This window comes from Erpetoichthys calabaricus, chromosome 3 (assembly GCF_900747795.2).
Source record: "Erpetoichthys calabaricus chromosome 3, fErpCal1.3, whole genome shotgun sequence".
Lineage (NCBI taxonomy): Eukaryota > Metazoa > Chordata > Cladistia > Polypteriformes > Polypteridae > Erpetoichthys > Erpetoichthys calabaricus.
In genome coordinates this window covers 13348447-13636804 of record NC_041396.2, presented here as the reverse complement: position 1 = coordinate 13636804, position 288358 = coordinate 13348447, and the positions used below count along the sequence as shown (strand labels likewise).

The following is a 288358-nucleotide window of genomic DNA, read 5'->3' as shown; positions in this document are numbered from 1 at the left end:
ATAGATAGATAGATAGATAGATAGATAGATAGATAGATAGATAGATAGATAGATAGATAGATAGATAGATAGATAGATAGATAGATAGATAGATAGATAGATAGATAGAAATGAAAGGCACTATAAGGTAGATAGATTGAAAGATGGAAAGGCACTATATAATAGATAGATAGGAATGGCACTATATAACATAGACAGACAGATAGATGGATAAATCGGGTGTTCACTGGCAAACTTAAGACGGGCAGGGCCTGTACCATACTTGTGCCTTCTTTAGCAGGGGGACCTTGCAGGTGCTGCAAGATTTCAATTCATTCCAGCCTTGTGCAGGTCTTATCCCTGACGTCCTTTGACAGCTCTTTGGTCTCGTCCATGGTGGTGGAGAGGTTCGAATAGAATTGATTGATTGTAATCGCCACTCTGTGGGAGCCAGAATTCTGGATGGGTTGTAGGGGATCAAATCCTTATTTCTCTCAATGCCATGCAAATCAATTAATAACTTTTATGTCATGTGTGTTTTTTCCAGAGTTTTGGTTGATATTCTCTCTCCCCATTAAAATGAAACTACCATAAAAATTAGAGACAGTGCATTTCTTTGTAAATGAGCAAACTTACAAATTCATTAGGGGATCAAATCCTTATTCCAACCCCCCCAACCCTAAACTGTACTACTATTTAAGATTCCCCTCCACCTTTGGGATGCTTAAAGTACCTGGAAGGCAGCGGCTGGCATTGCTGGCACACTCCAGGGCACGTGTGAGGCCCGACTCAGGGTCTGCGTGCTGATGTTGTCTCCATGCTGGGTGCTGCACCGGTGAGTTTTGTCCTGGTGACTCATTCCTGTTTGTGATCTTCACGCCAGCAGGATATTTTAAAGGAAGTGAGAATGCAGAGACCTTCCTCGCCTTTTGCTGCTCAGTTTCGGCACTTGTGTGCCCCGTGGAGCAAATCTGACGATGAAGGGATGTTAGGAGTGCAAAGGAAGCTGACGTGTAATCCCTTACTGGAAATCCAGGGTTTAATATTTAACGCCATCCCGTTAAACTGAGCAAGTCGCCTTATTCTTAAAAATGGGCCTCTTTCTTTAGGTTTTTTTTTTTTGTTTAATTTTCTCATCAGCAACTCATATTATTGACTATTATTAAATTGTTAGTTTTTGACTGTCTGTATACCTGCATTGTTATCACTCTTAAATATTTTCTTTATCAATATGCTTCTGCTGGAGTATGTGAATTTCCCCTTGGGATTAATAAAGTATCTATCTATCTATCTATCTATCTATCTATCTATCTATCTATCTATCTATCTATCTATCTATCTATCTATCTATCATAAACCTGATAGATTTGGTGCTGGTTAAGTCTGAGCCAATTTTTTTTTTTTTTTGACCAGTCTTGGGGTCTCATTTGCGTTAATTGTGGCGCACAACCAAAAAAACAAAATCAGAAAAATTGCTTACGGACAAAAACATATCAGGGTGTACACACATTTCTACAAAATTTACCGTTTAAAAATCACAGCCACAGCTTGTGAATGTGTCCAAATGGGATCGCCAATACTGCCCTGAAATATCCATATATGGAGCATGCTAATCAACCTCATAAATATGCACGATGGTGCAGAACTTCATTGGCTGGTAAATTAGCCTCCCACCTGACACATCGAGACCCCCCACTCCCCCGCCACCTGCATTCAAGGGTAACTGACTGCACTCTGCATCTGAGCGTTCAAGAGAATCCACCACATTAAAGCGCCCCTCTTCTGTATTCTGGGGGCGTCGGGGGAAAGACAAAAGGTGCCAGCGTCTGAGTGGGTAACTGTTCTCACTTGGCATGTGTAATGATGTGATTGCTGCTGAAATGAATAGGGCAGGTCATGTGAAAAACCCACGGGTGCAGCCATTTAACCTAACCAATAAGCCATCCGCCACGTACCGTTCCAACATGTCTGCCAAAGCTACTTTGCCTCCTGATAAATGAATTGCGGGCTGACCCGAGCCATGGAGACATAACTTTTGTCAGCCACTACTTGGTATCACAGGTGACTTGTGCGGTAATGGAATGTCACTGTTACAGTTAACAAAAGCGGCTTCGTTCTCGCTAGGTGCGCTTTTTGCTATGATGTGCCGTTGAGTGCTCCTGTTACATTAAGAGAACCGGACATTGCGACCAATTGCTCTTTTTATGCTAGCAAATTATGTTTTATGTATGTGAACCCGCAACCATACCAAAACTGGATATAGCGCCTTGCCAGTCTGTTAACAGTTTCTGGCACAGTGGGCACGACGGAGTAAAGCTGGGCTGAGATATTCCTGACCTATAGGTCAGTTCCCTGAGGTGTGACAACAGATAGCCAATATACTCTGACAAAAAAACACATTGCATTGGCCTTCTTGAAAGCGGACTAAAGTACAGTGTGTGCATCATAGTCATCACTTTGAAAGTGTAACATGTTCATCACATCATTACACAGTCTGTTAACTGCTTGGTGATATGAATTATGTGAGCGAGTTGTCGTTTAGTTGGTTTCACTGCATTACCCTACTTGATCAAGGGTCTCGTCATTTCCCAATTTGTCAGAAATGTTAAGTATGCTGTAACATACGGCGGGACTTGAGGCGAGAGCATGCACAGGACGTTATCTTGCCCGGAGCTCTAGATGGCAGCCCCCCCGCCAGGGTTGCAGATGTGCCTCCGATTCCCACAAGGCAGCATGGAAGATGGAATTCTTCAGCTCTGCCCTGTTGGGTTCTGTGAGTGCTGCTACTTCATGGGGTTTCCGTCTCATCTGAAAGTGCTTTCGGACCACGTGTATGGAAGACCGGAAGTACTCCCAGGTGGAAGATAAAAGGAGCTAACTGCCTCAGATGGACAAGCCAGAGATGGGTGGGAGGTGAGTGAAACAGAGGAATAGTGACGAGGGTGAAGGGAGAAATGAGCTTTTGTGTGCTACTGTGCTTATTATACTTGCGGCTGTGGTGGAAAACGCTTGATTCAAAGAGTTTCACACAATAAAACACTCTTTGTGCCTTTTAACTTGTGCATGTGCCTGTTTGTGGTGGGTGTTTAGGGAGCTGGAGTGCCCCCTGGTGTCCACAACGCACAAGTCAGAGTTGCCATAAATACAGTATATGTATGGTTCCCCCATCAAGGAGTTTCAAAGTGTCCCAGTTAAACGTGTGTCTGGCGGAACTTGTATGTGTGTAAATCAGAGACAGTGGGTCTTTCTTACTGATGGCTTTGCGATGTTCCTGTATACAACTTGTGAGTCTTGTAGAAGTTTGTCCCACGTGTACTGCTTGGCATGCATTGCATGGAATGCTGTAAACTGTGTTTCATGTCTCTGTGGTTGATTTTTGTTTTTGGCATTAAAAATCTCTCTCTCTCTCTCTCTCTCTCTCTCTCTCTCTCTCTCTCTCTCTCTCTCTCTCTCTCTCTATATATATATATATATATATATATATATATATATATATATATATATATATACTCCCTCTCGGGAATCGAACCTGGGACGTCAGCGCTAGAGGCGAAGCCCCTAACGCTGCGCTACGGCGTGTGGTTCGTTCATTTGACAGCATGTAGATCGGGGTAATTACATTCATGGCATTCGTAGTCTGAATCACAATCTGATTGTATGGGTGGTTACCTACCAGGTAACGCTTGTGGTTGGTCAGCAAGTCGGCTAACATCCGCCACGGTGCCCTCTTTCAGTTGCGAGAAGCAGATCATAGAATGGTTGAAATAGTTTTACTGTCAAATAATGCAAAGAGGGGCGGCACGGTGGCGCAGTGGGTAGCACTGCTGCCTCGCAGTTGGGAGATCTGGGGACCTGGGTTCGCTTCCCGGGTCCTCCCTGCGTGGAGTTTGCATGTTCTCCCCGTGTCTGCGTGGGTTTCCTCCGGGCGCTCCGGTTTCCTCCCACAGTCCAAAGACATGCAGGTTAGGTGGATTGGCGATTCTAAATTGGCCCTAGTGTGTGCTTGGTGTGTGGATGTGTTTGTGTGTGTCCTGCGGTGGGTTGGCACCCTGCCCAGGATTGGTTCCTGCCTTGTGCCCTGTGTTGGCTGGGATTGGCTCCAGCAGCCCCCGTGACCCTGTGTTCGGATTCAGCGGGTTGGGAAATGGATGGATGGATAATGCAAAGAGTACGCGACACGTGTTTCGGCCTGATTCTGGGCTCATCAGGCGGAGAGGGGATGCAGTGAGTGTGTATATTTATATTGTGAAGTCCGGAGTGCGTACAACTGCCCTATCCCCCACACGGACAGGCAGGACAAATAATTGCCACACAGCACACGGTTCATTTGGAACCACAAAATTTAATAAATTTGCAAAAACCTCAAGTAAACTTTTTTCACGTTGTCATTATGGGGTGTTGTGTGTAGAATTCTGAGGAAAAAAATGAATGTAATCCATTTTGGAATAAGGCTGTAACATAACAAAATGTGGAAAAAGTGATGCACTGTGAATACTTTCCGAATGCACTGTGTGTATATATATATATATATATATATATATATATATATATAAAATATATATATATATATAATATAATATGTATTGGTGTATGTATGGAAGCTGTACAGCACTTTGGTCAACTTATGTGTTTTTTTTAAATATGCTTAATAAATAAATTTGAATTGACTTGTCTGTTAGGTCTTTGTAACCTTGTAGAACTTTATTTCGTTCCAAGCTCTTGATTTGTGGAATTTTATTAAAGAAATTTTAACTAAGTTTGCTCAACTATAATTAGCAACTTTTATACAAGCTAGAGACAGCAAAATTCTACCGATTTGTTGGCCAAGTATTAATTACTGCTTCTCCAACAAAGATTAAGGACTTACTGCAATGTTCATCATACAGACCAATTTCACTTCTGAATACTGATGTTAAGATTGTCTGTAAAGTTTTACCTAGACTGTTTGAGAAAGTGCTTTCTTCAGTAATATAACAAGACCAATGCAGATTTGTTAAAGGCAGATGCATGGCTTCTAATTTCCACATTTATTTAATATATTATATTCACTCATAAAATTTGACATACCAGAGATCTTATTATCATTTGACACAGAAAAAAAGCCCTGACAAAGCGGAATGGGACTACGTATTCACCACATTGCACACATTTGGGTTTGGCCCAAATATATGTGCATGGATTAAATTACTTCATACCAGTCCAGAAGCCTCAGTCTTTTTTAACAACATGAGCTCCAACGACTCCAAATTAGAATATGGTACTCGACTGGTGTGCCCTCTGTCACCATTGCTTTTTGCAGGTGCCATTGAGCCACTGGCTATTCATTTTCAAAATGCATTGGAGGTAAAGAAGATTATCAGAGAAGGACTCGAATGGAAACTAGCACTATATTCAGATGGTATTGTACTGCGTATATCAGACCCACAAATATCTTTACAATTAATGCACTAGCAGAATTTCAAAAGAAATAAATAAAAGTGTGCTTTCTCCAGTGAACTCTCTAGCATACCGTGTTAGACTGTCCATTTTATCAGAACAATTTAAATATCTAGGGGTAAACAATTTTGTCACTTGATCCTAAAAAGGTTGTCCCCAGAGAGTCCCCCAGAATAATGTTTTCTAGATTATGTTGGCCTGTTTTTTAGGTCGGTCTGCTAAGCCATTAAATGTAAATGTAAATACTGTAGACTGGGATGGCAGTGCAGTGATTTAGTCTGCTGCCTTCCCGCTTGGGTTCAGATCCCATGATGGTCACATTCTGTGTGGAGTTTACATGCCTTCCTCCCATGGTTCTCTTTTATTCCTTAACTCGAACCCTTTGTGTAACAAGCTGCAAACAGTGTAATATTTTTTTTCTAAAACCAGAATGGCTTTTTTTGTTTTTTGTATTTAAGGAACGAAGCACAGCTTTTTGTGTAACCCCACAACTCCCACTCCGCTTCTGCACAAAAGCCACTGTCACCACAGGGAGTCGTGACAGTCTTATTGTATCCCGTTATCTGTGTAGCAGACTGAAATGGCCACCCCCTGGCTGTTTACAGGGTCTCAGGCCAGGCTGCACATTTTTTATTCAGGTGCTTTGTCGTTTCTCCAGCCCTTTCAGGGCCTTTTCTATGCTTCTTCAGTGCCTTGATGCCCACCCCCAGCCCCCAAAGTGGGCTGTGTTTCAGATTGCTGTCATCTCCATCTCAGTCTTTCAGCCAAAACTTCCTGTGTGAGAAATTACACAAAAAAAATATCATAAGCTCAGCTCTGCTCATGTTGTTCAGCGCATTGAAAAGGGAACCATAAACACACAGTGCTGAAAAGACTAACGGTGTGCAAGCGCATGGCGGACGTTCAGGTGTGCGTCTTGAGGGTTGGAGCCTTGTGAATGTTTGCTATGTGACAGCCAGGGTTTCCTTCCTAGCTCAGGTGTCTTTTTTAAAGCATCCTTTTCTTTGACTTTTAAGTATTATTTTCCAAATTCTGCTTCTATTTTCTTACTGTTTAATATATTTTATTATTTCTTAGTGAATACTGTTTTTTTTTTATTACATTGTTTTTTTGTTAATTATTTTAGTTATTAATTGTTTGTATTGTGTTCACTGTCCCTGCAATGGAGTGGCAGCTTTTCCAGATGTTGTTCCTGCCTTATGCCCATTCACTACTGGTAGAGGCTCCAGCTGCCCCACAACTCCACTTTGGATAAGCGGGTCACAAAGATAGACAGATTTATGTTAAGCCTTAGGGGACGGGGCCCCCTACCGCCACAGCTGTGGAACCACCCCCAGGTCCTTATAAGCCAGTGACAGCGTTGGTGCTTGTTTTGTTCTTTTTCACTTCTGTTGTTCTGCTCATTTTGAGATTTTTCTTTATGCGTTCCTCTTCTGATTTTTCATCTGTGCCTGGATTTAGTTCTGTTTTTAGATTTCATTTTTTGAATGTGTGGCTGGATATGTACGGGGGAAGTGTGACCGTGGTGAGGTCTGCGGTAGGAGTGACGGAGATGAGATTACATCAGGGATCGGCTCTGAGCCCTTTCTTATTTGCAATGGTGATGGATAGGTTGACAGACAAGATTAGACAGGAGTCCCCGTGGACTATGATGTTTGCTGATGACATTGTGATCTGTAGCGAGAGTAGGGAGCAGGTTGAGGAGACCCTGGAGAGGTGGAGATATGCTCTAGAGAGGAGAGGAATGAAGGTCAGTAGGACCACCAAGACAGAACACGTGTGTGAATGAGAGGGAGGTCAGTGGAATGGTGAGAATGCAGGGAGTAGAGTTGGCGAAGGTGGATGAGTTTAAATACTTGGGATCAACAGAACAGAGTAATGGAGATTGTGGAAGAGAGGTGAAAAAGAGAGTGCAGGCAGGGTGGAAAGAACTGAAAAACTTGGGTTCTCTATCTGCTTCTGTTCTTCCTCCCATGTGACTTGCCAGCACTTCCGGGTCAGATAGAGAACTCAAGTTCTTTCATCAGCCCAGAAGTACTTTGGGGCTTCTGTGCTCGTTACTTCCTAGTACTTCCGGGCTCTAAGGGAAGCCTGACTCCCCATGTCCTTTCACAGGACCCCCTGGCGGCACCCATGGCACCCAACAGGGATGAGAAACTGAACTCCAATTCCCAGGATGCCCTGTGGGAATCTGGGGCACCGCTACACTCCAGAGGAGCTGCCATCTAGCGTTTTGGGGGAGGCAGTGTCCATAAGTAGCTGCCTTCCCCCATCCTTCCATCTCAGGGACATCCCGGCCGGGTTGCGTTGCCGGCCGTCTGTTACTCTATATATATATATATATATATATATATATATATATATATATATATATATATATATATATATATACTAGGGAGCTTACCCCATGCTTGCTTTCCTTGCCAACTCCCCTTGCCTGTGCTACCCGCCAGCCATTTTGCGTCTCTGCTGCTCGCGTTGTGAAGAGGGGGGCTGAATGCACCCCAAGGAGACACGGTCGCTCCTCTGAAACCCCTCTTAAATGGTGATACAATAGGAAACAATTTTTTTTTTTTTAACCTTATCTTTGCTCGATCAGCTGCTGGCTTGCTGCTGCTGCTGCTGCAGTGCCACATGATTTTCATCGAATATTTAAAAGCCTGTACAGCAGCTGCCCTACTCTTTAGCTTTTATTTCCAGCCCCGGGCATTGTTAAATCTCTTGGCACAAAGTCTCATCTCGCGGGACGTGAGTTTTTGATATTTTTTAGTTTATAATTTAGAAATCGAAATAAGTATCTAAAAATCAAACAACATCACATTAAAGTTTGATAAATTCTGAAAAGATTGATACCAAACATATATATGTAGGTTTTAAAATAAGCCTGATTTAAAGCGTGACAAAAAAGTGACATAAAAACGTCACATAAAATAATTGCACAAAATCATTGCACTTTTAGGCTTAGGATTTTATATATATATATACCTGTATAGTAGATATATATGTATATATATGTGTGTGTGTGCATATATATATATATAATATGTATAATATATAGATAGATAGATAGATAGATACTTTATTAATTCCAGGGGGAAATTCACAAGTAGTAAAAAGTGTCCAGGGAACGAGTCCACATAAAAGAAAGTGGTAGGAGTGATCAGTGAAATAGATAAAATAGATAAAAAGGTAGAAAGATAAAGTTGTACACGGAGCTGCTGTAAAGGCAATCATATACACAATCAGTATATCTATATCTATTGTGACAAAAGGCGCTATATTGGCACCCGACCTGACACAGGAGGCACACTGATAAAACAAATAAATGTTTTGTTTCTATTTCTTTGCCTGTGGGCAACACCTTCCCCATCCCCACAGGCATGACACAGTCCCACAAACACAGCACCAAACTCAATTGTCTTTCTCTTCTTCTTTCTCCACCACTCCTCTCTGTCAAGCTTTGACTCCATCTACCTGACTCCGGGTGGCTGCTTGCTCCTTTTATAAGGCACCTGGAAGTGCTCCAGGTGCTTGATTACCCATTTTTGGGTGTGGTGAAAACACTGCCCAGGGGGGTTGCCATCTAGCATCCCGAGGGAGGTATTGGGTAGCCAATGCTTGCTCACCCTGAACATATACTGAAGGGGGGTCCCGGCCAGGCAAGGGGCCCAGCTGTCCGCCACACTATATATACTGTGCATGTATTAGTCATAAGTGTTATATATATAGTATATTTGTATATATGTATGTGTGTGTATATATATATATATATATATATATATATATATATATATATATATATATATACTGTATACATATACAGTATAGGTGTGTGTGTATGTGTATTTATTTACATATATATAATATACAAATATATATATGCACATAGAGTCTGTCTGTATATACTGTGTATGTATTAGTCATAATTGTTATATGTTAATTTGTCAAAGAGACGGCTTTGGTCGGAGACTCGTCAGCCTGACCCGGGCGTCAAGATGGATGTGTGAGGTGTGCTGAGTACGGCTGGCATTGAGCCTCCCCTTGACGTGTGATTGATTCGTTTCATTATTGCTGTTCCTTTTATTGAGACAGCACTTCATTGCCATATGTTAACAGACCCGTCCGTCGGAGTACAGAAGGTCAAGTAAGTAGTTAACCCCCCCCACCTCACCTTTTTTTTTTTTTTTTCATTTTTATAGCGCCCCCACCCTTCTCTCACATTGGCCTTCACTTTACTGTTTCGTTTATTTCTTATTTTTAACAGCCAGTAACGCCTGTGTAGTGAGGCTAGTGGGCTTACTTTTCTTAAGGATGAAGTGAGACCCCATTAGCGGTGTTTTTACACGTTCCAGAGCCGCCACTTGTCCTCTGAGTGTTAGCGCTAATTGGACTGCAGATAACATCTAATTACTTGAACCAGAACGCTCCTCTCTTCAGAGCCTGATTGCTCAAAGTGCATTTTGCCGCCTCAGAAGCTGAAACCCGCCAGTGACGGGCCTCCCTTCTGCCCTGACAGGCCTTCATTTTCACAGGTGCCTGAGTCTCTTGGCGCTGACGATTCCCGGGCGTACAGGAATGGTTGGTGGCATTTGCTGTTTCTGGGTTACGAGAGCAGCAGGAATGTTGTTCTGGCTAATTACTGTGGGTGCAACTAACTGCCTAAAAAGTTTGAATTCCTTTGCAGTTTGACGCTTCGGGCTACTTTTCAGACACCTCCTTTTAATAAATCTCAATTCTATTACATCACTTTAACCCAGTGATAAGAATATGAACATCAGAATAGTTTATTCAGGCTGACGTGGTGGGCATAAAATCAAACCAAATAATAAAACCTGCCCATATGGCCGTCTGTTTGTAGAAATTATGGCACATTGGCTACCCCAGCCTCCTGGATTCAAATCCAGGCTCTCTGATTGGTGTTTCCATCTTCTCCCTGAATCTGTGTGGAATCTTTTTCTGCGTATTCCGAATTGGGAAATGAGAGGAAAATCAAACTTGCAGGAAACTGTACAAGTATGCCTAAAAGGTATTCACCCCCTTGGAAGTTTTTTCACTTTCTTGTTATTTAACATTGAATCCCAGTTGAATTATTTTGGCTTTATTTTTTTATTTTTTGACAGAAAAAGACCCTTAAACGTCAAAGTGAATCGTCTGAGTTGGCCACTTCAGACGCCTACCCCCAAAACCAAGAGGAAGGCTTACGGCCTGCAAATGCCCAGAATTGCACATCATCCCTCTTGCTATCTGTGAAATCCCAATTGTGTCAAAGTGTAAGGTGGAAGTCAGGCAGGTCCCCCATGAATCCCTGATTGTGTGGAAGCAATAACGCGATGGTGTCTCCCAAGTCCAGATTACTTTGAAGCTGTGTCTCCGTGAATTTTCAGATAACCCATCTTAACTCCAGCCACTCCACTGCTCGTCGCACTCCTTCTCTCTTGATAGCCATGAAGTCCCAATCATGTTGAAGAAATTTCCGAAAGTTCAGATTGTGTCAAAGCGTGTAGTTTCTTGTCGTGACGTCTACGAAATGGATGTTTTTCCACAAAAGCGAGTGTCGGGGGATGATGCAAAGCGAGGGTATTGAGAAGAATGCTGTCTTTATCAGTGGGTACCGAAATTTCCAAAATTCTGGTACAGTGCCGTTTTTAAACTTTGGGCTTTTCTGTAGTTTTCCAGTACCGATGTGCCACATGACCTTAGTAGATCACTGCCTTTCACCACTCTGTCTAACAGTGTTGAAGCCCCAAGAGCACTTTACTGGATTGCTGACTGTTGTTGAGTAAGCAAGTAGCTAGGTGGCACCTTCATGCCACAGTTTTTTGTTAATTTCACACACTGAGCATTTAAGCCGTTCAGAAGGCAAGGAGAAAGAAGAAGAACCTGTGCCGTCAGGTCCAGTGCAACAACCACACCAGCTTGTCCTTGTCTGTTTACTCGGTAGGGTGGGGTGCAGTGGTTAAGGCTGCCACCTCACAGCTTCAACGTCTGAGATATTTCAGTGCCAGCTGCTATGGATTTGTGCCCATGAGGGATGCTGCCACATCCCCAAAACCCGCATTAGTTTGACTGACAGCAGTAAATCAGCTTTGTGTGGCTGTGTGTGCAGATGGACTGGTGCCCCTTTTAAGATTTTAGTCCAGTGCTGCTGGGGTGGGCACTGGCACAGAGCAGCCCTGATCTGGATTAAGAATATTTAAAAATGATAGGGTGTCCCATCCTGCTTGGTGCTCACTGCCACTTGCACCCGGCGTCCATATAATGGAGTAACCTGATTTGTAAAATGAATAAATGGGTGGCTGTTCTTGGTAATTTTATTTTTATTTTATTTTGTTTATATCCAGAGAGGTGCAACCAGTGGAGGGGCTTTGTATCCTTAATAACATCACACCATTAGGGCCGGTTTATACTTCACACTCAAAACGCATACGCACGCACATCATGGCTGCCACACAGTCCCAGCATTCATTTGACGCGTCCTCTGAGAACAGTGCGAGTTGCGGTACCAGCAAAACTTCAGGGGCCGCAGTGTGATAAAAGTTGGAACGTGACGTCAGAATCTCTCTTTACTATCTACATGTGACAGCGAGCCGCTTTGCCGATCCTCCAGGATCGATGTGCGTACTGCGATGTTTGATGTGGTGAATCAAAATGCCGACATACAGATGCATTCGTGGTGCTTTTATATTCAAGAGTCACATATTCCCTATTGTAATGACACGAAACATTTTAAAAGTCTCACATACCATCTTCTGTGCCGTCTTCTTTTTTTCAGAATGTACGGCGCCGTATTTGAGCCACAGAGGAAAAAAAGTTAGGGACACGGTGAAAAGGTTTGTGATTAAAGTTGAAATTTTGGCTTAAATCTCATAACGTCCACTTTAATCTTGTAGTTTAGTTTGTCATTAAAGTAGACCGTCGTAAAAGTCATCTTAAAACCGACCCAGTTGTTAATCGCTATGCGATTCTGGGGCTGACAGCAGCAGCAGGCAGCAATCGCCACACAGAACACATTACATTTATGATATTCCAGCTCTTTGTACATTTAGAATCCTTAGATTTATACTTAATAACACTTTAATTACGAAATACGTTAAAGTATGTATGTTATATTTTACAGATAAATTCTTAACTTCATTTAAATAATGAATACTGATAATAATTACACCCGGTGGCAGGGCGGTAGCGCTGCTGTCTCACAGTATGGAGTCACGTCCCTGGTCTTCCCTGCCCTGGTGGGTTTCCACAGTGGGCTCAGCTTTCCTTCCAAAGACATACAGGTTTGGGGATTTGGTGACACTAAAATGACGTTACTGTGTGTGTGTGCATGTGTTCATCTTGTGATGAGCTTATGCCCCGTCCAGGGATTGTTTCTGACTCTCACCCGATGCTCGTTTATGAAAGGATTCCAGATTGTAGGTTATTTTCGTTTTACCGGAAGAATCGATTTAACAAGATTTTATCCAAAACAAATCACGCATTTTTCATGTTCATAGTATGACTTGGATTATGCAACACGTGTTAACATGAGAGTTTTCCTCATCGATGTTTTGATCTTCTTTGCTATTGTCCAACATTGGTCGTCGCCCGCTTCCATTAAAGCATTTTGCATGACACATTAGAGTAATAATAATTCTTCTTTCGGCTCCTTCCATTTAGGGATCGCCACAGTGGATCATCCACCTCCATCTCCCCCTGTCTTTTATATCCTTTTCTGTCACACTGACTGCCCTCATGTCATCCCTCACCACATCCATAAACTTCCTCTTTTCCTCTTGCCTGGCAGTTCCATCCTCCACATTCTTTTCTTGATGTACCACTCATCTCTCCTCAGCACATGCCCAAACCATCTCACTCTCACCTAACTCACTTGGCCACTAAATTGTCATACCTGTGTTGTCCCTCTTATTACTCATTTCTAATCCTATTTACCGTCCTTACTCCGAGCGAAAATCGTAGCATCTTCAGTTCCAACACTTCCAGCTCTGACTTCTGTCTTTTCGTCTGTGCCACCGTCTCCAAAGCATACGCCACCATTTTCTAGACCTTCCCTTTCGCTCTCGAAGGTACTCTTCTGTCACTAATCACCCCTGCCACTCTTCTTCACCCAGTCCACCACCTCTCTGCTGCCCTCTTCATTGCTGTTAAACCCAAGTACTGGTCTCCCTTCACCACCTCTGCTCCTTGCGGTTGCCCCCTTTCTGCCACCTTCCCTCTCATTCACACACGTGTACCCCATCTTATTCCTACTGTATCTCAGTCCTCTTCTCTCCAGTACAACTTTCCCATGCTCAATGTGCATGAATAACATTTTTTCTCAGCCATCACTACAACCCACACGGAGTAAGTAACATTTAAAAAAAATATATCTACAGTTAGGTCCATAAATATTTGGACAGAGGCAACTTTTTTCTAATTTTGGTTCTGTACATCACCACAATGAATTTTAAATGAAACAACTCCAATGCAGTTGAAGTGCAGACTTTCAGCTTTAATTCAGTGGGGTGAACAAAACGATTGCATAAAAATGTGAGGCAACTAAAGCATTTTTTGAACACAATCCCTTCATTTCAGGGGCTCCAAAGTAATTGGACAATTGACTCCAAGGCTATTTCACAGGCAGGTGTGGGCAAGTCCGTCGTTATGTCCTTATCAATTAAGCAGATAAAAGGCCTGGAGTTGATTTGAGGTGTGGTGCTTGCATGTGGAAGATTTTACTGTGAACAGACAACATGCGGTCAAAGGAGCTCTCCATGCAGGTGTAAGAAGCCATCCTTAAGCTGCGAAAACCGAAAAAACCCATCTGAGAAATTGCTCCAATATTACGAGTGGCAAAATCTACAGTTTGGTACATCCTTAGAAAGAAAGCAAGCACTGGTGAGCTCAGCAACGCAAAAAGACCTGGACGTCCACGGAAGACAACAGTGGTGGATGATCACAGAATCATTTCCATGGTGTAGAGAAACCCCTTCACAACAGCCAACCAAGTGAACAACACTCTCCAGGGGGTAAGCGTATCGATATCCAAGTCTACCATAAAGAGAAGACTGCATGAAAGTAAATACAGAGGGTGCACCGCAAGGTGCAAGCCACTCATAAACCTCAAGAATAGAAAGGCGAGATTGGACTTTACTAAAGAACATCTAAAAAAGCCAGCACAGTTCTGGAAAAACATTCTTTGGACAGATGAAACCAAGATCAACCTCTACCAGAATGATGGCAAGAAAAAAGTATGGAGGTTGCGTGGAACAGCTCGTTATCCAAAGTATACCACATCATCTGTAAAACACGGTGGAGGGAGGCAGTGTGATGGCTTGGGCGTGCATGGCTGCCAGTGGCACTGAGACACTAGTGTTTATTAATGATGTGACACAGGACAGAAGTAGCCGAATGAATTCTGAGGTGTTCAGAGACATACTGTCTGCTCAAATCCAGCTAAATGACGTCAAATTGATTGGGTAGCGTTTCATGATACAGATGGACAATGACCCAAAACATACAGCCAAAGCAACCCAGGAGTTTATTAAAGCAAAGAAGATGGAAAATTCTTGAATTGCCAAGTCAGTCACCTGATCTTAACCCAACTGAGCAGGCATTTCACTTGTTGAAGACTAAACTTCAGACAGAAAGGCCCACAAACAAACAGCAACTGAAAGCTGCTGCAGTAAAGGCCTGGCAGAGCATTCAAAAGGAGGAAACCCAGCATCTGGTGATAAATCAATGTAAAGCGTTTATTGCTCCATGCTGTTGGTGCCTGTTTGGCGTCTCTGGCAACAGTGGCTGCGTAGGGGCAACTCGATGGACAGCAGGGCTGGCTGCCTGGCTGTTTTCGTGTGGCAGCTGGGCAACGGTGGCTGTTGCAGTCTGATTTGGACCTCATCGTCATAAGGGATGATCCTTCCAGGCGATTGTTACCGTAGGCCATTCAGCTCCATAAATGTGTTCAGCACCATCATCAGCTGGGGACCTAATCAGCTGATGCGAGGACCTCACTTTCATTTTCGATCTTCATCTCCAGATCACATGCACCAAAATCGGGGTCCATGAAGTCAGAATCCAATTCAGCGATAATACGCAAAATGTTTTTGCACAGAGTATTTTGCTTTTTGCGTGTCGATGCCGTATACGTTGTTTGCTCTTCGCTACTCCTACACGCGCAGGGAATCGAGGTCCAATGAGCAAAGCTAACTTTCCTTCTAGCAAAGAGAATCGAACTAAAACGTAACAGCGAGTGTTTTGTCGCAGTTTACAGCTTATTACCTTCTTCTAATCCTGAATTTCAACAAAAGTTGACATCCGCCTTCAAAGAGTTAAAAAAAATGATCTCCGTACACTAGCAGTTTCAAATCATTTATGAAAGTATCTCTGCCAAATGACAGAAAATGCATATTGACATTGGATGTTCAACTACACTGGGGGTGGGCAATGTCGGTCCTGGAGGGCCGCAGTGGCTGCATGTTTTTGTTCCAAACCCAGCTTCTTAATGAGAAGTCAATTATTGCTGATGAAACACTTACTGCTTAAATGGCATTCTGATGCTTCATTTTAGTGGTCTCGCTTGTTAGGATTCCCCACCCTTAATTGCTTATTTCACTCTTAAACAGCTGCATTCACAGTTTTAATGGCACCTTATTAACAACTAGCTGTGTAAGCCCGGGCTGTCAAATTCATTTGGTCCTAGAAACTATTGAAATCATCAGGGAAAAAAAAAATGAAATGTAGAGATGTCAGACAATTGAAAGGAACTTCTCTGGGCGTCCCTCTCCTAGGAGGTTTCGTTTTGCCGACGTGCTCACCGCGCTTGTGCATTAGCAGCGGGAAGAAAAGCAAAAGGGACACTGTTTTGCCAACGTGCCCTATATTAGTGGCTAAGCGCGTGACTCTTTCTTCTGAGGTTTCGTTTTGTCGAAGTGCTCGCCTCGCTAAGCGAGTTTTCTGTTTCCTCGGAGGTGGAGCCTTTACCCCGACTCCACCTCTCGCTTCCAGGACCGGACAGACAGACGCACACAGCTGCTCTCCATCTAATGTGTCTCCATTTACACCTGTGTGTGTTAATCGCACACTATCTGGTTTAATAAAAAAATGTGACAGGCTGAAAATGATCAAATCGTTTAGATGATATTCTTGGAAAGGAACAAAATCTACGATGTAAGAACCTAACATTGCAGACTAACAAGCCCTAAAATTAAATCAGGTCTGAGACTGACAAGGATTGGCGTCTAATTAAGTAACTGGATAGATAGATAGATAGATAGATAGATAGATAGATAGATAGATAGATGATAGATAGATAGATAGATAGATAGATAGATAGATAGATAGATAGCTATGAAAGGCACTATATAATAGATAGATAGATATGAAAGGCACTATATAATAGATAGATAGATAGATAGATATGAAAGGCACTATATAATAGATAGATAGATAGATATGAAAGGCACTATATAATAGATAGATAGATAGATATGAAAGGCACTATATAATAGATAGATAGATAGAGTGAAAGGCACTATATGATAGATAAGATAGATAGAGTGAAAGGCACTATATGATAGAGTGAAAGGCACTATATGATAGATAGATAGATAGATAGAGTGAAAGGCACTATATGATAGACAGATGTGAAAAGCACAATAAAACTAAAGAAGATAGATAGAGTGAAAGGCACTATATGATAGATAGATAGATAGATAGATAGATAGATAGATAGATAGATAGATAGATAGATAGATAGATAGATAGATAGATAGATAGTGCCTTTCACTCTATCTATCTATCTATCTATCTATGTAATAGATAGACAAATATGAAAGGCACAATAAAACTAAAAGATAGATAGAAGGCACTATATAACAGATAGATAGAGTGAAAGGCACTATATGATAGATAGATAGATAGATAGATAGATAGATAGATAGATAGATAGATAGATAGATAGATAGATAGATAGATAGATAGATAGATAGATAGATAGATAGATAGATAGATACTTTATTAATCCCAAGGGGAGATTCACATACTCCAGCAGCAGCATACTGATAAAGAACAATATTAAATTAAAGATTAAATCTAAATGCAGGTATAACAGACAGTAACTTTGTATAATGTTAACATTTACCCCCCCGAGTGGAATTGAAGAGTCGCATAGTGTGGGGGAGGAACGATCTCCTCAGTCTGTCAGTGGAGCAGGACGGTGACAGCAGTCTGTCGCTGAAGCTGCTCCTCTGTCTGGAGATGATCCTGTTCAGTGGATGCAGTGGATTCTCCATGATTGACTGGAGTCTGCTCAGTGCCCGTCGCTCTGCCACAGATGTCAAACTGTCCAGCTCCGTGCCAACAATAGAGCCTGCCTTCCTCACCAGTTTGTCCAGGCGTGAGGCGTCCTTCTTCTTTATGCTGCCTCCCCAGCACACCACCGCGTAGAAGAGGGCGCTCGCCACAACCGTCTGATAGAACATCTGCAGCATCTTATTGGATTAGAATGAAAACCTGTGGCCCTCCAGGACCAACGCTGCCCACCCCTGACCTACATATTGCACGCGTGCACTGGCAAGAACTTGAAGAGGAAGTGTCCTCTGTGAAGGGTTGGTTGGGTTTGCTGCTGGCCACGGGTTTTATTACAGTACTGTAGAGATCTATAAATGATTTGCCTGTGAATGTATTCAGCATTTAAACCATAAGTACAAAATGCAGTCAGATAGATAGATAGATACTTTATTAATCCGAAGGGGAAATTCCCATACTCCAGCAGCACCTTACTGTTACAAAAAACAATATTAAATTAAAGAGTAATAATAATGCAGGTAAAAACAGACAATAACTTTGTATAATGTTAACGTTTACCCCCCTGGTGGAATTGAAGAGTCGCATAGTGTGTGGGAGGAACGATCTCCTCAGTCTGTCAGTGGAGCAGGACGGTGACAGCAGTCTGTCGCTGCAGCTGCTCCTCTGTCTGGAGATGATCCTGTTTAGAGGATGCGGTGGATTTTCCATAATTGATAGGAGCCTGCTGAGCGCCCGTCGCTCTGCCACAGATGTCAAACTGTCCAGCGCCATACCAACAATAGAGCCTGCCTTCCTCACCAGGTAAGCAGCACTAGAAGTGTGTCTGCTATGTTGGAATCTACAATACAATACAATTTATTTTTGTGTAGCCCAAAATCACACAAGAAGTACCGCAATGGGCTTGAACAGGCACCCCAGCCTTGGAAAGAAATACTCCCAAAAAAAAAACCTTTTAATGGAAAAAAATGGAAGAAACCTTGGGAAAGGCAGTTGAAAAAGAGACCCCTTTCCAGGTAGGTTGGGCGTGCAGTGGGTGTCAAAAAGAAGGGTAACCGATCAGGGAAAGGAACAGCATAATTAAATCGGGTGTGAAAGGCGCTGTATAGGCACCCGACCCGATACAGACTGACAACGGAGGCACAGGTAAAAATAAAAACAAAAGATTTATTTTCTTCCGCTGGGGGTTCACGTCGTCCCCATGTCCCTCAGCTACAGCACAGTCCCACAAAGCACAACACAAAACAAATCAAAAATATTCTTCTTCCTCCAGTCCTCCCAGGCAGCTTCATCCTCCTCCTCCCGACTCTGGCGCCTCGAGTAGTGGCTGCAGGCTCCTCTGATAGCCCACCCAGAAGTGCTTCAGGTGATAATTAACCTAATTCAGGCTGCACTTCCAGCCCACAGGGGCTCGTTAAGCCGTGCAGCTTCTCCGGGTGGTGGCCACGGAGCCCAACAGGGCTGAGCCCTGAAGTCCCACGCCTGTGGCCCCAATGCAACCCAGGAGGGCTGCCACCACTTATTCCGGGGGACGTAGTTTGCATCCCATGGCTGCTCCCCCAGATCCAGTGTCAAAGAGGCGTCCCTTTGGGACCCAGCCCTCCGCCACATGGGGTAAGGGTCATGTGATAAACACGAACCAATCAGAGTGCAGTTATAGTCTCCATTTTCGTTTTCGGAAATATGCAGCTCTGAGGCACATTTTTAAAAAGTTTCTGCTTTAGGGGGTTTAAAGCACCCTGAAATCCGGACGAAAGACCAAAATGGAGATGTGGATGTAGCCTTAGTACTCTCGTTCTGCCCCAGCGGGCATTATTAAAAACTGTTGACTTTTTTTTTTTTGCCCTTTTTCTGGTAGCCTCCTCCAAAGATTTTGTCAATGAGAGCAGATCAGCATTTCTTAAATCTTGACATATGGGGTCGGCACGGTGGCGCAGTTGGTAGCGCTGCTGCCTCGTAGTAAGTAGACCCATGTTCGCTTCCTGTGTGGAGTTTGCATGTTCTCCCCGTGTCTGCGTGGGTTTCCTCCCACAGACATGCAGGTTAGGTGGATTGGTGATTGAATTGGCCCTGGTGTGTGTGTGCGTGTGCCCTGCGGTGGGTTGGCACCCTGCCCGGGATTGGTTCCTGCCTTGCACCCTGTGTTGGCTGGGATTGGCTCCAGTGGACCCCTGTGACCCTATGTTCGGATTCAGCAGGTTGGAAAATGGATGGATGGATGGACATTTGACATATGGGTGGTCGTGTGTTGGCTCGCTGCTGTTTGACCCCCTGATTAAGGACAGGAAAAGAAACAACTGAGGGATCAAAAACAAGAAAGGACTTTACATTTCAGACAAAAGAAGGTTTGTTTGGTTACACAGCAGTCACTGGTTACCAATTTAGAAAGTGTATGGTGATTTTGACGCAAGTGATCTGGAGATGGAGATCGAGAACAGAAGTGAGGTACCAGCGATGGGTCCCCAGCTGATCGTGGTGCTCTACATGTTTGTGCCTCCAGCAACGTTCGCCTGGGAGGGCCGTCACTTACGATGACAAAAGGTACAAACCGGATTGTGTCGCATTGCGACTGCTACCGCCGCCCACCTGCCATGCAAAGACAGCCAGGCAGCTGGCCCTCCTTACATTCCTGTTGGCCGTCAGGCCGCCTCATGCAGCTGCTGTCACCAGAAACAGCAAACGGGTGGCAACAGACGTTTTATGTTGATTTCTGTGCGGAGATCATTGCTTTGTGTTTTGGAGAAAATGTTCAGCTCCTTGAGATGTGTCCAGAACTTGACGGGAGTCCACCCGTGACAGAGCAGAATTGACTGGACGTCATTTAGAAAGGTACATTGGGGTGTATTTACTTTTTCACATGTTTGTTCTTAAATGCACACCTCAACGTTGGAGTTGCCAGTTGACCTAACTTGCACATTGATGGGATGCTGGAGGAAAATCAAAATGAATGGAGACATTGAGAGGACATGTCAACTCCTCACACACACACACACACACTTGTATGCCAGACCCCTAAACACTACACGCCCACAAGAACATGATGGCGGTTGTCTTCTCCTCCTTCCCAATCTTTCGTTGTGTGTTGGAGTCCATCAAGTGACCTGCCTGCTTTTATTACGGGGGGCAACACCTCATGCTGTATACTTTTTAAGGTTAAAAAAAATAAATAAATAAAAGTTGATCCCCCCCAAAAATAAATAAGTGCATGAACAGACTTCTAATTCGCCGAGTTCTTCATTTTTACTGCTGCAACTTACGAGAGATTTCTCTAATGTCATTAAAATTTTTTTTTGCAAAATTATTAAAACTGATAAAAAGTGCAAATCCCACCTTTCTTCTCCTGCTGCATGACGACTCTGGCTAATGTTAATTGGGTCCATCTGGGAAGGTTACCTCCGTAACCTGAGTTTGATCTATAATGTTCCACCACAGCTAAATTTATTAAAGTGGCAGGACAATGAGGGTCCAGCTTAACAATTAACAAGGTTAGCTGTATTGGGTGTAGATTATTGACAAATAACCCCGATGATATCATTTGGCAAGTGCTGCGCTTTTGATTTACTTTACACAACGATTCTGTTTCACCCCAGGGAGCTGCCGAAATAATTAGTTTTGTTTGAGCTCGGGCGTTTGGGCTCATGCTGGTCATTGACTTGCGTTATGAAAATCCGAATCAGGTCAACATTAAGGCGGCTTCTTGGAATGGTGGGTGTGCGGTTCACATTTATCTGCTTAATTATGAGGAGGGCTCTCTTTGACATAAGTGATTGCTACCCAGCCGAGCAAATTGATCAGACACGGTCAGAAGTGGGCTGCAGGAAATTCCACTGCCCACCCGTATCTTAGTTGGGCCCTGGGTGAAGTGCGACACCTTAAACATAAGTCGGCCACGACCTATAAGGGGGTCCATGCTTTGTAAAACTACTGCGACCTATAAGGGGGTCCTTGCTTTGTAAATATACTGTGACCTATAAGGTGGTCCTTTCCTTGTAAGCTTACTGCGACCTACAAGGTGGTCCTTGCTTTGTAAACCCACTGCAACCTATCAGGTGGTCTTTGTAAACCCACTGCAGCCTCTAAGCGGGTCCTTGCTTTGTAAACCTACTGCGGCCTATAAGGTGATCTTTGCTTTGTAAACCCACTGTGACCTATAAGGTGGTCCTTACTTTGTAAACCTACTGCGACCTATAAGGTGGTCCTTGCTTTTTAAACCCACTGTGTCCTATAATGAGGTCTTTGTAAACCCACTGCGTCCTGTAAGATGATCTTTGCTTTGTAAACCTGCTGTGACCTATATGGTGGTCCTTACTTTGTAAACTCACTGCGGCCTATAATGGGGTCCTTGCTTTGTAAACTCACTGTGTCCTATAAGGTGATCCTTGCTTTTTAAACTTACTGCGTCCTATAATGGGGTCTTTACTTTGTAAACCCACTGCGTCCTGTAAGGTGATCTTTGCTTTGTAAACCCGCTGTGACCTATATGGTGGTCCTTGCTTTGTAAACTCACTGCGTCCTATAATGGGGTCCTTGCTTTGTAAACCCACTGCGTCCTATAAGGTGGTCCTTGCTTTTTAAACTTACTGCGTCCTATAATGGGGTCTTTACTTTGTAAACCCACTGCGTCCTGTAAGGTGATCTTTGCTTTGTAAACCCACTGTGACCTATATGGTGGTCCTTGCTTTGTAAACCTACTGCTACTTATAAGGTGGTCCTTGCTTTGTAAACCCATTGTGACCTGTAAAGTGGTCCTTGCTTTTTAAACCTACTGTGTCCTATAATGGGGTCCTTGCCTTGTAAATACACTGTGACCTATTAGGTGGTCCTTGCCTTGTAAGCTTAGTGCAACCTACAAGGTGGTCTTTGCTTTGTGAACCTACTGTGACCTATAAGGTGGTCCTTGCTTTTTAAACCTACTGCGCCCTATAATGGGGTCTTTACTTTGTAAACCCACTGCGTCCTGTAAGGTGACCTTTACTTTGTAAACCCACTGTGACCTATAAGGTGGTCCTTACTTTGTAAACCTACTGCGACCCATAAGGTGGTCCTTACTTTGTAAACCTACTGCGACCCATAAGGTGGTCCTTGCTTTGTTAACTCACTGCGTCCTATAATGGGGTCTTTACTTTGTAAACCCACTGCGTCCTGTAAGGTGACCTTTACTTTGTAAACCCACTGTGACCTATAAGGTGGTCCTTACTTTGTAAACCTACTGCGACCCATAAGGTGGTCCTTGCTTTGTTAACTCACTGCGTCCTATAATGGGGTCTTTACTTTGTAAACCCACTGCGTCCTGTAAGGTGACCTTTACTTTGTAAACCCACTGTGACCTATAAGGTGGTCCTTACTTTGTAAACCTACTGCGACCCATAAGGTGGTCCTTGCTTTGTTAACTCACTGCGTCCTATAATGGGGTCTTTACTTTGTAAACCCACTGCGTCCTGTAAGGTGACCTTTACTTTGTAAACCCACTGTGACCTATAAGGTGGTCCTTACTTTGTAAACCTACTGCGACCCATAAGGTGGTCCTTGCTTTGTTAACTCACTGCGTCCTATAATGGGGTCTTTACTTTGTAAACCCACTGCGTCCTGTAAGGTGACCTTTACTTTGTAAACCCACTGTGACCTATAAGGTGGTCCTTACTTTGTAAACCTACTGCGACCCATAAGGTGGTCCTTGCTTTGTTAACTCACTGCGTCCTATAATGGGGCCCTTACTTTGTAAACCCACTGTGTCCTATAAGGTTGTCCTTGCTTTTTAAACCTACTGTGACCTATAAGGTGGTCTTTGCTTTTTAAACCTACTGCCCCCTATAATGGGGTCTTTACTTTGTAAACCCACTGCATCCTATAAGGTTGTCCTTGCTTTTTAAACCTACTGCTACTTATAAGGTGGTCCTTGCTTTGTGAACCTTCTGTGACCGTCAAAAACAGGAGGTCAAAATTTGTGATGAATCTAAAGTTTTTGCAAAACCTGTAGATGATGGGTCATGGTGGTGGAGGGTGTGAAACATAAATATCCTTTATTTACATATATTTCGTTTTTTTAGATTCATTAGCTGTGTAAGCCGGTGCTGTAATAAGCCCGAGGTCCTAGTAACCATGGATTCTGGCACTTCAGTCAGTCGATTTCATCGGTTGTGCATTAGCAGTTAAGCGAGTTTCTCTCTCCTCGGAGGTCTCGTTTTGCCATTGCGCTCACCTGGCTTGTGTATTAGCGGCTAAGCGAGTTGGAGGCCTTGCTATTGGAAGTTGTTTTTCTTTTCCTTGGCATCATCGCTGAGTGTCGCCCCCTGCCTCCCCTTTTAAGCTGGACCCTAGAATGCGTCCGGTGCCACAGTGTCTCCTCTTAGAAACCAGGGAGGTCCTTCCCCTGACAGCGCCCTCCAATTGCACCCAGGGACCCTGACAGGGCTATACTTTCAAACTCCAATTCCCATGCCCCCCTGCAGGTGTCCAAACAGGACCACTGCCACCTTTCACAGAGGGGATGGAACTGCTCCCGGCCTCCGGCTTCCATTGGTCCATCCATTATATGCCTCCGGCTGGTCAAGAAGCTATTTCTTTATCCATCCAGTGTGCCCGTCTTTCCACAGTGATACTTACACCATCCTTGCTTACTGTGTCATATCTGAAGCGCTGATAACAATGAAAATGGTTGGAATCAGGCCTGCGTCCGAACTTGGGCCATTGTGTTTGCCTTTGGTGTAGCCCTAGATGAGGGATCACTAACTGGGGGTGCTGCTGCTGCACTTCATTGTATGGAAGTCCCATCACACTTTGGCAGCGTGCCACCATCCCGGTTTAAATTTTGGACTCTCAGCAGCCAGCAGTGAAAGTGGCAATGACGAGGAGGCTGAAAGGCGACGGCCCTGTTGTCCAGAGAAAGTCAACAATAAAAAGGTTAGCACCATCCGCCGCCGCCGCCGCCACCACATTCAGCTCTGGGATGGGAGTGCCTCGTCGGACATTCCAGCAGCCTCTGTGCCAAGCAGGAAGTTGCAAGTTTTGACCTGAATAAATAGATAAATAGCTTTTCTGTTCCTAAAAAATTCTTTGGCCCGTTTGAAGTTTCCAGTTCAGTGGCTCTGCAAAGCAAGATGTTGGCACGGCTCTTGTGTAATTGTGTTTTTCCTACTTTACATCACGGTTAGAGGAGCAGATTGACAGGGAGGAAAATGAAATTGAGGTCCTTCGGAGCGCTTGCTGCCTCCGCTGACGCTGCCAGTTTTCCTGGAGCTGCTGAGCTTCCACTACGTGGCACCCGACTTGGTGCACTGAGTTTTAATGCCAAGAGATACACCTTTGTAATTTTAGGGCTATCACTTACAGTAGACACAAACTGAAGCCCATCTAGTGCCACGTAGGCAGATTTCAGTACTTTTTTTTTTAATATGTATATATTTTGTCCAGCTGTTTCCAGTTTTAAAAGAATATGCCACCCCAAAATTTTATATATTTTTTTACTATATTATTTACCCCATGTACTTTATAATAATAGCCGTGAAAATATTTTAATCTCATGAAATGACAAATTGAAGATTCAAACTTAACGGAACCCTTCGGTGACCAGTTCAGAATAACGGAAAACTATGTGTAAAAATCGGAAAAACCTCTGATTCGGTGCCACGTAGTCCACATGTCCGTCATCCATTCGTACGTTTAGTTAGCTTTTGCTAAACTATTAGTAACAGCTACTTCCTTAAAGCTCACCATTGAACGTCCACAGGAAAGACGTCACTCCCACAATGTGGAGCGTATGAATTGAAGGTCCGCCTCTCCTCCTCATTCATTTGTCGTGTCTTTCATTCAAACACACAGGATTGTGGGGATGGCATCTTTCCTGTGAATTGAAGGTCCGCCTCCCCTCCTCATTCATTGGTCGTGTCTTTCATTCAAACACACAGGATTGTGGGGATGGCGTCTTTCTTGTGAATTGAAGGTCCGCCTCCTCTCCTCATTCATTGGTCGTGTCTTTCATTCAAACACACAGGATTGTGGGGATGGCGTCTTTCCTGTGAATTGAAGGTCCGCCGCCCCTCCTCATTCATTGGTCGTGTCTTTCATTCAAACACACAGGATTGTGGGGATGGCATCTTTCCTGTGAATTGAAGGTCCGCCTCCCCTCCTCATTCATTGGTCGTGTCTTTCATTCAAACACACAGGATTGTGGGGATGGCGTCTTTCTTGTGAATTGAAGGTCCGCCTCCTCTCCTCATTCATTGGTCGTGTCTTTCATTCAAACACACAGGATTGTGGGGATGGCGTCTTTCCTGTGAATTGAAGGTCCGCCGCCCCTCCTCATTCATTGGTCGTGTCTTTCATTCAAACACACAGGATTGTGGGGATGACATCTTTCCTGTGAATTGAAGGTCCGCCTCCCCTCCTCATTCATTGTTTCGTGTCTTTCATTCAAACACACAGGATTGTGGGGATGGCGTCTTTCCTGTGAATTGAAGGTCCGCCGCCCCTCCTCATTCATTGGTCGTGTCTTTCATTCAAACACACAGGATTGTGGGGATGGCGTCTTTCCTGTGAATTGAAGGTCCGCCTCTCCTCCTCATTCATTGGTTGTGTCTTTCATTCAATCACACAGGATTGTGGGGATGGCGTCTTTCCTGTGAATTGAAGGTCCGCCTCCCCTCCTCATTCATTGGTCGTGTCTTTCATTCAAACACACAGGATTGTGGGGATGGCGTCTTTCCTGTGAATTGATGGTCCGCCTCTCCTCCTCATTCATTGGTTGTGTCTTTCATTCAACACTGAGCTTTCTGGAAGTATCGTTAATGTATATATGAAACCCATGCAAAATCGCTCAGGATTACTTGAACATGACCCTTTAGGGAATCCCGACTCTTGGGTGGGGTGACGAGGTTGTTGGCTGCGATTCTTTAAGGGAGACATGACTGTTGGCAGTGATTCTCCAGTGCCAGTGATCGAGTTGATGGGAAACAGAAAAGTCAAAGTCCCGCCACACCCTTCGTTTCCGGTTTTATATGTACAGTGCCTACAACTTCACATTGCGCTTCCCACAAGCCCCTCCATATCCGTGCAAATCTGTTTAAAGACACAGACCCCATATTTACAAAGCAGGTATCTGTTCCACTAGTGTTGTTAACTCACATATAGCAATCATCAAACAGGACACAATATACAAAATGGAAAACCCTACATGTGGCCGTGCTACAGCCCTCCACTCCACTATGTGCCTTTCTGGTCCTTAGGTGCAAAATATGTGAAGTCCGTGCCCATTTATATTTTATCTATACTAATAAAAGGCAAAGCCCTCACTGACTGACTGACTGACTGACTGACTGACTGACTCACTCATCACTAATTGTCCAACTTCCCGTGTAGGTGGAAGGCTGAAATTTGGCAGGCTCATTCCTTACAGCTTACTTACAAAAGTTAGGCCGGTTTCATTTCGAAATTCTACGCGTAACGGTCATAACTGGAACCTACTTTCATATACTGTATACGGCCATAGCGGGCAGCTCGGTCGCCGTGTGAGGCGGTTGCGTCTTGCATCATCACGCCTCCCTGCGGCTGCTGCGGAAATCACCACGCCTCCCACGTAATTGACTGCCTGCCCATATAAAGCCGTTCTTCGCTGCGGTGTGTGAATTCCTTTCCTTGCTTCGCCAAGGAGGCATTCTTTTCAAAGCTTATCCACAGTTTTATAAACGAATGAGATATAAGGCCGTCCTTTTTCCTTGCTTCGCCAAGGAAGCTAAGGCGCTCCGCAGTTTTTTCGTGAAGCGGTCTTTACATATCTTTTTCGCTGTGTTATAAACGAACGAGATATAAGGCCGTCCTTTTTCCTTGCTTCGCCAAGGAAGCTAAGGCGCTCTGCAGTTTTTTTGTGAAGCGGTCTTTACACATCTTTTTCGCTGTGTTATAAACGAACGCCATATAAGGCACATTTCATCCACGGGTTCTCCGCTGTTTTATTGTTCATTTGTTAAGAATGTTATAGTTATTGTGTAGATATTTTACACTTAGTTTAGTGTTCAGGTACCCATTTTCTTTATTTAACCCGCGGCTTCTCTGCTGTTGTTTTGTTCGTTTATAGTATATTTGAATCCCTTTCTTTGCCTGACTGCCTGCCCATATAAGGCGCTCCGCAGTTTATAAGGCACATTTAATCCACGGGTTCTCAGCTGTTTTATTGTTCATGTGTTAAGATTGTTATAGTTATTGTGTAGATATTTTACACTTACTTTACTGTTCACGTACCCATTTCCTTTATTTAATCCGCGACTTCTCTGCTGTTGATCAAGTACCCATTCCCTTTATTCTTCCAACTCTACCCCTATTAAAATGTCTATCGAGGTGATCACCATCAATGAAAGAACTATCACTTACCGAGTGGTGTGTATGCCCGGAGATGGCGCCTGCCTTTTCCATTCTCTGTGTTACATTTTGCACGGACATATCAGGCTCACTTTTGATATCCGCAGGGACATTGTGTCTTATGTATTAAATGACTGGGACAGGTTCAAAGTGTGGACTGATGATGGTACAGGAGATAATTATACTACACAGGAGCACTATAAGACTGAAATGCTTAAGCCCTTTACCTATGGTTCTGCATGCGAGTTGATGGCTGCCGCTGAATAGTTTGGTTGTCGCTTTCAAGTATACCGAAATGGCCAAATATTTTACACCTTTGGAGAACCGTCAATGCCTCTTAAACATCTTAGATTCACAGGTGACGATTTGAGTAGTGGACACTTTGATGTTTATGAATATTTCAACTCTCAAAAGATGGATGCGAAGTTATTGATGAAGCCAGTTGTATGCTTATATCGATTGACACATACCGAATGTCAGTTCAACACAAATCCAGCTATATATATGTATATGTAGATATGTGTATATGTAGATATGTATATATATGTATATATGTTTATGTATATATATGTTTACATAACCTCTTTAACACACTACTTCTCCGCTGCGAAGTATATAATACTAGGGTGTTCTCCCCCATTTTCTTCGTTCGCGAGTCACTTCACGTCTCTGACGCTGGCGTTGTGAAGAGGGGGGCTGAAGGCACCACAAGGAGATGCCATTGTTCCTCCGAAACCCCCTCTTAAACATTGAAACAATGGGAAACAAATAGTTGGGTTTTTTTTACCTCCTCTTTGCTCGATCAGCTGCTGGCTTGCTGCTTCTGCCGTGCTGTGTCATCTGCTTCGAACATTTAGTAGCTGTCCTACTCTTTGTCTTTTATTTTCGGCCCCGGGCATAGTTAAATCTTTTGGCACAAAGTCTCATCTCGCGAGACCTGAGTTCTTGATATTTTTTAGTTTATAATTTAAAAACGGAATAAGAATCTGAAAATCTAACAATATCACATTAAAGTTCGACAAATTCTGGAAAGAATGATACCAAATATATATATGTAGGTTTTAAAATAAACCTGATTTAAAGTGTGACAAAACAGTGACATAAAAACATTGCAGTTTTGGGCTTTGGGATTTTTTTATATATAAGTTTATATATACAGTGGAACCTCGGTTTGCGAGCATAATTCGTTCCGGAAACATGCTCACAGTCCAAAGCACTCGTATATCAAAGTGAATTTCCCCATAAGAAATAATGGAAACTCAGATGATTCGTTCCACAACCCAAAACTATTCATATAAAAATGATCAATACAAAATATAAAGTAAAAATACATAAAACAAATTAACCTGCACTTCACCTTTGAAAAGAATCATGGCTGCTGTAAGTTTCTAAACTCTTGTGGGATTCCACCCAACGGGACGACATGCGGAAGAGCGTCAGAAAGCAATCACAGTCTCCCAGCGTTGTAGCAGTTCACCGTAAAAAGCGAATCCGAAAAGATCGCGGACATGCTATAAGCGCCTGCCGTCGATGGGTGATACAAGGAACATTATAAATGTGCAGGGCACAGTACTATTTGGCCACGACCCTGCTGACTGCTGTGTCTGTGTATAGGAGAGTGGCAGATCCCGCTACAATAAATAGCCGCGCTGTTGCTGTTTCAAGCTGAATAAAGCTGGTGTCGCTAAAGTACTGAGACTCAGCTTCGTGTTTTAGGGATGCAAGACGGGGACTCGCACGTCACAGTGCACGCACACACACACAATGCTGTAGTGAACAGTATACGCTCGTACGGATGTTGACTATATGAGTGAGGCACGCCAACTAAGATGGAGAATAGGAGACGATTACCCACAATCCTGCAGCGAGAGAGAAAGAGAAAAGAACCATCAGCTCAGTTGTGATCACATGATGCTCAGCAGACAAAGCGTATACATACTACTCATATTGCAAGACCTCACTCGTTTATCAAGTCAAAATTTATTAAAAATTTTAGCTCGTCTTGCAAAACACTTGTAAACCAAGTTACTTACAAACCAAGGTTCCACTGTATTGTTTAAGAAACTCAGGTTTAAACAAATCTGTGTCTTGATGTGTACTCATAATATAAAACTGGCCAACACATATTTTGGTGCCTCAAATGTTAGACCTGTTTCTGGGTATATTTGACCTGCTGATTCCAAAAATGGCCCCAGTTTTCCCCTATCAGCTCTAGTTTTTGAGACACAGAACATAAGCCTTATACCACTCTTCACTTGGCTCGCCCATAAAGAACATCAGGATATTTTAATGTAGTGTTTAAATTAATATCTTTTAAGTGCGAAGGAAACATATTAAATATTAAAAGAAAAGTGTACTACATGAAAATCTACATACAGTAACACTGCTCCGGTATTACGCATTTTGTTTTCGAAATCTAATTTTTCATTTATTCACTTTGTAGTCACATAAAAGCTTGTTTTTGGCGAAAGTGTCTGTCTTTGCCGCAATCACACGACTTGATTAGATACTCACAGGCAGTCTCACGGCACGTTTGATGTCCGTGCAGTAATACATTACGTATGCCTGCTGCGTCACTGTTCATTTATGATTGGTCATCAACATTATTGTGTAAAAATATAATCATAACCTTTTATTTTAATGCCATAAATAACAATTGTCCCTTTTTAGTTTTAAAATGAGTGGTTGCAAAGAAAAAGAAAGTAAATTGACAAGAAAAATCATTTTGCTGGAAACTAAAATACCGGTGTTCAAACGATAAGATGCAGGAGAACGGCAAATTAGCGAAATTAGTGTTTCTGAAGATGACGATCAAAAGGAACTTTCAACAAATTTTTCTAAAAAAAAAGTTTAGCCACTATTACATAAATTATGGATCACTTTATATAGAAAACGATCCAAATTTTGTTAGAAGTTCAAAGGCAAGACGAAGTGTCATTGATGCGATGTCTGGCTATCGACAATTGCTTGGTGAAAACGGCAAACGACGTTAGATGACTTCTTCACAAAAAAACAAAAAGAACCTTCCTCATCACAAGCATAAATTATGTATTTACTCGAATATTTTTGATTTTCATGAATGATTTATGAATAAAAATCGATATTAGTAATAAAAAATGTCTATAATTAATGTAGTTGAAACTATTTAATTATACGTGTTACAAAATAAAACAAAAAACAAATGATAAACTTTTTTAAAATTCGCTGTCCTGTTCCACCTATCCCCATTATGTACGTCAGCGGTTCCCAATCTTTTTTCTCTGTCGTACCCCTTGATCAGGCTTTTCGTTTATGAGTACCCCCTCTCTTCATTACCCCCAGCCATCCCTCAAAAATACCAAGAGTCATTCTCCATTCTCCTCCGCAGTCTCAAAGACCCCCATGAAGCCGACTGACGTCAATTCCTTTACATCCTGTGAAGCCCCAACCCTTCTGGGGAGCCCACCATATATGACAGCCAAAGCCCAAAAGTGGCCATTCACTAACAGATTCTTACTTCTCCTTATTACTTTTATTTAGCTTGCTACCTTTTACAATGACTACTAACTGCGCCACACTAAGATGGTGACAGCGGAGGGTGCATCCAGTGACATTCCACATTAACAAACAACTCATGATGCAGAGTCCTTGAGGCGGCAGCATTAGAGCTCAAGAAAGGAATCAGCGCCTGGTACAACATTCACACCACCTCAGTTAAGCATACGGGGTCTGTTTGGGGTCACTTACCAGCCAAACACCAATGACTTTGGGATCTGGGAGAAAAACTTGACATGCTGACAGAAAATAAGGCCATTAGACTGAGAAAGTGCAAACTCCACGCATGCAGGAGCTGAGCCAAAAAATGTAAAAGACAAAGTGGCTCTTCGGAACAATTCCATAGAGGAAGCGTTTTTAGTTCCCAAAAGAAGTACAGTATGAGCAAGAACATTCTAGAAAGAACTATAACAGGGTCTACACAATGCCATGAACAGATGATGGCAGATTTGTGAAACGCCAATGGGCTTCTGATTATAAAAGAACTCTGATGTATTCAAAAACACAGGCTGAGGGTTATTATGGGTTATCACGTGTAGAGTGATGGCCAAAAATGGCAAATGTTTTAATTTAACATGAAATCTACAACACGACAAATTGTGCAGACAGTGAAGGGGTCTTAATACTTCCTGAATCCACGATAGATAGATAGATAGATAGATAGATAGATAGATAGATAGATAGATAGATAGATAGATAGATAGATAGATACTTTATTAATCCCAAGGGGAAATTCACAAATTTTTTAGGTTAGCTAAATAATCAAATGAGTCAAATTAACCTAACGACTTTTATAGGCTTATATTTTTGATTTTACATTTTACAATTTATTTCAATTTTTTATAACAGCCTAACATAAGATCAAAACAAATAAAGGCAGCATTAAAATTATTTTTACCCACATTAATTTTTCATCTTGATATACAAGTCTTCCAACGTGGCTCTTAATAATTTTAATGCGATCCTGGAGCTTGTTTCATGGATCTGAGTTTTTTAAAATCAGGTTCAAATGAAGACCGATGTAACCTCTGCTCTTGGTGACATTTACATTTTTCTCACCCGATCACCGTAGGGTTAGTTCATCTCAATAACTGCAAACGCCTGCAAAGGATAGTGAAGACAGCAGAGAACATTATTGGGGTGCCTCTCTCCCTTCACCTCATTGTATAAATGCAGTGTCCCGCAAGGCCTGTAGCATTGAGCAGGACCACTTACACCCCTCACATAGACTTTTCACATTTCTACTATCCAAGAGAAGACACTGCAGCATCAGAGCCAGATCTGCCAGGCTGCAGGAGAGTTTTTACCCCCAAGATGTTAGACTCCTTAACACCAGGCTGCCCCCTGGGATTTTCCACATGGCCTCAAGCACCTCGAACAACAGAACTTTTACACGTACAGGCCACTGTCCTGCAAAGACGAGTGTGCAGGTAGAAAAGAACTGAAAATCTCATACTGACCTTGAAGGATTTTGCACACTGCACTTTTGACATTCTTTGATATCCATCTGCTGTGAAACATTCTGACCTGTCATTGTTTACACGTCTTAAACAACTATCATCATACACTGAATCATGTTGCTATTTCTGTACTACCTCACACTGTGCTGTGTTATCTATTATTTCTTTATTATATTACATATTTATTGACTATTTGTATCTAGATTGTTCACATTGCTTACACATCATATTGCTGCTACTTCTTTGTCGTGTTTCTATTTTAATTTTTATTTGCACGTCATGTTGTTACACTGTGGACCCTGAGCTTCGCAGTTTCGTCTGTCTGTATACTGGTATATGGTTGAGATGACAATAAAGTTCGCTTTGACAGTGAAGTAGAGCCGGTCCAACCTTGAGGTAGTGGACACAGCCAAAGCCTTTGATAGCCAAAGTTCATATGGAGACTCAATTGGCGATGTGCCCGACGAGGAGTGTGCGTGCCCTCAGCTTTGTGTGACTCTGTTGTATACTACAGGAACAGCCCTCTGCCCCAGTTAGCCACTGTTGCAAGTCACGGCAAGAAGCACGTACAGTAGAATTTCTGAATTCCCATCTTGACGTCAGATCAGCATCTCAGCATGACGGTTTCAGATTATATGGTGGTACAAATAGCCAACCGCTGGGCCTGCTCACCATGGATACCTCAAAAGCGGCCTGCAGGTAAGAAATAAACGTGACTGCGATGTATGGAGGAGAAGTGTGCTCTGCAGGCTTGACTCACTCAGGCCCATAGTAGTTTATTGCGGGGCGAGTGAGGCTCATCTGGTCAGTTGAAAAGCATTCTGGGACATTGCTTAGGGCTAATGTCCTTGAAAGCTCGTATTTCACTATAATGTAAAGCCCCTTATGGCCAAGGGGGGTTTTACTGACTGTACCTCATGTCAGGACTTTAAAATTGTACTTGTTTTATCCAGCTTTGTCCGGGAAATGTCGTAAGACGATGGGTGTCACTTATCATGCCAGCGGTTAATCGGGTGTATCACAAGTACAATACAATTTATTTTTGTGTAGCCCAAAATCTCACAAGAAGTGCCGCAATGGGCTTTAACAGGCCCTGCCTTTTGACAGCCCCCCCCCCGCCTTGACTGTCTAGGAAGACAAGGAAAAACTCCCCCAAAAAAATGGAAGAAACCTTGGGAAAGGCAGTTCAAGAAGAGACCCCTTTCCAGGTAGGTTGGGCATGCAGTGGGTGTCAAAAAGAAGGGGGTTAATACAATACAATACACAGAACAGAACACAAGTAATCCTCAATACAGTATAAAATATTACAAGTACGGAGCAAAATTTAACAGTAGATGATATCACATAATATGATTTAGATTTGTTTATAGTCCTGGTGACCTCATCCATCAAGCTGCCTCCCCTATTGGCCATTGCACAGCTGACACAGCACTGGGCCAGGCAATCCAATGAAAGGACTCCTCTACCCAACGATTCCTATGATCCTTCATCAGGGATGACTTTACCTTAGGTAGGCAAAGCAACTTGGCAGGTGGGCAGTGGCACCAAGCGCCACATTTCAGTACCGAGAAGTGAAACAGAATAGGTGAGGGTTAGTAACAAATTCTAACGATTATGTTACTTATGTTTTAGTGCTAATGACTAACAACAGAGATGCAGTCTGTACAGTTAATCAGCAGCTCTAGTCAGGGTGTGCTAAACTGAAGTAGTGAGTCTTCAGCCGGGATTTGAAAGCTGAGACCAAAGGGGCATCTCTTATAGTAGCTGGCAGACCACTCCATAGTTTAGGGGCCCTGTAACTAAAGGCTCGAACTCCCACTGTTATTTTATTAATCCTTGGAATCATAAGCAGACCAGCATCTTGAGATCTTAATGTGTGCTCAGGTTTGTAAGTCATTATAAGTTCAGACAAGTAAGCCGGACCTCGGCCATTTAATGCTTTATATGTTAAAAGGAGGATTTTGAAATTCGCCCTAAACTTAACCGGGAGCCAATGTAACGACTCTAGAACTGGAGTTATGTGTTCGTGTTTTCTTGCTTTTGTAATAATTCTTGCAGCAGCATTTTGGATTAACTGGAGGCTTTATAAAGAACAATTTGAACATCCAGTGAACACTGTATTGCAGTAGTCAATCCTACTAGAAGTAAATGCATGAATTAATTTCTCAGAATCCTGTTTATTTAGAAAGCGCCATTATTTCCCAATATTTTTAAGATGGAAGAAACAGGATTTGGACAACTTTGTAATGTGTGCTTTAAATGACATGCTAGAGTCAAAGATAACTCCTAGATTGCGGGCTGATTCAGTAAAATTAATGGCGATTCCAACCGAGTTAAATGATGACAAAATATTGTTGTGATCAGCGTCATTCCCTCCAATAATTAACATCTCTGTTTTATCAGTGTTTACAGATAAGTAGTTCTCACCCATCCACTCCTTCAATTCACTAACACAACTAATTAAAGACAATATTGGAGAAGTACCGGGTGGCGCACAAAAAACCGAACCATCTCCAACTCCAGCGTCGACGTACATTTCTTAGCCCGTACACAAAACGAAAGATATGCAATACAAAAATCCAATTGCAATTGTTTGAAGGAGCCACGTGCAATAAAATACATGTTTTTCCTTGTCATCTTCCTTCAGTTCTTGGACACAAGTCATTCTGTAAGGCTTAATTTGAGGTGAGTGCAACACACGTTGACAAGACCTGCACAAAACATTCTCTTGTTGTGCCAATTTACATGTCGATTTCCTAGGGCTTCTGGCCATCCACGACCGCAGGTATGAACAGACGGAGCCCGATTTCTTTTTTGCAGTTTGCAACTGACCCAGTCTTACGCCACTTCTTCACCAACTCATGAATGCTGCTCTATGCTGGTAGGTTTACGCCAGGAAACGTCTGTGCGAAAATGTCCCGTGTTTCTTTAAAAGAACCGGTAGACTCATACACCTCCACTATTCCAATCCTCTGTTGCAGAGAATACATCTTCTGGATCTCTTTCACGCACATCTGTACCCACTGGCTCACAGCTTCCTTACTAATATACAGTTGGGGCTGCTGACCCTGTCGCCACAATGAGGCTCTGCGATCACGATGGCACCCGCCTGTATAATTGCTCAAGCCAGCCGGTCGGAGATGGTTTGGTTTTTCGTGCGCCACCCTATATTATGAAGCTAAGTGCTTTTCTGCATAAGATATTTGTCTTGTTTTTTTTTTTTTTTTAACCAAAGGCTAATATTATTGGCCGGCAGTGCAGTGTAGCAGTTAAGGTTTTGTGTCTCGGACTTCACACCCTGCGGTTGTGGACTCAAATCCCACTTCTTACACTGTGTGACCAATAGAAAGTCACTGCATCTGCCTGTGGGCCAACATTATACATATCTCTCTATTATATAAAAAAAATCCTGGGATGAGACGTGACTTTCTCAGAGAGACACTTTCACGTCCCGTGAGACGAGACTTTGTGCCAAAAGATTTAACCAGGCCCGGGGCCGAAAATAAAAGACAAAGAGTAGATGACAAAGTAGAACGTCGTAAAGAATTCAAAAACTTTGGCGCGGTACACATGCAGAGCAGGTTAGAGATAATGGAAGTACGAAAATTCAAAAGTCTCAGAAAACTGATAGTAAAGATCACATTAGCGCTAACAAATGGAAATTATTACTCGGCAAAATAACTGAACAACGAAAAGAGATGGAATATATTGTTCGGATTTAAACTTTAAGTCGGGAGACTTGTAGATCGTCTAATTCGCGTTGCCATCAGGGAAAAGTAGTGTTTCTTCCCAATGAAGAGGCGTATCCGCGAGAATTAAAAGATTTGTCATGTTCCATTCTAGCTTTATAAAGAACACTAGAGGGGTGGGAATTCTCATACACAGAACAGTTCCATTTATAGCATCAGAGGTAGTATCGGACCCTGAAGGGAGATATGTGATGGTCATGGGCAACTTATATAACAGTAAAATGATTTTGATAAATGTTTATGCACCCAATGTTGATGATAAGGAATTCATGCAAAATCTATTTGCATCCATTCCCAATGTGAACACTCATAAAATTATAATGGCTGGGGACTTTAATTGTGTTTTAAATCCACTCTTAGATAGGACTCCTGTGACGGGGGACTACGTCTAATACTGCAAAGATAATTACACAGTTTTTAAATGATCACAACTTATCAGACCCCTGGAGGTTTCTTAACCCAAACTCAAGAACATATTCGTTCTACTCACCCGTGCATTATAGCTACTCAAGAATTGATTATTTTTTTATAGATAATAATTTCCTGCCTACAATTAAATCATACAAATATGACACAATTGTTATCTCTGACCATGCCCCTCTAGTCTTGGAGCTAAAATCATTAAGCCCCTCACACTCACCTCGTAGATGGCGTCTTAACCCTCTTTTATTGGCAGACGAGAACTGCACAGAATTTATATCCAAACAAATCAGCTTCTTCCTAGAGACAAACACGTCTACAGAGGTTTCTGCAGGAACACTCTGGGAAACTCTAAAGGCCTTCTTAAGAGGACAGATTATTTCATATCTTTCCCACAGAAATAAATTAAAAACCAAGAAAGTGTCAGAGCTAAGAAGTGAAATTACTAGAATAGATGAAGAACAAGCCAGGCGTCCAAATGAAGTTCTCCACAGGAAAAGGCAGGCCCTGCATACAGAACTTAACATCTTAACAACTAAAGAAACTGAACAACTTATTTATAAGTCTAGACAGCATTACTATGAACACGGAGAAGAAGCTAATAAGCTTTTAGCTCAACAAATTCACAAACAAGAAGTACACAAAAGATTTGTCATTTGGTGAAAGTGAAATCCACATACACGAGCGGCAGAGACGCAAAGTGGCTGGTGCATAGCACAGGCTGGGGGTTTGGCGAACAAAGCGAGCTGGAGGGGGGCAAAGCCCCCTAGTATAGAAATTTGCAGAAAGTGATGGGGTCTGAAGACTTTTAAAATCTGCTGTGTATTAGACATTCAGTCCTGAACAGGGTCATGGGGTGGGGGTGTCTATTGGAGTCTCTCCTAGCTAGCATAGGGTACAAGGCAGGGAACGAACCCTGGAGAAGATGCCAGTCCATCACAGGGTGAACACATACACGGGACAATTCAGGATCGCCAATTCACCTAACCTGCATGTCTTTGGGCTCTGGGAGGAAGCTCATGCAGACACAGGGAAGCCCCCCGGGCACGAACCCTGGTCTCCTTACTGCGAGGTAGCAGCACTACCATTGCGCCACCATGCCACCCTGCATATTAGTGAAATGTCTGATTTTTTTTTTTTTTAGGCCTGTTTATTGTACTCACCAGCAGAGACCTGGCAGAACCCAGCCTTGCATGGGACGCCAGTCACCACAGAGACCACTCACACACATTAGAGAGGCAGCCATACAAGCATGCTGGCCTCTGAGAGGAAAAGCCACACAAGCATGGCACATAATGGGGGCTTAAATACAGCCATCCTTGTTGTGTGTGCCCATTTTCTGCACATCCCTCTCAGACTGTGGACGACAGAGAAGCCCAAAGACGTGCACTCCTTCCAAAAATGAAATGACCTTCCATCATGTAGACGTTCTGTCTTCTTCCCACTTCTTACAGACTTGCAGGACTTAGGGTGCAACACAAATAGTGCTGTTTTTTTTTTTTTTTGTTATCTGTATGATTTTTCAGTTTGTCAGATGAGGTCAAGCTGACCCAAATTCTTTGGATTGAAATTAGTCCGACGCAGGGGAGATGAACGGCTTCGGCGAGAGAGTGATTTATTGACTTGGTGAGCTCAGATGTGGGAATGATTGAGTCGGTGCTTGGCCACTCGGAGGGGCAGGTGTGTCCTGTGAACCTTAAAAGTCCTTCTCAGACTAAACGTTCATGAAGATGTGAGTAAGGAGACCCTCGGTAGATAAGCAGCAGCACGGGCCTGATGTGGTAACGAATGTGGAGCCTGACGGACTTGAAAAGCGAGCCTAAGATGTCATCACACACAGAGAGAGAGCAGACGGCTGGATGCACAGACACAGGGTTGTGAAAAAGTATTTGCCCCCTTCATGATTTTTTTTTTTTTTGCATGTTTGTCACACTTAAATGTTTCAGATCATCTAACAAATTTAAATATTAGACAACAATAACCCAAGTGAACACAAAATGCAATTTTTAAGTGACGATTTTATTTATTAAGAAAAAATTATGGGTGAAAACTTCTGAACTGCTTGTAATTCTACTTCAGTACAGTGATCCCCCGCCTACATTCCAGACCCATCAGCGATAAGTGAAATCTGCGATATAGAAAGACCATATAAATAAAAAATTTTTTATAGTTTAAGCCTTAAAATACCCCTCCCACACGCTTTAAACACATGTAAACGTATTAAAACACACTTTGTAAACACATATGATATGTGGATGTCGGGCAAAGGATATGAGTAACATCTCTCTATTATAAAAAAATCTTGGCAGGGAGACCAGGGAGACAAGGCTTGATCTTCTCGGAAGACAATTGACAAGACAAGGCAGTGAGACAGAAGGACAGCTGCTGTACAGGCTTTTAAATGATCGCCATGCAGAGCGACAAGACTGCATGAAAGAGAAGACTGCATGAAAGTAAATACAGAGGGTGCACTGCAAGGTGCAAGCCACTCATAAGCCTCAAGAATAGAAAGGCTAGATTGGACTTTGCTAAAGAATATCTAAAAAAGCCAGCACAGTTCTGGAAAAACATTCTTTGGACAGATGAAACCAAGATCAACCTCTACCAGAATGATGGCAAGAAAAAAAGTATGGAGAAGGCGTGGAACAGCTCATTATCCAAAGCATAGCACATCATCTGTAAAACACAGTGGAGGGAGGCAGTGTGATGGCTTGGGCGTGCATGGCTGCCAGTGGCACTGGGACACTAGTGTTTTTTGATGATGTGACACAGGACAGAAGCAGCCGAATGAATTCTGAGGTGTTCAGAGACATACTGTCCGCTCATATCCAGCTAAATGCAGTCAAATTGATTCATGATACAGATGGACAATGACCCAAAACATACAGCCAAAGCAACCCAGGAGTTTATTAAAGCAAAGAAGTGGAAAATTCTTCAATGGCCAAGTCAGTCACCTGATCTTAACCCAACTGAGCAGGCATTTCACTTGTTGAAGACTAAACTTCAGACAGAAAGGCCCACAAACAAACAGCAACTGAAAGCCGCTGCAGTAAAGGCCTGGCAGAGCATTAAAAAGGAGGAAACCCAACATTTGGTGATGTCCAGGAGTTCAAGACTTCAGGCTGTCATTGCCAGTAAAGGGTTTTCAACCAAGTATTAGAAATGAACATTTGATTTCCAGTTATTTAATTTGTCCAATTACTTTTGAGCCCCTGAAATGAAGGGATTGTGTTCAAAAAATGCTTTAGTTGCCTCACATTTTTATGCAATCATTTTGTTCACCCCACTGAATTAAAGCTGAAAGTCTGCACTTCAACTGCATCGGAGTTATTTCATTTAAAATTCATTGTGGTGATGTACAGAACCAAAATTAGAAAAAAGTTGTCTCTGTCCAAATATTTATGGACCTAACTGTACATTCTACTTATTGCATGCAAAATTGTGTTCATGTGAATATTTCTGGGGACAGGGTTCCATAGCTTTCATCAGCTTCTTAAAGGGGTCCGTGACTCCAAACAGGTGAAGAATCGCTGCTCTAGTGCTCCTCCGAGAGTGAAACCTAACTCTGGCTACAGTGCACTCTCTCACGAGAGGAAGGAGGTTTTCATTCCGCGGCCAGTTTCCTTTGTTGGACGACTTTTAGAAGAAGGTTTACAGTTTGCTGAAGCCCTTCTGTCCCAAACTGGACCTTCAAGAGACAGGGAGTCGAGCGTCTGCAGCCAGACAGTCGGCGGCCTGCCTGCCTGCCTACGTGTAGTCTCAGGCATCAGAGGAATGGCACTGATTGAAGCCGACATGTTAAAGGCATTATAGCTTAAACAAAGGAAAACACACACATCATGAAAACGGAAGCAGACCCCTAGCGCTCCTCCAGAATTATGAGGCCAGGAGTCTTTTCACTCAAGTACAGAGGATGAAGCCACTTTGAAGGATTCCTCCGTTCTTATCGGTTCACAGCCCCTGCCAGTAAAGGGCTGACACGTGACATGCTGGGCACAGGCCTGCCATCTTTATTCTAAAAGCATTCAACTGACTCGAGAGCTTCAAGATTTAGTCTGTTCAGAGTAATCAAAATGAAAAGAGCCGGACAGCAGTCAGGTAACTAAAAATTTACACTACGTTGTCTGTTTGTCCCTAGAAGTGCGTAATGTCACCGTCACCGTATGGATATTGATCTGGTGCTTCTTACACTTAACTCGACAGCTTCTTCTTTTTTCAGCTGCTTACATTAGGGGTTGCCACAGCGGATCATCTTCTTTCTGTCCTCATCATCTTGTTCTGTTACACCCATCACCTTCATGTCCTCTCTCAGCACATCCATAAACATTCTCTTAGAGCTTCCCTTTCTCCTCTTGCCTGTCAGCTCTATCCCTATCACCCTTCTCCCAATATACCCAGCATCTCTCCTCTGCACATGTCCAAACCAACGCAATCTCCCCTCTCTGACTTTGTCTCCCAATCTGAGCTGACCCTCTAATGTTCTCCTTTCTAATCCTGTCCATCCTCATCACACCCAATGCAAATCTTAGCATCTTTAACTCTACTACATACCTCCTGTTTAAGCAATGCTTCCTCCAACCATTTCAGCATTGTGACGGACCCCGGGACTGGGCTGACATCCCAGCCGGGATAAACTCCATACCTTCACCTGTCAGGGAGGCCAGTGTAATGGATGAATGTATGGATGGATGGGCATTTGGGGCAACTGCCTCCCAAGGGCATATGCTCCCCCAACACACTGGATGGCAGCCTTCCTGGGCCCATATACCCCATTCCTTTATCTGCAAAGCATGTTGGGAATTGTGGTCCCGTAGGCACCGTCAGGGGGTGGGATGAGGGAAGCCGCTACCTTCAGGGGCTCCTGCCCGACACCAGAAGTATTCCTGGGTCCGACATAAAAGGGGGCCCACCTCCATCCACTGAAAAGTCCGAGTCGGTAGGCGGTGAATGAGACTGCATGGCAGGGATAGGAGAGGAGAAGCTTAACGCTTGTTGTGCGTTTGTAGAGGAGAGGAAACTGACGATTTTGTCGAAACGAACACCTTCTCTTCGAACCCAGGACTGTGTTCTGAAGTTGGGTCTGGGAGATTCGGATGCTGCAGACACCCCCTGCAGGCCACAGTATGTAAATATGAAAGGCATTACAGAAATATTAACTGAGGTGCGAATCTATGTGTAGGCTGCCATAACACTGAAATTTACCCCTGGGATCAAAAATTTTGTTTATGTTTGCATCAATCAATCCATCATATAACGTCATTTCTGTCTGTCTGTACCTTTCAAATATCAAAAAAAATGATATCCAGAAAAATCAGAGTAAGGATCTGCGCTGGTATCTGGAAGGTTGCCGGTTCAAATCCCATTACTGCCAAAAGGGGTCCTATTTGAGCAAGACCCTTAATCTGAAAATTGCTCCAGGAGGTCACACAAAAAGACTGTTCCCCCCTTAAGGGGTTAATAAAAGTATAAAGTAAGCCAATGGATCCATCCACTTCTTATATACTTGTTTCACAGAAATAACAGGAATTCTATGAGGAGGCAACAAAAGGATACAACCAAAGTGGAGCAGATGAGATGATTGATCTGGACTTTCAGAAAGCATTTGATAAGGTGCCACATGTTAGGGTGGGCATCAATTTAGAAGAAGTGGGAGTTCAGGGTGATGTTTTCAGATGGGTGCAGAATTGGCTCAGACACAGAAAGTAGAGGGTGTGAGGAACCTCATCAGAATTGGCTGATGTTAAGAGTGGTGACCAGCAGGGGGCAGTGCTGGAGCTGCTGCTATTTTTAATAAATATGAATGGTTTAGAAAGGAATATAAGGAACAAGCTGGTAAAGTTTACAGATGATACCAAGATAGGTGGATTAGCAGATAATCAAGAATCCATCACAGTGAGACGTGGACAGCAGACAGGCTTGGGCAGATTTGTGGCAGGTGACATTTAAATGTAAAGAATTACATGACCCTGACTTGGATTTTGTAAACTTTGAGGTATTTTTTTGTTGTCGCAATATAAGGTATTAATGAAGAGACTAATCCTATCATACTGTCATACGCCATCCATATGTGTGACGTCGAATATGTCGTGTTGTGTCACTTTTTCTAATCGGCTTAATCCTGAGCAGGGTTTTGGTTGTAACGGGGTGGGCTGGAGGCGAAACCTGCAAGCATAGAGCACAAGTCAGGAGCAACCCTTGGGCAGGGCGCCAGTCCATCACAATGTGAGCACCACACACACACACACAAGGTCTCAAGCCACCTTACCTGCATGTCTTTGAACGGTGAGGTGAGGAGACCCACGCAGACACAGGGAGGACATGCAAACTCCATGCAGGGAAGACCCCAGACGTGGACCCTGATCTCCTTACTATGTTTAAATATTTGTTTTCCTTACACCACCCAAACCCACCCCCGTCAAAAAAGTGCCCACATTGTGATGTCTCGTTGGCAGGAGTCTCCCTCTGTGAAATGTCATCAGATTGCTGTGGCCAACTGTGTGATGCCCACCAGGCCACCCCAAAATGTGACAACTTGGGTTTTTACTGAGAAATTAAAGAATCTACAAGGGTGGTGTGTGGGGTGACCCCTTTTTATCGAAGCAGGTTCTAAATATGGCACTTTTTGCCTACTCAGTTCTACAAGACGAGTCCTTGTGCCCCCTCATATTTATTTCTCCTGACGTAACCGTGAAGGTTCACTCTTTGTGCCCACCATATAATGGACCTCTTTCCATCTACTCAATTCTGAATGGTCACTCTTTGTCCCCAGTCGGATTTCTCCTGGCTAATCCTTTCTCCTCCCCAATTCTGAATACCTAATAAATGTGCCCACGCATAATGGGCATCTTTTCCCTTATCGTTAATCTTGAGCGCCTACTTGCTATGCCCACAGATAACGGGTTTGTTTTCTCCTACCCAGTTCTAAACCCTTAACTGTTGTGTCCACTCATACTTGGCATTTTTCATCTTCCTTTTTTTTTTTTTTTACCCAGTTTGACCACTCAAATTGGGCATTTATATTCTCACCTTCTTTTGAATGCCCATTTGTTGTTCCCACTTAAATTGTGGGATTTGTTTGGTCAAACCCAAATCTTTGTGGTCATTGCCAGCTCATAAGGGGCATCTTTTCTTCTTACTGATTCCGAATGCCTAACGTTTGTTTTCCTCTATAATAATCTTGAACCCCTAATCGTTATGCCCACCCATAAAGGATGTGTTTTCTTCTACCCAATTCTGAATGCTGTGCCTTTTGTGCCCACTCATAATGGGCATTTATTTCTCCTGACGTAACCTTGGATGGCTAATCTTTGTGCCCGCTACTTATTCCTTGTACCCAATTCAGAATGGTCAATTTTAGTGCCCGATCAATATGGGCATTTATTTGATTTGAATTAACCTTGAATGCCTAATCTCTGTGCCCACTACAACAGGCATAATTTTTTCCTGCTTTATTTCTGCCATTCCCTGGGGGATTTGCTGGGCTGTTTATGGTTATCGTCATGTTGAGCTTCATTCTTCTGACAGGTGGTCTTGCATTGTCAGGCAATCTTTGTGCCCACTGATAACAGACAACGTTTCTCTTACCTTATTCTGAATTCTTAATACCATCTTGTAACTGTCAGGTTTTCTCCACCCTTATTATGAATGGCGTGTGTTTTATGCCCCCTCGTAACGGTCATCTTTATCTCCTCTGCTTGATTCTGAATGCCTTTTTGCGATCATAAGGGACACACAAGTGATCCCCGTATGTTACAACGGAAACGTAAATCAAACAGGAATATCGCAAGTCTTCTTCAGGCGGTTGTCCTCGTATTGTCCCAAGATGGCGGTTTTAAGTTGGACGCTCATAGGAGAATAGGCGGGTTCGGTAGACCGGGTACCGGAAGTGATGTCACTGGAGGACTGTTCATCTGTCAATCATTCTTTCTGCAGAGGGAGGTACAAGAGAAGCTTTAGATGGCAGCGCCAACCCCTGGCTTGGTGGGTAATTACTATAAAATGGGCCCTGAGGTCGTCCCCCAATTGCTCGTGTGTGACGCCGCTCATAATTGACATCTTTCCTCCTATTCAGAGTTGAACGGGGAATCTTTGTTCCCACTCATAATACACATTTGTTCACTTCTAAGGTGCCCTCTCATGATGAACACCTTATTCCCTTACGCCAGGGGTGTCCAACTCCGGTTCTGGTGGGCCACAGTGGCTGCAGGTTTTCATTCTAATCCTTTTCCTAATCAGTCATCAGTTTTCACTGCTAATTAATTCCTTTCTCCTTCATTTTAAAAGCCCTGTTTTTAAGGATTCAGTCCACTGAATCGATTTGTTTCTTCATTAAATGGCAGCCAAACAGAAACGAGATGTGAAACAAGCCAACAGATGACCATCTAAACTGGGGCTTCAAACTCCAGCCAATTTTCACTCCAACCAGTTTCTTAACGAGAAGCCAATTCTTGCTGTTCCTTAAAGTCGTCATTGAATATCAGGACTTGTCGCTGCTCTCGTTCTGCCACAGCAGGCTGTTGATTTTCTGTTTTTTTAAGACCTCCATCAAGATGTTTTGGGGACCTGAGCAGACCAACATGACCGAGACCTTCATCTTTCTTTATATTCAGGTTAGCCAGTCATGTTTTGTGTCTCCTTATTGTTTGGCTGCTCATTAAGGTAAAAGAAACAGCTAAGGGGTCTGAGGAGTCACGTCAACTAAAATGAAGGCAAAACAAGTTAATGGGCAGCAAAAACGGCTCACTAATGAAGAAGATGGTTAGAATGACAACCTGCAGCCACTGTGGCCCACCAGGACCAGACCGGAAATGGACACCCCTGCCCTACACAATCGTGCATGGTGAATCTTTATATCCACTCCTGACTTATCCTTAAATGCATAAACTTTGTGCCAATTACAATGGGCATCTGTCCTTCTGGTTTATTTCTACTTTTCCCTGGTGGATTTGCTGAGCCGTTTATGACTATTGTCATGTTGAGCTTCATTCTTCTGACAGGTGGTCATGCATTGTCAGGCACCCTCTTGTAATCTTTGTGCCCACTGATAACAGACAACGTTTCTCTTACCTTATTCTGAATTGTTAATGCCATCTTGTAACAGTCAGGTTTTCTCCAGCCTTATTATGAATGGCGTGTGTTTTGTGCCCCCTCGTAACAGTCATCTTTATCTCCTCTGCTTGATTCTGAATGCCTAATGTTTGAGATCATAAAGGTTTGGGGCACACAAGTGATCCCCGTATGTTACGACGGAAACGTAAATCAAACAAAGGAATATAGCAAGTCTTCTTCAGGCGGTTGTCCTTGTATTGTCCCAAGATGGTGGTTTCAAGTTGGACACTCATAGGAGAAGAGGCGGGTTCAGTAGACCGGAAGTGATGTCACTAGAGGCCTGTCCATCTGTCAGTCATTCTTTCTGCAGAGGGACGTAGAAGGGAAGCTTTAGATGGCAGCGCCAACCCCTGGCTCAGAGGGTAATTGCTATCAAATGGGTCCTGAGGTCGTCCCCCAATCGCTCGTGTGTGACGCCGTTCCTCGTATTCGAAGTTGAACGGGGAATCTTTGTTCCCACTCATAATACACATTTGTTCACTTCTAAGGTGCTTAGAATGACAACCTGCAGCCACTACGGCCCACCAGGACCGGACCAGAGTTGGACACCCCTGCCCTACACAATTCTGAATGGTGAATCTTTGCACCCACTGCTGATTTATCGTTGAATGTTTAAACTTTGTGCCAACTACAGCGGGCATCTGCCCTTCTGGTTTATTTCTGCCATTCCCTGGTGGATTTACTGGGCCGTGAAACGAGCCAACAGATGACCATCTGGATTGGAACGTCAAACTACAACCAGTTTCTTAGTGAGAAGCCAATTCTTGCTGTTAGTTAAAGCCGTCATTGACTTGTTGCTCCTCTCAAATCTCGATACACCATACGGACACAAGCATTGGGACGCCCCCTCTTAATGACGGAATTCAGGGCTTTCAATCCGCCCCATTGCCACAGCGGCTAGCCATGCAGTCTCCATTTACAAAATGGGTCGTTCTGAAGAGCTCAGTGACTTCAAGAGTGGTATTGGGATAGGATGCCACTTTGGCTGGCACTAAGACGGTTTGTGAAATTTCATCCCTGCCGGATATTCCATGGTCAACTGTAAGGGGTCTTATTGGAAAGTGGAAGCGTTTAGGAGCAACAGCAACTTGGCCACGAAGCAGAAGACCACGTAAAGTCAGCGACTGCTAAGGTGCATGGTGGGTAAAAGTTGCCAATGCTCTGCCGATTCCATAGCTGAAGAGTTCCAAACTTGCACTGTAGTGGCGGGACCTTCATGGAGTCGGTTTCCATGGCTGAGCAGCTGCATTCAGGCCTCACATCACCAAGTCCAAATCCAAGGCATTGTATGGTGTGGTGGAAACGTCTGCTATGGCAGTGACGACTCGCGCTTCCCTGTCTGCCAGTCAGGTGGGCGAGTCTGGGTTTGGAGGATGCTGGGAGAACGTTACCTGCCTGACTGCATTGTGCCAACTGTGAAGTTTGGTGGAGGAGAGATAATGGTGGGGGGCTATTTGCCAGGGTTTGGGTTCGGCCCCTTACTTCCAGTGAAGGGCAATGCTTCAGCATGCCAATGTATTTGTGGTTCCATCTTTGTGGAGACAGTTTTGAGGAAGGCCCATTGCTATTACAGCGTGACTGTCCACCAGCGCACAAAGCATGGTCCATAAAGACCTGGTGGGATGAGTTTGGTGTGGAAGGACTTGACTGGCCTTCACTGGATTTGGGATGAACTGGACTGGAGATTGTGACTCTGGCTTTCTCGTCCATCATCTGCGCCTGACCTTGTAAATGTTCTACAGAATGAATTGGCACAAAGTCCCTCAGAGACACTCCAAAATCTTGTGGAAAGCCTTCGAAGAAGAGTGGAAACTGTTATAGCTGCAACTCCATATTAAAGTCTAATGACATGGCATTCACATCCATAAAGTCCCTGTTGGTGTGATGGTCAGGCGTCCCAATACTTCTGTCCATATAGTGGATATCCGAAAAAAGAAACATATCATGGGGTGTCTTTACTTTTTCACAGGAGGTTACATGCCATCTTATAACGTGCATGTTCTCTCCTGCTTTATTCTGATTGTCTTGTGTTTGTGCCCTCTCATAATGGACATCTCTTCTCCTACCCTATTCTGAATGGTGCGTCTTTGTGCCCTCTCGTGATGGGCGTTTATTTTTTCCTGACTTACCCTTGGATGCTTAACCTTTGTGCCCACTAATAACATGCTTCTTTTCTCCTACCTGACTTTAAATGCTTAATCTGCTCATAACCGATGCCTTTTCTCGTACCTGATTCTGAATGCCCAAACTACATGCCATCCTATAATGGGCACAGTAAATGCCTTTTGGTGGTGCCCTCTCATAACTGGTGCCTTTTCTCATACCTTATTTTTGAATGACCAATCTAGATCCCATAATTGGCACACCTTCTCCTGCCTGATTCTGAATGCCTTGTGGTTGTGCCCTCATATAACTGGTGCCTTTTCTTGTACCTGATTCTGAATGCCCAGTCTACATGCCATCCTATAATGGGCACAGTAAATGCCTTTTGGTGGTGCCTTCTCATAACTGGTGCATTTTCTCATACCTTATTTTTGCATGACCAATCTACATGCCATCCCATAATTGGCACACCATCTCCTTCTTGATTCTGAATGCCTTGTGGTGGTGCCCTATCATAACTGGTGCCTTTTCTCGTACCTGATTCTGAATGCCCAATCTACATGCCATCCTATAATGGGCACAGTAAACGCCTTGTGGTGGTGCCCTCTCATAACTGGTGCCTTTTCTTGTACCTTATTCTGAATGCCCGATCTACATGCCATCCTATAATGGGCACAGTAAATGCCTTGTGTTGGTGCCCTCTCATAACTGTTGCCTATTCTCATACCTGATTCTCAATGCCCAATCTACATGCCTTCCTATGATGGGCACAGTAAATGCCTTGTGGTGGTGCCCCCTCATAACCGTTGCCTATTCTCATAGCTGATTCTCAATACCCATTCTACATGCCATCCTATAATGGGCACAGTAAATGCCTTGTGGTGGTGCCCTCTCATAACCGTTGCCTATTCTCATGCCTGATTCTCAATGCCCAATCTACATGCCATCCTATAATGGGCACAGTAAATGTGTTGTGTCTGTGCCCTCTCATAATGGGTGTCTATCCTCGTACCTCATTTTTGAGCCCTTCATGTTCATGCCATCTTAAAAACAGGCATCTTCTCACCTGCCAGAGTCTGAATTCCTAGTTTTTGTGCCCACTCGTAGTGGTTGCCTTTCCTTCTGCCCAACTGCCTTTTGCCTACGTGCCCCCTAACAGGAAGTGTTAGCTGGGCATTGTGGATTTGGAGGCTTACACGTTTTTTTTAAAGCCCGCCATGTTTTGCAAGTACTCCCTGTGCTTGCCAGGAGAAAAAGGCAGGAAGAGGCGATAATTAGGAGCCTCTCACTCTCCCCCTTATCTCTCAGGCACAGGCACTCTTTAAGAGTGTATCCTTTTCCTGCGGTGCCACGCAGGGGGCGGTGGGAGCACATCCACCGACTGGCTCTTTTCAACAGGGACTTCAAACGGCAGCTGCAGCCACTGCCTGCTGGTGACTCATCTGCTGGACGAAGGCCAGGCCCGCTGCTTGGGGTTGAGGTGTGTGTGTGCGTGTGTGTATGGAGGGGGGTGGGGGGGTGGGGTGGGGAGGGCTCGGCTTGGCACTGATGGATTTTAACAGAACGGGGGGGGGGGGGTGATGCAGATGGGACCTCACTGGAATCCGAAATTAGACACGGTGACTGTCCCCAGCGTACTGCCGTGAGATCATTTGGTCTTTTTTTTTTTTTTTTTTGCTTATTTTGTTCACCATAAAGTTGTGATGAGGTCTCCCTAAAACACAAGCTGGTCAGCAGCCCTGAGCAGACGTTCAATGCCAAGAAAGTTGTAATCTGCTTGTGTTATGGAGCCGATTTCCAGTCGTCCTTCCAATTAAGGAAACCTCTTAATGCAATGGCTGGGCCGGTCTAGGCAGCACTTATCCTGGCTGGGGTGGCAGACCACTCACATGCGTGCCCACGTAGGCCTTTTTGATTGACCTGATCGGCAGCTCTCTGAGATGTGGATCAGAGTAGTGATACCCTTATTGCTCAACAGGGGTAGTACCACCTCAACAGAGGGTCACTGAAGACCCTGTTTCCAAGTGGTGAAATCCCATTGGTGTGTTTGAGGTTCCCCAGGCCACTAGTGGGCGCCATATTGTAGCAACACAAGCACAGTAGACTCACATAGCCAGACAACTGGAGAGAACCACGCGTGGGCGGGAACAGTTAAGACTTTCTAAACCAATCTAACACCTCAGGAGGCGGAGCTCTGAGTAGGGGAGGGCATTTAAACAGCAAAAGCTAAAGGTGCTGCTCATAACCGGGTCTGACAGACAGCAAGCATATGGTAATGATGGGTGAATACCCTCCGATAAAAAGACCCTTCATTAAACCTATAAATGTGTGGTGTGTGTGTGTGGAGAACACTTTACATGTGTTATAAATAAGCATAACCTGTTAGAAAGGAAAATCTCAATCACAGTTAGGCATTCAAAGACACCACTGGGCTAACAGTAGGAGTGATCCGTTATGACGATACTGCCGCCATCAGTGGAGGGGTTGGAAGAAATGGCAGCTACGTCCTCAAAATGAGCAACTGGGTGCATTCGAACTACAGATTGTGACTGGTGCCCTGTCTGGATGGTGTTCCTGTCTTGTGCTCCAGTTACCCTGCAACGCTGTCCTGCATAAGTGGGCTAGGATAATGGACTGATGGAGTAAGTGGTGTGCTGTCCCACCCAAATCAGAAGATGATGAATAACGGGACACACGAAAAGGGCAGGCTGACTTATGGGGGCACCTGGAGGCCGTGGCAAAGGAGAGAATAAAAGGAAAACCACATCTTCTCTCTGACACACACCAACACTGAGGACTTTCAGCCATCAAAGTATTCAGCAGAAGTGTGTCATGAAACACAACGGGGGGGCTCCTTTATAACAACAGCAATACCCCTCCCTGTACACTGGGACTGGCACTGCCAAGACAGAAGTTTTCTTTCTTTTTAATTTTCTTGCTTTATAGTTATTCTGTGTGTGTACATACAGTATTATCTGTCCATTGTAGTATTCATTTTAAGAGTTTCTGTAAAAAAAACAAATTTCTACTCTGGAGACAAGTAGAGTTCTGTCTTGGTGTGTAGTTCTAACTATCGATTATATAGTGCCTTTCATCTATCTATATATCTATCTATCTATTTATCTATCTATCTATTATATAGTGCCTTTCATATCTATCTATCTATTATATAGTGCCTTTCATGTCTATCTTATCTATCATATAGTGCCTTACTCATCCATCTATAAATATCTATTATATAGTGCCTTTCATATCTATCTTGTCTATCATATAGTGCCTTACACATCTATCTATATATCTATCTATCTATTGTATAGTGCATTTCATATCTATCTATCTATCTATTATATAGTGTCTTTCATATCTATTATATAGTGCCATTCATATCTATTATATAGTGCCTTTCATATCTATCTATCTATCTATTATATAATGTCTTTCATATCAATCTATTATATAGTGCCTTACACATTAATCTATATTATATAGTGCCTTTCATATCTTATCTATCATATAGTGCCTTACACATCTATCTATCTATCTATTATATAGTGCCTTTCATATCTATTATATAGTGCCTTTCATATCTATCTATTATATAGTGCCTTTCATATCTTATCTATCATATAGTGCCTTACACATCTATCTATCTATCTATCTATTATATAGTGCCTTTCATATCTATCTTGTCTATCATATAGTGCCTTACATATCTATCTATCTATTATATAGTGCCTTTCCTATCTATCTATCTATCTATCTATCTATCTATTATATAGTGCCTTTCATATCTTATCTATCTTATAGTGCCTTACACATCTATCTATCTATCATATAGTGCCTTTCCTATAAGTTCAAGGCTTAACGAGCTCATCCAACCAATTTGGTGTTGTAAGTAATCAGCATTGAGCAGTGACAGGCATTCAAATCAGCACAATGACAAGGGGACCCACATTTGTTGAAAATAAATTATTATGCAGGCTGAGAGGGGTTCCCAAACTTTTTCATATGACTGTATATAAAATCCAACATCTGTCTATATGTTTGTCCGCCTTTCACGAGATAACTACTTAACGGGTTTAGATCGGGTTTTTTTTCTGTAATTTGCTTGAACATTCCTGTTGATTTTGTGACTCACGCTAAGTATTAGTGGTGCAACGGATCAAAAAACTCACGGTTCGGACCAGATCACGGTTTTAAGTCACGGATCGGATCAATTTTCGGGTCAGCGAAAACAAAAAAGACAAATTTAACTCTCCGTTTATTTAGTTAAGTATTTTTTGCCCATTAAAAAACATTCAACTCAAGACTCATTCCACTCAATTATATTAATACAAATTAAGGTGCAATATAGGGCATGACAACTATTTCCTTTAATGTGGACACAATAAAAAAACAACTTTAAATGCAATTTAAGGCATCATTGCTTCTTACTTTGAACATGGAGAGAGAAATAAAAACTAGCTTATGTCCACATCATCAAAAAAGAAGAAAGAAAGCAAAGCAGACCTGAGCTTATAATTTCAATTTTTTTTTTCAAAAACATGAGGATGTCTACATTTTCTGGGGTAAGTGTAGATCTCTTTGCTGTTGAGAACACCCTCTCGCTAGGCACTGAAGTGCCAGGCACAGCAAGATGGTGTCTTGCCATTGTGGCAAGGTGAGGGTATTTACATTCGTTGCTTTTCCATCGACTGGAATGCCACTTGCTGCCTCATAGGATACCACCTCTTCTTTGATGGTGTCAGCAAAAGCCTTGCTGACCATGTCCTTCTGTGCATAGGTCTCGCCAAAAAGCTCCGCCATTGCCAACTTCTTTTGAGGAGGAGATGTGTCTGCTCCTGTTGGTGCTGCATATTGACGCTGCAGGGAAAGTTACATTATTGATTAAAACTTTTTTTTTTTCCATAGACATTAAAATGTGGCAATAACTTAATAAACTTAACTAAAAACATTATCATAAAAAATATATAATTTCAAAATATTTATTTTGTTTATCTCTTCACAGTCTTCAGTGCCAAGACCGCTCAGTAGTGAGATCACTGTATATCCTCAGGCGTAGGGCAAGGTCTAGGTGAGACAGCGACTTGAACCTTGGATCAAGTGCAGTAGATCTGTGAAGGTAGTCCTGTAGGGTTGGTGGTGAAGTGTATCTGGGCTTCAGGTCCTCTCTAATGGCAGTCTTGACATCTCTTGTGATGGTGCTGTCTTCCTCACTTGGGGCCATGGATTGTAGGATCCTTGTTTTCAGAGGCAGGATCATGGACGCAGATGGTGCAGTTTCAGTGCTCAGCAGAGTTGTAACCATTTTGAGTGGTTTGAGCAGCTGGAGGACCTCCTCTGCCACTTTAACATCATCATCAGACAAGGTGACGATGTCTCTGGCATTTTTCTTCAGGGTTTTGTCTGTTAGTGCAGAGTATATAGCTGCCTGCTGCTCAAGATAACGCTCCAACATATCACAAGTGGAGTTCCACCTTGTTGTGACATCATGTATGAGCTTATGAGTAGGCAGCTGTAGCATTTCTTGCTTGGTCTTAAGCACATGAGTGGCTGTTGAGCTTCGGTGGAAGTAGGAAACCACTGTCCTTATCCTCCCAAGGAGGTGGTCCATCTTGCACACTTTCGTTCCCTTTTGGGATGCTAAATTAATTGCATGTGCAAAGCACCCTATCTGTGGGCCCAGTCCTGCTTCATTCACTGCATTTATTTGGTTTTTGGGATTATCTGTTGTGACTGGGATATTAGTATTGGGCCTCTCTATCCTCCACTCTGCCACTGCTTCCGTCAATACATGTGCCAGGTTTGTGCCAGTGTGACTCTCATAGAGGGGGCGTGTCTGCAGTACAGGGCTTCGTATCTCCCACTCCGCTGTGATGTAATGAGTGATCACGGTCACATAGCTTTCTGTTGCCCTGGAGGTCCACCCGTCTGTAGTTAGGGCCACGGAAGATGCCTGGGACAGTTCAGCCATAACTTTTGACTTTTCCTGCTCATACATACTTGGGACGATATTGTCACTGAAGTGATTGCGCGACGGAATATCATAGCGTGGCTCAAGCACGTGTGTCATATGTTTAAACCCCTTGTTTTGCACAACAGAATATGGCCTCATGTCTGCAGCAATAAACACCCCAATAGCTTTTGTAATAGCTTTAGCCCGGTGTGAGTGGGCAGCAAAGGACTGCTTAAATGCCGCGGATATCTTTGGTTGTTGCGCAGCCATCGTCTTGGGTCCTGTCACATCAGGGTGGTGTCGTTTTAAATGAGTGGCCATGCCCGACCTGTTGCCAGTCTCATAGGGCTTCCTCATGCCACACAGTCGACAAACTGTGGTGGTTTTATCCACCACCCTTTTCCCATCAACATATTTAACAGGGAAGCCAAAATGCTCCCACACATGAGACTTAAATGATGCTGGAGGTTTGTCGAGCTCCTCTGCTTGATCTGCTACCGCTGACCATGACCACGCGTATGAAGCGGCAAACCGGACAAAAGTCGAGCGAAAATGCGCGAGAGAGGCTGAGTTAGTGCACGAGAGAGAAAGTTAGTGCACGAGAGCTACCAAGTTGGTGCGCGAGAGAGAAAGTTAGTGCGCGAGAGCTACCAAGTTAGTGCACGAGAGAGAAAGTTAGTGCGCGAGAGCTACCAAGTTAGTGTGCGAGAGAGAAAGTTAGTGCGCGAGAGCTACCGTGTTAGTGCGCGAGAGAGAAAGTTAGTGCGCGAGAGCTACCAAGTTGGTGCGCGAGAGCTACCAAGTTAGTGTGCGAGAGAGAAAGTTAGTGCACGAGAGCTACCGTGTTAGTGCGCGAGAGAGAAAGTTAGTGCGCGAGAGCTACCAAGTTGGTGCGCGAGAGCTACCAAGTTAGTGTGCGAGAGAGAAAGTTAGTGCACGAGAGCTACCGAGTTAGTGTGCGAGAGAGAAAGTTAGTGCGCGAGAGCTACCGTGTTAGTGCGCGAGAGCTACCAAGTTGGTGCGCGAGAGCTACCAAGTTGGTGCGCGAGAGCTACCAAGTTAGTGTGCGAGAGAGAAAGTTAGTGCACGAGAGCTACCGAGTTAGTGTGCGAGAGAGAAAGTTAGTGCGCGAGAGCTACAGAGTTAGTGTGCGAGAGAGAAAGTTAGTGCGCGAGAGCTACAGAGTTAGTGCGCGAGAGAGAAAGTTAGTGCGCGAGAGCTACAGAGTTAGTGCGCGAGAGAGAAAGTTAGTGCGCGAGAGCTACCAAGTTGGTGCGCAAGAGCTACCAAGTTAGTGCACGAGAGAGAAAGTTAGTGCGCGAGAGCTACCGAGTTAGTGTGCGAGAGAGAAAGTTAGTACGCGAGAGCTACCAAGTTGGTGCGCAAGAGCTACCAAGTTAGTGCACGAGAGAGAAAGTTAGTGCACGAGAGCTACCGAGTTAGTGTGCGAGAGCTACCGAGTTAGTGCGTGAGAGCTACCAAGTTGGTGCGTGAGAGCTACCAAGTTGGTGCGTGAGAGCTACCAAGTTGGTGCGCGAGAGAGAAAGTTAGTGCACGAGAGCTACCGAGTTAGTGTGCGAGAGCTACCAAGTTGGTGCGCGAGAGCTACAGTTAGTGCGCGAGAGCTACCAAGTTGGTGCGCGAGAGAGACAGAGTTAGTGCGCGAGAGCTACCAAGTTAGTGTGTGAGAGCTACCAAGATAGTGCATGAGAGAGACAGAGTTAGTGCGCGAGAGAGAAAGTTAGTGTGCGAGAGAGGTTGAGAGAGTGTGCGGGAGAGGTTGAGAGAGTGTGCGGGAGACACGCGCACAATACAGTGGAAGTTTTTTTTTCTCGGATCTTCGGATCACGTGCGTACCGAACCGTGGACAGGAATCGGTTCGGATCAACAGTGATCCGTTGCACCACTACTAAGTATCATAGTTCGATTGCGGCACTGATTTATTTACACTAATCCAAGAGGGAGGGGGAGGTGGGACCTCAGGAGTAGGGAGCTGGGGTGGGGCCCTCCTCACTCACACAGCAACCTCCGTTTAAGTCACTCTACCTGTCGCCACATGTTGGAGCGCACCTTCCCTCCGCTTAGCTAGCAGTACCTGTTTGTTCAGCAGACATTATCATCTACAGATTGTTAAGGAGTAACGTTTGATGTTTTTGAGAGAGAGATCACAGCTACGTGTGGCTTAGAGGGTATCTGCTGATTTCCGGAGATATCACGGCCATGTGCTCTTCTCCCCACACGGGGTACGCTCTCCTGTCAGAGCTGAACACAATCAGATACAGTGACAACATTTGATGTTGAAGTGTACCGACCGTCCACTTGGCCAGACATACCTTGCCAACTTTTTACATTTTTTGTCAAAGAGATCACAGCTACATTTTCACTCCTGATAGGAAAACCAAAAATATTGTATATGAAGAGACCCTGGGATACAAAAGCTATCAATACAAATTCTTTTCAATACAAATTAACATTTTTAAAAAAAATTTTTTTGGATTTTTAAAGTTTGTTGTGTTTCACTACTACACAGCCGAAGCCATGGGGGACAACTAGTATATATGTATATATGTACTGTATATGTTGTGGCGGACCCAGCCGGACGCCCCTTCGATATATATTCAGGGGGTGCAGTACCTCCCCCTGGATGCTGGATGGCCGCCCCTCTGGGTTGGAGCGCTGCCTCAGCCTCCTGCAGAGCTCCATGGGAGATGGAGTTCTCCCCAGCCCCGTTGGGATCGGGGCTGGCCGCCAGGGGGCGCTGCATGGGCTCCTGAGCCCAAGTGGACGGCTCTTCAGCCCCACCCGGGAGTGATCCAGCACCTGGAGCACTTCCGGGTGGGCCATAAAAGGAGTCAGCAACCACCACTCAGCAGCCAGTCGGGAGGAGGAGGACAAAGCTTGCGGAGGAGTGGTGGTAGAACAGGGGAGTGTTTTGGTGTTTGGGACTGTGCTGTGGCTGGGGGGATTACGGGGAAGATGTGCCCTCCAGCTGAAGAAAATTAAAGTTTGTTTTATTTTTATACGTGCCTCCCGTGTCCAATCTGTGTCGGGTCGGGCGCTTATATAGCACCTTGTTACAATGTATATGTATGTATATATGTGTGTATAAAAGTACACAAATGTACAGTTATGCTTGAAAGTTTGTGAACCCTTTAGAATTTTCTATATTTCTGCATAAATATGACCTAAAACAACATCAGATTTTCACTCAAGTCCTAAAAGTAGATACAGAGAAACCAGTTAAACAAATGAGACAAAAATATTATACTTGGTCATTTATTTATTGAGGAAAATGATCAAATATTACATATTTGTGAGTGGCAAAAGTACCTCCGCGTAGAAGAGGGCGCTCTCCACAACTGTCTGATAGAACATCTGCAGCATCTTATTGCAGATGTTGAAGGACGCCAGCCTTCTAAGGAAGTATAACCGGCTCTGTCCTTTCTTGCACAGAGCATCAGTATTGGCAGTCCAGTCTAATTTATCATCCAGCTGCACTCCCAGGTATTTATAAGTCTGCACCATCTGCACACAGTCACCTCTGATGATCACGGGGTCCAGGAGGGGTCTGGTCCTCCCAAAATCCACCACCAGCTTCTTGGTTTTGCTGGTGTTCAGGTGTAGGTGGTTTGAGTCGCACCATTTAACAAAGTCCTTGATTAGGTTCCTATACTCCTCCTCCTGCCTACTCCTGATGCAGCCCACGATAGCAGTGTCGTCAGCGAACGTTTGCACGTGGCAGGACTCCGAGTATTGGAAGTCCGATGTATATAGGCTGAACAGGACCAGAGAAAGTACAGTCCCCTTGTGGCGCTCCTGTGTTGCTGACCACAATGTCAGACGTGCAGTTCCCAAGACACACATTCTGAGGTCTGTCTGTAAGATAGTCCACAATCCATGCCACCAGGTATCAATCTACTCCCATCTCTGTCAGCTTGTCCCTAAGGAGCAGAGGTTGGATTGTGTTGAAGGCGCTAGAGAAGTCCAGAAACATAATTCTTACAGCACCACTGCCTCTGTCCAAGTGAGAGAGGGATCGATGTAGCATATAGATGATGGCATCCTATTATATTAGGCTGTCATATTAGGCTTATGTAATATGATCTGTTTCGGTTCTTTAGGATTCAGTCCGAATAAGCGGCTGCTCCGATTAACCGGTGGTCCAATTAACCGGAATCAACTGTATGTCAGAGAATTCTAAAGGAAAATGTCAGGACATCTGTCCATGAACTGGATCTCAAGAGAAGGTGAGTCATGCAGCAAGACAACGACCCTAAGCACACAAGTCGTTCTACCAAAGAATGGTTAGAGAAGAATAAAGTTCATGTTCTGGAATGGCCAAGTCAAAGTCCTGACCTTAATCCAATCGAAATGTTCTGGAAGGACCTGAAGTGAGCAGATAATGTGAGGAAACCCACCAACATCCCAGAGTTGAAGCTGTTCTGTACGGAGGAATGGGCGAAAATTCAGGACTGATCAACAGTCACCGGAAACGTTTATTTACAGTTATTACTGCAAAGGGGGTCACAGCAGATACTGAAAGCAAAGGTTCACATACTTTTGCCACTCACACATATGTGATATTCGATCATTTTACACAATAAATAAATGACCAAGTGTAATATTTTTGTCTCATTTTGGTTTCTCTTTATCTACTTTTAGGACTTGAGTGAAAATCTGATGATGTTTTAGGTCATATTTATGTAGAAATATAGAAAATTCTAAAGGGTTCACAAACTTTCAAGCACAACTGTACGTATTTATAGGTTTAAAGGGTCATTGTCCTTTTTTTGTGTTTTGTTTTTTAGCATGATGCATCTTTTATGGCTGCAGCTCAGCTGGTAACTCACCAGTAAATATCACACACACGCCCTGTTTTATCCTCAGCTAATTTATTTTATTGGTTTGTCGCTGCCACTGTGCCGTTCTCCACAGCTTGCCAGTTGTACGAGTAACCGCGCAGGGGGCTAATTCAGCTATGAAAAAGTGTAATTTCCTCCGTCAGCAGAAGATATGCTCTCATATGAGAAGAGCCAGAGTCGCCCTGGTGTGCCGTTTTGTTCTGTTATTTGTTGATGTAATTAGGAGCGTCAAAGCCCTAAAGTTCAGTGCTCCAGAAAGGCTGCTCCATTTCCGGATTCCCAGAAGATTCAGGTCCCCGTTTTGTTGTTGTTTTTTTTTAATTTTTAAAGGCGGCGAGGCGGTCGCACCTGTTGGATGCTGCGCTTGACCCAGAAACTGAAGATCTACGACGGGAGTGTCGCGCTGCTCTTTATTTTCCTCAGCAGTGAATTCAGCAGAGATGCGGCCCCATCCTAATCTCTTCTGACTGCCTCTCATTTTTCACCTATCCCAGAAGGGCCGTTTGTTGAAGCACACCTAATTCCTTGTGGCAGAAGCACAGAGTTTAAAACTGTGACAACTAATAATTGAAATGTAATTGTTACTTAGGGCTTATTGAAAGGGAGGTTGTAATCAAAGGATGATCACAGTTGATTGATGTGTTATGTTGGTGTTTTTTGTCTCAACACAAACTGTGTGCTTTCATGGTCATGAATTTGGACCTCTTTCTATTGGAGCGGGTAGCAGGGTGGCACAGCGATTAGTGCTGCTGATCCGCAGACTCCTGGGTTTGAATCTCGCTGTCTGTCTGAAGTTGATGTTATTTATCCATCCATCCATTATCCAACCCGCTATATCCTAACTACAGGGTCACAGGGGTCTGCTGGAGCCAATTTGATGTTATTTATGAAGAATTAAATATTAAGTGGACAGGATTGGTGAGCTTTGATGGGCTGAATGGCTTGGTCTCGTCCAGATTGTTCTAACGTATCACAATAATCCAACTCTTACAACATTGAAGCCAGCACCTTACACAGTAGCAGGAGTCAAAACTAGGAATCCAAAGAAGAGAAGCAGAAAATCACAATTAGGAATCAAACACAGGGGACTCCTTTCTGCAGCAGGCTCTGGGGACGCCTTTCTGCAGCAGGTTCTGGAGACGCCTTTCTGCAGGAGGCCCTGGGGACGCCTTTCTGCAGCAGGCTCTGGAAATATGTGGGGAAATCCTGGGGAAAACACTGATGGGAGTCTGAAGGAAGCCTTCACCTCGGGAATAGATATGTATTCCAGCAAGACAATAAGCTCAAGTATTAAGCCAGAGCTGCACAGGAATGTCCTGAAGTGGCCGAGTCAGAGTCCAGATCTCAATCCAGGTGACGATTTGTGGCTGGCCTTGACAAACTCACGACACCTGACAGAACCTGAGCAGTTTAGTAGAGAAGAATGAGGACAAGATGGCAGAGCTCACAGAGACACCTGTGGGCGGGCACAGACTCGAGGCTGTCATGGGTGCCATGTACTAAACTGACATGAATTTAGTTTGTGTCTTATTCATGTGGACCACTTTTCCAAGGTCTGTTTCAGTTTGACCTTAAAGAGTCTCTGTCTCTTAATCAGTGTCAAATAACACCAAAGGTAAGATAAAGGGGGAGCACTTTTTATCGGCTGTATTTTGGCATATCTTTAGGCTGTGGGAGAAATAACTCCCACTGTTTAATGTCCAGGCCGAGATTTGAACCCTGGGTGTTCCAGAGCTTGTGTCCAGCTGAAACTGGAGGATGCCCACCTCCATACAGGGAGAACATGCTGACTCCACACAGGAGCTGGTAGTGTTAAACTCGAGGGGGCTAAGCTGCAGACTCCACGCAGGTAATTGAACTCTGATCTGACTGCTGGGAGGTAGCTGTGCTGCCCCCTGTGCCACGTTGCCAATCCTTATCTCCTCCTTAACCAGTGTGCCCAGTGGGTGGTGCCACCACCGGAAATTCTGAGTTCTTTTTCTTTCCATTCTATTAGCCTGATGTCCTGAACATGTAGGAAACGTGGACGGCACGGTCCTTCAGTTATAACGAGATCCTTTCAGTCTCCCTGCCCGACTCCTGTGGTGCCGCATGTTGCCGTGTCCCCTGTGAACTTCCCGAATGGTGGCAGGAGGTGGGAGATCCGATCGAGTGCCTCCGACTCTTTGAGCTTTTTCCCCGCCGCGCTGGGCTCAGCAGTTTCCAACATGTTTTCCCCAGACGTGCCTACAGCTACGGCGTAATGAGAGATGCCATAAAGTTTTGAACCTGAAGACGCAAAGTGCTGCTACCACTTGTGTTTGGCACGCCACGCTATCCGTAATTCAAAAGGCATCTTGTAAGACCTCGGCTGTTCGTTTTTCTGTCGCCTGTAGCAAAATCTGTGCACGTCAGACCTGCTATGCAAAGGATGCTTTCCCCTGGCGTGCTTCCTGCTCCTCAAGATGTTCATCTGTCAATAAAGGATTGAGATGCAGTGACCAGAAAGAACACAGCCATCGCGTAACGTACGCCCTGGCTTACGAAATCTTTAAAAAAAATTAGAGTTTTGAACTGTATTAAGAATAATCAGCCAAAAAAAGGGTAAATTATGGGCTCAGGTGGAATTAATGACACGCTTAGGGGCTTGCCGGCCTTGTAACCAGTAGACCTCAGCTAATTGAATAATGGAGGTACATTGGGTAAACGGGGCAGCATGGAGACTCAGTGGTTGGCACCGCAGCCTCACATCTCCAGTTCAGATTGGGTGGGCACTGCAAGTTCTCCCCGTGTCTGAGTGTTATTTTGTTTTTCTGTATTCTGGCTCGCCTCCCAAAGACATGTAGAGTAACTTGTTTACTGGTTAGCTGTGCCATGCCGTGGACTTGGCACCCCATTTATCCTGGCGTGACCCAACTTCAGTGAAAATTCAACTCCACTGAGTGAACACAGCCAGCCCTGTTCAGACTAAACCTCACCACATACTGACACATGCCATGACGGTGGACTCATCACCACAAGGGCAGGCTGTACCAGAGCACTAGGCCTCGATTAGGGGGAAACGTTAATGAAACCCACCAGTCAGGAAAAAGTGTCATAAAGCCTCTGGGACTCCAGCGCACCACCCATTATGCCCTAATGGCAGGGGTACTCTCTCGGCTCCGGTCCTGGAGGTCCGTGGTGGCTGCAGGTTTTGAAAACGTTTAGCAGGTGATGAAACTTGCTATTTAATTCTGATGCCATCATTCATCCAAGACAAATCGTCATCACGTTGTGGATTTTTGTTTTTCTGAAGACATCATCTGTATGCTTTGTGGTCCAGAAGAGATTTGTACCCCTCGGTCCTCCCCTGCTCCTCCTCTCTTTTGTTTTATAACATTGTATTAATGCGTCATGATACAGGATGGCATGGTGGCACAGTGATAGCCTCGCAGTAGGGAGACCAGGGTTTGTGTCCCGGGACCTCCCTGTGTGGGATTTGCATGTTCTACTCATGGAGCGGATTTAGGAGTCGTAGTGGGTTTGACACTATCAACTGCCAGACAGTGTTCAGAGGCCATTAAGAAGTATATCAGGTTATATAGCGCCTTGATGTGTGCAGTACAAGTCACAGGAGGTTCTGCTCAGTCTTTATAACACACTGGTGAGGCCTCATCTGGAGTACTGAGTGCAGTTTTGTTCTCCAGGTTATAGAAAAGACATAACAGCACTAGAAAAGGTCCAGAGAAGAGCGACCAGGCTGATTAGAGGACTACAGGGGATTAGAAGTTTGTTGGACTGGCAGATAATCTCATATCCATTGAATGATCACAGATGGACTTGAACAGCATACAGGCCTGAGCAGGTTTGTGGCAGATGAAATTTAATGCCAGTAAATGTAAAGAATTTCACAAAATAAGTTCAAATGTTAGATTTGTAAATAAAATAGGAGGTCTGAAAATCGACAGTACACCTTATGAGAAGGATTTAGGAGTCGTAGTGGACTCGACACAAGGAATTGCCAGACAGAATCCATTAAGAAGGCTAACAGAATGTCAGGTTATATAGCGCCTTGATCTGTGAGGTACAAGTCACAGGAGGTTCTGCTCAGTCTTTAAAACACACTGGTGAGGCCTCATCTGGAGTATTGGGTGCAGTTTTGGTCTCCAGGCTACAAAAAGGACACAACAGCACTAGAAAAGGTCCAGAGAAGAGCGACTGGGCTGATTAGAGGACTACAGGGGATTAGAAGATCAGTGGATTGTCAGATAATCTCAAATCTGTTGAATGATCACAGAGGGACCTGGACAGCAGACAGGCTCGTGCAGATTTGTGGCAGATGAAATGTAATGTCAGTAAATGGAAAGAATTACAAATAGGAAGTAAATAATGTGAGGTTTGAATACACAATGGGAGGTCTGAAAATCAAAGATACACCTTATGAGAAAGACATAGATGTTACAGTGGACTCGACGCCATCAAGAAGGCTAACAGAATGTCAGCTTATATAGCGCCTTGAAGTGTGGAGTACAAGTCACTGGAGGTTCTGCTCAGTCTTTATAACACACTGGTGAGACCTCATCTGGAGTACTGGGTGCAGTTTTGGTCTCCAGGCTACAAAAAGGACATAGCAGCACTAGAAAAGGTCCAGAGAAGAGTGACCATGCTGATTAGAGGACTACAGGGGATGACTTATGAGGAAAGATTAAAAGAGCTGAGCCTTTACAGGAGATTAAGAGGAGACCTGACTGAAGTGTTTAAAATTATGAAGGGAATTAATCCAGTGAATCGAAACGTTTATTTTAAAACAAGTTCATCAAGAATACGGGGACACAGTTGGACACTTGTGAAGGGGAAATTTCACACAAACATTAGGAAGTTTTTCTTTACATAAAGAACGATAGACACTTGGAATAAGCGACCAACTAGTGTGGTGAACAGTTGGACTTTAGGGACCTTCAGGACTCAACTTGATGTTATTTTGGAAGAATTAAGCGGACAGGACTGTCGAAATTTCCTGGGCTGAATGGCCTGTTCTTGTCCAGATTGTTCTGTTATTTCTGTGTGGGTTCCCTCCCACCGTCCAAATACATGCAGCTTTAGTGAACTGACAAAACTAAATTGGCTCAGGTGTGTGTGTGTGGGTGTCTGTTTTGTTCATCCCGTGACTGACTGGCGCCCAATCCAGAGTTTATTCCTGCCTTGTGCCTTCTGCTAGCTGGGATGGGCTCCAGCAGACCCCTCGTGGCCCCTGTTTGGACTAAGCAGGTGTGGTATATGGCCAGCCAGTACTCCCAGGCCGCTAGATGGAGCCCTCCCTCTAGCATGGAGGTGCCCCGAATGCCAGCAGGGAATCATGGACAATGGAGTGTTTATTCACAGCCCTGCTGGATACCATGGTGGCCGCCAGAGGAGGCTGCAGGGAGGATCAAGGACTATTTTTTCCTACAGCCCGGAAGTACGTCCCAGTCACGTGGACAGAAAAAAATGACGTACTTCCGGGTTGAAGTAAAAAGAGTTTTCATCCGACCCAGAAGTGTTTTTCTTCTCACTGTCCATGTGACTGGCAACACTTCCGGGTCGGATGAAAACTCTTTTTACTTCAACCCGGAAGTACGTCATGTTTTTTCAAGATCAAGAACTATAAAAAGAACTGTGGGAGATCCCAGGGTTGAGCTGAGTCGGGAGGAAGGGTGGCAATGCGTCTGGGAGTGGAGGATTATTGATTATTGTAGTGAGAATTGATTGTTTATGAGTATTGTGGAGTGGAGGGTGCTTGGTGCACATTATTATTATTATAAAATATAGCCGTATTGGACTTTTATCTGGTGTCTGGCATATTGTCCGAGGGTTCAAGGAAGCAATAGCGCCCGCTATCTGTCACACAGGTTAGGTAATGACGGGACATTATGACGCATCTCCACAGGTTTCATTGGAAACACGTTAGCGGGAGACCTGCTGGTTCCTTCTGTCGTTTGTACCTCATTGTTACCTGATGGCTGGTTAAGAAAGCTGGCAACAAATAAAACTATTAAAACTAAAACAGTTTTAAAATTAATTAAATTGATTCAAACTAAAGCAGGCAGTTCAGGGTTCTCAATTATAACGAACGAGTCAACCAAAACCAAACCATTGCTATAATAATAAATAATAATTAAAGCCCTACAGTCACTACGGACCTCCAGGACCAGAGTGGGGTACCCCTGCCCTAAAGGGGGGATATTGGCATTATTGTCCCTAAATGACATACCCCAAAGTGAACAGCTGGTATTTTGCTTATGTAATAAAGGAGCTGCAAATGGCTGGGGTTTCGTGAATTTCACACTCCAAATTGTTTATAGGAATGAAAAGCTTCATTTCACATCAATATCAACGAAATAAAGCACATAAAAATTGGGAATTTCTTTCCACAAATCTGGATATTTTACAGTACATAACTTGAGACATTTTTGTGATGCACACCCTGGAATTTTTTTTTTTTTTTTTTTTTGTGGCCCATTGTACCAAGTTAAGACATCTTGTCCCAGAATACTGCAAAGTTAGACAGTTTGGCACGAGCTGCCCCCAGATTTGGAAACATTTTGTCTTTTGCACCTGAATAATATCTGAAACAAGTATCGCTATTGCAGCTGTCTTGTCTGAAGACGGGGCCGGAGTTGCCGTGAAAGCTTTCATATTGTAATCTTTTAGTTAGCCAATAAAAGGAGTCATTCTGATTGACTTCTCAGTATTTTTTAGAGAGAAAAATATATATATGTACAGTTGTGCTTGAAAGTTTGTGAACCCTTTAGAATTTTCTATATTTCTGCATAAATATGACCTAAAACATCATCAGATTTTCACTCAAGTCCTAAAAGTAGATAAAGAGAAACCAGTTAAACAGATGAGACAAAAATATTCTACTTGTCATTTATTTATTATGGAAAATGATCGAATATTACATATTTGTGAGTGGCAAAAGTATGTGACCCTTTGCTTTCAGTATCTGCTGTGACCCCCCTTTGCAGTAATAACTGTAACTAAACGTTTCCGGTGACTGTTGATCAGTTCTGAATTTTCGCCGCATTCCTCCGTACAGAACAGCTTCAACTCTGGGATGTTGGTGGGTTTCCTCACATTATCTGCTCACTTCAGGTCCTTCCACAACATTTCGGTTGGATTAAGGTCAGGACTTTGACTTGGCCATTCCAAAACATTCACTTTGTTCTTCTTTAACCATTCTTTGGTAGAACGACTTGTGTGCTTAGGGTCGTTGTCTTGCTGCATGACCCACCTTCTCTTGAGATTCAGTTCATGGACAGATGTCCTGATATTTTCCTTTAGAATTCTCTGATATAATTCAGAATTCATTGTTCCATCAATGAAGGCAAGCCGTCCTGGCCCAGATGCAGCAAAACAGGCCCAAACCATGATACTACCACCACCATGTTTCACAGATGGGATAAGGTTCTTACACTGGAATGCAGTGTTTTCCTTTCTCCAAACATAACGCTTTTCATTTAAACCAAAAAGTTCTATTTTGGTCTCATCCTTCCACAAAACATTCTTCCAATAGCCTTCTGGTGTGTCCACGTGATCTTTAGCAAACTGCAGACGAGCAGCAATGTTTTTTTGGAGAGCAGTGGCTTTCTCCTTGCAACCCTGCCATGCACACCATTGTTGTTGAGTGTTCTCCTGATGGTGGACTCATGAACATGAACATTAGCCAATGTGAGAGAGGCCTTCAGTTGCTTAGAAGTTACCCTGGGGTCCTTTGTGACCTCACCGACTATTACACGCCTTGCTCTTGGAGTGATCTTTGTTGGTTGACCACTCCTGGGGAGGGTAACAATGGTCTTGAATTTCCTCCATTTGTACACAATCTGTCTGATTGTGGATTGGTGGAGTCCAAACTCTTTAGAGATGGTTTTGTAACCTTTTCCAGCCTGATGAGCATCACTAACTCTTTGTCTGAGGTCCTCAGAAATCTCCTTTGTTTGTGCTGTGATACACTTCCACAAACACGTGTTGTGAAGAGCAGACTTTGATAGATCAAAACTCAGGGTGCCCACTCACACCTGATTGTCATCCCATTGATTGAAAACACCGGACTCGAATGTCACCTTCAAACTAACTGATAATCCGAGAGGTTCACATACTTTTGCCACTCACAAATATGTAATATTCGATCATTTTCCTTAATAAATAAATGACCAAGTATAATATTTTTGTCTCATTTGTTTAACTGGTTTCTCTTTATCTACTTTTAGGACTTGAGTGGAAATCTGATGATGTTTTAGGTCACATTTATGCAGAAATATAGAAAATTCTAAAGGGTTCACAAACTTTCAAGCACAGCTGTACTAGGGGGCTCTGCCCCCTGCTCACTTCGCTCGCCCACCCCCAGGTTTGGTTATCCAGATATACAATTTAAAGAGGTTGTTATTTTCATGGGAATTGTTACCTACTCTTTCGATTCCATGTTGCATCGCTTCTCCGTGATCATAAATATAAACCTGAACGAATTGTGGTTTCTTCGAAATTAAACTTGTCGTAGCTTTAATTGTTGCGGGACCACAGATTCTCATAGCGTATGGTCCATTATTATGTAAATCTACGATTTGACCTTTGTATGATGCGAACACGAAAAGATTATTATAGACTCGGATATTGTGCCTGTAGTGTTTGTGGATTTCACTGTCACCAAACAATAAATCTTTTAATTCTCACAGATACGCCTCTTCATTGGGAGGCAACACTACTTTTCACTGATAGCAACACGAATTAGACGATCTACAAGTCTCTGACTTAAACTTTCAAGCCTAACAATATCTACATACTTCTGACATATCACCTGTGTCCATATATTTGATTTCTTTTTGCTGTTCTGTTATTTCGCTGAGTAATAATTTCCATTTGTTTGTGCTAATGCGATCTTTACTTTCTTTTTTTTGATACTTTTGAATTTACGACCTTCATATTCTTTAACTTGATCTGCATGTGTATCACGCCAACGTTTTTGAACATCTTTATGAAGTCTTTAATTTCTGACCCCGATTGGACCTACGATGTGTTCAGTTCCACTTGGTCCGGGCTGATTATTACTTTCCTTATTTTCTGAATTTGCACATAGCTGCTCATTCTTCTTTGTTTAGTCGTTGATGTGCCATCTAGAATGTACTGTATATAACATTTTTAAGAGCTGGGAGCACATGAAGTGCGTCTGCCAAAAGCATTCCAACAACTGAGGGGTTAGATGTCCGTGATCTTCTTTTAAATTGTTTGTAAGTAGGGCGTGACGTGCAGGTCACCATCTCACGGGTCTTGCTTCCAAAGGTTGTAAAATCTCGTCTCGCAGGACATCAAAGTGTCTTCCCGAGAAGATCACATCTCAACCTAAGATTTTTTTATTATAAATTATATATATATTTTTTTTTATTATGTGCATATACTGTGTATATATATATACAGATAGTGCAGACCTATAAATATCTGGGAGTGCAGCTGGATGATAAATTAGACTGGACTGCCAATACTGATGCGCTGTGCAAGAAAGGACAAAGCCGGTTATACTTCCTTAGAAGGCTGGCTTCCTTCAACATCTGCAATAAGATGCTGCAGATGTTCTATCAAACAGTTGTGGCGAGCGCCCTCTTCTACGCAGTGGTGTGCTGGGGAGGCAGCATTAAGAGGAAAGACGCCTCACGCCTGGACAAACTGGTGAGGAAGGCAGGCTCTATTGTTGGCATGGAGCTGGACAGTTTAATATCTGTGGCAGAGCGAAGGGCGCTCAGCAGGCTCCTATCAATTATGGAGAATCCACTGCATCCACTAAATAATGTCATCTCCAGACAGAAGAGCAGCTTCAGCGACAGACTGCTGTCACTGTCCTGCTCCACAGACAGATTGAGGAGATCGTTCCTCCCCCAAACTATGCGACTCTTTAATTCCACCAGGGGGGGTAAACGTTAATATTTAACATTATACATAGTTATTGTCTGTTTTTTTCACCTGTATTATTATCATTCTTTAATTTAATATTATTTATTGTATCAGTATGCTGCTGCTGAAGAATGTGAATTTCCCATTGGGATTAATAAAGTATCTATCTATCTATCTATCTATCTATCTATCTATCTATCTATCTATCTATCTATCTATCTATCTATCTATCTATCTATCTATCTATATATATATATATATATATATATATATATATATAGTGCATCCAGAAACTATTCACAGCGCATCACTTTTTCCACATTTTGTTATGTTACAGCCTTATTCCAAATTGGATTAAATTCATTTTTTTCTTTGAATTCTACACACAACACCCCATAATGACAACGTGACAAAAGTTTACTTGAGGTTTTTGCAAATTTATTAAAAATAAAAAAACTGAGAAATCCCATGTCCATAAGTATTCACAGCCTTTGCTCAATACTTTGTCGATGCCCCTTTGGCAGCAATTCCAGCCTCAAGTCTTTTTGAACATGATGTCACAAGCTTGGCACACCTTTGGCCAGTTTGGCCCATTCCTCTTTGCAGCACCTCTCAAGCTCCATCAGGTTGGATGGGAAGCGTCGGTGCACAGCCATTTTAAGATCTCTCCAGAGATGTTCAATCAGATTCAAGTCTGGGCTCTGGCTGGGCCACTCAAGGACATTCACAGAGTTGTCCTGAAGCCACTCCTTTGATATCTTGGCTGTGTGCTTAGGGTCGTTGTCCTGCTGAAAGATGAACCGTCGCCCCAGTCTGAGGTCAAGAGCGCTCTGGAGCAGGTTTTCATCCAGGATGTCTCTGTACATTGCTGCAGTCATCTTTCCCTTTATCCTGACTAGTCTCCCAGTCCCTGCCGCTGATAAACATCCCCACAGCATGATGCTGCCACCACCATGCTTCACTGTAGGGATGGTATTGGCCTGGTGATGAGCGGTGTCTGGTTTCCTCCAAACATGACGCCTGGCATTCACACCAAAGAGTTCAATCTTTGTCTCATCAGATCAGAGAATTTTCTTTCTCATGGTCTGAGAGTCCTTCAGGTGTCTTTTGGCAAACTCCAGGCGGGCTGCCATGTGCCTTTTACTAAGGAGTGGCTTCCGTCTGGCCACTCTACCATACAGGCCTGATTGGTGGATTGCTGCAGAGATGGTTGTCCTTCTGGAAGGTTCTCCTCTCTCCACAGAGGACCTCTGGAGCTCTGACAGAGTGACCATTGGGTTCTTGGTCACCTCCCTGACTATGGCCCTTCTCCCCCTATCGCTCAGTTTAGATGGCCGGCCAGCTCTAGGAAGAGTCCTGGTGGTTTCAAACAACTGGACCACGTGTCTGCCTGGGGGGTTGCAAACCGGGACCTCAAGTTGTTTCGTCGTGTAATGTGTGCAGCAGCACGCTGTACCAGTGCATGCTACCCAACTTGACTTGACTTGACTTGACTTCATAATGCCATCTCCATGAACAGCCATTTGTTTGGTTCTCCTGTCCTTCAGGACTTTTGTCTTAACGACTTGTTTAGTTGGCTTTTTACTTTCATGCTCCAATGCAGCCGGTGCTTCAGGTGTGTCCATAGAAGCCGGTGATCATTAAATATTGAGTAAAACATTACAAATATGAAAGTAAATGATTGTGCGGCCACGGATGAGAGAGACAGAGAACGCTTTGCTTACACGATTTATATTCTTCCCCTTGTATGTTTCGTCCCCCGGGGGTCTCATTATTTCAGATTCAGCAGACTGCTTCACAGTTTCATCACATTAGGATGGCTTCTGTATTTCAGCCCACTAGTTGTCATGCTTTCCTTCCCTGACTTCTGTTTATATTCTTTTTACGTTTGTCCCTTTCAGTTTGAATCCTTTATTATGAATATTTCCGTTGATTTTGTTCTGTTCCGTTATCATGTAGTCGTTATGTTTCATGTATTATTATTTTTTATTAGGTTTAGCATTGTTTATCCACTGCTTCTTGAAATGTCTTTGTGTTTTGGGGGTGGAACCCTCAAGGGGGCGTGTCCATCCATTGTGTCACTACTAGGCACCGCCCCCAGTCCCATAAAAGGAAGTTTGTTGCAGTTCAGTTATTTTGTTGCAATTCAGTTATGACTCTATTGTCACATCTTGTTAATTTTTTATTCTTTGGTTTATTTTAATATTGCTACTTTTGTTGATTATTTGCATTATTCTGTATTTTTATTGTTTTTTTGCATTATTCATTTTTGAAGTGTCTATGCTTACTCTGTTATTATCCTTGCTTTTTTGGGGGGGTGGTTCCCCAATAGGCAGGGCCACCCCACCTTTCCGTCACTGTCAAGGGCTGACATTTGCGCTATAAAAGCTGATGGAACAGACAGTCCCGGCGGGCACTGGTGAGTTTGTAAGATTATTGATTATTTGTTATGGATTTACAGGAGGAACCCTGGCTGAGACCTGACAATTGTACTGTTATGAACGTGAACATTTAACATTCTCGCCAAGGTCACGTGATGCGGGTCTTGGGTTTTCCTTGAATTTCTCTGAGTATTAAACGGTTGGAGCCCGGGCTGAATGTTCTGGGTCATCCAGATGGGTAACCTGACCTGAAAGCTCTCCATTTGGAAACCGTTCTTCTCACTGTAGAATGATGAATTTCTTATTGTTTTCGAAATGTTTTCATAAGCCCTTCATAGACTGAAGAGCACCAACAGTTGTGTCTTCGAGGCCTGTGGCTGGCGTCCTTTCTTCGTGCCATGATGTGAACATCACCCTGATTGCTCCAGAACATCAAACTGCCAGACGTTTTGCTTGTATAGAGGTGGGCACACATCCTGGTCATCTTGTGATTATTCACACCTGGCAGCTCAATGCCGTTCAATCTGGAAGGGTCCACTTATCCCCCCAATATGGTTTCCTGAATGTTTGTTTGCTTTTCAGAAAAAAAAGAACAACATATTGAAATCTGTCTTATCTGTCACCTGAGATCAGCGATTATTATATAGAAGTTAGTGATGACAACACAATTGTCATTTAGTTTGTGATTGTACCCATTTATAGGGAGAAGGGCAACATTTAGGATTGTGGGTACTGTAGAGGGATACAGCTGAGGCAACACACATTTATAGTGTAATAGAAAAAAGAGACCACCATAGGCGCCTTGAGCATGAGAAAGACGCTATATAAATCAAATTTATTATTATTATTATTATTATAGGGGAAGAGCATTTTGGTTTTATGCCAGACAGAGGAACAACTGATGCAGTCTTGGCACTGAGACAACTGATAGAGAAGAAAGGTCAACATATGGCGGTTATTGATATGGAGAAGTTGACACATCAAGAATGTTGGAGGTGCATGACAGGGAAAGGAGGGCCAGAGAAGTGTGTGAGGAATTGTCCAGGATATGTGTGTGAGGGAGTGAGGACTTGCATTAAAAGCAGACAAGACCCCAGTTTGAGGAGGTCTGCACCAGATAGATAGATACTTTATTAATCCCAAGGGGAAATTCACATACAGGGGTCTTCTTGAAGTCCTGACCTCTTTGATCTGCTTATGGAGGTGTTGAGACCTGGAATAAAAGAGAAATCCCCCCTGGTGCAGGCTTTGTGTTGACAGCATTGTGTTGTGTAGCACCAGAAAAGATGATGTGGAGTGGAAGTTGGACGAATGGAGAAGGGCTTTGGGAGATAGAGGACTGTAGATAAATAGGAAGAAGAAGAAAAAGGCAGAATGTCTGGGGGCTTATTGATGGTCAGGATTCAGAAGTTAGCTTGCAGGTTTAGCCACTGAAAGGGGTGGACATGTTTAACACTAGAATCCCCAAAGCCTATGAAAAAAATCTCGCAATCCTGGGCCACCATAAATTCCTTCGCACCTCTCCATCAGCGTCTTTTGTTTTGTAAATGCGTCGATCATCACAAGCAGCCTGCTATCCCATCATCTCCACCCGATGGAGCTGAAGTTCTCCCAGCTCAAGGCACCTTACCTGCATGTGAAGATCTAAGGTTACGATTCGGAGTGTGAGTTGACAGGGAGAGTGAGATTATTGAAGGCTTTGTAAACCATCAGCAGTATTTTAAAGTCAATTCTAAATGGCACAGGTAACCAGTGTAACGACGCTAAGACTGGGGTGATGTGCTCGGATTTTCTTTTCCTAGTTAACTCTTTTAGGGCTAATTTTTTTTTGTTTCTTTTCTCCTAGGGCTGAATATTTTTCCAAAAACTAACATTTTTTAAAAAAGAACACAAAGCAATTGTTTAACTTATCAAATCAACAAAAAATATTTACTTTTGACAAATGTTACTGTCTTGCATGTTGTATGAGCCTGCATACTCTATGATTTCACATACATATCACATACATTTTACACAGCAAAGTCTGATGTCGCTCAAAGCAGCCAATTTCAGTCATTGCCACATTGCACTCCTTACTATACGTGTTGCTTTGGTTCCTATTTTTCAATTGTCTGTTGTTGCACTTTCTCACATATATTGTTAGTGTGTACTGTAGAGAGACAAGTCACCCATTTGCCATCGTGCCATGCCACTGCCACCAAGTTTTCTGCCTGCATGAAAACCGTATTGTCACCTCTTTTCATCTTCTGATACTTTATTAACTTTATGTATGGCATTATAGCCTGGCTCACCCCATGGGATTTGCTTCTGTTTATTACAGAAGTGAATAAAACTTTGCAGCAGCACGTACCTAAGCCACCAGGGGACAAAACACGTTTGGACCAATGCTCCCTGAAGTTATATCACCAGTTCTGTCCCATCTCTACTTGTAATGCCACAGCGCGCTTCATCTCGTCTTTCGTTGTAGGTTTCCACTTTGAAAAACGAGAATGCGATGCAAACGCAGCCCGCGATTCAAAAAAAAATCTCTGCCTACCTGTTTGTCTCGTCTGACAGTAGCTGAAAAGCAGCATCAGGAGAGAGCAGCCTGAAGTACAGCAGCTGGTGATCTGTCGTGTCCAACAGCAAGCCATGCCGTCTTGTAAACTCCGGTAGCCAGATCGGCTCTCAACGGATCAATGTCTGTGTATTTATCCCACGCGAACCTTGCCGTAGATGCATCGGCTGCGCGAAGGCACTCAACTGGCAGCAGATCCGCTGGCGCGGCATCGGCTGGTGTCTGATCAGCTGATGCCTGCTTCTCACTCTCTTGCTCGATCTCCTGATCACTGTCAATAAAATCCGATTCTGAAAAATCAAGAGTCCGACTCCGCGATAATGCGCAAAACATTGTCGTCTGAGTGTTTTCTTTTCTGCACTCGCTTCGCTGCCTTTTCACATGTCGGTGCCATCTTGCCATTGTTTACATTTCGCAACTCACGCACACGCAAGGTTTAGTTGCCGAGTCAACGAGTCTAGCATTCCTCCAAGCACAGAGGGAATGCCTGTGACGTGACAGTGAGATTTGTTGCCATTAACAGCTGATTGTCACCCCCTATCCCTGGATGTCGACTTTTGTCGACATTCGCCTTCAACCTCTCCTGTCGACAAAAGTCGACATCTGCCCTAAAAGAGTTAAGATTCTAGCAGCTCCATTCTGCACTCGTTGTAGCTGATTGATGTCTTTTTTGGGTGGTCCTGAGAGGAGTGCATTACAGTAATCAAGCCGAGTGAAATCAAAAGCGTGAACTCATTTCTCAGCATCTTGCAAAGTTATAAGAGGTCTAACTTTTGTTATATTTCTTAAGTGAAAAAATGCTGTCCTAGTAATCTGATTAATATGCGATTTAAAATTCAGGTCAGAATCAATAATTACCCCCTAAATTCTTTACCTCTTTACCGAAACAAAACTGATTGAGAGGTGTAAAGATGGCGGCTTTAAAAGCCAACACCGGAAGTGACATCATCATTGGGACCGGAAGTGGCATCACCATTTGGCACCAGAACCGTGCAGGATTTCCCATGGATGGTCTGCAGAGGATCAACAGAGAAAGTTAGCGCACCTCGCCCCCACCTGGTCTGGCACGGATCTACCATTATTCAAGCCCTTTAGATTCCTCCCATGCGCATGGGTGTGACAAAGGAGTCTTGTTTTTGTTATATTCCTGAAGTGTAAAAATTCTATCCTAGTGATCTGATTAATTTGTGATTTAAAATTCAAGTCAGAGTCAATAGTTACCCCTAAATTCTTTACCTCCGTCTTGACTTTTAATCCTAATGCGTCACGTTTCTTTCCAATACTCTCATTATATCCATTTTTGCTAATCACAAAGATTTCTGATTTTTTCCATATTTAGTTTGAGAAAGTGACTACTTATCCACTCAGAAACACAAGAAAGACATTGGGGTCAGTGAATCAAGAGAGTCGGGGTCATCAGGTGCTATTGTTAAATACAGTTGTGTGTCTCGTCAGCATAGCTGTAGTCGCTGACGTTATGTCTTGAGATAATAACAAATTAACATAAATGAAAAACCACATGCGCCCACCAGCTAATTGTAGAACCTCAGGCCAGATTGTAGAGAAGGAGTCAGACAAGCCAGACACCATCAGAGTCCTGGAGACCTTGCCCAACAAGATGCCTCCCCCCTTTTGGCCATTCCACAGCTGAGTCAGTGCTGGGCCGGCCAATCAGATGAAGGGACCCCTCTTACCCGATGATTCCAGTGTTGCTTTATCTCAGTTGACTTTTCCATAGGCGGGCAATCAACGTGGCAGCAGAGCAGTGGCACAGAGTGCCACATATGAGTACCAAGAAGAGAAACGGAATAGAGGAGTTTATACAAATCAACATTTAAGGTACAATTGGTGACATTTCTGTTTTGTTTTTTCCAATGAGAGCACAGGTGGGTGAAATAATCTGCTCATGGTCACACAGTGTCAGTAGCGAGATTTAAAGCCAGGTCAGGGTTGTTGGGGGGCATTGCCTCTCCCAGCAGGAACATTCCAGACAGGGGTACGTGACAATTAAAAAGAATTGTGATCAAATCACCTCACTGAACACCCCACACTTTGGTGTCTCCCTTTTAAGAACCTGAATCCGCCAATCCCACCAACCGTGTCATCAGGATGTACGTGTTATTTTGGGGGATCCTGCTGAGTAGACAAAGCAGGATATATCCGCTGACCCAGCTGGGGAAGGTCGTCTTTACATAAACAGGTCTTGACGCCCGTTACCTGCGCTGCTGGTCTCACTTCACAAGGAGGCTTTCATCTTAAAGGAAATCTAAAAATGTGTGAGGTGGAGGAGGAGGAGGAGGAGCTTCCTGTCTCAAGTGTCACACCGTTAGTGAGACGTCATTGGCCTGTCACTTTAACGAGCCAGCAGAGCCAATCAGGAAGGTGGCAGGCAGATCATTTAAATTTTATGTAAACTTCCAAGTAGTAAGACGTTTGTTTTTGGGTTAAAAAGTAGGGGGTTTGGTGGTCTTTGTGTTTCTCTATACATTGTAGTTTGAAGAACGTGAGACGAGGCCATTCAGTCCATTAAACTCGTATGTAGAAGAAGAAGCAGAAGACATGGCATTTCCATGGCACCTTTTCTCCCAACTCAAAGTGCTTACAGAGGGAGTGGGGGGCCACTTCAGCCAGCACCAGTGGTGGTCAATATACAGTATCTCACAAAAGTGAGTACACCCCTCACATTTTTGTAAATATTTTATTACATCTTTTCATGGGACAACACTAAAGATATGACACTTTGGCACAATGTAAAGTAGTCCGTGTACAGCTTGTGTAAATTTGCTGTCCCCTCAAAATAACTCAACACACAGCCATTAATGTCTAAACCGCTAGCAACAAAAGTGAGTACACCCCTAAATGAAAATGTCCAAATTGTGCCCAGTTAGCCATTTTCCCTCCCCGGTGTCATGTGACTCGTTAATGTTACAAGGTCTCGGGTGTGTTAAATTTGGTTTTCTCGCTCTCACACTCTCTCATACTGGTCACTGGAAGTTTAACATGGCACCTCATGGCAAAGAACTCTCGCAGGATCTGAACAAAAGAATTGTTGCTCTACATAAAGATGGCGTAGGCTATAAGAAGACTGCCAACACCCTGAAACTGAGCTGCAGCATGGTGGCCAAGACCATACAGCGGTTTAACAGGACAGGTTCCACTCAGAACAGGCCTTGCCATGGTCGACCAAAGAAGTTGAGTGCCCGTGCTCAGCGTCATATCCTGAGGTGGTCTTTTCAAAATAGACGTCTGAGTGCTGCCAGCATTGCTGCAGAGGTCATCGTGTCAGTGCTCAGACCAGACGCCCACCGCACACTGCATCAAATTGGTCTGCATGGCTGTCGTCCCAGAAGGAAGCTTCTTCTAAAGATGATGCACAAGAAAGCCCGCAAACAGTTTGCTGAAGACAAGCAGACTAAGGACATGGATTACTGGAACCATGTCCTGTGGTCTGATGAGACCAAGATAAACTTATTTGGTTCAGATGGTGTCAAGCGTGTGAGGCAGCAACCAGGTGAGGAGTACAAAGACAAGTGTGTCCTGCCTACAGTCAAGCATGGTGGTGGGAGCGTCATGGTTTGGAAAGCATGAGTGCTGCCGGCACTGGGGAGCTACAGTTCATTGAGGGCACCATGAATGCCAACATGTACTGTGACATACTGAAGCAGAGCATGATGCCCTCCCTTCGGAAACTGAACATGATAACGACCCCAAACACACCTTCAAGACCACCACTGCCTTGCTAAAGAAACTGAAGTTAAAGGTGCTGGACTGGCCAAGCATGTCTCCAGACCTAAACCCTATTGAGCAAACGGAAGGTGGAGGAGCGCAAGGTCTCTAACATCCGCCAGCTCTGTGATGTCATCATGGAGGAGTGGAAGAGGATTCCAGTGGCAACCTGTGAAGCTTGTGTGAACTCCATGGCCAAGAGAGTTAAGGCAGTGCTGGAAAATAATGGTGGGCACACAAAATATTTATTGACACTTTGGGCACAATTTGAACATTTGTCACTTAGGGGTGTACTCACTTTTGTGAGATACTGTATAAAATGTCTTCCATCAGAACAGCATATCAATCCTTTGTATTTACAGAGGCTTCACATCGTCCTCCTTTTTACTCATTTTGTTAACTGTGTATTGCAGCCTTCTACTAAAATCATTTTTTTCCTCACCTAAAGCAACACACAATTTTACAGAATGATAAAGCTAAACACAGGATTTTAAATATTTTAGCAAATTTTATTATTCATAAAAAAAAAAACCAAATATTCAGACCCTTCTTATTCAGTACTTTGTTAACCCCCTTAACGTTTGATCCGAGCATCACTCAGACTGTAAAAACCAGAGCTAGAAGTGTCTGTCCCGGGCGTCTCGCGTATGTGTTAGACCCGAGGATCACTCGGGCTGTAAAAGTGCCAACAGCATTAGTGCTGGGAAACAGTAGAGGCGTGGTCTTGTGTGGGCGTCAGGCGCGAGTGTTACCCGGGTAATGGTGCACACACATCTTCTCCTAGCCTCATAAATGGCGTCTCGTAAGAAACGTTTTGACAGTGAGACGAGCAGTGATGACAACGTAAAACTGTCTTCCGGCCGCGATATTGAAACAGACAGGGAAATTCGAAAGGGAGTCTGATGAACCTGAAAGTGACGCTCGTGTCAGGCGCACATGTGCAGTGTGCTGTTCAAAAAAACTGATCAGTCTGGAAAGAAAATCCGCAAGGAATCTCACTACTGTGTATTTCACCGCTTCAAGATATACCGCTCAAACGACACAATTTGTCGGCACATACGCTAGGATTTGGGGATTTTCTGCCATTCTTCTCTCCTCTGAAGGTTGGATCGAGATCGTCGGTGGATGGTCATCTTCAACTCTCGATTGGGGTCAAGTCCGGGCTCTGCTCTGACTGGGCCACTCAAGGACATTCCCTCAGTTGTCCCTAAGCCACTCCTGCTTTGTCTGTGCCACCCTGGTACTTTATATACTCTTCTAAACTTTTCCCACGATAGGTCCCCACAGATGATCGAAAACCTTTCCGCTATGACTGTTTGAGGCGATTCTCCAATATGAATCCATACACCATTTCTCTAAGGATGACTGTTGGTGATGGCTCTCCAAGGCCCCCTGAAACCAAATCTAATAGTTGTCTTGGATTGGGTCTCATTTACAGTAAAAAGGCCAAGATCAGGTCGTGAGTAACAAAAGTTTCAGAAGCACCAATCTAGACAAGGCAAACTGTGATGAGTGGACTAACCTTGGATGGGCCTTTCTTGGGCATCACTTTGCCAGTTTAGATTGAAAGACTCAGGGTTTTGTGATGTGGAGAGTCAAGTGGACACCTCATAGAAATCTGCTTCAGAATTGGACCTTGGATGTGAATTGAGCTGTGGTCTAATTGAGGGTTCAAGGTTTTATGATGCTAACCATTGGATCAGTGGAATGGGTGTCGTGCCATCCAGTGGGTGGTGACTTTGGAAATCTTGGCATACTTGTAACTTGGTGCTGTTGCTAAGAAGTGTATTTGACCATATCTATCTATCTATCTATCTATCTATCTATCTATCTATCTATCTATCTATCTATCTATCTATCTATCTATCTATCTATCTATCTCATTATATAGTGCCTTTCATATCTATCTATTATATAGTGCCTTTCATTTCAAATATTTGATTGGCTATCTTGTCCTTATGATCAATGGCGTTGTTCAAAACACCAAGCACCTGACGCACCTCATGCTTCTTTCTTTTGAAGTGTTTTCTATCCCTGCGGTGTTTGTAGTATGAAACACATCCCATAATGCACAGTATTTACCCATAGTTAGATCTGTACCATTCACACCACACATGCGCCACCCTAGAGTGGTTTCCTTTCCAAAGGTCATAGTCCGTTTTTTTTTGGTTCCACACCAGGATGCAACAGACGTGTTTACTCTTCCAGTTCGGTTCATTCAGTTAGATGTGCTCAGTCTAGATGAACAAGGAGCGCAAACACCTTTCCATTCCTTCAATGAATAATGATCAAACTATCAGAGCAATGATGGCTCCTATAAAAGCCACAGTTGGAAAGATGGCACACATGTAAGCCGGAGTCTAAGTCAGTCGTACTTTTTAAGGTTCGTAAGCTTTGGACTCCTAGTTGATGATGGAACTTGACTATCGAGGAGGTCAAAGTCATTACAGGTTTATTGTAGGTGACCCTCTGGAAGAAACAATAACAGGCCTCAAGGAGTGAAAGCAGAGCATCTGCCTGACCCCATCTCCCCATGTGGTCCTCCTGCCAAGCAGGCATCCAACTGGAACCTCACCCCATTTTTCCTCCTAGGATCAGTGCTTCTTCACTATCCACGTACAGTTTCCGTATCCGTGAGGTTTATCAGGAACGTAATTCCCGAGGATTGACTGTATAAGTACAGTTCGGTGTTATGTGCTGATTTCACTCATCTGCTGGGCGGGTATGGAATGTATACTCCTGTAGATACCTAGGGGTGGTGGGACTACTGTATATGTGTAAAATAAGTCGAGTTAAATATTTACAGTAAACATTTTGGAGCAACAAGTCATTGTGGTCATTGCACTTTATTAGAGGTCTATCACTGAAGTCCTCCATGTTATGCATCAGAAAGAACACCAAAATTATTAAAGATCTGAGGAGAGATAAGTGACAACTTGATTCTCAAAGCCAAAGGAGGATTGGGTTGTGTATTTGAATGGCCGAGTGCCCAAGTTCTCGTGTGTGAAGGGCAACTGGTGAAGAATTATCAGCATCACCCCACTCTCCCTCTGCCAGTTTCATAGCCATTCACTAGACCCGCCCAGCATGGCCCTACTTAGCCATAAATGTGCCACGCCAGCTGCTAAATGAACTTTGCAACGAGTCAGAGAAATAAATGAGTACGCTAATGAGCCCTCCAGGTCAGGAAAGTTTATACAGGCCGTCACCCTTACAGCCACCTCCCAGTTCAACAAAAAAGAGTGGATTCCAATGTTTTCAAGAAGTCTACACTTGGCTGGCACTCACCTTGGGTAATTAAGTGTTAGCACCACCCTGTTCTAATGGTTGCTTTCTTGTGCGTTAATGTCATTATCTTTGTTTCTGTAGTAATCGCCTCATTCCAAAGACGCTGTCATGCATGCGGCCCATATACTGTATCTATTATAGTGCTTTTCATATCTATCTATCTATCTATCTATCTATCTATCTATCTATCTATCTATCTATCTATCTATCTATCTATCTATCTATCTATCTATCTATTATATAGTGCCTTTCATATCTATCTATCTATCTATCTATCATATCGTGCCTTTCATAGCTGTCTTATATAATTTATTTATAGATATAGTGTTTAATAATAGAATATTTAATAATATAAAATTTATATATTCTATATATTTATATGTTGTGGGTAATTTATATATAGTAAATAGTGTGCATAGCTTTAACTCTTTTGCAGAGAAGCAGCTTCTGTCCTTTTTATAAGGGGTATCTGCTTCATGCCAGTCTACTATAGGACACAATCAACGAGTTTACAGTCCTATGAAAAAGTTTGGGAACCCCTCTCAGCCTGCATAATAATTGACTCTCCTTTCAACAATAAAGATACCAGTGGTATGTCTTTCATTTCCTAGGAACATCTGAGTACTGCGGTGTTTTCCAAACTAAGATTTTTAGTGACGCAGTATTTAGTTGTATGAAATTAAATCAAATGTGAAAAACTGGCTGTGCACAAATGTGGGTCCCCTTGTCATTGTGCTGATTTGAATGCCTGTCACTGCTCAATGCTAATAACTTGTTTGATGAGCTCATTAAGCCTTGAACTTCATAGACAGGTGTGTCCATCATGAGATATAAAAGGTATTTAAGGTGGTCAATTACAAGTTGTGCTTCCTTCTCTTTGACTCTCCTCTGAAGAGTGACAGCATGGGATCCTCAAAGCAACTCTCCAAAGATCTGAAAACAAAGATTGTTGAGTCTCCTGGTTTAGGGGAAGGCTACAAAAAGCCATCTCAGAGGTTTAAACTGTCAGTTTCAACTGTAAGGAATGGAATCAGGAAATGGAAGGCCACAGGCACAGTTGCTGTTAAACCCAGCAGGTCTGGCAGGCCAAGAAAAATACAGGAGTGGCATATGAGCAGGATTGTGAGAATGGTGACAGACAACCCACTGATCACCTCCAAAGACCTGCAAGAACATCTTGCTGCAGATGGTGTATCTGTACATCCATCCATCCATCCATTTTCCAACCCGCTGAATCCGAACACAGGGTCACGGGGGTCTGCTGGAGCCAATCCCAGCCAACACAGGGCACAAGGCAGGAAACAATCCTGGGCAGGGTGCCAACCCACCACAGGACGTATCTGTACATCGTTCTACAATTCAGCACAATTTGCACAAAGAACATCTGTATGGCAGGGTGATGAGAAAGAAGCCCTTTCTGCACTCACACCACAAACAGAGTCGCTTGTTGTATGCCAATGCTCATTTAGACAAGCCAGATTCATTTTGGAACAAAGTGCTTTGGACTGATGAGACAAAAATGGAGTTATTTGGTCAGAACAAAAAGCACTTTGCATGGCGGAAGAAGAACACCGTATTCCAAGAGAAACACCTGCTACCTACTGTCAGATTTGGTGGAGGTTCCATCATGCTGTGGGGCTGTGTGGCTAGTTCAAGGACTGGGGCCCTTGTTAAGGTCGAGGGTCGGATGAATTCAACCCAGTATCAACAAATTCTTCAGGATAATGTTCAAGCATCAGTCACAAAGTTGAAGTTACGCAGGGGTTGGATATTCCAACAAGACAATGACCCGAAAACACAGTTGGAAATCTACAAAGGCATTCATGCAGAGGGAGAAGTACAATGTTCTGGAATGGCCGTCACAGTCCCCTGACTTGAATATCATCGAAAATCTATGGGATGATTTGAAGCAGGCTGTCCATCAAATTGAACTGAACTGGAGAGATTTTGTATGAAGAATGGTCAACAATACCTCCATCCAGAATCAGACACTCATCAGAGGCTATAGGAGGACAGCGTCTAGAGGCTGTTAGATTTACAAAAGGAGGCTCAACTAAGTATTGATGTCATATCTCTGTTGGGGTGCCCACATTTATGCAACTGTCTAATTTTGTTATGATGCATATTGCATATTTTCTGTTAATCCAATAAACTTAATGTCACTGCTGAAATCCTACTGTTACCATAAAGCATGTCAGATATTCAAAGGAAGTTGCTACTTTGAAAGCTCAGCCAATGAGAAACAGAAATCCGAAGAATTAAGATGGGGTTCCCAAACTTTTTCATGTGACTGTAGAGTGTTGGAGTCAAGGGTCTTATTTTAAATGAAGGGCACAAGATTTTGTGTTACTGACATGTCAGCGCAGTGGGCATTAAACCATCTGGGGGTATTTTTTTTTTTTTGAAAACCTGGCTTATTTTTACCTTGGCATTGTTTGCTGTGAATTGGCTTTTGACCATGTTATGTGGTATCTGCTTCACGCCAATCCATTGTATGGCACGCTCAACTAGTTTGGAGTGTATCTTGGCGTTGTTGCTAGGAAGTGGAAGTCTTGTTTATTTGATGCCTTTTTCACACCAGAGGGTTTGCTCAACTAGTTTAGGATATCAGAATTGAGGGCATAAGATTGCGTGATGCTGACCAATGGATTTTGTTTATTTTTGGAATCTTGGCATAGTTTAAACTTTGTACTGTTGCTGAGAAGTGGCTTTTGCTTCATGCCAGTCTACTATAGATAGGGCACAATCAACCAGTTTAGAGTGCTGGATTTAAGCGTCTCATTTAGAAATGAGCATTCGAGATTTTGTGATACTGACAGGTCCGGTCAGTGGGCATTGAACAATCTGGGGGTAATTTTTAGAAATCAGGGTCTAATTTTGACTTGGCATTGTTTGCTATGAATTGGCTTCTGTCCATTTTATGTGGTATCAGCTTCATGCCAGTCTATTATAGGGCACAATCAACCAGTTTAGAATGTTGGATTTAAAGCACTCGTTTACAATTGAGGGTACAAGATTTTGTCATTCTGAGAGGTCAGTGTGTAGCGGGCATTGAACCATTCAGAGGTAATTTTTAGAAATCTTTGCACAAATTTAACTTGGCATTATTACTGAGAAATGCACTTTTTGTTCATTTTATGTGGTGTCGGCTTCATGTCAATCCATTTTATGGGGTATCTGTTTCATGCCAGTCTATTATATGGCACAATCAACCAGTTTATAGTGTTGAACTTGAGGGTATAATTTACGATTGAGGGTACAAGATTTTGTCATACTGACAGTTCACTGTAATGGGTATTGAACCACCTGGGGGTAATTTGTAGAAATCTGGGCCTAACTTTAACTTGGCATTGTTACAGAGAATTGGCTTTTTGTCCACTTTATGTGGTGCCAGCTTCATGCCAGTCCATTGTAGGGCACACTCAACCAGTTTCAAGTAGGAATTGAGGGCACAAGATTTTGCGCTACTGACTGACAGATCATCACGGCGGGCACTAAGCCATCCGTTTCAGGAATTTTGACACAATTTTAACTTCAGTTTTTTTTTTTTGCCCATTGTATGTGGCATGTGCCTCCTGCATGCCAGTGCCCCATCCCAGACTGAGGTGACGCGCCAGTGCTGTGCGTCTCCGTGTCTTTAATATCTTGTACGACTTGCTGCTGTTTCTCAGTTCCTGGGCCTGACTCACCTTTCTCTCTTTTTTTTTTTTTTGGGTGGTCCTGGCTGTTTAAGGGACGGGTGCCAGTTGGCTTTGATGTTGCTTACACACGCTTGAGGAAACCGTGCAGTGTAATTAAATTATAGCTGGGTGAACCTGTACTCGGATAATGGCTTCAATGCCTTAAGGGACAGCGGCTTGTGTTTACGCCGTCACTCTGAGGGAACGGGGGTGATGGTGACATGTGCTTGAGCTCGCGCTCCTCCTCTTCCCCTCAGCCCCCGCATGCCAGCCGATGGCACGGCAGGTTGATCCAAAACTCTCACACCCACACTGGTGTACATGCTGGGTCCATAATCAGGGCCCGTCGTAATGTATGGGCACAGTGGGCACCGGCCGGGGGTTGTGGGTTTGGTCCCATCATGTTTCTCATTCCTATGTATGTTTGTGTTTTGCTGTCTAAACAGGGGCGCCAAGCTCACTAATTTGCCCGGGGGGGGACCTATGCTGCTGTTAAGACAGCCCTGGGTCCATTTATGGCCTCCAGTTAAGTTAAACTGACGTGGATGTCTTGGGGTGGGGGTGGGGGGGGCAGTAGGAGTGAAAACTGAAGTACCTGGAGGGACGCGTGCAGGTAAGATGCCATCATGCTACACGATTTCTGACGTTTCTTTTTAGACATTGAGTGTGTCACGTCACGGGGGGTCACAACACACTCCCACCATCATGTAGTTTGACATCCCCAGCGACTCAGCCCCACCTTTCTTGGACGCATTTCATTTTGTCATAAACAGGGTGACACATTACACATCATCAAGACGCACGGGACGCCAGGCAGCAATTGGGGATCTCGTTGCCAGAGGAGAACTCGCCAGTGCCAGCGCATACAAATGTAGTGCAGAGACTGCAGTTCCCATGAGCCTTTATAGGGCTGGGAGCAAACCCTCAGTGGACATTGACAAGTGACCCCACCTCTTGAGGAACCACCCACAGAGCACAAGGGACAAAATCCAAGCAGTTAACAAAATGACAAAAAAATACATAATTATAGCTGTGCGGGATGAAATCTGAGTAATCAATGTAGTCCTCAGCATTAATGTTTGCAATGGACCATGCAATGTATGTGTCTTTGTTATACAGTATGCCATTTCGTATGGGATTTGTAAAATCAGTGTAAAGGTTTGTGATGCACCATCTGTTGGAGTGACAAATGCAATTCATATGTCTCTGTTATATGACATTTGGTATGGATTCATAAAGCAGTTTTAATGTTACTGTTTCTAAAATTTTTATTTTTATACTGTATTGACCCCCTTCTTTTGACACCCACTGCACACCCAACCTACCTGGAAAGGGGTTTCTCTTTGAATTGCCTTTCCCAAGGTTTCTTCCATTTTTCCCTACTAGATTTTTTTTTGGGAGTTTTTCCTTGTCTTCTTAGAGAGTCGAGGCTGGGGGGCTGTCAAGAGGCAGGGCCTGTTAAAGACCATTGTGGCACTTCTTGTGTGATTTTGGGCTATACAAAAATAAATTGTACTGTATTGTATTGTAATGTGCCATCTGTTGGAATAGCAAATGCAGTTCATATACAATGCAAATGTCTCTGTTATACCATTTGCTATGGGATTTGTGAAAGCAGTGTTAATGTTTGTGATGCGCTGTCTGTTGGAATGACAAATGCAATTCATGTCTCTGTTATATGATATTTGGTATGAATTCATAAACCAGTGTTCATGTTTGTGATGCACCATCTGTTGGAATGGAAAGTGCAGTTTATATGTAATAGATATGTCTCTATTATATACCATTTGCTATGGGATTTGTAAAAGCAGTGTTAATGTTTGTGAAGTGCTGTCTGTTGGAATGAGAAATGCAAAGCATTTTATTACTAAAAATATTTGTGCCATCTGTTGGAATGAGAGAGACATAGCAGTTGGATGGACACACAGACAGACACGCAGACACTTTTATTCTTCTGTTAAAGTGGATAAACCTAAATAAGAATAACAACTAAAGAATTAAAAATGAATGGAAAAGACATTTAAAAAGGAACTAAAATTTAAACCAGGGGTCCACACATACCATCTAGAGCTTTGGGTGATTGCCTTCTATGCGTCGTCGCTGGTTAATATGCCGTTGTACTGACATCACCTGGCACTGCCCCCTAGCAACCTGCCAACGTGTCATGGTAAAATTGGTACAAAGTGACAGCCACCAGGGTCATTCAAAGTGGCATTGTGACAGTTGCACTTAATAATGCAGCTTTCTGTAGGAGAAAAATGTAATTAAAGTGAAACTAAAAGCACCAAAATAGAGAGAATACAATAGAAATTGTTTCATTGGGAGGAAAGATGTAGTAGGAGTAAGAGAAAATGAAAGAAACCGCCTGCACGACATGTTTGAAGCAGGGCAAGGGCCAGCACTAGATGAGGTGCCCCGAGTATCACCGGGCACACTCACGGATATGAAGCCAATTTAAAGTTGCCCATTACCCCCCTACATCCAGATCTTTGGAAGGGGGTGACAAGTACCTGGAGAGGACCACCATGTACTGAGGGAGAACATGGAGGCTCCAGACAGGCTGGCATTTGAACCCAAGACAGTGAAGGAATTGAAAAGTGGGTGATGTGGCACCAGTAATGTTTGAGTGCCGTTTGAAGATGGTGCCGTGCCACTTTGCGATAACCCCTTACCCCATTATTTATTTATTTCCTTATTTGTTTTTTTTTTTTTTTCCTTCGTCCTTGTGCCCTGCATGTGTAGTGACCTCGACTTGACTTGTGCTTTGCTGCCACAATGTGGTTTCATGCCACAGCAGTTCAGTTTCTTCCAAATAATAACTCAAGGATTATTACCAGGAACCACATGTGCATTTTTTGCTACATTGTGTGAATTATTAATTAATTACCGATAGCCGCCTATGGCATGTACGTGAATAATAAAAACATTCCGCAAACCTCAAAGAACCGGATCTGATTTTTACTGCTAAAAGATTTGTTTTTCAAAACGTGACACTCGACAGCTCAGCAGCCCGCATGAATTCACTTTGTGCAGCAGCTCCGTAGACCCCGAAAGCAGCCATTCGTGGTAGGTGGGCACCTGGCATGTGGGATTCCTGAGTTGGGTACCAAGGGTGCCAAAAATCTATGGGGTACCACACATTTTCCTACCAGAAGTTAGAAGGTAGTGGCAGGCTGAGGGTCCTCAATTTTTTTTTTTTTTGGTTGGGGGGCTCGCCCTACTTTAATCCCAGGACCCAAGAATAAATCCCGGAGAACACAAGAGTATCTAACATTTAACCTCCCTCAAGGAGTAAAAAATCCAGGAGCGCCACCACATGAGAGAGCCTCACACCTTCAGTCCACTGTCATTTTTATACCCAACCTTTTGGATGAAAGGTGTGACCACGCGAGCGACTGGGGGACAGTTTAAGGGCTCTGGTGACACTAATTACCTGCCAGGCCAGACACTGCCGCTGTGTGCCAATGCCTTCTCATCTCCTCTCTCTGCAGAACAGAAGATTTGACAGCCACTCCATCGCCGATGTCACTTCTGTGTCTGTCTGCCCGGACCCTCCCCTTCCTGTCACTTGACCTCCTAAACCTGAAAATCGGCCATCTTGTTCAGTTCCCATACAGAACTCCAGTCTGAAAAGGCTACTGCACATCTTTTGCATGTTTTCTTTTTCCGCTGATCATCCAGTTATTTGGGGGTCACCAAGGTTGGGACCCCGACTGTTTATATTGTCAAGTCCATCCTTTATAAAAGTTCATTTTTTTGTGCATGTTCTGTCTACCTTTGTGGTAGATAGTGGTGCGGGCAGAGTGGTGGTCTTGAGGGTTAGGGATCTGCGCCAGCAAACGGCATGTTGAAAGTCTGAATCCCGTAAACGCTAGAAGTGACTCCACGACAACAACACCGTTTATTTCTAGAGCACGTCTTCATACAATGATGGAGCTCAAAGTGCTTTACAGGATGAAGAAAGAGAAAAAGATAAAATTAGGCAATAGTAATTAACAAAGAATAAAGTAAGGTCCGATGGTCAGGAGGACAGAAAAAACAAAATCTGCAGGGGTCCTGGGACCACCCAGCCCTCACTGAACATTTTACCTAACATCTATATCATCAGTCAGTCCTCATGGTCTTCAGGTTTCACGTGGAAGAAGAATTAGATGATGATGATGAGGGTCATGTGGACCTCTGGCCTTCAATCCATCCATGTGGGGACTGCATGGTGCCCTGATCAGGTGGTGGTGGTGGTGGCACAGATCATCACCACAGAAAAACTGGAAAAAGAACAGCAGAGAAAGTAGGAGTTAGTACTGACTGTGGAGCCAGGATAGAAACGATAATTAAACACACATACAGAATATCAGGGTTACACTAACGGGTTTTCACAAGTATTAGCCTGGCGAATTTCTCTCGTCAGCTATTCCAGATTTGAGGTTCCTAACAGCAGACGGCCACCTCACCACTTCTTTTAAGTTTAGCTCTCGGAATTCTAAGCAGACCCTCATTTGAAGATCTAAGGTTACAATTTGGAGTGTAAGGTGACAGGCAGCAGAGTGAGATCATTGAAGGCTTTGTGAACCATCAGCAGTATTTTAAAGTCAATTCTAAATGGCACCGGTAACCAGTGTAGTGACATCAGGATTGGTGTGATGTGCTCGGATTTTCTTTTCCTAGTTAAGATTGTGGCAGCTGCATTCTGCACTCGTTGTAAATGATTGTATCCAGCAGGTGGCGCTATCTCCCTGGTTGGAATAAGTTATTTTGTAATTGTGGCGTAACCTGAAACTATATAGATATAATATAAAATGGCGATATCCCTCTCATAGTGATACGGCGGTAAGAAATCACATAGGAGAAATAACTTTGCTTTCTTTAATGACGGTTTACGTGGCATAACAGACAAAGGAAGCCAATGACAAGCCCATGTGTAGAGTCTGCCATTTTTGTCGCTGCGCTGGAAGGATTTTCAGGATCGGATGACGTTATCTCCCATCCGTCTGTCAGCTTCAAAGGTGTGCCGGGCACTGTTCCAAGGCTTTATACTCTTTCTCCATGTGCAGGCACTAACTTAGGTAAATCATGCCATTCCAAATAAGGCAAAGAGATGCATGCTGACTCTAACACACAGAAATAGTACACAAGGCCCATTTTCATAGTTGTCCCTTTCTAATGGTGGCCTAGCAGTTCTAAATGCCGAGTCCCTGTGTGCTAAACCTGGCCTGTACATGTGAGTGGATTTATAAAATATTTTTTATACAGAGCTCAGTGACATTAAACTTATATTCTTATTACACTGATTGATGTCTTTCTTGGGTGGTCCTGAGAGGAGTGCGTTGCAGTAATCTAGTCGACTGAAAAACAAAAGGGTGAACTCATTTTTCAGCATCTTGCAATGTTATAAGAAGTCTGACTTTTGTTATATTTCTTAAGTGAAAAAATGCTGTCCTAGTTATCTGATTAATATGTGATTTAAAATTCAGGTCAGAGACAATAGTTACCCCTAAATTCTTTACCGAAACAAAACTGATTGAGAGGTGTAAAGATGGCGGCTTTAAAGGCTGACGCCAGAAGTGACATCATCATTGGCCCCGGGACCGGAAGTGGCGTCACCATTTGGCGCCAGAACTGTGCAGGATTTCCTAATGGATGGTCTGCAGAGGATCGGCAGAGAAAGTAAGTGCACCTCGCCCCCACCTGGTCTGGCGTGGAACTGCCATTATTCAGGCCCTTTAGATTCCTCCCATGCACATGGAATATTACTTTTGTTATATTCCTTAAGTGTAAAAATGCTGTCCAAGTGATCTGATTAATTTGTGATTGAAAATTCTGGTCAGAGTCAGTAGTTACCCCTAAATTCTTTACCTCCATCTTGAGTTTTAATCCTAATGCATTAAGTTTATTTCTAATACCCTCATTACATCCATTTTTGCTAATTACTAAGATTTCCGATTTCTCCTTATTTAGTTTGAGAAAGTGACTACTCATCCACTCAGAAGCACAAGTAAGACATTTGGTCAGTGAATCAAGAGAGTCGGGGTCATCAGGCGCTATTGATAAATACAGTCGTGTGTCTCATCAGCATAGCTGTGGTCGCTCACATTATGCCTTGAGATAATAACAAATTAACATCCGCCCACCTGAGAGCTGAGAGTCCCCAAACGCTAAACAGAAATTGAAATCCTTAAAAATGTCAATAAGCTGATAGGACTCCAAAGAATAAGGATACACAATAAGAGGAGAACTCGCCAATGTCAGCACATGCAAATGTAGTGCGGAGGGACTGCAGTTCCCATGAGCCTTTATAGGGCTGGGAGCAGACCCTCAGTGGACATTGACAAGTGACCCCACCTCTTGAGGAACCACCCACAAAGCACAAGGGACAACAAAGTTAACAAAATGACCAAAAAATACATAATTATAGCTGTGCGGGATGAAATCTGAATAATCAACGTAGACCTCGGTGTTATTGTTTGCAATGCACCGTGCAGTATATGTGTCTCCGACTGAAAACAAAAGTGTGAACTTATTTCTCAGCATCTTGCAAAAGTACAGCACAGTCCAAAACACGAGCACAACTCTTCCTTCTCTCTTTCTTTTCTTTCTCCTCCGTTCAAGCTTCGTCTTCCTCCTCCCAACTCTGGCTCCTTTTATACTGTGTTTGATGACCTAGTTTCCAGGTGTGGCAGAAGAACTGCCCAAAAGGGCACAGCGGGTCTTGCTGCAGCACCCCCTGGCAGCGCCCACGGATCTCGACAGGGCTGCACCAAAATCCAACTCCCAAGGATCCCTGCGGGGGTGTGGGCGCCATCTAGCGTCCCAGGAAAGGTAAAACTCTGGCCACACTTGCTCCCCCTGTCCTCTCGGCCGGGTAAGGGCTAAAATCGAGGAAGCAGGGTAGAAAGAAGCAGTAACTGATGTCGGCATCTGTAAGCAAATAACCGCGTCGTCATAACAGAGATTCCTTAGTTTAAAAGAAAAATTAAAACAGCCGCAGCTGACTTCAAAGCCGTAAAGTGGAGGGCTCAGCGGTGCGCAGGTCAGCGGCCATCATTATGACGCCGATCAGGCGCAAGGGGGCTATAGGAGCAGATAAGGTAGTAAAGTTTTATACATTTGTTTATTGTAGATTGAACAATTCTTAGTGGTCTGGAGGTAGAACAGTTAAGCAGGCGACAGCATAAGGGGTCATTAATACGGGGGAATACGAATAGTGCGAGTGGAGAGCTTATAGTTAAGGAATGAGAGGAGCACAAAGTGAAGAGAACAGACAGAGAAAAGTAAAGTTGACGTCCTAGAAGAACAAACAGCAGGCAGCTGAGAGGGAGGACAGTACAGGAGCGTAAGGAGACAGGAGGTTTAAAATAGCTCTGGCAGCTCTTAGTGTTACCATTTAAGTTTAATTTTAAGAAAAACAAAAAAGTTAAGGCCATTTTACGAATCCTAAATCAAATTTTAATACGGAGGCCAGTGCAGTGCAAGTCCTGTTGGATGTTGGACTTTTTAGATGGTGGTTTAGAAGAGCCAGTCGTCTATGAGGGCCACATCTGCAGGAGATGCCAGCTGCTCAGCACCTCAAGCCCAGGTTCGCTGAACTGGCCTGCATTGTTGTAGAGAATTGGCGGACCTGGCCCAGGTGTCCTTTAGAGAGATAGTGGACACCCCCAAGGTGGCACGGGAGGAGATTCCAGACCAGACAGGTAGAGATAGGTGGGTTCACGGTCACAAGGCGTAAGGTGAAGGGGTTGCTCACTGTCCCCAGAATTAGAAGAGTCCAACCGTTATCAGGTCCCTGTGGAGCTGGACGGTGTCTCTGATGATTCTGTGGTGGTAGGCAGGGATGCGGAGCTCCATCGGAGCACCCCAAAACCAGTTCCCAAAAAGAGAAATAGTGGGGACTCAGTCATTAGGGGGATTGAAGTGCAGGTCTGCTCCAGAGACAGAGAGTCTCGCACGGTGTGTTGCTTTCTGGGTGCACAAAGCACAAGGGACATAACTAAGGCCCTCCCTTAAGTAGGGTGAAGGGGCAGCACCTAGCGGTGATGGGCAGGTGGGCCGCCCACAAAGTACAAGGGACATAACTAAGGCCCTTCCTTAAATAGGATGGAGGGTTGTACCTAATGGTGATTGGCAGGTGGCCCCACCCACAAAGTACAAGGGACATAACTAAGGCCCTCCCTTAAATAGGGTGGAGGGGCTGCATGTAGTGATGGGCAGGTGGCCCCACCAACAAAGCACAGGGTACTTAACTAAGGCCCTCCCTTAAATAGGATGGAGGGTTGTACCTAATGGTGATGGGCAGGTGCCCCCACCCACAAAGCTCAAGGGACATATCTAAGGCCCTCCCTTAAGTAGGGTGGAGGGGCTGCACCTAGTGGTGATTGGCAGGTGGCCCCACCCACAAAGTACAAGGGACATAACTAAGGCCTTCCCTTAAATAAGGTGGAGGGGCTGCATGTAGTAGTGATGGGCAGGTGGCCCCACCAAAAAAGCACAGGGTACTTAACTAAGGCCCTCCATTAAATAGGATGGAGGGTTGTACCTAATGGTGATGGGCCAGTAGCCCCGCCCACAAAGCATAAGGGACATATCTAAGGCCCTCCCTTAAATAGGATGGAGGGTGGTACCTAATGGTGATGGGCAGGTGGCCACACTGACAAAGCACAGAAAAACATACATAATAAAATATACAAATAGGTGACATAAAATTAGACAAAATCTAAAATATGAATTTGAACTTCAGCTGTTGGTTGGGGCGGGTGGGGTAAATGCACGACAGTAATGTCAGATATGTTGGGGGATTTTTTAGGTAAGGAGGAAGATGGAAGGTGAAGTAAATAAATGTCCTCACTACTAATGGTGACGGAGAGTGGCGTGGTGCTTCATCTTGATTGGCAAAAAACAGTTAAGGATTTTCCTGAACTCCTAATTCTTTAGGAAGTCTGTTTATTAGATTAGATAGACAAAACTTTATTAATCCTGTGGGCACCTAAGAATATTCTGGTAAAGTGCAGAATTAATGCTGCCCCAAGTAATTGCAAGTCTTCTTGCAGCACCCTGTGACGGTAAAGCCCCCCGTTATCACGTTTCACTAGTCCACCCCCAGTGTAGGCTTTATTGCCAAACATCAGTCACAGCGGGACGTGTGTAATCCAAAACATTCTCCTTTTTGACTCGTCATTATTCTAAAAGGTTTGGGGATCATCCTGATGTTATTCTTGAATATCAGAGGTTTCTGCTTTGCTCCTCTCATTTCTCCTCTGCCTCTTTCTTATCAGAGAGTCATGAATCTGAGGCTAGAGAGGCCTACGGTTCTTTGGATATTCTTCTGGGATCCTCTGTGACTTCTTGAACGAGTCCTAGCTGTGTTCTTGGGGTCATTTTGGCAGGATGGCCTTTCTTGGGATAGATTCACCACCACTGTCCATCTGTGGGTTATAATGGTCCTCTCTGTGGTGTGGTGGAGTCCCAGAGCCTCTCCTGTTCCGTGAGTTTCAACAGCATTGTTCTTCCTTGTCTATAGTTTCCTTTGATGGAGTCATAGCGTCCTTCTGGAAGTCTTGTGGTGGCCACTTCACTGTCTTGGTGAGGTTTGGATTCAACAGGACTGGCTGTGTTCGGTCAAATGAGTCAAATTATCAATGAACTTTGGTCATTGAGTAACCAAGAGGACAATTGCCTTTCCACATGGGTACTACAGGTGCTGGATAACTTTATTACTTAAATACAGAAGGTTCCCTTCATCTAATATAACACTTTGTCTAAAGATCTCAAGCCATTCATTTTGACAAATATGTAAAAATAGTGGATATCGGGTTGGGCAATTACTTTTTCACAGGACTTTAGATTTGTAAATAGCTCAATACATTTTATTTCTTTTTTCTGTTATCTATTGTAGGAGAGCAGCGGTTCAGAGTCCCAAAGCAGAGAAGACAATATGAAAGAGACAACAAGCAGCGTGAACAGCTGTTCTGATTCCGAAGAGACCCCCAACACGGTGACCAGCACACTGACGGTACAAGAGTACTTCGCACAGCAGATGAGTCGCCTCAAGAAGACCAGAAGGGAGGAACCGTCAGACGCCACAAGCTGCACCCCGACCACTCACCCACCTCCCTTGACCACTGAAGAAGGTCCAAGTAAATCAAGAAAGAAGAAGAAGAAACACCGCAAAGAAGAAGAAGAACTGGAGGGGCAGAAATGCGGGAACGGAGTGGTGGAAACAGACCTGCAGACCGAAGAAAATGGCGTGTGCATCCGCAAGAAGAGTCGAAAATCAAAACGTCGAGCTTCTGGCGGCGAACACAACAATGGCGAGGCAGAGGAGCAGAATGAGGGAGGTGGTAGCTGTCATAACACAATGCAGGAGACGCTAAGAGAGGCCAAGAAGAAGAAGAAGTCGAGAAAAGACAAGAAGAAGAAGATGGAGAAGTCCTAGGATTTTATCTTCAGGATCGGAAAGGGGAAAAACTGCAGCCTGACGATGACGGAAAAAGAACTGTGACGATGGCCTTAAGCAGTTTGGTAAAACTTTTTAACAAGGTGCTCTTCAGAGAGATTTGTGTAACTCACAATCTGCCATAACATGAATTTAACGTTTCATTTTTAATAGAATTGCGTTTTGTCCACTGGAGGGCGCTATGAGCTAACCCAGACCTTTGCCTTTCCTTATTATACCTTAATGGCCTTGAACGTTTTTTTTTTTCTTTATCCAATGCTCGTAATTTTCCCTTTTAAGAGATTTCAGATGATAGGAATGAAATTCTAATCGCCCAACGCTTACGACATCCCCAACATGTCCGTGCTCGCGGAAATTCTTTGAAAATCCCCAATAAAGTGATATCTGGAAATGCTTTCTTGTTTCATTCTCTTGCTGGCTTGTTTCTTTTTCTGACGGTGTCCCCCTGGTGTTGTTTTACCGCAGACTTTGTTCCTGGGATGGGGTACCTTCTGTGTGGACTTTGCGTCTTTTTCACGTGTTCACTTGGGAGTTCATGTACAAACATTTCTTCGATTTCTGAACCCATTTTGTTCGTAACGGCAGGGTTTTTCAAGCCATTGCAGCGGCTGGTTTTCATACCAACGAGTTTATTAACCGTCCATTGTGGTAACGTTTCGCAGCTTGGGACTGTAGAGAGCACATGCACCCTCCTGTGCTTAATTTAGAGTCTCGAGTTTAGACCTAGCAAAAACATTAAACCATATTTATTTTTTTTAAATAGACAGATGATTCACAAGTATTAAAATTTTAACGTTGAAATCACTTTCTATTATTCTTGACAAATAAAAAAATAAGGTTGTAGACATTTTTCCCAAACTGAAAATACAACTGTACAGAGTAGCGGCGACATCTTGCACATGCACGTAGCTTTTCACAAATAGTAGAAAAAAAAATTTAAAAATAGCCGAAAACGAATTGAATCCTCAGGTAAGTTCAATTGAAGTAAATCTGACATCCGACATGGAGGAGTTACCAACAATGAAAAGTTGAAGTTGATCGCCCAGCGGGTGGTGAAAGCTTAAAGCTGACAGACATCGTAGTGATTCAGCTGAATGCGGAAAGCACCAAAGACACTGCAGAAAGGGAGAAATATGAACTCGGTGCTAAACGTAAGTTCCCTCTGTGTTCTCTGCCCATCGAGGGCATGTTTATATGTTGTGTGTCCTGAGGCATGTACAGCTCGGGTTTTCCGGCCGACAATACTGACATCTTCACCTACCAAAACTGTTTAATTAATTTAGAGTTGGTCAGGGAAATCTGTGAATTGGAGGACCATGTTAGGAACCTGATAGCGATTAGGCAAACCAAAAATTGGACCGAACCAGTTTGTTTAGACAATTCCGCTACTTCTGATTCGGCTTCAGTCTCTCCAGGTTCCACTGTATTCAGTGCGCGGCCAAAGTCAGTAGCACCAATTCAGGTCTAAGAAGCCAAAATTTAGTCCCTCGGCATCCAGGTCACCAATTCGGATCCAGAACACATTCTCAGCACTGTGCAGTGTGTCTGTGGATCCTGAGAACAGCAAAGCGCTGAAAATTGGCAATTCCATAGTGTGAAATGTTAGAATTCCCAACTCTGTTAAACCAGCAGTCAATGCTAAATGCCCACCAGGGGCAAAGATTTCTGACATTGAGGCCCAATTGGATTGTGTCACCGACAATGAAGTGTCTACCTTATTGCTGCATGTTGGCACTAATGATATTTATTTACAGCAATCTGAGGTATTAAAGAGGAACTTCATCTCTCTATGCGCCAAAGCAAAAAGAAAATGTTGAATTTAATTGTATCTGGCCCCTTAACCAAGATTATATAGAGGGGATGTGATTTATAGCAGATTGCGTTCTCCCTTCACTGCTGGCTAGAAACCTGGTGTGCAAATAAAAGCTTAGGCTTTGTGAAGAATTTGTGGGAAAAGCCTGGATTTTTCTAAAGAGGTGGTCTTCATCCTACCTGGAGGAGTGTGTGTGTGTGTGTGTGGGCACACCTGCAAAACACACAAATGGATCCGAAGTTTATGACACTTCACTCCATTTAGGTAACCAAATTTACACCGAGCTCTTCACTCCAACTTACGACTTCATCCCTTAGCCTCGCCGGCAACTAACCAGTTGCTTCTTTTGTCACTCTGTGGCACCACACTGGGACAGTGGCACCTCCAGTCTCTCACATGTGCTCAGAGCCCACTCTGCCGTCCCAGAGTTTCACATGACTGCTTGCCATGTGACTGCTCACTGGAATGAGCCTCCGTGCAGCCTGGCAGCCTTTTTCTGTTGGCATCTTCACTGCACCACCTCATTCCTTTTAGGTAATATTTTATACTCAGAAAGGTAAATAATGTCTCCCTCAGGCCGCCAATCCACACACATCTTATATCATCGCCACATTTACCTTAATGACTCCCACCCCACCTCTTGGCATCGTTGCCAAATTGACTCCTAAAAACCCCTACGGTGTTATTGCCATATTAACTCGTGGCACAGCCCTTGTTGTCGTTGTCATATCGACTGCTAGCTCCGCCCCCTGTGAAATTCCCATATTGACACCTAAACTCCCCCACGATGTAATTGCCATTTTGACTCCTAGCCCCACCTCAGTGTCATTGTCATATTGGCCCCTAAATCCCACCCCAGTGTCATTGTCCTATTGACTCTTATTGCCCCCCCCCCCAATTGCCCACTCTGTCATATTCCCATATTGACTCCTAACCAGTCTCATTGCCAATGTAACTCTTAAGTACCCCCAGTCGATGCCACCCCCCTACTTTCTCTTGATGTTGTGAACCACTCCCCCGCTGCCTGAGTCGCGCCTCCCAAAGGTGACAAGTTCAGCCGCGTGTTCCCCTCGTGCAGCGCCAGCTGTGGTTTGGCCTGTGGGGAGCTGCCTGCTTGCAAGAACAGACAGGAGTCTGCAGACACGGAGCAGACGGTCGGGTGACGTCACCCCTCGGGCACAAGCGAAGGTGCAGGGACTGGCACGGCCGCTCGCTCGCTCGGGTCGAAAGTGGATGTGACCGCTCAGGTGGTGGTGTCAGGTGGTCAGCCCATCCACTCTGAGGTCTCCTGTTTTCTGGGCTGTTTGATTAAACATGACGGCTGCAAAATTTCAGCTTTGCTGCTTTCCCCGTTTGCTCTTTGCTCTTCTGGTGGTCTCTCTGGGGTGGTCCTCTACCCCCCCCCCCCATTACACACACCCCATCACACCTTTTGGATTTTGGGCACGACAACACTGCTTTTTTTTTTTTTTTTGTTTTTCACCTCGGGGTAAAGTGTGTTTAATAGTGGAGGTGACGGCAAAGAGGCCAAAACGGGGGGATTTGAAAGAAATAAAACGTGCGTTCGGCAGCTGAGTGGGGAAGACGTCTCGGAGAGAAATCTGGAGTCTCGTTAATTTTTAAAAAAAAAAAAAAAAGTGCACTTCATCCCTCCACGCTTATCCAGTTCAGTCCCAGTGCCTGCGCCGTATCGGACCCTGAATGGGATGCTGGTGGGTCACGGGGGTCTCTCTCTCTCTCTCTCACACACACATAATCCAGACCCCCCTCTACACTTACTGATACCGGGCCAGTTTAAAGGGTCTGGAGAAGGCCACCATAGTCACAGGTGAGGTTACAAGTAACACCTGGCACTGTCCAGGGTGGCCACTTGTCTTGCACTATTTAGTGACCCCAGCCAGTCTACCTCCACAATGGCCGGCATCCTTTGTCACCGATTCATTGAGGTGCTGTACCCATCCCTTATGTCAGGTCATCCCGACTCCTCACCTGCTTTTTTTTTTCCACCTCATCCTTAAGGCCCCCTGAGAAGATAAAAATTTAAGAATTGTCCTGACTTGAGCCTGGTGCTGCCAGGATTGGCTTTGCCCCCCCCCCCCAACCACCATAACCCATGAAGCCTTTTACAGAATAGCTTAACTCTTTTAGGGCTAATTTTTTTTTGTTTCTTTTCTCCCAGGGCTAAATATTTTTCCAAAAACTAACATTTTTTAAAAAAGAACACAAAGCAATTGTTTAACATATCAAATCAACAAAAAATATTTCCTTTTGACAAATGTTACTGTCTTGCATGTTGTATGAGCCTGCATACTCTATGATTTCACATACATATCACATACATTTTACACAGCAAAGTCTGATCTCGCTCAAAGCAGCCAATTTCAGTCATTGCCACATTGCACTCCTTACTATGTGTGTTGCTTTGGTGCCTACTTTTCAATTGTCTGTTGCTGCACTTTCTCACATATATTGTTAGTGTGTACTGTAAAGAGACAAGTCACCCATTTGCCATCGTGCCATGCCACTGCCACCAAGTTTTCTGCCTGCATGAAAACCGTATTGTCAACTCTTTTCATCTTCTGAAACTTTATGAACTTTATGTATGGCAATATAGCCTGGCTCACCCCATGGGATTTGCTTCTGTTTATTATAGAAGTGAATAAAACTTTGCAGCATCACGTACCTATCATCACGCTGCATAACCTGTCCAAAGCCACCAGGGGACAAAACACGTTTGGACCAATGCTCCCTGAAGTTATACCACCAGTTCTGTCCCATCTCTATTTGTAGTGCCACAGCGCGCTTCATCTCGTCTTTTGTTGTGGGTTTCCACTTTGAAAAACGAGAATGCGATGCAAACGCAGCCCGCGATTCAAAAAAATTCTCTGCCTACTTGTTTGTCTCGTCTGACAGTAGCTGAAAAGCAGCATCAGGAGAGAGCAGCCTGAAGTACAGCAGCTGGTGATCTGTCGTGTCCAACAGCAAGCCATGCCGTCTTGTAAACTCCGGTAGCCAGATCGGCTCTCAACGGATCAATGTCTGTGTATTTATCTCATGCGAACCTTGCCGTAGATGCATCGGCTGCGCGAAAGCACTCAACTGGCAGCAGATCCGCTGGCGCGGCATCGGCTGGTGTCTGATCAGCTGATGCCTGCTTCTCACTCTCTTGCTCGATCTCCTGATCACTGCCAATAAAATCCGATTCTGAAAAATCAAGAGTCCGACTCCGCGATAATGCGCAAAATATCGTCTGCCGAGTGTTTTCTGCACTTCCTTCGCTCCCTTGTCACATGTCGATGCCATCTTGCCATTGTTTACATTTCGCAACTCACGCACACGCAAGGTTTAGTTGCCGAGTCAACGAGTCTAGCATTCCTCTAAACACAGAGGGAATGCCTGTGACGTGACAGTGAGATTTGTCGCCATTAACAGCTGATTGTCGCCCTCTATCCCTGGATGTCGACTTTTGTCGACATCCGCCTTCAACCCCTCCTGTCGACAAAAGTCGACATCCGCCCTAAAAGAGTTAAATACTCAGACTGGAGATCCTGGACATTCCACAAGGAGCTTAAGATGAAAAGCTGAGAAATGAGCCACGGCTCCTGGCCCCCCCTAGTGATCTGTTGGCATCTCGTGGTGAAGTCTTTGGAAGCCCCCACATCCCTGTGACTGTGTGTGGACATTCAATGCTTTGAGATGAGTGAGCCATCTTTGATAAGGAAGACAGAAATGGCGAGGTGAGGAACTTCATTTGGTGACATGTCACACATTGATTAGTACAAGAGCAGGTAAGAACTTCATACGTGACAGCGAGGACCCTCTAAACCTGTAGCAGGGCTCAGACAGCCAAGGGTGGTGTAGTCAGGGTTACCATCGGTAACAGGGTTTTATACCCTAGAGGGCAACACCAGCTGTGCCATCAGTAACAGGGTACAGACAGCAGAGGGCGATGTGCTCAGAGAAGACAGAACAGAACTTCTGAGGTCAGCTAGTTCTACTCGCTAATAATGGCACTGGGAGTAGCAACGTGCGCCATGTTAAGATAACAATTTCAGCAAACCCCATACTTGTGACAAAAAGAGCCCTATAAACCCGTAACAGGGTTCAAACAGTACAGGGCGATGTGCTCAGGGAAGACAGAAGTTGTGAGTAAAGTAACTCTAGTCACCGTTGTGAATTGGAGTCACAGACATGGCCAGAGGGGTGTGAAACTGCCCCCCACCCCCCAAAAAAAAGCAGCCACAAGCAGGCCCCAGAAATGGCCTTACCTTTCAGGTTACCAAACTTCTACCTGTAAGCTTCGGCCTACCCAGGCCTAAGATAGGAAACTGGCTTTAAAACGTTCCAACCTTTGTCTATGTCTACAACTCCTCTTATCTCCTGATCCCTTATATCACCCCTGACAGGTGGGCCACTTCCATCCCAAGGTACAACTGGACACTAGAAACCTGTGGAAGCCCATCATCCCTGTCAGAGGTGCAGAGAGATTCAAAGTTTTTGAGGTGAGGCAGCCATTTCAGGTAAGGAAGAAGTTTTCAAGCTTCAAGGTTGGGTACTTCAGTTCACTGCTGATAAGACGCAATACAACAGAATGAACTAAAACACAGAACAATACAATCTAAAACAATGACACACAAGTCAGAGCGACACTACAGAATACAACATAATACAATACAGTGGAATGCAGTGTTACACAATGAGACACAATGTGATTCAATATAAAACAATGCATCACAATACAACATAGCTATATAATACAATCAAATTCAACAGAATAAAATACAACAGTATAACACAATACAATAAAATATAAAACAACACAATACAGCATAATGCAATACAGTAAAATACAACACAATATCAATAAAATCTATATAATAAAATCAAATTCAATACAAGTACAATGTTACAGTTCAACGCTATGCAATGCAACACAAAACAATGCAATGCAATTTAACACAATTCTGTATACCAGAAGGCAATGCAATAAATCACAATACAACACAATGAAGTAGAACATAAAACAATGCAACAGTGTAACTCAAGTCAATTTTATTTACAGAGCACAATTCAAAACAACAGAAGTCAACCAAATTGTAATGCAAATTCCATAAATACATAGAGATTATACCGTGTGTGTGTGTGGAGATATATATAGAAAGAGATACAGATTAGATATACAGTGCATCCGGAAAGTATTCAGAGCACATCACTTTTTCCACATGTTGTTATATAACAGCCTTATTCCAAAATGGATTAAATTCATTTTTTTCCTCAGAATTCTACACACAACACCCCATAATGACAACATTAAAAAAGTTTACTTGAGGTTTTTGCAAATTTATTAAAAATAAAAAAAACTGAGAAAGCCTTTGCTCAATACTTTGTTGATGCAAATTTGGCAGCAATTCCAGCCTCAAGTCTTGTTGAATATGATGCCACAAGCTTGACACACCTATCCTTGGCCAGTGTCGCCCATTCCTCTTTGCAGCACCTCTCAAGCTCCATCAGGTTGGATGGGAAGCGTCAGTGCACAGCCATTTTAAGATCTCTCCAGAGATGTTCAATCGGATTCAAGTCTGGGCTCTGGCTGGGCCACTCAAGGACATTCACAGAGTTGTCCTGAAGCCACTCCTTTGATATCTTGGCTGTGTGCTTAGGGTCGTTGTCCTGCTGAAAGATGAACCGTCGCTCCAGTCTGAGGTCAAGAGCGCTCTGGAGCAGGTTTTCATCCAGGATGTCTCTGTACATTGCTGCAGTCATCTTTCCCTTTATCCTGACTAGTCTCCCAGTCCCTGTCGCTGAAAAACATCCCCACACCATGCTTCACTGTAGGGATGGTGCCAGGTTTTCTCCAAACGTGACGCCTGGCATTCACACCAAAGAGTTCAATCTTTGTCTCCTCAGACCAGAGAATTATCTTTCTCATGGTCTGAGAGTCCTTCAGGTGCCTTTTGGCAAACTCCAGGCGGGCTGCCATGTGCCTTTTACTAAGGAGTAGCTTCCATCTGGTCACTCTACCATACAGGCCTGATTGGTGGATTGCTGCAGAGATGGTTGTCCTTCTGGAAGGTTCTCCTCTCTCCACAGAGGACCTCTGGAGCTCTGACAGAGTGACCATCGGGTTCTTGGTCACCTCCCTGACTAAGGCCCTTCTCCCCCGATTGCTCAGTTTAGATGGCCGGCCAGCTCTAGGAAGAGTCCTGGTGGTTTTGAACTTCTTCCACTTATGGACGATGGAGGCCACTGTGCTCATTGGGACCTTCAAAGCAGCAGAAATGTTTCTGTAACCTTCCCCAGATTTGTGCCTTGAGACAATCCTGTCTCGGAGGTCTACAGACAATTCCTTTGACTTCATGCTTGGTTTGTGCTCTGACATGAACTGTCAACTGTGGGACCTTCTATAGACAGGTGTGTGCCTTTCCAAATCATGTCCAGTCAACTGAATTTACCACAGGTGGACGGACTCCAATGAAGTTGCAGAAACATCTCAAGGATGATCAGGGGAAACAGGATGCACCTGAGCTCAATTTCGAGCTTCATGGCAAAGGCTGTGAATACTTATGTACATGTGCTTTCTCAGTTTTTTTTGTATTTTTAATAAATTAGCAAAAACGTCAAGTAAACTTATGGGGTGTTGTGTGTAGAATTCTGAGGAAAAAAATGAATTTTAACTATTTTGGAATAAGGCTGTAACAAAATGTGGAAAAAGTGATGCACTGTAGAAAATATTATGGATGTACAAGCCTATATTACTGTGACTATCTACTAACAACATCCATCCATCCATTTTCCAACCCGCTGAATCCGAACACAGGGTCACGGGGGTCTGCTGGAGCCAATCTCAGCCAACACAGGGCACAAGGCAGGAAACAATCCTGGGCAGGGTGCCAACCCACCGCAGGACACACACAAACACACCCACACACCAAGCACACACTAGGGCCAATTTAGAATCGCCAATCCACCTAACCTGCATGTCTTTGGACTGTGGGAGGAAACCCACGCAGACACGGGGAGAACATGCAAACTCCACGCAGGGAGGACCCGGGAATCGAACCCAGGTCCCCAGATCTCACAACTGCGAGGCAGCAGCGCTACCCGCTGCGCCACCGTGCCGCCCTACTAACAACATGCCACCTAAAAAAGAAGAAAAAGAAAAGGAGCATCAGAAAAAACGCTAAAAGAGAAAGACTCAGAAGAGCAAATAGATCTATAGAAGAAAAGGAAAATGAGCGTAAAAAAAATTATCAAAGAGAATGCACTACTGTTTTACTGTTCTGTCCGTTTTTGTAACGGGCTTAATGTCTAGTATATATATATATATATATATATATATATATATATATATATATATATATATATATTTTGTGATGTCCCGTTGAATAAACACACTCAGGAGCTGCTTGTCCTCCCCTGGAGGACATTCTTCCAAATGCCAATTGGCTTTTTATTTAATATGCCGCGATATACACAGTGCCCTACCGCTGCCCGTTGTCTGGGTCACAGGGACACCTCCAAAATAACAAAAATAATTCACCTTGGTCCTATCTACCTCTTACCTGTTTGCACCCTTCATCACTTGATGCTCTCCTTCTCTCGCACCAGCAACTACTACCACTTCCGACCACCCCCTCCCTTTTTCTCCACGCACTGTTAATTAACCCTGATCCCTGTCACTCAGCTCTCTCGGGAGGGGCCCCAAGCCCTTACAAAAAATGTCCCCTCCCAAGACTCCACCCCAACACTGCTTCCGCCGTAGCGCAGCATCAAGGGACTTCGTCTCTGACGCTGATGTCCAAGATTCGATCCCTGTGAGTGGATCAGTGAGTGTGTACGCCTGATGAGCCCAAATGAGGGCGAAACACGTGTCACGTACTCTTTGCATTATTTGACAGTAAACTATGCAACATTCCATGATCTGCTTCTCGCAACTGAAGAGGGCACCGTGGCCAACCACATGCGTTACCTGGTAGGTAACCACCCATACAATCAGGTCGGGACTCAGACTACGAATGCAATAAAAAAAAATATATATATATATATATATATATATATATATATATATATATATATATATACAAGGGGGCTCCGCCCCCTGTTCGGTTCACTCGCCTACCTACCCCCGGCGTTGGGTATCCTGAAATACATTAGTCGAGCTCGTTTGTTTTGGAGTCGTGCCCGCTTTGCCCGCGGCATTTCAGACACGTGTTGTAGGCGCCTGCGTTCATTGATGTTATCCAGGTGGGCTCGTGTTTGTATCGTTGAGCTGTATTGTGTTTGAATTTGGTGTAAAGCGTTCAGCGGTTTGTACAATCCCAAGCAGCACATTATTCCTAACTTCACTCCGCAGTAGTGCCACTCACAATATGGTGGTGACGCCTGCGCCTTCACTCCGTACCATCATTGTGGACCTGTGGGGCCTCCGTAGCCTCTTCCGTTTGACTCTGGGGTGCAGTGCAGAATCCTCTTGTTTGTGTGGCTGTGTCGGTAGTCGTTAGCTATGGGCGCGTTGTTGCTTCATTTCTCATTCACGTCAGTTCAGCTCTTTCGTTTTTGGGCCGTGACTCCTTCGTGCGCGGTGGATACGACTTCGCTTGCGGTTTATGAGACGTGCACTGTACGCGCCTGTGCAGTACGTCTCATGGTCCCATCGCCGTGTACCTGTGTCCGTGCCATCCGGTTCCTGTGTCCATGCCATCTGGTTTACCATTCTCGGTTAGTAATATGGATATACAGTTAGGTCCATAAATATTTGGAAAGAGACAACTTTTTTCCAATTTTGGTTCTGTACATTACCACAATGAATTTTAAATGAAACAACTCAGATGCAGTTGAAGTGCAGACTTTCAGCTTTAATTCAGTGGGGTGAACAAAACGATTGCATAAAAATGTGAGGCAACTAAAGCGTTTTTTGAACACAATGCCCCTCCTTGACAAAAGTCGACATCCACCCTGAAAGAATAAACTTTCATAAACGGCCCCCCGTTGGGTGTTGGTTCATACATGTCCTAACAATCTGTAGACAAAACAGAACTCTTGGATTTAGTAAGGCTGTTTACAGACAGGTTTCTATTTAAATCGATACCAAAACCAAACCCCTGGCCAAAATCATCGGTGATTGCAAAACGAATTCTAAATCAGAAATCTTCCAACATAGTTTTTCTTATTTTCACTCCATGCTAGTTGAATGGAAGTCTTCCTTATTCAAGAAATACAATACAATACAATTTATTTTTGTGCAGCCCAAAATCACAAGAAGTGCCGCAATGGGCTTTGACAGACCCTGCCTCTTGACAGCCCCCCTATCCTTGACCCTCTAAGAAGACAAGGAGAAAAACCCTTGTAGGGGACAAAATGGAAGAAACTTTGGGAAAGGCAGTTCAAAGAGAGACCCCCTTTCCAGGTAGGTTGGGTGTGCAGTTGGTGTCAGGGGGTCAATACAATACAAAACACAGAACAGAACACAAGTCATCCTCCATACAATCTAATGCAATAGAAATATTACAAGTACAGAGCAGAATTCAACAGTAGATGATATCCCATAATAGGATTTGGATTTGTTCAGAGTCGTGGAGACCTCGGCCATCAAGCTGCCTCCCCCTATTGGCCACTCCACTACTGAGTCAGCTAATCTGATGAAAGGACCCCTCTACCCCACGATTCCTGCGATCCTCCATCAGAGATGACTTGACCTTAGGCAGGCAAACAACTTGGCAGGTGGGCAGTGACACCGAGTGCCACATTTGAGTACCAAGAAGAGAAACAGAATAGGTGATGGTTAGTAACAAATTCTAACTATCATGTTACTTATGTTTTAGTGCTAATGACTGACAACAGAGACGCAGTCTGTACAGTTAATCAGCAGCTCTAGTCAGGGTGTGCTAAACTGAAGCAGTGAGTCTTCAGCCGGGATTTGAAAGCTGAGACCGAAGGAGCATCTCTTATAGTAGCAGGCAGACCACTCCACGGTTTAGGGGGGGCCTGTAACTAAAAGCTCGACCTCCTACTGTTATTTTATTAATTCTTGGAATCATAAGCAGACCAGCATTTTGAGATCTTAATGTGCACTCAGGTTTGTAAGTCATGATAAGTTCAGACAAGTAAACCGGACCTCCGCCACTTAAACCTGGGATTTGAAAGCTGAGCTGTGGATGTAGATGCTTGCCTTCTTTCAAGTAGCCGTCATGTATATCATGGAGTCACAGATCCGTTATAGGCATTATGCACTATGCAGCCACAACGCACCACATTGACCAGACCCTCAAAACACAATAAGACCCCCCCGCCCAATTAAAACCAAACATGCAATGTGATGGCACCCATGGCAAACCAATTGACATCACTGAAATACAAATAGCAAAAAAACAAGCAACATTCTTCAAAACAAAAATGACACAAAACAATGAAAATAATTCCCAGCCCTCTCCTTTTGATGTTTCTTTTGTTTGGTTAGAAAATGGTCTCCCTTGTCATTTTGCACGCTGTTTATTATTTTCGTTTGTGTTTATCCAATTTGAGTTTTGTTCTGTGGTGAAAGGTGTTCATTGACCGGCTTTGGTTGGTGTTAGCAGTGGGATGGAACAGTAGGAGAGAAGCACAGAAAGGGGACAATGCCGGACGATTGGCGCAGAATGGCAGTGTGGTGTAGCGGGTCCGTGGCTCTGAAAGAATGGCTTTCATTAAATAACCCGTTGGCCGTGTCAGTCTCCGTAGGCACACCCACGCAGCTGAGGGGAGTGGGTGAAGTAATTGAGGCAGGACGCACCTACACGTGAAGGGGCGATCGTTCTCAATCGCTTCATTGGCTCCCTGCGGTGTGTGATTGAGACGCTGCGCCCACGGAGCCGTATATAAGTACAGGCTGGCATAGGAGATCGAGAGAAGAGAAAAGCAAGTAGAGCGAGAGTGCAGGCATTGGGGGCGGAGAGAGAGAGAGAGAGGAAAGGCAGCATGGTCAGTGGTCCCATCTGGTGTGGACCCATCACCGTTGCCAAAGTCATTATGGTGGTCCAAGGCTGCTGGTGCGGATAAAACCTGACCTGAGATGTTGAAAGCGCCCGGCATTAGTCGGGATGGCGTGGTGGCTAACATGGCGTTTCGACGTCACATGGAAGGAGGGTAAAGAACCCTTGTAATGGCAGACTGGTGTGGTGGTCCGCATATTTAAGAAGGGTGAGCAGAAGGTTTGTTCAAACTACAGGGGAATCCCCCAAGTAAAGATGCTGTGTGGTCCAAAGTGTTTTTATTTAATTTTCTTTTTTTTTTTTCTTCCAGCTTGAATAAGTGCCTTGAGCATGGGAAAGGCGCTATATAAATTAAAAATTCTGATTCTTCTTCTCATTTATTATTTCTGTTTCACACCAGTAACAAATTCATCTGCTTTTGTTGAATGCCATAGAGCCTGATTAGCAGGAGCAGTGAATCACCCAGCTAATACCAACCGAAAAAAAAAAATGTCACCCGACTACATTGACATGTCATGTGTGACAAATTTTAGTTTTGATTTTTTTGTCTCGATTTCAATCAGATAACCGCAGCAAAATCCCTGCCAAGATCTCATCTCCGAAGGCGAAAATACGGAATCCCCTACTTCAAAGGAAGACACGTGTTAGCAAAACTCTTTCTGAGGAAAGACGCCATCGTGGGAAGTGGCTGCGAGTTTGATGGGGCCTACATGACGGTGACAATGACAAGAAAAAAACAGAGAGAGAGAGAGAGAGAGAGCTGGTAAATGGGAGTTGAAGGCTGAGAGCCCTCCGCTGACGCTCGGGTGGGATTTGCCGCCTGGCGGATGTTTCATTTGCTTTGTAACGACGGACCCCTTTTTCCCAGACTGGCCACTACACTACCAAGTCTTTTGCTTGGGCTGCCCTGAAGACTCTCAAGATGACAACAAGTTGTACTCCTTACAGATTGGCCTGAAACCCGACACAACGAAATATCAAACAAATAGTAGACAGAAATGTAAAATCAAGTGCGGATATATTATAAGTGATAAGTATATATACACACACACGAGGACAGACGAATATTCAATAATATGTAAGTAAGTCCACCCAAACCACCACTAACTCAATGACACCCGTGAATATTTACATACAGTGGGTATAGAAAAGAATCCCCCCCTTCGAAATATTCCCATTTTATTTGCTTTACAGCCTTAAATGAAAACACACAAACTAATATTTCTTCCCAGCTTTACTTACTCAATGCAACCAATGACAGCCAAGTGAAAGATATCACAGCTACAGTTCAGAAAAATGATAGAAAATCAAAAACAAGACCTACTGAGATGAATTAAGGATCACCCCCCAATGTCAATGTCATTTTGTTGACCCCCCTTTTGCTTTAATGACAGCCTTGAGTCTGGTGGGATTCTTCTCTATCAGCTTTGCACATCTAGATTAGTAATATTTGCCCCCCACTCTTCTTTACAGTTCGGTCACATTGGATGGTGAGTGTTGGTGGTCTGCTATCTTCAGATCTCTTCACAGATTTTCACTGTGATTTAGCTCTGGGCTCTGACTGGCCACACCAGGACATTCACTTTTCTCTCCTTCAGCCACTGCGTGCTCAATTTTGCTGTGTGCTTTCGGGTCGTTGTCGTGTTGACAGGTGAACATTCTGCCCATCTTCAACTTTCTGGCAGACGGTAGCAGAATTTGACGGTATTTCACCCCGTCCATTTTTCCTTCTTCCCTAACGAGAGCCCCAGGCCCCCCCACAACAGGATGCTGCCCCCTCCATGCTTGACTGTAGGTGTGGTGTGTTGTGGATGGTGAGCTGCATTGGTGTACCGTTTGGTATTGAGGCCAAATAGTTTGACTTTGGTCTCATCTGACCATAAGACCTTTTTCCACTTGGCATCAGAATCTTCAAGGTGCATTCTGGCAAAGCTCAAACGAGCCTTAAGGTGGCCTTTCTTGAGAAGTGCGACCCTCCTGAACAAGGCACAACTGTGGAGCTCTTGTCAAATTGTTGTCACCTGCACACAATGACCACTTTCTGCTATCAAATCCTGTAACTCCTTCAAAGTGGCCATTGTCCTCCTGGTAGCCTCTCTTACCAGTTTCCTCCTTGCTCTTCCATCCAGTTTGGAGGGTCCTAGAAGTACCAGACACTTGACACGTCTTTATGATGGACTTTACTGAGCTCCTTGGGATTGATGAAGCCTTTGAGATTTGTTTGTCTCCATCTCCTGCCTTATGTCTGTCCACAACTCTATCCCTGAGATCTTTTATAAGTGACTTGCCACCCATAGTCAGTTGTTTGCAGTCAGTTGCACTACCAAGCAAGGGAATGAATGGACCAGGAACAGCTTCACTAATCACACTCATTACAACTGATCACAGGTGGAAGGAAGCCAGTAACCGCAATGGAAATGGTGGGCACTGACACCTGAGTGAGTTTAGGAGGGGAGGGGGGTCCTTTATTAATCTCAGGATTTTGTGTTTTTGATTTTTTATCATTCTTCTGAACTGTAGCTGTGATGTCTTTCACTTGGATGTTATAAATTGCATTGAATAAGTAAAGCTGGAAAGAAATATTAGATAGATAGATATATGTGAAAGGCACTGTATGATAGATAGATAGATAGATAGATATGAGTGACACTATATGATAGATAGATAGATAGATAGATAGATAGATAGATAGATAGATAGATAGATAGATAGATAGATAGATAGATAGATAGATAGATAGATAGATATGAAAGGCACTATATAACAGATAGATAGATAAATAGATAGATAGATGTGAAAGGCACTATATGATAGATAGATAGATATGAAAGGCACTAGATAGATAGATAGATAGATAGATAGATAGATAGATAGATAGATAGATAGATACTTTATTAATCCCAATGGGAAATTCACATTCTCAGTTTGTGTGTTTTCATTTAAGGCTGTAAAGCAAATAAAATGGGACTATTTCGAAGGGGGGGATTCTTTTCTATACCCACTGTAGTACAGAAAACGGGACGATGAAAACAAAAGGCACTCAGCACAGACAAACACCAAGTACTTCTTCTTATTATTATGTAGCCCCACTACAGCTTCAGTCATTACAAAGTCCTCCTGTGCCTTGTGTGTTTAATGTCCAGGTTGGTTTCATTCATTTATTATTTAAGGGGCTTCAGGTCGTCTTCAGACCCTCCACTTTCTGCATACCGTCTTTGTGCTGTGGATTTCATTTCAAGCGGATTACATTTGCCGTTTGTGCCCATCAGTCTTCACGCAGTGACAAAGTGACGATGCGTTTTCAGAACCAAGACGTATTCAGACCCTTCGCTGTGCCCCTCCAGATTGGGCTCTGGTCCATCCTGTTTGCTTTAACTCTACCTTGAGATGTGTCCAGAACTTGACTGGAGCCCACCTGTGGCAAACTGAATTGATTGGATGTCGTTTAGAAGGACCTGTGACGGAGTGGCGGCTCTGAGGCTAGGTATCTGCACTGGCATTCGGAAGGTTGCCAGTTCGAATCCCGTAAATGCCAAAAGGGACTCTGCTCTGTTGGGCTCTTAACCTGCAATTGCTGAGCGCTTTGAGTAGTGAGAAAAAGCGCTATATAAATGCAAAGAATTATTATTATTATCTGTGGATAGGAGGTCCCACAATTCACACAAAAAAAAAATTGAGCCATGACGTCCGAGGAAATCTCTGTGGACCTCCAGGATCAAATTGTGGTGATTGGGGGGTGGTGGATAACACCATTGGTAAAATTCTGAGTGATCCCAGTTAGGAAGAAGGTTTGGAACCACCAGGAGTTTTCAGTATCAGGGCAACGTGAGCCTTGGTCAGGGAGGTGACCCAAGAACCCAACGGTCACTCTGACAGACATTCACAAGTCCTCTGCTGAGATGAGAGAACCTGTTGGAAGGGCGACCATCTGGGCAGCACTCCATCGATCCAGGGCCACCTTAACGTATGGGCACTGGCCCCCAAGGGGATCCATGATATTTCTGATGCCTATGGAAGTTTCTGTTTTGCGTTCCCCAACGGGACGACACATAGAAGGGCGACGGCCACATCTGTTGAGGGTGGCTTGTCCATCGCCGTGGCAACCGCAGATTCGCAGCACCACAGAAACAACTACAAGCTGACCGCTGCCACCTGCAGAGCGCTAGTCACCCGATGGGTGATGCAGGGATCATTCTAACTTGGCCATTGACCTGGCACCCCCCCGTCCCATCCCGGCCTGTTTGCTGTGCCTGTGTATAGGAGATCCCACTACCATAAATAACCCTGCTGTTCCTGTTTCGAAGAAGAATAAAGCTGGTTGTGATAAAGTGCTAAGAGACTCGGCCTCATCTTTGGGGTGCAAGACACAGACTTGCGTGTCACACCGTCCAAACACCAACAACACAATTTACTTCTAGAGCAAGGTTTTCATACAGACGGTATAGCTCAACGTGTTTTACAGGATGAAGAAAGAGACAAAAGATCAAACTAGGGAATAGTAATTAACATAGAATAAAAGTAAGGTCCGATGGCCAGGGGGACAGAAAAAAACTCCAAACAGCTGGAGAGAAAAAAAATAAATAAAATCTGCAGGGGGTCCAAGGCCACGAGACCCCCCAGCCCCTTCTAGGCATTCTACCTAACATCAATGATGATAATACTAATAATAATAATAATTCATTTCTACAGTGCACCCGGAAAGTATTCACAGCGCATCACTTTTTCCACATTTTGTTATGTTACAGCCTTATTCCAAAATGGATTAAATTCATTTTCTTCCTCAGAATTCTACACACAACACCCCATAATGACAACGTGAAAAAAGTTTACTTGAGGTTTTTGCAAATTTATCAAAAATAAAAAAACTGAGAAATCCCATGTCCATAAGTATTCACAGCCTTTGCTCAATACTTTGTCGATGCTCCTTTGGCAGCAACTCCAGCCTCAAGTCATTTTGAATATGATGCCACAAGCTTGGCACACCTATCCTTCGCCAGTTTGGCCCATTCCTCTTTGCAGCACCTCTCAAGCTCCATCAGGTTGGATGGGAAGCGTCGGTGCACAGCCATTTTAAGATCTCTCCAGAGATGTTCAATCGGATTCAAGTCTGGGCTCTGGCTGGGCCACTCAAGGACATTCACAGAGTTGTCCTGAAGCCACTCCTTTGATATGTTGGCTGTGTGCTTAGGGTCGTTGTCCTGCTGAAAGATGAACCGTCGCCCCAGTCTGAGGTCAAGAGCGCTCTGGAGCAGGTTTTCATCCAGGATGTCTCTGTACATTGCTGCAGTCATCTTTCCCTTTATCCTGAGTAGTCTCCCAGTCCCTGCCGCTGAAAATCATCCCCACAGCATGATGCTGCCACCACCATGCTTCACTGTAGGGATGGTATTGGCCTGGTGATGAGCGGTGTCTGGTTTCCTACAAACGTGACACCTGGCATTCACACCAAAGAGTTCAATCGTTGTCTCATCAGACCAGAGAATTTTCTTTCTCATGGTCTGAGAGTCCTTCAGGTGCCTTTTGGCAAACTCCAGGCAGGCTGCCATCTGCCTTTTACTAAGGAGTGGCTTCCATCTGGCCACACTACCATACAGGCCTGATTGGTGGATTGCTGCAGAGATGGTTGTCCTTCTGGAAGGTTCTCCTCTTTCCACAGAGGACCTCTGGAGCTCTGACAGAATGACCATCGGGTTCTTGGTCACCTCCCTGACTAAGGCCCTTCTCCCCCGATCGCTCAGTTTAGATGGCCGGCCAGCTCTAGGAAGAGTCCTGGTGGTTTTGAACTTCTTCCACTTACGGATGATGGAGGCCACTGTGCTCATTGGGACCTTCAAAGCAGCAGAAATTTTTCTGTAACCTTCCCCAGATTTGTGCCTCGAGACAATCCTGTCTCGGAGGTCTACAGACAATTCCTTTGACTTCATGCTTGGTTTGTGCTCTGACATGAACTGTCAACTGTAGGACCTTCTATAGACAGGTGTGTGCCTTTCCAAATCATGTCCAGTCAACTGAATTTACCACAGGTGGACTCCAATGAAGCTGCAGAAACATCTCAAGGATGATCAGGGGAAACAGGAGGCACCTGAGCTCAATTTTGAGCTTCGTGGCAAAGGCTGTGAATACTTATGTACATGTGCTTTCTCAATTATTTTATTTTTAATAAATTTGCAAAAACCTCAAGTAAACTTTTTTCACGTTGTCATTATGGGGTGTTGTGTGGAGAATTCTGAGGAAGAAAATGAATTGAATCCATTTTGGAATAAGGCTGTAACATAACAAAATGGGAAAAAGTGATGCGCTGTGAATACTTTCTGGGTGCACTGTAAGTCAGTCAGTCCTCTTGGCTTTCAGGCTTTATGCTTCTTGTGCCCTGTGCTGGCTGAGATTGACTCCAGCAGACCCCCGTGACCCTGTGTTCGGATACAGCAGGTTGGATGATGGATGGTCACAATAGACTTTTATTTTTTTTTCTTATAAAGATTCTATGTTTGTATCCCCACCCAACCCCAAGCCCCCCACTCACTCACACCCTTTATTTGGGCATTTTGAATCATTGTTGGGATGCATTGTGCTCAGGGACCTCAGATCTAAAGATCAGCCAGGGAAAGATATGAAAGGTGAATCTCCGCGGAGGTCATGTATGTGTATCCTCAACCTCCTCAGCAGGAACTGATTCACCGCAAATGGCGGATATTAGGTAAGAGCAGGCGGGTGGCACAGATTGCTGTGTAACGTGAGAAGGCACATTCGTAACCAAAATGGTGCATTTTTGCGTATTTTTAAAATTTTCTGGGCCTATGAGAGACATAAAGAGAGCCGACTTTACTGGCGGAAGTGTGAATAAGTTTTAGGGGATGCTATTCCTTGTTCTCCATCACACAATACGTTTATAACCCGCGTCACACGAGTGCACGTGTGCATTGTGCTGTCATATCTGAGGACCTCCTCGCAGGCTGACCCACTGAATGAGAGGGGGGCTCTGCCACTAATCCTGTCATCTCCTCCACCATCCCCCGACAGTACAGAGAAGGTGTCCGGTGAAGGCGTTTAACTCCGCCCCTTCCATTCCAGCCGCCATAATAACCCCAGACATCTCGGACTGAGGTGCCATTACTGGCCAGAGCAACCCGCCATATGACGTACTTTGAATTCTCCATCGAAAGGGATCCACGCAATTAAGCGTTATTTTGGTAGAATTTTTGTTTGATAATAAAACGGATGACCCGGTTGGCCCCCCCAAATTTTTTTGCTGTCATTCCCGCACCATAGTAAGAGCTCTGTCAAGGGTGCCTGACGACACGCGGTTGCTAGCAGCCTCTTCTCTTTCACCCGCTGACTAGACGACAAGTCTAACAAAGTCTAGCATTTGTTTGGACTTTCTATTTTGCATTTTTGTTTCGTATTGGCCCTAGTGTGTGCTTGGTGTGTGGGTGTGTTTGTGTGTGTCCTGCAGTGGGTTGGCACCCTGCCCGGGATTGGTTCCTGCCTTGTGCCCTGTGTTGGCTTGGATTGGCTCCAGCAGACCCCCGTTACTCTGTGTTCGGATTCAGCGGGTTGGAAAATGGATGGATGGATGGATTAAACATGACATCCAACACTTTACCATCTCTGTATTCTTTACCCCCAAATAAGCTCTTGTTGCACATGCGCATCAGAAGTTGGTCTTCCGGGCTCATCAGAAGTAAGCAGTACCACTCCAGGACACGAGGGGGCGCCGTTGCCGACTGTATTGTCTCTTTTTCAACCCAATGAGGGCAGTGACTCCGCCCCTTCCAGTACAGCGACTATAAAGCAGACCACTGGGCGGAGCTCCGACCTGACAGGGTGGTCGCCTCAAATGACCTCCTTCCTACCAGGTGATAATGTCGGTTATGAGGTGCAGCCCCCTGGTGGTCACCCAGGTGCCAATGATAGGATTGTCATTCATACCACAGATCCCATGGTATGCCAGTCCTCTCAGGTCTTCCACCCAACTCCATACGTGGGAGAACCAATCTGGCCTGATGATGGGAATTGAGACTTTACCACCTTCCTCCAAGCCCTTTGAAACGCCGCCAGATACAGCTCGCCTACACAATCCATATCTTTGAATGGATAAAATATCTTAATTTAGCGGAGATTACCTCTGCCAGTCATACGCCCGGAATTATCATTTGACAGACTGTTGACCCTTTGAAAGCTTCCAGCCCTTAGGGCGTCAAACCTGAAATTCAAGTTTAGAAAATGAAGTCAAGCTTGATGGATATCTGGCATCTCAGCTTTCAATACAAAAAGAAGTCTGACTCGTTTCATGCGTTCATTTATTTAATAGCTTCACATGAAGCTCACTGCAAATTACCTCCTGTGTCTTAATTAAAGTGGATTTGACTGCACACCCCGCAGGCCACAACGTGCCAAAAATCCTGGGGTGACACAAGCAACACGTGGACTCACAGCCGGACCAGGCAGGCCTGGCCATGTGATCTCCTGGAAGGGAGCCGCCTACCTTATAACGACATGATGGTTACCATCGGCGACAGTCAACCAATCAGCAAACCTGACAACAAATAAGTGGAGTGAAAACAAAATGATGGCAGCTCAAGTATGTGGCACAGTGCAGATATAACAAGTCAGCCAAACGGAGGATTTCAAGTTATTATAGTTTATAAATGGGGCACTATGTTAGCAGACCAGTGCCATGTGCCCACTAAAGACGGCATCCCGGTGTGTGTGTGTTTGGAAAAGACAAGCGTGGCAGAAAGTCACTGTTACGGTCGCTTTTGTTTGTCACTTTTTCCTGAAGCTTCTATCTATCTATCTATCTATCTATCTATCTATCTATCTATCTATCTATCTATCTATCTATCTATCTATCTATCTATCTATCTATCTATCTATCCTGCCGACTATACTAAAATTAATATCCATCTCTATCTCTCTTGCTGACTATACTAAAATTGATATATCTATCTATCCTGCCGACTATACTAAAATTAATATCTATCTTGCTGACTATACTAAAAGTAATATTCTATCTATCCTGCCGACTATACTAAAATTAATATCCATCTCTATCTATCTGTCTTGCTGACTATACTAAAATTAATATATCTATCCTGATGACTATACGAAAATTAATATCTATCTATCCTGCCGACTATAGTAAAATTAATATCTATCTTGCTGACTATACTAAAATTAATATATCTATCCTGCCGACTATACTAAAATTAATATCTATCTGTCTATCCTGCTGACTATACTAAAATTAATATATCTATCTATCCTGCCGACTATACTAAAATTAATATCTTGCTGACTATACTAAAATTAATATATCTATCTATCCTGCCGACTATAGTAAAATTAATATCTATCTATCTATCTATCTATCTATCTATCTATCTATCTATCTATCTATCTATCTATCTATTATATAGTGCCTTTCATATCTATCTATCTATCTATCTATCTATCTATCTATCTATCTATCTATCTATCTATCTATTATATAGTGCCTTTCATATCTATCTATCTATCTATCTATCTATCTATCTATCTATCTATCTATCTATCTATCTATCTATCTATCTATCTATCTATCCTGCCGACTATACTAAAATTAATATCCATCTCTATCTATCCTGCCGACTATACTAAAATTAATATCTATCTTGCTGACTATACTAAAAGTAATATTCTATCTATCCTGCCGACTATACTAAAATTAATATCCATCTCTATCTATCTGTCTTGCTGACTATACTAAAATTAATATATCTATCCTGATGACTATACGAAAATTAATATCTATCCTGCCGACTATAGTAAAATTAATATCTATCTTGCTGACTATACTAAAATTAATATATCTATCCTGCCGACTATACTAAAATTAATATCTATCTGTCTATCCTGCTGACTATACTAAAATTAATATATCTATCTATCCTGCCGACTATACTAAAATTAATATCTTGCTGACTATACTAAAATTAATATATCTATCTATCCTGCCGACTATAGTAAAATTAATATCTATCTATCTATCTATCTATCTATCTATCTATCTATCTATCTATCTATCTATCTATTATATAGTGCCTTTCATATCTATCTATCTATCTATCTATCTATCTATCTATCTATCTATCTATCTATCTATCTATCTATCTATCTATCTATCTATTATATAGTGCCTTTCATATCTATCTATCTATCTATCTATCTATCTATCTATCTATCTATCTATCTATCTATCTACCTATCTATCTATCTATTATATAGTGCCTTTCATATCTATCTATCTATCTATCTATCTATCTATCTATCTATCTATCTATCTATCTATCTATCTATCTATCTATCTATCTATCTATCTATCTATCTATCTATCTATCTATCTATCTATCTATCTATCTTTTATATAGATAGAACCCAGAAGAATATGAACAAGGCATCGGAATTCATTAAGCTACTTTACCCAATCTGGTCCTCACCGTCGATTATCACAACCATAAAGATTCAGCTGTACACTACAATTCTTATCCCGGTGGCTGTCTATACCAACGAGATGTGTAAGAGTACCAAAAGGGTCACCAAGAAGAAGAAGCAAGGGAGATGGCGTATCCGGAATAATCTCTGTGAGTACTGATTAGAGGTGGCAGAGGGGGCTCCCTGTGGACAGTCTGGTGCAGTGGGTGCAGCCGAGTTGGTGGCTGAAGCAGAGCGGTGGAGATGTGTGAGGTCTGCCGGTGACAGGAAGTGTGGCCATTGGAGATGCTGTGTGAGGAAGGTGAGCAAGTTCTTCGCTGGTGTTTCTCATCAAATGAGGTGCTCGCTGTTTACAGATGTGCGTGTGAGAGCATTGAGAGGCTGAAGAAACAGAGGGGCCACTTCTGGTGAGGCCACTGAAGGGTTTTAATGGTTGTTAGTGATTAATGATATTTCCTCTTCTTCTTATGCCCTGTTGTTATGAACATTTATTTATTGAATCTTTATTAAACTGGTAGCAAGCCCACATAACACTAACAAGCGGGTTGGCTTTCTGGATTATATGGCCTGGAGGTTGGCAAAGATCTCTTCGGGTGTTATTGTGGACAACCAAGTTTTGGGAGGACCCCGCCCGGTAAGGATTCCAGCTGCCTGGTGCAGGTGTCCTGTTGCTATGACAACTAAGCGGGAAATAGACATTTTTTTGGGAAAAGGGGAATGGCAGACCGGGAAAGAGAGGGGGGGGAGAAGCAGAAGGCAAGGGGCTTGGTCATCTACGCCTAAGAATACGGCGCGATCAGACTTCACCCAGGGATGTCCGCTATGTGTGGGTGGCCACCCAGAAGGTGAATCCCTGAGAGTTCTCTGCAGAACCCTGTGGTTCTCCGGATGCTCCTGTTGGTGAGTCGGACTCGTGTTTCTCGATTCCTCGGGATAGCAAGGAGGCAGCCATATTTGTTTGAGGGCCACTTTTTTCATTCATCAATGAGAACTGGATGACCGGATTGATCGCCGTTTCACACAGACTATCTTTGATCCTTCTCAGTGTTTCGTACCGGGGATTAAGATTTGGCCACGGAGGTGAGGGAGGGCATCCGGAGGAAAATGGGATCACGAGCGAGCAAACAGTCACCTCTCAAATAAATGCATAAAGAGAGTGTACCCTGAATTACAATACACTTACTTATTTAACCAACCAAACTACCATCTGGGTTTCTGTCAAGCATTGGCGGGCGCGGAAAAGGGGGGGGGGGGGGGGCGTAAGAAGTGGGGTCAGGAACCGAATATTTTTGTAATGCTAAGATATCCTCCGAACATCGTCCACTTCCCTCGCGGGTGGTGAAGTGCCGTGGTCACAAACATTTTGGCCGATTGTTACAGAACTGCACCTTGGACACTTTCTGATGTGCACTTTGGACAATCTGAACCTGGTTGTTCTCCTTCACTTGCTGCTGGGCCATCCTCAGTTACCGAGTATAAGGACGTTGTATTATTGTGAAGTTTCTGAGACTTGACAGGTACACTGGGAATAGAAAAGAATCCCCCCCCCCCCCCCCGAAATGTTTTTTTTGCTTCACAGCCTTAAATAAAAACACACAAACTAATATTTTTTCCCAGCTTTACTTACTCAATGCAACCGATGACATCCAAGTGAAAGATATCACAGCTACAGTTCAGGAGAATTTAGAAAAATCAAGAACAAGAATTATTAAAGGACCCCCCCACACCACCAGACTCAATCAGGTGTCAGTGCCCACCATTTCCATTACGGTTACTGGTTTCCTTCCACCGGTGATCAGTTGTAATCAGTGTGATTAGTGACACTGTTCCTGGAGCCTTCATTCCCTTGCTTGGTAGTGCAAACTACTGACTATGGGTGGCAAGCCACTTATAAAAGATCTCAGGGATAGAGTTGTGGACAGACATAAGGCAGGAGATGGAGACAAAAACATCTCAAAGGCTTCATCAATCCCAAGGAGCTCAGTAAAGTCCATCATAAAGACGTGTCTGGTACTACTAGGACCCTCCAAACTGGATGGAAGAGCAAGGAGGAAACTGGTAAGAGAGGCTACCAGGAGGACAATGGCCACTTTGAAGGAGTTACAGGATTTGATGGCACAGAGTGGTCATTGTGTGAAGGTGACAACAATTTGACAAGAGCTCCACAAGTGTGCCTTGTTCGGGAGGGTCGCACTTCTCAAGAAAGGCCACATTAAGGCTCGTTTAAGCTTTGCCAGAATGCACGTTGAAGATTCTGATGCCAAGTGGAAAAAGGTCTTATGGTCAGATGAGACCAAAATCAAACTATATGATCTCAATACCAAACGGTACACCAATGCAGCTCACCACCCACAACACACCATACCTACAGTCAAGCATGGAGGTGGCAGCATCCTGTTGTGGGGGGGCCTGGGGCTCTCGTTAGGGTAGAAGGAAAAATGGATGGGGCAAAATACCATCAAATTCTGGAGGAAAACCTGCTACCCCCTGCCAGAAAGATGAAGATGGGCAGAATGTTCACCTTTCAACACAACAACAACCCGAAGCACACAGCAAAATTGACCTCACAGCGGCTGAAGGAGAGAAAAGTGAATGTCCTGGTGTGGCCAGTCAGAGCCCAGACCTAAATCACACTGAAAATCTGTGGAGAGATCTGAAGATAGCAGACCACCAACGCTCACCATCCAATGTGACCGAACTGTAAAGAAGAGTGGGGGGCAAATATTACTAATCTAGATGTGCAAAGCTGATAGAGAAGAATCTCAACAGACTCAAGGCTGTCATTAAAGCAAAAGGGGGGACAACAAAATGACATTGACATGGGGGGGGGGGTGATCCTTAATTCATCTGAGGATTTCTTGTTTTTTTATTTGTAAACTTCTTCTGAACTGTAGCTGTGATATCTTTCACTTGGATGTCATCGGTTGCATTGAGTAAGTAAAGCTGGGAAGAAATATTAGTTTGTGTGTGTTTTCATTTAAGACTGTAAAGCAAATAAAATGGGAATGTTTTAAAGGGGGGGGGGGATTCTTTTCTATATCCACTGTATGTTTATTAGGTTCATCTACTCCTGCCCTTGAAGATGAACACACACACACACACACAGACACAGAGGTCCTTGAATTGGGCCAAGTGTCAGCCACTCTGCGATATTCTCTACATAGCAACTCGCTATCATGAGCCCTTACACACAAGCGGGGGTCCCCATGACACACAGAACAGCACAGCCCATTCCTCTTCATCCTCCACATGATGCCAGCGCTGGCCATCTACAGACATTCCCAGATGACTCCTCCATCATAGGCTGCATTAATAATGGAGGTGAAGTCACGAGTGCAGGAAGGCAGTGGAGGACTTTGTGAGAACAACCTAGGAGAGGGTGGTGGGCTTCCAGTGTGCCAAGGAGCCTCCGGGACCAGTCACCATTCAGGGGGAGCAGGTGGATGTGGTTCAGCAGACTGGACTTCCTGAGGGGACTCTCATGTGTGCAGAAAGCTGTTGGAAATGTTCTACCAGTCCATAGTAGCCAGTGTGGTGTTAATAACAATTAGTAATTATTATTACATTTGCTCAAAGCATTTAGACAGAGGGGAGCCACGTCAACCACCACTAATGTGTGGCAACCCACCTGGATGATGTGATGGTAACCATTATTGCACCAGTACACTCACCACAGGTTTGTTATGAGATGGTGAAGGTGTGAGAGAGACAGAGATGGGCGATGATTAGGGATGAGTTGTGTTGGATGAAGAACAAAGACCAGGAAAGCCTTCGATTGATTGGACGGATTGTCTGAAAGAAGTTTTGTTTTCTTACTGACCCTCAGGTGCCACATGGACAGTGGGAATGAAACCAAAGAACAAAGACAAATGGTGTTCGACTCTTTCATCCCTAACTTCAATTAAATGAAGAGAATTTTATTATTATTATTATGATGATGATGATGATTAGGGGCACAGAATGAATGGGATCAGTGGTGGGCAATGTAGCTAGGACAATGGGATACCCCCTACTCTTTACAAAAGATACCCAGGGATCTTTAATGACCACAGAGTGTCAGGACCTCGGTTTTACTTTTCATCTGAAGGATGGCACCATGTTTACAGCGCACAGTGTCCCCGTCACCGCACTGGGGCAGCGGGATCCACACACAGACCACAGGGTGAGCGCCCCCTGCTGGCCTCACCAACACCTCTTCCAACAGCAACCCCAGCTTTTCCTGCTTGGTCTCCCCTCCAAGTACTGGCCGGGTCTGAACAGGCTTAGCTTCAGGTGGAGGACCTCTTCTGAAGTGCAGGTGGTGTGGCTGCTGCTCCATTCTGTGGTCTGCTGGGGAGGAAACACAAAACAAGTGCAATGCCTGAAGAAACATATCTGGAGAGCCTGCGCCATCACTGGGCCAACTGTCATGGAAAAGAGGGTGCTGGCAAAATTGGAAGCCATCATGAGAAACTCCTCCAGGAGGCACTCTGTCTTAGAGAACTATTAGCCACAGGCTCATTCCACCACGGTGGGGGGCTTTGCTGCCCACTGCTATCAGGCAATTCAATGCTTCTACACAATGGACTCGTTAAATTTATTTTTATTTATTTACTTATTGATTGATTGATTAATTGACTGTGTTTTCTGTTCTGCAAGTCTGTATCTTTGTTCTTAATGTTTCTGCTACTGTATGCATCTGAATGTCCCCCTGGGATTACAAAAATGTATTTAACCTAACGTGCCACCTAAAAAGCAAACAATGTCGTACATTTAACACAGTTGTTCTAACTGGGGAATCAATCAGCCTCCCTGACAATTGGTGATCTTTTATTAGAGTTTTTTATTGAAACACAATTAATCCAAAGGGGAAAATCAGAGGCATCAGAAGCAGAAACATAAAAATATCTATCTATCTATCTATCTATCTATCTATCTATCTATCTATCTATCTATCTATCTATCTATCTATCTATCTATCTATTATACAGTGCCTTTCATTTCTATCTATCATATAGTGCCTTTCATTTTTATCTATCTTGTCTGTCTATCTGTCTATCTATTTATCTATTATATAGTGCCTTTAATTTCTATCTATCTATCTATCTATCTATCTATCTATCTATCTATCTATCTATCTATCTATCTATTATATAGTGCCTTTCATTTTTATCTATCTATCTGCTATTTATCTATTATATAGTCTATTTCATTTTTATCTATCTATTATATAGTGCCTTTCATTTTTGTCTATCTATTATATAGTGCCTTTCATTTTTATCTATCTATCTTCTGCTATTTATCTATTATATAGTGCCTTTCATTTTTATCTATCTATCTATCTATCTGCTATTTATCTATTATATAGTGCATTTCAATTTTATCTATCTATTATATAGTGCCTTTCATTTTTATCTATCTATCTATTATATAGTGCCTTTCATTTTTGTCTATCTATCTATTATATAGTGCCTTTCATTTTTATCTATCTACTGCTATTTATCTATTATATAGTGCCTTTCATTTTTATCTATCTATCTTGTCTGTCTATTTATCTGTCTATCTATTTATCTATTATATAGTGCCTTTAATTTCTATCTATCTATCTATCTATCTATCTATCTATCTATCTATCTATCTATCTATCTATCTATCTATTATACAGTGCCTTTCATTTCTATCTATCATATAGTGCCTTTCATTTTTATCTATCTTGTCTGTCTATTTATCTGTCTATCTATTTATCTATTATATAGTGCCTTTAATTTCTATCTATCTATCTATCTATCTATCTATCTATCTATCTATCTATCTATCTATCTATCTATCTATCTATTATATAGTGCCTTTCATTTTTATCTATCTATCTGCTATTTATCTATTATATAGTCTATTTCATTTTTATCTATCTATTATATAGTGCCTTTCATTTTTGTCTATCTATTATATAGTGCCTTTCATTTTTATCTATCTATCTTCTGCTATTTATCTATTATATAGTGCCTTTCATTTTTATCTATCTATCTATCTATCTGCTATTTATCTATTATATAGTGCATTTCAATTTTATCTATCTATTATATAGTGCCTTTCATTTTTATCTATCTATCTATTATATAGTGCCTTTCATTTTTGTCTATCTATCTATTATATAGTGCCTTTCATTTTTATCTATCTACTGCTATTTATCTATTATATAGTGCCTTTCATTTTTATCTATCTATCTTGTCTGTCTATTTATCTGTCTATCTATTTATCTATTATATAGTGCCTTTAATTTCTATCTATCTATCTATCTATCTATCTATCTATCTATCTATCTATCTATCTATCTATCTATCTATCTATTATACAGTGCCTTTCATTTCTATCTATCATATAGTGCCTTTCATTTTTATCTATCTTGTCTGTCTATTTATCTGTCTATCTATTTATCTATTATATAGTGCCTTTAATTTCTATCTATCTATCTATCTATCTATCTATCTATCTATCTATCTATCTATCTATCTATCTATCTATCTATCTATCTATTATACAGTGCCTTTCATTTCTATCTATTATATAGTGCCTTTCACATCTATCTATCTATCTATCTATCTATCTATCTATCTATCTATCTATCTATCTATCTATCTATCTATCTATCTATCTATCTATCTATTATACAGTGCCTTTCATTTCTATCTATCATATAGTGCCTTTCATATATATGTTATATAGTGCCTTTCATTTCTATCTATCTGTCTATTATATAGTGCCTTTCACATCTATCTATCTATGTATTATATAGTGCTTTTCATATCTATCTATCTGTTATATAGTGCCTTTCATTTCTATATATCTGTTATACAGTGCCTTTCATTTCTATCTATCCATCTTGTCCTTTTATTATTTCAGTCACTCTTGACAAAAGATGAAGTATGAAAGCAACATGATATTTATTAATATCTACTAATACAAAATAGAAGAAAATTTAAAATAAAACAGAGAGCAAAGTCTGGATCTATAAAAGCTTACTGAAAAGCAGAAATGTCAAGGAGTGGATGTTGTCCTGTGCGGCTTTTGATTAACTGATCAGCGTTGTTCATAGGTTATGCTCAGATCAGGTGGTCTCACATCTCTTGATCTCTGACATCACTTCCTGTCCCTTGGGTGAGTCATGTTTATGTGAAAATGCACACATGGGGCTTTGGGACATGTGACATTGCAAATATTTGATTGGCTATCTTGTCCTTATGATCAATGGCGTTGTTCAAAACACCAAGCACCTGACGCACCTCATGCTTCTTTCTTTTGAAGTGTTTTCTATCCCTGCGGTGTTTGTAGTATGAAACACATCCCATAATGCACAGTATTTACCCATAGTTAGATCTGTATCATTCACACCACACATGTGCCACCCTAGAGTGGTTTCCTTTCCAAAGGTCATAGTCCGGTTGTTTTGGTTCCACACCAGGATGCAACAGACGTGTTTACTCTTCCAGTTCGGTTCATTCAGTTAGATGTGCTCAGTCTAGATGAACAAGGAGCGCAAACACCTTTCCATTCCTTCAATGAATAATGATCAAACTATCAGAGCAATGATGGCTCCTATAAAAGCCACAGTTGGAAAGATGGCACACATGTAAGCCGGAGTCTAAGTCAGTCATACTTTTTAAGATTTGTAACCTTTAGACTCCTAGTTGACGATGGAACTTGACTATCGAGGAGGTCAAAGTCATTACAGGTTTATTGTAGGTGACCCTCTGGAAGGAACAATAACAGGCCTCAAGGAATGAAAGCAGAGCATCTGCCTGACCCCATCTCCCCATGTGGTCCTCCTGCCAAGCGGGCATCCCACTGGAACCTCACCCCATTTTTCCCCCTAGGATCAGTGTTTCTTCACTATCCACGTACAGTTTCCGTATCCGTGAGGTTTATCAGGAACGTAATCCCCGAGGATTGACTGTATAAGTACAGTTCGGTGTTATGTGCTGATTTCACTCATCTGCTGGGCGGGTATGGAATGTATACTCCTGTAGATACCTAGGGGTGGTGGGACTACTGTATATGTGTAAAATAAGTCAAGTTAAATATTTACAGTAAACATTTTGGAGCAACAAGTCATTGTGGTCATTGCACTTTATTGGAGGTCTATCACTGAAGTCCTCCATGTTATGCATCAGAGAGAACACCAAAATTATGAAAGCTCTTAGGAGAGATAAGTGACAACTTGATTCTCAAAGCCAAAGGAGGATTGGGTTGTGTATTTGAATGGCTGAGTGCCCAAGTTCTCGTTTGTGAAGGGCAACTGGTGAAGAATTATCAGCGTCACCCCACTCTCCCTCTGCCAGTTTTATAGCCATTCACTAGACCCGCCCAGCTTGGCCCTACTTAGCCATAAATGTGCCACGCCAGCTGCTAAATGAACTTTGCAACGAGCCAGAGAAATAAATGAGTACGCTAATGAGCCCTCCAGGTCAGGAAAGTTTATACAGGCCGTCACCCTTACAGCCACCTCCCAGTTCAACAAAAAAGAGTGGATCCCAATGTTTTCAAGAAGTCTACACTTGGCTGGCACTCACCTTTGGTAATTAAGTGTTGGCACCACCCCGTTCTAATGGTTGCTTTCTTGTGCGTTAATGTCATTATCTTTGTTTCTGTAGTAATCGCCTCATTCCAAAGACGCTGTCATGCGTGCGGCCCAGAAATCTGGAAGGCGTCACCAAGTGCCAGATCAACAGTTGCGTAAGATGACTTGCAGCTTTGCAGATGGCAAAGACAAACAAATTCAGTGTGATCTGCACAGAGAAGCATGGTGACCAGTGGGGTACTCTGGACTTCATTGGTGGCCATGCTGTGCTGCACGAGCAGGTCACTCAGTGTCACATTTGAATATTAACTCGTTCAGGGCTGATGTTGACTCTTGTCGAAACTCAGGGGTTGAGGACGGTAATCGGCTGTAAGCTGCAACAAAACTCGCCCTACTTTTTATTTCGACTTTCTTTGCGTGAAGGAAAGTTACGCAGCTTTGTTGATTTGACCTCAAATGAGTAGTGAAGAGCAAACAACCTCTAAAATGGCATCAACATCTGGTGAGAGACTAAAGCAAATGTGCCAAGCAAAATACTCCATGGATGTTTTACGTATTATCACTGAATGTGACTCTGACTTTTCAGACTCCTGAGTTTGATGCAAGTGATCTGGAGATGGATATCGAAAACGAAAGTGAGGTACCAGCATCGGCCTATCGGTCAACCACTGATGCGCTTACAGCAGCGTTCGCCTAGGAGGACCACCACTTATGATGACAAGAGGTACAAACCATATTGCGTCACACTGCAACTGCCACCGTCACCCACCTGCTATGCGAAAACAGAGAGGTTGCCGGCCCACCATGCATTACTGCTGGCCATCAAGTCGCCCCTGCGCAGCCACTGCTGCCAGAGATGCCGAACAGACGCCAACAGCAGCCACAGCACGTGCTTTCTGAGTGAAACCAGTGCATTGTGTGTCTCGGTGCATGCTCAACAATCCAGGTAAGGAAATTCTAGATTGTTGATTCAGTTCATCTGGACATAGTTCTTTTCCTGAGAGACACGTTACATCACTCATCCAAGTGACTTCCTCAGTCTCAGTTGACTGCAGGTTTCTCCAACCTTATAAACAGTACCTTTGCATAATGACTGAAAGTAGCACCACTGACTAACAATGGGCCATGTGATCCATGATATGCAAATTGTCCATTGATCAATGGCCATGAGTACCAGTCACAGAGAGTTGGGGAATGGCTGCAATCACAGCATAGTAAGATGGTGAAGATGTACCCTTAGGCCCCTTCCTCGGTTCAGAGATGGTCGTAACTTTTTCACGTAAATGGCCTCCTTGACTCCTCGCTCAAACCAGCGTTCCTCCCTGTCCAGGATGTGCACATCTTCATCACTGAAGGAGTGACCACTGTCCTGTAGGTGTACATAGACTGTGGAGTCCTGGCCTGACAAGGTACAGTGCATCCGGAAAGTATTCACAGCGCATCACTTTTTCCATATTTTGTTAAATGAATTAAATTCATTTTTTTCCTCAGAATTCTACACACAACACCCCATAATGACGCACACACAGTGGCCTCCATCATCCGTAAATGGAAGAAGTTCGAAACCACCAGGACTCTTCCTAGAGCTGGCTGGCCATCTAAACTGAGTGATCGGGGGAGAAGGGCCTTAGTGAGGGAGGTGACCAAGAACCCAATGGTCACTCTGTCAGAGCTCCAGAGGTCCTCTGTGGAGAGAGGAGAACCTTCCAGAAGGACAACCATCTCTGCAGCAATCCACCAATCAGGCCTGTATGGTAGAGTGGCCAGACGGAAGCCACTCCTTAGTAAAAGGCACATGGCAGCTCACCTGGAGTTTGCCAAAAGGCACCTGAAGGACTCTCAGACCATGAGAAAGAAAATTCTCTGGTCTGATGAGACAAAGATTGAACTCTTTGGTGTGAATGCCAGGCGTCAAGTTTGGAGGAAACCAGGCACCGCTCATCACCAGGCCAATACCATCCCTACAGTGAAGCATGGTGGTGGCAGCATCATGCTGTGGGGAACTGGGAGACTAGTCAGGATAAAGGGAAAGATGACTGCAGCAATGTACAGAGACATCCTGGATGAAAACCTGCTCCAGAGCGCTCTTGACCTCAGACTGGGCAACGGTTCATCTTTCAGCAGGACAACGACCCTAAGCACACAGCCAAGATATCAAAGGAGTGGCATCAGGACAACTCTGTGAATGTCCTTGAGTGGCCCAGCCAGAGCCCAGACTTGAATCCGATTGAACATCTCTGGAGAGATCTTAAAATGGCTGTGCACCGACGCTTCCCATCCAACCTGATGGAGCTTGAGAGGTGCTGCAAAGAGGAATGGGCGACACTGGCCAAGGATAGGTGTGCCAAGCTTGTGGCATCATATTCAACAAGACTTGAGGCTGGAATTGCTGCCAAAGGTGCATCGACAAAGTATTGAGCAAAGGCTGTGAATACTTATGGACATGGGATTTCTCAGTTTTTTATTTTTAATAAATTTGCAAAAACCTCAAGTAAACTTTTTTCACGTTGTCATTATGGGGTGTTGTGTGTAGAAATCTGAGGAAAAAAATGAATTTAATCCATTTTGGAATAAGGCTGTAACATAACAAAATGTGGAAAAAGTGATGCGCTGGGAATACTTTCCGGATGTAATGTAACTGCGTAAACTATATTACTCTGTCTATGCTGGGTCACCTGGTCCTTGGGGTGGACCAATTTTTGCCATAGCGTGTTTTTGGGGTTTGAAAGCCACCGAGACCTGGTGTTTTGAAAAAATGCATCTCAGCTGTTCCGCTACTCCTGACACATAAGGGATCACCAAAGGTTTTCGCTTAGGCAGCGGTTGTCCTTCCTCTCTCCTGGATTGCTTAGAGCATCTTCAGGTGTCTTCCCTGCTTTGACAAAAGTCCAGCTGGGATAACCACATTTTCTCAGGGCCTTTTTGATGTGATGTTCTTCTGCTTCCCTGGCCACTGGCTGTGTCTGTGGGTATGGTGTTTGCTCTGTGTTGTAGAGTCCTGATGCCACCTATTTTGTGCTCTAGTGGATGGTGAGAGTCAAACCTTAAATACTGATCCATATATGTTGGTTTATGGTACACATCAACTTTCAAATGTCCCCCATTACTGATGGAAATTTCACAATCTACCATCTAATCTACAATCTAATCTCTCACCATCCACTAGACACCTAAAGATACTCTAAGCAATCCAGAGAGGAAGGACAACTGCTGCCTAAGCGAAAACCTTTGGTGATCCCTTATGTGTCAGGAGTAGCGGAACAGTTGAGACGCATTTCTTCAAAACACCAGGTCTCGGTGGCTTTCAAACCCCAAAAACACGCTATGGCAAAAATTGGTCCACCCCAAGGACCAGGTGCCCTGGCACAGACAGAGTAATATAGTTTATGCAGTTAAGTGCCAAGAGAATTGCTGTGAATTATACATCAGGGAAGCCAAACAACCACTGGTGAAGCAGATGGCACAACACAGAAGAGCTACCTCGTCAGGCCAGGACTCCACAGTCTATGTACACCTACAGGACAGTGGTCACTCCTTCAGTGATGAACATGTGCACATCTTGGACAGGGAGGAAGTCTGGTTTGAGCGAGGAGTCAAGGAGGCCATTTACGTGGAAAAGTTACGACCATCTCTGAACCGAGGAGGGGGCCTAAGGGTACATCTTCACCATCTTACAATGCGGTGATTGCAGCAATTCCCCAACTCTCTGTGACTGGTACTCATGGCCATTGATCAATGGACAATTTGCATATCATGGATCACACGGCCCATTGTTAGTCAGTGGTGCTAGTTTCAGTCATTATGCAAAGGTACCATTTATAAGGTTGGAGAAACCTGCAGTCAACTTAGACTGAGGAAGTCACTTGGATGAGTGATGTAACGTATCTCCCTGGAAAAGAACTATGTCCAGATGAACTGAATCAACTTTCTAGAATTGCTTTGTGTGCTTTTCAGAAAACTGAAAAAATATTCAGCCCCCCAAAGAGTTAATAAACAAAGAGATTTGCATATAAAAGTAAAAAATATGAACTGAGCTCTGTGGACTTCACGCTTAAATCTCCATTGCTGCACTTCCTCAGAAGATGACCATGTCAGAGGGTATCAAGAAGATCTGATATCAATTGAGAGCGACCAGGAACCATAAGAACATAAGAAATTTGACAAACAAGAGGAGACCATTTGGTCCATCAAGCCCGTTTGTTTAGCTAATCGCTAAGCTGTCCCAACATCTCATCCAGGTTCTCCAGGTTTCTCCTTCAACTCCATGAGTTGGTCGTTTGTACCAGATTCCTACAACTCTTGGAGTAAAGACGTGCCTCCTGGCTTCAGTCCTAAATCCCCTATTTAGGACTGCACTGGTGCTGGTTACTGCGGTGGGTTGGCACCCTGCCTGGGATTTGTTCTTGCCTTGTGCCCTGTGTTAGCTGGGATTGGCTCCAGCAGACCCCCGTGACCCTGTGTTCAGATTCAGTGGGTTGGAAAATGGATGGATGGATGGATGGTACTGGTTATTTGCACTGGTGTCCTCCAGTACGCAATTCCCTATTAAGCTGAAAGAACCTGCTGGAGTGAAGAAGTACCCCATTAGAAATTCACCCTTACATCTTGTCAAAACGAATTGGAAAAACCAGGTTCAGATCTCTGCCTTAACCGTTTTCCTCAATTAGTTTGTTCCAGATTCCCACCGCCCCTTGTGTCAAAAATCGTTTGCACTTCTCCATCTTGAACGCACTTCCCCTTAGTCTCCACTAGATGTCTTTGAGTGTGAAATTCACAATTTCAGTAGTGGAGTCCTGCCAGGCTAACTTCATTGATGTCTTCTACTATTTTGTAGACCTGGATTGAAGGCCCCACGTGTTTCCCTCTGGTCAGGACTACAGAGGCACAGGTAAAAAACAAAAAGAATTAAAAATCACTGGTCAGTGTTGATGGCATTCCTCGTAGGAAGTGTGAGGATGTCACTAGAAGTTGTTTTGGTATCATCTGAATTTAATTTGTGGTTTGTGACCGTTGAATGGTAGTCATTTTTATCGTTATTTTTTTTATGACGTCATCATGTGGTCATTTTATCGAATGTTTTCTGCTTTGTCATTGGCGATGATGTCCATTGCAGATCCTATCATCCAACAGCGATGTGATCGGGGGGTCACTGACCATGACACCAAACTATACACTTGACCCCCTAGTAGTTTACAGCCGAGGACAGTCCGGTGACGAGTGTGAGACGATAACCAAGTTGGTAGTTTGTTCCCGATTCCCACAACTCCCACAACTCTTCCTTGTTTCTGCTTGAAATGCACTGTTGTCCTCAGGTATGTGATTCACCGTTTAGTTGACAGAATCCTTCTGGATCTTACTTTACGGAAGACCTCATCTGCTCAAGACTGAACGGGTTTAATTCTTGGAGTCTGTCATGGTAGGATGTGTCCTCAATGTCCTGAGGTCCACCTTGGTTGTTCTTCTCTGCACAGCTTCATGTGCTGCTATGTCCTTCTTGTAGCGCGGTGACCAAAACTGCACACAGTGCTGCTGATGTGGTCTCACCACTGCATTAATGGACGTCCCTTGACCACCAGCCTCCCATTATTTGATCGTTTTTTTTTTATTGACATTCATGTTGTACAAACTTGCACATCTTGCGATTCATTAGTTTCGCATTACTTACCTCAGAGTGAGTCAGTTATTACGTTTTAGTTCATTAAATATTTTTAGAACTGTGAGTCATATTGAGAAAATAAGAGATAATAGGATATAATTACACACGTTAGTAGACGACCTTAATTACACGCCTTTTACCAGCACTTTGCAATGTCATGGTGGGGAAAAAACGTAACCCAGATAGACTTGTGGCGGCTCAGTGGGCTTCCACAGATAGAAGAGTCCAACTCAAGTGACATGAAGATGGCCTCCACTGAAGTACTGGGGTTTGTTACGGGATATGGAGGACCTGGAGGGGCTAATTCTAACTCAGATTTCTAAAAACGTATGATCCTGTCTGTAAGCTGTGCTGGCAGCTCCCATGGACCTCATGGTCTGGATTCTCCTCAACGGTGGGACCTTCTATAGGCAGGTGTGTGTGCCTTTCTGAATCGGGACCAATCAATTGAGTTGACCACAGGCAGTCTCCCAAACACCTTAATGATGATCAATCACATGAGATCCACCTGAGTTAAATTTCAAGTGTCTTGGTGTACCAGAAGGAGACACAAAGTCTGTTGAATTCCCCAGGTAAAAATGTTGGCTGCTTCAGACCCTAATAGAGAGCAGGTCTGGGGATTCGCTGATAAATTACAACGTCAGAGAGCTGCCAAATCATAAGAGTGTGCAGATAACGCAGCAGTTTGTGACGTAAATCCTGACTGCAGAGGACTTTTTGTGAGGCACTGGGATTCTCAAGGAGCCTTAGGAGGCCCATCATATGACAGAAACCAAGAGAAAACAATGCAGAGAAACAAACATGTCATGGGGAAAATTTGGGATGTTGTTGGTACACATCCCATCTCCGAGAAAACACCAGAGTCTTCTTCAGTTTCAGACAACCAGCTTCACACATCTTGAATTTGAAGATTTTTCTGAAGGTTCTTCTCTGTAGATCATCTCAAACTCTGTTGGATTGGATGGAGGCCATCAGTGGACCACCTTTTTCAAATTGTTCCAGAGATGTTTTAATTGGGTTCAAGTCCAGGCTCAGGTTGGGCCACTCAAGGACATTCCCAGCATTGTCCCTAAGCCACACCTGTGTTGTCTTTTCTGTGTCCTGTTGGAAGGTGAACCTTTGACCAAGTCTAAGGTCCAGAATATTTTGGAGCAGATTTTCATTAACGATATCTCTGTACTTTCTATCTACAGTGCATCCAGAAAGTATTCACAGCACATCACTTTGGGGGCGATTGTGGGTACACAGGGAGTGCTGCTGTGAACACAGGAAGACACCAGCAGTGGTGTTTACCAATGTTATAAAGATTATTAGAAATGATATTGTTATATCTATGGACAATAATATTGTACCAATAAAAAAAGAAGAAGACGAGACAGGCTATAAGTAATAAACTATAACAGGTCCTTTACTAAGATCGTTTTCCAGAGTACACGTTACACAGTCTTGTATTTTATATCACTTCCTCTAAGCTCCCCAATACCCATAATTCCTTATCACTACGGAATCCCCAAAGGTCCAGACTACAATATACTACAGATATCAGATTGCTGTGAATCACAACTCAGAACAACTTCATCACAACACGGACCTGAGGAAATGTCTACTGGGAGGAAGCAGCGCAAGGTGCTAATTACTTTTACTCACTCACTCAAAAACGTTGTCCTCGGGTGTTTTTTTTATTACCGAATCCTCAGCAAGAAGGACTCCGAACGCACTGATAAGTCTGATTGTAGCGGTCCGGTGTCGCTAAGATTCACACCGCCGAGAAGACGGCGATTTATTTATTTTTATGGTGGAGATTCCAGGGATGCACCCAGCCTTGGCCCGAGCCGCACGCACTCACAAACAGAGACAAAAACAAAGCAAACCAGTAATCAAACAGCAAATAAAGAATGTAGTGAAAACAACAATCCCTGTCCTCCTTACGGCGATTATACATTAAATACAACAAAGCACCAACAAAACACACAAGGTAAAGTCCATGAAAAATGGCAACGGATGAAATGTAATGATGGGAATGGATAGTCCAGAGATCCGCACGTTGAATGGGAATGTAAAGCTGGTTCTACTGGTAGTTCCTGAAATGATGAAGACGGGTGCACGGGTTCAGGAGCGCTCCTTTTCTTTGCAGGATGGCCATGAATCCACTTACAGTCCTTATGTACACAGGCAGACGATTCAGGACAAAACGAATTACAGGTAACCGACCAGAAGGCAGACAGACAGGAACTTGAAACACAAAATACAAAACACACCTTTTTTTCTTTTGGTCACCGGCCCCCTTTTTTAAAAGCTGCGCTGACCACCTTTGATCCCAACAGCCTCCGCACCCTCAGCAAAAGACCAATCAGAGCCACTGCAGGGACTGCTGGGAGTTGCAGTTTCAAATTCTAGTAGCACCGCTACATGATTATCGGTTTGAGACGTTCCAGTTGCTTTCATTGTGTCTTAGGTCTGCCGCCTTTATCTGCCCTTTTCATTGTCAGTCATTGTCCAACCTGCTATATCCTAACTACAGGGTCACGGGGGTCTGCTGGAGCCAATCCCAGCCAACACAGGGCGCAAGGCAGGAAACAAACCCGGGCAGGGTGTCAACCCACCGCCAGGCACACACACACACCCCAAACACACACTAGGGAAAATTTAGGATCGCCAATGCACCCAGTTCATTGTTTTCTTGTGTATTCACACGGCACGCCACTGAAATGCCGAATGGTGAACTGGTCAGGTGGTCTGTTCTCTTTCGAAAATATAAAAATGCAATGCAGTGTCATTAGTTCAGTTATTTATGGTCAATTGTACCAAGTAAAATGGGACCCCCTATGTACAGGTCTGACCAACGATGTAGGTCAGCGGTTCTAAAAACTGTCGGGCACGAAGTAACAAAAAAGGGGGGCGCAAATGTTGGCATATGTGGTGTAATTTCGCTATTCGTAGGGAAATTTTAAACTTGTAGCGGTATATCAGCAGCAAAAAATATAGGAATAAATTTTATTAGGGTTTCAAAAAAACCTTGGGGGGGGCACGATTAAAACTGTTATGAAAACTCGGGTCGCAAATACTTAAAGGTTGAGAAACAGCTCTGTAGATGATGGAAAATATAAGAACACCAAATGTCGCAGGCAAATCACCCCTAGAAATATAGATATACTGTATGTTGTGAAGCAGAAGTCTGTGATACAGTTTGAATATTTGTAGCTATAAATCCACACAGGGACAAAATGAGTCACATATCTTAAAAGAGTTTTTTATTCCTAAGCTTTCGACTCCTACTAGGAGCAAATATCAGAAGAACATGATTAGACATAAAGGAATCCAAGGCAATATATAACAAATAAGGAGGGGAGGGGAGGTGGATGTGTTTTAGCTCGATAGATAGATATGAAAGGCACTATATAAGAAATAGATAGATAGATAGATAGATATGTAAGGCACTATATAAGAAATAGATAGACAGATATGAAAGGCACTATATAAGAAATAGATATGTAAGGCACTATATAAGAAATAGATAGATAGACAGATATGAAAGGCACTATATAAGAAATAGATAGATAGATAGATAGATATGTAAGGCACTATATAAGAAATAGATAGACAGATATGAAAGGCACTATATAAGAAATAGATATGTAAGGCACTATATAAGAAATAGATAGATAGACAGATATGAAAGGCACTATATAAGAAATAGATAGACAGATATGAAAGGCACTATATAAGAAATAGATAAATGGATAGATATGAAAGGCACTATATAAGAAATACATAGATAGATAGATATGTAAGGCACTATATAAGAAATAGATAGACAGATATGAAAGGCACTATATAAGAAATAGATAGATAGATAAATATGAAAGGCACTATATAAGAAATAGATAGATAGATAAATATGAAAGGTACTATATAAGAAATAGATAGATATGAAAGGCACTATATAAGAAATAGATAGATAGACAGATATGAAAGGCACTATATAAGAAATAGATAGATAGACAGATATGAAAGGCACTATATAAGAAATAGATAAATGGATAGATATGAAAGGCACTATATAAGAAATACATAGATAGATAGATATGTAAGGCACTATATAAGAAATAGATAGACAGATATGAAAGGCACTATATATGAAATAGATATGTAAGGCACTATATAAGAAATAGATAGATAGACAGATATGAAAGGCACTATTTAACAAATAGAGATAGTTATGAAAGGCACTATATAAGAGATAGATAGATATGAAAGGCACTATATAAGAAATAGATAGATAAAAATGAAAGGCACTATATAATAGATAAATAGATAGATAAAAATGAAAGGCACTATATAATAGATAGAAATTAAAGGCACTATATGAAAGATTGATAGAAATGAAGGGCACTATATAATAGATAGATATGTAAGGAACTATATAAGAAATAGACAGATATGAAAGGCACTATATAAGAAATAGATAGATAGATAAATATGAAAGGCACTATATAAGAAATAGATAGATAGATAAATATGAAAGGTACTATATAAGAAATAGATAGATATGAAAGGCACTATATATGAAGTGCCTCACAGGTGGCGCAGTGGTAGTGCTGCTGCTTTGCAGTAAGGAGACTGTGAAAGATTGTGGGTTCGCTTCCCGGTTCCTCCCTGTGTGGATAGCGCTTTGAGTACTGAGAAAAGCGCTATATAAATGTAATGAATTATTAATTATTAAGTAGATAGATAGATAGATTTGTCCCTTTATTGTATTGATGACAAAGTGACAACATGTTTTCAGAAATGTCTACAAATTCATTATAAATGAAGAACTGAAATCTCTCATTCCGAGAAGTATTCAGACCCTTCGCTGTGGCCATGAATTCCAAGGACCTCTCCGTAGACCTTCACGATCAAACTGTGGTGAGGCACAGATCACAGTAAGGATCTCAAACTGTTTCTAAAGCTCTGACTGTTCCCAGAAGCACAGTGGCCTCCATAATTGTGAAATGGAAGATGTTTGGAACTACCAGGACTCTTCTTAGAGTTGGCTGTCCGACCATAAAGAGTGACTGGGCAAGAAGCACCTTGATTAGAGTGGCAACTAAGAACCCAATGATCACCCCAGCAGAGCTTCAGAAGTCCTCTGCTGAGATGGGAGAATCTGTGAGAAGGGCGACCTTCTGAGCAGCACTCCTTCAGTCAGGTGTTTGTGGTTAACTGTCCAAGCAGAAGCCACTTGGGTTGAAGGCGTATGACAGTTTTAGGGACTCTGAGGGCATGATCTGATCTGATGAGACAGTTGAACTATTTGAGCAGAATTGCAAGCACTATAGCGGGAGAGGACCTGGCACTGCTCATCACCTGCCTAATGCCATCTCTGCAGTGAAGCATGGGGGTGACAGAATCATTCTACAGTAAGGGGGTACTTCTCAGATGCAGGGTCAAGAAGACTGGCCAGAATGCAGAGAAGGATGAACGCAACCAAATTCAGAGGGGTCCTGCTCCAGGGTACACATCACCTCAGACTGGGGCGACGGCTCACATTCACCATGACAATGACTTGAAGCATCCAGCTAAGACAACACTGGAGGTGCGGCTGGACATGTCTCTGAGTGGCCCAGTAACATCCCAGGCAGTGTGGAGAGACCTGAAGATGGCCAGTTAGAGTCAATTCCTATCCAATCTAAAGGAGCTTCACAGGATTTGAGAGGAAGAATGGGACCAGCTGTCCAAACCCAGGTATGCAAAGCTTGTAGAGACTCACCTTAGAAGACTCGAAGCTGGAATTGCTGTCAAAGGGACTCCTACAAAGTCCTGAATGAAGGATCCGAACACTTCTATGAAGGAGGGATTGTGGGTTTTGATTTTTAATACATTTTTAAACCTTTCTGTGCACACAAGTTGTCACTTTGTCATTTTGAATTAATGAGCGATGATCAAAATGGCAAATGTCTCCATTTCAAATGAAATCTACAACACCATAAAGTGTGCAGAAAGTGTAAGGGCCTGACGCCTCTCTCAGTCCACTGTATCCGTTGATCTCAGGCGCCTAACTTAACCCTCGGACTCCGGCATTTCTTGCGTCAGAGAGGTCTGCTGATGAGCCAGTTGGAGCCGTCGAGGTCGCCTGGTTTTTCTCCTTCAGGTGCAGCAGGATTACACCTCACGGCGTTTCTCTCATTCAGACGTGAAGGCTATAATTAGACTGGACTGACATTCACGTCTCTGACATAATCGTGTCATTTAGGAACACTCTAAATAGACGGGTGTTTCCTTTAATTCCTCCCAATTAAACTTGTTCTAGAATTATACAACCAGGTAGTGAAAGCATTTCAGATGGCATCACAGGGCCAAGCCCCCAGCATGGAAACGGCTGGAGGAATTCCAAGAGTGCGTCAAAGGCACTCAGAGCCATAAAGGCCACAGGTGATCACATCCAGGAGCCCAGACTGTGCTCAGCGGCTGCCAGGCGTATTCATCTCAAACTAGATAGATAGATAGTGAAAGGCACTATATAATACACAAATTGGCAGATTGCTGTGAAAGGCACTATATAGAAAGATTGATACATAGATGTGAAAGGCACAATATAATTAATAGATAGATGTGAAAGGCACTAGATAGATAGATAGATAGTGAAAGGCACTATATAATACACAAATTGACAGATTGCTGTGAAAGGCACTGTATAGAAAGATTGATACATAGATGTGAAAGGCACTATATAATTAATAGATAGATAGATGTGAAAGGCACTAGATAGATAGATAGATAGTGAAAGGCACTATATAATACACAAATTGACAGATTGCTGTGAAAGGCACTGTATAGAAAGATTGATACATAGATGTGAAAGGCACTTTATAATTAATAGATAGATAGATGTGAAAGGCACTAGATAGATAGATAGATAGATAGTGAAAGGCACTATATAATACACAAATTGACAGATTGCTGTGAAAGGCACTGTATAGAAAGATTGATACATAGATGTGAAAGGCACTTTATAATTAATAGATAGATAGATGTGAAAGGCACTAGATAGATAGATAGATAGTGAAAGGCACTATATAATACACAAATTGACAGATTTCTGTGAAAGGCACTGTATAGGAAGATTGATACATAGATGTGAAAGGCACTTTATAATTAATAGATAGATAGATGTGAAAGGCACTAGATAGATAGATAGATAGTGAAAGGCACTATATAAAACACAAATTGACAGATTGCTGTGAAAGGCACTTTATAGAAAGATTGATACATAGATGTGAAAGGCACTATATAATTAATAGATAGATAGATGTGAAAGGCACTATATAGATAGATAGATAGTGAAAGGCACTATATAATACACAAATTGACAGATTGCTGTGAAAGGCACTTTATAGAAAGATTGATACATAGATGTGAAAGGCACTATATAATTAATAGATAGATAGATGTGAAAGGCACTAGATAGATAGATAGATAGTGAAAGGCACTATATAATACACAAATTGACAGATTGCTGTGAAAGGCACTTTATAGAAAGATTGATACATAGATGTGAAAGGCACTATATAATTAATAGATAGATAGATGTGAAAGGCACTATATAGATAGATAGATAGTGAAAGGCACTATATAATACACAAATTGACAGATTGCTGTGAAAGGCACTGTATAGAAAGATTGATACATAGATGTGAAAGGCACTATATAATTAATAGATAGATAGATGTGAAAGGCACTAGATAGATAGATAGATAGTGAAAGGCACTATATAATACACAAATTGACAGATTGCTGTGAAAGGCACTTTATAGAAAGATTGATACATAGATGTGAAAGGCACTATATAATTAATAGATAGATAGATGTGAAAGGCACTATATAGATAGATAGATAGTGAAAGGCACTATATAATACACAAATTGACAGATTGCTGTGAAAGGCACTGTATAGAAAGATTGATACATAGATGTGAAATGCACTATATAATTAATAGATAGATAGATAGTGAAAGGCACTATATAATACACAAATTGACAGATTGCTGTGAAAGGCACTATATAGAAAAATTGATACATAGATGTGAAAGGCACTATATAATTAATAGATAGATGTGAAAGGCACTAGATAGACAGATAGATAGATAGATAGTGAAAGGCACTATATAATACACAAATTGACAGATTGCTGTGAAAGGGACTGTATAGAAAGACTGATACATAGATGTGAAAGGCACTATATAATTAATAGATAGGTAGATGTGAAAGGCACTAGATAGATAGATAGATACTTTATTAATAACACTATATGGTGGATGGAGAGGCAGTCCGAGAGTTACCATTGAAACCTAAAGAGCATAGCAACTGCACTCTGATCCCGGGGGACTTCCTCAAATTCCTGTGAGAAGATAAGTTTCAAAATGGGCCTGCACAAGATGGTGGGTTTAAAGTGGGAGCTCAACGCCTGATCGACTGGAATGCTGCTGAGATGGTCCTCCTTCCAGCAGGTTCTCCCATCTTAAAAGAGGATTTCTGAAGCTCTGCTCGAGAGATCACTGGATACTTGGTCACCTTCCTCATCAAGTTCCTCCATGCCTGGTTAATCGGTTTGACCAGAAGGCCAACTGCTGGAAGAAGTCCTGCCGGTTCCAAACTTCTTCCGTTTCGCAGTTATTGAGGCAGGCTGAATCAGGGGTCTTGACTCGGTTGATTGGCATTTGATTGACCACCTGAGAATCAATCTAATGATTCTTGTGTGTTTGATTGGTAATTACACAATTCTCATTCACTACAATGAAACATCTTATTTTATTTACGCATCTTTAATGTGCTATCATGCCTTGTGTATGAAAACAGGACAATGTGTATGAATTAAATAAAATAATATTATAATGTAATATTATTTAATTAAAATAATATTAGTTATTGAGTTATGTACACACATTCACACACACACACATATATACAGTATCTCCATCCATCCATCCATTATCCAACCCGCTAGATCCTAACTACAGGGTCACGGGGGTCTGCTGGAGCCAATCCCAGCCAACACAGGGTGCAAGGCAGGAAACAAACCCCAGGCAGGGCGCCAGCCCACCGCAGTATATATAGGGTGGTCCAGATCTAATTATGCAATTTTCATTATGCTATAACTTATTATTACATAGAGAATTCACAGCACCTGCCCTGCACATATTGATTTCACTTAAAATTCTTTTTGTTGCCAATAGATGGCAGCACCTGCCCTGCATTCCAAAATGGTGGGGAGACGGTTGTCAGTCAAACAGTTGCATAATTAGATCTGGACCACCCTGTGTGTATGTATATATATATATATATATACACATTGACCTGGCCGGGACACCCCTTCTACATATGTTCCAGGAGAGCAACCATGGGCGTCTCAGTACCTCCCCCGGAACACTTGGTGGCAGCCTCCTTGGCTGACGATCGTGCCTCAGTTTCCCGCAGGGCTTCATGGGAGATGGAGTTCTCCTCAGCCCTATTGGGATCTGGGGTGGCCGCCAGGGGGTGCTGCATGGGTCCCTGAACCGGCCTGGACAACTCTACAGCCCCGCCCGGAAGTGCAATCAGAAACAGGTGATCAAGAACCTGGAGCACTTCAGGTGGCCTATAAAAAGGGCCAGCAACCACCACTCAGGAGCCAGAGTCGGGAGGTGGAGGACGAAGCTAGACAGGAGGAGGAGGAGGAGGAGTGGTGGTGCCAAGAGGAGGAAAGTTTATTATGAGTGCTTTTGGGACTGTGTTGTGGCTGGGGGGTTGAAGGGGAAGACGTGCTAAAGAAAAATAAAGTCTTGTCATTTTACACGTGTCTCTGTGTGAGTCTGTGTCGGGTCGGGCGCTATATAGCGTCTAATTCACAACATACATATAACATCTAATGTCTGCCTGTCTCTCTGTATGTATGGCTGTCTGCTTTTCACGAGAGATCAACTTAACGGATGTAAATTGGGTTGTTTTCTGTAATTTGCTTGAACATTCCGGTTGATTTTGTGACTTCTCTCTTTGCACTAAGAATCAGAGTTCGCTTGCAGGAGCGATCAGAGACAAAGTAGGATGAGGGGAGGGAGAAATGTAACGTCAGGGATGGGGAGCCTGGCAGGACTCACCTCACTGTCCTGTTTCACTTCTACATGGGTGGAGCTGCTGGGCCGGCTAGTATATACATATATATGAACATCATGTAGGAGTAGTAAATTATATATATCAAAGGGGACCTCCTTTCTCCTGGACTTCTTATTTATATATATATATATATATATATACATACAGTAATGTGCAAAAGTTTTAGGCAGGTGTGAAAAAATGCTGTAAACAAAGAATGCTTTCAAAACTGGAAGTGTTAATCATTTATTTTCATCAATCAACAAAATGCAAAGTGAGCGAACAAAAGAGAAATCTAAATCAAATCAATATTTGGTGTGACCACCCTTTGCCTTCAAAACAGCATCAGTTCTTCTAGGTACACTTGCACACAGTTTTTGAAGGAACTCGGCTGGTAGGTTGTTCCAAACATCTTGGAGAACTAACCCCAGATCTTCTGTGGATGTCGGCTTCCTCACATCCTTCTGTCTCCTCATGTAATCCCAGACACACTCGATGATGTTGAGATCAGGGCTCTGTGGGGGCCATACCATCACTTCCACGACTTCTTGTTCTTCTCTACGCTGAAGATAGTTCTTAATGACTTTGGCTGTATGTTTGGGGTCATTGTCCTGCTGCAGAATAAATTTGGGGCCAATCATACGCCTCCCTGATGGTATTGCATGATGGATAAGTATCTGCCTGTATTTCTCAGCATTGAGAACACCATTAATCCTGACCAAATCTCCAACTCCATTTGCAGAAATGCAGCCCCAAACGTTCAAGTAACCTCCACCATGCTTCACTGTTGCCTGCAGACACTCATTATTGTACCGCTCTCCAGCCCTTCAATGAACAAACTGCCTTCTGCTACAGCCAAATATTTCAAATTTTGACTCATCAGTCCAGAGCACCTGCTGCCATTTTTCTACACCCCAGTTCCTATGTTTTCGTGCATACTTGAGTCGCTTGGCCTTGTTTCCATGTTGGAGGTATGGCTTTTTGGCTGCAACTCTTCCATGAAGATCACTTCTGGCCAGACTTCTCTGGTCAGTAGATGGGTGTACCTGGGTCCCACTGGTTTCTGAGCTGATGGCACTGCTGGACATCTTCCGATTTCGAAGGGTAATAAGCTTGATGTGTCTTTCATCTGCTGCACTAAGTTTCCTTGGCCGGCCACTGCGTCTACGATCCTCAACGTTGCCCGTTTCTTTGTGCTTCTTCAAAAGAGCTTGAACAGCACATCTTGAAACCCCAGTCTGCTTTGACATCTTTGTCTGGGAGAGACCTTGCTGATGCAGTAGAACTACCTTGTGTCTTGTTGCTGTGCTCAATCTCGCCATGACATGAAACTGTCTACCACAACCTCACCTTGGTAGCAGAGTTTGGCTGTTCCTCACCCAGTTTTAAGCTGTTTCTGTTTCAGTTAATGACTGTGTTTCAACCTACGTGTGACATTGATGATCATTAGCACCTGTTTGGTAGAATTGGTTGATCAGACACCTGACTAGAATCCTACAAAATCCCTGACTTTGTGCAAGTGGACCTATAAGAATTGATGCTGGTTTGAAGGCAAAAGGTAGGAACACCAAATATTGATTTGATTTAGATTTCTCTTTTGTTCGCTCACTTTGCATTTTGTAAATTGATAACAATAAACAATCATTATTTATATTTCTGAAAGCATTCTTTGTTTACAGCATTTTTTCACACCTGCCTAAAACTTTTGCACAGTACTGTATATACAAAATCCAACATCTGTCTGTATGTCTGTCCGCTTTTCACAAGAGAGCTACTTAACGGATTTAGATCTTTTTTTTTCTTCTATAATTTGCTTGAACTTTCCAGTCGATTTTACGACTTCTCTCATCGCACTAAGTATCACAGTTCGCTTGCGGTACCGATGTTTTTATGCAAATCCAAGAGAGTGGCTGGGGGCCGAGAGCAGGGGGGCGGGGCCTTCCTCACTCACACAGCAGCCTCCATTCAAGTCACTCTACCTCTCGCCACGTGTTGGAGCGCACCTCGCCTCCGCTTAGCTAGTGATACCTGTTTGTTCAGCAGCCATTATCATCTACAGACTGTTAAGGAGTAACGTTTGACGTTTTTGAGCGAGAGATCAGAGCTCCGTGTGTTTTAGAGGGTAGCTGCCCATTGCTAGAGATATCACACCATGTGCTCTTCTCCCCACATGGGGGACACTCTCCCGTCAGAACTGAACACAATCAGATGCAGTGCCAACGTCTGACGTTCAAGCGTACCTAAGTTCCGCTTGGCCAGAATTACATTTTTTAAATTTTTTTTTATTGATTTTTAAAGTGGGCGGCACGGTGGCGCAGTGGTAGCGCTGCTGCCTCGCAGTTAGGAGACTTGGGTTTGCTTCCCAGGTTCTCCCTGCATGGAGTTTGCATGTTCTCCCCGTGTCTACGTGGGTTTCCTCCGGGCGCTCTAGTTTCCTCCCATAGTCCAAAGACATGCAGGTTAGGTGGATTGGCGATTCTAAATTGGCCCTAGTGTGTGCTTGGTGTTTGTGTGTGTCCTGCGGTGGGTTGGCACCCTGCTCAGGATTGGTTCCCTGCCTTGTGCCCTGTGTTAGCTGGGATTGGCTCCAGCAGACCCCCGTGACCCTGTGTTTGGATTCAGCGGGTTGGAAAATTGATGGATTTTTAAAGTTTATCCGGGTGGAGCTGCAGGGGGTCAGCTAGTAAAGTCATATGAAAACGTTTGGGAGCCCCTCTCAGCCTGCCTAATAATTGACTCTCCTTCCCACATAAAAGATAACAGTGGTCTGTCTTTCATTTCCTTCGAACATCTGAGTACTGCAGTGTTTTCCGAACAAAGATTTTTAGTGAAGCAGTATTTAGTTGTATGAAATGAAATCAAATGTAAAAACTGGCTGTGCACAAATGTGGGTCCCCTTGTCATTATGCTGATTTGAATGCCTGTCACTGCTCAGAGCTGATTACTTGGTTAGATGAGCGCGTTAAGCCTTGAACTTCATAGACCGGTGTGTCCATCATGAGATATAAAGGTATTTAAGGTGGTCAATTACAAGTTGTGCTTCCTTCCCTTTGACTCTCCTCTGAAGAGTGACAGCATGGGATCCTGAAAGCAACTCTCCAAAGATCTGAAAACAAAGATTGTTGAGTCTCCTGGTTTAGGCCCGCAGGGATGTCAAACTCCGGTCCTGGAGGGCTGCAATGGCTGCAGGTTTTCATTCTTAAATAGTGACCTGTTTTTGCTGCTAATTAGCTTCTTTTGCCTTAGTTTTAATTAACTCGACTCAGACCCCTTAGTTCCTTCTATTTCCTTAATTAGCACCCAAACAATAATGAGACACAAAATGAGCAAACAGGTGATCAGCTAACCACATTATCTGAACATAAAGAAAGATGAGGGTCTCAGTAAGGTTGATCTCTCAGTTCAATAACCAGAAACAGAAAATCAACAGTTTGGGAAATGTCTGCTGTAGCAGAAAGAGAGCAGCAGCAAGCCAAGGAATTAAGTAACGGGTTTAATTTACAGCAAGAATTGGATTCTCATTAAGAAATTGGTTGGAGTTTGAAACCCCAGTTTAGCTGGTCACCTGTTGGCTCATTTCATGTCACATTTCTGTTTGGCTGCCATTTAATGAAGAAAAGAATCAATTGAGAGGACTGAATCCTTAAAAACATGGCTATTAAAATGAAGGGTAAAGGAGTTAATTAGCAGTGAAAACTGATGACTGATTAGGAAAAGTTGTTAGAATGAAAACCTGCAGACACTGCGGCCCACCAGGACTGGAGTTCGACACCTGTGGTTTAGGGGAAGGCTACAAAAAGCCATCTCAGAGGTTTAAACTGTCAGTTTCAACTGTAAGGAATGGAATCAGGAAATGGAAGGCCACAGGCACAGTTGCTGTTAAACCACAGCAGGTCTGGCAGGCCAAGAAAAATACAGGAGTGGCATATGAGCAGGATTGTGAGAATGGTTACAGACAACACACAGATCACCTCCAAAGACCTGCAAGAACATCTCGCTGCAGATGGTGTATCTGTACATCGTTCTACAATTCAGCGCATCTGTATGGCAGGGTGATGAGAAAGAAGCCCTTTCTGCACTCACACCACAAACAGAGTCACTTGTTGTATGTAAATGCTCATTTAGACAAGTCAGATTCATTTTGGAACAAAGTGTTTTGGACTGATGTGACAAAAATGGAGTTATCTGGTCAAAACAAAAAGCACTTTGAATGGCAGAAGAAGAACACCGCATTCCAAGAAAAAACACATTTGGTGGAGGTTCCATCATCCTGTGTACTGTGTGGCTAGTTCAGGGACTGGGGCCCTTGTTAAAGTCGAGGGTCAGATGAATTCAACCCAATATCAACAGATTCTTCAGGATAATGTTCAAGCATCAGTCACAAAGTTGAAGTTACGTAGGGGTTGGATATTCCAACAAGACAATGACCCAAAACACAGTTGGAAATCTACAAAGGCATTCATGCAGAGGGAGAAGTACAATGTTCTGGAATGGCCGTCACAGTCCCCTGACTTGAATGTCATTGAAAATCTATGGGATGATTTGAAGCAGGCTGTCCATCACATTGAACTGAACTGGAGAGATTTTGTATGAAGAATGGTCAACAATACCTCCATCCAGAATCAGACGCTCATCACAGGCTATAGGAGGACAACGTCTAGAGGCTGTTAGATTTACAAAAGGAGGCTCAACTAAGTATTGATGTCATATCTCTGTTGGGGTGCCCACATTTATGCACTTGTCTAATTTTGTTATGATGCATATTTTCTGTTAATCCAATAAACTTAATGTCACTGCTGAAATCCTACTGTCTCCATAAGGCATGTCAGATATTAAAAGGAAGTTGCTACTTTGAAAGCTCAGCCAATGAGAAACAAAAATCCAAAGAATTAAGAGGGGGTCCCAAACGTTTTCATAGGACTGTATACAATACATTCTAAATTAATCAAAAGAACAGGTAGTTTTATGGAATTGACCCAGTAAAGTAAATCGAAATGCCATCATTAGTAGATGGCAGACTGGCGAGAGGACTCTATGGCAGGGGTGGGCAGATTCAGTCCTGGAGGGCCGCAGTGGTTGCAGGTTTTTGTTCCAACCCAGTTGCTTAATTAAAAACCAATCCTTGTCAATTACTTAATTTCATGGCTTGCTCGTGCTTTAACTCTGCCATGTCAGGTCATTCTCATATTCTAAGGATATCATCCAAATAATTTGAAGTCTAAAACAGATGAGTAATTCTCAGTGCTTCACTTTTTTCTCTTCACTTTCCTTCCAAGTATTTAATTAAACCCAATAGTGCCTGATAAATACACACAGAGGTGTAAATGAAAACAAGCTAAATGGAGAAATGCTGGTCTCTTTTGTCATTTGCATGGTATTGCTAATTAGGAACAATTAAAATCCAAGAATACAGCTGTTTAAGACTAAAATAACCAATAAGGGTTCAAAATCTTAATGAGTGAGACAACTAAAGTGAAGCTGAAGTGTTACTTGAGCAATGAGTGCTTCTTATTAAGCAATTGGATTGGAGCAAAAACCTGCAGCCAGTGCGGCCCTCCAAGACTGAATCTGCCCACCCCTGGTCTATGGAGTACCGACTGGAGGTGCGGCAGAGAGCGAGTGAAAGCCCAGGAGTTCCCATGTTGGGTGGTCCGATGATGGAGAGCAGAGGAGATGTGATGTCATTTATGGGGAGCTGTGGGCTCGAGCGTCTGTGGCATCACAGGATGAGGATGGAGTGGATGGAACGATCAAAGAGTCGCCAGTGGCTCGCATCATTCATCATGTGACGATGGAGGAGGCAGGGCTTATTTCAGTTTTTGAATTCTTTGTCACCTACTCTTTGTCTTTTACTTCCGGCTCTGAGCCTGGTTAAATCTCTTGGCACAAAGTCTCGTTTCGCGGGTCGTGAAAGTGTCTCTCTGAGAAAGTCTCGTCTCGTCTCTCCTCCCAAGATCTTTTTATTATAATAGAGAGATATTTATTACACTCCTGACGACTCTGTTAATGAATGATCGATCCAGGTCTTGCCTTATTTGCGTTATTTTAAAGAAATATGCACTGTGATAGTTGCCCGGACACCACCAGTCGGAGACCACATCTTTATAAAAAGCACACGTTTATTAAACATTAATAAACACAGTGTCCCACAGCACACAATGCACACAGCAATAATCACCCTTCAATTCCAGACTTCACAATGTCCTTGGCCGCCTCTACTCTCCTCCTGGGAGTTTCGTCCTACTCCCACTCCCGACTCTGGCTCTCAGACTGTAGGAAGGCGGCGCCTTTTTAATCCCTGCCCGGATGTGCTCCAGGTGTCTGATGACGTCCATCCGGCAGCACTTCCTGGTGTGGCGGAAGTGCTGCCCTTTGCCCCGGAAGCACTCCGGGCATCCCTGGCGGGTTCCTCCGCCATCTTGCCGAGTGTGGCAGAAATAACTATTTCCAAGTCCTACGAGGCTTAAGGCGCCCCCTGGCAGTGGCCACGGGTCCCAACAGGCCAGAAGCTGTTTGTTCTTCTCCAAGTGGTCCTCTCCTGCTCCAGGGCAGTTGCCCTCTTGTGGCACGGAAGCTATTCCTGCCACCTTCCGGTCCTTTTAGGCATCCCGGCCAAGTAATGACCCCGGCAATCTGCCACAGCACTTTTTTGCACTTTTTTTCACACCCTTAAACTCTGTTCTTGTTTCCTCACTTGTCCCAGTCCATACTCAGTTATGAAGTACTACATACCCCGACTGGGGTGGTGTCCACGGCTGCGGGCATCAGGGCATCATCACAGCTTGATTGTTTATTCTTGTCCGTTCTCGTTGTTATTCTCGTCTTTTTATTGTTGGCTATTCCTGCACATAATCAGGTCGGGTGACACAATTCAATCAAATGGACCTTGAATTATTGAACCCATGGCCTGTTACCGAAGCATCAGACACACTTCCATTTCTAATTATTGTCCGCTTTACCCAGCCACACTGAGCTTATATCTTGCGCCATTTCCGAGCGACTTTGCTAAGTGTTTTGGTATCCTGCTTACATGTGAGGGGCACCAAAAAACAAATGAATGACACTTACGCGGTTGAGCTAATAATGGTGGAACAATGAAGCCAGTTATTGGTCCTGTAACAGTAACACCACACGCCATGATGGCTGATTGCTTTGTAAGACCCTTTAAGGAGGTCATCATGTCTGAACAATCTGAATGAGAAGCCAAACTCAATACCTGTCTAAACTTATCTACAATGCCAAAGGTGATGACGAGGGGTTCCTTATCCACCTTCAGCAAGAACAGCTAAGCCACAGGGAACATAAACCCCCCAGGGTCCTGGAATGTCTTTGTTGTGTTTTTAATTTCTTGTTTTTGAGCAGGAGGTCGACGGGAGTCCAGGAAGGTAAAGAAGAAGCTTGTAGACCCGACCGTGAAAAATGCAGACGTGAAACGGCACATCCTGTTAGCTATAAATCTTCGATAAATTAAGGAAACGTGCAGGAAATGTCCGAGTGGCAGTTGTCCTCTGCCGCCGCCGCCGCCGCCGAGTTCTTCGAGGGGCTTCCTGTAGGCATGGTGGGAGGTGGCAGTGTAAGAAAACAGAGAGAGAGCTTTAGAAATGGTTGAACCCCCTTGAACTGATCTGTCGGCCTGACCACAATTTGACCGTAGAGTTCTATAGAGAGCACGTCTTACTTAGGATAAAGCCCAAGTCCTGGCCATGCAGTGTGAACTGTGGACCTTCTATGCACTGGTGCACATGGGCCTGGTCAGATTTTCCCATCTCACCAGAGAACTTCTTAGCTCCGTTAGAGGGACCATTGAGTTCTTGGTGACCTCCCTGACCTTCTTGCTCGCTTATTCAGTTTGGAGAGATGTCCAACTCTAGGATGAACCCTGGTGCTTCTAAACTTCTTCCATTTCCCAGTCATTGGGGCCACTGCTCAAAAGCTTCAGAAATGGTTTTACCTCCTTGTCCGAATCTTTGCCTCACCACAATTTGACTGTGGAGTTCTATAGAGAGCACCTCTGACTTAGGATAAAGCCCAAGGCCTGGCCATGCAGTGTGAACTGTGGACCTTCTACGCACTGGTGCACATGGGCCTGGTCAGATTTTCCCATCTCACCTGAGAACTTCTTAGCTCCGTTAGAGGGACCATTGGGTTCTTGGTGACCTCCCTGACCTTTTTGCTCGCTTATTCAGTTTGGAGAGATGTCCAACTCTAGGATGAAGCCTGGTGCTTCTAAACTTCTTCCATTTCCCAGTCATTGGGGCCACTGCTCAAAAGCTTCAGAAATGGTTTTACCTCCTTGTCCGGATCTTTGCCTCACCACAATTTGATTGTGGGGGTCCACAGAGGGTTCCTTGGTCTTCAGGGCTTGGGTTTTGTCCTGACATGTAGTGTGAATTATGTCCATCATACAATATCTGAAAATAAAGAAAGGTGAAGGGCTCAGGAACGTTGACCTGCTCAGGTCCACAAAACATTTCCCCAGTGCTCTTAGATAAAGAGAAAAATCAACAATTTCAGAAATGTCTGTTAATGCACCACGAGAGCAACAACAAGTCACGGAATTAAAGAACGGGTTTAATTAACGACGAGTCGGCCCCTAATTAAGCGACTGGTTGGAGTTTGAGGCCCTGACTTAGGTGGTCTTCTGTCGGCTCCCTCACTTCACATTTCATTTCTGTTTGGGTGTCATTCAAGGAAGGAAATGAAGAAATTCAGGGGATCAAATCTTAAAAACGCAATTCAACTAAGATTGAAAGTTAATTAGCAGTACAAACCAGGCAATCATTAAAAAAAAAAGGATTAGAATGAAAACCTGCAGCAATGGCGGTCCTCCAGGACTGGAGTTGGCGACCCCTGATTTAATGAACGGTTATTTTTAGGAATGCAGACGAAAGAAGAAGGAAATTTTCAGGAGTGTAGGACTCGGAATCCACATATTTTAACGTGATGTTATCAAACCCATAGACATATATAGATAGACGCCGCATTCACTGTGTTGCCCAGTCGACACGATACGTCAGCATGTCCGCCATGTTGCGAGTGGCAAAAGTGCCATTTAAACTAATACTGGTAAACGTGGAAACCGGGTTTTCTGATGAAAAAACAATAACGTTTAAAACAGTATCGTTTACGTACAACAGATTTTGGCGAATCGTTTAAATGCAATTATTTATATCCATGTATACACTAATAATGGCAATTATTAAATAACAATAATAATTATTATTATCATTAAATAATTCCTCCCATATAAGTAACATTTCTCGGACTGCCTTCTTCCATCTCCGAAACATTTCTAGACTTTGTCCTGTTCTTATTCAACACAGTACTGAAGTATCGGTTAATGCCCGAGTCACCTCACGTATAGATTACTGTAACGCTATTCTATCTGGTATCCCACAAAAACGTATCCATCGCTTACAACTTTTTCAAAATTCTGCTGCCAGGATAATAACCTGCTGTTCTAAATCCACTGAACATATCACATCGATTCTCTCTCAGCTTCACTGGCTCCCTGTTAACTACCGATTACAATACTAAATACCGCTCTTAACATTTAAAGCTCTCCACAACCTCACTGATCTCCTTCTCGTTCACTCAGATCCTCATCTGCAGCTCGACTTTCTGTACCGCACATCAGACTCAGTGCTATGGGAGCTCGAGTTTCTCTCCTAGTGCTCCTCAACTTGGGAATTCTGTTCCCTCTCATATCCGTCAGCTTGATTCAATAACACATTTTAAAACTACCCTCAAAACTTATCTTTTCAAACTGGCATACCAATTGTGAATTTTGCACTGTTACTGCCAGTTATCTTTGTTTGTTTGCTAATTATTGCTTTTTGATTCATCATTCTCTTGTTTTAATTTTACTAATGTTTAATTTTATTGTAAGGTGTCCTTGAGTGCTAAGAAAGGCACTTTCTCAAAATCCCGTCTAAGGGCTATCTCCCACTGCTTCATGACGTGGATTTCTTTGGGAAACTTTCAAAGTTTGAGAAATGTTAACAGCTAACAACAATCTACATAGTTAGTGAGTAAATACGTTTAGCCAAAACGTTGTTTGGAGGCTCACTTGAGCACATAAATGTATAGCTTTGCCTGGCGTAGCTAAAGTTAAGATTATAAAACGGGATTTTCTAATGGCCAAATATAACTAAAACAATTGTTCAGCTTTACCTATGAAATGTAATCCCCGTGATCTGGTTTGGAGCGTACAGCGGTTTGTACAATCCCAAGCAGCACATGCGTGAGGCATCTTTATTAATTACTTCACTCCATAGCAGTGCCACTCGCAATATAGCGGCAACGTTGACGTACGATGCTGCTGGTCATGAGGCGTCTAGTAATGTCTATGATCAAACCATCCATCAGTTCATTTTCTTAACCCGTTTATCTTCAGGACAGGGTCGCGGAGCCAATCTGAGCAAACAATGGGCGTCAGGCAGGAACAAACCCGGGGCGCATTCACATACTGGAATTTGTTAATATGTGCGGAAAATGAATTAAGGACGAATTAGTGAGGACCCGTTAACGTGTAAGCAGGGCCGGATTTTCCTATAGGCTAACTAGGCTTCAGCCTAGGGCCTCAAGATCAAGAGGGGCCTACATTCAAATTGTTAGCAAAATTTTATTATCTCTCATGTAATTTACAAACTTAAAAATGGACGGTGAAAGGGCCTCATAAGTGGAATAGCCTAGGGCCTCTTTTCATATAAATCCGGCCCTGCGTGTAAGCCAATCCGTTATGCCGGTCATCTTTGCGGGGCACACTCTTCAAAGTAAAGATCCCAACACGGTTCTTTGGAGCGACGGCATAGGAGATCTGTTTCTGGTTTCTAAAAGAACCGTTCGAAGGAGCCTTTCTTTATCCATCCATCCATCCATCCATCCATTTTCCAACCCACTGAATCCGAATGGGTCATGAGGGTCTGCTGGAGCCAATCCCAGCCAACACAGGGCACAAGGCAGGAACCAATCCCGGGCAGGGTGCCAACCCACCGCAGGACACACACAAACACACCCACACACCAAGCACACATCCATCCATCCATCCATTGTCCAACCCGCTGAATCCGAACACAGGGTCACGGGGGTCTGCTGGAGCCAATCCCAGCCAACACAGGGCACAAGGCAGGAACCAATCCCGGGCAGGGTGCCAACTCACCGCAGGACACACACAAACACACCCACACACCAAGCACACACTAGGGCCAATTTAGAATCGCCAATCCACCTAACCTGCATGTCTTTGGACTGTGGGAGGAAACCCACGCAGACACGGGGAGAACATGCAAACTCCAAGAGAACCCAGGTCCCCAGATCTCCCAACTGCGAGGCAGCAGCGCTACCCACTGCGCCACCGTGCCGCCCTGCCTTCCTTTATTTAGATCCCTAACAGTTTTCATAAATAACATTGTAAATGAAATCGTTAACATTTCACAGGAATAAAATGCCATTTTTCCAATAAAATACTGTTGTTTAAAAATGCGCAGTGTAATCCCAGCGGGCTAAACCGTCTTGTGTCATGTAAGACAATAAATGACTCAATAATGACATGCGGGCTGCTCCGCGTTGCATTGTGGGACATTTTCAGTTCGTGCCTTTTTCACATCGATGCACTTCAGTGTGGCAAGACGACCGTTACAAGTGAAATTCTGGCTATAGGGACGGTGATGGAGACACATATTAGGACATTGTTCGTTCACACAGAGAAACAGAGACACCAGGAATAAGTGAACAAATAGTGAGGTGGACAAGTAGGACTTTAGGAGCCTTCAAAACTCCACTTGATGAAAATAAGTGAATAAAATAAAAGAAAAGAAAAAATCCGGTAAAAGTACATTACGCTAAAACTGTAATACAATAAAAAGTTAGAACAATAATTTTAGTCAAATAGATCAGCGTTTCTCAACCTTTAAGTATTTGCGACCCGAGTTTTCATAAGTTTTAATCGCGCCCCCCTAACGTTTTTTTTTTAAAGGAGCCCACCAATACCAATTTGTTCTTTTTTAATTAATGATATATCATAGATGCATATTTTATTATACCTACTTAACTTTAATCGACATTTATCTAAATCTGTATTTATTTTTCTAGTATCAGAATGTAGTTTAAGTTCATTTGTTTTGGTTTCAATAGATGTATTTTTCATATTTTCGATTCTTGTTTTCTTTTTTTCACATCTTCGCGCCCCCCTTTTTGTTACTTCGCGCCCCCCTAAGGGGACCCGTATCACAGGTTGAGAACCACTGAAACAGATAAATTCACGTAAACTTACATTTAAGCATAGTCGTAACTGTCAAGATCAATTAATTGTTTCAATGAGCAGGCCCGGTGTTAACAATAATTTCTGTGATGCTATACAATCAGGGCGGCACGGTGGCGCAGTTGCCTCGCAGTTGGGACACCTGGGGACCTGAGGTTCGCTTCCCGGGTCCTCCCTGCGTGGAGTTTGCATGTTCTCCCCGTGTCTGCTTCGGTTTCCTCCCACAGTCCAAAGACATGCAGGTTAGTTGGATTGGCGATTCTAAATTGGCCCTAGTGTGTGTTTGTGTGTGTTTGTGTGTGTCCTGCGGTGGGTTGGCACCCTGCCTGGGATTGGTTCCTGCCTTGTGCCCTGTGTTGGCTGGGATTGGCTCCAGCAGACCCTCGTGACCCATTCGGATTCAGCGGGTTGGACAATGGATGGATGGATGCTATACAATCATAATGGCACAGAAAATGACATTTGCAGAAAGTTAGCATATTTGCATAGGGAACGCCCCCTTTGCCTCGACACTATAAATGGCTCTCAATGGCAGCCCCACCTTCGCACCGTCAGAAACAAAAACGCAAAGGTGGCTGACAAACGCGTTTAATTTTGTGCTGAAGGGTTTTTGTGGTTATGGGGGCGCTCTTATGGCGTTTGTTTCGATAAAGTGGTAAACCTGCTGCACACCACCAACGCAATCTTTCCGTTTCCAGCAGCCAGCTTAAAGTAATTTAACTAGACATTGAAATTTTATTGAACGATGCCGAACCACTTCAGTACTGGCGCAGCAAAAAAGCATCTGTTCCGTATATACGTAATAGACCGTAACAAACACTTATGTGGGTCTTCATAACACTAACGGAGCCCCAGTAAAGAGTTTCTTCATCTCCGCAATGTGATCTGCTAACAAAATGCCACTTTGGAGTGGTCGGAGGTGGCTTAACTGAGACGCGTTTCTCTTGATGTCTGTCACATATTTAGTACAAGACTGGAGAATCCTTCATATTAACGACTCGTTTTACCTTCACGTCAATACGCCGCACTGCACGGACTTGAAAAACCGATCCGCTAATGAAGACCCAAAGAAGCCACAAAACTAAACGAGTAATCGATGCATTTCTGCTGCGCCTAAACTAAAGTGCTACCAAAGATACAAACTGATGGCCATTGCCTGTTATGTTACACTTTCCCCATTATTGTCTTTAAAAAAAGATTTAGGAAATGTAAACTAAATGGCTACAAAAATGTAACACTATAACAGTTAACATGTAAAAAAATCAGGAAATAACTGTAATTGAACCGCAGCGTTACAGCACATCCATTTCTGTAGCCCAGTTTACTGTATTGTAATATACAGTAATACGATACAGTCAAGTGCTGGAAAAGTAATGCAATTAGTAATTTACTGGAAATTTGCAGTCACATTTTAACAAATGAATAAATGAGAACAGTTTGGTGAAATTACCAATGGATCCTGGTTGTAACAGGACTCCTGCTGCATGCAGCAACACGGACTCAGTTCAGGTTTTCTTCATTTGTTAGTAAGGATTTCTGATTTGTCCACAGAGCAGCAGCCATTTCAGAGCCCAAAGAATCCATCCATCCCTTCTCCAACCCGCTATATCCTAACCACAGGGTCACGGGGGTCTGCTGGAGCCAATCCCAGCCAACACAGGGTGCAGGAAACAAACTCCGGGCAGGCTACCAGCCCACCGCAGGGCACACACACACACACACACACACACACACACACACACACACACACCAACCACACACTAGGGACAATTTTGGATCTCCAATGCACCTAGCCTGCATGTCTTTGGACTGTGGGATGAAACCCACGCAGACACGGGGAGAACATGCAAACCCAGATCTCCTAACTGCGAGGCAGTAGCACTACACACTGCGCCACCGTGCCGCCCGCCCAAAGACTCGCTTTTTTTTTACTTTCTCGTATAATAAAGTATCTATCTATCTATCTATCTATCTATCTATCTATCTATCTATCTATCTATCTATCTATCTATCTATCTATCTATCTATCATAGTGTCTTTCATATCTATCTATCTATCTATCTATCTATCTATCTATCTATCTATCTATCTATCTATCTATCTATCTATCTATTATATAGTGCCTTTCACATCTATTTATCATTCTTTCTATACAGTGCCTTTCACAGCAATCTTTCAATCTGTGTATTATATAGTGCCTTTCACTATCTATCTATCTATCTATCTATCTATCTATCTATCTATCTATCTATCTATCTATCTATCTATTATATAGTGCCTTGCACATCTATTTATCATTCTTTCTATACAGTGCCTTTCACAGCAATCTTTCAATCTGTGTATTATATAGTGCCTTTCACTATCTATCTATCTATCTATCTATCTATCTATCTATCTATCTATCTATCTATCTATCATAGTGTCTTTCATATCTATCTATCTATCTATCTATCTATCTATCTATCTATCTATCTATCTATCTATCTATCTATTATATAGTGCCTTTCACATCTATTTATCATTCTTTCTATACAGTGCCTTTCACAGCAATCTTTCAATCTGTGTATTATATAGTGCCTTTCACTATCTATCTATCTATCTATCTATCTATCTATCTATCTATCTATCTATCTATCTATCTATCATAGTGTCTTTCATATCTATCTATCTATCTATCTATCTATCTATCTATCTATCTATCTATCTATCTATCTATCTATCTATCTATCTATTATATAGTGCCTTGCACATCTATTTATCATTCTTTCTATACAGTGCCTTTCACAGCAATCTTTCAATCTGTGTATTATATAGTGCCTTTCACTATCTATCTATCTATCTATCTATCTATCTATCTATCTATCTATCTATCTATCTATCTATCTATCTATCTATCTATCTATCTATCCAAAGTGCAGGGAAAGTATTGTAACGGTCCAAAGGTTGGATGTTGGGATTTTGATGAATCTCGGCGTTTTATTCCGAAAATACCATTTTTGGAATTATGTTTGTTTGTGTATGTATGTAAACATGATAACCTGAGTTCGCTTTCACTTTGGTCAAACAAATTTTGCACACAAGTATTAGGTACCAAACGTGGATTTCTATCAACTTTTGGGCTATTTCCACTAACCGGAAGTGGTGCCATGCAGCTGCAGAGTCCGATTTATTCAACTAATAATTGTTCAATGTATTATTAATTTGATTTGATTTGTTGTTAATGGTTCTTTAAAGTACATCATATCAAAATCTAATCATTGTCTTGCGGTTAACTCCTCAAATATCCACCCCCATACGATAAAGTGTAGGGGAGACCACTCCGGATTGTTTTGCAAAGAACCAGAAATGGTTCGCTGTCAAGCAAAGGTTCTACGGGGAACCAACCACACAACGCAGTCCAGTGCCGTTAAGGAGCCCACTCACGAACACATGGGGGGCAACTTTGAGTCTTTAATAAACACGACAAGCGCGTTTAGGTTTTGAGCAGGAAATCTACAGACACACGCGGAGAACCCGCAAAGCCCAGGCGTATTTGAATCAAACCTAACCGCGATGTGTTCGTCTGCATTACCGTTTTATCGTAATAAACGAACTGAAGGAAATCATGTTAAGAATCCAGTTATTATGTATTAGTTGTGTTGTCGCACATTCTAACTATCATATAGTACAGGGGTGGCAAACTCCAGTCCTGGAGGGCCGCAGTGGCTGCAGGTTTTCATTCTAACCCTTTTCCTAATCAGTTTTCACTGCTAATTAACTTCTTTTTCCCTTCAGCCCTGTTTTTAAGGATTCAGTGCTCTGAATTAACTATTTTCTTCATTAAATGACAGCCAAACAGAAATCAAATTTGAAACAAGTCAACAGCTGACCAGCTAAATTGGGGCTTTAAACTCCAACTAATTTCACTCCAACCAGTTTCTTAATGAGAAGCTGATTCTTGCTGTTAATTAACTCTTTGAGGGCTGAATATTTTTTTTTCCAAAAAACTCAGTTTTCTGAAAAGCACACAATGCACTGGTTTCATACATAAATCAACATAAAACGTCTGTCGCTACGTGCTGTGGCTGCTGTTGGCGCCTGTTTGGCATCTCTGGCAACAGTTCCTGCGCAGGGGCGGCTCGATGGCCATCAGGAATGCAGGGCGGGCCGGCTACCTCTCAGTCGCTGTGTGACACAATATGGTTTGTACCTCTTGTCATCAGAAGTGGTGGTCCTCCTAGGCGAACGCTGCTGTAAGAGTATCAACAACACGAACGCGTTCAGCACCAGGATCAACTGGGGACCAATAGGCTGATGCTGGTACCTCAATTTCGTTTTTGATCTCCATCTCCAGAGTCCGAAAAGTCAGAGTCTGATTCAGCGATAATATAGAAAACGTCCATGGAGTATTTTGCTTTGCACATTTGCTTTAGTCTCACCAGATGCTGATGCCATTTTTGAGGCTGTTTGCTCTTCGCTACTCCTGCACACGCAGGGAATCCGAGGTCAAATCATCAAAGCTACGTAACGTTCCTTCAAGCAAAGAGAGTCGAACGAAAAAGTAAGGGCGAGTGTTGTCTCAGTTTACAGCCGATTACCGTCCTCTACCACTGAATTTTGACAAAAGTCAACATCAGCCCTGAAAGACTTAAACTCGTCATTTAATTCTATGGCTTGTTGCTGCTCTCATTCCGACACAGCAGACATTTCCATAACTGTTGATTTTCTGTTTTTTCTAAGAACATCGTCAAAATGTTTTGGGGACCTGAGAGATCAACCTTACTGAGACTTTCATTTTTATTTATTTTCAGATATTGTGTGATGGGCACAGCTGAGCTGGTCATGTGGCACCTTGTTTTGTGTCTCATTATTGTTTGGCAGCTAATTAAAGAAAAAGAAACAACTAAGGGGCCTGAATCAAGTTAATTAAAATTAAGGCAAAAGAAGTAAATTAGCAGCAAAGACTAATGAAGAAGATGGTTAGAATGAAAACCAGCAGCCACTGCGGCACTCCAGGACTGAAGTTTGCCACCCATGATATAGTGCCTTATCTATCTATCTATCTATCTATCTATCTATCTATCTATCTATCTATCTATCTATCTATCTATCTATCTATCTATCTATCTATCTATCTATCTATCTATCTATCTATCTATCTATCATATAGTGCCTTTCATATCTATCTATCTATCTATCTATCTATCTATCTATCTATCTATCTATCTATCTATCTATCTATTATATAGTGCATTTCAATAATCTATCTATCTATCTATCTATCTATCTATCTATCTATCTATCTATCTATCTATCTATCTGTTATATAGTGCCTTTAAATTATCTATCTATCTATCTATCTATCTATCTATCTATCTATCTATCTATCTATCTATCTATCTATCTATCTATCTATCTATCTATCTATCTATTATATAGTGCCTTTCAATAATCTATCTATCTATCTATCTATCTATCTATCTATCTATCTATCTATCTATCTATCTATCTATCTATCTATCTATCTATCTATCTATCTATAGTGCATTTCAATAATCTATCTATCTATCTATCTATCTATCTATCTATCTATCTATCTATCTATCTATCTATCTATCTATCTATCTATCTATCATATAGTGCCTTTCATATCTATCTATCTATCTATCTATCTATCTATCTATCTATCTATCTATCTATCTATCTATCTATCTATCTATCTATCTATCTATCTATCTATCTATCTATCTATCTATCTATGTTATTTTTGTCAGACGGTTTCTTTGCATATGAAGTTGGTTCTTTGTGTTTTTAGGCCTCCTCACAGGACATAACAGAAATCCTAGAACAGTATTACGTATCAATAACACTGATGAGCCAATTTTCAGTTGTTTGTGCAAAAAAGCTCAATATGACTCCCATACGCTGAAAGGGGGCTTAAATGCTAGTATTATAACTTTCCCTATATGGAGGGCGCTATATAAACTGCCCACAGAATGTCTGAGATTTACTTTGGAGGATATGACATGCATGGCGCCATCGCCACCAATTCGTCACTAAGTGTGATTGTGTCCAGTGAGGCAGACGCCTGTCCTTTCTGTGTTTATAACACAGTGTTTTTCATTTTTTTTACAGGTTAATTCCCTTATTTAAGCTTCTTGACTCTTTCTTAGGAAACCTGAATTGGAAATTACAACAAACACTTAGTGATCTCTAAGGCTCTTAAACACAGGTGCTTACATGGCAGTCGTAGGGTGTTGTACCGCGTTAGCCATTATGGATGCAATGAGAAGTCGAGCCATCGACACTTTTTATTAGCTAAATAAAGCGACTGCGATGTGCCAGCTTGATTACAAACTGACCGAAGAAGGGGTCTGAGCTGCCTCCAAAGCTGGCATATTGTAATCCGTTCAGTTAGCCAACAAAAGGAGTCATTAGGCTTAACTTCTCATAGGAGAAGCAAACAAACCTGAAAACGAGGAGGAACAAAAATAAAAACGCAAACTAGTGAGGCTTCATTTATGTTTGAAGTGCCTGTAAAAAGCCGACAGAAAGTGGAGTTTGCTTATTATAATGACATCGGCACCGTTAATCGGGGGTCTTTTTGGGGGTGGAGTGTTGTATTCTGTTGAAGGGGGGTGGGGGGGGGTGGGGGGAATTCCCCTGAACTGCTGACTGCAGGAAATGAAGGTGGGATTTCAGGAGCCGCGGTGAATTGCGATTTTTCACATCCAGTTGATGTCACTGACAGCTTTGTGTAACGTCGTGCTTTCATATTTTGGTTCCTTGTATATAATAAATATAAAACTAAAGCAAAAACAGTGACTTGCGCCACAGCAAACAGTTTTGGGATCGGGATGTTTCCATTAGTTATAGGAATTTGAGGTGGGTGATTGGGGTCGGTGTAAGACTTGAGTGCAAAATTCACTTGAAAAAAGAGAAAATTCACATTAATAAAATTTAAACTGTACATCTGATCGATGAATTGAGGATCGGTATTCTTTTTGTTAGTTGGTTGAATAAAGCTTGTTTTAAAAAATATAAATAAGAAAACCTGAACTGAGCCCGTGTTACTTTACGTGTAAAAGTCCTTTAAAAATCAGGAGCCATTACAGATCTGTTACCAGACGGAGCCTGTTACGGATCTAAATAAATCCAGGATCTTTCTTCAGTCTTCATATTGATGGTTCTTTTGGGCATCAGAGATGGTCCCCTATGGCACCACTCTGAAGAATCCTTAAGGCATCTTTATTTTTAACAGGGCAAGACCAAAGCTGTAATCCATTTTGGATGGGCGCGGGGCACAACAGTTATAATAAAAATTCAACAGCTTTGGAAAATGGATGGACGTGTTCTCTTATTGTGAAGGCGATCTGACCGCCAGTAAAGACTTTTTAGACACAGTGGAGTATAACAGAAAGCTGGACATGCTGCACGTAAGTCGTGTAACTCACAATGCGCATCATTAAGGAGAAATGTAACAGAGTTCTATTCTTCACTCCCAGGGACCTTTCCGACACAAACTGATGACAAGCGCGTTGTCGTGATCTCCTACGGAGGGGACAGCTGCAGTGGTGGTCGTAACACGAACTGAAGAGACTGACAGACGTTTACTTTGTTTTTTTTATTAAAGGACCCGTTCGATGACTTCTAAAGCCTGGTGGTGGGCTGCGTCCTTCTTGAACCTCCCTCCAGATGTTCATTTCAATAATCCGTCCATCCCATAAACATGTGACTAAATGGTGTGTGTGTGTGTGTTTTCTTTTCTGTCTGCCTCGCTTCTGTCGGAGGACGGTTGGGAAGCTTTAAGCGTTTATTTCGGAAGGCGAGAACGCGCTGAGATGCGCCCGCCAACCCCGCCGTAAAACTCTCTTCAGCCTCGGGATTACTTCCTGAGCGGACCGGACTGACCCGTTAGGCACAAGACACGGAGCTGGAACTTCTCTCTACAGTCCGCAGTCAAAAGGAGGGCTTTCCGGTATTAAGACCCCCGACCGTGCGCATGGAATAACGGCTCCTCGGAGCGTCTCCCGCAAGGAACCTCCTTGAAAAACGATCGCGGAGAAGGCGCAGGGCGAAGGATTAGCTATAAGACACAAACTCACTCATACGACTTACCTTCATCACATTTACGTTCATCCTCCCTCCGTCAATATCACAGAGTCCCGTTCACTTTACTGATCACTTGGGATCTCATTTTGGGATTTCGAGCCTTGAAATTATTGAACACTTTGAGCCGTCAAAAGCCGCGGAGTGCTGTCGGGTCCGGCAAAGCTCAAAAGACTCGACCGGGGCTCGTGGAAAAGAAATGTGAAACAAATATAACAAGGAATTAGACACACAATACCACGCCGAAATCTAGCATAAAAATACTAATAATACGAATACTACTAATAATAAAATTAGTGAACTAGCTAATGTAGAGAAAAGCCAAGCAAAATGACACCTTTTATTACCTAACTAAAAAGATTACAATATGCTCTTGCTCTATGCTCTTGTATATTGTAATCTTTTTAGTTAGCCAATAAAAGGTGTCATTTTGCTTGGCTTTTCTCTACATTCATAATGGCTAACACGGTACAACACCCTAGTACTACAGATGAACTAGCTAAGAATACTCAGATAGCATCAACAACAATACTACTACTGATAATAATAATAATTATAATTATTATTAATAATAATTAATAACGAAGTCGTCATATGTAAAAAACGGGTTAAGGAAAATATAATCATTTATAAAACCAGCATACGAAGCAAGTTTTTAAAATTATTACCGGCTTTATAATGACATTTTCCTTCAAATGTTCCTTATATTCCTTTATGTTTGCAAAGACGTACAGAGCCATCCACAAGATGGTGAATTCCATCGTATTCCGTATTCCTTATTTATTTAGATGTAGAACAGGCTCCATGAAGAACAGATTTATGAAACACAAATGCATTTGTGATTTGAAAAAGGGACTCGAGCTCGGTACACGACGAGGATCACACTTGGCATCATACATTCTGCATTTCTATTATTGCATATTACTAATATTTCCAAAGCCTAAAGAACTCGTTGCACACGCAAAATTCTTCTTTCATTCCCAAAATGAAACGAAGGAGAGAGAATATAAAATATAAAATTGCATGTAATTTAAGATGCCTATCAGTGAATTATACCATTGGGAATTATTATGACTGACATTACTAATAAAAATAGAAGTTTATATTATTCTAAAATATAGTAAGAATGTAGACCTATCCATGCATAATATTATGTGTTAATAATAATAATGTTTTACATATAGTGTATTATTATTATTGTTGTTGTTAATAATAATAATACCAAACAACAACAATATAAATAATAATAATAATTGTTGTTATTATTAATATTATTATTGATAACAATAATAATAATACCTGTAATGGGATAGGCTCCAGCTTCTATGACAACAATAAGCAGGTATGAAAATGGATCCATCATCATCATCATCATCATATCTACAAAATGAGAGCAAAAATAATAATTTATAAAACCGGAGTAAAGGGCTATTTCATACAATTATTACCAGATTAAAAATGCCATTTTTCTTCATTTACTCTTTACATTACTGTATGTCTACAAAGACTGACATGAGGGAAAATATAAAACAGCCTATAAAATACATATGATTCAAGATCAATCAGTGAAATAGTCAACTGGATCTTAAAATAACGGATTGTGAACATAGTAATAATAGCAATTAATAATATTATCAAGAATGCATGCATAGAGATGCATAGAAGTATATGTCATATATAAAAAAAACAACAACAAAACTATAGATTAATAAAGTATCTATCTATCTATCTATCTATCTATCTATCTATCTATCTATCTATCTATCTATCTATCTATCTATCTATCTATCTATCTAGTTATTATTACTATTATTAATATTACTCTTCCTCCTCCTCCTCGTCATGATAATGATATAATTATTATTATTATTGCTGTTGTTTTGGATTTTTACAGGACTGCTATTCGTAGAATCTCAACATTTCCGCCATAATAAATCTCTTTCTAGCAGGTGTTCAGCGCCTAACAGATTGTTAAATAACAGAAGACTGCAGCTCTTGTCTTGCAGGTTCAGCTGGCTGCATATTTCAGAACGATTCAGAGGCACTTTCGTGTCAGTCCTGAACTGCTTATAAACACACACAGTTTGACAGGCTGTATTTATGCACAAAAACAATACAAATTAGCGGATAAAGAAGGCCCCCTTAGACATTCACTTCTGTAAGTCGAGTTCTGGGCTGCCAATGGCTGACAGACTTGTAGATCACATGACAATGGAGACGGCATTTCAAAATCAGGGAGAGTTTATTGTCCTACCTTATAATAAATAAATAAATATAAACATTTGAGAATGACACCTATTTACCAAGAAAGAGCTTTAATAAATGTTAGTAAAAATTAACACCTTTAACTATACGAGGGACGTTCATAAAGTTTCCGCACATTTTTTTTTAACTCGATTTATTAAGAATTTGAAAAACAAATCATATGACTTTTCTATGTACATGTTGTTACCTTCGTTAACGATGCAATTTTCAAACCGTCGTAATAATTTTTTTTTTTTGAGGACACTAAATCCTTTATTCCATAAAAATCACATTAAGTTGCAACAAAAAAGCCCAAATTCATTCATTCTGTTCAAATTTTTAATGCCCAATTACTCCCGCCTGCACCGTTTCCAACGAAAATATAAAAGTGCGGAAACTTGTTGAACGACCCTCGTATACATAATATAAAAATACTTTAGAATGAAGTGACCGTATAGGAAACATTATTATATGTGAGTAACCAGTGTAATGATGATTATATATATATATATATATATATATATATATATATATATATATATATATATATATATATATATATATATATATTCACGGCATTCGTAGTCTGTGTCACAATCTGATTGTATGGGTGGTTACCTACCAAGTAACGCTTGTGGTTGGCCAGCGATCTGCTAACATCCGACACGGTGCCCTCAGTTTGTGAGGAGCAGATCATAGAATGGTTGAAATAGTTTACTGTCAAATAAATGCAAAGAGTACACGACACGTGTTTCGCCCTCATTCTGGGCTCATCAGGTGTATATATATAAGAAGATGTGCAGCGTTATTTATAATGGCACTCGGTTTTGTTTTAATTCTCTCGTTTTCGGTTTTGGAAAACGAAAGAATTAAAACAAAACCGAGTGCCATTATAAATAACGCTGCACATCTTCTCAGTGACACACTAACAGTGAAGACTTTCATCCAACGAATCATTCAGCACAAGTGTGTCAAGAAACACAACGGGGGGTCATGTATACCAACAGCAATACACCTGCATGGCTCCTTACTGGGATTGCCAAGTCAGAAGTTTTCTTTCTTTTTAATTTTCTTGCTTTATAGTCATCTGGTGTGTGTTCAGACGAAAGTATATTTATTTATTTAATAATTTATTTATCTGCCTATTTATGTATGTATTTATAAAGTTCTGTCCGTCTATGACATTCATTTATTTTCTGTCCAGGCAGTCAAAAGGACCTGCTGCCCACTTTAACTCCATCAGGCACACAGTTGGGACCAAAACCTGACGGGAACACAAGGACTTTGCAGGACACACCTCCAGTACAGCAGGCCAGTTCACAGTCACCAGTCACTTTAAACGGCTTGTCTTGGGAATGTGGGACGAAACTGAGATACCCAGAAGAAAAAAAGGAGAAGAGCATACAAAGTGAGTCTGACCAGGAATTGAATCAAACAGATCTCCAGAATAGTAAAAAGCCATACCCAGAGCATTAAACGTTTATAGTCACCATTGATTAAAATGCTTATCTTTAGGGATTGACGGGAAACATGGGAAATCCAGAAGTAAAAAAGTGTCCAGATTGAACCCAGACTACTGAAGCTGTGAGGCCGCAGTATTTACCAGTATGCCACCATTGCATTCTTATATACTGTAAGTGTAACACTGGTAACACTTAAGGAGTAAATGATGGTAACTGAACCTTCAGACATTTGAATTACACTCCTGCATTCGCCATGCTACTGACATAAAAATATTGCAGGCTTTACATCACAAAAGCCGTTATGCTAAAGTTCAGCCCAACCTTCACCTGCTTGCAGCTCTCAGATCACCTCCACCATACAAACCAATTCTGGAATTACACTTGAATGTGAAAATCACTCATTTCTGGGATTTGCTCTCCTCCTTAAATTATTGAAGACCCCTGAAACCAAAATTGATATGACCAGGCATTTTGTAGTGGAGCTCAACTAATCACACGTTGGTCACAAAAGCTTCCAACATTTAGTTGTCATTTTCAGGCTTCACCATCATCTATCTATTACATAGTAACTTTCTTAGACCTATCTATCTATCTATCTATCTATCTATCTATCTATCTATCTATCTATCTATCTATCTATCTATCTATCTATCTATCTATCTATCTATCTATCTATCTATCTATCTATCTATCTATCTATCTATCTATCTATCTATCTGTTATATAGTGGCTTTATCTATCTATCTATCTATCTATCTATCTATCTATCTATCTATCTATCTATCTATCTATCTATCTATCTATCTATCTATCTAATAGATAGATATAATCTGTTATATAGTGCCTTTCATATCTATCTATCTATCTATCTATCTATCTATCTATCTATCTATCTATCTATCTATCTATCTATCTATCTATCTATCTATCTATCTAATAGATAGATATAATCTGTTATATAGTGCCTTTCATATCTATCTATCTATCTATCTATCTATCTATCTATCTATCTATCTATCTATCTATCTATCTATCTATCTATCTATCTATCTATCTATCTATCATATAGTGCCTTTCCCATCTCTCTATCATATAGTGCCAGTCATATCAATCTAATGTTTGTATGTATATTTATTAATTTTATTCAGTGCCATTGGCGCAGTGGGTAGCGCTGCTGCCTCACAGTTAGGAGACCTGTTGGGTTCGCTTCCCGGGTCCTCCCTGTGTGGAGTTTGCATGTTATCCCCGTGTCTGCGTGGGTTTCCTCCCACAGTCCAAAGACATGCAGGTTAGGTGCATTGGCGAACCTAAATTGTCCTTAGTGTGTGTGTGTGCCCTGCTGTGGGCTGGCGCCCTGCCCGGGGTTTGGCTCCAGCAGACCCCCGTGACCCTGTAGTTAGGATATAGCGGGTTGGATAATAGATGGATGGATACAGTGCCATTCATAACTATAAATGTATCTTTTTCACATATAACCTTTCATTCGTTTATATCTTATATATAATGCCCTTCCTATCTACCCATCTATCTATCATATAGCACTTTTTACATTTATCTATGTATTATAGTTAATGATGTTCATGTATATATTTATTGATTTATACTCTTTATGTCTATTTAAAAAAAAAAGATTTTTAATACCTAATGTTGTCATATGTTGATAATGACTGACTGACTGACTGTTGTCATATGTATCAAACTTTATATAGTGTTCCTCATCTCTAAATGTTTATCTCTTTTACAAAGCACCTTTCAAACCGATCTAATATATAGTGTATTTTTATGTCTGTCTGTCTGTAATGTTCTTCGTGCATGTATTTATTGATTTTATATCGCTCTTTGTATTTGACAATGCTTTCCAATTGTATTGTACATATTGCATTACAAGTCGAGTTCGTTATATAGTGCCTTTCGTGTGTGTGCCTCTTCCTTCCTACCCAGCGATCTCGGCGCGCTCTTCTCTTGCGCTCGGCCCCGCCCACACGTGCCCGCTCCGGACTCGTTCGCAGTTTAGGAAGCCGCACGAGTTCACTTTTCGGCTAATGACAGGTTTCTTCAGGGAGGCTTTCTTTCTTTTTTTTTTTCCTCTCTTGGCTGTCGTTGAGAAGCCAACTAGGAGGAGCCGCAAACCCTCCGGGGTTATTTCAGGAACCCGCTGCATAAATACAGGGCAAGTTTCTCCAAATCTGAAAAAGGATTAAGGCAGAGGGACAGCAAAGAGAAGAGCGCAGCGCAGAGTCCCGGAGTGGAGGAGCGCTATACAGGACTGGTCACTTAGCAGGAATTTGAACTAAACTTACGAATAGAAGTATTAAAAAAATTAAGAGAAAACAAAGACAGTGCCTTTGTGTGTCTCACAACTGACGGAGCAGCTCGTTTTTATCTTCAGTCACTTCGGATACGCACAGATGGCTGCACTCATCAGCTCCTACTCGTCCTGGCCGGACACTTTCGAGGGTTCCTCCGGAGACGGGGACCTCTCCGACGGTCTCCCTTCTCACAGATCCTCGGGGGAGAAGGTATTGGAACCCCGCATCAGGCGTCCCATGAACGCTTTCATGGTTTGGGCCAAAGACGAGAGGAAGAGGCTAGCGGTGCAAAATCCGGACCTGCACAACGCGGAGCTCAGCAAGATGTTGGGTGAGTAAACTTCAGCTGATGCTGTGATGACCCCTACGACTTCTTTTAGCGCTCGGTTCGGGCTCGTGAATGTTGCGCCGTTCATCTTGGGAAGTTTTGGTTTTGAGACCTGCGTTACAAGGCGTCAGAAAAAGCGGGCACGGAATAAATCGCCGGTATTAAAGTGTGTGTAATGAAATCTATGAAACTTTGCACGAATCCATTTCATGTGATAATTTAACACCGGATTTTGTGCGACTCATCAAATCTCTGAACAGAAATAAAGCTGCCTGTTAAATCCTCGGCATGCCGCGTCGAATTCAGTTCGGCTAAAGCTAGAAGCACAATTGGAGCGATGACCCCGTGTGGGGACTGCGGACTTCGATTTTAGTTTTAGGCTAATTAACCCCTGGTTAAATTGATACCCCCGGTTTTATTTTAGCTACAAGATGGTTAAATTAGATTTTGATTTTAGCTGAGGTTAATTATTTCTTTTGTAGGTAACCGGACAGGAGCAGCGAGTGGACTGTCGCGCTCCTTCATCTTTCCAAATCCAAATCAATGCGTGAACTGACCGCCGAGAAGCTTCAGAGAATTAGCCACCAGTGTTAGAAAGGGGCAACATCTTTGTAATCAGACGCCGATCTGGTGAATGTAACACTGCTAACGTTTAATAAGGTGTCGCTGCTCTCTACTCCAAAGTCGTGGGTTCAAAACCCCTGGCTGCTCCGTCGGAACTTCGCGGTCTCCCTGTGTGCGTCTTCTTCTCCAAATTACAGTATTCGCTTTTTTTCCTCTCGCGGCCTTAATAAAGCTAATCGAATTGAATCGCAATTTGAAATTGTCCCATCGAGAACGAGTGTTGGTGTGTCTCTGGAATATTAGGACAAAAAAAAATGTAATGGAAACGGGTCATTCTGCTCAGAATAGCTCACCAGTCCTACCCACCCATGTTCTCCATAATAATATCATGCAGAGATTTGAAGGTCTATAAAGTCCTGATCTCTAAGGGTAATGGCTCCAAAGTCATCAGGCTGGACTGCGGAGTTCCATTGCTGGACCAAAAAACATTTCCTCGGCATATCGAGTGAATTCTATTGACCTCTGAAAAGAGAGGCGGACAAAACTGATGTCATTAACGTGGAGTAGGCTGCAGGATACGAAAAGGTCGAGAAAACCTGAATTTATATGTTAGTGTAGGTAGCAAGAGTCCATTTAAAATAAGGGACCCTCACAAATGTGGTATCTGTTTACGAGACCGATGGATCTATGATCTGGAAACTTCACGATTTTTTACGGAACCAAAAAGCCCCCCATATGGCAACGCTGTGCCTGGAGAATCAGATTGGCGTCTTTATTTTAAAGATTATACTTGGGCCTTTATTCAAAATGAGTGTGAAACGATTACTTGTGCTTTTCAGAAGTTTCTCCTGACCTTTATAAAACCCGTGGAATAAATCGGGGACTCGCTAAGTGTTGGCTGTGCAGAAAATCGGGGCTGCAGCTACCCGCGAATGTGCACCTAAATTGGGATGTGGAATAATCCTATATAACAATATTCCCTTTTTTAATTTTAAAATTGGTGTCGGATAAAAATTTGATAAAAGGTGGTGTGGGGGTCGAGTTCTGTTTTATCAAGTTCGACTTGATTTTGTAGAATGCTATTTTCTTCCAGTAACATTAAAACATAAAGAAAAAAATAACAAAAGGAATGTAAAGTATACTGAGATAAAGGTACATCTTTATGCGTTTATCTGTTTATAAGTTTCATTTCCTGATAGCGTTGGCTTTCGGACTAAATTTTGAAAAATAGCTTTACAATATTTCGACTGCAACAGAAATGCATTCACATCTTGGCGGGGTCTCTGACGTTTGTTACGATTCAATTTTAGGAGGCACTTTGAAATTTGTTAAGAAATCCTTCACCCATAGGAGCTGCAGCGTCGGTGTCCATAGTGGTCCGATGGTATCAGCCGGGCTAGAGGGGCCGCCGGGGGCAGCCCTTTTGGATTTACGGTTTCGGGGTTTGAGTCGGGCTTGTAGCGACCACCGTGCAGGCAGTCCGAAGCACACGTGTGGACAGACAGGAATACGGAGATCGTGCAGAGCACCAAAGTCTGAAAGATGACGGGACACCGAGTGGGGTCGTGAGGGCTTGCGCTCCCCTGACTGAATAATTTAGTTAAGCGAGGACGTCAATGAAGAGCGCCATTCATCCGTCATCCTAACTCGCTTATCCAGGACATAAATAAAGGAAATGCATTTTTAATTACTCGAACGAGCTTCTAGGGATTTCGGCATTATTATTATTATTATTATTATTCAACCATTCATTCATCGATCTTCAACTGAATAATGCCCTCTTATCCAAGACATACATAAAATTAATTTTTTATGATATAAAAATGTATAATCCAATCTAGAGTTTATGATTACAGTATTTATTTATTTAAATAAATTCTATAAAAAGCCCAGTTTCCCACGGAGACAAATAAAGCATCTATCATATAGTGCCGTTCATATATCTCTATCTTTATGCCCATATATCTATCATATAGTGCTTTACTTGTCTAGATAGATAGATAGATAGATAGATAGATAGATAGACAGAAAGGAAAGGCACTAGATAGATAGATAGATAGATAGATAGATAGATAGATAGATAGATAGATACTTTATTAATCCCAAGGGGAAATTCTGTCTATCTATCTGGCTATAGTGTCTTTCATATCTATCTATGTTATAAAGCATCGTTCATATCAATTTGAACTCATACTTTATATCACGGTGGCGCAGTGGTAGCGCTGCTGCATCGCAGTTAGGAGACCTGGGTTCGCTTCCCGGCTCCTCCCTGTGTGGAGTTTGCATGTTCTCCCCGTGTCTGCGTGGGTTTCCTCCCACGGTCCAAAGACATGCAGGCTAGGTGCATTGGCGATCCTAAATTGTCCCTAGTGTGTGGGTGTGCCCTGCGGTGGGCTGGCGCCCTGCCCGGCGTTTGTTCCTGCCTTGCGCCCTGTGTTGGCTGGGATTGGCTCCAGCGGAGCCCCGTGACCCTGTAGTTAGGATATAGCGGGTTGGAAAATGACTGACTGACTGACTTTATATCACTAGGTATCTTGTAGTGGGGTTCGGATAACCACACTGTGGTCACAAAAGCCACAGACATTGTGTTATTTAGTTGTCACTTTCAAACTTCATCACCATTATTATTATATCAGAGTCGCATTTTTGACAAGTAAGCCTTTCAGTTTCAGAAATGTGTTCAATAATATAATAATATATTATATAGTGCCTTTCACGTCTATCTATCTATCTATCTATCTATCTATCTATCTATCTATCTATCTATCTATCTATCTATCTATCTATCTATCTATCTATCTATTGTATAGTGCCTTTCAATGTCTATCTATCTGTTATATAGTGTCTTTTACTATCTATCTATCTATTGTATAGTGCCTTTCACTGTCTATCTATCTATCTATCTATCTATCTATCTATCTATCTATCTATCTATCTATCTATCTATCTATTGTATAGTGCCTTTCACTATCTATCTATCTATCTATCTATCTATCTATCTATCTATCTATCTATCTATCTATCTATCTATCTATCTATCTATCTATCTATCTATCTATCTATTGTATAGTGCCTTTCACTGTCTATCTATCTATTATATAGTGTCTTTTACTATCTATCTATCTATCTATCTATCTATCTATCTATCTATCTATCTATCTATCTATCTATCTATCTATCTATTATATAGTTCCCTTCAAGCCTATCCATCTGATATATAGTGCCTTTCATATCTATCCAATCCACAGAATCCAAACACAGGGTCACGGGGGTCTGCTAGAGCCAATCCCAGCCAACACAGGGCACAAGGCAGGAAACAATCCCGGGCAGGGTGCCAACCCACCACAGGACCTTTTTATATCTATCTGCCTATTATTATCCAACCATCCACCCCTCTCGTCCAGGACATACATAAAATACAATTTTTATGATTCAAAATGTATAACTCAATCTAGAGTTTATTATTATTATAATGTTGATGATGATGATGATGATTAGTAATAATAATAATAATATTGTCAATCTATTCACCTTCTGAATCCGCTGGTCAAGCAGTGGCGGACGTCATATTGATGTCCAGATATAAATATTTTTTTAATCCCCTAAATCCACACCTCTACTCCTCCGATTCTCAGACTTCCTCGTTCTCGTCCCCTTTTGTAGAGCTGTGCACATCCTGACCATTTCTGGGGTGATAAGCAGGTGCTAAGAGCGGTGGGCACAGAGGTCCAGATTAGCGCACACCAGCATGCCAGCCTGACCCAGAGGTGTTTGGGTGGTGCTCTCTTAACAATCTCGGTTCTCTAATTGGCACTTTACTGGGTTGTGTGGCTCCCATGGCTTGAAAAAAAGGACCCCTTTGTCCTGGAAAGGGTCCTGCGTGTGTAAAGTCGGTTCTTTGGCCTTTTAAAGGTTCTGATTATGTGAGCAAAGCAGAGGTCTATCATGCATAGTTGAGAACTGACAGAGGAAAATGACAGAACAAGAAAAGCTGAACTTAAGTCCATGTTGTCGTATGCAGCAAGAGAGCTTTAAAAATCTGGAAGCCATTGATATTTCATCCATTTGTTATCATCTGTGCCTGGTTATTTGTGCAACTTGTTCCGGATTGAAACCAGTTTTTGTTCTTTCTGGATGATTCTTCTGGGTACCAAAAATGGCCCCCTATGGCATTGTTCTGAAGACCCCCTTTGGCACCTTTACTTTTTATAAAGAGTGAGTTGGGTTAACTAGAGAAAGACCTGGCCGAGTCCCCCCACCCCACCGACTAAAATGCACTGCGTCTTGAACCCATGTTAGTTTCGATACAGGGGGAGCATCTCTGATTACTTCAGCACCAACCATGCTTTGCTACCATAGCCAAAATGCACTTTAATTGCCCGTATAACTCATGGGTGTGTACAGTATATTGGGCCACACAAGGTGACCCAGTGGTTTTGGACTTCAGATCGGGGTGGCAGGGGGGGCATCTGCACTGCTTTTCATGGGTAGAGTTGAACGGTGATTACAAGTTGGCCCAATGCAACACTTCTAAAAATAAATGTGCCAAAATGGTTCTTCAGACCAAAAAATGTCCCCCTATGGCATAGCTCTGAAGAGGAACCATCAACATGGAGGCACCAGAAAGAAGTTTTATTCATATTGATTTGTAAATAATAAATAATCATGAATAAATAATCAATTAATAATTATGAATTGATGAGAACAGATTTCTAAAATGGTAACGAGTTCCTGGTTTTGAGAGGACTCTAACACAAGCCAAGTTCCGCTTCTCTTGGGCTTTTCGTATCCTGACAATGTCCCGGATAACAGGACAGTATCTGATCCTACTCTTCATCAAGGATTTCTGTTTTTTTTTGTTTTTCCCACATCTCAGGAATCTTTTCAAAGCCCAAAGAGCCAACTTCACACATGAAGAACCCTTTAAGCTATGGCTCTACGAGGGGCAACACCACCCAGTAAAGTGCCAGTTTGGACCCAGTTATTTGATTGGAACGAAATCTGGTAACGTTAAGGAGAAAAGGAATATTAGTGGACACGTGTTTTTATTGGTCAACGCATTTATTTATTTGTCAGTATTTATTAATATTCTGCTAACTATCATGCTGTGGGCTGTTCTGAGGGTTGGCTTATGCAAATTATAGGACGCTGCAGAAGTGATTGACAGGTCAGGTGAATAGCACCACTAGCCAATAGGGGGACAGACAAAAAAAAAGAGGGGTGGTGTCCTGGACGGGAAAAAGAGACCTGATCACATTGGGAAACGGAAAGCAGAACGCTGAGCAAAGCTCAAGGAAGAAGTGAAGCTCACTGGGTAGCAAGAGCTGTTTAATTAATTAATTAATTCATTCATTCATTTATTTGCTGTTGACTACGGACAGTCAAAACCCCATCAGGAGCCCTAAGTGGGGTGTGCAGACGTTGCCCATCATTATCCATAGTGGGTAGTCGGTATTATTTGACTTTGATTTCAGGGGATGGGAGGTCTCTCTCCTGGGGTCCCCCCTTGGTGTCACGAGCAGTAGCACAAACGGCACCCCCTATAGTGTATATACCAAGGACTTTAATAGATAGATAGATAGATAGATAGATAGATAGATAGATAGATAGATAGATAGATAGATAGATAGATAGATAGAAGGAGCCTCCGCCCAAGTATAGTGAACGTGTGCAATTATACTTTCCAAAGCTGGTAACAGTGCCCACACAGCATCATCAGAGTATGACAATCTTTGGGTCCGGAGAGTGGGTGCCTTAGCTTTCATAAATGGTGCCCCTCAGGTGATGGCATCTTACATGCAGCTGCCTATGTTGCCTAATGGACTGAATGGCTCAGAGGCGTCCCGGCTTTTATGTTGGTTATTAATTTCACTCCGTTAATTCCACATCCCCTACACATGCATTCCCAGTTCTTCACAGTACCTAAAACAGTAGCGGAGAGTCCACAAAAGCTGCAGGGCACCACCTCGGGGGCAGCTGGCACCTGGCAGCATCGGGCTCAAGGAAGGAACAGAACCTGGACAGGACGCCAGCACTATAATAAATAAATTTCACAAACCCCCTTAAACTAAATCAAATTTTAGTTGGGCGAATCTTATCAGGAGATAAAAAAAAAAACACGAACCGACTTTACAGACGAGCGAATTCCCAGGCGCCATTCACGCGCACGCATGCGCACTGACAAGCTCGAATCGCCGTTTAAGGACATAAGCGGAAAGAAAACTTAACGCAGACACAGGGAGGATGTGCAGACTCCAAAAGGACAATTAGGGGGCGTCAGCTTTCGACCTGGGTCGTAGGATCTAGGAGGCAGCAGGGCTACCCATCTCGCAGAAAACTAAAATCTGTTCAGTCTTGGTGTGCACTGGAGAGCGAGAGGAGCAGAAGTTCGTCATGCCTGTGCTTTCGGTCGCATTCACTTCAGACTGAGTATATTTTAATATGCGAATAAGGAGAATAGAAAGAAAACATGCCAAAAAGAAGCTGTGTAAACATTGATTCAAATCTTACGCGGATGTACACGGCCTTGTCTGACATGTTTTAATCTTCAGTTTCACGATTTTGTAAACTTCACGTCAATCACAGCCACACAGCAAACGTAAAGTTGGCAAATCGCGACAGATGGAGCGCAGTCTGTCCTTACCTCGGTCGATGAGGGGCGGGGACTTCCTTGAATTGCATGTTCGGCAGAAACTTGTTAACCTTTTAAAAGACAAAAGTGAGGTAAAAACGCGAAATCGGCGTCCGTACCTTAATTGGCTTTCAAAAACATTTGCGGACTAATTGGGTTAGACCAGCGTTTCTCAAACTTTAAGTATTTGCGACCCGAGTTTTCATAACAGTTTTAATCGCGCTCCCTAACGTTTTTTTGAAAGGAGCCCACTAATATCACTTTGTTCTTTTTAAATTAATAATATATCATAGATGCATATATTATTACACCTATTTTAACTATTATCGACATTTATCTAACTCTATATTTATTTTTCTAGTATCAAAATGTAGTTTAAGTTAATTTGTTTTGGTTTCAATAGATGCATTTTTCATATTTTCGATTCTTGTTTTCTTTTTTTCCACATCTTCGCGCCCCCCTTTTTGTTACTTCGCGGGCCCCCCCCACTGGGTTATACCGCCAGGCTTCGCCCGGGAGATTTCGCAAGACAGTGCGCGTCAGTTCTCGTGTCGCCGGTTAATCGGGTGTTTCAGAAGCGTGTTATGCAACCAAGCGCTTTTCTGTGTACCATATTTCGTATTTATGTGTATATGTATTACATATTACCAAGGGCTAATAAAGACCTATCTATCTAATATTATCGGCTGTCAGTATGAAGATTTTGGACTTCAAACCCCGAGGTTGTGGGTTCTACTGACAAGGTGCGATCCCGAGAGAGTCGCTAATTGGAACAGCAAAAGACATTAAACCAGCTGTATCTCAAATGTTGTAAGTCGCCTTGGGTTAAGGCGTCAGTTAAACAAACAAAAAAAAAATGATGATGATGATGGTTAAGTCACTGGAGCTGCCTACTCTTGAACATGCATAATTGTCCATCTTGAGTAAAACATTTCTGCGTTCGACCAGTTGCTGCTTTTCCTACTGCCTTTGCTTTTGCTGATGGTCTTTGAAAAACACAATTTTACAGGAAAGTTTATGAACGGAAACAGGTAATCAATTAAGAATAATGTGAACATTTGAGTAGATATTATTACCATTATTAGATTTTTATTTGACACGGCCGTCCACTATTTCTTTTCCCATCTTTTGTCAGTCTTTTGAGGTTGTGGGTTGAAATCCCACTACTGACACCACTGTGTGACCCTGAGCAAGTCACTTGAACTGCTTGTGCTCCAATTGGAAAACCAAAAGAAATGTAACCATTCATATAAAGTCGACAGTCAAATATGTAAATTATTGGCACTTATATAGTGCCTTTCAGAGTAAAATACAATGCAAAATAATTGATCAATAAAGCTCTTGGATACTGTCTCAGATTAAAAAAAATCCAAATCTCTGGTAGCGGACTGGTTAGCGTCGATGTCAGTATTGTCACTTATATAGTGACTTTCAGTATAGCATAGGAAGCCCATAAGAGTAAAATACAATGAAAAATGGTTGAAGAATAAAGCTCGTGGATACTGTCTCAAAACTAAAAGGAAAAATGCAAGACTTGGGTGGTGGACTGGTTAGTGCTGATGTCATCATTGTCACTTATATAGTGTCTTTCAGTGTAGCATATGAAGCTCATAAGAGTAAAGTACAATACAACTGACTGAACAGTAAATATCTTGGATACCGTCTCAAATTATAAAAACAGATATCCAAAACTCGGGTTGCAGACAGGTTTGCGTCGATGTCAGTATTGTCACTTATATAGTGCCTTTCAGTATAGCATAGGAAGCTCATAAGAGTAAAATACAATGAAAAATGGTTGAAGAATAAAGCTCGTGGATACTGTCTCAAATTATAAAAACAGATATCCAAAACTCGGGTTGCAGACAGGTTAGCGTCGATGTCAGTATTGTCACTTATATAGTGCCTTTCAGTATAGCATAGGAAGCCCATAAGAGTAAAATACAATGAAAAATGGTTGAAGAATAAAGCTCGTGGATACTGTCTCAAAACTAAAAGGAAAAATGCAAGACTTGGGTGGTGGACTGGCTAGTGCTGATGTCATCATTGTCACTTATATAGTGTCTTTCAGTGTAGCATATGAAGCCCATAAGAATAAAATACAATGCAAATGATTGAACAGTAAAATATCTTGGATACCGTCTCAAATTATAAAAACAGATATCCAAAAGTCGGGTTGCAGACTGATTAGCGCCGATGTCATTATTGTCATATTATGCAACTGTTCGACTGACAACCATCTCCCCGCCATTTTGGAATGCAGGGCAGGTGCTGCCATCTATCGGCAACAGAAAGAATTTTAAGTGAAATCTCTGTGTGCTGGGCAGGTGCTGTGAATTCTCTATGTAATAAACTTAGTAAGTTAGAGCGTAATGAAAATTGCATAATTAGATCTGGACCACCCTATACAGTGTCTTTCAGAGTAGCATAGAAAGCCCATTAGACTAAAATTCAACGCAAATTGATTGAATAATAAAGCTCGTGAATACTGTCTCAAATTTAAAAAGAAGAAGCAAATCAGACTTTCAAAATTCGGGTGGCACACTGGTTAGTGTTGATGTCTTTATTGTTACTTATATAGTGCCTTTCAGCGTAGCATATGAAGCCCATAAGAGTAAAATACAATACAAAATGCTTGAACAGTAAAGCTCTTGGATACCGTCTCAAATTATAAAAACAGATATCCAAAACTCGGGTGGCCGACTGCTTAGCGCTGATGTCCACCAACCCGAGCTCAAATAATGCGCCATGTCATCGTCCCCGTTTGCGCTGAACCACAAAGACTAGCGCAGTCTCTGAAAGTCGCGCACTGTGCAGGTTGGTTCCTGCCTTGCACTCGCTGCTACTGGGATAGGCTCCGGCGACGGTCAACCCAAAACTGCCGTGCTGTATTGTACTTCATAGGGCGCGTTCATAACGTGTACAATCTTACAAGTGCGAAACATGAGTTCGGTAAAGTTGAAGAGTCGCGGAAATGTCTCGACAGTAAATACGATCAACCCGATTCGTTAAACCTGAATTAGGCAACCCATGCTGGCGGCATGGCGGGTCAATTTGTGTTTAGGGTTTTTTTTTTTTTTGTTATTTTGGTTAGTCGGCTCTTCTTTTTTTGCGCGTCCTGTTAACGTAGCCAGGCAACCTTCCTTAGAAACAAGTGTTGATATTTTCAGCAAAGCTTTATTACGACAGGTGGGACATTTTGAGGGAAGTGCCCGCAGGCGCCACTTGCGGTGTGTTACCTGATGTCGGACGCTGTTGCTTGGAGAGGGCGAGCGGAACAAGAAAGGATTAAGTAAACGAGGATCTGGCGTGTCACCCGAGTCCTGCTGGTCTGGTCATAATTACAGGGACACCGCACAAGCTTCATCCGCGGTCATCGCTCCGGGGCCACTTAGCTGCGCTGTCAACAGAGCCGGTGCCATTGGCAAACTGATGACGCGTCGTTACATTCCACCGCAAAGACTTGTGCAGGCAGTGTGGCGTAATGGGTAAGGCTCTGGACTCTAAACACTGAGGCTGGGGGTTTCCAGTCACTTCGCCAACTTAAACAATAAATGTCACCAACTGAATCTCAAATATTGTAATTCACCTTGGATTAAGGCGTCAGCCACTTTGATTTGTTTTTTTTTTAATTACATTTTATGCAGCGGAGACAGAGACGGTTTAAAATTCTTGCAGACCCCAAGCCCCTTTCATTGTTTTAATTGTACAGCTATTGACCCGTCCATACAATCATTCATTTCTTAGACTGAGGCTTCTTCTTCTTCACGAATGGAAGGTCAGACCAAACCCTGTAGTAACTGCGGGTGCAAGGTAACTTCAGACGGGACTGTGGGCAGACCCACTCGCCCACTGCGGGTCTCTTTAGAGCAAATGGGTCCTGGAAGGCCGCAATGGCTGCAGGTTTTCGTTTCAGCCAATTTGAAAATTACCAGCCAGTTACTATTGATAATGAAACCCACTTTTTCACCTGAATTTTAGTTCACTTTAAATTTATTTTTTTCCTTAACAAGCAATCAAACAATAATGAAAGCGAGTTAACCCTAAATATTTAGGTATACATAAGAAAGAAAAGAAAATCAACATTTCTGAAAATGTTTGCGGTGACATTATGAGCACCAACAAGCCATGGAATTAAAAAAAAAAAAACTGGCTTCACAAACAAAAAATACTATCCTCTAATTAAGAAATTGATTGAATTTTGAGGCCCCCATCTTACGTTGGCTTGCTTGGCATCCCATTTTGGCTGAGCTGCTACTTAATAAAAAACAAGAAGAGTTCTGAATCGATTTAAAATAATCAATGGGACAAGTGATTGCACTTAATGCCATCCAGGGTCTGAGTTTTGCACCCCTGCCCAACTTGACTGATGCCTGTCTGCAAGGCGGCTTAGAAAAGTTGACGTACACTTGGTTACAGTTCTTTTTTTCCCCAGTTGGAGCAGAAGTTGGTGAAAAAAGTCATTCACCGTCATGCCTTTAACCCACATCCTCAACGTTTGAAGTTCTAGGTTCAAAGCCTTAACCACTACGCCACCCTGCTGCTTAAAGCCGAACTTCTTATATCTAATGCGTCCACGGTTTAGGTCTGCCTCATTCTGCAAGCTACAGCAGGAACCTTCTCCTTGGTGAGCCGCTGGGCAGCACGCGGACAGCGTGACTTATGTCAGTGACGTCATCGGCTTCCGTCGTGATTTCAGTCAGCCAGCACCAAGTGGCCAATCAGCACATCAGTCGAGTGGGAATTTGAAATCGGACGTGGAAAATACAATGACACGAAATGTCGGGGGATCGCGCTCACAGCTCCAGGAAACTGGACTGATATCCTGCAGTCTAAAAAATAACGGGGCTTTAGTGGCTTTTAGTGACATTAAGGGGTTAGGTGTGCATGACAAAGAATTATTTCATTCCGTGAAGGGGTCTTTGCATAAAGTTCTATCTATCTATCTATCTATCTATCTATCTATCTATCTATCTATCTATCTATCTATCTATCTATCTATCTATCTATCTATCTATCTGTCTTCACCACTTACAATTTATTCAGTTAGCAGACACTTTTATCCAAAGCAAGTTACATAAAAGGTCAACATAATGTCTGGGGGACTGTTTGGGAACAAGTGCGACAGGACAAGGGGACAAAATTGGTCATCACAAGTGAAGAGCTAAGAACAAAATACAAGCGAGTTACACTTCGTGTCTTACAAAACTAAATATCAACTGAACAGAAATTCAACAAACAAGAAGGTCTTCAAACAATTCTTACACTTTGAGCGACTTAGAAGTTTGAAAGGAGGTTGGCAGCTTGTTCTACCAGCTAAGATTTACACATGACAAGAGTCTGGACTGAGATTTGACGCCATGCAGAGGTGGCATCACTGGACGTTGTTCAATAGAAGATCTGAGTGTGTGAGAAGAAGTGCATGAGTGTCTCCTGTGTATGTAAGTCTATCTATCTATCTATCTATCTATCTATCTATCTATCTATCTATCTATCTATCTATCTATCTATCTATCTATCTATCTATCTATCTATCTATCTATCATATAGTGCCTTTCCTATCTATCTATCTATCTATCTATCTATCTATCTATCTATCTATCTATCTATCTATCTATCTATCTATCTATCTATCTATCTATCTATCTTATAGTGCCTTCCCTATCTATCTATCTATCTATCTATCTATCTATCTATCTATCTATCTATCTATCTATCTATCTATCTATCTATCTATCTATCATATAGTGCCTTTCCTATCTATCTATCTATCTATCTATCTATCTATCTATCTATCTATCTATCTATCTATCTATCTATCTATCTATCTATCTATCTATCTATCTATCATATAGTGCCTTTCCTATCTATCTATCTATCTATCTATCTATCTATCTATCTATCTATCTATCTATCTATCTATCTATCTATCATATAGTGCCTTTCCTATCTATCTGTCTATCTATCTATCTATCTATCTATCTATCTATCTATCTATCTATCTATCTATCTATCTATCTATAAATCATATAGTGCCTTTCAAATCTATCTATCTATCTATCTATCTATCTATCTATCTATCTATCTATCTATCTATCTATCTATCTATCTATCTATCTATCTATCTATCTATCTATCATATAGTGCCTTCCCTATCTATCTATCTATCTATCTATCTATCTATCTATCTATCTATCTATCTATCTATCTATCATATAGTGCCTTTCATATCTATCTATCTATCTATCTATCTATCTATCTATCTATCTATCTATCTATCTATCTATCTATCTATCTATCTATCTATCTATCATATAGTGCCTTCCCTATCTATCTATCTATCTATCTATCTATCTATCTATCTATCTATCTATCTATCTATCTATCTATCTATCTATCTATCTATCATATAGTGCCTTTCATATCTATCTATCTATCTATCTATCTATCTATCTATCTATCTATCTATCTATCTATCTATCTATCTATCTATCTATCTATCTATCTATTGTGGATTCAGGAAGTATTAAGACCCCTTCACTGCACAATTTGTTGTGTTGTAGATTTCATGTTAAATTTAAACATTTGCCATTTTTGGCCATCACTCTACACGTGATAACTCATAATAACCCTCAGCCTGTGTTTTTGAATACATCAGAGTTCTTTTATAATCAGAAGCCCATTGGCGTTTCACAAATCTGCCATCATCTGTTCATGGCATTGTGTAGATCCTGTTATAGTTCTTTCTAGAATGTTCTTGCTCATACTGTACTTCTTTTGGCAACTAAAAACGCTTCCTCTATGGAATTGTTCCGAAGAGCCACTTTGTCTTTTACATTTTTTGGCTCAGCTCCTGCATGCGTGGAGTTTGCACTTTCTCAGTCTAATGGCCTTATTTTCTGTCAGCATGTCAAGTTTTTCTCCCAGATCCCAAAGTCATTGGTGTTTGGCTGGTAAGTGACCCTAAACAGACCCCGTATGCTTAACTGAGGTGGTGTGAATGTTGTACCAGGCGCCGATTCCTGCCTTGAGCTCTAATGCTGCCGCCTCATGGACTCCGCCTCATGAGTTGTTTGTTAATGTGGAATGTCACTGGATGCACCCTCCGCTGTCACCATCTTAGTGTGGCACAGTTAGTAGTCATTGTAAAAGGTAGCAAGCTAAATAAAAGTAATAAGGAGAAGTAAGAATCTATTAGTGAATGGCCACTTTTGGGCTTTGGCTGTCATATATGGTGGGCTCCCCAGAAGGGTTGGGGCTTCACAGGATGTAAAGGAATTGACGTCAGTCGGCTTCATGGGGGTCTTTGAGACTGCGGAGGAGAATGGAGAATGACTCTTGGTGTCAAGTGGTATTACTTACCTTGCCTGAGCCCTGAAGGTGTCCTTTAAGAACTTATGTCTGATAATGTACACACACAGACATACTGTATATATATATATATGCACTAGCTGTCCCCCACTGCTCCGCCCATGTAGTAGTGAAACAGGACAAACTTTAAAAATGAATAAAAAAATTAAAAAAAAGTAATGATTTGTATCGAAAAGAATTTATATCGATAGCTTTCATATCTGAGGGCCTCTTGATATACAATATTTTTGATTTTGCTATCAGTGGCGAGAATGTAACTGTGATCTCTTTGCCAAAAATGTAAAAAGTTGGCAAGGTATGTCTGGCCAAGTGGACGGTGGGTACACTGAACTGTCAAACATTGCCACTCCATCTGATCGTGCTCAGCTCTGACAGGAGAGCGTCCCCCCATGTGGGGAGAAGAGCACATGGCCATGATATTTAGTATCTGAAAATCAGCAGCTACCCTCTAAAACACACGGAGCTCTGATCTCTCCCTCAAAAACGTCAAACGTTACTCCTTAACAATCTGTAGATGATAATGTCTGCTGAACAAACAGGTATTGCTAGCTAAGTGGAGGCGAGGTGCGCTCCAACACGTGGCGAGAGGTAGAGTGACTTGAATGGAGGCTGCTGTGTGAGTGAGGAAGGCGCCGCCCAGCCCCACACACCTGAGGCCCCGCCTCTCCCTCCCCTCGGCCCGTAGTCTCTCTCTCTCTCGGATTAGCGTGAATAAATCGGTGCCGCGACCGATCTGTGATACTTAGCATGATGAGAGAAGTTGCAAAATCAACGGGAACGTTCCAGCAAATTATAGAAAAAAATCCAATCTAAATCTGTTAAGTAAATCTCTCGTGAAAAGTGGACAGACAGACAGATAGACGTTGGACTTTATATATATATTTTCAGGGCTCAGGTAAAGTAAGCAATATCACTGTATGTACTGTATATATATATATATATATATATATATATATATATATATATATATATATATATATATATATATGTGTGTGTGTGTATGTACTATACTAGCTGTGTAAGCCCGTGCTGAAAAAACTATTCAAATTGTCACAAAAAAATAAATTGAAATGTAGAGATGTGAGGTAACTACTTTGGGCGTCTCTCTTCTAGGAGGTTTTGTTTTGCCGATGTGTTCACATCTCTTGTGTCACTTCCACATGTAAATCTTGAAGTGTGTGTGTCTATCTGTCCGACCCGGAAGTACAAGGCTACAGTGTGAAGCTCAAAGAAAGCGAAATGTGAAACTCGCTTAGCCGCTGATAGACAACAGAAGCGAGCACGTCAGCAAAACGAAACCTCCGAGGAAAGAGAACCTCGCTTAACTGCTAATGCACAACCGATGTGATTGATTGATTGATTGATTGAAGTGCCAGAATCCATGGTTTCTAGGAGCCCGGGGTTTTTACAGCACAGGCTTAGACAGCTAGTGAATATACTATATATATATATATATATATATATATATATATATATATATATATATATATATATATATATATATATATATATATATATATATATATGTTGCATAGTTTACTGTCGGGTGGCGCAGTGGGTAGTGCTGCTGCCTCGCAGTTGGGAGACCTGGAGACCTGAGGTTCGCTTCCCGGGTCCTCCCTGCGTGGAGTTTGCATGTTCTCCCCGTGTCTGCGTGGGTTTCCTCCCACAGTCCAAAGACATGCAGGTTAGGTGGATTGGCGATTCTAAATTGGCCCTAGTTTGTGCTTGGTGTGTGGGTGTGTTTGTGTGTGTGCTGCGGTGGGTTGGCACCCTGCCCGGGATTGGTTCCTGCTTTGTGCCCTGTGTTGGCTGGGATTGGCTCCAGCAGACCCCTGTGACACTGTGTTCGGATTCAGTGGGTTGGAAAATGGATGGATGGATGGATAGTTTACTGTCAAATAAAGCAAAGAGTACGCAACACGTGTTTCGCCCTCATTTTGGGCTCATCAGGCGTACACACTCTAATGCTCAAAATGAGGGCGAAACACGTGCCGCGTACTCTTTGCTTTATTTGACAGTAAACTATGCAACATTCCATGATCTGCTTCTCGCAACTGAAAGAGGGCACCGTGGCAGATGTGTGCCGAATGGCAGGCCAACCACAAGCGTTACCTGGTAGGTGACCACCCACACAATTCAGGTTGTCGAGACTCTACGAATGCAATGAATATATATATCCATCCATTTTCCAACCCACTGAATCCGAATACAGGGTCACGGGGGTCTGCTGGAGCCAATCCCAGCCAACACAGGGCACAAGGCAGGAACCAATCCTGGGCAGGGTGCCAACCCACCGCAGTGAATATATATATATATATATATATATATATATATATATATATATATATATATATATACTAGGGGGTTCGCCCCCTGCTCGCCAGCCACTTTGCATTTCTGCCGCTCACGTTGTGAAGAGGAGGGCTGAACGCACTCCAAGGAGACACTGTCGCTCCTCTGAAATCCCCTCTTAAATGGTGATACAACGGGAAACAAATAGTTTTTATTTTTTTACCTCCTCTTTGCTCAATCAGCTGCTGCTGCCGTGCCATGTGATCTGCATCTCGCGTGGCGCTTCGAACATTTAAAAGCCTGTACAGCTGCTGTCTTTGTCATCTACTCTCTGTCTTTTATTTCCGGCCCTGGGCTTAGTTAAATCTCTTGGCACAAAGTCTTGTCTCGTGGGATGTGAGTTCTTGATATTTTAGTTTATAATTTAAAGACGGAATAAGAATCTGACAATCTAACAGCATGACATTCAAGTTTGATAAATTCTGAAAAGAATGATACCAAACATATAAATGGTGCAATGGCAGTGCTGCTGCTTTGCAGTAAGGAGACTGTGGAAGATTGTGGGTTCGCTTCCTGGTTCCTCCCTGTGTGGATAGCGCTATGAGTACTGAGAAAAGTGCTATATATATGTAATGAATTATTATTATTTGGTTTTAAAATAAGCCCTATTTAAAGCGTGACTTAAAACGTGACATAAAATCATTGCACTTTTAGGCTTAGGATTTTATATATGTATATACCTTGTTGAGAGGTTTACTTACCTCAGCAGTGACATTCATGTCTCTGGTGACTCTTCCTATGAAGTCAGTAGACGGATTGGGAGAACATGGGGGGTCATGAAGTTGCTGGAAAGGGGTGTCTGGCACTCTCGATATCTATGCAAAAGAACGAAGGTCCAAGTCTTTAGAGTCCTGGTGCTTCCTGTCTTGTTATATGGTTGTGAGACATGGACGCTATCCAGTGACCTGAGACGAAGACTGGACTCCTTCACGTGTGTCTCTCCGGAAAATCCTTGGGTACCGTTGGTTTGACTTTGTGTTGCTCATGGAGTCCTGAATGAGGCACATGACCTGCATTGTGAGGGAGCGTCAGTTACGGCACTACGGCCATGTGGCGCGTTTCCTAGAGGGTGATCTGGCTCGTAAGATCCTCATTGACCCGAGTGGCTGGACCAGGCCAAGGGGTCGCCCACGTAACACCTGGCGTTTCTGCCTGGGGGGATGTAAACTGGGATCCCAAGTTGTTTTGTCATGTATTGGGTGCGGCAACGCACTGTACCGGTGCTTGCTCCCCAACTTGAACTTGACTATATATACATATATATATAGAGTAGATATATATTTATGTGTATATATATATATATATATATATATATATATATATATATATATATATACACACAAACACACACACACATATCCATCCATCTATTATCCAACCCCATTTATAGTGTCGAGGCAAAGGGGGCGTTCCCTATGTAAATATGCTAACTTTCTGCAAATGTCATTTTCTGTGCCATTATGATTTTATAGCAACACAGAAATTATTGTTAACATCGGACCTGCTCACTGAAACAATTAATTGATCTTGACAGTTACGACTAAGTTTACGTGAATTTATCAGCAGTTCTCAAACTGTGGGCCGGGCCCCCCCGAAGATGTGAAAAAAAGAAAAAAGAATCGAAAATATGAAAAATCCATCTATCCATCCATCCATCCATTTTCCAACCCGCTGAATCCGAACACAGGGTCATGAGTGTCTGCTGGAGCCAATCCCAGCCAACACAGGGCACAAGGCAGGAAACAAACCCTGGGCAGGGCGCCAGTCCACCACAGGGCGTGCACACACACATACCAAGCACACACCATGGACAATTTAGGATCGCCAATGCACCTAACCTGCATGCCTTTGGACTGTGGGAGGAAACCCACGCAGACACGGGGAGAACATGCAAACTCCACGCAGGGAGGACCCGGGAAGCAAACCCGGGTTCCCTAACTGCGAGGCAGCAGCGCTACCCACTGTGCCACCGTGGAAAATATATATTGCAGAGAAACAAAAAAAAAGTCCAGTAAGCAGACCCCATTTACTGGCCTGCTTATAAACAAAACACAACAACTTGATGCCCGAGTGATTTAGGACCGACGTGGTCCAAAGCTGCGAGTCACTTCTGTTACCATGAGGTCTGTCAGAGTCAGTCGCTGGGTTCAGTAATGAATATCAACTGCTGGGTTCTCTGCTGGCTTATATAGCTGATGGGGTGGAAAGGGCGTGGCTTTCAGTTCTGGGGCGGAAGTGACATCACATCTCTCCTTCGAATTGCTCCTCCTCTTTACATGGGACAAAAAGAGAAGTATGGGAAAGACGCTCTACAAATAAAATGTTTTATTATTATTATTAGCCACAAACTGTGCAGTGTCCCTCTCGATTAACCAGGCTTCTATCTGATGGAGCCTTGAAGGGGCTCCCATAGTGCATGCGTCTGACTATATATATAGTAATATAATAAGAAATAACAGGATAAAGTATCAGGGGTAATCCTGTTTAACATCCAGAACGTGCATGTATGAGTAATGAGAGCTCTTCAGGCCACCAGTCTGCTTGAAGGCTGTTTTCAAAAGTGCAGAGGACTTTTCTGTATCAGGTGGGTTTACTGTATATAGCCGAGTGGACATGGAAGACAGGAGGTGATCCAGGTTCCCAGCCGAACTGACATCAGTAGGTTTCTGGCTTGTCCTCCTCTACTGTAGGGCAAGTGGCAATTGGCTAAAAGGCAGCGTCACTCTCAAATCCTTCCCTGTAGTAGTCAATAAGCCGGCGTCCGTTACGCACGTCCTAATTTCATGTGCTTGACAACATAAATATGTATATATTCTGTATATACACACATGTCCTTTAGCAGAAGTACCTGGTGTTGCCCAGGTATAGATAAATGGAGCAAAACAGTCATTTGGAAATTCAGTGAGGCTAAACATGACCAACGAGGAGACGAAAACACAAAGCTTTGTAATCCAGTGAGGCGATGAAATTAATACACAAATTAGAAGGAGACGCTGAGCCTGTGGTCTTGGATGGTAGAAAAGTTTGCCCGCACTCATGACAGCGTCTTCCCATCAGCCCCAGCATACTCCTGCTGTGCACTGGGAATTATAATTCTCATGCTGGTGCTGGTTTTTGGCTTGCCCCCTCCCCTCATTACAGCCCCGATATGCTATACTGACTACATTTTAAGTTGGACCGACAGCAACGCACGTGCAAAATTGCGTGAAAATCAGTTCAGGCCATTTTTGTGTGATTGGCAAACAAACAGACCAACAAACAGCTTGCTGTTTTATTTATGAGTGTAAAAGAAATAAATAAGAGGCAGAAAATAAAGGGTTGGGGGGGTCATATAGCACCCTGTTTAATGCAAATTGAAAACTGAAACGAGGGAAATATCCAGGGTTGCTCACCATTCCGGATCTCATCTCAGGCTAATCGATACGTCTTGTCATGGCAGAGCTCCGTATTCTTCGATCTCAGGTTCGATGTGAGTGGCAGCTTCTGGAATTCCTGATCTTTCAATATCATGCAGGGTGGAGAAGGTGGGAGCGACGGGGTCGAAGGAGGCGTGACGTCGGTGCATTGCATCGGAGAAAAAAGAAGGTCCGCCAACCATGGCGTATCCCGTGACATGGATATCGGTGTCCTTCCCTCAAACTCAACTGAATAGAGAAACCTTGAACCTCAGGAATGCTTTGGGGACATTCTTGATTTGCTCATGTGTGACAATAGAGGTTATGTGTATATATAGCAGACTCGTATGTACAGTAATCCATATAACATGAACAGGTTTATTAGCTGATTATCGCCAGTGAAATTCGTGCCTCTAATCCACACCACCCTCTCTGGTGCCATCATTAGCGAGTAGAACTGCCTTTTCTCCATATGTCTGCCTTCCTTGCCTTACCCTTACTTCAGGACTGTGAACATTTGTATTTGTAATAGGGGTCCTCCTGTCGTGAGTCATTCCCACTGGACATGACCCCCCTTTTATTGCTTCTATGTGATCTGCAGTTCACGGGGTATCCCGCTCAGGTCCGTTTACTTCAACATGTTCTGAACTTCAGGAGGGACACCTCACACAGTTACTTGGATTGTAATAGGGACTTCACGGGGAACTGCTTAGTGCTTTGATAAAATCAGGACTTCACGGGGGACTCCCACCTCAATAGGGGACATCTCTCCCGCTTATTGCTCCTGCATAGTGGGGACTTCAAATGGCCTTGATGGACTGAATGGCCTCCTCTCGTTTCTCCAATTTCTTATGTTCTGTGTACTGCTGTCTGTTCCTAAAAGTTGACGGTTGCTCGCTCACCTAATGCTTTGATAAAATCAGAACTTCACGGGGGGACCCCCCCCCCCCATTGCTTCAACATGATAGGGACTTCCCCCGTTTGCTCCTGTGTCGTAGGGACATAGTCGAGTGATTTCACGTGGGACCCCCCGACCCATCCCCCAATCACATTGACATGTTCAGAACTTCACTTCACGAGGGTGGGACACTTTCCTCAACTGCTTCGAAGAGATAAGGACTTCACAGGGGACTCCCCCTTATCTGCTTCAATGTGATAGGGGGACTTCATGGGGAACCACTTATTGCTTTGACAAGATCGGGACTTCACAGGGTGACCCCCAGTATTACTTTGACACCATAGGGACTTCATAGGGGACATCTCCCCCCAATTGCTCCTGCATAGTAGGGACTTCATGGGGGACCTGCTTATTGCTTTGACAAGATTTGGACCTCACCGCAGGACCCCTACTGTTACTTTGACACAATAGGGACTTCATAGGGGACATCTCCTCCAATTGCTCCTGCATAGTAGGGACTTCATGGGGGACCAACTTATTGCTTTGACAAGATTTGGACCTCACCGCAGGACCCCTACTGTTACTTTGACACAATAGGGATTTCATAGGGGACATCTCCCCCAATTGCTCCTGCATAGTAGGGACTTCATGGGGGACCTGCTTATTGCTTTGACACAATAGTAATTTGAAACAGGACGGGGGGCCCCACCTCCAATTACTTTGATGTGTTCAGAACTTCATGGGGGACACCTCCCCAATTCCTTTGATGCAACAGGGACTTCATGGGGCCCCTCCCCCCCCATTACTACTTTGATGCAATCAGCTACCAAAAGGGAAGTGGTGCGATGGCACAGTGCACCAAGGAGGCTGGAATAAGCTGGGGTGGGGGTCTTGGAGTCCTCCATAATTTGCTCCAGTACCACTTTGGCATCGGTACTGAGGTCCAAAAGCATGTTTGATTTTTCAGGGTTAAACAAGCAGCAACCATTGCAGTTTACGAAAAGAGTCGTGGGAATCCGGGACAAACTACCGAGCCATGTAACTGAAGCAGAGACCCTGATAACCTTTAAGAAGAATCTGGATGAGATGTTGGGACCACTTAGGGGGATTAGCTAGTCAGACGGGCTTGATGGACTGAATGGTCTCCTCTTGTTTGTCAAATGTCTTCTGGTCTGTGTACTGCTGTCAGTTCCTAAAAGTAGCCGCTCGCTCGTTTCCTGAGATGGTTGCCAGTGTTTCAACTCGCGTTGAAGGGTATCATCTGCACTCCACCTGTTCAGTCGATATTAACCCTCCTTGTATGTGTCTGTTTTTCGCAGGCAAGTCCTGGAAGGCCCTGACTCCCACCCAAAAGCGGCCCTACGTGGAGGAGGCCGAGAGGCTCAGGGTCCAGCACATGCAGGATTACCCCAACTACAAGTACCGACCTCGCCGTAAGAAGCAGCTCAAGCGAATCTGCAAGCGTGTGGACCCCGGCTTCCTCCTCAGCAGTCTGTCTCCCGACCAGAACGTCATGCCAGATAACCGCAGCTGCAGCCGACCGAGACTAGAGAAGGACGATGACACCGGCTACTCTTCCAGCCCGGGGCTCCCGACTATAAGAAGTTTTCGGGACACTCCGGCCTCCACGGGAAGCTTCGACACTTACCCCTATGGGCTACCCACCCCACCAGAGATGTCTCCCTTGGATGCCATTGAGCACGACCAGTCCTATTACTCCACTTCTTGCCCAGAAGAAGCTCAGACACTTGTCATCGGACGCCCCTACCATCCGGAGTATTCTCAAAGTCCTCTTCACTGTGGCAGCCATCTTGGCCCAATCTCAATGTCTCAGCCAGGTTCTACCATGATACCATCTTCCACCGGCTGTCCAATGCCGCTTTCTTATTATGGCCCACCATTCCACTCCATGCCACACAACCTCCATGCCCACTTGGGCCAATTGTCTCCTCCGCCAGAACACCAGAACCTGGAGACCTTGGATCACCTCAGCCAAGCCGAACTGTTAGGTGAGGTGGACCGCAATGAGTTTGATCAATACCTAAACTCCACAGCCCACCCTGATCAGAATGGACTGACCATCTCCGGACACATCCAGGTGACACCAGCAGCATGCAGCTCCTCGGAAAACAGCCTGATCTCGGTGCTGGCCGACGCGACAGCAGCTTATTATAACAACTATGGCATCTCTTAGACCAAAGAAGGGGTACAAAACATCCTAAATAATTGGCGCGGCTGTCTAAACAGCGGGCACAGTATTACTGCGGAAGGTGGTGCACGAGTTCAAGACGGTGCCAATAAAAACAGGAACACAGACTTGGCTGACGGACAACTCAGGGCTTGTACAGATGAAAACACGGCAACGTTCGTAATTTATATGGCGTCCCAGTTGGTCACCAGACCATTCAAGGCCTCTGCTTTCCAGACGTGGCTGTTCAGTCTTGCTTGTACAGATACTATAAAGCTTATTTAAATATGTCAGTGTTTTATTTGAAGTCGAAATGTATCTTTGTCTCCATGGCGCACTTCTTTCCTGACTGTTTCCTCTTGGAGATTGGGCTTGTGTACCCCCCCACCCCACCCCACCCCATCATGTGGATCGACTTCTTGAGATGTTCCACAGATCCGTTGTATCGGTTTGCAGAACTTAGCATAAGGGCACTCTATTGAATGTACACTAATGCTCATGAAGAAATCACTTTGTACAGTTTTGATAGCATCCCCATTGTCATGGCATCCAAATAATGTATCCTTAAAAACAAAAGAAACAGATTGTTGATTTAGGTTGTGAAATAAATGTAATTTAAATAAAATATCGACTTTTATACTCCTATGCTGCCGGAGTTCATTTTGTGAATGAGTGAGTGAGTGCCCCCTACTGTCCAAAGAAAGGCTTTTATGGGAAAGTGTGTGTGTGTAAGTGTGAGAGTGTCCAGTCCATTCCAGGGTTGGCACCTGCCTTAATGCAAAGCTGCCAAGATAGGCAATGGCATCCTGTGACCCTGTAGGGAACAAGTGAGTGAGGAGACTGAAAGAGGGAATGAATGTGTGTAAGTGTGGAGGTGAAGACGATGAGAATATAAACTGCTCAAAAAAATGAAAGGACCACATTTGAATGAGAGTATAGCATCAAGTCAATGACACTTGTGGGCTGTTGATCTGCTCAGTTAAGTAGCGGAGGGGCTTGTTCATCAGTTTCAGCTGCTTTGGTGCACTAGAGGGGCAACAATGAGACGACCCCTAAGACAGGAATGAATGGTTTAACAGCTGGAGGGAGGCCACTGACATTTATCCCTCCTCATTCTGTTTGGTCACTCGTTTTGCATTTGGCTACGGTCAGTGTCACTACTGGTAGTATGAGGCCATACCTGGACCCTACTGAGGTGGCACAGGTAGTCCAACTTCTCCAGGATGGAACATCAATACGTGGCATTGCCAGAAGGTTTGCTGTGTCTCCCAGCACAGTCTCGAGGGCATGGAGGAGATTCCAGGAGACAGACAGGCAAGGAACTCTAGGAAAGCTGGACAGGGCCCCTTGTAGAAGGTCCTTAACCCATCAGCAGGACCCACCGGTATCTGCTCCTTTCGGCAAGGAGGGACAGGATGAGCACCACCAGAGCCTACAAAATGACTTCCAGCAGGCAGGCAGGCCACTGGTGTGAATGTCTCTGACCAAACAATCAGAAACAGACTTCATGAGGGTGGCCTGATGGCCTGATGGAGCACCGTGGAGCTTGAGTGGCATTTGCCATCAAATACCAGAATTGGCAGGCGCCCTGTGCTTTTCACAGATGAGAGCAGGTTCACCCTGAGCACGTGTGGCAGACGTGAAAGGGTCTAGAGAAGCCGTGGAGAATGTTATGCTGCCTGTAACATCATTCAGCATGACCGGTTTGGTGGGGGGTCAGTGGTGGTCAGTCTGGGGAGGCATATCCATGGAGGGACGCACAGACCTCTACAGGCTAGACAATGGCACCTTGACTGCCATTAGGTATTGGGATGAAATCCTTGGACCCATTACCAGACCCTATGCTAGTGCAATGGCTTCTGGGTTCTTCCTGGTGCATGACAATACCTGGCCTCATGTGGCAAAAGGATGAAGGGAATGATACCATTGACTGGCCCCCCCACCACGCTCACTCGGATGACCTCAATCAAATAGAACACCTCTGGTGAGACATTATGTTTTGGTCCATCTGATACCTCAGACTGTTCAGAAAAAACAATCTTGCTTAGCCACTAACACACAAGTGAGGTGTGCATATCGGCAAAATAAAACCTCCAAGGAGAGAGAAACTCGCTTAGCCGCTGATTGACAAAGGGGGGGTGAGCATGTCTGCAAAACAAAACCGCCGACTCTGCATTTCAATTTTATTTTCTGACGATTTCAATAGTTTCTAGGTCCCCGGACTTTTTACAGCACAGGCTTACACAGCTAGTATACAGTCATACAGTATGAAAATGTTTGTGAACCCCTCTCAGCCTGCATAATAATTGACTCTCCTTTCAACATAAAAGATAACAGTGGTATGTCTTTCATTTCCTAGGAACATCTGAGTACTGCGGTGTTTTCCCGAATAAAGATTTTTAGTGACGCAGTATTTAGTTGTATGAAATTAAATCAAATGTGAAAAACTGGCTGTGCACAAATGTGGGTCCCCTTGTCATTGTGCTGATTTGAATGGCTGTCACTGCTCAATGCTGATTACTTGGTTGGATGAGCTCATTAAGCCTTGAACTTCATAGACAGGTGTGTCCCATCATGAGATATAAAGGTATTTAAGGAGGTCAATTACAAGTTGTGCTTCCTTCCCTTTGACTCTCCTCTGAAGAGTGACAGCATGAGATCCTCAAAGCAACTCTCCAAAGATCTGAAAACAAAGATTGTTGAGTCTCCTGGTTTAGGGGAAGGCTACAAAAAGCCATCTCAGAGGTTTAAACTGTCAGTTTAAACTGTAAGGAATGGAATCAGGAAATGGAAGGCCACAGGCACAGTTGCTGTTAAACCCAGCAGGTCTGGCAGGCCAAGAAAAATACAGGAGCGGCATATGAGCAGGATTGTGAGAATGGCGACAGACAACCCACAGATCACCTCCAAAGACCTGCAAGAACATCTTGCTGCAGATGGTGTATCTGTACATCGTTCTAAAATTCAGAGCAATTTGCACAAAGAACATCTGTATGGCAGGGTGATGAGAAAGAAGCCCTTTCTGCACTCACACCACAAACAGACTCGCTTGTTGTATGCCAGTGCTCATTTAGACAAGCCAGATTCATTTGGGAACAAAGTGCTTTGGACTGATGAGACAAAAATGGAGTTATTTGGTCAGAACAAAAAGCGCTTTGCATTGTGGAAGAAGAACACCGCATTCCAAGAAAAACACCTGCTACCTACTGTCAAATTTGGTGGAGGTTCCATCATGCTGTGGGGCTGTGTGGCCAGTTCAGGGACTGGGGCCTTTGTTAAAGTCGAGGGTTGCATGAATTCAACACAATATCAACAAATTCTTCAGGATAATGTTCAAGCATCAGTCACAAAGTTGAAGTTACGCAGGGATTGGATATTCCAACAAGACAATGACCCAAAACACAGTTCAAAATCTACAAAGGCATTCATGCAGAGGGAGAAGTACAATGTTCTGGAATGGCCGTCACAGTCTCCTGACTTGAATATCATCAAAAATCTATGGGATGATTTGAAGTAGGCTGTCCATCAAATTGAACTGAACTGGAGTGATTTTGTATGAAGAATGGTCTTCAATACCTCCATCCAGAATCCAGACACTCATCAGAGGCTATAAGAGGACAGCGTCTAGAGGCTGTTAGATTTACAAAAGGAGGCTCAACTAAGTATTGATGTCATATCTCTGTTGGGGTGCCCACATTTATGCACCTGTCTAATTTTGTTATGATGCATATTGCATATTTTCTGTTAATCCAATAAACTTAATGTCACTGCTGAAATACTACTGTTACCATAAAGCATGTCAGATATTCAAAGGAAGTTGCTACTTTGAAAGCTCAGCCAATGAGAAACAAAAATCCAAAGAATTAAGAGGGGTTCCCAAATTTTTTCATATGACTGTGTATGTATATATATATATGTGTGTGTGTGTGTATGAGAGAAAACCAAAAAAGTAAAGGCAATTTGAAAATTATGTGATAACCACAACAGATCGAAGCTGACTCAATACAACATCCTCATGATGGCCGATTGGTACTTTGAATACACACAGTGCCACGATCTGCCAGTAGTCTAGTTGAAGCCAAATGAACATGGACGATCCGCTGTAGGAGTGCACCATTGTTGAACAATGCACTGTAGTGACATTTCTTGGGGCAGAGGGAGTGAAACCTGCTGCGGTGCCCTGTTTGTTCTGACACCATTTTCTAATGGCTGTTTCTCAGCAATTTGTGCTACAGTAGCTCTTCTGTGGGATTAGACCAGATGGGCTCGCCTTTGCTCCCTATACACATTTATGAGTCTTGGATCCCCATCTCCCTGTTGCTGGTTTACCAGTTATCCTTCCTCGAACCACTTTTGGTTGATACTAATTACTGCATACTGGGAACACCATAGGAGCGCTGACATTTTGAGCTGCTCTGAGCCAATCACCCAGCTATCACAATGTGGCCTTGGCACAATCACTCAGATCCTTACGCTGGCCCATTTGTCCTGCTTCCAGCACATCACCTTCAAGAACTGACTACTGAGTTGCTGCCAAATATATGCCACCACCTTAAAAGGTGCCACTGGAATGAGATAACCAATGGTATTCACTTCACTTGGCAGTGGTTTAAATGTTGTGGCTGATCGGTGAATGACAATCACTAAAGTATGAGTAATTGCAAATTGAAAGCAGTGACCTTCAGTGTGAGCCGACATCTTAATGACTGTGTCTTAGTTTACTGGGGTAAGGTGCCATTCCTGAAAACCTGTATGTACTAAAATTTCATAACATAATAACAAGTCATTTAAATGGAAAATATTTTTAAGCATTCCATTGCACCCATTTTTGCTGAAGTATCACCAAATTGCACAAAAGTTGACAGAATTAGTTAAATATTAACATTAGTCATCACTTCAAACCATAGGAAGACATTACCTTCATTAAATAATCTTTAAAAAACAACTTTACCAAGACTTCACCACTTACAATTTATTCAGTTAGCAGACACTTTTATCCAAAGCAAGTTACATAACAGGTCAACATAATCGAGTAAACTTCTGTCTGGGGGACTGTTTGGGAACAAGTGTGACAGGACAAGGGGACAAAAGTGGTCATCACAAGTGAAGAGCTAAGAACAAAATACAAGCGAGTTACACTTTGTGTCTTACAAAACTAAATTACTAATATCAACTGAACAGAAATTCAACAAACAAGAAGGTCTTCAAACAATTCTTACACTTTGAGCGACTTAGAAGTTTGAAAGGAGGTTGGCAGCTTGTTCTACCAGCTAAGATTTACACATGACAAGAGTCTGGACTGAGATTTGATGCCATGCAGAGGTGGCATCACCAGACGTTGTTCAATAGCAGATCTGAGTGTGTGAGAAGAAGTGCATGAGTGTCTCCTGTGTGTGTAAGTCTATCTATCTATCTATCTATCTATCTATCTATTATATAGTACCTTTCATATCTATCTGTCCTTCTATATATTATATAATGCATTTCATATCTATCTATCATACAGTGCATTTCATATCTATCTATTATATAGAACCTTTCATATCTATTATATAGTGCCTTTAATATCTATCTATCTATCTATAGTGCATTTCATATCTACAGTATTATACAGCACCTTTCATAGCTATCTGTCCTTCTATATATTATATAATTCATTTCATATCTATCTATCTATTATATAGTGCCTTTAATATCTATCTATAGTGCATTTCATATCTATCTATCATACAGTGCATTTCATATCTATCTATTATATAGAACCTTTCATATCTATTATATAGTGCCTTTAATATCTATCTATCTATAGTGCATTTCATATCTACAGTATTATACAGCACCTTTCATAGCTATCTGTCCTTCTATATATTATATAATTCATTTCATATCTATCTATCTATTATATAGTGCCTTTAATATCTATCTATCTATAGTGCATTTCATATCTATCTATCATACAGTGCATTTCATATCTATCTATTATATAGAACCTTTCATATCTATTATATAGTGCCTTTAATATCTATCTATCTATCTATCTATAGTGCATTTCATATCTACAGTATTATACAGCACCTTTCCTAGCTATCTGTCCTTCTATATATTATATAATTCATTTCATATCTATCTATTATATAGCACCTTTCATATCTATCTGTCCTTCTATATATTATATAATGCATTTCATATCTATCTATCTATTATACAGCACCTTTCATATCTATCTATCTATAGTGCATTTCACATCTATCTATTATATAGCACCTTTCATATCTATCTGTCCTTCTATATATTATATAATTCATTTCATATTTATCTATCTATTATATAGCACCTTTCATATCTATCTGTCATACAGTGCATTTCATATCTATCTATTATATAGAACCTTTCATATCTATCTCTCCATCTATCTATTATATAGTGCCTTTAATATCTATCTATCTATCTATCTATCTATCTATCTATCTATCTATCTATCTATCTATCTATCAGTACCAGAAATGGTGCTGATAATGTGGCCTGATCTTGTAGATGTTGCATATAGCAAGTCTTTATTTAAAGGATTGGCCTTTTGCAACTGTTTCACTATTTGTTTTGGACCTGTGATGCCCAGGTTAATGCAAAAAGAAAGGAGCAACACTCGTGTCAAGGTGAGTGAACCACAGCAAGTGCCCACCCAAGCCCACCTCACTGCAGTCCATGGAGTAGACCCACCCTATCTGGCAGGCTGTCGCGAGGTCTTTATCTGGACAACACAGCATCAGTGAGATGGATTGCGTCACCACCCTTCGGCCCTGCCCCATTATCAGGCTGTGGTGAAGTGTAGGTGATCAGGCGTTGGCACCAACATACTGGATTCTTCAATTGTCGTGAAGTGAGGGAAACCTGAATTTGAAATGGTTGACTGAGTAAAGCATTATGTGTATTTGTGTAGGCCTTTTGTTTTCCGGTTTAATGATGGTGCACTGCAGACGTTAATGCCGAGGTGTATGTTGATTACTTAAATTTCAACCAGTCTTAGTCAGGTAGTGCAGCTAGTGTTGTATAATCCTAAAATGTCCAAAAGAGGCGGCGTACATTTTGGAAAGGTGCTCTAAAGAATTAATGGTACTTGTCTTTCTTAATACGCTCGTGACTCAGTGATTCATGTAACTTACCTGGAGTAGAAAATAAAGAAACAATTACAGTTGCCGTGTTAAGCCCCCTTGGTGTGGTGTCCACTATGCTAAGGCACTAGATAAACTCAAAGGTGGCATGTTACACACTGCAATTCGAGTAACAGCAATGAGTCTTATTTTCATTTCTCTTAGGACAGCCCGATCCTTAATTCCCGCTGACTCAGACACGCAGTTGTATTCTTTATCCTCAGCTCTCCATTACTGCAGGAACCTGTTTTACCAAGGAGTAAAAAAATAAATACATAAAAGAACAGTTTATTTCTCAACAGCACTTGGCACTAGAGAGTGATGTCATTTTAGGGGAATTAAAACACATAAATCCCTGCTGTTAACTGCTTACTTATTTTATTTATTTATTTTTTATAATCCTGGTGCCTGGCTGGTTTTCCTGCCTTTTTTTTATTTTTTTGGAATGGTTGAGTCGTGATTCTTGTAAAAGGATGTACCAGCAGGGCTGTTTCCTGCCTGATAAGACACACGTCTCAACCAGGATGTTTGGGTCTCCCTGTCCCATTTAGAAAAGTCGGCGACTGAGAAAAAGGAATTCTCGGCTCGCATTGCAGGAGGAAAAAGAGTGAAGCTGATTAACGCTGGATAAACCTCAGCGTGGATGGCCTCATCTGGAGACCAGGGGGCTGATGACAGACGCCTTGATTTCTTTCCATGTTTTTGTCGATTCGACCCCAGAAAGGTCCAATGTTCTCATTAGGGTTCATTGTACAGCAAGCGTGCCACACAACATATACGGCAATGTCCCTGAACACCTCACAGACCCAGTGTCCTGGGTTCAAATTCCGTGTCCGGTCACTGTGTGTGTGGAAGCTGGCATGTTCTCCATGACGTGAAAGTTATTCTCAAGTTTTCCTCCTGTATCCCTGATCCTAATTATAATAATACATTTTATTTATATAGCACCTCCTCTTAATGTAATGTAATTGGTGACTCTAAAATGGCCACATGAGAGAGGTGTGCATTCAAATTCTCTTTGACCATGGGGTTTGAGAAGGTAGGTTACCGAGAATGATGACTGATTCTGTTTTATATAGTAATATAATAATTATAATAATACATTTTATTTATAAAGCGTCTCCTTTTAATATAATGTAACTGGTGACTCTAAAATGGCCACATGTGTGAGGCATGCGTTCATGTCCTCTGCGATACGAATCTGCTTTGCGACCATGGGGTTTGAGAACAGTAGGTTACTGAGAATGAGGAGTGATTTTTATATACTAATATAATAATTATAATAATACATTTTATTTATAAAGCGTCTCCTTTTAATATAAAGAAATTGGTGACTCTAAAATGGTCACATATGAGAGGTGTGTGTTGAAATTCTCTGCAATAGACCCTGCTTTGCGACCATGGAGTTTGAGAACAGTAGTTTACTGAGAATGATGACTGATTCTATTTTATATAGTAATATAATAATTATAATATTACATTTTATTTATAAAGCATCTCCTTTTAATACAATATAACAAGGGGGCTCCGCCCCCTGCTCGCTTCGCTCGCCTACCCCCGGCATTGGGTATCCTGAAATACATTAGTCGAGCTCGTTCGTTTTGGAGCCGTGCCCGCTTTGCCCGCGGCATTTCAGACGCGCGTTGTAGGCGCCTGCGTTCATTGATTTTATCCAGGCGGGCTCGTGTTTGTATATCCGTCAGTCAAGGTCGTTCGTTTTGAACCCATGCCTGCTTTGCTTCCGCAGTTTCAGACGCGCGTTGTAGGCACCTGCGTTCATTGATCTTATCCAGGTGGGCTTGTGTTTGTATCGTTGAGCTGTATTGTGTTTGAATTTGGTGTAAAGCGTTCAGCGGTTTGTACAATCCCAAGCAGCACATTATTCCTAACTTCACTCCGCAGTAGTGCCACTCACAATAGGCGGTGACGCCTGCGCCTTCACTCTGCAGTAGTGCCACTCACATTATGGCGGTGACGCCTGCGCCTTCCGTACTATCTTTGAGGACCTGTGGGGCCTCTGTAGCCTCTCACGTTTGACTATGGGGTGCAGCGCAAAATCCTCTTTTGTGTGTGGCTGTGTCGTTAGTCGTTAGCTATGGGCGCATTGTTGCTTCATTTCTCATTCACGTTAGTTGAGCTCTTTCGTTCTTGGGCCGTGACTCCTTCGTTCGCGGTGGATAAGACTTCACTTGCGGTTTATGAGACGCGCGCCTGCGCAGTACGTCTCATGGTCCCATCGCCGTGTACCTGCGTCCATATTCGGTTTATTCTCGGTTAGTAATATGGATTGGTGACTCTAAAATGGCCACATTTGAGAGGCGTGCGTTCATGTCCTCTGCGATATGAATCTGCTTTGCGACCATGGGGTTTGAGAACAGTAGGTTACTGAGAATGAGGACTGATTTTTATATACTAATATAATAATTATAACAATACATTTTATTTATAAAGCATCTCCTTTTAATATAAAGAAATTGGTGACTCTAAAATGGCCACATATGAGAGGTGTGTGTTGAAATTCTCTGCAATAGACTCTGCTTTGCGACCATGGAGTTTGAGAATGGTAGGTTACTGAGAATGATGACTGATTCTATTTTATATAGTAATATAATAATTATAATAATACATTTTATTTATAAAGCATTTCCTTTTAATATAAAGAAATTGGTGACTCTAAAATGGCCACAAGTGACAGGTGTGTGTTCAAATTCTCTCTGACCATGGAGTTTGAGAATGGTAGGTTACCGAGAATGATGACTGATTCTATTTTATATAGTAATATAATAATTATAATAATGCATTTCATTTATGAAGCATCTCATTTTAATATAAAGTAATTGGTGACTCTAAAATGGCCACATGTGAGGGGCGTGCATTCATGTCCTCTGCAATACGAATCTGCTTTGTGACCATGGGGTTTGAGAACAGTAGGTTATCGAGAATGATGACTGATTCTATTTTATATAATAATATAATAATTATAATAATACATTTTATTTATAAAGTGTCTCCTTTTAATATAATGTAATTGGTGACTCTAAAATGGCCACTTGTGAGTGGAGTGTGTCAATATTCTGCGATCCGAATCTGCTTTGTGACCATGGGGTTTGAGAACAGTAGGTTACTGAGAATGATGACTGATTTTATTTTATATAGTAATGTACTAATTATAATAATACATTTTATTTATGAAGCGTCTCCATTTAATATAAAGTAATTGGTGACTCTAAAATGGCCACTTTTGAGTGAAGTGTGTTAATATTCTCTGCGATACGAATCTGCTTTGCGAACTGTTTCCTCCTGCTTGGATGAGATTGAGACCTGGATGTCCAAGAACTTTCTTAAGCTGAACAGCACCAAAACTGAAGCTCTTTTAATCGGTACCCACTATCAACTTCGTTCCTCCATAAATTTCCTTTTCTGGCCATACCATTACTTTCTCCCCTTCTGTTACTAATTTGGGTGTCAAATTAGACTCCAATCTGTCATTTGATACACATGTCCATAACACCTCTGTAAAATTGCATTCCTTCATCTTCAAAACGTAGCCAAACTCCGTTTCTGCCTTTCCCTTTGTGATGCTGAAAAGCTGGTTCATGCCTTTGTCTCCTCCAGGCTGGACTATTGTAATGCATTCATCATTGGGATCTCCAGCAAGAGCCTTCAACAAATCCAAAATAGTGCTGCAAGGATCCTAATGAGGGCGCAGAAATATGTCACCAATCCTTCGGTCACTTCATTGGCTCCCTGTTCACCTCCAAATTGAATACAAACTCTGTTTGCTCACTCATAAGTGTATCCATGCTCCACAATACCTTAAGGAACTTCTTATTTTACAATCCACTACAAGAAACCTTCGTCTTGCAAATACCCACCGCCTTCGTCCCCCCCTGTGGCCAAACTTCGTACAATACTTAAAGTTTGAGAAACACTGTCCTAAGGGTTTCCTGATGTCTCTAATGGCTTTATTCTCATTCGTCAGCCTCATGATGGCTTCTTTGACTTCCATCGTCACTGCTCTTGTCCTCATGTTGAACAATGTCAACTACAGACTCCAAAGGTTGAAGCAAACTGAGGTATCTTATGAAGCCATGAAACCCACCTGAGAAATCATAGACATCTGTAACACCTAACATTACAGTGCCCTGAAATGGGGGGCCATATAGAAAACAGGTTGTGTGACCGAAAAGTCTTCAAATTCCCTTAAATGAAAGCCTGCACTGTGCATTTTAATCACAATGTCCAAAGATGTCTGATTTGTAATTTGAAAATGTGGAGCAGAAGGGGAATCATTGAAAAAATGTGTGAATTTGTCGCAAACATTATGGAGGGCACTGTAAATAACAGGAAATGTGAGCATACATATTTAATTTATTTTATATTTAAATAAATAAATTTAAAATAAATTTTATAGTCATGTGAACGCAGTGGTAAACTCTTGCTTTTTCCAGTTGAAGTGGCTGTCAAAAATCAAGCCTGTTTTGTTTAAACGCAACCTTGAAAGAGTGATATGTGCTTTTATAACCTTTTGTCCAGATTACTGCAATGCGCTTCTTTTTAGAATTAGCCAGGCATCCATTGCTCGCCTACAGCTGGTTGAAAATGCCACTGCTCGATTTTTAACTGGCACAAGAAAGCATGAGCATGTTACCCCGATTTTGGCTTCCCTTCACTGGCTTCCAGTTCGTTTTTGAATCCAACTTAAGATCCTTGTATTTGTTTTTAAATCCTTTAATGGTTGTGCCCCATTTTGTTTGTCGGAACTGCTGCACCCTTATGTACCGTCTCGCTCTCTCAGGTCAGCAGACCTGATGCTTTTATGTGTTCCTAAGACACGATGCAAACTCCGAGGTGATTGGGCTTTTTCAGTGGCAGCTCCAAAACTCTGGAATGATTTGCCATTGCACATTAGGAAGGCTCCTTCATTCGCTGTCCTTAAATCTTATTTAAAAACGCACTTTTACTCCCTGCTGGCCTTTAACCAAGTGTGATAGATAGATAGATAGATAGATAGATAGATAGATAGATAGATAGATAGATAGATAGATAGATAGATAGATAGATAGAATTAATAAAGTATCCATCTAAGGGGAAATTCACATACCCCAGCAGCAGCAGCATACTGATAAAGAAACAATATTAAATTAAAGAGTGATAAAAAATGCAGGTATAACAGACAACAACTTTGTATAATGTTAACGTTTACCCCCCCGGGTGGAATTGAAGAGTCACATAGTGTGGGGGAGGAACGATCTCCTCAGTCTGTCAGTGGAGCAGGACGGTGACAGCAGTCTGTCACTGAAGCTGCTCCTCTGTCTGGAGATGATCCTGTTCAGTGGATGCAGTGGATTCTCCATGATTGACAGGAGTCTGCTCAGCGCCTGTTGCTCTGCCACAGATGTCAAACTGTCCAGCTCCGTGCCTACAATAGAGCCTGCCTTCCTCACCAGTTTGTCCAGGCGTGAGGTGTCCCTCTTTTTTATGCTGCCTCCCCAGCACACCACCGCATAGAAGCGGGCGCTCGCCACAACCGTCTGATAGAACATCTGCAGCATCTTATTGCAGATGTTGAAGGACGCCAGTCTTCTAAGGGAGTATAGTCGGCTATGAGACACATATATGATAAGATACAACATATATGATATGTTGACTATCTGTTTACTTTTTATTATGAATTTCTTCAGCTCTTATGTGTTTCTGTTTGTTTTTCCTTTTGGTTATTGTGTGTCTGATATGTTGGGTTTTTATTGTACAGCACTTTGGTCAGCCTTGATATTGTTTTTAAAGTGCTTTATAAATAAATAAATAAAATGTAATTATATGTGTCAGAAAATATATTTTTGTTCCTTATTTTGGTACGTATTTAAATTATTGCTGATTCCATCTGCAAGAAGCACATAGTTCCATTGTGCTCATCAAGTGGGAATGACTAAATACAGAGAACAGTGTAATGAAAATGCCAGTGTTTGTGAGAAACCATGTTTACTACTATGGGAAACAGGCCGGACACAGACAAGCAGACATCGTTAAAGCACCACAACACGTTTATTTAAAGATAATATTTACAATAAAGTGAACACGCACAACCCACTTCACTCCAAAGTCCAGGCCTTCTTCCTCAATGCCCTGTCAGGTCCACCACCACTCCTCTCCACGAAGACTTCGTCCTTCTTCCACCCGACTCCAGCCATCGAATGGAGGGAGGCAGTCCCTTTTATAATCACCTGGATGTGCTCCGGGTGTTTTCCGATAAGCTTCAGCCGGCACTCCCCAGTGTGGCGGAAGTACCGGCTCTGCACCCAGAAGCACTCCGGGTGCCCCTGGTCCTCTTCCCCCCCAGTACTTCTGGGTGTGGCGGAAGTGCTGAGGTCCAGGTCTCTGTAGGCATTAGGGTTGAGCTTTCAAGCTCAGTTCCCGTGGTCCCCAAAGCAACCAGGGCAGTCACCCCCTCATGGTCTGGAGGAGGGTTCTCCCAGGCGTCCCGGCTGGGAACCACCCTCAGCCGCTTGCCACACTACATAGTTGTTAATTACAGTGTATCCTCCATGTGTTCTGATATTTTTATATTTCTGAATGTTCTACAACAGAGGTGGGCAAAGTCGTTCCTGGAGGGCCGCAATGGCTACAGGTTTTTGTTCCAACCCAATTGCTTAATAAGAAGCACTTAATGCTCAAGTAACACTTCTGCTTCACTTTAGTGGTCTCGCATGTTACAATTTTGAACCCTAATTGCTTACTTTAGACTTAAACAGCTGAATTCTCAGTTTTTAGTTGCTCCTGATTAGCACCTAGACAAAAGAAACCAGCATTTCTCCATTTAGCTTGTTTCCATTGACACCTGTGTGTATTTATCATGCACTATTTAGCTTAATTATATACTTGGAAGGAAAGTCAAGAGAAAAAAGTGAAGGACTGAGAATTGCTCGTCCATTTTAGACTTCAAATTATTTGTTTGATATCCTTAGAAAGGGGAAGAAACTCTCGGATATGAGAATGACGTGACATGGCAGAGTTAAAGCACTAACAGGCCATGAAAATAAATTATTGGCAAGGATTGTTTTCTAATGAAGCAACTGGGTTGGACCAAAAACCTGCAGCCACTGCAGCCCTTCAGGACTGACTTTGCCTACGCCTGTTCTAGAATGAAAGTGTCATTGTTTTAAGTAAGATTCCTGCCTGTTTTTCAACTTTATGTAAACTACGTGGGTCGATTACATACCCTAAAGGTGCCATGTTTTTCAACGTAATAGGAGGCGTAAACGCTAAGCAGCTCTGCTAACGTCTACAATGGAACAGCACCCTCTGCAGGGAGGTTCTTGACTTGCATTAACTGCTGCCTGCTTGCCTGTAATCTCATGATAAAGTTCATCTTTCCATTTCCTAACCCACTTATCTAATGAAGGACTTCAATGGCTCAAGCCAGAATGACATGCCAGTTCCTCAGAGGCCACTAATGGATACACTTACACTTGGTTGATTCAGAGCTGACAATCAAGCCATTTTCCATGTACGATGAGGTAGGAGAAGTGAAGTAAACCATAGAAAAAACCCACAAAGATATAAAGAAGGAGAACATGGAAACTCCATTGAGTGACAGGTCTGGGGTTTGAACCCAGGACTCACTTACGAATCACTGCCCCCTTTCTAAAGGCTAAAGGAATAATCTGGAAATGGAGTTTTCATCTCAATGCACTCATTTAAGGTTTACAGAAACCACAATTCCAAGAATTCACTACCCGCACCTCAGATTATATTTGCTAAACAGACACGTGTACATGTAGAATGCAATAAAAAATTAATGAGTTCCAAGAAGGTGCGTCAAAGGTGAAGCAATTCTTTTTTTTTTTATTCCTTAATAACAAGGTTTATGGTTGAATGTTTGGCTCACCTCTGCATTCTAATCATGGCTGCCGTTACTTTGGCTCCACAGCTCGGACTCTTCTTCTGATTCATTTTTTGGCTTTTTTACCAGAGGGTGGCTTCGCCTGTTTAGAAAGGACAAGCTTACTGGTAAAAGGAGGCAGAGTGGGTGGCTGAGGCAATGCTTTCTGCTGCTGTTTCAGCTCCAGGATCTCCCGGGTCAGTTTCAGCTCCTCGGCAAACAAATCGCGAACAATCTCCAACTGCGTCTTCAGTGTCTGCTGCACCAGTTTTTCCAGAACCTGTGGACAAAAGACAGAAAAGTTACACAAATGGAGCCACACGTGTACTACTTTGAACTCTAAAGGTGTTTGTTCTTCTTAGAGCATATGTGTCACAGCTATCTGGGGACCATCACTCAACATTAATGTATAGTTTGTGTGTTCTCCATGCGTCTGTATAACCCTTCCCCGCTCCTCTGGTTTCCTCCTTCACCACAAAGTCAGACATTTTGGGTTAACTAGTAATTCTAAATTGGTCAAAATGAGACTGCGTGGCCAAGTATGCTGCGTCATTGACCGGGATCTCCTGTATGATTACAGAGTCCTTGGCCGACCAGACCCTTTGTGATTACAGAGCTCACCAGTGCCTTCTTTCTTCTTCATGATATTCCATACAGTTGATTTTCTGATTGGATGTCTCCAATGGTTTCATTCTCGTTCTTCAGCCTCATGATGGATTCTTTGACTTTCATTGCCACAGCTCTTGTCCTCCATGTTGAACAACTACAGACCCAAAGGGTAGAAGCAAGCCCAGGTATCGTATGAAGCCATGAAACGCACCTGAGGAATCACAAACACCTGGGACACCAATAGTCCCAAACATTATGGTGTCTTGAAATGGGGGGGCCATGGCGAAAAAAAGTGTAATTTCTACATGCTGTGACTGAAATGTATCCAAATCCCCTTAAATGATAGCCTGCAATGTGAACTTTAACTACAGTGCATCCGGAAAGTATTCACAGCGCATCACTTTTTCCACATTTTGTTATGTTACAGCCTTATTCCAAAATGGATTAAATTCATTTTTTTCCTCAGAATTCTACACACAACACCCCATAATGACAACGTGAAAAAAGTTTACTTGAGGTTTTTGCAAATTTATTAAAAATAAAACAACTGAGAAATCCCAGGTACATAAGTATTTACAGCCTTTGCTCAATACTTTGTCGATGCATCTTTGGCAGCAATTACATCCTCAAGTCTTTTTGAATATAATGCCACAAGCTTGGCACACCTATCCTTGGCCAGTTTCGCCCATTCCTCTTTACAGCACCTCTCAAGCTCCATCAGGTTGGATGGGAAGCGTCGGTGCACAGCCATTTTAAGATCTCTCCAGAAATGTTCAATCGGAATCAAGTCTGGGCTCTGGCTGGGCCACTCAAGGACATTCACAGAGTTGTCCTGAAGCCACTCCTTTGATATCTTGGCTGTGTGCTTAGGGTCGTTGTCCTGCTGAAAGATGAACCGTCGCCCCAGTCTGAGGTCAGGAGCGCTCTGGAGCAGGTTTTCATCCAGGATGTCTCTGTACATTGCTGCAGTCATCTTTCCCTTTATCCTGACTAGTCTCTCAGTCCCTGCCGCTGAAAAACATCCCCACAGCATGATGCTGCCACCACCATGCTTCACTGTAGGGATGGTATTGGCCTGGTGATGAGCGGTGCCTGGTTTCTTCCAAACGTGACACCTGGCATTCACACCAAAGAGTTCAATCTTTGTCTCATCAGACCAGAGAATTTTCTTTCTCATGGTCTGTGAGTCCTTCAGGTGCTTTTTGGCAAACTCCAGGTGGGCTGCCATGTGCCTTTTACTAAAGAGTGGCTTCCGTCTGGCCACTCTACCATACAAGCCTGATTGGTGGATTGCTGCAGAGATGGTTGTTCTTCTGGAAGGTTCTCCTCTCTCCACAGAGAACCTTTGGAGCTCTGACAGAGTGACCATCAGGTTGTTGGTCACCTCCCTGACTAAGGCCCTTCTCCCCCGATCGCTCAGTTTAGATGGCTGGCCAGCTCTAGGAAGAGTCCTGGTGGTTTCGAACTTCTTCCACTTATGGATGATGGAGGCCACTGTGCTCACTGGGACCTTCAAAGCAGCAGAAAGTTTTCTGTAACCTTCCCCAGATTTGTGCCTGGAGACAATCCTGTCTCGGAGGTCTACAGACAATTCCTTTGACTTCATGCTTGGTTTGTGCTCTGACATGAACTGTCAACTGTGGGACCTTATATAGACAGGTGTGTGCCTTTCCAAATCATGTCCCGTCAACTGAATTTACCACAGGTGGACTCCAATGAAGCTGCAGAAACATCTCAAGGATGATCAGGGGAAACAGGATGAACCTGAGCTTAATTTTGAGCTTCATGGCAAAGGCTGTGAATACTTATGTACATGTGCTTTCTCAGTTTTTTTATTTTTAATAAATTTGCAAAAATCTCAAGTAAACCTTTTTCACATTGTAATTATGGGGTGTTGTGTGTAGAATTCTGAGGAAAAAAATGAATTTAATCCATTTTGGAATAATGCTATAACATAAGAAAATGTGGAAAAAGTGATGCGCTGTGAATACTTTCTGGATGCACTGTATGTCTGATTTGTAATTTTTAAAATGTGGAGCAGAAGGGTAGAAGAGGGGTAGATCAAGGAAAAATCTGTCTTAGTCCCAAACATTATGGAGATCAGAGTTACATGTGTTTTAGAGGGTAGCTGCTAGTTGCCACAGATCTCACGGACAGACATGTGCTTTTCTCCCCATGCGGGGAACGCTCTCCCATCAGAGCTGAACACGATCAGATATAGTGGAACCGTTTGTTGTTGGGGCATACCTACCCTCTGCTTGACCAGAATTACATTTTTAAAAAATTTTTTGATTTGTAAAAGTTTGTCCTATTTCACTACTATGTGGGCAGAGCCACGGGGGACAGCTAGTGTATATATATATATATACATATATAGTCCCACAGAAGCTCATGAGAGGCAGCCAATGGGCTTGGCTGAGTGTGATATGCTGGAACAAGGGTTAAAGGGATGCATTAACGTCTTTTCTATTTCCCCTCCACATCCTCCGAACAGAAGTCTGCCTAACTCCACCTTTAATTCCAGAACCTTCCCTGTCTGTGACCTCACTTCCAGTTTCAACCCCTTGGACACACCCCTTTGTCCTCAACAGCTATAAAGACAGACACTTTTTCCTCAATCACAGGTCCCGTTTTGGACAGCGCCTGAAGTGACTACTCATCTCCATTGAAATTAACTATATTTTCCTTCACAGAAATTCGAATATACAGAGTGGAATCCAAAACCTTTATCTGTCTGTTTTTGTCTATATACACACAATATACACACACACACACTATATATATATATATATATATATATATATAGCATCTTTCTTTCTTTTTAATTTTCTTGCTTTATAGTCATTCTGGTGTGTGTTCAGACCATAATGTGTGTGTGTATATATTTGTTTATTTTCTGTCTATTTATGCATTCATTTATTTAAAGAGCTTTTGTAAAAAAACAAATTTTCCTCAGGGGACAAATAAAGTTAGTTCTTGACAAAAATCTATCTATTTATTATATAGTGCCTTTAAATAATCTATCTATCTGTCTGTTGGTCGTACCAGAAATAGTGCTGATGATGTCGCTTGATCTTGGAGATGTTACATATAGCAAATCTTTATTTAAAGGAATGGCCTTTTACACTATTTCACTATTTGTTTTGGACCTGTGATGCCCAGGTTAAAGGAGCAACACACGTGCCAAGGTGAGTGAACCACAGCAATTGCCCGCCCAAGCCCACCTCACTGCAGTCCGTGGAGTAGACCCACCCCATCTGGCAGGCTGTCGCGAGGTCATCATCTGGACATCACAGCATCAGTGAGGTCCAGGGTGCTCTGGAGCAGATTTCTCACTAAGGATATCTCTGCACTTTGCTCCTTTCTGCTTTCCCTCAGCCCTGCTCAGTCTCCTAATCAACTGTCGCACCAACCTACAGCAACCGCGCAGCGTGATGCTGCCACCACTTTGCTTCACTGCTGGAATGGCACTGCATATGTGAAGAGCTGCACCAGGTTTTATCTAGACATGACATTTAGAATTGAGGGCAGCCAGTTCAATCTAGGTTGCCTTAGACCAGAGAATCTTATTTCTCCTAATTCTGACAGTCCTTAAGGTGAGAGAAAGAAGGGACCTTAACTCTTAGTTTTCAGGAGGGAATGTTGAGTCTTTTTTTTAATTAAGATCAAGCGGTTATCCCCATCTAAGATGTTTTGAAATCTAAGTAGACCTCAGTGTTAACTATTGCAGTGCACCACACAATGTGTATCTCTCTGTTATATGCCATTTGGAATGGGATTCGTAAAAGCAGAGCTAATGTTTGGGATGCACCATCTGTTGGAATGAAAAACGCCTCCCTCATAAATGCCGGATGAGACTCTACTACATTGGGCCCCTGAGCAAGGCCCTTAACCTGCAATCCCTCGGTCCCGGTTATGACGTTACTCTGCATTCAGCCCTGCGAGCAGGTCCTCCAACTTACAGGGAAAAACCTGGGGGTTGGTGGCAGGATTGGCACTCCAGCCAGCCTCCGTAAAAAACCTCAGAGTGTTCAGTGTGGTGTTGAGGTGTCACCCGTTGCACGGCTGCACTTGGAGCTCAATCCGGGTGGTATGCTGTGTAGTGGGTGCGGCAACGTGCTGTAATCAGTGCAGGCTCCCACCCTCTTCCTCCTCTCTGTAATGTTATGTTACATTATGTATAGATGTTTCTGTTATATGTCATTTAGTATAAGCATATATTTAAAGAAAGAGCTTCTGTAAAAAGCCAAATTTCCCCCTGGGGAGAAATAAAAAAAAGTTATAGTTCTAGTTTATCAGGTAGTTTAGAGTGATCTGTTAACCTTGAAATGCTGGAAGACAATAAAGAAGAACCAAGCAGGCACACAGCAAGAACATGAAAACTTGTCACAGATAGCCACCAGTATGGAAACCGAACCCTGGTCCCCTGGAAGTCTACAGTCTACAATATAAAACTTGACTCTTTGCTTTACTGTTTCAGCTTTATTTTTTTTTGCTTTACCCCAGTTTCAGATAAAGTTTCTCTAATCCTGTCGTCCTTTTCATGGATTTTAAACCTGGAATCGGCAGAATGGAGCAGGGCATATCTGTCCGGTGCAGCTGCCTGCATCTTCTGCATGTTCCCGCTCACTTTGTTGTTCAGGCCATGATGTTCCAGGCCATTATGACTACTGCGGAGAGTACGAGCCTGTGCCCACTCCCCACCCCCTCAATTCTCCCCCACCACCCCAACTTCTAAATAATGGCAAAACAAAACAGCAGCACCTTATGAAAAGAGTCCATCGTGCATTCAGAATCCGTGGAAGAATGGAGCAGACTCTGCCTCGGGACTCCTGCCACATGGCACCTGCCCACAGATCCAGGCAGGGCCCACGGCAAGAGAACAAAAAAAAAAAAAAAAATAATTAAAAACAGAGGGCATGCACCTTTTAGGCAAAATAAATTACAGTGCTGGCTACCTGTTTTTAGGAGATATAATTAATCTATGTAGAAAAAAAAGAAAATCAGTGCCTCTGAAATGAAAGTTGCCAGCAAAATAAAAATAAAGCAGAAAATGCATAAACAGGCACATCTGGTTAAAAAAAAAAAAGAAGGCATTCTGAAAAGGAAGACCAAAGCAAAAAGATAACTGGGATTTAACTGTATAACCTGTAAACAGTACAGCAAATGAGGTTAGCCTTACTGGGTAGGGAAACTATAATTTGATCATAAATGTAATTCACATGTTTACTTTCTTTAATTAAAAGTATTACCTGTCCATTTTTCAAACTCTCTTATTCCAAATGAGGATCAAACTACAACCGGGCACTGAGCAGCATGAATCAAGAAACACAGCTCCTCACAAAGGGGGATTCGTACGCACAGCCAGAGCCACAATGGGCCCATTTAGAGTCGCTGGTGAGCCTAACCTGCTCAATGTCAGGATGGGGAAGAAAACCTGAGAATACAAATGGGGACAACTGTGTTGGTAACCCTTACAGCTCGTTGAACAACTGCTGCAGGCCCCCTGAAAAGTGATGCCATGACAAGCAATTGTACCCCTGTGTACCTGCATGCCTTTGACATGTCATCGAGTAAAGCAAAGCAAGTGTGGCATGAGATCAAGTGCTGCTTATTCTACAAAGGTCTTCTAAAATGGCCTGGACACATTTGTCAGGACCCCTTGAAAAGATCCCAAATAATTGGATTTTTCAAATTTGCTCTTCTGCGGTGGGTTGGCACCCTGCCTGGGATTGTTTCCTGCCTTGTGCCCTGTGTTGGCTGGGATTGGCTCCAGCAGACCCCCGTGACCCTGTGTTCGTATTCAGCGGGTTGGACAATGAATGGATGGAAATTCGCTCTTTTCTTCAATTCATATCATGCATTCCTTTAATTGGTCAATCAGTCATTCAGCCGATTTAAACGGAGACAAGTCGTCACTCTGCTGTTGGTGTCATTGTGTGTCCCACACTGAACGTGGACCAGAGAAAGCAAAAGAGAGAGAGACGTCTGAGGGGATCAGAAAGAAAATGACAGACCAGCATGTGAAAGGCAAAGGCTAGATGACTACCATCTCCAAGCAGCTTGATGTTCCTGTGCAAATATTATGAAGAAGCTGAAGGCCCATGGGACTGTAACCAACCTGTGTGGGCGTGGCCACAAGAGGAAACTCGACCCCTGAATGGACAGAAGGATAATGAGAATGACTGACAAAAAGCCAAGGACAACATCCAAAGAGATATGAGCTGAACTCCAAGGTCGAGGTCCATTAGAGTCTCATCACACCATCTGTCACCTTTTGAGTGACAGTGGGATCAATGGAAGAAGACCCGGGAGGATTCAGGACAAGCCACACTACTTCATGGAGAATGTCCTTTGGACAGATGAGACCAAACTGGAGCCTGTTAGCAAGTCACATCAGCTCTGTGTCCATAGGCGAGAAAATTAAGCTTTCAAAGAAAAGAACACCAGAGCTACTGTGAAACATGGAGGAGGCTCAGTTATGTTTGGGGGGCTGCTTTGCTGTGTATGAAACAGGGGTGCTTTGAGTCTGTGCTGAGAACAATGAAATCTAAAGACTATCAAGACATTCAGGAGTGAAATGTCCTGCCCAATGTCAGAAAGCTCCGTCTCAGTCGCACTGACGGTTGTGCAGCAAAATATTAGGTGAAGGGTCCCACCATTTTTGTCTATGTCATTTTCATTTGTGTTATTGTTTGTGATATTCTGTTGAGTCAAAACTTCTAAAGCAATGCCAGATTTTTGCTGAATATGGAATTAACGATGATGGCTGCCAGTTACTTTTCTTAGTTTCAAGTTATACCAGAGACAATCGTGGGTGTCAAGATAGATGGATAGATTGGAAAGACACTAAATAATAGATAGATAGACAGAGACAATTGTGGGTGTGAAGATAGATAGATAGATAGATAGATAGATAGATAGATAGATAGATAGATAGATAGATAGATAGATAGATAGATGAGGTGCCACATGGTGATGTTTTTAGATGGGTGCAGAATTGGCTCAGACGCAGGAAGCAGAGGGTGATGGTGCGAGGAACCTCATTAGAATTGGGTGATGTTAAAAGTGGTGACCAGCAGGAGTCAGTGTTAGGGCCACTGCTATTTTTAATATATATAAATGATTTAGACAGGCATATAAATAACAAGCTGGTAAAGTTTGCAAATGATACCAAGACAGGTGGATTAACAGATAATTTGGAATCCATTATATCATTACAGAAGGACTTGGATATCAGACAGGCTTGGGCAGATGAAATTTAATATCAGTAAATGTAAAGAATTACACATAGGAAGGAAAAATGTGAGGTTTGAATACACAATGGGTGGTCAGAAAATCGAGAGTCCACCTTATGAGAAGTTATCGACTTCCCGACAGTGTTCAGAAGCCATTAAGAATGCTAACAGAATGTCATGTTATATAGCGTCTTGATGTGTGGAGTACAAGTCACAGGAGGTTCTGCTCAGTCCTTAGAACACACTGGTGAGGCCTCATCTGGAGTACTGTGTGCAGGCTATAAAAAAGGACATAGCAGCACTAGAAAATGTCAAGAGAAGAGCGACGAGGCTGATTCAGGGCTACAGGGGATGAGTTATGAGGAAAGATTAAAAGAGCTGAGCCTTTACAGTTTAAACAAAAGAAGATTAAGATGAGACCTGAGTGAAGTGTTTAAAATTATGAAGGGAATTAGTCCAGTGGATCGAGACAGTTATTTTAAAATTAGTTCATCAAGAACACGGGGACACAGTTGGAAATTTGTGAAGGGGAAATTTGGCACAAACATTAGGAAGTTTTTATTTACACAAAGAACGATAGACACTTGGAATAAGCGACCAACTAGTGTGGTAGACAGTAAGACTTTAGGGACTTTCAAAACTCGACTTGATGTTTTTTTGGAAGAAATAAGTGGAAAAGACTGACGAGCTTTGTTGGGCTGAATGGCCTGTTCTCGTCTAGAGTGTTCTTATGTGAAAGGCACTATATGATAGATAGATAGATAGATAGATAGATAGATAGATAGATAGATAGATAGATAGATAGATAGATAGATAGAAATTTACCATCATGATGAGGTTTTTTTACCCTGTATATCTGATCGTTTTTGATTTACGTTTTCGTTTTTTCAACCTTTTGGCTCTGACCGCCACTTGTTGAAACGATTCCTCTTTTTGTCTAGTCTTCATCTCTTGGCCTGTTCACTCATTTTATTTCACTGTTAAACTAATCATTTCCATCTGGACTGACTCAATAGAGAAAGTAAAGAAACAATAAAAATGACCAGAAGACACGTGGGTCAAGAACATGCCAAGGTCTGATACTGACAGTCAAAAAGGTCCCTCATCAAATAAAAACAGAACACACTCAGAAATTGGAAAGAGTTACAAAGCAGACAGAAATTCGTTAATCAGGTTCTTTCCAATTGAAAGCCTTTTGCACAGCGGATTTAAAGGTTATCCATCAAAGTTGGATTTCCCATAAAGGTCGGGAGTGACCTTTGACACGACACTCTAATGATGTCACAAATGAGTGCTCACCAGGGAATTCTGTGATTGATTTATACAGCTAATGCAAAAGCTTAAAATAGTTGTGTCTGCGGTCTATCAGCAAAACGTAAATTCTGCACTTTGTAACAGTGCAATATACAAATAAAACCGATCTTTAATTTCAGAATTTCTGAATGTTGAAATTCCATATAATTAATATACACCAATCAGCCAAAATATTAAAACCACCTGCCTAATATTGTTTAGGTGCCCCTCATGCCACCAAAACAGCTCTGACCCGTTGAGTCCCAGACTCCTCAAGACCTCTGAATGTGTCCTGTGGTGTCTGAACCAAGATGTTAGCAGCATATCATTTAAGGTCTGGAAGTTCCGAGGTGGGATCTCCATGGATTGGACTTCTTTTTTTCAGCACAGTCCACAGATACTCAATCAGATTGAGATCTGGGGAATTTGGTGGCCAAGTGAACACCTTGACCTCCTCGTCATGTTCCTCAAAACATTCCTGAACATTTTTTTGCAGTGTGGCAGAGCACAGTATTCTGCTAACAGAGTCCACTGCCAACAGGGAATACCATCGCCATGAAGGGGTGTATGTGGTCTGGGTTGTACGTGTCAAAGGAACATCTGCATGTATGCCAAGACCCAAGGTTTCTCAAGGTAGAACACTCTCCAGAGCATCACACTGGCTCTGCTGGCTTGCTAACTTCCCATAGTGCATTCTGCCACTATTTCTTCCCCAGGTAAATGACGCACACTCACCTGGCCGTCCATATGATCTAAAAGAAAATGTGACTCATCAGACCAGGCCACCTTCTTCCATTTCTCCATGGTCAGGTTCTGATGCTCATGTAGTCATTGTAGGCACTTTAGACAGTGGACAGAGGTCAGCATGGGCAAACTGACCAGTCTGTGGCTACAGAACAAGCTCTGACACATTTCTCTCAAGGCCAGCATTAAGTTTTTCAGCAATTTGTGCTACAGTAGCTCTTCTATGGGATTGGACCAGGTGCCTAATATTCTGTCCCCATGCGCATCAATAAGCCTTTGGCACCCAGGACCCTGAATAATGAATGGCACCAAAACATCATCCGAAAGCAACTTCTCCCAATCATCCAAGAATAGTTTGGTGACCAACAATGCCTTCTCTAGCATGATGAAGCACCATGATGAAGGCCATAAGGCAAAAGTGAGAACTAAGTGGCTCGGGCAACAAAACATCGAAATTTGGGATCCATGGCCAGGAAACTCCCCATTGAGAACTTGTGGTCAAGAGGCGGGTGGACAAACTAAAACCCACCAATTCTTATAAACTCCAAGCTTTAATTATGCAAGAATGGGCTGCCATCAGTCAGGATTTGGCCCAGAAGTTGACTTCTAGCCTGCTAGAGCAAATTTTAGATGTCTTGAAGAAGAAAGAAGGGCCTGCACTGCAAATATTGACTCTTTGCATGAACTTCACGGAATTGTCAGTAAAAGCCTTTGAAACCTCTGAAATGCTTGTAATTCTACTTCAGTGTACCATAGAAACATCTCAGAAAAAGATCTAAAAACACTGAAGCAGCAAACTTTGTGAAAACCAACACTTGGGTCATTCTCAAAACTTTTGGCTGCAACTGTATTCAATGGTATTCACATCACATGTAGAACTGACTGTTCATTGGCTGCCTGATATATGCCACCTCTTCTTGTCACAAGATAAAATCAATGGCATTAACATGACCTGGCAGTGCTTTTTGAATGTTGTGGCTGATCGGTGTAAGGTTAGCTAGAACTTAGCCTTGAAGCGATTAGTAAATTCATAGAAATCAGAGATCCCAGCACCATCCAGGTGGCAGTACTCTCAAAGTAAACATTTTACATTTGATTGTAAAGCGTTGATGGTGTCCTTTCTTTTCTCTCCCCACACAGTGATAACACCTGGGCCTCAGACTGTGAGCTGCGAGGTGTCTCCAACTGCTCAGCCATCACACTGTCCATACGCTATTTTGAACAGAGCAAAATCTGAAACCTTTCCAAAGAATCCACTCCTGCTTTTCATTCATAGATAAAGCGTTGGCTTTGGGTCAGAACTCAATTCCTGTTATTACTAACTAAGCAGTTTGATTGAACTAATTAAATAATGAAATAATTGCACATGGCTGACCCGTATTTTTTCCTCATTAATCTCCCGAGGGGCTTGTAATTTTGCTCTGGTTGCTTTATTACGGAGGATGTCCCCATTGTGTTTTCTAATTGCAATATGCTATTTGAATTTCCTTGCTCGCCAACTGTTTTCCATCTCCTCATGGCTGATTCCACTTGTTTTTCACTTCAGCACTTGAGATGGAGACCCTCGGCCTCAGTGCTTTCGTACAGAGGGTGTGAGTCCTTGATGCCGATGCCCCTGCAAGTCACCTCAGTCAAAATCTCCACACACAGTAGGTGGAGGTGCGACACTTTTTGGGTTTCTCTGACAGACTAGCATGGCAGAACAGGGCTGTTTGGAGTGGCACAACGTTGGTAGGTAATAAAAAAAAAAAATCTGAAAGACTGTATTTATTTTTTTTTCCTGCTGTCTTCTCTTGTTTTTCCAGTGGAACATGTGCCTGCCGTCTGCGATCTGGATGGTGGAAGTGCAAGGAACAACTTCCTGCATGCTTGCGCTCATTTCCTCCAAATCTCACATTCACTGCAAAGGCACCGGGAAATGAGTCAAGGTATCCTGAACGTTTGACTTTACATGGATAAGAGGCGGAAGAAAGCAGTGGGTCCATTTGCAATAAATAAGGAAGAAAATAAGTCAATAAACAGGGGGCCATGACATCGAAGGGTGCGTTACACTGCTGCATCAAACTCCAGCGACCAGAGGTCAGCCCTGAGCCTCGGGTGTGTGGGTTCTGCACATTCTATCTGCGGCCATTTCTCTTGGTATTTCTGATTCCGTCTTTATAACAAAAATATTACTCTAAATTATCCCGGGGAGCATCTGTTTGTGTGTGTGTGCCCAAGGAAGAACTGGCAGCCACCAAAATATGCTGCCAGGAAAGACGCAACCTTAAATCAGACAAAGACAGAATAGAAAATTGAGTAAATTGTGAGGCAGAGATAGATAGATAGATAGATAGAAGCACTATATCTATCTATCTATCTATCATAAATGAGAGATAGATAGAAGCACTATATCTATCTCTATGTATCTATCTGATAGACAGATAGATATCTATCTATCATATAGTGCTTTTCATATCTATGATAGATAGATAGATAGATAGATAGATAGATAGATAGATAGATAGATAGATAGATAGATAGATAGATAGATAGATAGACAGACTCACGTGTCCATTTTGGACCGGCCATTAGGCCATATATTGGTCACACTGTGTACAGGTCTTTGCAGTTGAGGGTCTGTGGGTCAGGAGTGTGTCACTGTTAAGTTTATTTTAACCGCCAGCACAAAGCAGCATAAACCGATCTTCAGGTATCGGTGCCATCACGTTGGTTCTGTGTAAGGTTGAGGGTTGCTGTCTTTGGTGGGCAAGTGGTTCACGGTGGGTTGTCTATGCCAATGTTTCTCTACGATCGGTTCACCACCCCAGTTGCTGCTGACAGGTCGCGGGTTGCCGTTGTTGGTTCGCTGTGGATTGCCTGTGTTATGTTGCCCTGTTTCTAAATGAGTTTATTGTACAAAGGGGAACCCCGTAATCATCAGAGGTGACTGTGTGCAGAGGGTGCAGACCTATAAATACCTGGGAGTGCAGCTGGACGATAAATTGGACTGGACTGCCAATACTGATTATCTGTGCAAGAAAGGACAGAGCCGCCTGTACTTCCTTAGAAGACTGGCATCCTTCAACATCTGCAGTAAGATGCTGCAGATGTTCTATCAGATAGTTGTGGCGAGTGCCCTCTTCTACGCAGTGGTGTGCTGGGGAGGCAGCATTAAGAAGAAGGATGCCTCACGCCTGGACAAACTGGTGAGGAAGGCAGGCTCTATTGTTGGCATAGAGCTGGACGGTTTGACATCCGTAGCAGAGCAACGGGCACTCAGCAGGCTCCTATCAATTATGGAGAATCCACTACATCCATTAAACAGTGTCATCTCCAGACAGAGGAGCAGTTTCAGCGACAGACTGCTGTCACTGTCCTGCTCCACTGACAGACTGAGAAGATCATTCCTCCCCCAAACTATGCGACTCTTCAATTCCACCAGAGGGGGTAAACGTTGAACATTATTCAAGTTATTGTCTGTTTTTTACCTGCATTTTTTATTACTCTTTAATTTAATATTTTTTGCTGCTGGAGTATGTGAATTTCCCCCTGGGATTAATAAAGTATCTATCTATCTATCTATCTATCTATCTATCTATCTATCTATCTATCCCAAACATGCTCATTTCACCAAGGGGGTGGTTTGCGATTGGTGCTGGTGAGTCGTCAATAAACTTTGAAAGGCAAAACTGGATTGTGGGACCATAAGGGTTAAGAAACACTGGTGTAAGTGAAGGTGGTGTGGGATGAATGAATTAGCGATGAGGAGCTGAGTCTGATCATTACTCTGTTGTTTTCCCTCTTTGGCCGTTAGTATGAATTACCTTTTCTTGGTCGGCCGTATATCAGATAGTAAGATATAGTGCCATTCATATCTATCTGTCTATTATAGACAGACAGTTGAACGTCACAATATGATAGAAAGCTAAACAGAAAAGTCACTTTATATTATATGTGAAAGGCACTACATAAACAGATAAGTAAGTGTGAAATGTTGAATATAAAATAGGCAGATGGACAGATAGATATAAATGGCTGCACATAATAGATGGACAGATATAAAAGGCACTATACAAGGCAGTGTATGAAATATACAGCATGAACTGCTTTATGTAAAACAGACAGATGTGAAGGTAGGTAAGTAAATATAACAGAACTGTACATAATAGACAGATATGAAAGGCACTACATAAATCATATTGAGCTTTAGCTGTGAAAGGCACTATTACAGATGCCATTTGTTATATTTGCTCCATGGTGAAGGCTCCATTAACACTCCATTTTTTTTACCAGGTCAGATATTAGGCACTAAAAACATTCCAGTTCAGTCCACCAGTTCACTTTTTATATTTTTTTTAGCCATCCACATTGTAACACAACCCAATTCCCAAATGACTGGAGGAAGTGACTAATCAGTCCAGAGCAGTTTTCCAGTGTGTAGTCAAAGCTGTGTCATAGTGTCACAGATGTGAGGATGACAGGCACAAAAAGAGGATTCTGAGTGACTCAAGGTACACTTTGTCACCAAAATGGGATCAAAGTGGCTTTAAATAACAAGCTATGACGGGCAAAAGTCCACAGATATTTGAGAGATCATACTTCAGCGCCAGAGGTTGACAATCAAAATACAAATGAATTTGACCGGCCATGGATCCTACTGGATGCTAAATGCATTGTTCAGGACTGGCATACCATTCAGAAACGGCCGCGTTGTGCAATTGGTTCAAATTGGACGGCCGCACAGCCCTTTCTGCCTCACACCAAAGATACTTGAAAGGTTTGAGATCTGAGGACTGTGCAGCTGCCCAAAGCAATTAAAACTTACCGTCACATTCTGGGAAGCATTTGGGGACGACATGTGTCTTGTGAAATGGAGCTTTCTTATCATGCTGAAAATGTCCATTTGGGTGAACATAAACTTGGTCATCGACGACGTTCCGATATGCCTTACCATTCAAATGTTCTTCAGGAGGAACTGAGGCACTAATGTGTGCCACACTAGCACACTGTCATTACCGGTCAAGGAAAATGGCTACCAGCAGTCAGACATTAGGGATGTCAAACTACACAACTGATGGTCACAGGAGCACATCGCAAACTGCCCTTGAATAACTAAGATTATGCAAATGAAGTCTGTGACCAAAAATTATTCAAAAAGTCATAGAGTGTGTGACAAGGGGCTTAACTAATACCCAGCACAAATGGTACAGCACCACTGTGATGTCATTTCCAAATTATTCCTGTGTGTGCTCGGCCTTGGACAGAACACTTCTGTGCTCTTCATTTGGTGTTCCCTTAAATCATGCTCCCTCGTGGTTACTCGGCATAACCGGAGATTTACAAATAGGTAAGAAGGGTTCTAGCCAAAAATACAGGACCCTCCTGTCGTAAACTAGAAAAGAATTTCATTCAGCGAGAGGGGTGAAGGAGGTCTGAATCACATTGCTGCTCTGGGCATCGCCTCTGTGTAGCTTACCTGTTCCTCTCCATGTTTCGCATGATATTTTCTTCATCTTAACTTACGGGACTTAAAGGATCTGCTGCTAACGTGTTGATGCAGATGCCACAGGACACCTTCAGCGGTCTTGTGGAGTCCAGGCCTTGATGGGTCAGAGTTGTTTTGGTGGCATGAGGGAGACCTAGACAATATCAGGCTAGTGGTTTTAATGTTTATTGAATACTAGGGGGCTTTGCTCGCCAAACCCCTGCCTGCGCTATGCGCCAGCAACTTCGCGTCTCTGCCGTTCGCAAACAACAAATCTTTAAATTCTCGTGGCTATGCCTCTTCATTAGGAAGAAACACTACTTTTCCCTGATGGCAACACAAATTAGACAATCTACAAGTCTCCAACTTAAAGTTTACAGCCAAACAATATCTACAGAGAAAAGCGCTATATAAATGTAATAAATTATTATTATTATTACATACTTTTGTCATATCACCTATGTCCATATATTTGATCTGTTTTCGCTTTTACCTTTTCGCCAATATCGCATTGAATTTTGATTCCGTGTTTGGAATTACATCGTGACAACACAACGTATAACTGCCCGTGAGTGAATATCGTTTCTTTCTCTCTACATGAACTGTGTCTGACAATAGCATTCACACAAATGAGAAATGATTGAACCATGTGCGTGGCTGTAAATGTTTCAGATGTGGGCAGGACTTTTTCAAATTTAATTCGCACAAAGTCTTGTCTCGCTGGTCTTGAAAATTTCTCTTGCGGGATTTCACTTTCACCAAACAACAAATCTTTTATTTCTTGCGGGTACGCCTCTTCATTGGGAAGAAAAACTACTTTTCCCTGATGGCAACACAAATTAGACGATCTACAAGTCTTCGATTTAAAGTTTAAATCGAACAGTATATTCATTCTCTTTTTGCAGTTACGTTATTTCACAGAGTAATACGTTCTACTTTTGTCATCTACTCTTTGTATTTTATTTCCAGCCAAGTGCGTGGTTAAATCTCTTGGCACAAAGTCTTGTCTCACGGGACGTGAAAGTGTCTCCCTTCAAAAGATCACATCTCATTGCAGGATAAAAAGTCTTGTCTCCCAAGATTTTTTTATTATAATAGAGAGATGGAATTTCAACACTCAGAAAATTCCAAATGTAAGGTCAATTTCCGTTGTATATTGCTTTGTTACAAAGTCCATCATTTATTTACAGTACGCCTTGCCGCTACACTGCGGACACAACTATGTTAGCCTTTTGCATTAGCTGTAAAAATATCAATTCCAGAATTCCCCGGTGAGCACTCATGTGTGATATCATTAGAGTGACGTGTTAAAGGGCACCTCCGATAGTTCCGGGGAATCCAAGTTTGATGGTGTCACACACACGCGTGCGATGAGGGTGTAGCCAAAGGGCCCAAAAGAGCAAGACAGAACAATGGACAGGGAGGTTGGAAGCAAGTAATAACACCTCTTCTCTTTTTTCAACAGAATGAAAGAAGAATAACGGCGAGTCCCGTACACAAAAACACTTCCAGTTTCTCTGGGATGATCCCACCTCCAACTCCTTCCATTACAAGACGTCATTTCTGGCCCTCCTCCAATAACTTCACTTTCGTCGGCCGCTGATGATGTCAATTCCTGCCAGCTCATTTCTTCTCCCTCAGTATTGAATCTCCTGTCTGTTCTTCATAAATGTCTTGCTGTTACAATCCCGGTTGTTTAATCTGCACCTTAAGCACATTTTGGACCATTGTATCAGTCTTTTGTGCTTACCCTGCCATCACTGACAGTATATGTGGAATTCCCCCAAACCTGTATATGCTTTTGCTGTGTTTATTTCTTCACAAATGGATAACCTTTTAATCCTCCATTTGAAATAACCTGGTTAACGAATTTCTGCCTGCTTTCTGAATATTTTTGAGAACGTTCTGTTTTTTGGATGAAGGATCTTGTGCCACGCATCTTCTGGTCATTTTAGAATTTTCTTTACTTTCTCTATCGAGTCAGTACAGATGGAAATGATTAGTTTAACAGTGAAATAAGATAAGTGAACCAGCCAGGAGATGCAGACTACACAAAAAGAGGAATCGTTTCAATAAGTGGCTGTCTGTCTGTCTGTGGCACCCGCCTGTATAACAGCTCAAGCCAGTCAGTCACAGATGTTTCGGTTTTTCATGCGCCAGCCTTTATATGTATTACAAAATACATTCCAACAGGTGATGTACTACAAACGTTAACATTAAATATGCTAAGGTCTACGTTATTTTCTAAGATTTCAGACCGTCTTAGACAAGTAGCACAGTTGGTTTAAACACACTGTACATCTGCATATGTCCTCAAACCTACTTCATTCACTTGATGGCTGCAGAGAGTTCTAGTCACCACCCTAAATATAATATGCTGTTTTATTTATATACAGTAACGTAATCTCACGTTTGAGTGGCTGGCTTTGGACTATTCAAGCCCTCTTGTGGTAGACCACCTGGACCTGCTGCAGTTTGCCCATCAGACAAAGATTGGACTGCAGAATGAAAATCCATCCATCCATCCATCCTCTTCCACTTATCCGAGGTTGGGTCGCGGGGGCAGCAGCTTGAGCAGAGATACCCAGACTTCCCTCTCCCCGGCCACTTCTTCTAGCTCTTCCGGGAGAATCCTGAGGCGTTCCCAGGCCAGCCGGGAGACATAGTCCCACCAGCGTGTCCTGGGTCTTCCCCGGGGCCTCCTCCGGGTTGGACGTGCCCGGAACACCTCACCAGGGAGATGTCCAGGAGGCATCCTGATCAGATGCCCGAGTCACCTCATCTGACTCCTCTCAATGGGGAGGAGCAGTGGCTCTACTCTGAGCCCCTCCCGGATGACTGAGCTTCTCACCCTATCTTTAAGGGAGAGCCCAGACACCCTGCGGAGGAAACTCATTTCAGCCGCTTGTATTCACGATTTTGTTGTTTCGGTCACTACCCATAGCTCATGACCATAGGTGAGGGTAGGAACATAGATCGACCGGTAAATTGAGAGCTTCGCCTTGCGTTTCAGCTCCTTTTTCACCACGACAGACTGATGCAGAGCCCGCATCTCACGCTCCATTCTTCCCTCACTCATGAACAAGACCCCGAGATACTTGAACTCCTCCACTTGAGGCAGGATCTCGCTCCCAACCCTGAGAGGGCACTCCACCCTTTTCCGGCTGAGGACCATGGTCTCAGATTTGGAGGTGCTGATTCCCATCCCAGCCGCTTCACACTCAGCTGCGAACCGATCCAGAGACAGCTGAAGATCACGGCCTGATGAAGCAAACAGGACAACGTCATCTGCAAAAAGCAGTGACCCAATCCTGAGTCCACCAAACCGGACCCCCTCAACACCCTGGCTGTGCTTAGAAATTCTGTCCATAAAAGTTATGAACAGAATCGGTGACGAAGGGCAGCCCTGGCTGAGTCTAACTCTCACTGGAAATGGGTTCAACTTACTGTCGGCAATGCGGACCAAGCTCTGACACCGGTTGTACAGGGACCGAACAGCCCTTATCAGGGGGTCCGTTACCCCATACTCCCGGAGCACCCCCCACAGGATTCCCCGAGGGACACGGTCAATCGCCTATTCCAAGTCCACAAAACACATGTAGACTGGTTGGGTGTAGAGCTGGTCCACTGTTCCGCGACCAGGATGAAAACCACACTGTTCCTCCTGAATCCGAGGTTCGACTATCTGACGGACCTTCCTCTCCAGAACCCCCGAATAGACTTTGCCAGGGAGACTGAGGAGTGTGATCCTTCTGTAGTTGGAACACACCCTCCGGTCCCCCTTCTTAAAGAGGGGGACCACCACCCTGGTCTGCCAATCCAGAGGCAATGTCCCTGATGTCCATGCGATGTTGCAGAGATGTGTCAACCAAGACAGCCCTACAACATCCAGAGCCTTGAGGAACTCCGGGCGTATCTCATCCACCCCCGGGGTCCTGCCACCAAGGAGTTTTTTGACCACCTCGGTGACCTCAGTTCCAGAGATGGGGGAGCCCACCTCCGAGTCCCCAGGCTCTGCTTCCTCATTGGAAGGCATGTTAGTGGGATTGAGGAGGTCTTCGAAGTACTCCCCCCACCGACCCACAACATCCCGAGTCGAGGTCAGCAGCGCACCATCCCCACCATATAAGTGTTGACACTGCACTGCTTCCCCCTCCTGAGATGCCGGACGGTGGACCAGAATCTCCTCGAAGCCGTCTGAAAGTCGTTCTCCATGGCCTCCCCAAACTCCTCCCACGCCCGAGTTTTTGCCTCAGCAACCACCGAAGCCGCATTCCGCTTGGCCTGCCGGTACCTATTAGCTGCCTCCAGAGTCCCACAGGACAAAAGGGACCGGTAGGACTCCTTCTTCAGCTTGACGGCATCCCTCACCACCAGTGTCCACCAACGGGTTCGGGGATTACCGCCACGACAGGCACCGACCACCTTATGGCCACAGCTCCGGTCAGCCACCTCAACAATAGAGGCACGGAACATGGCCCATTCGGACTCAATGTTCCCCATCTCCATCGGGATGTGGTCGAAGTTCTGCCGGAGGTGGGAGTTGAAGCTACTTCTGACAGGGGGCTCTGCCAGATGTTCCCAGCAGACCCTCACAACACGTTTGGGCCTACCAGGCCTGATCGGCATCCTCCCTCACCATCGAAGCCAACTCACCACCAGGTGGTGATCAGTTGACAGCTCCACCCCTCTCTTCACCCAAGTGTCCAAGACATGTAGCCGCAAGTCTGACGACACGACCACAAAGTCGATCATCGAACTGAGGCCTAGGGTGTCCTGGTGCCAAGTGCACATATGAACACCCCTATGCTTGAACATGGTGTTTGTTATAGACAATCCGTGACGAGCACAGAAGTCCAATAACAAAACACCACTCGGGTTCAGATCGGGGGGCCATTCCTCCCAATCAAGTCCTTCCAGGACTCACTGTCATTGCCCACGTGAGCACTGAAGTCTCCCAGCAGTACGAGGGAGTCCCCAGAAGGTATGCCCTCTAGCAACCCCTCCAGGGACTCCAAAAAGGGTGGGTACTCCGAACTGCTGTTCGGTGCATACGCACAAACAACAGTTAGGACCCGTCCCCCCACCCAAAGGCGGAGGGAAGCTACCCTCTTGTCCACCGGGGTAAACCCCAATGTACAGGCTTCAAGTCGGGGGGCAATAAGTATACCCACACCCGCTCTGCGCCTCTCACCGGGGGCAACTCCAGAGTGGTACAGAGTCCAGCCCCTCTCAAGGAGATTGGTTCCAGAGTCCAAGCTGTGCGTCGAGGTGAGTCCGACTATATCTAGCCGGAACCTCTCAACCTCGCACACTAGCTCAGGCTCCTTCCCCTTCAGAGAGGTGACATTCCACGTCCCAAGAGCCAGCTTCTGTAGCCGAGGATCAGACCGCCAAGGTCCCCGCCTTCGGCCACCACCCAACTCACACTGCACCCAACCTCCTTGGCCCCTCCCATAGGTGGTGAGCCCATGGGAACAGAAATGAAATGAAAATATTGATCCATAAGATGGGACAAAGCTGGCAGCATTGTGAGGATTGTGTTTTAATTTTTTTAATGCCTCCGATACCATCCTGCCATCCCTTTTAAGGGGTAAGCTCAGAGATGTACCGATGGAAGAGCCTGTGCTGTCCTGATGATGGACTATCTATCTATCTATCTATCTATCTATCTATCTATCTATCTATCATGGGTGGCACTCAAATTGGCTGCTTTCTGTGGGTGTGTGCCGCAACCTTTATTTGATCCCACTATGATGGGCGACCATGGCCATTACCTGGCTGGGACACCAACTGTATGGAAGGACCAGGGGATAAGAGCATCGGCAAGTCAATACATTCTCCGGGATGTTAGAGGGCAGTTCTTTTGGGCAGCTGTGGCACCATGGATTCCCGCAGGGTATGCTGGGAGTTGGGTTCCATGGGTGCCACCAGGGGGAGTTGCACAGCCACTTCACTGGGCTCTCACCACACCTGGGAGTGATTCCAGGTCCGATTAAAGAGCCACCTGGAACACTCCCAGGGCCATCACGAAAGGAGCCGCCTCACTCCATTCAGGGAGACAGAGTCAGGAGGAGGTGGACGAAGCTTGCCTGGAGAGGAGTAGAGGCAGAAGGACAAAGAAAGGAAGAGAAATAAGAGAAAGAAGAGAGCTGTGCTTTATGTACAGTGCTGTGGGGAACACAGAAGAGTGCCCCCCAGCTGCAAATAAAACGCGTGTACTGGACTGGAACTTGTGTCTGCCTGTCTGTGTTGGGTTAGGGCAGCTGTACGCACCCCAGTGGTCTACACCACTGACACTGAAAGACTGGGAAAGGAAATGAACGAATGGGCGAAATGTGAAGAAGCAGTTCTACAAACATTCTAAATAACAAGAGTAAAAAAGAGATAGAAACACTTCAAAGAATGCACTCGGCTTACCAAACATGAAATGAGTCACCTAAGTAATCTTCTAATGAGCTTTTCCACAAAATTATTATAGTACGAGTGTCATAAATTCACCCAAAGTGACACTCGGCAATGCACAGCATCCAGGCTGCAGGCACAAAGATTACAATCATTGGCAGATTTAGACTGTGGTTACATTTAGGTGGATTTTCACTTCTTTACTGACCTGCCCTTCTCAGATTTAACTCACTATCTTTTGATTATGAGATCTCACGGATGGCAGTGTGTTATATGCCATTAGAATGTCGCCACCTATTGACTGTTTATTGCAGGTGTCTGCTGATAAAATTCCCCAAACAATTCAACTCCCCAGTTTGCCAGTGTGTTTGTGGACTAAGGAAGAATAAAAGACAAAGACTATCACCCCCTTTACATACAGGGTGAAGAAGTAAAAAAAAAATGTGGAGAGTGTGAAGTTCCTGGCAGTCTACATATCAAATAATCTCCCACTGTCTCTTAGTACTACTTATTTAATTGGGAAAGAAAGCCCAACAATGCATTTTCTCAGGAAAATGAGACAAACTCCATAGCTGTGGAAGAACTTTTATCACAGCATTGCTGAAAGTATTCTGGCCTATGGTTTAACTGTGTGGTATGCTGGCTCCACACATGAAGATTGTAAAATCCTACCTCGTGTGGTAAAGGCTGCCCAACAGATCATGTAATTGTGATTATCCACCAAAACCTGGGCAGTGTCTGCACTAGCCGACTGAGTAATAAGGCTAGAGCCATTGCTAGGGACACAACACACCCAGGCCATCAACTGCTGTCCTCCTAAATCTGGACAGTCTCTACACTAGGAAATTGAGGAATGAAACAAGAGCCATTGCTAGGGATATAACAGATCTAGACCACAAACTGTTGTCCTCCCAAATCTAAACAGCATCTACACTAGGAACTAGAGGAATAAGGCTAGAGCCATCACTAGGGACACAACACATCTAGGCCACCAACTGTTGTCCTCCCAAACATGGTTAGTATCTACACTAGGAAATAGAGGAATAACGCTGGAGCCATCGCTAGGGACACAACACATCTAGGCCACCAACTGTTGTCCTCCCAAACATGGACTGTAACTACACTAGCTGACAGAGGAATAAGGTTACAGCCATTAATGGGGACACACCATATCTAGGCCACCAACTATTTTCTTCCCACACCTGGTAAGTGTCTACACTAGCTGACAGAGGAAAAAGGTAAGAGCCATCGCTAAAAACACAACACATCTACAGTTGTGGCCAAAAGTTTTGAGAATGACAAAAATATTAATTTTCACAAAGTTTTCTGCCTCAGTTTTTATGAAGGCAATTTGCATCTACTCCAGAATGTTCTGAAGAGTGATCAGATGAATTGCAATTAATTGCAAAGTCCTTCTTTGCCATTAAAATGAACTTCATCCCAAAAAACCACTGCATGTCAGCCCTGCCACAAAAGGACCTGCTGACATCAATTCAGTGATCCTCTCATTAGCACAGGTGAGAGCGTCGATGAGGACAAGGCTGAAGGTCACTCTGTCAAGCTGATTGAGTTGGAATAGAGAGGTTCAGTTGTTGTGAAGAAGGTTTCAGGGCGCCCAAGAAAGTGCAGCAAGCGCCAGGACTGTCTCCTAAAGTGGATTCATGGCTCAGGATTGGGGGGCACCAGCAGTGTAATGATTGCTCAGGAATGGCAGCAGGCGGGTGTGAGTGAGGCAAAGACTTTTGGAGGATGGCCTGGTGGGTGTCAAGAAGGGCAGCAAAGAAGCCAAGAAAAATATCAGGGACAGACTGATATTCTGGGATTGGACTGCTGTGGACTGCTGGGGTCAAGTAATGTTCTCTGATGAAACCCCTTTGATTGTTTGTGGCGTCTGGAAAAAAGAAAAGATGAGCGGCGCTACCATCAGTCCTGTGTCAGGCCAACAGTAAAGCATCCTGAGACCATTCATGTGGTCAATCCTCAACTAGCGGGTGGGCAAACAAAAACCCACCAATTCGGACAAATTCCAAGCATTGATTATGTAAGAATGGGCAGCTGCCATCAGTCAGAATTTGGCCTAGAAGTTGATTGATAGCACACCAGGGCGAATTGCAGAGGTCTTGAAAAAGAAAGAAGGGCCAACACTGCAAATATTGACTCTGTGCATAAACTTCATGGAATTGTGAGTAAAAGCTTTGAAACTTCTGAAATGCTTGTAATTCTACTTCAGTACACCAGAGAAACATCTAACAAAAAAATCTAAAAACACTGAAGCAGCAGACTTTGTGAAAAACAATATTTGTGTCATTCTCAAAATGTTTGGCCATGACTGTAGGCAATCAACTGTTGTCCACTCAAACCTGGTCAGTGTCTACACTAGGAAATTGAGGAATAAGGCTAGAGCCATTGCTAGGGACACAACGCATCCAGACCATCATCTATTTGACCCATTATCATCAGGAAAGCAGTATAGGGCAATAAACAGACTAAGGAACATTTTTTCCCCAAAAGCAGTGTTGCCCATCTCCCCTTTCCTGCCTCAAAGACCGCCAGACACACCCTTCAGTTCCGCTATGGCCAGCTAACACACACATGCGCAAACATACACAACATACAGTATAGATATGCGTTCTACCCATGAAACTTCCGTGGCCCAATACAGTAGAACCTCTGGTCACAAACGTTTCGAACATGTACAAATCGGGTTACGATCAAATATTTTGTCAAAACTTTGCATCTGTTCACGACCATATGCTCTGGTGGCGAACAAAAACACTGGCGACCAGTTTCCCTACGCGCGTTCGTATGCGCCAATGATTTCCCATTCTCTGTTTCCCATTTTCTTTTGTTTGCGTATACAGGGCCTTAAAAAAACAGCTGATGTTGCAAAAGGAGTTATAATGTTAACCAAGTAGGGGCCTCAAGTGCTGGAAGAGGTGGAAAAACTGTTGAAAGTGTGGTTGAACGAAAAGCAACTTGCAGGGGATAGCATAAGTGAGCTGATCATAAGATTCATGGCGATTTGCTGAAAAAAAATCCTTCTTCGAGTGGTGAAGGTGAGGAATTTAAAGCCAGTAGAGGATGGTTTGAAAAGTTTCGCAAGAGAAGTGGCATTTAATTTTTTTCCCTGTGTTTAAAACTCATAAAAAAAGTGTTTACAGTGAGCGGTTAGTAAGGGTCTATCGCGAACTCCTACAATGTTAGTTTAGATAGACAGATAAATAGATAGATAGATACTACTCTGTTGTTCAAGGTTTTCTCAGTGTTATTCAATGTTTTTACATTTAGTTTACTATTACACTGTGCATTCTATGGTATAATTAACTATTTTTGTGCTTAAAAAATATATATTTACATACAGTTCGTACGGTCTGGAAGGATTAATTGTATTTACATACAATCTTATGGGGAAATTACGTTCAGGTCGTGACCAATTCGGGTCGCGTCCAGAGTTTTGGAATGAATTACAGTTGTGACCAGAGGTACCACTGTACATTGTCATTGACAAAGATTCGGAGGTATAAGGTAGTCATTTGAGCCACCCAGCTAAGACCTTCTCAGTTAGCCGAGCGGCTTTGTGTACTCATTGGGCATGATGGCTTGCGACCTTGCAGCAAGTACGAAGAGACGTTTATTACATTAGCATGACGGTTTATCCTGGTGAAGCTTTTTTATTATTTATTACAAATATTTTTCTGCACATACGTTCAGTTTGCCACCATTACTATAACAGTACATTTAGGACAGTTTGACATCCGTGGCAGAGCGACGGGCGCTGAGCAGGCTCCTGTCAATCATGGAGAATCCACTGCATCCACTGAACAGGATCATCTCCAGACAGAGGAGCAGCTTCAGCGACAGACTGCTGTCACCGTCCTGCTCCACTGACAGATTGAGGAGATCTTTCCTCCCCCACACTATGCGACTCTTCAATTCCACTCGGGGGGGTAAATGTTAACATTATATAAAGTTATTGTCTGTTATACCTGTATTTTTATCACTCTTTAATTTAATATTATTTTTTATCAATATGCTGCTGCTGGAGTATGTAAATTTCCCCTTGGGATTAATAAAGTATTTATTTATCTATCGCACAAAAGTGTGCTGCTAGCACGAGGGTGGGGGCATGGAAAGTGGGTGGAGTCCAAAGAGATGCCGCTCACAGGGGCCTCACAATGTCTCAAGTCGCTGAATCTGTCTGAGGTTTACAACTGTCCTGACTGCAGCTGGACTCTATTGGGTAGGTTGGGCGTACAGTGGGTGTCAAAAAAAGGGGGTAAATACAACAAATTACACATAACAGAAGATAAGTAATCCTCAATACAATACGGCAGTACAACAGTAAAATTACAAGTAAAGAGCAAAATGCAAGAGTAGATGATATCACATAAGAGGATTCCGAGTTGTTCAGAGTCCTGGAGACCTCTGCCGTCACGCTGCCGCCCCCCTATTGGCCTTTCCACAGCTTAGTCAGTGCTGGTCCGGCCAATACAATGAAAGGACCCATTCAACCCGACGATTCCAGTGCTACCTACCTGAACACTCACGCTGCCTGTTCTAATGCCATCTGTGCTCACTTTTCCCCAACTCCATAAACCAGGATCCTTCTGGAGATTCGCTGCTGGCCATGTAACCAGGCCAATGGAATTTAGCAGGGAAGAAGTGCCTCTACAGTTTGTGCTGGTACATGCTCTCTGCAGTGGATATAAGAGGTCTACACACCCCTGTTAAATTTGCAGATGTCGTGTAATAAAAAATGAAACCAAGATAAATCCTGTCAGAACTTTTTCCACTTTTACTACAAAATTGCAATCTACAGTGCATCCGGAAAGTATTCACAGCGCATCACTTTTTCCACATTTTGTTATGTTACAGCCTTATTCCAAAATGGATTAAATTCATTTTTTTCCTCAGAATTCTACACACAACACTCCATAATGACAACAAGAAAAAAGTTTACTTGAGGTTTTTGCAAATTTATTAAAAATAAACAAATTGATAAAGCACATGTACAGAAGTATTCACAGCCTTTGCCATGAAGCTCAAAATTGAGCTCAGGTGCATCCCGTTTCCCCTGATCATCCTTGAGATGTTCCTGCAGCTTAATTGGAGTCCACCTGTGGTAAATTCAGTTGATTGGACATGATTTGGAAAGGCACACACCTGTCTATATAAGGTCCCACAGTTGACAGTTCATGTCAGAGCACAAACCAAGCCTGAAGTCAAAGGAATTGTCTGTAGACCTCAGAGACAGGATTGTCTCGAGGCACAAATCTGGGGAAGGTTACAGAAAAATTTCTGCTGCTTTGAGGGTCCCAATTAGCACAGTGGCCTCTATCATCCATAAGTGGAAGAAGTTCGAAACCACCAGGACTCTTCCTAGAGCTGGCCGGCCATCTAAACTGAGTGATCGGGGAGAAGGGCCTTAGTCAGGGAGGTGACCAAGAACCCGATGGTCACTCTGTCAGAGCTCCAGAGGTCCTCTGTGGAGAGAAAAGAACCTTACCGAAGGACAACCATCTCTGCAGTAATCCACCATTCAGGCCTCTATGGTAAAGTGACCAGACGGAAGCCACTCCTTAGTGAAAGGCACATGGCAGCCTGCCTGGAGTTTGCCAAAAGGCACCTGAAGGACTCTCAGACAATGAGAAAGAAAATTCTCTGGTCTGATGAGACAAAGATTGAACTCTTTGGTGTGAATGCCAGGTGTCACGTTTGAAGGAAACCAGGCACTGCTCATCACCAGGCCAATACCATCCCTACAGTGAAGCATGGTGGTGGCAGCATCATGCTGTGGGGATGTTTTTCAGCGGCAGGGACTGGGAGACTAGTCAGGATAAAGGGAAAGATGACTGCAGCAATGTACAGAGCCATCCTGGATGAAAACCTGCTCCAGAGCGCTCTTGACCTCAGACCGGGGCGACGGTTCATCTTTCAGCAGGACAACGACCCTAAGCACACAGCCAAGATATCAAAGGAGTGGCTTCAGGGACAACTCTGTGAATGTTCCTTGAGTGGCCCAGCCAGAGCCAAGACTTGAATCCGATTAAACATCTCTGGAGAGATCTTAAAATTGCTGTGCACCGACGCTTCCCATCCAACCTGATGGAACTTGAGAGGTGCTGCAAAGAGGAATGGGCGAAACTGGCCAAGGATAGGTGTGCCAAGCTTGTGGCATCATATTCTAAAAGACTTGAGGCTGGAATTGCTGCCAAAGGTGCATCAACAAAGTATTGAGCAAAGGCTGTGAATACTTATGGACATGGGATTTCTCAGTTTTTTTATGTTTAATAAATTTGCAAAAACCTCAAGTAAACTTTTTTCACGTTGTCATTATGGGGTGTTGTGTGTAGAATTCTGAGGGAAAAAATGAATTTAATCCATTTTGGTATAAGGCTGTAACATAACAAAATGTGGAAAAAGTGATGTGCTGTGAATATTTTCCGGATGCACTGTATACTAAGAAGGTGAAAACAAATCAAAAGCTGTTTAGTGTAAAAACCTGGTGTGCAGACCCTTCAATAATCAAGGATCAGGGACGTGCAGTCGGGGGAGGCAGAGCCCCTCACCTGTCATCATGGAAAGTAAAAAAAAAAAACTTATAATGATAACATAAAATAAACATGTCCACTGGTCTGTACTATAAACTTGTTTTCTGTATGATTTTTATAGTCAAAATCGCTGAATATGAGCATTTCCTGTTCAGATACAGGGGAGAAACGTAAGGTGCGGCAGCAACGGGCTTCACCTCACCTCGGACTGTGCTCTCCCTCACACATGGGGCTGATAGCTGCAATTGGCGCATGCCTGTTACTGTCTCTGTATTTCGCCAATATAATGTTTGCAGACACGTTTATTAAACACCCTGACATATCTTTAATGAATGTGTGTGACATATTTAGTCTTGCTGATCGGACATAAAACCACAGTGAAAAGGCACAAGATGAGGCTGACAGTACTGTGCTTCCCTGAAGGGGGTGCATGTGAGCCCAACAGGTGCTCGTTGCTGCTGTTCTTCTACGCAATAAGTTAGCAACATCAGAAAGTCAAGTGCATTGCAGCGGTCCGTTTATTTTTTATTTGAATGACTTCCACAATGAAAGATTAAAGGAAAATAAGGAGGACTTTTACAAGAAAGTGATGGAGATTTTCGTGGAGGAGGACAGGCGCATGGACTTCATTTACAAATAATGGTAAGACCATAAACGGTTTTCAATTTTATAAAAAAATGGGATCAGACTAAGAAAAAAAACAATATTTAAAAACTAAGTTTTGACCTTAAATAAAATGTTCTTTTGTTTTTCTTGTTATCCTTTTGTTGAACAGTCTATATTAAAATTGATTAAAGCATCAGAATTAAAAGCTTTTAAAAAGTAAATATTTTAATTAAGGTCAAAATTGAAATCCGTTTTTTTTGTACATCACTCTATACTTTCATTTGTAGTTAATGAATGTGAATTGTGGAATTGCAACGGAAAATTTAGAACACATGGAGGGTGAGGAGGAAATGTGCTCTCTCTCGCCACTATAAATGTAGTCTTTCTTAGCCAAATATGTGTGTGTAAAGAATGGCGATGAGATATGAAACATAACCAGTAGTCAATGCGCATGCTGGCTGCCAATTGAATAGTTAATAAGCTACTCTTTGGGGTTTACATATTTGTAAATCTGACTCTGAAGGAGTCCTTGCCTCACCAGCAATGAACCTCACCGTATGTCACTGTCAAGGACGTGTCTGTGTTCAGAATCAGACAATCACAACAAGTCTCATTATTTCAAATAGTAGTTTGTATATGCCTAACATCAATTCAAGTGGCTCTGACTGAGCTCAGGTATAGTCTAGCTGATCCCATCATATTATTCTGATCTCCTCTTGGTTGCCACAAACTCCAAAAACCATTGTCCGCAAAGAGCTTTTAAAACATGAACGGGATCTCATCATTGAAAGGTATCAGTCAGGACAGGGGTACAAAAAAGTATCCAAAGCATTAAATATCCCACGGAGCTTGGTGAAGACAGTCACCAACAAGTGGAGAAAGCATGGCTCAACAGTGACTGTACCAAGATCAGACTAATGAGAAGACAAAGAGATAACTGGTCAGGGAAGTCATCAAGAGGCCTACAGCAACATTAAGGGAGCTGGAAGATTTCCTGGCAAGTCCTGGTTACTCCCTACATGTGACAACAATCAGTCGTACTATTCATATGTCTGGGTTGTGGTGCAAGGTAGCAGGACAAAAGCCTTTCCTCACAAAGAAAAACACCCAGGCACTGCTAAACTGTGCAAAAAGGTCTACCCAGTCTACCATATTCATGTGGAAAAATGTACTCTGGTCTGATGAGACCAAGTTTGAAGTATTTGGCCAGAATTCCAAAGGGTATGTTTGGTGCAAAAATAACATGGCACATCATCAACAGAACACCAGCAAAGCATGGTGGAAGCGGCATCAGGCTTTTTGCTGGCTCTTCTTCAGATGGAACTGGGGCTTTAGTCAAGGTGGATGGAATCAGGAATAGCCTCAAGTATCAGCCTGTGTTGGCACAAAACCTTCAAGCACCTGCTAGGAAGCTGAAGAGAGACTTCACCTTAAAGTTAGACAACGACCGAAAGCATACGTCAAAAATCAACAAAGAAATGGCTTCATCAGAGGAGGATCAATGTTCTGCAGTGGCCCAGCCAGAGCCCACCCAGACCTATGGGGAGACCTGAAGAGAGCTGGGCACAGGAGACGCCCTCGGAATTTGACAGATCTGGAGGAGTGGGCAAAAGTCGCCAAGTTCAAATGTGCCCAAAAAGACTGAGTGCCGTAATAAAATCAAAAGGGGCTTCAACTAAGTATTAGTTTCAGGGGTTTTGCACACTAATGCAACCAGGTTTTTTTTTCACCTTCTTCGTATAGATTGCAAATTTCCAGTAAAAGTGGAATACGTTCTGACAGGACTTATCTTGGGTTCATTTTTTTTATTCAGGGGACTGTAGACTTTTTATATCTACTGTATCTGCGTCCTCCTTTCCATTCTCTGCATCCATGCTTCTGGACATGGAATGTACAGTCATGTGAAAAAGTAAGTACACCCCATGTATGCCCTACTGCCACACTGTCTGTGTGTATTTCTCCTGCAGCTGACAAAACGGAATGACAAGACAATCACTGTGCTTAGATGCACACATAAAACCAGGACAAGGTGAATAATCTGGTTCTTAATAACCTTCTTTTACATGCACAAGTACATTTCTGGAGTTCTTCTTTGGCTAAATGCACCAATGTCATTAAACTACATAAAAAAGAGTCAAACATTACCATTGGACACTGTGAATCCGAAAACAAGCACAACGCCTGTGATCATTAGTCCTATAGGTGCTGTGAAGTGAATAACGTCCGTCCCCTTTGTACATCTTTAATCTGAGCCACTGATTATTCACGGTATGAACACTGGCCACCACGGTTATTATAGTTAACGAAAACTAAAATCAAAACTGAAACTACTATTAAAAAAACATTTTCGTAAACTGAAATAAAATAATTAACAAAACTGAAATGAAAAACTAAAACTAAACTAAACTATTAAAGTAGCTGGAAAAACTGAAATAAAATAATTTACTAAAAATATTTTTAGTTTTCCTTTTTGAAAATATTTTCTTGCCATTAGTCTTTAACCCTTATAACTCTAAAACAGAAAATCCTCCACCATGAGCCACCCACATATATTTCATCCAGTGAACGGCGGCTGGTGACAGAGGCCGGGTGTTCATGCAGCATTTGCGGTGACAGAGCTAACGGAATATGGGCATGTACAGCGTGTGAAATAGAAAGCGATTTACTAATTAATTCAAATAATGTAATTCAAATGCCTGAAATTGGAATATGCTGGTCAACAAAACCTTTACCGTATAGACAGAAAAATCACGAGTGAGTAACGTTTCAGTTTATTTCTCAAGTGCCTGTTTTCTGTTGACAATAATTCACCTGCCACTTTGCACAGGTGAAATCCTTTTTAAAAATAAAACTGTGCTGATCTAGAGACTGACTATGTCATCATACAAGGTCAGTATATTGTTACTGACTAATCACTTTTGCTTTAAAAAAGTTGTTTAACAACAAAGCGATATAAACTTTGTAAAATTCCTGAGTTGGCAATGTCTCCATTGAACTACAGGTAGATAGGTGAAGAGACTCTGGCAACTGGTGAAAAACCAAACATACTTAATTGTTTTTGTATTCTATATTTATGAATTTATCTTTTTTTAGTTTATATTCAAAGTTCAAAATACCTGATATTGTAAAAATAATCCAGTAGCAGAATTATGACTTAAAATATTTGTCCCCCTTTTTCAAATTTCTCTCTCTCAAAACAGATAGTTGAGATATCATATTCTTTTTGTTCTTAACATCAGCCATGTCATACATATTGCATACCAGGGATTTTTCCTGCATTGTATCCCAACCTGTTGGGGTAGGTTCCAGGTTTCCTGTGATTCTGCTGTGAATAAACAGGTTTAGATAATATAAATATTGCTCCTAATCTCAGATGCTGTCTCTGTTGTTTTGAGGCTGTCTATACTCCCATTACCTGCTCTTGCTCTGCTCATAATGGTGGGCTATTCAAGTCACACTGCCCCTAACCTTCACACTACATGCTTTTTTTTCTTTGTTTCCCTCAATACAGCTAGGTGGGGTCTGCACACTGATTCAAGCCTAAGAGTCCTGTTCTTTCTAAGCCCCCGTGATTTTCATGGTCACACCTGTCAGGACACAGTAGGATCTATTTTCTGATTTTTTAAAATATCTTTTTAGGCCTGCAGGTGGAAAAATTCTGTCTATAAATTGTATGTGCCTGAGATGGAATAAGAGATCAGTATGGCTGGTAGAAAATAAAGCCCAGTATGGGAGATATTTCAATGCAATATTGAGGGCATTCATTATAGGCACATTGTCTTGGAGCAGAATATGTTGTGTGCTGTAGACACTTCGAGTAAAAAACCCTTAAACCTTAAAATTCACCTAAATTTCATTATAAATTGGCCCATTTCAGGCAATAAAAGGAAAAGATAAAAAGTGCCAACAGTCCACACACTTTGTTCAGCACAAATGACATAGAAAATATTTTAAAAATTATAAAATTGTATAAAATTGTTAATATTTGGTATCTGGTTTTGATTATGCTTGTTTTTATCAGACAAAAACAAAACCAGATAATAAACCATTAAACTCATATTATATCCAAATCCTACAAAACTAAACTCCATAGTAGCTCTTTAACCGTACCTTAATTACTAAAACTAAAACTGAAAGTAATAGATATAAAAATAAAATAGAAATGTATTTGTGAAATAAAAACTAAATTAAAACTAAAAATACATGATTAAGGAAAACTAAAACTAAACTGAATTTCGAAGTAAGGTCAGAAAAAGTATAGATATAAAAAGGCAAAACTATAACAACCTTGCTGGCCACTGTGATGCATCACACTATTTCAGCTTATCAAAAATAACTGGAATAAAACTAACTACAATTTATTTGTATGTTTCTGTTACCGGATTACATTACTGCTTGGCTGTGTGACTGAACCCTGCAAAGGAGCGGCATACCGGGACATGTGCTTATCGCCTTGCACCCAGTACTATATTAAAAAAACAGATATTTTTACTTCAATAAGATAAGAATTGCATTAGTTTACACGTAATTGGACTACATAAGACATGTTACTTTTAATACATGACCTCCAACACTGCGCTGCTCAGTTTAGCACAATATGTTAAGCTTATCAATATTAATTTATCAATTTCTGAAGTACTAAGGTACATTATTTCAACCAGGAGAAAGAATAACGTGATTGTCAGAGCATTTCTCACGTGCAATGGAAAAACCTAGTAAGTGCCATTTGTTTCAAAATTGAGTTTTATTTAGTTTTTGGACTTGATGTTATAGGTAGTGGTGATGGCCAAATATGTCTTCATTCCAGTCATAGCACGATGGAAGAAGCTTGTATGTACACATACTGCAAGACAAAATCCTAGCAACTCCACTGAACAATGAGGAAAGACCGCCTACCAATGAAAACGTTGGATTACGATCACATGGTTTAAATGCTGCGACTGCCTGATTTAAATGGCAGGTGTTGTTGATTCGTGAAAAAAAAAAACCAATAAATATTGTGTACATTGTAACTTGTGATTCCCTGTCTTGCACCCCAAAAAACACGAAGCTGAGTCTCAGTACTTTAGCCAAACCAGCTTTATTAAGCTTGAAACAGGAACAGCAGGGTTATTTATTGCAGTGGGATCTACCCCTCTATATACACGACACAGCAATCAGGCAGGGTCGTGGCCAGGTTAGTTAACTGGTTCTGGTACATAATACATACATTCCTTGATATTGGTTAATGGACTTATTGGTCCTTTTCTAGTTTTATTAAAACACTATCCTTGCTTAATTATTCCATGATGATGTCACTGCACTGCCATTTTTGTTTGTTTGTGTTGAGGTGTAGTCAACAGTTAAATTGGAATAGTAACATTAGACAACAAAGGAGATATTGATATACCATTTGTATTAAGACGTTAACAGTTTCCCATTAGAATAGCTTTTACAAAGACAAATTAACAAATCACAGGGGCAAACATTCGAAAAAGTTGTGTTATTTATTAGAGAGAAAGAAACGAAATTCAATCACGGGAAGTAATACGTTGTGTTGTCACAATGAAAGTCCAAACACAGAATCAAAATTCAAAGCAATATTGACGAAAAATTTAATTTAAAAAATTGCTTTTACTGAAGTGTTACAGTAAAAGTGTAAGTTTAAAAAATATTTGCGTGTTAATTTCAAAGCCAAACTGAACGAAATTGTATTACGCAATGAATAACTCTAATGCAACATTTCACATAATTTACTTTCATATTATTACTATGGTTAATTACTTGCTGTAATGTAAAATAGTAAGTTCTATTGTGCATATGTAACAGTTCCCATGAAAATAGCAATCTGTTTAAATTGTACATCCGCATCCCCATATGCGAGAGGCAGAACCACAAACAGGCTAGCATGTAGTGCCGGCCCAGGGGTTGGTGAGCAAAACGAGCAGGGGGCAGAGTCCCCTCGTCTATTATTAAAGTTTTACTCTGCTGACCCAGCTCTCTTTCTCATGGGTGGGGGTCGATTTGTTCCGAAATTAGTTTTGTTAAACTTGACTTGCTTGTATGGAATGTTATTTGATTTTAATAAAATTAATAAAATGTTAAAAAAAGTGTTCATACAACATCGTGGTTAACAGATTTAATTTTAACAAAATGTAAATTTCAGTGTAACAAACATTTTTTTCGACTAAAAATGGCCACCAAAAGTAATAATCCGATGAGAAAAAATACTTAATGAGCTATACTTTTGCCGAATCTCGGGAACCCTGCAACAGGCTGTCTCTTTCTTGTTAGACCAAAAGAAAGTGACAGTCTTTTTGTGAAATTTCCAGTCTCATCCAGTTTCGGTTGAGAGAGAGCGTGACATCACACAGGTATAGCCGATTTCTGAGTCAGTGCTCCACCGAGCGTCTGCGTGGGTAGGTGAGTCATGCGTGGATACTGTACTGTTCAAGCTTCTTTGCGATGAAAAAAAAAGGGTCAGTTAACATTGAATAAAAAGTTACATCTAGCGTCTCATGTTCATTTTGAATTCATACCTGTATTTCTATTTAAAAATAAAAAAAGCTACATCAAATGTCTCATTTTCAAATAAAATATTTTTTGCACTGCGGTGGGTTGGCACCCTGCCCAGGATTGGTTCCCTGCCTTGTGCCCTGTGTTGGCTGGGATTGGCTCCAGCAGACCCCCGTGACCCTGTGTTCGGATTCAGCGGGTTGGAAAATGGATGGATGGATGGATATTTTTTGCAGTTTAAGAAGTGTTGTTTTTTTTATACAGGTATTGTCAAGCTTGGGTCACAGAGTTGCATAAGAGACAGAGAGGTGAGTCCAGGTTTCCAAGGAAAATACAGGGAATTATTAGTGAATAGAGAAGGCAGGTACAGTCTCAAGACTTCATTTAAAATAGGAGCCGTTACTTCAGTACTCAAGACAGGAGCCACGACACGGGGCAATCACCCTGCTTTAGCTCCTGTCTTCAGATTAGAAGAACATCAGTGGCTCAGAATCACCACTGTGGCAGACCAGGAGAGTGCAAGGAAGAGCAACTTAAATGTTCTAAACATTGTGTGACAAGCACATTATGCGGAAAGCCTGATCCTGCAGTGGACAACCAATTACTTTGTACTTTACTGTTTACCAGACAAAGCAGAGCAGCTACGGAGCTGTCCTTGTGCCGCTGCTGTTAGAGATGGCAAATTGTTGGCAACCTCGGTCACAATAGTATACGTATTTTCCCCATATTCATTATAATCAAATTTTCATTATAATGAAATATTTTTATGGTCCCATGAATTTTATTACAATGGGATTCCACTTGTTTTATACACTATGGTCAATTTCAAATTTTAAAAGTTACATTTCACCAAATGAACAAAACATTTAATGCTAGGTTCTATATATCTTCACATTACCTCAAACATAATCCCTAAGTAATGTACAGTGTGCGTACAGCCACCTTTTTGTTCACAAAATATGTAATGAATATTACAATGGTTGTTGTTTGGACTTACACTTAGCATGATTCTAAATTTATTTTACCATTTTATTGCCTTGTTTTTGTTTTTTTTTTCTGATGGTCACTGGCATTTGTTTATAGGCTTCTATAGTAATGACATGAATATGTTGTGATATATGGCCGGCAGTTTATCCCAGCCAATACCTCCACGCCGCCAGATGGAGTCCTCCCTGCCACATGGAGGTGGTCCGACCAGGGCATCCTGGTCAATGGAGTTCAATGTCACAGCCCTGCTGGATACCATGAGGGCTGCCAGGGGATGTTGCAGGGAGACATGAGAGTTTTTATTATCGCCGGAAGTACTACCTCGTCACGGGGACGGAAGAAATGAAGTACTTCCGGGCTGAAGAAAAAGAAGAATTCATCTGACCCGGAAGTGAAGGACGGAAGCACTTTCGGGTCAGGGACTATAAAAGGACTGTGGGAGATCCCAGCAGTGAGCTGGAGTTGGGTGGGAGTGTGACGGAGCTGCTGGGAGGAGAGGAGGATTTATTGTTTAGTGTATTATTGATTTATTGAGTATTATGGTGGTGGAGGTGCTTTGTGCACATTATAATAATAATAAATTTAGTTTTGGGACTTTTACTTGGTGTCTGATGAGTAGTCTGAGGGTTTCAAGGGGTCGATAGTGTGCCGATCTGTCACAATGTGCAGTACGTGAAATCATCAGGCCAACAGGATAAAAGGTCATTACTATGGTGTCACCTTTATCTGAGATTGCCGATGATAACACTTTTCTAGAAAAGGTATTGTTAATGAACCTTAGGAACATCCATTTAACATCGATTTATAGTTCTCATTTAAAAGTTGGGGGGCATGGTGCCTTGCACTAAGAAGACCAGGGTCCGTGTGCTGGGTCATTCCTGTGAGGAGTTTGCATGTTCTCCCTATGTCTGCATAGGTTTCCTCTCACTGAACAAAGACATGCAGGTTAGGTGAATCGATGACGCTAATTTGGCCTTTGTTAGTGTGTGTGTGTGTGTGTATGTGTGTGTGTGTTTGCGCTGTGATGGACTGGTGACTTGTACAGGATTCATTTCTTCCTTGAGCCTCTACTAACTGGGATAAGCTCCAACCCCCAGTGTGACCTTAGGTTGGATTGAGCGGGTTGGAAAATGATATACAGTAATCCCTCGCTACTTCGCGGTTCACTTTTCGCGGATTCACGACTTCGCGGGTTTTTAAATACAAGTGATTGCCCGCCTATCGCGGAAGTTATGTTTCAGACCCATCAGCAACAGGAGAAAATCCGCGATATAGAAAGACCATATAAATAAACATTTTTATAGTTTAAGCCTTAAAATACCCATCCCACATGCTTTAAACACATGTAAACTTATAAAACACACTTTGTTAACACATATGATATGTGGATGTCGGGCTAAGGATATGAGTAACATCTCACTATTATAAAACATTTTAATTTCACGCAAGACAAGACAGTGAGACAGGAAAATAGGTGATGTACAAGCTTTTAAATTATTGACACCCAGAGCGACAAGCAGCACAAAGCCAGCACAAAGTCCACTTCTCCTTAGCGTTCATTCAGCTCCCCACCCCCTTGACAATGCGAAGTGGCAGGAGCGTACTGCGCTTCCGGGGAGGGGGGTTTGAGCGAACGTGCGTTCAGCCCTCACACACCCCCACTCCTCCTCCTCCTTCCGAACGCGCAGAGCGACAAGCAGGCATTTTGGCAGAAGCAGTACAAAGTCCATTTCTGCCCAGCGTGAGTTCAGCTGCCCCCCTTCACAAAGCGAGTGCAGACACATCGACGTCTGATCGCTGCGTGCAGTGTTGGTCTGAGGTGTTTAAGAATGTAGAAAGTGTTTAAGAGCATAGGAAGTGTTTATAAGAGTGTGGGAAAGGTTAACAAGAGAGTGAGAAAGGTTTATAAGAGTGTGGGAAGGGTTTATAAAGCCTTAAAATATGTATAAATAATAAAATAAATATAGGTCGCTACTTCGCGGATTTTCACCTATCGCGGGGGGCTCTAGAACGTAACCCCCGCGATAGGTGAGGGATGACTGTACTATTTTGAAACATGTATTACAGTCTTTTGGTTATATTTCTTGCTCGTCTCTTGACTACGTCTTATCTCTGGATCCTTATTTTTTGTTGTTGCTGTTTTTCTACTCTTAGCATAACATAACCATTGCACTACACTGCTGCCTCTATGTTAATGCATTTATGTCTTTTTTACTGTCTGTAAACATATGGGCACTATATACTGTACAGTGGGGTCAGAAAGTATTCAGACCCTTTCACTTCCTGCATGCTTTACTGAGTTGTAGATTCAATGTTAAATTTATCAATTTGCATTTTTGTTCGATTAATTTACATTCAATTAACCATAATGACAAAGTAAATATACTTTTATACTTAATATATTTTCAGTAAGGTTTGCAGATTTATTACAAATCAAAAATTTAAATCTCACCTTCACAGAAGTATTCAGACCTGTAATTCAGTACTCTGCAGAAGCCTCTAAGACAGAAATTACAGCTTCGAGTCTTCTTGCCTCTATGAGCGTTGAACTCCTGGATTTGAACAGTTTATCCCATTCATCCTGGCAGATCTTCTCAAGCTCCACTAGATTGTATGGGAAGCGTCTTGTAAACTGTCATCCTCAGGTCTCTCCACATGTGTTCCATGGGGCTTACGTTTGGGTTTCTGGCCTGGCTACCCAGTTAAGCCGGACGGCCAACTCTAGGATGAGGCCTGGTAATTGCAAATGTCTTTTTATTCACAATTAATGAGCCTATTGTGCTCTTGGGAACATTCAAAGCTTTATCCCCTTTCCCAGGTCTATGCCTCACCACAATTTTATTCTGGGAGTTTGCAAAGAATTCCTTGGACTACCACAAATGTTAGATTGATGGAGTACTGCTAAGAGGTTTGTCCTTCCGGCTGGTTTTCATCTCATCACAAGACTTCTGAAGGTCTGAATTAGAAGTAACTATTGGGTTCTTGGTCACCTTTGACCAAAGCCCTTCTTGCCCCATTACTTAGTTTGGCTGGCATGCATCCTGGTGGTTCCAGACAGCCAACTCTAGGATGAGGCCTGGTAATTGCAAATGTCTTCTATTTCACAATTATTCGGGCCATTGTGCCCTGGAAACACTCAAAGCTTTATCCCCTTGTTCCAATTTATGCTTTACTGCAATTTGATCAGAGAGGTGTACAAAGAGTTCCTTGGACCTCATGGTTTATTTTTTTGTCCTGACACACTGTGTAAATTGCGGGGTCTTCTAAACAATATCCAGTCAATTCAATGTGCCACAGGTGGACACCAGTCAAGTTCTAGACACATCTCATGAAGAGTTGAAGATAACAGGATGGACTTGACCATAATGTGGAGTGCCACAGGAAAGGACCTAATTACTTGTAAGAAGAGATTTCAATTTTTGATTTTAATTAAATATGTAAACCTTTCTGAGACCTTTTTTTTTACTTCATCATTATGGGTTATTGAATGTAGACTGATGGGGGAAATAATTTATAATGGAAAATCTACAACACAATAGAGTGTGCAGAAAGTGAAGGAGGCTGAATACCTTAAATATAAAGTGGACTGAAGTAAATAAAAGTTGACACGTTCTACTAAATTTAGGATGACCTTTAAGAGGAATTGGTGGAAATTCTCCATGTCTTGTTGGTTTACTTGAATTGCTTCTCCATTTCTTTTTTATCTCTTTTTTTTTTTACAAAAATAGCTCTGAAAGCTGCCACAATCATCCAGTGGAAACAGAAAAAAAAGTAAAAGAGGGAATTAACTGGAAAATAATAAAGCCTTCCTGAGGCAGACCCCTTAATTTGTCCCATAGCTTGGGGAAGCACGTTTGTCAAGTCTGGAATACTAACTAGATAAGAATAAAACAGACACGGAAGCGCATCTCCAGGTCATAAGGAAATTTCAGGATACAGGAAGGCAGAGCAACAGCTTGAAAAGTAGATATCCTCCAGCGCGTGTGAGTGAAACAGCAGAGATGGTGAGTGAGTAAACAGGAACCATCCCGGACAGTCTGCTTCAAAGAATGCTGTCTGCAGGAGCGGCCACTGGAGCAATTCAAACCCTCAAAAAACAAACTCGGAAATTTATAAAAAGGCTTTAGGGAGATGAAAAATGATTCTTCATGAAAACAGCTTCTTTTTATAGGAAGAATGGGGCTTCAAACTAGTTCAAAGCATAGAGAGAAGTTTGTCGGTATGGTGATCTGCAACACAAGGGAAACTCCCCAGGGACTGTCCTGCCTCCCTCTCCCCTTCTTTTTCTATGCTACGTTTACAGAAGTTCTCAGAGGACTTCTCCAATGAAGGCTGCATCAGCAATAAAGATGAGGTGGATAGAAGGGCAATGGGAGACTTTGGTCATATGGAGCAGAAACATCACTGGAGATAGTGCCAAGGACAGCTAAGATCTCTTAGCAATATGGGAAACAGTATGGAGCTGATGGGGTCCTAGAAATGCCTGGGGGTCTATCAGACTGGACTGGGTGGACATCACAGACCTGCTGTATACAAAAGACCCAGATCAGACCAGACTGTTTGAGGAGGTCCAGGGTATTAATGTGTGAGACTAACTGTTCCAAGAGCAAAACTTAAAAGAAGTGGTGAGGCGGCCTTCTGCTGTTATGCACCTAAAATCTGGAATAGCCTGCCAGTAAGAATTCGCCAGGCTAATACAGTGGAGCACTTTAAAAAACTGCTGAAAACACATTATTTTAACATGGCCTTCTCATAACTTCACTGTAATTTAATCCTGATACTCTGTATATCCAATTCATTATAATAACTATTCATTCAAAATCTGTACTAACCCCTACTCTCTCTTCTGTTGGTGGTGGCGCAACCCAAAGCTCCATGATGTTCCAACAATGATGGATGGATTAAAAGCCAGAAGTCTGTATGACCATCAGCATCAAGTGACTCCGTTAGAACCCTAACTACAAAGAGGACTATTTTCATTTATGGTAGGTAGAATGCCCAGGGGGAACTGGGCGGTCTCGTGGCCTGGAACCCCTGCAGATTTTATTTTTTTCTCCATCCATCTGGAGTTTTTTTTTGTTTTTTCTGTCCACCCTGGCCATCGGACCTTACTCCTTTTCTATGTTAACTAATGTTATCTTATTTTAATTTTGTATTTTGTCTTTTATTTTTCTTTTCTTCATTATGTAAAGCACTTTGAGCTACTTTTTGTATGAAAATGTGCTATATAAATAAATGTTGTTGTTGTTGTTGGCCCATGGTGGCCAGTATGCTGTTCCACGCTGTGGTCTGCCAAAGGGATAGCAGCAGATGTTTGAATAAACTAACCAGTAAGTCTGGCTGGATTACAGGACTGGCTTTGGACTTGCTGGTGATAGTGGAAAGAAAGAAGATGACTGCAAAATTAGAGACCATCATAAATTGCTGTCCATTCACTCCACAGTGAATTGCCTTTACTCAATGGCTTACTGCACCATGGTGTGCCAGGAGGTGCTAGTCGGGCTCTAGGCTGGCCATCAGACCTTATAATGGAGTCTGCTGGTGTGTCTGTCATTATCCTAGCCAGTTCTAATAGACACTTGCTACGCAACCCACCTAAGATAGGATGAAATCTAAGTAATCAACATTGACTTCAGCGTTAATGTTTGCAGGGCATCATTTATTGAAATGTATTTTATAATGCATGTAGTCATAAAAAGCATGCATTTTTTATTCCGACAGATGGCAACTCACAAACATTAGCACCACTTTTACGAACCACATACCAAATGGTATATAATAGAGACAAAGCAACTTTCTGTGCCTTTATTTCTTCACAGCATATTAAACAAAAATCAGTGGTGACCTCTGAGGAACACCACTTCTAACACCTAACTCCAGTAAGTTTATCACTATAACCCTTTCCTTCCTGTGTTTAAACCAATTCTGTACTCATCTCCACAAACTGCCCTTGAATTTTCACTTTGCTTAGTTTGATCACAAGCTTCTTGGGTGGTCTCATATCAAGTGATTTCTAAAAGTCCAGATAAATAATCTCATATGTAACGTGTGCTGCTGTTTCCTCATAGAATTCCAGTGAAACGCGATCTCCTCCACCTGAACCCATGCTATTTGCTAATACACCTAACTCTTGACTCAGGATGCTCAATCTTTTCCTTATTAGTGAAACACGATCTCCTCTGCCTTGCCTTGAACTTCTTTTACCACCATGACAGTTTTGGCCTGTTTGTAGTTTTAACCAAGAAAACAAGTTAGACAATGTTGGCGTGACTTGACATTTAGGTGCGTTTGGCAATTAAGTTAACTGATACAAATGTTGTATCATTTTACATTTTCATTTACTTCATCCAAGAGTCAGTTAATTAAATGTTTGTTTATTAAATAGTTTTGTAACAACGAGTCACATTTAAAACTAAACGTGATAACAGAATGCAATTCCATGTGTCAGTGGACTCCATTAAACACGTCCCTTTAAACAGCACTTTACAATGCAGTTAAAAACGCAGCACAAAGAGGCTTAATGGTGGCTCAATGAACATTAGAACATTCTAGATGAGAACAGGCCATTCGGCCCAACAAAGCTCGCCAGTCCTGTCCACTGAATTCTTATAAAAAAACATCGAGTCGAGTTTTGAAGGTCCCTAAAGTCTTACTGTCCACCATACTACTTGATCGCTTATTCCAGGTGTCTATTGTTTTTTGTGTAAAGAAAAACTTCCTAATGTTTGTGTGAAATTTACCTCTCACAAGTTTCCAACTGTGTCCCTGTGTTCTTGATGAACTCATTTTATAGTAACCATCTTGATCCACTGCACTAATTCCCTTCATGATTTTAAACATGTCAGTCAGGTCTCCTTTTAATCTCCTTTTGCTTAAACTGTAAAGGCTCAGCTCTTTTAATCTTTCCTCATAATTCATCCCCTGTAGTCCTCTAATCAGCGTAGTCGCTCTTCTCTGGACCTTTTCTAAGTGCTGCTATGTCCTTTTTGTACCTTGGAGAACAAAACTGCACCCAGTACTCCAGATGAGTCCTCACCAGTGTGTTATAAAGACTGAGCAGAACCTTCTGTGACTTGTACTGCACACATCAAGGCGCTATATAACCTGACATTCTGTTAGCCTTCTTAATGGCTTCTGAACATTGTCAGGAAGTCGATAGTCACTTATTCCAGGTGTCAGTCGTTCTTTGTGTAAAAAAACTTCCTAATATTAGTGTGAAATTTCCCCTTGACAAGTTTCCAGTTGTGTCCCCATGTTCTTAAAGGACTCATTTTAAAGTAACAGTCTCGATCCACTCCCTTCATGATTTTAAACGGCTTTCATACACAGCAGACTACAATACAAGTGAAGTGAAAATGGCATCAACTGATATATGTGTCAGTGATGGAGGGTCTGTGACTAATTGTTGTTCAATTTTCTTAATGATTAACATTTTAGTATACCCAATAGAGTAATATTCAATTATCTGCAGTTAAAAAATATCTATTAATACAAAATGACCAATACTACCATAAAATCCGTGTCAATATCACACCATGAAAGAAGGAAAGGAACTGAAATACTTTTCCCATCTAGCTATCAATATTAGTTAAAACACAGTAATTTCCAAAATTCTACAAATAAGTAAGAACTTTGAAAGGAACGGATTTATTGTAGAACTAGCTGTCCTCCGTGTCCTGTAAATGAAGTATGATACTAAGCATGATGAGAGAAGTCACAAAATCAACTGGAATGTTTAAGCAAATTATAGAAAAAAAACCAAATCTAAATCCGTTAAGTAGTGCTCACGTGAAAAGAGGACAGACAGACAGATATTGGATTTTATATATATATATATATATATATATATATATATATATATAATATATATACTAGCAAAATACCCGCGCTTCGCAGCGGAGAAGTAGTGTGTTAAAGAGGTTATGAAAAAGTAAAGGAAACATTTTAAAAATAACGTAACATGATTGTCAATGTAATTGTGTTGTCATTGTTATGAGTGTTGCTGTCATATATACATATACACACACATATACAGATATATTATATATACATATACACATATATTTTTTATATATATATATATATATATATATATATATATACACATACATACATACATATACACACATAGATGCACTTACAATAACATAGAAATCAATATAAACAACATTAACATCATTATCATATGAGAATATAAAGTAATATATAAGAAGCACATTTCATATAAATATAAATTATTAAACAGTAAAATCTTCTTCTATAATTTGCTACCGTGGCTTTTCGTTGGTCTGTCCAGGATTTTAAATCACCTGTAGCTTGCAAACCGTTTCACCTATTGAGTTGAAATCTGGTACACATATAATACGTCACGTCTGCTATCCGCTTTATGGGTGATGATTGTATTACTCTTTTTATAGTTATTTTATTTTAGAATCAACTCCTATCTGCGCACACCAGGGCGGCCGTGGGCAGATGCGTATGGTGTATTCACTCCATGTTATCGTGCATTGCGCTGTCACTGGCATTTTGATAAAAGAATTTGAACAATATATAAGAAGCGTATAAATTATTAAACAGTAAAACATTAACATTTAAGAAGTAAAGTTACATTGAGTACTACTGCAGTGCCTTCGGGTATACCTCATTTTTTGTTTGCCCATTACATGCTTAAATGTATACATTTTTTGGGGTACCTACCCAAGAACACGCGACATATAACCGAGCGTGGGAGAAGCATGGATTTTAAACACGCGTTGAGTTCATCTGCTGGTCTCCCTCGTGGAATAACTGGTAATGTTTGACTAAAATGTACAGCGAGTAAAACGACATTACCTCCTTTTTTTTTTTTACGATCTCTGAGATCTTGCTTTTTTCGGTTCAAGGCTTCATAAGCTCTTTTATGTGCCATGGTGTACTTAATAAGTACTAATTATCCCAAACCATCATCTTTGAATGTTGCAAGACTTTCGCCTTGTATGTAGATCGGGGTAATTACATTCATTGCATTCCTAGTCTGAATCACAATCTGATTGTATGGGTGGTTACCTGGCACTGTAGGGTTGCCACCCGTCCTTTAAAATACGGAATCGTGCCGCGTTTGAGAATGAAATTGCGCGTCCCGTTTTGAATCAATACTGGACGGGATTTATCCCGTATTTTTTTTATCATTTTTTTTTTAAAGCAGCGTCTCATGCAAATCATCCCACACGCATTTTATGAAGATGCCTCCTTTCCTACTTTTGATTGGGTAATACTTGATGTCATCGTTAGTTTGATTGGTGTTTTTAACTGTCCAGTGAGGAGGGCGTGTCTTTTAAGTACAGTCTGCAAAGTGTTGGCACTGAGATGTGGCGTCAGCGCCATAGTTGAAGCCCCTAACGTTGCGGTCAGCAAGTCGGCTAACATCCGCCATGTGCCGTCTTTCAGTTGCGAGAAGCAGATCATAGAATGGTTGAAACTGTTGCCCCTAACGTTGCGCCACGGCGTGTGGTTCGTTTATACCTCATGTCTTCTCATTAAACTTTTATCTCGCGAATATGTTATTGCAATCCGCAGCGGGAGCGTTTCTATAAACTTAATTTAAACTTACGTTTTACACCGTGGTTTGTTTCCCTTATGAACATGCTTGTATGCTTAACTCGCTCCGTTCTCAATTGTTTAATTAATTTTTTGCTCTTCGCTGTTTGCGGCTGTTCCTCCATTTCCCCCTACTTCGTTCTTTTATCTCGCGAATATGTTATTGCAATCCTTAACGGGAGCGTTTCAATAAACTGATTGAAAATAGTTTTGCATTTACCTTTTTAGTAAAAGGCGAGCTTTTAAGCCTGAGAAATCACCCCGTAAATGCACACGTTTAATTGGACATGTGTTAATATGTATGGTTACACAGTATTAAAAGACAGTGAACAACGTCAGTTACCTTTGTTCCCGCGTTTGATAAAAGGTGAGCTTTTAAGCCTGAGAAATCACCCCGTAAATGCACACGTTTAATTGCACATGTGTTAATATGTATGCTTACACAGTATTAAAAGACAGTCAAAAATTAACGTCATTTACCTTCGTTCCCGCGTGCGACTCGTGCTGTAAATCTCTTCCTTGTTTTTAGTTCACGTGATTACGTAGGAGGCGTGATGACGCGATATGTGACTCCGCCTCCTCCATTACAGTGTATGGACAAAAAATATGTTCCAGTTATGACCATTACGCTTTGAATTTCGAAATGAAACCTGCCTAACTTTTGTAAGTAAGCTGTAAGGAATGAGCCTGCCAAATTTCAGCCTTCCACCTACACGGGAAGTTGGAGAATTAGTGATGAGTGAGTCAGTCAGTCAGTGAGTCAGTCAGTCAGTCAGTCAGTCAGTGAGGGCTTTGCCTTTTATTATTACAGATATATATATATATAAAAAAATCCTGAGACAAGACGAGACTTTTTCAGAGAGATAATTTCATGTCCTGCGAAATGAGACTTTGTGCCAAGAGATTTAACCACGCCCACCGTCCACTCACCTCTCATTTGCATGAATGCTATTGTCAGACACCATTCCTGTGCTCTCAACTCAACTCAACTGGACAATGTTTTTATATGTTCTAGATGAAATATCAACGACTAAGCGAAGAAGAAATGGCAGATCGTCAAAAAGAGGCTCAAAAGCGTTGGAGAGAAAAGAATTCAAAAAGAACAATAATAATCTAAGTTGAAATTCAGAAAATAAGGAAAGTTATAATCATCCCGGACCAAGTGGTACTGGAAACTTAACAGGTCCAAGCAGGGGCGGAAATAAAAGACAAAGAGTAGAAGACAAAGTAGAACGTCGTAAAGAGGTTCAAAAACGCTGGTGCGATACACATGCAGAGCATGTTAGAGATAATGGAAGTACTAAAATTTGAAAGTCTCAAAAAACTGATAGTAAAGATTGCATTAGTGCTAAAAAATAGAAATTATTACTCGGTGAAATAACGGAACAGTGAAAAGAGATCAAGTATATGGACATACAGTAGGTGATATGACAGAAGTATGTAGATATTGTTCGGCGTTAAAGTTTAAGTCGGAGACTTGTAGATTGTCTAATTCATGTTGCCATCAGGGAAAAGTAGACTTTCTTCCCACTGAAGAGGCGTATTCACGAGAAATAAAAGATTTGTTGTTTGGTGAAAGTGAAATCCAAAAAAGGCAAAATATTCGAATCTACAATAATCTCTTTGCGTTCACATTATTCAATGCTCAAAACGTAGATCTACACGATTCAGGACCATACGCTATGAGAATCTGTGGTCCTGCAACAATTAAAGCTACTATTATTATTAAGTTTAATTTTAAAAAAAAAAACACAATTCGGTCAGGTTTATATTTATGATCACAGAGAAGCAATGCAACATAGAATCGAAAGAGTTAAATGATCAGACATATTAGAAATTCTAAAGCCAATAATGGATACAAATCCATAAGTCCAAAAGTATTGCACTTTACACAAAATTTATCTGAAAAATAAGGAAAAGTAGTTATCTTGGACTTCTATATGAATCCGAAAGATCATGCTCACATATATAATAAACCAATATGTGACGAATTGTCAGCGATAATAGTTTCGAAAGACGGAGATATCAAAGATAGAGTTGATATTCGTGTTTATGCAAAAGCATAGCACGATTTGCCGCAAGTGGCAGACCTGGGAAATGACTAGCATGTAGGGGCTGGCAAGAGAAGCGAGTAGGGGGCAGAGCCCCCTAATATATATAAAAAAAAATATATATATATATATATTATATATTGTCATGCACGAGGGCATAGGGAGCAGCTTAAGGACCCGACGCGCACCGTGACAAGTCATGCCCGGGAGAATGGCGGGGTACTAACCCCCCTCACTCTATTTCCACAGAAAGAATGAAGCACCACCGCCGTAACTTCTCCCGGACACCTAGAGAAACCAACCATTTCCGGGTCCCTTTCTAACCTCTGGTCCCCTCATGATGACGTCATCTTCCCATCCATCACCACGACTTTGCCAGCATCACTTTAGTTTACTTTCGGCCCCCCTTATAAAATGTCCGTCAGTCCACCATTATTTTGTCTGTTGTATTTTGGAACACTGACCTGCAAAACTTTACTTTACAGTATACGGGGCCACAAACCCCAAAACTTTATGATCTCTCGTGTGATTTCTTACAATATTATATTATATTAATATATATATATATATATTATATATATATATATATATTCACGGCATTCATAGTCTGTGTCACAATCTGATTGTATGGGTGGTTACCTACCAGGTAACGCTTGTGGTTGGCCAGCAATCTGCTAACATCCGCCACAGTGCCCTCAGTTTGTGAGGAGCAGATCATAGAATGGTTGAAATAGTTTACTGTCAAATAAATGCAAAGAGTACACGACACGTGTTTCGCCCTCATTCTGGGCTCATCAGGTGTACACACTCCACTGCACTCCCTCTCGGGAATCGAACCTCGGACGTCAGCGTCAGAGGCGATGCCCCTAACGTTGCGCCACGGCGTGTGGTTCGTTTATTTGACAGCATGTAGATCGGGGTAATTACATTCACTGCATTCGTAGTCTGTGTCACAATCTGATTGTATGGGTGGTTACCTACCAGGTAACGCTTGTGGTTGGCCATTACTGTGGAACCTCGGTTTGCGAGTAACTTGGTTTACGAGTGTTTTGCAAGACGAGCAAAAATTTTTAATAAATTTTGACTTGATAAACGAGCGAGGTCTTGCAGTACGAGTAGTATGTATACTCTTTGTCTGCTGAGCGTCATGTGATCACAACTGAACTGATAGTTCTTCTCTCTCTCGCTGCGGAATTGTGGGCAATCGTCTCCTATTCTCTGTCTGAGTCGGCGTGCCTCACTCATAGTAAACATCCGTACGAGCGTATACTGTTTACTACAGCATTAGCATTGTGACTGTGTGTGCGCGTGTGTGTGTGTGCTCGCGCGCGCATGTGTGCTGTGACGTGCGAGTCCCCGTCTTGCACACTAAGACACAAAGCTGAGTCAACACCAGCTTTAATTCAGCTTGAAACAGACACAGCAGTCAGGCAGTGCCCTGCACATTTATAATGTTCCTTGTTTCTTGTATCACCCATCGACGGCAGGCGCTTATAGCATGTCCCGATCTTTTCAGATTCGCTTTTACAGCGAACTGCTACAGTGCTGGGAGACTGCGATTGCTTTGGGACGCTCTTCCGCGTGTCGTCCCGTTGGGTGCAAACCCACAAGAGTTTAGAAACTCACTCACACCAGCCATGATTCTTTTCAAAGGTAAAGTGCAGGTTAATTTGTTTTATGTATTTTTACTTTATATTTTGTATTAATCATTTTTATATGAATAGTTTTAGGTTGTGGAACAAATCATCTGAGTTTCCATTATTTCTTATGGGGAAATTCACTTTGATATACGAGTGCTTTGCACTACGAGCACGATTCTGGAACGAATTATGCTCGCAAACCGAGGTTCCACTGAGGGTGACCCGGCTTGCAGAACCATCATTGTTGAGGACCCGAGTGGCTGGACCAGGCCAAGGAGGTGCCCACGTAACACCTGGCTGCGGCAGACTGAGGATCATTTCTGCAGGGTGGGATTGGACCGTGTGTTAGCTTGGGGGATTGCCAAGTAGTGTAGCAGAACAGTGAGGAGGGCCCTGCCCGGCTCCCCACTCCTGATGTTAAGCTTCCTCCTCCCTCGTCCTGCAGCCTCTGTCTTGGATTAGAGTGAATATATCGCTCCTGCAAGCGAACTATGATTCTTAGCGTGATGAAAGAAGTCGCAAAATCAACCGGAATGTTCAAGCAAATTATAGAAAAAAACTATTACGTGGTTCTCTCGTGAAAAACAGACAGACAGACAGACAGATATTGGGCTTTATATATACACAGAGATAGAAATATGAATGGTGCACAATGGGCAGGAAGATCAGGGGCTTACCATGATTGTTTCTGTATATCCAGAACTGAAAGATCAGGGGCTGGGCACCAGAGATCACTGAAGCTCCCCACCTTCCAACACCACTGTCCATTTCTAAACCTGTCCTGATTAGTTCAAACATAATTTAGCTGCAGGTTGATAATGTTACAACAATGCTGACTCCTACACCTTTGACCTGATATCACCATGCACCACATCCTTCTGGTTGATCTTACCTAACAACAGCATAGCAACCGTCAACAAACAAGTCCTAAAATAACGGTGCCCATAAAAGATGCAAGATGGAACCACAAAATAGTGTAAAAAATTTGCTAACATAAGTAAAAACATATTGAAATAATAACACAAATGTGACAATTGATTCTTGAGTCTCAAACATCTTCAAAAGTTACTACTGTATATAAGGAAACAATACTATCTCTATGTGTGTGTGTGTCTGTCAATGTCTGGTCCCTCTGACCAATCTGATTGGCCAGTTTGGTTTTGGACTAACATGACAGTTTAGCTTTGGACAAGAGAGGTTGATGCTCATAATAAGAAATAAAGATGTAGAGGCACGTTGAGAGTCGCCTTCAAAAATGTGAAGTATTCGCAATAACATGAATGATGATCTCACAGTTGGTAATGGGGAACTGTATACCAACGGTGGTAGTTAAAAAACGGACGTGAGGTGAGCCAGGCGCCTCAAAATGGTAAGTGTCTGAGAAACTGATTTTTATAAGAACATGCTAGAGAGTGTTGGACAAGGTTGTGGGGTCCAGTGGCTGTCAGGCATCTGTTGGTAAAGAGAGATTCACTGATCTTGAGTTTGTTGATGGAGGCTCTGATCGGGGTACTCGAAAAACTGAGTGAGGAGTCTGAGTGTGTGGGCTTGCGAATGTCCTGATAAAAACCAAGAGCAAGGCCTTTAATGACCTCTTGGGCACAGCCATCAGCAGTGTATCTGTCTGCAGAGACAGTGTTGACCTCGTCAAGAGGTTTACTTACCTCGGCAGTGACATTCATGTCTTTGGTGACTCTTCCTATGAAGTCAGTAGAGGGATTGGGAGAGCATGGGGGTCATGAGGTCACCGGAAAGGGGTGTGTGGTGCTCCTGATATCTCTGGAAAAAGGACGAAGGTCCAAGTCTTTAGTGTCCTGGTGCTTCCTGTTTGCGAGATATGGATGCTATCCAGTGACCTGAGATGAAGACTGGACTCCTTCAGTACTGTGTCTCTTCAGAGAATCCTTGGGTACCACTGGTTTGACTTTGTGTTGCTCATGGAGTCCCGAATGAGCCACATTATCTGCATCGTGAGGGAGCCTCAGTTACGGCACTATGGCCATGTGGCACAATTCCCCAAGGGTGATCCAGCTTGCAGGGCCCTCAGTGGCTGGACCAGGCCAAGGGAATGCCCATGTGACACTTGGGTGCGGCAGATAGATGGTCATTTTTGGAGCGGGGGCCTGGACTGTGTCTGCATTTGGGGTTGCCAAACTGGATCCTGAGCAGTTTTCGTCGTGTGGTGGGTGCGGCAATGTGCATGCTCCCCAACCTGACCTTACCTGACCTGATGCTAGAGAGAGAGGGCACCAGGCAAGAGAATCACAGGAGGATACTAAGGAGAGGTATACGAGGAAGGCCATAGGTGCACATAGGGAGATGGATGTAAAATATCACATTTTTGAATTTATTCCATTACCTGTGGTTAGTGAAATATAAAATATTTTTAGTACCCAAGGAACCATTTTGAATAAATTAAAAAGGAGAATCAACCCTAGACAATACAGATGAAACTGTTACGTTTAACCAAGATTCATGAAATGCTAGCGCTACCAGTAAAGTATTTTACCTGCTTCTCAATGACATCGGTGTCTGGGATTTCTATGCTGCCATACAGTGCTTCCATGCTCTTTTCCGCCTGACTCTGTGCTGAATCTCTTAGGTCCTGCACACATCTCTGTTTCTGGGCTTCTTTTTCACAGAGAGATTCCATGGTCTTCTGGTACTCCCACAGCTTGATATAGACGCCTTCGGTGAGAGGCAGAGGATGTGGTGGGGCATGAACCTGTAGCATTAGACAGTCACGATGGACCTGCATCTCTGAACACAGCACATACTGGTAGAGTCGATAGTGCCTGAAGAAGGTCCTCATGAGGAAAGCCAGGAAGGCGAGCTGGCATTTCTCGTTCAGGACAGGAGAGCATTCGAAGAGTTTGTCTTTAAGGAGTTGAACAGCTTTCATCATGCTTGTACCTGTACGAAAAGACGTCTGCATTAGCATCACATTAGGGAATCTCTGAATGTGTGCACATCCCCGGAATGCAGGAAATCCACCCTGATGTGGACGAATCAGGCCTAACTGCAAAAACACAGCGGGCAACATCAAAAGCATTGTTAATAAAACAGGATAGAGGTTCAACGTGGATTCAGATGATCCAGGAAGCAGAATAATCTCTATATAAGTATAAAATCTAATGTCTGTCTGTCTATATGTCTTTCTGCTTGAACATTCCAGTTGATTTTACGACTTTTCTTGTTGCGCTATACAGTAATCCCTCGCTATATCGCGCTTCGACTTTCGCGGCTTCACTCTATCGCGGATTTTATATGTAAGCATATCTAAATATATAACGCAGATTTTTTGCTGCTTCGCGGGTTTCTCCGGACAATGGGTCTTTTTACTTCTGGTACTTGCTTCCTCAGTTGGTTTGCCCTGTTGATTTCATACAAGAGATGCTATTGGCGGATGGCTGAGAAGCTACCCAATCAGAGCACGCAGTTAAGTTCCTGTGTGCTGCTGATTGGCTCAGCGACGGAGTGCTGCATTAACCAGAAAGTCTCATCTCACTCATTCAGCATTAACGTGTTCCTGCTACTGCTTCAGGGGCCGTGTCCAAGCGCCAACAGAAGATGCAAATGATTGCAGAAAAGGTAAAAGTTTTGGAAGGGAACAGCTACACCGCTGCAGAACACCATTACGGCATCAATAAGTCCACGATTCTTTTTATTTAAAAAGGAGGAAAAGTATATAAGATCTACGGCCGCAGTGTCCTTTAACCAGGGCGCAAAACGAGTTGCAAGTGGACGTGATAAGGCAGTAGTCTGGATGGAATCTGCTTTAGGGATTTGGATTGAAGAGTGCTGGAAGAAGTACAACAGCAGTGCTACACAGTCGCCTGAAGAGGCTCCTTTAGAAGCGCTGTAACGCTATCCTTTGTTGTGCAGTAAAATAAAACCCATCGTTATCGGACAAGTCGTCGTGTCATTGTTGGTGAGTAACCATAATTAATTATCTACGTACAGTACTTATTACATGTACATAGTTTAGTGTCACTGTACACACATTTGACTGTATACAATTTTTCTTGCATTGTACGTATTTATTGCTGGTGGCCTGTCTGTCGTAATGGCTGTAACATATGTGATATCGGAGACGCTCAATATCTTTCAAATAATATTTAGGTTTTCCTGTATGTAAACTGTGTTTACATACATAATTTCAACGAATCTTACCTAATATCTAAGAGAATACAAAGGGTTTATGCTGTATAATTTTGCGTGAAATGTTTATAATAGTGTGTTTATAAGGGCTTAGAATATATAAAAATAACCATATGAACATATGGTTTCTACTTCGCGGATTTTCACCTTTCGCGGGGGGTTCTGGAACACAACCCCCGCGATGGAGGAGGGATTACTGTATATCATAGTTCGCTTGCAGGCCGAGGGGAGGGGGGCAGGGCCCTCCTCACTTATGCACCAGCCTCGGGGTGTGTACCTTACCTCAGCTTAGCTAGCGAACGAGAGAACAACTTAACGGATTTAGATCGGGTTTTTTTCTATCATTTGCTTGAACATTCCGGTTGATTTTGCGACTTCTCTCATTGCATTAAGTATCATAGTTCTCTTGCAGGAGTGATATATTCGTGCTAATCCCAGACAAAGGCTGCGGGTTGAGGGAGGGGGAAGCATTACGTCAGGAGTGGGGAGCCGGGCAGAGCCCCCCTCACTGTCCCGTTTCACTTTTATGCGGGCAAAACCACAGGGGATGGCATAGTATATTTATAAATTGGGGGTTTGTACTATGCTGTGTAGTAGGGAGTGAAGAATAAATGTGTGTGCTGTGTTGAACTTGTGTGTCTGTGTCGGGGTTGAGGGAGATGTACGTCCCCTGGTGGAACACGGGGGATTCAACAAAGTATTGAGTAAAGGGTGCTAAATACTTGTATTAATGTGATAGTTTCGTTTTTTTGTTTTGTAATAAATTTGCAAAATATTTCTAGAATCCTGTGTTCCCTTTGTCATTCTAGGGTATTGGATGTCGCTTGATGAGGGGGAAAAAATGAATTTAAATGATATTACCACAAGGCAGATAAATAGCAAAATGTGCACAAAATAAAGGGGTTTGAATACCTTGTGAAGGTACAGTATGACTCTAAAATTAGAGCTTGACTGGTTTTATGTATGCCAGCTGCCATGAAACACATGCACTTCAGAGCAGCACGTTCAGCCTCGGCTAGTACTTGGATGGGAGACCATCTAGGACAGGGCTGGGCAAGGTCAGTCCTGGAGGGTCGCAGTGGTTGCAGGTTTTTGTTCCAAATCCAGTTTCTTAAAGAGAAGTCAAGCATTGCTGATGAAGCACTTACTGCTCAAGTGACATATGAACATAATAAAACACTTAATAGAAAAATGTGACAGACTGAAAATTATCCATTTTAGGCTTCATATCATTTGGATGATATCCTTAGAAAGGAAAAAAATCTACGATATATGAATATAACATTGCTGACTAACAAGCCATTAAATGAAATAAGGTCTGAGATTGGCAAGGATTAGTTTCTAATTAAGTTACTGGGTTGGAATGAAAACCTGCAGCCACTGTGGCCCTCCAGGACCGACATTGCCCACCTTTGATCTAGGAAATGCTTCAGGTACTGCTAGAAGAGGTGTTGGTGAAGCCAGCAGGGGGCGCTTACCCTGTGGTCTGAATGTGGATCCCAATGCCCCCAGTGCAGTGACGGAGACACAGTGCTGTATATATAGTGCCATCCTTCACATGAAGTCCTGACTTTCTGGGGTCATAAAAGATCCCTGGGTATCCTTTGTAAAGAGTAGGGTGTATCACAATGGCCTGGCTAAATTGTCCGCAATGGCCTAATCATTCTGGCCCACTAATCATCCCCTGCCTGAAACTGACTGTCTCTCTTACCACTTCACCACCTAACAGCTAATGTGTGGTGAGCATACTGCCATGAAAATGGCTGCCATTATGAAAATGGCTGCCATCACATCATCCAGGTGGATGTTACATGTTAGTGGTGGTTGAAATGGCTCCCCACTCACTGAAGTGCTTTGAATAGTGAGAAAAGCGCTATATAAATGTAGAATATAAAATAATAATTTTTATGACACTCTTTTATTGTTTTTATCCCTACTACTTATTGCTTTACAGATATATTTGCATTTTATGTACATTTATCTGATTATGCTGACTTACCTATGTATAAACAGGAAATATAATCAAATCCTTGATCATCATCTGCTTCACACACCATGTTCTCATGCACATTACACCCACTACTTGCTACTGCCGTGGACATGTGAGGCTTTTGTAGCTTTTTGCTATAAACAGGAAGCCTCACCCCAGGAACCCCTAAGAGTTCCACAGAGACAAACACATTTGGATTATTTTTGATTTACCTTTCGTGTCTGTCAGAAGTTCTTCTGAAAGCTTGGCCACAACGCCAACAGCCTTCCAAGGGAATCCCTTGTTCACGGCAAACAGGATATTCTCATACACAAAGTCGAGACAGATGCCTGCTCTTAAATCACACTCCTCATCAAAGTCGTGCCACTGCAGAATCTGCCTTAAGTGCTGGCGTCCATCTTCTTTCTGAATTTAAAAAAACAAGGAAAGGAAACAACTGTGGACAATCCAATCAGGAAGGGATACTGCTATAGTTTTGCAAGACTACTGTAAGTTTATAGGGTCCTTATATAATGAAATTCTTAATTGCACGTGGTAATAAACATGCAACACGTCGCCGCTCATCAGCGTCATGAATATTGAGTATCCATCCATCATCCAACCTGCTATATCCTAACTACAGGGTCACAGGGGTCTGCTGGAGCAAATCCCAGCCAACACAGGGCGCAAGGCAGGAAACAAACCCTGGGCAGGGCGCCAGCCCACCGCAGTGAATATTGAGTAGAACTACCTTATTTCAAAAAATTCTGTCTTCCTTACCTGATAAATCTTGACAGTGTTCTCCCCAGAAATTTTTTCCAGCTGGGTGGGGCGGGACGGGGAAATTTGGTGGTGGGGAAAATTAAATGTGCACTATTTTTATTAGTTAATTATTATTAATTATTTTACATTGCTCAATATGACTTCCTTTTTTAAGGTTTGACACTTGCGCCAGAATATTTTTATTAAATTTAAGAAGTATCCAATTCAGGATCCTGCAACCCTAACAACAATTTTAAATAACAATTGTTATGACATGAACCAAGAGGCACAAGTATTGTCGCTCTGTAGGGAAGAAAAGTGAAAACAATGAAAAAAAAAAGTATGGGAAACCTAATGAAGAAAAATTTTAAAATATTCTTCAAAGCCAACTTGCATATGTGGAAGGTGTCTTCAGTTAAATACTTATTCTTGTTTTCTTCCTAGAGGCCCAGTTGTCTGCAGCTTTTCCATAATCAAAGTCCCCAGGATCTGGGCCCTCCAAGGAGATCAGCATGAGATTATTTAGCGTGCTTTGATTCATGCGATTTCACAAAACATGTCTTGATCCTTTTAAGGGCAGAAAACCCCCTTTCACATTCAGCTGTGCTCACTGGGATCACTAGCCCAATATGAGATAGTTTGGATAAATTTGGAAACGACTCTTAGAGCTCTGATGTTGTTGCCATTTTTAGTAAAAATCTGTTTTGGACTGAAGTCTTTCTATGATTGAGTTCTGATCATTTTTGACGCAATTGTCCATTCTTGCCTGCTACTTTCATATTTTAAAATTGAAGGGCTACCATTTTTGGAGTAATGATCGAAAAGGATGTGGTATAGCGGGTCTGCAGCTTCAAAAAAAAAAAAAAAAAAAAGGCCAGTTTTAAATCCATAGAGCCGTGTCGCTCTCCGTGGGTGCGATTGCACGACCGCGGGGAGTTAATGAGGTAGTTGGGGCGAGTCATACCTTCATGTATGAGTGCGATCATTTTCAATTGCTTCATTGGCTTCCTGTGGCGGGTGATTAAAGCGCTGCACCCACAGAGACGTGAATAAATATATATGTTTAGCGTTGAAAAGGACAGTGCGCAGATTGTTTGCAGGTTTGTGTGCCATTCTGATGCCTGATTTGGCCAGGATATGTGCTGTAAAATCAGACATACTGTGTTGATAAGGAAGTTTGTACCAGGTGGGATGGGGGGTCTGGTTCGAGTCAATTGTTTGGTGAGTTTTTTGGCGTCTTCTGTGTAAGCATTGTTTAATGAATGTCTTTGAGTATCCGTATGAAGTGAAAAGATGGAAAAGATAGCGTCTTTCGTTCATTTTTGTTTCCTTCGTATTACAATGGGTGTGGACTCTTCTGAATAAATTTTTAACACAGCTCCGTTTATGAGATAATGGGTGGCTGCTGGCTAAGTGTAATATCTTGTCTGCATAGCATTCCTTACAGTAAACAATAGTGGTCAGGGTGGCGTCGTTATTTTTTTCAATGGAGATGTCCAGGAAGCTGATGTGTCGGTTCATTTCCTTTTCCGCGGTGAATTGGACTGCAGGGAATGTTGCGTTGATATGGTTGTAGAACTCGTTCAGCTGGCCATTTATATATATATTGTGGGAAAAACCCAAGAAAACAAGTCAAAAGACAAGAAAAAAGGTTTGGGGACCATCCCCGTATATTGCCCTAAGACAATATATAAGAAAAAATCAGATCAAAAGTCTTCAAGATTGAAAATACAATTGACAGTTTTACTTTGTGAAATGATCGTTTAAATACAGACAGGATTATGGGAAAAGGAAATGGTTGGCATGGAGTGACGTTATGAACAGGAACCGGAAGTAACGTCATTGAGGTGAGTCGGAAGTGATGTGGTCTTTAGGAGCCAGAAGTGATGTTGTTGATGATGGCCAGAAGTGACGTAGTCGCGGCCATTTTGATGCCCGGAAGTGGAGGCCATTATTTTTCTTCAGGTTTTCTGTAGAAAGAAGAGATCCAGGTAAGTACCACGTGACACCCATATCTCGGGATAGTTCACTCACCTTTAGGCTCTTTGACTGCCTCCTACTCGCATGTGTGTGACAAATATATATATTATATATATATATATATATATATATATATATATATATATATATATAAAACGGGAGTTGGCATAAGGAAAGGGGGAGAATTCAAAGGGAAAGAATTCAAAGATGGAGAAATCAAAGAATAAAAGAAACAGAAGGAGGTTAAAGGACGTGAAAAGGCAGTCTTAGAAGGACGATCTGGCCACCTGAAAGGAAGAGACCACACGAGCTGGGGCTCCGTGAAGGAGCGTTAGCTGTGGCGCTCCAGGGGCTAGTTCGCCCTACTGAACATCCAGGTGGAGTGTGGCGAGCAAGGCAGGTGCCCTGCCTAGGCTTCCGAGGTGCGACCAAGTGAGCGCGAAGGAAGAAGGGAGGACAGCCGACCTCGGACGGTCTGGCCGTGATGCCTGGAGGTTGATCTATCTAAATGACCTTCTATCTGCCGAAGCCAGGAGTTGTGGGCAACCCCTTGGCTTGGTCTAGCCACTCGGGTCCCCAGAAATGAGGATCCTACAAGCTAGATCACCCTCGGGGAAACGCATCACATGGCCGTAGTGCCGTAACTGACACTCCCTCACAGTACAGGTCATGTGGCTCATTCAGGATTCCATGAGCCACAAAAAGTCAAACCAAGGGCACCAAAGGATTTTCCGGAGAGACACAGTACCAAAGGTGTCCAGTCTTTGTCTCAACTCACTGGAGAGTGTCAGTGTCTCACAACCAAATAGCAAGACATGAAACACCAGTGCAATGTAGTCCTCTACATTAAAAGCAATACTGTCTCACTTTCACTCTGTAATGTTGACACTTCCCTGGCAAGGCTATGTGGCGTAAGAACTTGAAAACGTACGAAAAATTTACTTCTTTAAAGTCTGTCGCAGTAATTTGTGAAAAAACATTTGGGTCAAAAAATGAGGACTTTTGAGGACGCCATTTCCTATAATACGCCTTTATACTGTCTTATGGTTTTTTAAAATGATATACAGTCATCCCTCACCTATCGCGGGGGTTACGTTCCAGAGACCCCCGCGATAGGTGAAAATCCGTGAAGTAGCGACCTATATTTATTTTATTATTTATACATATTTTAAGGCTTTATAAACCCTTCCCACACTCTTATAAACCTTTCTCACTCTCTTGTTAACCTTTCCCACACTCTTATAAACACTTCCTATGCTCTTAAACACTTTCTACATTCTTAAACACCGCAGACCAACACTGCACACTGCACGCAGCGATCAGACATCAATGTGTCTGCACTCGCTTTGTGAAGGGGGGCAGCTGAACTCACGCTGAGCAGAAATGGACTTTGTGCTGCTTCTGCCAAAATGCCTGCTTGTCGCTCTGCGCGTTCGGAAGGAGGAGGAGGAGTGGGGGTGTGTGAGGGCTGAAGGCACGTTCGCTCAAACCCCCCCTCCCCGGAGGTGCAGTACGCTCCTGCCACTTCGCATTGTCAAGGGGGTGGGGAGCTGAATGAACGCTAAGGAGAAGTGGACTTTGTGCTGGCTTTGTGCTGCTTGTCGCTCTGCGTGTCAATAATTTAAAAGCTTGTACATCACCTATTTTCCTGTCTCACTGTCTTGTCTTGCGTGAAGTTAAAATGTTTTATAATAGTGAGATGTTACTCATATCCTTAGCCCGACATCCACATATCATATGTGTTAACAAAGTGTGTTTTATAAGTTTACATGTGTTTAAAGCATGTGGGATGGGTATTTTAAGGCTTAAACTATAAAATGTTTATTTATATGGTCTTTCTATATCGCGGATTTTCTCCTGTTGCTGATGGGTCTGGAACATAACTTCCGCAATAGGCGGGCAATCACTTGTATATAAAAACCCGCGAAGTCGTGAATCCGCGAAAAGTGAACCGCGAAGTAGCGAGGGATTACTGTAAACCTTTAGTAGCAGCTTATCACTATAACTATGATATGATGGCCACAATCACAGTCACTGGCAAACTAATAAGCCATTAAATATTTTGAGTACATCAAGCCTCTTAAATTAACAGACTTCATTCCTTACATTCTTATTAGGATAACTTAACTGTCGTAAACCTGTAAAAACTGATACACATGGTAAATTCACTTCTAGTAAAAAAAAAATAATTTTACTCTTTTCAATTTAGTTTATTTGCATTTATTTACATTCATTTATATTTATCCACTGAATCTTTCTCAGTAAATCTCATATAATCTGATAAATCTGATAAAATAAGGATATTTGCTGTTCATGTAGTCTGTGAACTTGCACTTTCTTTTTGGTATACAGTCGTCCCTCGCAATATTGCGGTTCACTGTGTCTCGGGTTTTTAAAATATATCTATATATAATCTTCATTTGGATCTTGATCTTTGTTTGTCCGTGAATTCCACGCACGCGTAGACCACCTTCCAGTTTAGTACGTTGTTGTTACTCACGGATGTCAACAATGTGCTGGAATAACGAAAGGGGTGGTGGACAGTGTTACGCTGGTTAGCTCCTGAGGCCTGGTTAGAGAATGAGATTGCCGAAGATAAAAGGTACGTGCCTACGTAACATATGAATGAAAGAAAGACAGTGGGTCAAATGAATGACAACGTAACGGCGCGTTCCAGAAATTATTATTGTTACGTTGTAGCCGGCGAGTGCTGCGCGTCTCACAGTTGTACCGTGGATTGCTCACATGTCAGTGAAGTGATCCCTATTTATGCTTTAAAGAGCCTGGATACCTATGTGTCTCCCTTTTATAACCATTGCTCCGTGTATATTGCCGTACTCTTTGGATTGCCACAAAACAACCTGCGAGATTGGAGAAAGGTTGAGAAGAGATCATGAGAGGAAACGACAACGTCGTGAAAACGAGACAGACTGTGAACGGAGAGAAGCAGAAATGCTCCTACACCACCACATAATTACTATTTGGACAGTGATTCCAAGTAGACCGTTCCTATCGAATCAATGTCCAAGGGTTTTCTTTTGTAATTTTGTTTCCCTTATAAAAAATCATAATGCTGTGCAATGAAGGGCCCAGTTCACGACTGGCAGCCGCGTTTAAACAGGGAGCCCTTCACAGACAACTTTAATACGTGCAACGTAGTTGGGCGCACATGGCTAGTATATATATAAATATACATACATATATACACTACTGGCTGACAGATGGGATGCGACCAACCAGAGCACTGTATTCTGTATCCTGGGCGCTGATTGGCTCAGTGACTGTAGCATCAGTCTGTTTGCTCTATCGCGCTGTGGCCATGTCAGTTTATAAAAACTTTCTCGCTCAGAAGAGAAAGCAGTGCCAGCAACCCCCCATAACTATGTTCATCAATCAGACGAAGAGATCAGTTACGCCTACGCCTTTAGCGAAAACAGGAGTTACGGACGACGGTGAAGATACTGCACCACCTGATGAAGCGCCCGATGAAGTGGTGCCTTCAGAAGAGCTGTAATGCTCTTCATGGCTGTGCAGTACATTCATCCCATCATCATCTTCATCGTCATCAGTACTGCACCGTTAATTCATCATCTTCATCATTCAAGTTGTAGTATACTTCACTGGTGAGTACCCATATAGAATTTTATATGCTGTTAAAATTACGTAGGTTTAAGAGTGTAGAAAGTGTTTAAGAGCATAGGAAGTGTTTGTAAGAGTGTGGGAAAGGTTTATAAAGCCTTAAAATGTATATAAATAATAAAATAAATATAAAGTCACTACTTTGCAGATTTTCACCTATCACGTGTGGCTCTGGAAACGTAACCCCCTGTGTGAGGGATGACTGTAATGGATATTCCTGAATTTATGTAAATGAAAGAATTATGAAAATATTAAATTACTTGTAGAAGTGACTTATTATTTGACCAGTAACAGCACACTGTACATTACACTTGACTTGAGCATTCCTAGTTTTCCTCCTCTTTCTCTGCACGTTTAGCATTCGTTTGCTCAGAGGTTGATGGCCTTGCTGCTTCCTGAGCAGCTCGTTTTCTCCACCCTAGCGGCCCGCTTCTTCTCTTCTTTTGTCGGAATCTTTTCGCGTTAAAACTGATTAAGTCAGTGTTTGTGTTGCAATTACTTAGTATGTTTTCTTTAATTTTTCACTTAAGCTGGCACTTAAGTCTACAATCTGCCTCAAGAATGATTTAAGATATGAAGAGGTAGGGGAAGTGACGGCGAAGGTGGTAGGGAATGAGAACAGCAGCCCACTGTTGAGAGTTGATTCTACAATAAAATAAACTAAGAGGAATAACCTTGGAGGTCAATCATCACCCTGAAAGCTAATAGTAGACGTCAAGTAGTATATGTGTACCAAATTTCAGGTCAATAGGTCAAACGGTTTGCAAGCTACAGGTGATTTAAAATCCTGGACAGACAGGGTAGCGTATTATATATAAAGATCAACTGATAACTAAAAAGATATTGCATTTATATGACAGAATAAATATGTAATTTTAAATATATGTATAGAGATGAGTCTACTATTAAAGTTTCAGATAAAATCCAATGTCTGTCTGTCTGTCCGCTTTTCACAAGAGAACTACTTAACAGATTTAGATCGGGTTTTTTTTTTTTAGAATTTGCTTGAACATTCCGGTTGATTTTGCGACTTCTCTCATCGCAGTATAATAGTTTGCTTTCTGTACCGATTTATTTGCCTGAATCCAAGAGAGAGATGCAGCAGGCCGAAGGCCCTCTTCACTCACGTGCCAGCCTCGGGGTGTGTACCTTACCTCTGCTTAGCAAGTGAACGAGAGAACTACTTAACAGATTTAGACCAGGCTTTTTTTTTTTAGAATTTGCTTGAACATTCCGGTTGATTTTGCAACTTCTCTCATTGCGCTAAGTATCATAGTTCGCTTGCAGGAATGATATAGTCACGCTAATCCGAGACAGAAGCTGTGGGCCGAGGGGAGGGGGAGGCATGATGTCAGGAGTGGGGAGCCGGGTGGTCTCTCCTCACTATCCTGTTTCACTACTACGTGGGCGGAGCCGTGGGGGGTGGCTAGTTCATTTACAATTATAAATTCATTTTGGAACAATGGGAGGTAATAATATTTTCCATTTAAATATTACAAAGCAGTACATACTCACATCCAGGTACAGTCTGTCATATTTAAATGCATGAAACTTCTTGTTTCACTAAGCTGCTGAAACAAGAATCGAAAATAAGATCACACATAGAAAAAGTGAAATTGTAATTTCGATTTTGAATAAATTCACTTAGTTACGGTGAATTAAGATTACACATAATTAAGGAAAGGAACAACATTTATAAAGAACCATCTACTCGCCAAGAAGATAAAGCCGAATACAAAAGATGAAGTGAAAAAGCCAAGTTGGACAGACGTCGACTATTCTCGTCAATATTTGCGCTGTTTACTACCGGAATGGAGGATGAAGATTCTGGGGGGAAAAAAAGTGTGTGCACTACTTTCGCAAATGCTGATTGGTGTACGGTTTTCAAATTTTAGAAGCCAAAATTCCAGACATTTTCAAAATTTTATAATTTCCTCCCGGACAGTCCATGGCGCGTTAAAAAATTAGGACATGTCCGTGAAAATAAGGATGGTTGGCATCCCTACCTGTAAACATGTTATGGCTGTACTCAGTGAACTGAATTGACTTTTGCTGTAGAGCACGGGTGCCCAACTTCACTTCTGGAGGGCTGCAGGTTTTCATTCTAACCCTTTTCTTAATTAGTGACCTATTTTTGCTGCTAATTAACTTTTTGTGAATTCATTTTATTTGACTTGCTCTTGAAGACTCAGACCCCTCAATTGTTTCTTTTATCTTAATTAGCAGCCAAACAATAATGAGATACAAAATGAACCAAAACAGGACCAGCAAAAACTGTGACCATCACACAATATCTGAAAATAAAGAAAGGTGAAGGTCTCAGGAACATTAATCTGCTCTTAGAAAAGAGAAAATCGACAATTTCTGAAATGTCTACTATTGCACAATGAGAGCAGCAACAAGCCATGGAATTAAAGAATGGGTTTGATTAACAACAAGACTCGGCACCTCATGAAGCAACTGGTTGGAGTGAAATTAGTTGGAGTTTGAGGCCCTGACTTAGTTGGTCTTCTGTTGGCTCCCTCACTTCTCATTTCACTTCTGTTTGGGTGCCATTGAAGGAAAGAAATTAAGCAATTTAGAGGAACGATGAAGAAATTCAGGGAAACATTTCTTAAAAACTAACTCAATTAAAACTAATTCAAAAGAAGTTAATTAGCAGCAAATCTAACAGATCACCAATTAAGAAAAGGGTTAGAATGAAAACCTGCAGCCACTGCGGCCCTCCAGGACTGGAGTTGGGCTCCCCTGCTGTAGAGAATGAGCTGCCACGGTTCCAATTTTTTGTTGTGACACCTAGTGGATATGTCTGCAATTACCATAAATGACAAAGCAAAATTAAAAAAGAAAAAATGTACATTCCGAGTCTGAAATCTCCAACGTCAGCACGCCTAGTCAAAGAGCTGTAAGAGGCTCTCTGAACTTTTACCTGGAGTTTCACAATCTTCTGCAGATCAGAGGTGGTCATGTAGGCCATGACTGCAGTGCAAGGTATGGTGGAATCACAATTCTTAAGGAGCACCGCCTGCTGCCCTCCAGATAAACGTCACTTCTGCTGTCTGTCCAGAAACATCCAGATAACGTTTTTGCCTGGTAGGACAAAGGAAGAAACAGAAAGGTGAGTGACTCCTATCAAACACTTATGAGGTCAAATGAACAGGCTGTGAAGATTTAAAAAAAAAAGAGTTAAAAAAAAAAATCACACACTATGTAAGATTTGACGTGCCCAAGAACATATTTGCCCAAAATGATCATCCACCTTTCTTTTAAACCTGTTTTTTTCACTGTTAGAGATGAGCAAAGTAGGCAAGTTTCAATTCACATACAGATTTGTGACACAAAAAGGTTTGTGTAGACCACTGTCGGGCAACCGGTGCGCGTGCGCCGTGGAATTTTCTAGGGGCGCCGCGAAAACTTTTGTAAAATATTTAAAATTGCTAGTGTTTTTGAACTTTTGGAAGCTCTTATCTCTGTGAGCAAGGTTTTTCAATACTTACGGAAATGAAGTCTAAGAAACGCGAGAGACTTCAAATGATCGACAAGGAAATGCGCGTCTGTCTTTCGAAAATTGATCCTCGCATCAATCTCATATGTGCTGAAAAACAATCTCAACTTTCACATTAATTAAATTTAAGATTTATCCTTTGATTCCTTTATTAATAAAATGTCTTTCAAACTTGTAAAATGAACTGTTTTTATTGGCGATTGTCCATAGATTGTGTCGTCACGACTTTATTTATGGGCAATCTCTCAGGTGTGCCGCGAAAGAAAATTTTTGGACTTAGTGTGCCGCAACTCGAAAAAGGTTGCCTTTCGCTGGTGTAGACAATTTCGCAACTGCAAAACATAAAACTCACAAATTTTTTTGGGGGTATTTAAAGGTTTTGTTGGGGTTCAAATAAGCCACATTGCCTTCTAAAGCCTCCCTCATACTTTCATGTTTACCTGTGTTTTTTTAACTGCAGCCGCATAATCCATAACCACACAAGCAAAATCAATTCTTTTTATGATTCTCGTTCAAGTCATCCTGAAGGAGTGTAGTACGTTATCTTTTAAATGTGACATGCTACATATCGTCCATAGTACTAGGGTGTTGTACCGTGTTAGCCATTATGAATGTAGTGAGAAGTCAAGCAAAATGACACCTTTCATTATTGCTGGGTATACTGGGAGAAGGATGCTAAGGATAGAGCTGCCAGGGAACAGGAAAAGAGGAAGGCCTAAGAGAAGGTTTATGAATGTGGTAAGAGAACACATGCAGGTGGTGGGTGTAACAGAGCAAGATGCAGAGGACAGAAAGATATGGAAGAAGATGATCCGCTGTGGAAACCCCCAACGAGAGCAGCCGAAAGAAGAAGATTATTAGTTAGCCAATAAAAGGTGTCATTTTGCTTGATTTCTCACTATATTGTCCATATGAAGTCCAACTAAAATGAACCATCATGCACATTACAATGTATCTCTATTATAAAAAAAAAAAAACTTGGGACGAGACGAGACTTTTGGGCGACGAGACGTGATCTTTTCAAGAGAGACATTTTCACATCCCGCGACACACGTGGCACAGTCAAGTTACATCATACTGACATCCACGTCAGACAGATTTGGAGACGCTTTCACGTCCCGCGACAAGAATAAGCGTAGAACAAAGAGCAGCTTTTAAAAAAATTATAAGTTAAAGATGACATGTCCACGACTAAGCGAAGCAGAAAGAGCGGCGTGATGAAAAGAAACACAAAAGCGATGGAGAGAAAAGAATTCAGAAAAAAAGTAATGTAAACAAAGACTTAGCGAAGAAGAAAGATCTGCACGTTGAAAAGACAGCAAAAAGCGATGGAGAGAAATGCACAAATAAAGAAAAATAATAAACTATGTGCAAATTCGGAAAATAAGGAAAGTAATAATCAGTCCAGACCAAGTAAATTTGAAAAACGAGTAGGTCCAAACGGGGTTACAAATAAAAGACAATTATTAAAAGAGAAAGTTGAAAAAAACATTAAAAAAATTAAAAGTTGACCAGAAAGCAGCAGACAGAGCTGGAGGTGGCAGAGTTAAAGATGTTAAGATTTGTACTGGGCGTGACAAGGATGGACAGGATCAGAAATGAGGACATTAGAGGGTCAGCTCAAGTTTGACGGTTGGGAGACAAATTCAGAGAGGGGAGATTGCGTTGGTTTGGACTTGTGCAGAGGAGAGATGAGGGGTATAATGAGAGAAGGGTGCTAAGGATAGAGGTGCCAGGGAAGAGGAGAAGAGGAAGGCCTAAGAGGAGGTTTATGGATGTGGTGAGATGTGTGACAGAACAAGATGACGAGGACAGAAAGATATGGAAGAAGATGATCCGCTGTGGCAACCCCTAACGGGTGCAACCGAAAGAAGAAAAAGAAGATTAAAAGAGAAAGCTGAACTTTGAAAATGACTAAGCGAAGAAGAAAGAGGAGTCCGGGTCAGAAATAAAAGACAAAGCAGAACTACAAAAACGAATAAGCAAAGAAGAAAGCTACGCAGCGAAAAGAGACACAAAAGTGTTGGAGAGAAAAGAACGCAAAAAAGAACAATAAGAATCTATGTGCAAATTCAGAACATAAGGAAAGTAATAATCAGCCCGGAACAAATGGAATAGAGAAACTCGACAAGAAAGGTCATGTAGTACATACAGTATTCCACGAATAACATTAGACACAAAAGGAGATCTTGATATGCCATTAATATTAAAACATTTACAGTTTCCCGTTAGAATAGCTTTTGTAAAGACAATTAACAAATCACAAGGGCAAACATTCAAAAACGTTGGTTTATTTATAAGAGAGAAAGAAATGAAATTCATTCACAGCCAGTTATACGTTGCATTATCACGATGCAAGACCAAACAAGGAATCAAAATTCAATGCAACCTTGAAGAAAAGTTAATTCCAAATATTATTTTTACTGAAGTTTTAAAGTAAAAGTGAAAATAATGCATATGTAACAATTACCAAGAATAAAAGAATCTCTTTAAAATGTATTTCGGGTTAACCAAAACCGGGGGTTGGAGAGCGAAGCAAGCTGGGGGAGGAGCCCCCTAGTTTTCTATAATTAATTCGTGACGATTCCAGACAGCAACTAAACGCCTTTCTTTTTGTGTGAATTGCACACATTTTGCTGGAAGTGAAGCACAATTTATTTCATAAATGTATTTTGTGATCCTCCCACGAACAAAACATGGTGTACTTTATAGATTTTAGGTGTGCTGAATCAATTACTAAACTGGAACTATTCAACCACAAACCACTTCTGTGAGGGAACATTATAACAATAATGCACCAGTGAGACTGCATCTGGAGTATCGTGTGCAGTTCTGGTCACCACGGTACAAGAAAGACATAGCAGCACTTGAAGCTGTGCAGAGGAGAGCAACAGAGGGCATTGTGGGACTTCAGGACATGTCCTACTGAGACAGACTCTGAGAATTAAACCTGTTTAGTCCCTAGAAGAGGAGTCAGAATGGGGACCAGATCCCAGGATTTAAAACCGTTAAAGGCACTGATAAAGGAAATCCAGCGACATTCTTTCAACTTAAGGGTGAATCAGGTACTGGAGGACATCAGTGGAAGTTAAGGGGAAGGGCATTTAGGACTGAAGCCAAGAAGCACTTCTTTACCTGCGTAACATTAATTGTATTCGCTCTTCCTTCACTCCCCATACAACTGCAGTCCTTGTTCATAGCCTTGTCACTTCTCGTCTGGATTATTGCAATTCCCTCTTCTTTGGTCTTTCTCGCAAATCTCTTTACAGGCTTTAAATGCTCCAGAATTCAGCTGCCTGTATCATTACTAGAACCCCCTCTACTCCCGTTCTGCAGCAGCTTCACTGGCTTCCAGTTAAGTTCCGCATTCAATTCAAAATTCTCCTGTTAACATTTAAGGCTCTCCACAACCTTGCCCCTCCATATCTGTCTGACCTCCTCCATGTTGCCATTCCCTCCCGCACCCTTAGATCCTCTTCTTCCATCCACTTGACTGTCCCCTTCGCCCGTCTTACCACCATATCAATCACTCTGCTCCCCAGCTCTGAAACTCACTATCCTCCAAGCTTAAAAATATTGATTCATTCCCACTTTTCAAATCTAAACTTCAAACTAATTTGTTTAAGACTGCTTTTTCTCTTTGATTATAATTGCTCTGTCTGATTTTAACCATCCATCCATCATCCAACCCGCTGAATCCGAACACAGGGTCACGGGGAGTCTGCTGGAGCCAATCCCAGCCAACACAGGGCACAAGGCAGGAACCAATCCTGGGCAGGGTGCCAACCCACCGCAGGACACACACACACACACCAAGCACACACTAGGGCCAATTTAGAATCGCCAATCCACCTAACCTGCATGTCTTTGGACTGTGGGAGGAAACCGGAGCGCCCGGAGGAAACCCACGCAGACATGGGGAGAACATGCAAACTCCACACAGGGAGGACCCGGGAAGCGAACCCAGGTCCCCAGGTCTCCCAACTGCGAGGCAGCAGCGCTACCCACTGCGCCACCGTGCCGCCCTGTCTGATTTGAATTTTTGTATTTTTAGTTTTGTTTATAATGTGTGTTTTATCTATTGTTCGTTGTACTTGAGTGTTTAGAAAGGCGCCTACAAATAAATAAAATGTATTATAATTATTATTTTACACGAAGACTTGTTGGACTCTGGAACAAATTACTGAGACATGGAGTGGAAGCAGAAACCTTAAAAACCTTTAAGAAGAATCTGGAGGAGATGTTGGGACAGCTGAGCAGTTAGCTACACAAACAGGGTCGACGGACTGAATGGTCTCCTCTCGTTCATCAAATTTCTTATGTACTTATCTTCTTATGAGTTATTGGATTCAGTGAAAAATTCTTCAATTTATGTTTGATATATGGTGTAAGTATTTCTCATGCTCAGAACATTTTTGAAGTATATTTTGAGCCAAAAAATGGTAATTTTCCTCGTCCCTAGCATCAGTTGAGATGGAAACATTAGAATATTAGAACACTCTAAATGAGAACAGGCCATTCAGCCCAGCAAAGCTCACCAGTCCTATCCACTTATTTCTCCCAAAAAAAACATCAAGTCAAGTTTTTAAAGTCCTTAAAGTCTTACTGTCTACCACTCTACTTGGTCGCTTATTCCAAGTGTCTGTCGTTCTTTGTGTAAAGAAAAACTTCCTAATGTTTGTGTGAAATTTCCCCTTAACAAGTTTCCAACTGTGTCCCTGTGTTCTTGATGAACTCATCTTAAAATAACTGGACTAATTCCCTTCAGAATTTTAAACACTTCAATCAGGTCTCCTCTTAATCTTCTTTTGCTTAAACAGTGAAGGCTCAGCTCTTTTAATCTTTCCTCATAACTCATCTCCTGTAGTCCTCTAATCAGCCCAGTCGCTCTTCTCGGGACCTTCTCTAGTGCTGCTATGTCCTTTTTGTAGCCTTGAGACCAAAACTGCACCCAGTATTCCAGATGAGGCCTCACCAGTGTGTTATAGAGACTGAGCAGAACCTCCTGGGACTTGTACCCCACATGTCATGGCGCTATATAACCTGACATTCTGTTTGACTTCTTAATGACTTCTGTCAGGAATTTGACAGCATAGAGTCCACTGTGACTCTTAAATCCTTTGATCTTTCCTCATAACTCATCCCCTGTAGTCCTCTAATCAGCCCAGTCGCTCTCCTCGGGACCTTTTCTAGTGCTGCTATGTCCTTTTTGTAGCCTGGAGACCAAAACTGCACCCAGTACTCCAGATGAGGCCTCACCAGTGTGTTATAGAGACTGAGCAGAACCTCCTGTGACTTGTACTCCACACATCAAGGCACTATATACAGTTGTGCTTGAAAGTTTGTGAACCCTTTAGAATTTTCTATATTTCTGCATAAATATGACCTAAAACATCATCAGATTTTCACTCAAGTCCTAAAAGTAGATAAAGAGAAACCAGTAAAACAAATGAGACAAAAATATTATACTTGGTCATTTATTTATTGAAGAAAATGATAAAATATTACATATTTGTGAGTGGCAAAAGTATGTGAACCTCTAGGATTAGCAGTTAGTTTGAAGGTGGAATTCGAGTGTTTTCAATGAATGGGATGACAATCAGGTGTGAGTGGGCACCCTGTGTTATTTAAAGAACAGAGATCTATCTAAGTCTGCTCTTCACAATACATGTTTGTGGAAGTGTATCATGGCACGAACAAAGGAGATTTCTGAGGACCTCAGACAAAGAGTTATTGATGCTCATCAGGCTAGAAAAGGTTACAAAACCATCTGTAAAGAGTTTGGACTCCACTAATCCACAGTCAGACAGATTGTGTACAAATGGAGGAAATTCAAGACCATTGTTACCCTCTCCAGGAGTGATCGACCAATAAAGATCACTCCAAGAGCAAGGCGTGTAATAGTCGGCGAGGTTACAAAGGACCCCAGGGTAACTTCTAAGCAACTGAAGGCCTCTCTCACATTGGCTAATGTTCATGTTCATGAGTCCACCAGCAGGAGAACACTCAACAACAATGGTATGCATGGCAGGGTTGCAAGGAGAAAGCCACTGCTCTCCAAAAAAACATTGCTGCTCGTCTGCAGTTTGCTAAAGATCACGTGGACACACCAGAAGGCTATTGGAAGAATGTTTTGTGGACAGATGAGACCAAAATAGAACTTTTTGGTTTAAATGAAAAGCGTTATGTTTGGAGAAAGGAAAACACTGCATTCCAGCATAAGAACCTTATCCCATCTGTGAAACATGGTGGTGGTAGTATCATGGTTTGGGCCTGTTTTGCTGCATCTGGGCCAGGACGGCTTGCCTTCATTGATGGAACAATGAATTCTGAATATCAGAGAATTCTAAAGGAAAATGTCAGGACATCTGTCCATGAACTGAAAACAGAAGGTGGGTCATGCAGCAAGACAACGACCCTAAGCACACAAGTCATTCTACCAAAGAATGGTTAAAGAAGAATAAAGTTAATGTTCTGGAATGGCCAAGTCAAAGTCCTGACCTTAATCCAATCGAAATGTTGTGGAAGGACCTGAAATGAGCAGTTAATGTGAGGAAACCCACCAACATCCCAGAGTTGAAGCTGTTCTGTACGGAGGAATGGGCGAAAATTCAGGACTGATCAACAGTCACCAGAAACGTTTAGTTACAGTTATTACTGCAAAGGGGGGTCACAGCAGATACTGAAAGCAAAGGGTCACATACTTTTGTCACTCACAAATATGTAATATTCGATCATTTTACACAATAAATAAATGACCAAGTATAATATTTTTGTCTCATTTGTTTAACTGGTTTCTCTTTATCTACTTTTAAGACTTGAGTGAAAATCTGATGATGTTTTAGGTCATATTTATGCAGAAATATAGAAAATTCTAAAGGGTTCACAAACTTTCAAGCACAACTGTAACCTGACATGCTGTTAGCCTTCTTAATGGCATCTGAACACTGTCGGGAAGTCGATAGTGTCAAGTCCACTATTACTCCTAAATCCTTTTCGTAAGGTGGACTCTCGATTTTCCGCCCGCCCATTGTGTATTCAAACCTAACATTTTTACTTCCTATGTGTAATTCTTTACATTTACTGACATTAAATTTCATTTGCCACAAATCTGCCCAAGCATGTAACAAACCAAACTCAAGTGTTCATTGCACATTTTTTGCTCTCTATAACTATTTCTTTTATCTCTCTGCATATTCCTTCAAAATAGCCAGGAATTTATATTTAAAGGGTTAGAAAGATGCCTTTATTATTATCTAGATGAGAGAAATGTGTTGTTTAAATGGATTTAGTTTTACAGAAATATACAAGGTTGGCTGGATCCATCCACGGTCTTGACTAGATAACAGGTAAGCAGACGGTAAAAGAACACAAAGTTTTCCTTTACTGAGGAAAAAAAAATCGGGAGTGGTCTCCCATCGACTTTCTCGTATAGTCAGATATGGGGATGGATATTAGAGGAATAAACCACAAGACAAGGATTATATTGTTATATTATGTACATTAAAGAACCATCAACAACAAATCAAATCAAATTAATAATCATCGATTCCCCTCTCTGCTCCACAGTTTAAAATTAAAAATCAAACAATTCAGACATCTTGATTAACGTGCACATTGCAGACTTGCATTTAAGGAGATCTGCAGACATTTCAGTCACACAGCACTTTTTATACATAATCCACACATTTCAGGGCATCATAATGTTTGGCGACCCAGGTGTTTGTGATTCCTCAGGTGGGTCTTATTGCTTCATTAGATACCTCGGCCTGTTTCTACCCTTTGGAGTCTACAGTTGCCATTGTTCAACATGAGGACAAGGGCTGTGCCAAAGAAAGTCAAAGAAGCCATTATGAGGCTGAAGAACACGAATGAAACCATTAGAGACATCATTAGAATCTTAGGATAACTGAAATCAACTGTCTGGAATATCATGAAGAAGAAAGAACACACTGGTGGGCTCAGTAATCACAAAGGCAGTGGTAGGCGAAGGAAGACCCCCACTGCTGAGGACAGAAGAATCCTCACTATGGCAAAGAAAAACCAACAAACACCTATCTGTCAGATCAGAAACAGGGGGTCCAATGTGTGTGTCAGAGACGACTATCAGCAGAAGACTTCATGAACAGAAACACAGAGGACACACAAATCACACAAACAGGATGACCAGGTTACAGTTTGGGAAAAAAGGACTTCAAAGAGCCTGCAGAATTCTGGGAAAAAGTCTTGTGGACAGACGAGACAAAGATGAACCTCAGAGTGATGGCGAGAACAAAGTGTGGAGATAACAAGGAACTGCCCGAGATCCAAAGCAGACCACCTCATCTGTTAAACATGGTGACACTGGGGGTGTTATGGCTTGGGTGTGTATGGCTGCCACAGGTCCTGGCACACTTCTCTTCATTGAGGATGGAACTGCTGATGGCACAATGAATTCTGAGGTGTAGAGAAACAGCTGATCTGCTCAAGTTCCAGTAAAGGCCTCCAAACTCAGTGGACAGCCCTTCATCCTAAAACAAGATAAAGAGCCAAACACACTGCTGAGGCCACACAGGAGTTTATCAAAGCTAAAAAATAGAAAATCCTTGAATGGCCAAATCAGTCACCCAACTCAGCAGGACTCCATATGCTGAGAAGACAACATAAGGGGATAAGCCCCCTGAAACAAGCAGGAGCTGAAGATGGCTGCATTAGAAGCTTGGCAGAACATCGCAAGAAAAGACCCTCAACACCTGGTGGTGTCTATGAATCGCAGACTTCAAGCAGTCATTGCATGTGAGGGATATGCGACAAAGTCCTAAATATGACAACGGCATTAATAGACCTGCCATTACTGTGTCACAAACATTATGGTGCCCTGAAATGCGGGGGACTGTGTAGAAAAAGTGTTGTGTGACTGAAATGTCTGCAAATCTCCTTAAATGAAAGCCTGAAATGTGCACTTTAATCACAATGTCTGAATTGTTTGATTTGTAAAATTAAAAACTGTGCAGCAGAGGGGCAAATCAAGGAGAAATGTGTCTTTGTCCCAAACATTATGGAGGGCACTGTGTGTACTGATCAAAGGCAGGGCTGCATTTGAATGATTCATTACTCTTAAGTGCGTTTCTATAGCAAAAACATTGTGTCAGTGTTGTTTTAAAATAAATGTATTGTGCTCTCTAGACCGGTGAGTGGGCAAAGTCAGTACTGGAGAGCCGCAGTGGCTGCAAGTTTTTGTTCCAACCAGGGCTGTGGTGTCGAGAAGTCGGAGACAATTTTGGGTACCTGGAGTCAGGGTAGGAGTCTGAAAAATTTTAAATTATAATGAAAAAAAAAATACATCAAGTTCAAATGTTCCATTTTACAAACAATAGTCATAATTAAGTACTTATCTGATGTAAGAATAAAGCCCAGTGCATAGTTGTGTTACTACTAGTGTGAAGTTCATCTGAGCTGTTATACAACCTGACACTCACATATTGTGATCTGGATTATAGTACATTACAAAGCGTTTTCATTTTATTTCAGATGTAATGTATTTAACAAGTTCATTTGAGTGGTGGCTCTGCGGCTAGGGATCTACCCATAAATGCCAAAAGGGACTCTGCTCTGTTTGGCCCTTAAGCAAGACCCTTAACCTGCAATTGTTGAGCGCTTTGAATAGTGAGAAAAGCGCTATATAAATGCAAAGAATTATTAAACAAGTGTAATGATGTAGGTGGAGGTGTGTGCTATGGCCTGATGTGTGTTCAGGGGTTCTTGTCTTTTGTTTAAACAGGCCAATACATGTAGAGAGTCCGCTTCCTAGCCAGTAGTTCTGTGGTTCAATGACGTGTATGTTGCCTTCCTTCAATCAACATGGAAAATACATTAGCATATTAAATACAGAGGAGTCGGAGTCAGAAGTACCAGAAACTAAGGAGTTGGAGTCGAAGGATTTATCTACCGACTCCACAGTCCTGGTTCCAACCTAGTTTCTTAATGAGAAGTCAATTATTGCTGATGAAGCACTTACTGCTTAAGTGACATTTTGATGCTTCATTTTAGTGGTTTCGCATGTTAAGGTTCCCCACCCTTAATTGCTTATTTCAGTCTTAAACTGCTGCATTCACGGTTTTAATGGCTCCCTGTTAGCAATAAGATGTAAATGACAAAGCAACCAGCAGTTCTCCATCTAGCTTGTTTCCATTTACATCTATGTGTGTTCTTCATGCACTGTTTGATTTAACAAAAAACTTAATAGAAAAATCTGACAGACTGATAATGATATGTTTTAGGCTTCAAGTGATTTGCACAATTATCTTTGTAAAGGAAGATAACTATGATATAAGAACCTTACATTGCGCAGACTAACAAGCCATCAAATTAAATAATGTCTAAGATTGCCAAAGATTGGTTTCTAATTAAGCAATTGGGTCAGAATGAAAACCTGCAGCCACTGTGGCTCTCCAGGACCGACATTGCTCACCGCAGCTCTAGACAAAACTTTGCACCTTCTCATTATAATTAAACGAACTTTTACTACTTGAGTACTTTTGAAAGGTGGTCCTTTTATTTATTTATTTATTACTTTTACTGATGTATCTTTTAACTGATAAACTTCACACTTCGGTTAAAGTAAACGTTTGCGCACATATTTCAACTTTTACTCAGGTATCATTACAACACTGGTTACTTCCCAACTGCTAGATGTTGGGATGAATGTAGAAATTACAAAATTAAGTTGGGTATGTTTTTATTAGAACGTAATGTGCCAAGCATTTATGTATGGTACATAGGAATAATTCAGTGTTTTTCTGGACTTTCTTCTTCTCTTTTTCATGATTTACATTTTTCAGGTGCACGTATTTAATCCATTATTCACTAATGTGCATGTTAGTGGGTCTGAAGTATTTGCAGCCTTTCATCATTTACTGTCCTTTGTCTGGACGCCTGCTCTTCTTGTTAACAAATTGTCCTTATTAGGATACACTAATGGGAACAAACTGCTCCAAAAAGCAAATTAATAGAAAAATCACAGGAGAGTTCAGCATTTAAAGCTATAGCAGAAATACAAGTTTTGAAATTGCTTATAAGTGTAAAAAATCAGTAACACTGCTGTGCTTGTCTTATTGTCGAGTCAGAAAAGAGAAAAAAGACCAGCTAACTAAATTAGATCAATTAAAGGTAAAAGGGTTGTGAAATTTGGTTGGAACAAAAATCTTCAGCCAAAGGGCATTCCCTTATACTTAAACATTATACATAGTTATTGTCTGTTTTTACCTGCATTATTATCAATCTTTAATTTAATATTGTTTTTTGTATCAGTATGCTGCTGCTGGAGTATGTGAATTTCCCCTTGGGATTAATAAAGTATTTATCTATTCCCAGGACTAACTCTGTGAACCAACCGAACCAGTCTGAAACTAACCAGTCCCATAACTCACTATGCAGCTGTGTGCTAACTTGGAAAGTTCATAGATGGTCCGTTACGTAAAATAAGCCAACGACCACTGTGTATTTACAAAGGACCTACCAATCGTGCACACAAAACGAAATAAGACTTTATCAAAGGTTGTGTTTCCATTGTGATACGTGAGTAACAGATTCACAAGAGCAAACGCATAACGCAAAGTATACTAAAATGTTACCGTTTAGTCTAGCTCGTCGTAAAGCAGACTTGCTAAAAACACTGAAAGCAGTGCACTCCTCAGTTGGCGTACAGCACACCGAGTCCTCCGGCTTCACGAATAACCACCACTCCACGGCGTTGTGTGAGGCATCTCACTTCTAATTGGATATTGGCATGACAATCACTTTGCATGCTGAATGCTCATTGGGCAATAAAATAAGTGCGCGGGGAAGATGTTCATTTTAACGAATAGCTAAAAAGGGGGCGGTTCTAATGTGTGTGTTGTTAAGCAACGCTTCTGATAACAAACGTATACGCAAGAGCGGGGTGCATTCTGGGACAGGCACAACAGTCGCCGTTGCGGAGAGACAGTCCTGCTGATGTGTTGACAGTAATCTATGCTCGTGGCGATTCATAGTTTAGTTCTCGCTCTCTGTCTCTTTTTTATTTTTAGGCGTATTTGAAAATTACAAACACTTTTAACATGACACTCTAAATGCAATTTAAATTGCTTGTTTTGACATTCTCTTTCAAACACCCCCGTCTCCTTGGCTCTGGGGTCCCGATATCTTCAAAACATTACAAGATCCGTTCATTCGCTCACGAACCCACGATTGTAAATTCACAATCGACCCTCGTCTTTAGAATGTGGCACAATGCAACTGTTGTCCTGTGGGATTAAAATCCTGGACATTCCGAAGCAGGGTGTAGCACTACCATCCAACAGTTTCAGCCCGTGTTGTATTCGCACGTTCTCCCTATTGAGGCGTGCGGATCAATTTAGTTGGCGATTCCAGGCTGGCCTGTGAGTGTTGCCAGCAGTGGAAGGTAACCCCCCAACACCCAAGTTTATTTCCTTCCTTGCTGACAGTTAGGTTACGAATCAAAAAAACTAAACTAAGCATCCCTGAGAACGATATATTTTCGAAAGGCATTATTATATTTAGTTCGTTATCAATTAATTTACAGCCAATTCATGTTTGTCGTCCTTAAATTTCCCCTTGGGATTAATAAAGTATCTATCTATCTTACACTGATCGATTATTAATGCTACGTGAGTAACTCGTATCGTGTTTTGTCACATAAACAACCAAAGAACAAGAAAGCATTACGACATAGCATTAAGCATTACGAAGTAGTATTACGACATAGCCAGTAAAGATAGGGGGAAAAATCCACTTATAATATACATTTATATAGTTCGTTGTTACCATTGTGTAATTCACTGCTTATAAGACGAAAAACAAATGTTGTACTCTTAAGTCAGGATGGCCGAGCGGTCTAAGGCGCTGCGTTCAGGTCGCAGTCTCCTCTGGAGGCGTGGGTTCGAATCCCACTTCTGACAAAACCCTTTTGCTGTCATTTCAGCAATACAATTGAATTCCAGTAATCTAACCATTGTACGTATCTAAATAAATCAATACAATTAAGAATACGTATTTTAGGTAATTAAGCAAATAAATGAACCATTTTTATTTCAGTTTTAGATAATCTTAATCTCTTGTGCTTCATGCCTCGGTACTCTACGCACTATTTAAAGTGATTGAGAAAGAAATCAGAAGGATTTAAAGCGAGCGGCAGTTATAATACCCGCGAATTCATAACTGTTTTTCGTTCATTCTCTGTGGTAGTGTTAGTCTATCTAATGCTTTTCCTGTCAGTTATATAGCGTCTTCTCTATCTATCCCCTCCATCTCTTTCATAAAGTAAACAATTATGGGGCAGTTGTTCATGTTAATTACAGTCTCATTTTTTAATTATATCCATCCATCCATCCATCCATTTTCCAACCCGCTGAATCCGAACACAGGGTCACGGGGGTCTGCTGGAGCCAATCCCAGCCAACACAGGGCACAAGGCAGGAACCTGGGCAGGGTGCCAACCCACCGCAGGACACACACAAACACACCCACACACCAAGCACACACTAGGGCCAATTTAGAATCGTCAATCCACCTAACCAGCATGTCTTTGGACTGTGGGAGGAAACCGGAGCGCCCGGAGGAAACCCACGCTATATGAAAAAACAAAATCCAGTCATAATTCCTTAAAGCAGTTAACCGTGAAAACTGACTTTTTCCTGGTAGAAAACGCCACGATTCTGATTGAATGACAGATATGTAATTGTTATGGTTTTTTATCTAATTTAACATGCTTTTATCATTAAAAAAAGATATCTTTTTTATTTATATTCATACTTTTTGTACGTGTGTGTGTTTATAAAATTTAACATTGTTTTGTGTGTTTATAAAGTTTAACGTCCCTTTAAAAAAATCTTTCTCCACACCCATCCATCCACCCATTTTCCAACCCACTGAATCCGAACACAGGGTCACGGGGGTCTGTTGAAGCCAATCCTAGCCAACACAGGGCACAAGGCAGGAACCAATCCCGAGCATGGCAACAACCCACCGCAGGACACGCACACACTAGGGACAATTCAGAAACGCCAATCCACCTAACCTGCATGTCTTTGGACCGTGGCAGGAAACCGGAGCACCCGGTGGAAACCCACGTAGACATGGGGAGAACATGCAAACTCCACGCAGGGAGGACCCAGGAAGCGAACCCGGGTCGGTGCCACTGCGCCACCGTGCCGCCCTTTCTCCACACCGAGGTATCAAATTCCGATCTATGCGGCGCTGCAAGATTGCTGCGTTCTGATTGGTAGAGCAGTCTGCGTTTATGTTTCACGATTACCCCCAAACCCGTAGACCAAGCTAGAACATATCTTTATAAATAAAAAGGAGCACATCCAAAAGCGAGCGTGAGGGATGGGCTTCCAGGTTTATCTAACTGGTGAGAAAAAAGTAAAAAATAAACCACCAGTCATTAAAAAAAAACCCGCAGCCCCGGAGAGACACTAAAGTACCTTTAACGCAACGATTTTTCGCTCCTCTATCACATGTTGTTGTATTTAAGCGTTAGAAAGGTGCAGCAAAATGTGTCACATAGATTGACGGATGACACTTCCTATCAGAGTTCGCTACCTCACACACAATAATAGAAAAAAAATGTATAAGGACAAAATAATAAATAAATAATCAGTCTGAATGGCATTTTTGCAATTAAAGTGGACAATTTCACGAATGAAAATTAACGGTCTTAAAACTATAAACAATTCGGTCAGAAGAGCGCATTGGTTTTCAATGATTGCAAATGCTTTACTCCAGTTTAGTGTTGCTCAGCGGAATT

The 288358-nt window shown here is 42.5% G+C and overlaps 3 protein-coding genes and 1 non-coding gene across 4 annotated transcripts in view; 3 read left to right on the top strand and 1 right to left on the bottom strand.

The window, feature by feature from the left end:
* pinx1 (PIN2 (TERF1) interacting telomerase inhibitor 1) overlaps positions 1-95591 on the top strand; it is a 259762-nt gene extending 164171 nt beyond the window's left edge. Inside the window, exon 7 of the mRNA XM_028796384.2 lies at positions 94637-95591. Within this exon, the coding sequence (XP_028652217.1) occupies positions 94637-95176 (540 nt within the window). The 3' untranslated portion in view covers positions 95177-95591. The remainder of the gene's footprint in view (positions 1-94636) is intronic.
* Positions 95592-168989: 73398 nt separating this feature from the next.
* On the top strand, positions 168990-193504 carry sox7 (SRY-box transcription factor 7). Its single transcript, XM_028796383.2, has 2 exons — positions 168990-169466; positions 191994-193504. Exons 1-2 carry the CDS (start codon positions 169235-169237, stop codon positions 192866-192868), a joined length of 1107 nt encoding a protein of 368 aa, XP_028652216.1. The 5' UTR covers positions 168990-169234; the 3' UTR covers positions 192869-193504.
* Positions 193505-207744: 14240 nt separating this feature from the next.
* c3h8orf74 (chromosome 3 C8orf74 homolog) lies at positions 207745-285300 on the bottom strand. The gene is made up of 5 exons (XM_028796382.2): positions 285183-285300; positions 272995-273155; positions 263918-264110; positions 260064-260467; positions 207745-208172 (listed from the first exon to the last, which is right to left on the bottom strand). Exons 2-5 carry the CDS (start codon positions 273040-273042, stop codon positions 207960-207962), a joined length of 858 nt encoding a protein of 285 aa, XP_028652215.1. The 5' UTR covers positions 273043-273155; positions 285183-285300; the 3' UTR covers positions 207745-207959.
* A 1125-nt stretch (positions 285301-286425) lies between these two features.
* trnal-cag (transfer RNA leucine (anticodon CAG)) lies at positions 286426-286508 on the top strand. The gene has a single exon. It is a non-coding gene; the product is annotated as a tRNA-Leu (tRNA).
* Positions 286509-288358: the final 1850 nt, after the last annotated feature.

Excerpts from the sequence above, each read along its gene's own strand:
- sox7 (XM_028796383.2), top strand. The coding sequence starts at position 169,235 with ATGGCTGCACTCATCAGCTCCTACTCGTCCTGGCCGGACACTTTCGAG. Across the intron at positions 169,467-191,993 it reads GGAGCTCAGCAAGATGTTGG|GCAAGTCCTGGAAGGCCCTG; the intron begins GTGAGTAAACTT and ends TGTTTTTCGCAG.
- c3h8orf74 (XM_028796382.2), bottom strand. The coding sequence starts at position 273,042 with ATGGCCTACATGACCACCTCTGATCTGCAGAAGATTGTGAAACTCCAG. Across the intron at positions 260,468-263,917 it reads ACTTCTGACAGACACGAAAG|GTACAAGCATGATGAAAGCT; the intron begins GTAAATCAAAAA and ends CTTTTCGTACAG. Across the intron at positions 208,173-260,063 it reads CCGATGTCATTGAGAAGCAG|GTTCTGGAAAAACTGGTGCA; the intron begins GTAAAATACTTT and ends TTTTGTCCACAG.